Genomic DNA, 270506 nt, shown 5'->3' on the forward strand with positions numbered 1-270506 from the left:
TTTTTTTGGACTCTATGACACACGAAAGTCAGCAGAAGATTATGTTGTAGGCTACGTGTTGAGATAGTTGACATCATGTGTAGATCTCACATGATCCTACTCAGTTTGTTTAAAGATTTATTTGTTCTGCTACTTCCTCGTTGCCACCACGGTTACACATAAGACTAATGCAAAAATAAGTTATTTCCGCTAACGCTTAGTCAAATAACATGGCGTGACTTGCAGTATAATCCAACTCAGTGTTCCTCTTATACAAAATTAAGCTTCAAGCACAATTTGGTCTGGAGATCAGTTCGTTTTCGAGATATCGTGCGTACAGGTAGACTGTAATGACATTTTTTTCGAGCCTTGATAACTCAGCCAACAAAGGAAAATATCAGTAATTTAAAAAATATTATGCGTTCATACTTAAAGAGATGTAACCTTTGAAACAGAATACATATTCACAAAACAACAACTAAAGAAATACCGATAAAAATATCAAACCGAAAAATTGCATGAACCATTTTTAATTTCAGAAATAAAAATAATTATTAAGGATTTCAATATAAAAAGAAGAACATATGAAATACATAGAAATCAAAATGCTGAATTATTATGAAAATATACATTGGATAAAAGAAAACAAATCATTAAAGACTTGTAAAATTGTACTTTATTTTATTTTTAATTAATTAAATTTAAAATAAAATAAAGTACAAAGATGAGTAATTTGATGAATGAAATGATTACAAAAAATACAAAATTTGTAAAATAATGATAAGTTCTAAAGACAAACATTGTAGAAATGGAATATCTTAACGAGCTTAACTCTTCTGTAAACAATGGAAAATATAATTAATTTTTTCTGTTTGCCTGGAACGACAAAGTATCTTATTATTCATAATTTTATGTTAATCCTGTTTATGAAACGTGTGTGTAAACATAAATATGAACCAAAGTTAAAGTTTAATTATAGTATATAGTACTCTGAGCGAGTATGCGTTTGAAGTTTATTACTGAAATGATACGATAAAATATGTTTTAGAAGACAAAAATATCTTACTGCTACTGCACCTCACCCTTAAAGAAGCCTCTCCTGTCAGTTGCTTATGAACGAAGTCAGTTTTCTGTCTGTCCGCACAATTAGTTTCGAACAAGGTGACCTACAGGGGTGAAATTTGTTGTACAGGTATAACTGTATACTCTATGTATACAGTCAGTTTTCTGTCTGTCCGCACAATAAGTTTCGAACAAGGTGACCTACAGGGGTGAAATTTGTTGTACAGGTATAACTGTATACTCTATGTATACAGTCAGTTTTCTGTCTGTCCGCACAATAAGTTTCGAACAAGGTGACCTACAGGGGTGAAATTTGTTGTACAGGTATAACTGTATACTCTATGTATACAGTCAGTTTTCTGTCTGTCCGCACAATAAGTTTCGAACAAGGTGACCTACAGGGGTGAAATTTGTTGTACAGGTATAACTGTATACTCTATGTATACAGTCAGTTTTCTGTCTGTCCGCACAATAAGTTTCGAACAAGGTGACCTACAGGGGTGAAATTTGTTGTACAGGTATAACTGTATACTCTATGTATACAGTCAGTTTTCTGTCTGTCCGCACAATAAGTTTCGAACAAGGTGACCTACAGGGGTGAAATTTGTTGTACAGGTATAACTGTATACTCTATGTATACAGTCAGTTTTCTGTCTGTCCGCACAATAAGTTTCGAACAAGGTGACCTACAGGGGTGAAATTTGTTGTACAGGTATAACTGTATACTCTATGTATACAGTCAGTTTTCTGTCTGTCCGCACAATAAGTTTCGAATAAGGTGACCTACAGGGGTGAAATTTGTTGTACAGGTATAACTGTATACTCTATGTATACAGTCAGTTTTCTGTCTGTCCGCACAATAAGTTTCGAACAAGGTGACCTACAGGGGTGAAATTTGTTGTACAGGTATAACTGTATACTCTATGTATACAGTCAGTTTTCTGTCTGTCCGCACAATAAGTTTCGAACAAGGTGACCTACAGGGGTGAAATTTGTTGTACAGGTATAACTGTATACTCTATGTATACAGTCAGTTTTCTGTCTGTCCGCACAATAAGTTTCGAACAAGGTGACCTACAGGGGTGAAATTTGTTGTACAGGTATAACTGTATACTCTATGTATACAGTCAGTTTTCTGTCTGTCCGCACAATAAGTTTCGAACAAGGTGACCTACAGGGGTGAAATTTGTTGTACAGGTATAACTGTATACTCTATGTATACAGTCAGTTTTCTGTCTGTCCGCACAATAAGTTTCGAACAAGGTGACCTACAGGGGTGAAATTTGTTGTACAGGTATAACTGTATACTCTATGTATACAGTCAGTTTTCTGTCTGTCCGCACAATAAGTTTCGAACAAGGTGACCTACAGGGGTGAAATTTGTTGTACAGGTATAACTGTATACTCTATGTATACAGTCAGTTTTCTGTCTGTCCGCACAATAAGTTTCGAACAAGGTGACCTACAGGGGTGAAATTTGTTGTACAGGTATAACTGTATACTCTATGTATACAGTCAGTTTTCTGTCTGTCCGCACAATAAGTTTCGAACAAGGTGACCTACAGGGGTGAAATTTGTTGTACAGGTATAACTGTATACTCTATGTATACAGTCAGTTTTCTGTCTGTCCGCACAATAAGTTTCGAACAAGGTGACCTACAGGGGTGAAATTTGTTGTACAGGTATAACTGTATACTCTATGTATACAGTCAGTTTTCTGTCTGTCCGCACAATAAGTTTCGAACAAGGTGACCTACAGGGGTGAAATTTGTTGTACAGGTATAACTGTATACTCTATGTATACAGTCAGTTTTCTGTCTGTCCGCACAATAAGTTTCGAACAAGGTGACCTACAGGGGTGAAATTTGTTGTACAGGTATAACTGTATACTCTATGTATACAGTCAGTTTTCTGTCTGTCCGCACAATAAGTTTCGAACAAGGTGACCTACAGGGGTGAAATTTGTTGTACAGGTATAACTGTATACTCTATGTATACAGTCAGTTTTCTGTCTGTCCGCACAATAAGTTTCGAACAAGGTGACCTACAGGGGTGAAATTTGTTGTACAGGTATAACTGTATACTCTATGTATACAGTCAGTTTTCTGTCTGTCCGCACAATAAGTTTCGAACAAGGTGACCTACAGGGGTGAAATTTGTTGTACAGGTATAACTGTATACTCTATGTATACAGTCAGTTTTCTGTCTGTCCGCACAATAAGTTTCGAACAAGGTGACCTACAGGGGTGAAATTTGTTGTACAGGTATAACTGTATACTCTATGTATACAGTCAGTTTTCTGTCTGTCCGCACAATAAGTTTCGAACAAGGTGACCTACAGGGGTGAAATTTGTTGTACAGGTATAACTGTATACTCTATGTATACAGTCAGTTTTCTGTCTGTCCGCACAATAAGTTTCGAACAAGGTGACCTACAGGGGTGAAATTTGTTGTACAGGTATAACTGTATACTCTATGTATACAGTCAGTTTTCTGTCTGTCCGCACAATAAGTTTCGAACAAGGTGACCTACAGGGGTGAAATTTGTTGTACAGGTATAACTGTATACTCTATGTATACAGTCAGTTTTCTGTCTGTCCGCACAATAAGTTTCGAACAAGGTGACCTACAGGGGTGAAATTTGTTGTACAGGTATAACTGTATACTCTATGTATACAGTCAGTTTTCTGTCTGTCCGCACAATAAGTTTCGAACAAGGTGACCTACAGGGGTGAAATTTGTTGTACAGGTATAACTGTATACTCTATGTATACAGTCAGTTTTCTGTCTGTCCGCACAATAAGTTTCGAACAAGGTGACCTACAGGGGTGAAATTTGTTGTACAGGTATAACTGTATACTCTATGTATACAGTCAGTTTTCTGTCTGTCCGCACAATAAGTTTCGAACAAGGTGACCTACAGGGGTGAAATTTGTTGTACAGGTATAACTGTATACTCTATGTATACAGTCAGTTTTCTGTCTGTCCGCACAATAAGTTTCGAACAAGGTGACCTACAGGGGGTGAAATTTGTTGTACAGGTATAACTGTATACTCTATGTATACAGTCAGTTTTCTGTCTGTCCGCACAATAAGTTTCGAACAAGGTGACCTACAGGGGTGAAATTTGTTGTACAGGTATAACTGTATACTCTATGTATACAGTCAGTTTTCTGTCTGTCCGCACAATAAGTTTCGAACAAGGTGACCTACAGGGGTGAAATTTGTTGTACAGGTATAACTGTATACTCTATGTATACAGTCAGTTTTCTGTCTGTCCGCACAATAAGTTTCGAACAAGGTGACCTACAGGGGTGAAATTTGTTGTACAGGTATAACTGTATACTCTATGTATACAGTCAGTTTTCTGTCTGTCCGCACAATAAGTTTCGAACAAGGTGACCTACAGGGGTGAAATTTGTTGTACAGGTATAACTGTATACTCTATGTATACAGTCAGTTTTCTGTCTGTCCGCACAATAAGTTTCGAACAAGGTGACCTACAGGGGTGAAAATTTGTTGTACAGGTATAACTGTATACTCTATGTATACAGTCAGTTTTCTGTCTGTCCGCACAATAAGTTTCGAACAAGGTGACCTACAGGGGTGAAATTTGTTGTACAGGTATAACTGTATACTCTATGTATACAGTCAGTTTTCTGTCTGTCCGCACAATAAGTTTCGAACAAGGTGACCTACAGGGGTGAAATTTGTTGTACAGGTATAACTGTATACTCTATGTATACAGTCAGTTTTCTGTCTGTCCGCACAATAAGTTTCGAACAAGGTGACCTACAGGGGTGAAATTTTGTTGTACAGGTATAACTGTATACTCTATGTATACAGTCAGTTTTCTGTCTGTCCGCACAATAAGTTTCGAACAAGGTGACCTACAGGGGTGAAATTTGTTGTACAGGTATAACTGTATACTCTATGTATACAGTCAGTTTTCTGTCTGTCCGCACAATAAGTTTCGAACAAGGTGACCTACAGGGGTGAAATTTGTTGTACAGGTATAACTGTATACTCTATGTATACAGTCAGTTTTCTGTCTGTCCGCACAATAAGTTTCGAACAAGGTGACCTACAGGGGTGAAATTTGTTGTACAGGTATAACTGTATACTCTATGTATACAGTCAGTTTTCTGTCTGTCCGCACAATAAGTTTCGAACAAGGTGACCTACAGGGGTGAAATTTGTTGTACAGGTATAACTGTATACTCTATGTATACAGTCAGTTTTCTGTCTGTCCGCACAATAAGTTTCGAACAAGGTGACCTACAGGGGTGAAATTTGTTGTACAGGTATAACTGTATACTCTATGTATACAGTCAGTTTTCTGTCTGTCCGCACAATAAGTTTCGAACAAGGTGACCTACAGGGGTGAAATTTGTTGTACAGGTATAACTGTATACTCTATGTATACAGTCAGTTTTCTGTCTGTCCGCACAATAAGTTTCGAACAAGGTGACCTACAGGGGTGAAATTTGTTGTACAGGTATAACTGTATACTCTATGTATACAGTCAGTTTTCTGTCTGTCCGCACAATAAGTTTCGAACAAGGTGACCTACAGGGGTGAAATTTGTTGTACAGGTATAACTGTATACTCTATGTATACAGTCAGTTTTCTGTCTGTCCGCACAATAAGTTTCGAACAAGGTGACCTACAGGGGTGAAATTTGTTGTACAGGTATAACTGTATACTCTATGTATACAGTCAGTTTTCTGTCTGTCCGCACAATAAGTTTCGAACAAGGTGACCTACAGGGGTGAAATTTGTTGTACAGGTATAACTGTATACTCTATGTATACAGTCAGTTTTCTGTCTGTCCGCACAATAAGTTTCGAACAAGGTGACCTACAGGGGTGAAATTTGTTGTACAGGTATAACTGTATACTCTATGTATACAGTCAGTTTTCTGTCTGTCCGCACAATAAGTTTCGAACAAGGTGACCTACAGGGGTGAAATTTGTTGTACAGGTATAACTGTATACTCTATGTATACAGTCAGTTTTCTGTCTGTCCGCACAATAAGTTTCGAACAAGGTGACCTACAGGGGTGAAATTTGTTGTACAGGTATAACTGTATACTCTATGTATACAGTCAGTTTTCTGTCTGTCCGCACAATAAGTTTCGAACAAGGTGACCTACAGGGGTGAAATTTGTTGTACAGGTATAACTGTATACTCTATGTATACAGTCAGTTTTCTGTCTGTCCGCACAATAAGTTTCGAACAAGGTGACCTACAGGGGTGAAATTTGTTGTACAGGTATAACTGTATACTCTATGTATACAGTCAGTTTTCTGTCTGTCCGCACAATAAGTTTCGAACAAGGTGACCTACAGGGGTGAAATTTGTTGTACAGGTATAACTGTATACTCTATGTATACAGTCAGTTTTCTGTCTGTCCGCACAATAAGTTTCGAACAAGGTGACCTACAGGGGTGAAATTTGTTGTACAGGTATAACTGTATACTCTATGTATACAGTCAGTTTTCTGTCTGTCCGCACAATAAGTTTCGAACAAGGTGACCTACAGGGGTGAAATTTGTTGTACAGGTATAACTGTATACTCTATGTATACAGTCAGTTTTCTGTCTGTCCGCACAATAAGTTTCGAACAAGGTGACCTACAGGGGTGAAATTTGTTGTACAGGTATAACTGTATACTCTATGTATACAGTCAGTTTTCTGTCTGTCCGCACAATAAGTTTCGAACAAGGTGACCTACAGGGGTGAAATTTGTTGTACAGGTATAACTGTATACTCTATGTATACAGTCAGTTTTCTGTCTGTCCGCACAATAAGTTTCGAACAAGGTGACCTACAGGGGTGAAATTTGTTGTACAGGTATAACTGTATACTCTATGTATACAGTCAGTTTTCTGTCTGTCCGCACAATAAGTTTCGAACAAGGTGACCTACAGGGGTGAAATTTGTTGTACAGGTATAACTGTATACTCTATGTATACAGTCAGTTTTCTGTCTGTCCGCACAATAAGTTTCGAACAAGGTGACCTACAGGGGTGAAATTTGTTGTACAGGTATAACTGTATACTCTATGTATACAGTCAGTTTTCTGTCTGTCCGCACAATAAGTTTCGAACAAGGTGACCTACAGGGGTGAAATTTGTTGTACAGGTATAACTGTATACTCTATGTATACAGTCAGTTTTCTGTCTGTCCGCACAATAAGTTTCGAACAAGGTGACCTACAGGGGTGAAATTTGTTGTACAGGTATAACTGTATACTCTATGTATACAGTCAGTTTTCTGTCTGTCCGCACAATAAGTTTCGAACAAGGTGACCTACAGGGGTGAAATTTGTTGTACAGGTATAACTGTATACTCTATGTATACAGTCAGTTTTCTGTCTGTCCGCACAATAAGTTTCGAACAAGGTGACCTACAGGGGTGAAATTTGTTGTACAGGTATAACTGTATACTCTATGTATACAGTCAGTTTTCTGTCTGTCCGCACAATAAGTTTCGAACAAGGTGACCTACAGGGGTGAAATTTGTTGTACAGGTATAACTGTATACTCTATGTATACAGTCAGTTTTCTGTCTGTCCGCACAATAAGTTTCGAACAAGGTGACCTACAGGGGTGAAATTTGTTGTACAGGTATAACTGTATACTCTATGTATACAGTCAGTTTTCTGTCTGTCCGCACAATAAGTTTCGAACAAGGTGACCTACAGGGGTGAAATTTGTTGTACAGGTATAACTGTATACTCTATGTATACAGTCAGTTTTCTGTCTGTCCGCACAATAAGTTTCGAACAAGGTGACCTACAGGGGTGAAATTTGTTGTACAGGTATAACTGTATACTCTATGTATACTGTCAGTTTTCTGTCTGTCCGCACAATAAGTTTCGAACAAGGTGACCTACAGGGGTGAAATTTGTTGTACAGGTATAACTGTATACTCTATGTATACAGTCAGTTTTCTGTCTGTCCGCACAATAATTTTCGAACAAGGTGACCTACAGGGGTGAAATTTGTTGTACAGGTATAACTGTATACTCTATGTATACAGTCAGTTTTCTGTCTGTCCGCACAATAAGTTTCGAACAAGGTGACCTACAGGGGTGAAATTTGTTGTACAGGTATAACTGTATACTCTATGTATACAGTCAGTTTTCTGTCTGTCCGCACAATAAGTTTCGAACAAGGTGACCTACAGGGGTGAAATTTGTTGTACAGGTATAACTGTATACTCTATGTATACAGTCAGTTTTCTGTCTGTCTGTCCGCACAATAAGTTTCGAACAAGGTGACCTACAGGGGTGAAATTTGTTGTACAGGTATAACTGTATACTCTATGTATACAGTCAGTTTTCTGTCTGTCCGCACAATAAGTTTCGAACAAGGTGACCTACAGGGGTGAAATTTGTTGTACAGGTATAACTGTATACTCTATGTATACAGTCAGTTTTCTGTCTGTCCGCACAATAAGTTTCGAAGAAGGTGACCTACAGGGGTGAAATTTGTTGTACAGGTATAACTGTATACTCTATGTATACAGTCAGTTTTCTGTCTGTCCGCACAATAAGTTTCGAACAAGGTGACCTACAGGGGTGAAATTTGTTGTACAGGTATAACTGTATACTCTATGTATACAGTCAGTTTTCTGTCTGTCCGCACAATAAGTTTCGAACAAGGTGACCTACAGGGGTGAAATTTGTTGTACAGGTATAACTGTATACTCTATGTATACAGTCAGTTTTCTGTCTGTCCGCACAATAAGTTTCGAACAAGGTGACCTACAGGGTTGAAATTTGTTGTATAACTCTATCTGTACTACCTCTACATCGCTGTTTTAAAAAGTAATTATCGGTCTATTGGGAGTCTTGATTTACATCTCTAAAATTGACATTGGAAATCAAAACATTGTAAACAAATGTTCTTGCGTGGGTTAATAATAAGGCATTAACCTGGTACGGAGACATGCTTAACCTGCAATATCATTTTCATCATTGTTTACTGTGTTATTTTGACTAAGATTACAATATAAACATGAGATGGACATAGCTTGGATCTTGTTGTGTAATAGTTCAAATGGTTTTATTAACTCATTTTGTAGTCTGTCTGTTAAGTATAAAAATTTAATCGATTTAAAACTAACTTTACGAAGACTTACAGTTAAATAATTTGGAACATAGTTTAGAAATGGATAACATTGATATATTGTGCAGTTTATTACTTTACACAATAAACTCTAGAATATACTCATACGAGTGTTACACATGTCTAACATTAGGAAACCATTAGAACTAAGAATTAATACATGTTCATGACAATCCAGTTTCTCTACACGTAACGTAGCTCTGATGGAATAAGTTGATTAATTCAAATGTTAAGTCCAGTTCTATTTTACCTTCCGCTTTGTGCTGCAGTTTTAATTTGGTGTCTCAGATGTCGCAACAATGAAAAGAGTTCGTCTATGAGATTCTTCGCCACCGACTGTTCTTTAATCTCTTAAGACGTACGTGGACTCCAGATTCCAGGAGTCAAGTCTGTGGCAGCATCTGATTTCAGACGCTACAGTGAGCGGAAAGTGAAATGGAGCTGAAACTAACATTCGCATTGAAGTTTTTGTTAATTCGCACAGTTGAACTCTGTGTCTACTTGTATAACGACGATGTACAAGGAAATGATACAATAAATTTACTGATGGTAAAAATTAAGTTTGAGCTCTTAAAACATATTCATGTATTTTATAACTAGCCACTACGAAGTTAAATTTGCTGAGTATTGAGAGCTGTCTCTACTACCAGTTGATGGAGAAAGCAGATTTCTGTCGTTATGTGTGTCCATCTTACACGATACAGTTGGGGTTGAAATTTGGTATGAAACTCCACCTCAACTATCTCTATATTAAAATTAAACATGGTAAAAATCGGTCCATTAGGGTGTTTCTCCGGGCCAGAATGTCCGCTGTGGGGCGAACGTGAAGCCTCTCACGATGAGCCGAAGTATAGCGTGCGATAAACCTTAGTATCTAATAAAAATATTAAAGAAACTATTCGTAACGGCCTGTACTGGTATATTTGTTGACATTAAAAGAAATGCTCAATCGATTTTGCAATCGTTACTTTAAAAAGCGCGGTATATTATTAAAGTTTCCTTTTTTAATAGTTGATATCTTTAATGATTAGAACGTCTACATCCTTCTACATACATGTATTGGTACCAATATCTTCACTACATGTTTAGATAGGGTGTTTAGAAGCGTTGAATGGTTGATATTAGGACTACTAGCTGTTATCGAAGCTGCGACTTCTCACATTTTCAATAAACGCAAAAAGGATCAAAATCCTTCTGTAGGGCCTTCCTGTTATGGTCGATGGTAGATATCTCCAACCGTGGAATTGAACCTTTCCTCCTTCGGAATATCTGTTTATCATATTGTTTTGCAAAGCCCTGCCTGGGACCTAGTAATTGGTATTCAACATCAAATCACTTTATTCCACATACTTAGTACCGTATATACAAGAAAAACAAAGCTTATTCGTATGGAAAATTCCCAGCAAGACTATAGGTCAGAGTGCTGGAAAGAGTTCTTTCTTATATGTACATACCATTACATAAAAGCTATATTAATGACAGAATAAAAATAAAATTTCTTTAAAAGTATAACCTAAAATACTAACAACTTTGAAAAGAAAGGATTACAACTAATACAAACAACTTGTCTAACAAACAAAAGCAGGTCCACGTATGAAAATTAATTGCTACATTAATGAAATTTGTAGCAAATTGACAGGTGCCAAGTTTTATGCAAAGGTTAAATTAATAACAAATAGTCATACAACAATCATTAACAGAGCTTTGGTCTGGTAATTTAGGTGTAAGGTGATAACAACAGCGCCTCTGCAGCCCGCCATCCAACACGAAGTAACCATGCTGTCACCTTCCGCTTATACACAATGCACATACTGCACTTACATACTTATACTTATTGATTACTTAAAGATTACAGATTACTTATACTTATACATACATACTGCACATATCAGCCCTAATTATGAAGTTGACTGTCCTTGATCCTGTCCTAGTAATTTATATTCAACATACTGTATATAACAGCCCTAATTTTGAAGTTGACTGTCCTAGATCCTGTCCTAGTAATTGGTATTCAACACACAACAAGGCTATATGTTGTTAGTAATAAGCCCTAAACTCTATATTTGTTGATCTTTGTACAATTGAACTTTAAAAATATACCGCAGTAAAATTATTACTCATTTTCTAAATAAGATGCAAGTTACTTGTTCTGAACATGTATAATTATAAGTTAACATAAAAGTGAGTACGAAGTTAATGAAGATTCATCAATTCCGAGACAAGTGACCATTATATATTAAAGAGAGCAGAGAGGAGTTATAGATTATATTCGGTAAGACAAAGCGGGTATCCGCGGAGACTGGCGGGAGTGTCAAGTTTGACCAATAAGTGTCCCATTGGCGTCATTCTGAAGGGTCCGGGCGTAAATTCATTAGCGGGAGATTGCGATAAGGCGCGTCCCAGGGGGGCGCAATCAGGGGAAATAATGTCCCGATCGTGATAGAACAGCGGCTGGCCCTTCAGGCCCGACCCGCCATTGTAACGTGTCCCACCCCTCGACCCTCTCATAGTTAGAAATTAAATCTGGGTCTCTCACAGCACGCTTCCAATAACGTATTTCATGTAGCAGTCCTCACGTTTAAGTGCCGCGAGGCCCAACGTTTCAATATGCAAACCCTCCGTGTAACTGGAAACAGTCGAATGTGTTTGGTCCAATTCTACCTCGAGCCTTGCTGAATCGTTATATTGAATGTGCTCATGCAAAAAATACCATTACATTGTTTGTGTATAAAATGTAGTTTTGTATTTATTATAAAGTAGGTGGGAGCTGAGTGGTTAGTATCACCGCAGAGACCCGGGTTCGAATCCCATTTTGGATACGACATTTTCGTATGCTGTCAAATAATCCACCAAATCTAGCCAGTATGTACCCTTAATAGCCCAGATTCCAAAGTGAGAGCACCATATAAGAGTGTAAACATGATAATTCTGTATCCACATAGCTACTGTAGGCGAGTCACGACAAGACTCTTAGCCCATTACAAGGTGCAGCTGTGTATTGTAGTGGTATCACCATATTTTGCAGGCACTGAAGTCAGTGATTATGTCTGAAACAGTAGAACACACGATTATGGTTAAAGTCTCAAGTGAGGTGATTAGCGCCTTCAATTTTCCTGTGTGTAAAGAGGACTAGGGTCGTCTTGTGACTCCTATAGCACATTAGGCTGCTACTGGATTGAACGATTCTGTGCTAGAGTTTCAGATTATGTATTTATTTTATATTACAGAAGTACGCACATTATAAGTCTCACTAAGCCGGAAGCGACAATTTTTAAGCAAATCCATACAATAAATGAAATTATAAAGCAAACACTTTTCCTTTGTATAAAAGCTAATATCACACGTGTGTAGGAAATTTGTATGTGACTAATTTAAAACGGTTTGATTCATTTTCGAGGAGGATTACTATGCTCTTTATTAACATCTAAAATAGAACATGATGGATACTATCTTGTGATTTCAATGGGTTTGTGATCAGGTATAATTATTATCGATCAATGATAACTATTAGAGCACCAGAAGATGTCAATCTGGTTTGGACCTAATTGAGGATTATGAGTATGGTTTCGCAGCTGTTATCATGATTTGGGGTTTTTTATAATATGTAAGAAAACAAAACAAAATGTAGCTTAATAAAAAACAGATTCCAAAAATATAGTAAAAGTAGGCTGATTATTAGTGTCGTACACGATGTCTGTCAGCGTACACACAAGTGAATACGCTGTCTGTCGTGCGGCCCAGACAGCGTTCACACGCTGACAGAGTCCAGGCTACTGAGTATGGTGTCAAGACAATTTACGAGTAATATTGTACGGGTTATTTGACGTACAAGTCTTTTGGCGAACGTTCGGGCTCGTGAAGAAACTGCCTAGTTTTGTAGACGAAAATATTTGAGCTATTGCACAATACCAAAATTCCCATAACGTGTTACAGCTCACCTGCCGCTTAGTGAAACGTCTGAAATTACAGACGTGACGCTGGACCCTGTTGAGAATTCGTCCAGAGCTTCTTCGTCGCCGACAGCTTTTCGATCTCTTCAGACGGACTTGGACTTCCGGAATGGAAGATGGACTGAGCCAAGTCTGTGACAGCGTCAGACTTGAGCTGAATGTTAAATAGAGCTGAACTGAACATCCGCTCTTCATCTAGTTGTCTAAGGCTGGTAAAGATGTTCACCACAAAGTCAGTATTAAGTGTTTGAAACTAGGAAAAGTATTGTTTAGGACAAATTTCATACTTTTAATTCTTTTGATACCCGCTTATTTCGACCCTCACCAACGCTAGCGTGACTAACAATCAATGTATTTCCTCGGAAAATGTTCTATCGATTTCAAGAAGCCTCACTCAGATTATGTGCACTCGGCTCTTACAAAATTTACAAAATTAGCTTTCTCTATTCCATCAATTTTTATGATCAGGAATACAGAAGTTGAAATTAAAACTTGTAATTTCTAAACATGTCAAAAGTGTTATAATGTTTTATGTTAATATATTACGTCTATAATAATACTACTGATACTGATTTCCAAAGTGTATGGTGGCCTTGTTTTGAAATTAACATTGTAAGCGCTTAGCCGAATAGGAATTGTCCCGAAATTCGTAGTTACGCGTTGTAAATTGGATCAAATTAAGCCTGTTACTCGTGATAGCGCCGCGGGCGCAGGGTACTCCAGCTGCTATTAGAGTCCTAGGGGTCGGTCTGGGGTGTTGTTGTAGCGTCATTGATTGTATCAGTATTGTAATGACGATGATATAACGGTGACTGCCGCCATTGTAGCCTCCCCTAGCCGGCTCACCCTCCCCCTCCCTAATTGTAATGGCGGCCTCCCTTGCATGCTCGGAATAAATTTGCATTCAGCGGCGTCTCCACCGGATGAAATTTAATTCATTCCAGTTGACGAGTTGATCGACTGCGCGGTATAATTGAGCGCAGCGAGCTCTGCATACAAATACGGGCCGCAACACGTCTAATTTGTCGGAGTCTGGAACTCCACGCCGCTCCACGGTAACCGCCCATTATAACCTGCGAGCGCAGGACGTGACGGGTCTACACTATTCACCGTGCACCGAGCGGAGTCTGGCTAAACGGCGCGATGAAACGGGCTCCGGGCTCCCGGAATTATTTCAATGCCGAGTTTGAATTTTGTTACAGACAGAAAATCACGTTCAGCGAGAGGGTTGAATTGGCTGCGGCGCTGTTGGCGGTGAATGCCGCCGAGCCGTGGATAATCGCTTTCGCACCTCTACTCAACTTTAGCACACGGGTCCCTGAGAAGTTTCAATTGAATACCTTTGAACGTGATATAAATGAATGCCCCGTTTAACCTTGTTAATAAAAGCCTAATTTTACAATAAAACATTTGTTTCATTAAAAAGACACAATAAAGCGTTTAGGGTGCTTGTTTAGAAGTGCTGACGTGATGACGTACTAGCTGTTACCTGTGATAAGAATGTAGCCAGGAAAAAATGTTGGGGAGTCCAGACTACTGAAATCTTCCCGTAGTCGACAGAGATTATGGCCCCATTTTGTTCCTTTCGACCTGTTTCTTCTAAGGTAATACTGGATTATTTAAATAATAATAATCGTTTAGTAAAATAGTAATAAAAAAAATAAAGTTTTTTGGAGCTACAACTTGGATTCCCTCACTGGCTACGTCCGTGACTTGTGACTTCTCACATTTTCAAGCATTCCAAAAAGGAATCAAAGTCATAGTCGATGATAGATATCTACGGAATCACCTACGGAATCACGTACCACCTACGGAATCACCTTCGAATAATTGAACCTTTACGCACCATCGACATATATCTGTCTACTATTTTGGTTTACAAAGCCCTGCCTAGTTACTGTCCTTGTAGTTTATGCAACATACTGCACATATAAGCCCTAATTATGAAAATGAATGTCTACGTTCAAAGGTCAGTGAAACACAAACTTGAAGTCGGAGAGGGAAACAGTTTATATGTGTGTAACTACGATTATGTCTATGTATAATGCCCTGGCATTAAATTAAAAGCATATTATGATATCTCATTGGGAATTTAGAAGGCATACGCAAGGAATTGAAAATGTTTCACAAATCTCTCATGACATTTTTTAAAATAATCAAAATCTATATAACCCTGTGCCGTTGATCTCGTTATTGGTCAAGCGTAAGCGAAAACTATCGTCTATAACTCGTTTCATTCATTAAATATTCTGCGGAAGGATGGATAAGCATACAATCATACGGACAAGAAATTTCTACATCTCCCGCTATACAAAAGGAAATTGTGCCAGCTGAGTGATTTCTCGAAATGTGTTACAACAGGATAGTTTTCCACAGGATGCTAAAACGTGCTTTTGGTAATACATTCACATTTTTGTTCGTTAAGTTAGGTTTCATTTAAGATGTTTAGATAATAAAAGTCTTTTTATTCTATGTTACACATCAAATTAGTTGAATAGTTAGGCTACATATCGTAATGTCACATTTTAAAACCTTATATGCTTGTATTAAGTTTGTTTACAAATGTATTTATTCTGCTATTTTCTCGTTGCTATAGTGGTTCCATAAGATCAATGTAAAAGAGTTCGCTAACGTTAAATACCCTGAAGTGACATTTTCCATCATCGAACTCAGTGTTCCTCATACAGAAATGAAGCTTCATTCAGAATTGCAAGTCTATAAGTCCAATTCGTTTTTGAGATAGCGTGCAAACAGAGAGACAGAAAAATATGAAACCCCTCGAGTGATAGACTTCGCTAACGCTCAACCAACAAGAAACAGTGTTTGTAATCAAAAAATGTTCATGAAATCCAAAATGTTGGAAAATTAAATTCCAGTCATCGACAATACCAATTGCAAAATAGAACTAGGTGATACATGGGAAGAGGGAACACTTAGAATCTGATAAAAAATTTAGCTGTGATCAAGCACAATTACGCGAGGTCTCTCAAAATATCGTTCATACCTTACTCTTATACGAAACGTGAATTTTTTAAATTCGTCTTCCATTCTTTGGGATTTTAGTGATTTTCAATGATGGAAGTAATGACTAGCTTTTCTATGCGAATTTTCTGATCACGTTTTCTTTATAACATACTCTCGCCAACAAATTACATATCTTTCTGAGAACTTTAAAAATGCTATGAACAGTTTAAGTTTGATTTTAGTTAAAAAAAAAAAAAAATAAATAAAAAAAAAACTGGAGGCAATAATTAGTATATTCTTGAAAATAACGTAAAAAAAGAAAATTCATAGCTTTTCTATGCGAATTTCATAATTACGTTTTCTTTATAACATACTCTATCTCTAACAAATTAAATATCTTTCTGAGAACTTGAAAAATGTTATGAACAGGGTTTTGATTTTAGTGATCAAAAAGAAAACGGAAGAAGTAAAATAACTAGTATATTCATGAAAATAACGTAGAAAAGGATAATTTTAATTATATGTCAATTTTACAATATAAATGTGTCTTATTAAAAGTGTGTTTTATTAGTTTAAAGTTTATACGTAAATCGCCATAAAGCATCGCATGGATGTTACGTTAGTATGTAGAATATTATTATATTGAACATATCAGTTATGCATATTCTATATTTAGACGTTAAAGAACTGAGAAATCTATGGGAATAATTTAATTTATAATTTACATTAACGTACAAATTTGTTCACGTAATATAAAATTTTTTACTTAAGCGGTTGATTGATTGTTCCATTGTAGCCTTAAGCAATTATTCTTTGACATATGATTACTATCATTAATTTTTGAAGCTCATAAACTCCACTTTAAAATATAAAAATCGCCACAATAGCTAATTTTAATGTTCCTCGTTTTCCTCAACGGGTATATCACTATTTATGAGCTGTTTGATAAAACTGAACAAAGTTCTAATTTATTGTGACGATTTATTTATTCATGTTTAAGCCATCTAAATTAATAGGATGATAAAAAAAAAGAAACCGTTTAGGCTGAATCCATATGGTGGTTTTCTAGATCCATAATAATAATGTATTAATATAATTAGTTTTTTAAATAGAAGGCAAAACGTATTCTACTTCACAGCCTACTTTTTGTGCACAGGAAAAACTATCATTTATTTAACTGAAAATATTTAAACCAACATTTTTTAAGTTAATATTTGATACAAGTAATCATAGCGAAATCAAACAAATTAAAATAAAATTTATCTACACTTAAGTTTGAAGAAATGTCTCAACAATAACTATATAAATAACTCAACAAAATAAACACCTCTAAATGGCAAATTTAACAATATAATGCGATGAACTACGCTTATTTACTTTGAAACTTATGTGTCTAGTTCCTCTAATACTAACATTCATTTAATTGAATTTTTAGATTAGCTCCACTTTCCTTTTATTGCAACGTCTAGACCCTGACGCCGTCTCAGATTTGACTCCTAGAATCTGGAGTCATGTTCGTCTGAAGAGATCCCGAGAAAGTCGACGACGAAGAAGCTCAAAAGGAAACATTTACATCATTTCGACATAAATAGTCAGTTATGTACCTGATGACATTATGAGACTACCACTTAACCTATTTATAGTATTGTAGTGCTTTATGTGTTAAAGTAAAAATATATTTGTTATAACATACCAGTAAAAAATATTAATAATATCATCTTTCCGTAGAAAGCAGCCAGCTAGCAAATGTAAATCGATTGGAGCCACTTAAAACCGAAAACTCATGTTTCTGTAAAACTTGAACGGGAATTTGAGAATTACGCTTATTAAAAGATTCAAGTTAGCTATAAATAAAAATACTTAAAGTTTTACATTTTACAAGTACTCACAAACAGATTTATAGACACAATTTCCTCATGTGATCTAAAAGCCCAAATGGATAAGTTAAAGCTGTAACCACATTTGGGTTTTGATCCCAAATGGGCACGGATTATTAATTGAATGTAATTCCTTTTCATAACTGCTTCTTATGTTAAACATTCAATTAGCTCAACAAAATAAATTATAAAGCACAAGAAAATATCTCCCAGACTTATACTCATATAAAACACGCATCTAACACATGTTCAAAATTGAAGAATCACGCACTTGAGGCACAACCAACGAATTATAATAATGGAACGCGCTCTGGGCCGGAGAAACCGAGCCGAAATCCTGGGCTGCGTTCCGAGTCTGCAGGCGCTGGAAATGGGCAAGAACTAACTCCGCCCATATGGCAGGCATTATAGTAATGATCTAATATCACTTTAAAACGCCTTGTAGACTTAATACAATTGTTAGATACTACAATTTATTTATTATTACAAATGTTAGTAGCTGCTTTTTACCGTGGATTTTTATTTTCTGTTAAAAAAACTGATTTTTGTGCAATATCAAAATAACTGAGATTTTGACTTTTATTTTTTCTTACAAAGTCTGAAACAAATATTACAGGCATTAAAATATTACCCAGATGAAAAAAAACAACTTTTTATTGACAGTATTTTATTTCAAAATAAACTACAAAAAATTTACAAACATGACACACTTAATCTACGTGTTAGAAAATAAAATTATTTTGACCAATATTTTTGCCTTATTTCTAAGTTGGTTTCTTTTTTAATGTCAAAAGTTTTTGTTTTTTCGATGTGATGAGATATTATTTAAAAAAAATAGTTTAGTCACAGTTTTAATTCAAAGTAACTCGTGGCTTCCTGTCAATTTAGAAGTGGTCGCATTTGTTTGAGATAACTAGAGTAAATAATAATATTTTACAATTTTCAATACCGTACATCATCACTTGATCTACTTAATTTACCCTTAGATTTAAAATCAATAAAAAGTTAATGTGTTCTAAGATCAGCATCATTGGCATGGAGTACAGAACTTGGTGAGTTCTTGCCCACTTTAAGCGCCTGCAAATCCATGGATACACCAGTAACGCACAGCTGTGTGCGACCGGAAAACACAACATGCTGCTTATGGGCAGTGCGCGTTCCAGTAGTATAGTTCGTTGGGCACAACAACGGGTGGACGCATAAAACCAGCTAATACAGCTGACTGAAAATTAATCCAGTAATAATAACACACAGTGTTGCCAACTTATGAGCGTTATCGGGGCCATCTGGATATCTATTTCAGATGTGGACCAAAAGAAATTCTTTTATGTAAGTGTTAAAGTGAATGTACCTAAATGGGCCATATTCCCTGAAGAGATAATACTGACGTAGATGTTTGTAGTTGAACAATTGACAATGGATTATTTGTACAATATAATCTATACTTTAATAATGAAGTTTCAAACTTGGTTTAACGTTTCCGTATACGCTAAGACCAATCAAGTGTATTTATAAACACATATACTATAATTCACGTTTTTTCATTTTTTTACTTTTGAAAACAAAACACAATATAACTATTAACATAGCATTGATTGTTATAAATATATCGTTATTGGATTGAGAATAATAGCCAGAGCAACATGTGTGTTTTAGTAATGAGGTATTTTAAATTAAAAACATTACTCCTATAAGATTAAAGTCGTATCTTTGAAGGCTCGTGGGCCAGAGCCCTATTGTCGGATGTATTTCTAATCCACAAAAGGCACACCTAGAGTGTGGTAAATTTCTGTTTATACAAAATGTATATAAAATAATAGTTTTAAATACCTAATATCACCATAAACTCAATAAAGTAATGTTCTACTATTGAAATATAATTTAAGGTTTGCGTTTTTGGTATTTATAGAATGTTCACATTTATCACACTTTCCATGCATATCGTTACTTTCGTATTTTCCACTAATGAGGGTTGCTTTCAAAAATTTATTTTTATGGATCTTTTGTTCTGAATACTTTGAAATTGCAAGAAACCCGAAATTTATTAAATCAATATTTAGTTACAAATTGCTAATATTGCAATGAACTAACTACATTACCTAAAACTGAACTAAAGCTTTTAAAGACGAAGATCATTTTGTGGTATTGAGTGTTGAGATTTGACCTTATTAAAAATAATGTTAGTATGGTGCATTAAGAAAATTACATATCTTATTAAATTAAACACAATAAGGTGTTGGATATTAATTTAATAATATTGGAATCCACTCAAAAAGCGATCAACATAAAATACAAAGCTGATAGTGCACCTCCTACTGTGGGTCAGCGCGGAAAGCTAGAAAGTTAGTATTACTGTCACGCTCCTGCTTCATTCGCTCCAGATCTCAGTGCGCTGATCCTTTCATCAGCACGTAAGGCACGGTACCTCTGGACTTCGCTCTCCAATTTTCTCCAGAGATATTTTAATCATCGACGGGCATGTTTTCTTAAAGCATGGAGACGAGGTTCTAACTTACAATTAGACTCGATTGGTATTAATTTACAACAAACAACTGGATTCCGCTTGTTATTGATCTTGAAAGCGCCATCCTTCTATAATTTGCATCATTGTAAAACACTTTAATTTCACATAAACTCATAAGAGAAGGGTTATGTGACATTTTAGGTATATTTTATAATCCTATTGCAATCGCCTTAGTAGGCAACTCAATATATATAAAATCATGAACTGGTGTTAGGAATGCTAGAACAAGCTCATATTTGGTACAAAACTTCGTTCTTTGGCCATCTTGGTACGTACGTCTTTCGTTTCAATATGGCGGCCATTTACTTTTTAAAAGCACAACTTCGTTATTAATGATCCTAGAGAAAAAACAAAAAGTGTTTTTGAATGCATATATGGTTAACTGAAACTTATAAAACTAATAAAAATTTTTAAATAAGTAATTTTTGGCCTCTTAAACGGTTTTTGAGATATTAATCACATGTAAATCGCCCAAAACTTCACTAGAAATTCCTACACATGTAAATTCCTAAGTTCGTCGTCAAGCTTGGTACGCCATTTCTTTCCATTATGGTGGCTTTTTAAACATTAAAAAACTCACAACTATGTTATTTGTGAACCTGTAAAAAACAAAAAAACTGTTCTGTAATGCTTATAACACTGTAAAATTACTAATATTTTTGTCATAAATAATCTGTGTATCTCGATCGGTTTTCAAGATATTGTGTGTATGTAAATACCATGAAAATAAATTAATAATATTTCCGTCGTATCAAATCTACCTACTTATTCTGACTGAGTCAGAAGGACTATTTTAAAATCCTAAATCCCTGAAATATTTTTCTCATGAAAACATTGTTCATAAAATAAATATCCACCATAACGTTACAGATTTTGGTTTGGGATGGCTACATTGGTGGCAATTAGTCACATGAGAAGAATGATGCTTAACTCCAAAGATTTTTATAACTTAATTTTTTGACTTAAACCTATGTGAAATATCTTATTTTAAATATATAATTCATATTTTACAAACTGGTTTTTTTTATATCATCTGTTATTCAGTAACATCTTTAATATAAAAAAAAGTATTCACTTTTAAATAATCCAATGTAACAAGTATTAAAACAATTAAAGTGTTTCAGTGATTTCAACCTTCTTGTTTACTTACCATGTTTGGAGGTGATCCCTTCGTTTTTCTACTATCCAAACATAGAGTCGATTAGATTTATACATTTTATTCTCTATCAAATATAGAGATATGCAATAAATTAATAACAAAAATAAACAGATTATGCCAAATTTGTAAAATAATATTTAACATTCCTATATCGTTATTCTGTATGTGAGAATTTATAGGATAATAATTATGAGTTTAAGAACAAAATTAATTTATTAGACACCTTCTGCTATTACAGTGGTCCGTGGAGGTTACGCAAAAAGAATAACAGTGCCAGTGCAAGAAATTCAAGACTGATTTCTCTCTTAATGACATTATTGTGTTTACTATTTAGCATGATTTAGAAATGACTTTCAGTTATACTGAGCAGCTAACAAGAAATGAGGTATTTAACAAATTTGAATGCTTTATGTTCCATGCAGGAGTAAAATATTCGAATGTTTAAATTTCACGTAGATGAAAATTATCAATGAAATGGTCAGAGATTATAATATAGCTCAAACAACACGCATTGTATTATATAAAACTATGTATTGGTGTAAATATTGATTGTTTGTGCCACCAAATTCTTCAACGAAAGCTAGAAGATTCAGTATGGAATGTGAAAGGTATAAAAGGCATAAAAAAACCTCCCTTGAAATTTTAAAACACTCATACAGACCTGAATATGATTATTTAAAAGTACATAGAAACAATCAAGTAGTGCTTTATAAACAAAATAATATGCGTATTATAAGCAATGGGATCTATATTGGTATAAATTATATATTGAATGGTAAAACAATGCGCATCTGCTTTGCATGAAAATGTCCAAATTGTAAAACTACACATTTTATTTTATATCCATGCTGGTACTGTCATATAATAAATAAATATAGATGTCCCCATAAAATAAATCATCGGTTCCGGATATGAATAGAGGGTGAATAGTGTTTAAACTCGTGGAAAAATTTGCTCATGAAGGAAAGGAAGTAATGCTTATTTATAACAGTTTGTTTTACATTTATTTTTCATAACCACATAAGAGTAATAAATAATAAAACTAATAATTAACTCTAAAATATACTGATAAGCTAGTATAGAATACAAATTAGAAATTGCGGGTGGCAATGCGATGTTTTTAATTTCAAAGCACGCATTCACTCAAATTTGATTTCAATTCGTAGTTTGATAGTTGTGTAACGAATAATCTGAAAATATTACCTAAATTGATAAACCCTCATTAAATTTGTAGAAAATTTAAAATTAATGGAAACACAATAAACAATACACTGAGGTCAGGAAGCAGCATCTAATAGCTCTGATTATTGGGTTATGTGTATTAATTGTATAATAAATAATTAAAGATAATATCAAATGATAACGGAACCCAAAATATGCCAAACTATTTAGTATTATTGACGAATTTTGTGAAATGGTTTTCATTCTACCTTAGAGAGAAAATCTAAATATAATCAAATCGAGCAACACATTTGGGCTATTATGTTGATCAAAAGGTCTAATCCGCGTGCATAATGAACAACAACAGTGATCATGAAAATTTCATAAAAATTTAAATTTTATGGTAGATTGAGTTTAAATTTAAGATAAAATACTTTTAAACAAATACGTGTACTAATTTGAGGACACAATCACGTTTAAATATTTTACATAGAATTAGATTGAGGCTTTTAATTCAGCTATACAGATTGTTCCAAATTTTATGCACACTGAAGGGATCTTATAATAAGGGATGAAGGGAAGGGATGAAACTATAAGATATACAGCAAAGATTAAATGGAGAAAGTCGATAGATACAAGACCAAAAAAGAGCAACAAATCTATGTGGTTACGTTAATTATTGGATGCGTCGTTCATTCGCTGTGCTCATAAAATAGTTTTTGAAATTTACGAGCGAAACTTTCACACCTTTCATATTAGTACCTATAATGGAACTCATTTAATAAAAAAACCGCTTAAATTTGTTATAGTTTTTAAATATAATAATGAAACATTTTATATGACCAACACAAGGAGGGGATGTAGGATTAAGTCAATTATTTAAAATGTTACGACCCATGTTTTACTTAATTAAAATAGTTGCACAATTGAGTGCACTAGACACGATCTCTGCCGTTGTCACGGACTTCACTCCTGGAATCTGGAATCAGCATTATGCACCTTTTGAGACAATGAGAGTATTTCTTCACCTAGATCGCACTACGTTTAGTAGTGTGTCTTTGATGCCAATACTATGTAAAGAGTTTATTTAGAGTTTCTTCATCGCCGACTACTTTTGGAATTCTTTAGGCGAACATGACTCCAGATTCCAGATGCTGCTCTGGAAGGTGAACTAGAGCTAAACTCAACATTTACAATAACAAAAACTAGATGAGAGAATGCCAGATCTGGTGCCGCATAACAGGTTTGCATGCAATGCTTTAAGTATAAACCTTATTTCATTAATATGTATGTGTTACTATGTCATATTTTAAAATGTCATATGATTCTTCCCAGTTTGTTTATACATTCATTTATTCTACGTTTTTCTCGTTGCCATCATATTTACATCGAAGACAAATTTCAAAATTTCGCTAAAGCTCAGCCAAATACCATGGAGTGACAGGCAACATTATTAAACGAAGTATTACTAATACATCGATGAAGCTCAAGTCTATTGGTCAGCTCGTTTGTGAGATATCGTCTGGGCGGACATACATATAGACAGACTGACAAACAGATAGAAGACAGTCAGACAGATAGACATGTATGACATTTTTCCAGCCCCACGAGTGATATGCCTCGCTAAAGCTCAGCTAATTATTCAAACCCCATACCCAAAGAGAATAATGGGCATTTAAGATGGTGAAACTTGGATTCTCCTTAACTACAAAACCATCCGGCAAAGTATGAAATGTTCTGAACACGTATTTTATGCATATTTGTTAAAATATCACAAATTTTCGTGGTTTAATTTGTTGTACAGCATACAGGTTCTTCTACAGCATCCCGAATAAATATGTTTTTCGGTCCACCTTGAAGTGAAACTAATTTATCGACCGATGGTGAAGACTTATTCAAGGTCTTCAGCATGTAAAACATGAAACCGAGGATAGTAAGATACAGAGGAAACGGCTAGTGTATCTCTCGCACTGCAACATGAAAATGCCATCTTTGGCAGCCACAGCAATCTAGTCATCTGAACTATTCCAACGTTTCTTTACCAAGCACATAACTAGTAAAAAGATACAATATTAGATACCATGTGTAGTTTTAAACACTGATGGGTCACAAAGATGATTTCATAACTTTGTGGAAATACAACTGAATGTCCCTCCACTAACCAAGTTTGCTCCTGACCCAACCTTCAAGTCAACAGCGAGGTAATGGAATTGCCTACAAGCAGTAATCTAGTGAATAAACTCATATTCGCTAAGGTAAAAGTAGGAGCTGTAATAACCTTCCGGTTCTACAACAGTTGAGTAAGGCAAGAGACAAAACCCGGCGTTTATGGATCAAGGGAAAGTTAATATGCTCCACCGCCTGTTCCGCCTTATCCAGACTTTAAGATTAGTGGGAAGACCAAGGACCATCTCGTTGGTGCATGGTCCTCAATTTCAGGACAAGTTCCTTAAAATACGGCCACCGTCCACACGACAAACTTCTACCTACCATTTTAAATACCATTGCCAAAGCAACGATCTTTACATTCCGTTCCTAAAAGCCATATGTCATAATTTCCTGGAAATGCTTGGAATAGTACTTTTTTAGCAATATGAAGAGTGATGATTGGTTAATGGTAGTTACGAATGCAAGAAAAGACCAGAACAAATTTAAATATAAAAAGTATATAAGAAATACTGGAATTTCGTCAACACATGTACAGACAAGAGGGTGAGTGAAACGATGAGAATCTCCATGCGGCTCACCAGATTTCAAGTTAAAACTAAACCTCACATCCGAGGAATCAGTGAATTCCTACAACATGGTTGGTTAGAGGGAAGGTCTTGAATGGTCAGAGATAATCATTAATTAACTATTATTAAAGAATCACTATTTAGGTAACACAACATTATGTGTCATTTCCGTATATAGCCGCAGAATTACAAACAACATACCTCCGATAACAGATTTATGATCCACATACCATCGTAGCAATTCATTCAGATTAGGTTGGTGGGTTGGGAGTAGGAAATCTACAAAAAACACTCTCGTAAAGGAAGGACTTCTAAAGCCATCTGTAGATGAACCATGATTATGAACAGTTTTTAGAAGAAGATAGGTTAACCGTATTCAGTAATCTCTGTAAATTTCAAAGTGTTGTGGAAATGAGAAATCCTTTTAATGAACATATTACTGATCTTAGGATTTAGGACATCTTGCTACAGTACCGTCTCGATAGTGAATTAATGAGATCATACTTTTAGCTCATGACCTTCGGACTTGATTCAACAAGGTGATACGGGATATGGAAATATTTCATAGAAACTATTGAATTCTTGGTGGTTAAAGGCCTATTTATCATTTCAGGAATTCCTTTGTAACATCTCTTAAAATTTAAATTGTTTGACTATATGAGTACGTTATGAATATTCAGCCACATCATTTGATTAACTAATAATATGTTCTCATCAATCGCTAACTGTATAAATGATGACAATTTACAATGGTCATAAAGCTGACAATATAATTAATATTCTATGCTTATTGGTTGAAATATGATTATATAGAGCGACGAAGGGTAAGAATAGAATGATATACGATTGATGGAGCATCCTGTGTAAAAGCTGCAAAAGGTAAACAAGACAAATACTGGGGATTGGTTCTTGATTTTCCCAATCATGACCTTCACCGTAGTCTGGCAACAAGGGTGCGAATGTTTAACAAATTACAGGTTCTGTTCTCTGGGACGTCCACCAAAATTTACAAATGGGTGTGGACAGTTTTCTTATTAAGTTTGGCATCATTGATTAAATATGCCTCGACATTGAATGGCTAGTGTGATGTAGGAGACTTAGCGGCGAAGTAGTAGTGTTCGCAATGATGAGATGAACCATGCGAAGGCAGTGTAGTCTATATCCAAAGTGGATGTATTTGGCTGAGCGTTAGCGAAGATTATTCATGGTGGGCTGGAAAAATGCATTTATTTCTGCCTGTCTGCATGATACCATCTCCAGAACTACTGACCACTTGAAATTTTGCATGAAGCTCATTTCCGATATAGGTACGATGATGATGCATGCACTCCATTAGACTTGGTTGAGCATTAACAAACATTATTACATTGGTCTTAGCCTATGGTTAACTTTGATGGTTATGAGAAAATCACAGGATGAATGAATTTGTAAAGAACAGAGCATAACCATATGACATTTGACATAGTAACACAAAAATGCAGTCTATCAGAATGAAATGAGCTATAGACTCGAATTTTGACCACAGCGAAGCCCGTAACGTCACACATGGGGTGGAGTAACCCTATCTTGTATTACATATGAAACAAAGTAGTAGGCTATATTACTGGGAAATAACTTTATTCAAAAGATATATATATATATATATATATATTTGTAGGAATAACTACGACGTATTTTTATTATTCGAATTTCTAGCCTACCTGACCGATAAGGTACTATTTATTTGTTGTGTGTGTATTTGTATTTAAACTACTAATAACCTACTTTACATAAAGTTTAAAAATGTGATGTTTACTAATGAATAGATTGTAATTTCATTGTTTTTACCTGTATTGAAACAATGCTACGTAACTTAAATGTAATTTTTTAACAACTTTAACCGGATGGAGACACTGTAATGTCCGTGTAGGCTACGTGTTCGATATAAAACTCACTCAAGAGTCTTCAGCAAGTACAACTGTAGTGTATGATTATTGGTTATCTGATTGATAAATTACCGTATAACCTGTTCCCAGCACACAAATCGCTTAGTAATGTTCAGTCAGTCATCTTGCAGTCGATTGGTGTCGACATCCCGCCCGCTGCCGCTGCCGCCCGTACCTCATTATAGCTTCATCACCGTTTTTTCCTTGACAATATCGGGAGGCGGCGGAGCGCCGAGAGAAAAAATATTGTTTCGAACGAAATCATTTCCGGACAGATTGACTGTTATCTTGGAGCGCATTGTCATTAAACACTCTATTTGATTATCGCTCGGAGCGAGCGGCTGCTAGGTTTTTAATTACGGCCCGAGGACGCGGCAGTGTGAGAAGCAGGAGTTGTTTGTGCCCGGTTTATTGTAGTGAAAAGAAGTTTTGTTTGTCGTCCCCCTCCCCTCCAGTCCTGCCTGGTCATTATCGCAATGAGCCCGTACCGCCATTGTCATGCCAATGCCGGCCCCATCTGCCGCACTACTTTGTACTGATTAAAAACGCCCGCCGCCATTTTGTTCCCCCCTCCCCACGCTCCGCGGAGCTCCCCTCTCGCGACAATTTCATTAGAGCTCCACTCTCCGATACAGTTTGGTCAACGGAAACAAAATGGATTAGATTTGGAAAACGCGCCATTAAAATGCAAATGACGCGACTCTGCCTGGCGTACGCGCCTCTTGTATACAGGTCTGGGCGCGAAGTGCGAGCAACTCTTCCTCGACAATGCCGGTCTACTGCAAACCTATAAAGCCAATTTAGTGTTTAATAACATCTATATATTTACATTTAAGTGTTTGTTTACTCTTCAATATAGCTGTTGCCGTAACGTTCTGTAGCTTTTAAAATGTACCAAACGCTGCAACATAGCAGAACGCCCATATAGTCCATATATGTGCCATATCCTATTCTTTAAGCTCTAACTTTCAGCTAATATAAATCCGTTAAAAATTTATCTTTATTAGGAGCAACTCTGATCCCATCTATTTGTTAGAATCCTTAAGATGCGAAAAAGTTATCAGTTCATTATACTTCACGCAAATTATGACTTTGCAACATGTTCCTTCTTTTCACCCTTAGACCACAAAACGGACTTAAAGTAAAGTTTTGTGAATATTCATTATTTTCTTTCTATTAGCGAAATTGTGTCCGAACGTAAGTTGTGAATGATATGGCATTTCATGTTTTTCAATTAAACAGGTTTAAAAATGTAAGGGTACCTCATTTTCTCTATAAGTGAAAAAATATCAATGATAGAATGATTTTCTATATTCTATAAGTCATTTTCAGAATAGCCCATTCCAGGATAAAGTCACAGGTTTACACCTCAAAATATTGTAAAATTCAACGCTGAGAAGTTCTGTACATAAGTTAATTATAAATTACTAAAAACTTTCCCGTATGAGGAAAAGAAAAAGTAAGAAACCATTTCAACATGATGTGTTTTAAAACGTTACCTACTCAGTGATGTGAGGAGGCTAATGAATATTTAAAACAAACTTGAGCAAAACCAAACATTATGGGTTTTTGTATAAAATATGGGAAAAATAATACCACTGACTGATTTAGATATCTTTTTGGTAAAGTATTACAAATTTCTATTTTTAATTTACGGACTAAAACTGTCTTTTAATGTAATTTTTAACGTTAATGGCTACAAAGTATGTGTGTTCAAAAGTTGACTAAATATTAACTATAGGGATATATGTACAATGTAAGTGATAATCTTATCATTTATGATCTCGTTTTGTAATATTTTTTAAGCAAAACGTGGGATGTGAGTTTTAAAACTATGAAAAATACGGTTCAGTTTTTAGTTTTAAAAAGTTGATAGACTCGAGTTTGCGACTTTCTAATGAACTTAATAGTTTAAGACTGTTAACAATATAAACGGACTTCCATTTTACAGGGTGTAAATGAAGTCCTGATACGACTGGGTATATTCCAATCGGATTGAGATATCGATGTATAATCTTCACCATATTTAGAAAAATACTTTTTTGGAAGATTAAAAATTCCCCTCCCTTTGGAGAGGTAGAAGGGAGTAATTTGAAATGTTCTAATTGCAACCGCTATGTTGTGATTTTAAATGTATATTCTATAGAAACACAGTAACATAAATAAAACATCTCTACAACGTTCCTAACAAAATTTAGACACAAATAAACCCTTACATTCCAACCAGACACATTTGAAAATTTAAAGTTATTCCTTTCCACATCCTTTTGAAAAAGAAGGGGGGGAGGTGGTTTATCATCTCCAAAAGTCCACAAAGGTTATTTTATTTGATAAGTGTGAAGAAGCTTGTACATCCATATCTCAATCAGTTTGGAATATATCCAGGCATATCAGGACATAATTTACATCCCGTATAATTATAGAGGTATTAGTTAATTTTAATTTTTTTTCCTTCACCTGTTTTCCTTATGGACAATTTGAGATATCTCACGTGAAGTACATAGTAGACTTTAGTTCTTAGGCTTAAGTGGCCTGTGTCATAACTAACTAGCATATATGTGTTCTGGTTCCCACCGCTTTGAAAAACTGCTTAAACATAATGTATTGTTGAAATATTCCGGCATGCTGTCAAGTTTTAAGGGAACATATATTAAACCTAAACTGCAAATAATAACTAAGAATCCTTATGCAATAGCGTAACTAAGGGGGACAATGAGGGGACAAGAACTTCCTAATACCTTAAAAGTTATGTATAACACATGTATGTAAAATATATGTATAACAACAATACAGATTGTTTGAAATGCTGCAGTTAAACGTTTGACATTGAATTGTGCCTATCAAACTTATTTAAATTTGGACGTCTTCCATATCCTCCGGTGTGGTGTGTTCTTCAATCAGATTCACCCCCACCACAGTCAAATACTAGTTACACCACTGTTAGTCTGAACAATTATGTGGTATAGATGATATCAATGTTTCACAAGGCTGTTTGGGCTTCCCCAACAAATTTATTGGGCGTTTAGCATGAAAGTCACGAGCATAATGGGAATACATTTGGGCGCTCAGTCCGTCTAACCACGTATTGACGTAGGCTCGGAAACTGAAATGCTAGATTTGGGCGCTCAGTCCAGGGATGCACTCGCACATATTTTTTAATGAGGTACTTGGAGTATCATTTTTATCATACATTTAGATTCCAACAAAGGTTATATGTAGCTTAACGTTGAATTATCCTTCTATTCTCGTGACCTGCTGTGGTGAAAGGTTGCTGATCACCAACAGTCTCCCTACTGTGGGGACGTCATTAATTTGCACAGTCTACCTCCAATGATCCTCGAGAAACCGTACTGACAGAAACATAGACCGACATGAATTTTCGACTTAACAATTAAACAATTAAAGGTTTATTGACTTCAATCGACTAAAAAAGGAATATAAGAAACGATATTTGAATTTCAATTTCAAGTGGAATTATAGTTTCGGATAGTTTATCTCAGTTGTCTTTGCTATTATAACCTGGAATTTTCATAAGTCTGGTGTAAACATTTTCTTACTTTCTTTTGAGACTCAAGTGTTTTCTTTTGAAATTGAGAAGTTACAATGTAGAGTCTGATGAACTTATATTGTAAAGTTTTTAGTATTCCAAATTGTTCCATAGTAAACTAAATTAGTTGAATGTAATTTTAATTAAATTTCCTTTTTGTAAATACATTTTTTGCATATATTTAAAGTAATAAAACACCCATTATTTAATAATAATAATAATAAAAAGAGTTGGGCATAAAGTTGATTATGGTCAAAAATCAAAATCAGAATTAAAACCCGCTATACAACAGATTAAACGAGTAAAAAATACGAAGAATCAAGTCTGAAGAGAACTGTGTTGGGAGGAAACTTTAAAAGGCAAACAATTACTGGCCCTGGAATATCCAGCATAGATAAAACCGTAAAGGGTTTAAGGAATATATATATATGCAGATGAGGGATTAATGATTGATCGAGCTACATCACGACAAATAAATTATTTGCAAGGTCAACAATCGGTCACGTAACATCATAGAGAAATCGTTTAATTGGCATCCTTATGAGTAGCACTGTGCCGAGACGCTTCAATTGTAAAAAACAAGGTCGAAATTCCACAATTTTTAGCAGCTAAAGACAACAAATGTAATTCCAGGTAACACGTTACACTGGTCTAGAAATTATATGATACGAGTAGTGTTACTTAAAGGTTAAGGTGTTTACTTAACGTGCTTCTCCAATTTTAAGTACTATTAGTCTCTTACTTAACAGACAAAAAGGCGAGAGCCAATTGCACTATATATGCACATAACCTGGTTTTCTTAAAAACAATAGACATTTTTCCAAAGAAAGAAATTTATCGCCATCTACGCTTTTGGTGGAGGTTGAAATGGAAGGCATCAAGATAAGTAAAAGTGCAACATGATAATTTTTTCAAATAATGTTTTCTTAGCTTGGCAAACCAACTACCAGACACGTAATTAAATGTTATATCCTTGAAATGCTAACTTTCAGTATCAACTGGTCTGATGGTGTAACTGTTATTAATCTGACCGGTTTTAAGTGTATCAACATATGAAAAATATAATCTGAGAAAATTTTGTCTTTTAATGTATTTAACCCTTCCGATGCACTCCCATTTCGACCTCACCAAAACCAACGTGGCTGGCGATCGATTTCTTTCTTAGGAAAATTTCCTCTACAGATTTCAAGAAACCCCAGGGCGCGTTCTTATACAGTGCAAATACAACTCGAAGACTATAACGCTACGTGAACGCAGCTGGCTGGAAACTGTCGCTCTCACACCAATCATTGATTTGGGGCGGTCACTCGAGCCACTCTCTCAGGGCACATTAAAAGATTACATTTCGAAAATAAAACACGAAAACTCGAGTGACCGCATGAAAAGCCATTGTCGAAAACGTTCCTGGAAGAGATGGTCTTTCTAATCACATTAAGGGGACGTGAGGGCGGGGGATATAGAGTCTGAGGGGGGTGGAAGGGGGCGAAGGTGGGAGGCAGTGAACAAACGAGAGATTTCTAAGTAATGTAGCGGAGTAGAACAGCTGACAAAGATGTAACAGGGACAATGTAGCAGCAGGGCATTGTGGCCACAATAATAGAGTGGAAGGCAGCAACCGGAGACTTCCTGCCTGCCGACACTTGTCAATCTCAATCTGGTGGTTAAGTCGAGAACGGGACACCTTTGTGCGACAACACCGCGACTAAATGTCGCCCAGCACACAACACGGGCCGAGCTCACATTTCACACGTTATTTAACAAAGGGCAACGCGAATCCGATTATTTGGATAGCTCTTGATTTTCCAGATATGGTAGAAATTTGTGCTTTTCAGTCGGGTATCGAGGGTGTACACTGCCTGGTCCAGCTTTTCATCTCCACATTTACAAGTTGGAGGTATTTTCAATATCTCTTGAGAACTTCCCTTTCATGTTGTAATATTTTATCCTATTGCATGGAACACGCCGAAACTTTAGTAGTTTGACAAAGCGACGTCTTCGAGAATGATGCAAAGAATTAAGGTTCAGGTACAATTAATTTGATTTCAGGCAGTTGGTAAAGCATATTAGTGTATAAACTATAAATACACAATATATTTTTGAACACAAATCAATTTAAAGCATCGAACATCTATTTTTAAAATACACTAGTTTTAGTTGGTATGACAAAATTTTTTACTTCTTTAGCTAATATATAATTTCCATTGTTTATTTGATTTGGGTTTACTGGGAATTTATCAGGTTTTAGACACAAGGATGACCTTTAGCTAAATGTAAGAGTGTTTACTTTGGAGGAGTGATTCATAACATAATACTCCATTTTATGTGAAGAAATGTTTAAGCATGAGTTTTCATTAATAAACCGACCGACCATTCGGAGATTTGTAAAAATAAATGAAAAAAACAAACAGAATCTCTTGAAAACTGGAAATATAAACTGTGTTAGATGTTACAAGATGAAAGCAGATGTATCTGACTAGTGCTTTAAGAGATGCAAAACTATTCGATACCATAAAACTTTTTTTAGATCTCCTAAACTTGCTCTAATAATTTACTGCAATAATTTCATAGGCTTAAATAGTTAATATGCAACACTACAAGAGTTTTAAATAATTTGTTCCTACGAAGCTTGTTCTATTAAGCAACTATGTAAACTTTCAAAAAGTTCGTTATAGGATATACACTTTTCAGCAGTCTACAAAAATAAGGACGTAGCCAGCAAGGAGTTCAGGGGGTCCGTAACCCCCCTACATTTTAAAAATGTTCAATTACTTTTTTAGCTAACGATTTTTATTATTTAAATAATTCAGTATTACTGACATGTAGCCTACTGCTGAAAGATCGTTTTCAACAACAAACAAGCGGGTCAAGCACTTCGTAAGGAACAAAATGGGGCCTTACTCTCTGTCCACTACGGGAAAAATATAAATATATAAAATAGTTAGCTGGATGCCGCCCCAAATTTTCTTTTTACAAACAGCCCAAACAGGTTTTAAATCGTCATTAAGATTTTAGTATTGTGTACGCTTTCTCGTTAACGTATTTGCCCATTATTTTTCGAAACTACTTTAAGTTTAGATCGTTATCAGGACATGAGACACGAATTTTTTTTTTTTTAGACAAGACAACGATCGATAGCATTACTGATTATTTCAGCAAGATGAAGCACCTTATTTCACAAAAAAATAACGATTTTACTACTGGATTTTCGGCGATACACTGATTGGACGTGAAATGCATCCTTCAAGACCTCCAGATTTAAGCCCATTGGATTATTGCCTGTGGAAATGCGAAAAAAGGGAAAGATTTATCCACAAGATGTTCAACAACTTAAAACAAACAACATATTTCATAACTGGAGTAGTAACAGCCACTTTGGAGGCTTTCAAAAAATTTTCTGGAAGGAAATTTGTAGAAAATTCTAACGGTAGTCTGTCAACATCTTGACTGAGCAAAGTATTCTCAAACTTATAAGCTACTAGCAGTTACCCGATCATCCACACGCAATTTTATGTTGAAAAATAGGGATACCATGAGCATATCCTTTTTAAATAGCATTCCAAACAATCCTGAGATAAGTGGTAGTTTTTGCATTGTGTGCTTGATGGATGTAGTATGGTTTTAATACATGTTTATTGCTTCCACAAAACTTTATTTGAAAAGCGCTTTCATTGGTTACGGGACCATCAGCTGATGAATCCTTCAGTAATAGTCATTTCTCCGAAATTTCTCGACTTTCTCTCTAATATTTAATGATATTTCCTGAATAGATGCACAGATTTCAGTAACAATTGTGCTTTAGGCCGGTGTGGAGAAAACGTGCCTAAAGGAAGACTAAAGTCGAAGTCCTATGCTTTTCATTTAACACACTTATAATTAATAAATTGAAATCCCAATAAAGACAAACCCAGACAAAGAAAAGCTTCTGCGCGTAACATGACATTTATATGTTGTTACGTGTAACTGACGAACAGCAACATTTACTCTCACCCGATTAAATGTGTATAAATTATTATACCGATTATTCTTGACCCTGACAAGTGATTAAAACACGTTTACTATTTGCCAATTAAGCCAAGCCCATAAATATAATGGATAAAGGTTAAGGGAGTGTTCAACACCACTGGGGCGTAGCCCGGAAAGATTGTCGAACTAGGAATAGGCAGGCCTATTTGTTAACCAGGCACCCTTAGAAATTCTTTGTAAATTTTCAGTACAATCGGTCCAGTAGTTTTTTGGTGATTGAGTAACACACACAAACACACAGACAGACAACATTAGATGTTTATATAATTGTATAGTATTCATAATTTGTCGTATTGAGTCTAATATCAATACATATTATAGTCATCTAATAATATATTTTTATTTTTATTTCAAATCCCGGAGCAATTAAAAAATATCCTGTACAGTAATTATATAAATAATTATAGTTGTATGAATTTAAGTATTTTTACCAAAAAATGACAATGAAATGAAATGAAATTTTATAAATCCAAATAACCGTATATGAAAAACTAAAAAGTTCATTAAATCATACCTTTAAATTAACACATTTCAAAAGATGGTATCAATAATAAAGAGTTTATAGTTTAATATGTGTTCTTATGCGACAAAATTAAAGGTCATGCCAATAAAGGTTTTTACACAATTCCAATTACATTTTTACAAAATCCTAAATAACGGATTCAGTTCAGTATTTCTTTCGCCAGTTCTTGGTGACCTAAAAATTCTTATGTAAGTAAGTACACGTTAATCTATATCTCGAAACCAATTTGAGACTAATATTGTTTAAAACAAAAAAGTTTAGGAATTGTTAAACGTATTCCAAAACAATGTTAACATTTTCACTAGGTCCATAATAACGAAGCTGAAAAATGAGCAGCTGCATTGTTACGAAATGGTGCAACGAGCTAAAGTACTTAGCCTAGATATTTATAATATATATTTTGCACCAACTTTCAACCTGTTTGGGTTTTTTGTGATACAGTTATCTTTTCCCGTTATGTAACATATTATACATCGCCTAATCGCCTATATACATTGTATAAAACGTAGAACTGGAGGTGATTTTGCCCTCTCGCAGTCATTTTTAGTAAAGTTATGTAGGAATGTTTCGTATGTAGGAAGTGCTGCGATGAGGACAATTACAATAGGCAGATTGGAATACAAAATCTACGAAAAATGGTAAATCCCGTTCTGAAAGAATAAATATTCTGCAAGCACGTTATCTAAACTACAGTACAGGTCTGAGCGGTGATACTCCCTGGAACCGTCAGTCCCACCGAGTTGGCGAGGGTCACGCAGGGAGGCAACGATTGGCGCCAAAAGCCCTCAGGAGCTTCCCCGTGCTTGACTCTCCAAGGGCCCTCTGGGACGACAAGGGCCTCTCCTGCCCTACAGCCTACCTTCGCCCTTCAGTAATAACCTAATCAGGCCGTCACCGTCTGTCATCTGCCCCCCTCCCCCCACCTTTAGTCGACATAAACCGCCCCTGGTCGCTGTGAACACATGTCCTCGTTAGCTGGCATGACACACAGTACTACAGGCATGTTTAGACACCTATTACATACGTATTAGTGGTTTAAAATCAAAGATATAAGATTGATAATCGCTTGCCGTATCTATCTAGTAGGCATTGATTATTTAGAATCTTTTCCAAACAAGTAAACGACTAGACTATTTACGTTAATAACGTCGTAGAGATGAATTTCGATATATAATTACTGCACTAGTAGTTATGGTGAGTTTTAAAACTTATTTAGCAAAATAAAAATATACGGCTCCTACATACTTCTCTACTCATTATTATTGTATGTTAAACAGATTAGGAATAAAAATATATTACTGTGTTAAGATATATGAAAAATCAATATACATTATTGATAACAAATATTAATGGTTCATGCATACATCTCTACTTATCAGTAGTGTATATTAAAACAGCTTAAGAATAAAAATACAATACTGGTTATTTAAATATAAAATAAAACAATTATCATGATATAAAATAAATATAAATGGCTCATACATGCATCTCTACTTATCAATATTATATATTAAAACAGTTTAAGAATACAAATAGAGCACTAGTTGTTCAAATAAGACCATACCGTACACCATACATGCTTCTAGCTAAGATAAAGACTCTAACAATTTTGAAAATTCGATGTACAAATATATTATTTTAATAAAAATACATGATAAACTTTTCATTTGTCAGCTGAAAATATTATAGCCTACTTGTGCTCAATTATCCTAACAGCTTTCAGTATTTTGCCAAATTTAAATAGTTTACAAAATATATGTATGGTATAATACTACAACCTTAATGAGTGGGTTATGTTCAGTCTTTTATCAATATCTTTGACTTAATTTGAGTAAAGCACTTTCTCGCCTGGAAAGTCTATAAGATTTGAGAGCTCCTGATCTCTGATGTCCTTAGGCTTGAGAAGATAATAGCTCTAGGAATTTTCCCTGGTATTTCATATGGTAGGATAGTTTAGCCATATATGTTCCGGTCGTTATTCTGCTTCTACTCAGAGCCAAATCAAATGAAATCAAATCAAACATCCTTTATTCATTAATAATGTACATATGATACATTGAATAGTGTCAGAAGTTTTATAATTAAAATACAATTATTAAATGGTCAAAAAACAAATTACAATAATGGACCATCATTGGTAGTAAAAAAGACTATTATTGCTTAAAATGCTCAGATTGATGTGTTAATTACAAAAAAATGTCTTTAAAGTTAAAAATAAAATCTAAATTAGTTGTCCCTGTTACAACATGCTAACAATAATGCAACAAAAAACAAGTACTATTGTAGCATATAAAGAAATAAATTATTCTAGAACTAAAAAAAGAAGATTTACACTAAGAATACATAAAGAACAACTAAATATGTTGATCAATCAAAGTATTTACTGTAAAAATCTATTCTAAATTTACACTTTATAAACTAATACAACTGATAAAAATTAAATAAAATTATTAAGTGAATTCTCATTCTAAATCTGCTTCCCAAAATTCTTCCAAAGGAGTAGGGAGCTAATTTAATCAAAACTCCTTTTAATTTTTTCCTAAATTTCTCATTATTTTGCTCCAGTAAAAAGCTTCTGGGAAGGTGATATAGTAGTTTTGTCCCTATGAACGTGGTTTTTTTTTGTAGAATTCTAAATTATGCCGTTCCACTTGCCTGTGTACTCGAGTATCATGATCATGTCTACTGGGATATTTGAGAGGGATTTGCAAATTTTTTGTATAGCTAACAGTTTCCAATAATACAGTCCAATGGATTGTTGGTATCGCTGTTTTCTACAAAAAGATGCTTGACTGATTCATCTCTTTTTAAGTTATATATTATTCTAATTGCCCTTTTTTTGTTGAAGAAGTAACCTGTCTAGATTACTCTTTGTTGTAGAACCATACACACTTATACCGTAAGCCAAGTGTGAATGAACCATAGCATAATATATTGTTTTTAAAGTGTTTAAGTTGCATATTTTAGACATTTGTCTTAATGCATATAACCCAGAAGAGGTTTTGTTTATTACATGGTCTATGTGTTTATCCCAACTAAGGTTTTGGTCAATTTTGAGGCCTAAAAATGTGGTATGCTCTACTTGTTTTAGTGGCATTTCACTTAATAAAATATTTGGCTCTATATTACTTCGATTTTGCTTAGTACAGAATGAGATGAAGTTTGTTTTATTTGAGTTTATTAAAAGATTTTTGCTGTCAAAAAATTCTTTGACTATTGAGAGTGAAATAAAAGATGATTCCTCTAATCTTTCCTTTGATTTTCCCGACACTGTTACATTAGAATCGTCTGCATACAAGCAAATATTACTGTTCTTAGGGATCAATCGTGGTAAGCCTCGTATGTAGCACAAAAATAATAATGGGCCCAGAATAGATCCCTGAGGGACACCATGTGGGATAATTAACTTTCTGAGCTAAAATTTTCTGATGTAAACATATTGATCATGTAATATTGGGACACTGCATTTTCAATTTCAACGTATTGTTGTCGATTTTTCAAGTATGACTCAAACCAATTTAACTCTTACCATGAATAACCTAACGTTGATAAGGTTTTTTAACAATTCTTCGTGTGACACGCTGTCATAAACCCTACTAAGATCTAGAAAGATTCCTACAATTTTCTCACCTTTATCTAACTGAGTCTATTATAGAATTAATAAATTCAATCCCAGCTGTTATTGTAAGATTTCCCTGCCTGAAACCCATGTTGCTCTTTGTCAAATAATTCACCACTCAACCAAATAACTAACTATAAACCACCTTTTCATACACTTTAGTGAATTACTGGAAGCAGTGAAATCGGGCGGTAGCATGAGGGATCATTAACTTCACCCTTTTTAAAGATTGGGATTACTTTTTGCTATCTTCAATTTATCAGGAAAATTACCAGAGATTAAAGATGAGTTTATTAAATGAGTTAAAGGTTTTATTATTGTAGACAAAATTTGTTTAATAATATTGATTGAAATATCATCATGACCTGTTGATAGCTTATTTTCAAAAGAATTTATTAATTTTACTAGTTCTTTTTCACTTACTGAGCTAAACTTGAATCTGTTTTTTACAGGATCATAAAAATTACACTTTTTATTATCCTTATCGATTTTAGGTAGTACTAAATTGATCAACTACTGAAACAAAAAAAAACTATTAAACGTATTACTTATTTCGATAGGATCAGCTATTGTTTTACCATTATAGTCAATTTTAATGTTTGAATTTTGATTAGATTGTTTTTTTTACTTGTAATTTTATTAAGTCCCATACAATTTTAGCGCTATTTCCAAAATTTTTAATTTTACTGTCAGAGAATTCTTTTTGTCCCTCTCTATGCATGATTTTAAATCCTTGTTTCTTTTTCTGGTTTTTAATAACTATCTTTAATTTTTCATCTTTATTTTGTCTAAACCTTTTTTTCTAACTGAAAGATGTTATCCTTTTTTAACCTTATCTCATCTGTCATCCATTGGTTTGTATCACCTTCCCTCAGCGAAGTAATAATTTTGGGAAAACAGTTGTTAAAAATGGTAAAAAAAGGTGTCAGAAAATTGATTATACTTAGAATCTACTGGTGCCTGATAAACATTCAACCAAGAAGACTCTCCATACAGATTATTCAAGAAAGGTCTATATTATTTCTGTGTGAATTTCCTACAGTATTTCTTTAAGATTTTTCCTACTATTGTTTACTAAACCAAATATTTCAAAGAGTTTGAGCATCATGGTCTGAGATATGTGTTATTAGCCCTGTTACCTTACATTCTTTATCTTTAATGTTACTTACAATATTGTCAATAGCACTCTCCTGCCCCCATATATACTCGAGTTGGAAAGTTAACTCTGTAGGTTAAGTTATATAATTTCAAAATACTAATAAATTTGTAATATAGTCTATCCCTTTTTAAAATATTAATGTTATAAATCTCCTACTAAAATTATATGTTTGTACTTATGGGTTAAGATACTACACATTGCTTCAAATTTAGACAGAAATCCGTCAACAAGGTTTTGTAAGGGTGATCTATAGATACATCCTAAAACAAATGTAAAATTAGGCAAAGAAATTTCAGAACAGACAGCACTCAAATTCTTTTTTTCGATTAATAATGATTGAAACAGAAGGCATTAAAACTCTTTTTGCATTTAATATTTTTATGTACTAAAATCATTACTCCGCCCCCATTAAGTAGTCTGCATTAAGTAGCCTGCATTAAGTAGTCTGGCTTAGACCCACATTCATCAGGTGTTGTCTAAGAAGATCATGTCCTGTCAACATCCCATGGTATACTTAAAATCATATTAGTTGAGTTTAATAGTAGTAGAGTTTTCCTTGTTGCACGGATATATATGTAGGTCTAAGAAGCCTACTTTGATACAGGTGGTGCAATCATTTTGGGTATGGAAAATATTGTTTTATGCCAAATGCATAGTTCTTTAAAATGACTCCACTGAATACAGAAAAAGAAGGAAATTTATCTACGCTTCGACGTGAAATTACAGACATTTAAAGTAGAAAATTTGGACAATTTTGTAATCAGGACCAAATAAAAACTGCTGAAAATTAAAATATAAAATTTTCACAAGATGTACGTGAACGTATCTTCTTATTCAATTATAACTTAAGAACGAAAAGATTAAATTAAATGGAAGAAAATGACAAATAATTAATATGTTTCTCTTAAGGAAATTTATTTTTATTAATAAAAAACTCTCTCCGAAGCTACAACTCATGTGCGTAGGCCTATTATAAAATTTTCGAATTGTTATCTTTTCAGCAGATATCATTTGGCCCTGATACCAAATTATTTAAATTCCTTCTTTAAACATTTATAATTTTACGTGGTACGATAAAGTACAAGCTATTTTAAAGGGCTATAAAAATATAACACACCCATTACAAACCCAGAATTGATTGTACTACTACCTTTACCGATATAGGCCTTTTATACCTACGAATATATCCTTTGACTTAAATTATATTTTTGACCGGACAATAAGAAAAACTATATTACGGCTCAACTAGTATTCAACTCAACTATTATAATCTTAAAAAGCGTATACTTCCGGCCCTTATGCTCTACTTTCTGTCTAAAAGGTTTAGTACAAATCTGTTGGTTTACTACGATGCTAAATCACTTCGCTGCACATTTAACCGTTATTGAGATAATATGCAATAAACCTTCACGGACACATAAACAAGAAAATTTCTTACCGGCCTTGATTTACTACTGTATTCACTTTCCCCATCAAATTAGGCTACTCAACATTTTATTACTACGTAGATAATGTTTATTATTGTGACGCTATTGATAAAAGGTCAGTGTTGCTAATTAAGTGACATCCCCTCTTCTACCATTGTAATTGACATTGTCAACTAACATTGAATGCACTCATATAAAGCACTGAATTATATAATTGACTCTAATTAGCGTAAGTGCTCCATTGTCATCATTATGTCACAAATATTATCATAGCGATTAAACCTATGTAGACGTTGCTTTTACAATCAAGTGTCTAGATAACACTAATTTCTTTCTCAAACAAACATGCTCTAACATTTCAAAATGTCAAAGAGTATAAAATCTGTTTGATAATAAAGAATCTTAGAAACCCAAAACATATTTAGCGATGAAGGGTTTAAACTTATTCTTAACCATCGATTGTCCAAGTTAGTTTGTTACGTAATTTGGAAAGCTTTCATTGCCATAATAGAATCCAACGCAAATTTGTTTCCTTTTTAGGCATGGCCATTTTGACTGGGATCAATTTTTAAATTTCACTACATCGTTAGTAATCATTATTCAGCATATTCTTGCAAATTATATTTTGTTCCATACATGAGGTGCTAAAACGTTTTATAATAGGATTTTTGAGTCAATCCATCAAGTTGCAGCCAGTTCATAAATTGTAAAATACTTTTCTCAAAAATAAAGTAGGCATAAAAATGTAATAAACTATTAAAATAATACAAAAGACAAAATTTAAAAGTCGGTGTCCAGAAAATACTGCACAATAACTGTCTAGCTTGTCGTTTACTTCCCACGCACGAACTTTTTAATTTTACGTGCTATATTTTTTAGTGTTGTAGTAGACATCTCTGTTTAAAAAAATCCTGTTTCCTTCACAATCCTTCCATCGTCAAAAATAACCTTCAAACAAAGAATCTCTGTTTAGGCCTGTTGGCACTAAATACTACTCAGTATATTTCAACTACTCAGATAAGTAAATCTTTAACTAGAAGATTATAAATTTTTGTAAATTATAATCTAATTATAATAGCTTATTATAAAAAAATGAATAGATAAATGTGTTGCTAAGCGCTAATTTCAAGAACAGAAGGACCGATTTGGAATAATTCTCTTCTTGAAGTATTCGTTGAATTTCAAGAAATGTTTATATGAGGAGAAAGATCGGGAAAGTTTCCCGGAACACTTTAGAATAGTATAATAAAATAATATTTATGTTTTTTTTTATTATCTAAATGCCTTACAGCTGACTTGGAATTAAACCATGAAACATAAATACAAATTTAAATTACACTAAACAGCTGTTGACACCTGTACACTTTTTATTGTATCAGATGAAGATCGTGAGATAAGCTGAAACATTTGATAATATATATTTTTATGTTTATAAAATATTAAGCACACAGTGCATGATCAATAGTGTATGCAGATAACAATGACAAAGTTACCCTGTAACTTTTAATCCAAACTATGCTATTGACGGATAAAAATATGTATAATGCATTTGAAATACTTTGCTTAAAGTAGGTTATTGGGAGTAGGCTACTATTAAAACCCTGTTATAATAACCTATTAATTAATAACGCTGTAAATCATTTCACATGAAGTTCTGAAGAACTGGTTGACGGCTTTCTTGACACTGTTATATGGCATTTTTACAGTAGCTTAAGGAAAAACAGAGGAATGGACAATAACATGTCTCAAAAAGCCATTCTTTCCCATGCTACCCTCCGAAAGATAACAAGACTTCTATAGCGCAAATTATGTACGATTATTTTTTGATGTTACTGAATTTAATAAGGGGTTTCCCTTCATAGCGCAACTAGATGTTTTTTATAGTAGTAGGCTTCTCAATCCTAAGTATGTATGTATAATTTATTTATCGGGTACAAACTCAACTATGGCACTGGAATATTTTTAGACTAAAAGACGATTGCAAAAGTAGGAAGTAGGTTTTGATACCTACTTATGCATATAATTTTGACCGGAAGTAGATTACAAGGGCTCTAATTAAACGGGTTTTCATCTGAAATTAAGCTTTATGCAATATTTTAAGTCTACAGGTCATTCTATAAATCTCGTTAGGTACGCTAACAGGAAAAATATGGTACATAAAGTTGTGAAAAAATACTTTTTAGTTATAATTTACAGGTTTTTCCATGCAGTAGAATAATCGATTGTGTTTATTTTTTATTTCATATCAAAGCCACTTGAGATACCTTCTTAAAGAATGATAAATACATAAGAAATTGCAGTTATTTAAAATAGTAATTTAGAATTCCTTGAAATTGGATCCACGTAAAAACTACTAAAGTAAAGCATATAATTTGTGTGCATGCATACAAAATATGCCTGAAGGAGGTTGCATAAAAAACATATATATATATATATATATATATATATATATATATATATATTTAAATCAAAATATTACATTTTCATAAATCATTATTAATTTAGTAAAGATAAACTGATAAATGTATTCAATCTCCTCTCTCTACTACTGAACAAAAACCAATAGCAGTAAATGTGTGAAATTTGTGGTGTCGCCGTAAAATCTCATTTAAAAAAGAATGACTGAGATAGTTTATAATTACTGTGATTAAGATGTTAAAAAGATACATATTACTGGCATAAATACAATTCAGGTAAATATGAAACCTGCTTTTTAAATCAGTTATAACATTTTATTGTACAATATTGGCAACAAACTCGTTCCTCTGAATTAAACTGGCAAGAAACTATGAGTTACTGAGAAAATGTCAGAAATAACAATATTTACCATAACAATGAAAAAAATGAACTAATCTTTATGAAGAGTTTTCAATTAAAATATTTATATTATCATATTTTAAATATACAATACTAAATTGAAACTCTTCTCAGTGTACCTGATACTTGTAAAGTGTACCTCTTCCTGTGTTTGGAATGTAAACTAATTTGTATTATTACTAATCACGAATTAATATTGTTTAAATACTAATGCCAATAAAATATCAATAACCTAAAGATTGTGACTTACACAATAATACGAATGTTCCTGTTATTGTTTTGATTGATCAGCCATTTTGAATGATTAAGAGTACAACACATTGGTTTACGGAAGGAAATTGAAGAAGCAGTGACATAGGCTCTCTAACTCCTGAATGGAATAAATAAACTACTAAATCAGTTGTCTGGTTCATAACAACCCTAAACATTTTCATTTATGGTAATTAAGGAACTCATTGACTGGTACAAAATGTTTAGTTATACCTAAACTATATTTGTAATAGGCATGATAATATGGCGGTTATTATATTGAGTGGTTTAAGTTTAGAGCAGGAATGACAAATTGGAAATGTCTGGACTCTTGTCTAATTAGTACTGTTCCGATGTAGAAATATTCGAACGAAATTGTTACTAGTTTCTTGGTTAAAACAGCTAATTATACGATCAATTAGGAAACTTTTAAGAGAATTAATCAGAATCTGATTTCACTGAAAAAAATAGTGAACCAATAAATTAATCAAATTGGATTACTCAGAACTTTAAAAAACTCAAAATAAATAGTAGAATGAAATCAGTCATCAATTTCGTGCAATGGCGGATTTGGCTCAATTTTCAAATGATCTTAAATGGAATCCACCCCTTGACAATCTGAACGAAGCACAGGTTTAGTGGGTTGGATGCAGACTGTACAGCTACAGCAATCCTATTCCGGATTTTTAGACGAATATCTAAGATAAATTTAATAATAAAATGGTTAAAAATAATTTCTTCATGCAATTAACAGTGAAATAAATTTTTAAGGATCATAATCCCCCCTATCATTAATGCTTTTTGACAGTTTATTTATATTGAGAAATAATAAATTATTAATACTGTAGTAGGGATACCTCTTCCTGTTTAAGTCAATATACCTAACCAGTATTGTTATTATAACACATTAAAAATCCTTCAATACTAAGGAAACCAATATAAGAAAAAGCTTCCTTTTGTGATTCTCTATAGCTATATCTGACACAGCTCATAAACCCTTAGTTATTTGTTTGAAGTTTTTCTTTGTATTCACTACTATATATCAAATTATATTATGTGTATGTTTTAGAATTAGTATGTATGGAATAGACACATAATATGGATGTTGTTGTTTCTGACTTTTGTCTGTCATAACGCTCTTGTATGTTTTGTTTACTCTTGGAATTTAGTCATGCATTAGTTTAGTCATAGGCATATACCTGAAGAAGAGATCAGATTGCAGACCTCGAAATCTAGTGTTACTGATTGTATTGTATGCCAAACGTCCGAGAAAATCCTCCTTATATATATTTTATAATAGAAATTTATTTCTTAAAAGTTTTAATTAAGTAATAAGAAACGTGTAACGTTAATTAAAAAAAATGTTTAATAATTACTATACACATTTCTGTGTAAAATAGACCCCCCCCTTTAATACCAAAATGTAGCCTACATATCTTGAAATGATTAAAAACATTAAATATACACATTATTTATGTTAGTTTTAAACACTATTTGAGGCTACATTACTAATTACCTCATTACCAATATAGCTTTAATTAATTTATTTTGACCTGTGACCAGAAAATGTGCGGATCCTACTAACCTTCTGACAAATTTCATTTTTATTTTCCATCTTATAATCACAATTAGGTATTAAAAATATGTTATTATATTATTAGCTAGAGCCAATTGTCTGTTAATAATTTACCCTAGAGGACGAAGACCTGGAGGGTCTGGCAGAGTGGGAGGTAGTATATTATCCTAACCCCAGTCTCACGACCAAGGCGCACTCTATCAAACCCGTATTTGTGTTGATGCAATAGTTTCTGGTTCATTAGCCCCGGTGAGAAGGGTGGCTTTCACCCCCTCTCGCCCCCCCCCAGGAGTATTGTACCAGACCCCACCCCCCAGTGGGGAGGAGACAGTTTTTGTCCCCCTAAAAAACTACCGCGCGCAGGCGCTCCTCCGCTTCCATCATTCTATGCAAATGCCCTTTGTTTGGCAACTCCGTCCACTCTTGTGCCAACCCCTGTGCCACCACTGATAGCACTTTCGCATAAAAATTCAATATCGAGTGCGGAGTGTTTTATTGAAACGGAGTGCGTGATTACGTCATCATAAAAAGTTACCGAGGAATGATGTTATCAAATTTAGATTGACCATTACCAATTTGGAAATTTTGTATGAATAAGTCTGATTCCACACTAATTTTGCTAATAAGCCACTTTATTAAATATAAAACTACTGTATGTAACAAACATATGATTACAGACAAAACAGTATGTTTCCACTTATGCCACCGCTCAGTAGTGTAACACTACGTTTCGAGTTTTGCATTCTGATCTCTTCTTCAGGTGGATAAGGAACGTAACACATAACTATAGACAAAGTTAAACAAGCATATCATACCAGAGTATTGATAAACATAAGTCAGGAATCACAACAAACAGTTTGTTTCTCTAACTCCAAGAACACTATACCGAAAAATGAGGTTAATGGCCTAAAGAAAAACACTATCAAAACTAATATGAAGACTACACAGGCCACATAAGAAAAACGAACTCAAAACTCAGTGAATGTTGACTTTTGGAATTCGTTGAAATTTATTATTTACAAAATTGTACATTTGATGGATTACACCAAATTGTATTACTTGACGCATTGACAGATCTTCGAGTACATATAGAACTCAGCATATACAACATAGGCATAACATTTTAAGATGTACGTCTAGACAAACATGTATGAAAACTTTACAGTTTTAGGTACCTACTAATTGCACTTTCTCATTATCATTACTTCCGGCTTCAAATGCTGCTGCCTAAGGCAACAGCTAATAATCTGACGAGTTTGCTATTACGTCTGTCAATCACATTCTAAACGTTTATTTCCTGCAATCTGTGGGCACTACACAGCTCAGTAAGTACTTACTGCAATAACACAGCCACAATTTAAAAAAAGGGCACTGTGTTTTTTTTGTGATTTTATACACATTCTCTAAGGAAAGACCATTGGATATGAGTTATATTATGTATACAATAAATGTTTGTCACATTGTTTTACTAATATATCGTAGATAAACTTCCCATTACTATTTCGCTTCGGTTTTATTTTGGGGTCTTCGTATGGACACTTAAGGGGGGGTGGGGTTGGTTGTAACCCTATAGCCCCATATTTTGATTACAGTATTACTTAACAAACACCACTGGCGGCATTTTATAGAACGTTTGGTATCCTTGCGCCACGTACGAAGTAAATTCGTCTTACATTTTTATTTACAAGCAATATCACCGGACTAGCTAGAAATAATAACAATAACAACTAACTGTAAAACACTGTATTGAATAACATATATAAATAACATCATACCATTATTTAATGCATACCCTGAAAGTATATTTAAACTTTGAGGATTGGGAATCTTAAAAAAGATGTTATAATAAAACTAAAATTCGAAGACATCAAATTTGGGAATCAAGAAAACTCTCTCGTAGAACACTTAGAAAGATATTTCAAAGAAATCATGAATAATAATAATTTTCATTTTGGCCACACGCTCATAAAATAATTCAAATTACTTTTTAAGCAGGATAATGAGTTTCCAATGGAAATGAAAGAAGAAAAGTGAAATATTCATGAAAACGGATTATTATATTACAATTACATTTCTTGTATTTTTTATATATCAACAACAAATGGTACTCGAGTGGACTTCCATTTCGTCATAAAATTTAAATACACTAATACAACGCTTCAAAACATTGCTTGCATAATAGAATTCTTGGAATATTTCAGCCTTACTTTGGGAAGCCATCTTCAGTCAAACAGATGTTAAGCCGGCACTGGTTAAACCAAACCAACTTCAGTAACACATCGGCTATTCCGAAAATTTGCACCTCTAAGCATTTGAAATTTGTTCATTAACTTATTGGTTTTGCAGCGTCAAAGTCGATAAGTAGATAGATATTCTTTACAATTTTCACATTTCTATGAGTCGTTTATTTAAAACTAAATTTCACCAACAGAAAGTAATAAAAACGCTTTTTCAGTAAATTTAGAGTCCATTAGGAATTTACTTGGAATTAAGTATTATTTCTTTACCCTTGGGTTATTTATTATTCTCCAAAGAATAAAAAGGAGTAATTTATACTGTTTTGATGCCCATATTGAATTTTGATGCAAATGTCAAATTACATTTTGCTACCCTTATTGCAATTCTAAACATAGTAAGTTAGATTTTACGTCATACGTCGTGAAAAATCAATAAATATAACACATCAAGATATAAAGAACGGTTATCGACAGTGTACACAGTTCTCGTAATATTTGTGAATAGCCTATACAAAATACGAAGTCTTGTATCGTGTCAAAATGAAAATAAATATAACACATCAAGATATAAAGAACGGTTATCGACAGTGTACACGGTTCTCGTAATATTTGTGAATAGCCTATACAAAATACGAAGTCTTGTATCGTGTCAAAATGAAAATAAATATAACACATCAAGATATAAAGAAAGGTTATCGACAGTGTACACAGTTCTCGTAATATTTGTGAATAGCCTATACAAAATACGAAGTCTTGTATCGTGTCAAAATGAAAATAAATATAACACATCAAGATATAAAGAAAGGTTATCGACAGTGTACACAGTTCTCGTAATATTTGTGAATAGCCTATACAAAATACGAAGTCTTGTATCGTGTCAAAATGAAAATAAATATAACACATCAAGATATAAAGAAAGGTTATCGACAGTGTACACAGTTCTCGTAATATTTGTGAATAGCCTATACAAAATACGAAGTCTTGTATCGTGTCAAAATGAAAATAAATATAACACATCAAGATATAAAGAAAGGTTATCGACAGTGTACACAGTTCTCGTAATATTTGTGAATAGCCTATACAAAATACGAAGTCTTGTATCGTGTCAAAATGAAAATAAATATAACACATCAAGATATAAAGAAAGGTTATCGACAGTGTACACAGTTCTCGTAATATTTGTGAATAGCCTATACAAAATACGAAGTCTTGTATCGTGTCAAAATGAAAATAAATATAACACATCAAGATATAAAGAAAGGTTATCGACAGTGTACACAGTTCTCGTAATATTTGTGAATAGCCTATACAAAATACGAAGTCTTGTATCGTGTCAAAATGAAAATAAATATAACACATCAAGATATAAAGAAAGGTTATCGACAGTGTACACAGTTCTCGTAATATTTGTGAATAGCCTATACAAAATACGAAGTCTTGTATCGTGTCAAAATGAAAATAACAACATTCTGGGTGCCCGCTCTATAAAATTATATAAGTGAGAATGGGTTTATATCCTCAATTCCCTGTAGTTGAAACCAGTGTATGGCTAAATGAGACAAAACAATAGGGGTTTAGTGTTAACACGTATTATAAACCTTTAAACGTAAATATCAATTTCTTGTCGTATCAATATTGAGCTAGAACGTTGCGTGTACACTTACAGCGAATCTAAGCACACAAAATTATAAAATGGATTAACATTTTTACGGAAATTTTAATTTTAGACTTTAAGAGTCTAAAATATTTTACCTCACAACGATAAATATATACGTGATTTACAGTATTATATGGTACCTAATTTAAAATCAAATAAAAGATTTTACGGAACTGGACGAGTATATTCGACCTTAAAATGCACTAAACATTTCTAATTAATTACAATCCTGTTCAATTTTTATTAATTACTTTTAAAATCGGTATTTCAACATTAGACAAGGATACAAATCAACGGAGTCCCGGTGGTACAAATTTAAAACCAAATTAATGATGAGTCAGTGTCTGAAATGGAGGGTTGGGCAGACATTAAATGCTAGGCAAATGAGGTGGAAGCCGAACTAATTGAGTTCAGCACAGACAGAAAGTTAATCGACCTGAGACAGGCCAGGAAATAGCAAAGGATCAACATCGATCCAGGAACTGTGGATTAAACCGGCATCACCATGGCAACGCTACATATCCGAGCTGATCATCCGCACCACAACGCCGGATATTACCCTCTGAACGCCTTGCTGCAGCTATTACACCTTTACCTCGGCTGTCAGTTCTTCGCGGTAGCTGTCATACACGAGTTTTCGTTACTCCCGTTCCTTCTGCCATGTCATTCTTGCCTTAGCGGCTGGTTTCCTCATTTTTACAAACATTCTTTTTTATTTTTCCTCGCTGTTATTTCTGTTATGTTTTAGGGATGTTGTAACGTAAATGAGTTTCAGAGACTGTTTGTTTTACAAAAAGTCCATACGAATCATTAATAAACAACAGTTGAGGGAGTCATGTAAATTTAATTTAATTTCATTTGTTGTTTTGTAGTAAGACATTAGTGGAAAACACGTATAGTTCAGAAATGTTTTTACATTATTGATATTGATAACAGAACTCGATATATATATATATATATATATATATATATATATATATATATATATCAATAAAATGCTCGTTAGTGATTTAAATTTTGTCTATAATAAGCCAATTGTAATAAGAGCTATCTTGGTTTTATCTCATAAGAACAATATTAAACCACGTACAATTTGACTCCATTTTATATCGTTGAATGGGAAACGTTTCATTTTGAAGGTATCATTAATACGCACCCAAAATACTAGTTTAAATTTGTCTATAATATTGACGTTTTTGGAAATAAATCTAACGATTTTGTATTTTATCTTTTGAGTACTTAAAAAGTATTTACCATGATACAATTTTTAAAAGCATTTGGGTATGTCCTTAATTATATCTTTAAAATAGTATATTTTTCATAACTCTACGACTAAATAAGGGCGTAAAAGTGATTAAGGTTTAACATTGGGATTATGGACAAAAACTTGGTCTTTTCTCGACAACCGGTTCTTTATATTGTTCTTTAAGTTATAGTAATTCAACAAATGTGAAACAAAACGTAAGAGCTTGTTTGAAGAAAACGTCCACTATTATAAAACTTATACAAAAATATAACAGGCAAACTAATTGAATACTTTCATATTCAAATTATAAGATTAGATGATCATATTGCTCCTTAACGGATAGTATCCATTACTCAAGTTGTGTTGGCATTGATGCTGGGGATAATATCCATTACTGAAGTTGTTTCGGCATTCATGCTGGGGATGGTATCCATTACTCAGGTTCTGTTGCCATTAATGCTGGGGATAGTATCCATTACTCAAGTTGTGTTGGCATTGATGCTGGGGATAGTAGCCTATCCATTACTGAAGTTGGTTCGGCATTAATGCTTGGAATGGTATCCATTACTCAAGTTGTGTTGGAATTGATGCTGGGGATAGTATCCATTACTCAAGTTGTGTTGGCATTGATGCTGGGGATAGTAGCATATCCATTACTGAAGTTGGTTCGGCATTAATGCTGGGGATAGTATCCATTACTCAAGTTGTGTTGGCATTGATGCTGGGGATAGTATCCATTACTCAAGTTGTGTTGGCATTGATGCTGGGGATAGTAGTCTATCCATTACTGAAGTTGGTTCGGCATTAATGGTGGGGATGGTATCCATTACTCAGGTTCTGTTGCTATTCATGCTGGGGATAGTATCCATTACTCAAGTTATGTTGCCATTAATGCTGGAACTCAACGATCCGCTCTTATACAGGAAAAAGAATCTGCTCTGCACATATAATCATCTATACTGGTTATTTGTTTTTAGGAAATGTTTGTTCATGGTATTTGTGTGATACATTTCTGCCACTTGTGAAAATTGGATTTTTCTCTTTTTACATACATTTCAATATTGCTTTTTATTGTTATAATAACTAGCAGTTACCCGCGGCTTCGCATACAATTTCGAATGCTTTGCACGTTTATGAGCACTGTTGGGTGGAGTGAATTATATTTCCAACGCCAATGTTGAGTTGCCACGATCAAGAAAATCTGTCAAACAGTGTATATGTATGGCCATTGTAATTTACTCAGTATGTTATTAGTATTTTTTTGTCCATAATTAATTGTGCCTTGTTTCTCGATAAGAAAATATATATTGCACACACAGGTCTGAGAAGCTACTTCTGTCAAAAGACAATTAAGATGGGTTTTATAACAGTCTTTAAATGTATAGTAAAAGTTACGTAGCAACTTTTTATTTTATGTGTAATGCTTAATATTTGATAAAAATGTACAGTTAAAAGTAAGAATATATTTACACTAAAACTTTTAATTTTCTTATCTGGATATCTTCTTACTCTGTCCTCAATCAGCAGTTGCAGTAAAGGCTGCAATAAGGAGTGTTTTACTATCAAGTTTACTCTAGTCTTTCATACTATAAATGTAAACAAGTTTAAAATAATTTAAATAAATTAAACAAATGGCGGTGCTGTCATAAGCAATGTTTACACAGAGCAGTTGATTATAATTATTTAACAGGATCTTTCAATTAATATTTTGCCACTTTACAAACCAATATCAGGTTTTCGCTACTTTAGAGGCCAATGGGGCGTATCCTGGAGGACTTTCGCAATAAGAAGAGGCACATATTCATACCAGGGACCCTATGAATGTCCATGCAAAATTTCAGTACAGTCGGTTATAATTTACGCGTGAAAGCGTAATAGTCCATTGCCCATTCTTAAATTATACAAACATATGATCTACAAATATTGGATTCTTCACTCTTTAGATTAATTTCAAAAAGTTTTTTCTGTTATTTCAACAATCATCATACCCTTCATTTAAATTTTAATGAGTTTATTTTGCCGACGTTGAATATTCTGTCTATAATTTCCAGTTGTGTTTGAACGATTACAAAGGTTGTGAGATTGTAATCACATTGTACCACGCTGGATTCTCAGGAAAACATTCCATGTCTGTACTAATAGAATTTAAGACCAAGATTTGGTTTTCAAGACGTTTATTTTTGTTGAGAAATAATAAAACTATTGAAGTGAAGTGTTTTATATTTAAAAGACCTTATTATATTCCAATAAAACAACCAAGAATCCATATTTAATAACACACAGAATATGAAATCTCCATAATCTGAAGGAGGTTGGGTATTGGCAGTAATTGAGATAGGGTGCCGTCACAATAAGCGGATTATTGAGACAGGTGACAGCTCATTGCCCAGTGGAGCCAACAGTCGGACCCTCGCCGGTGCTGCCACCCCACCCAATTGAAAACTGACGCTTAATCAATACTATATTGCTTTGTAATATAATCTGTCTTGTTACAATCTAATAACATATATAACGTATAAACACCTTAGTATTCCTTTATTTTCAGAGCTGTACTATCAGTTAAAATGATCTTTCGTAGTCTACTAAAATATTACGTTAAAAATTCAATTTATCTGAGGTTTTCAAAAATTAGACAGACATTATTATTAATTCATTAGTTTATCTAGCTATTAAGAACTTTAAACTTTATTATTGTACTCAGAAGTTGTCGTGGAAATGTAAACGTTTCTACGCACGTTTCCTAGATCCATAAACGAGTAATTCATTATTACTGTATATTCTGTCACATCGACACTATTTGGTGAAATTAGAAACGATTTAACAAGAATATGTTCAAATTGTTAAACATTAGATATTAACAACATAAGTTAAGACAAACACTTAAAGTTGTAATAAAATGCACCAAATCGCTAATTCAATATTTTACCTAACCTCACATCGTTTAAATCGTCAACTACGTTCTACGAGTCAGACTCTTTTTTTCTTCTCTTTTAAGCCTCAGCTTTAAGCTATGCTGGCTTCGATGTATAATGATTTATTACACTAGTATTTATTTGCAAAGAACTCTGATTTATTACACTGGTATTTATTTGCAAAGTACTCTATCAATCGTGTCTATGCCTGATTGGACCTCCCCGAGATTTGAACCCGTGATCTCTCAGTTAGAGAGCCGAGACTATATCCATTAGTCTACGGAGGACTTAATCAGACTCTGTTACAAGATATATATAACATCTGTTACAGAGCAGTTAATTGCGACACATTTTCTTTTTAAGTTTTCCTTTGCATGTTATGTATTAAGGTTTTAAACACCTGAAGAAGAAGGTAGATTTTAATCCTCGAAACATTTTGTTTTACTTTTTGTAAAATCATACAATTGCAACTGCCCAAAATCCTATTTTCCTTTTAAATTATCCGTCGTCAAAAACACACTTTAAACTCAAACTTAAACTTAAAAAGCACGTTTACAAAATCAAATTTAAGCTTAAGTCCACAATATTACACCGGCGATGTGCGAAATCAGATCGTGGAGTCAGTTGTGTTTAGTTTGTAAAACTGTTTATGGCCTCACCCGAGCCTGATGAGAGGGGTGGGGTTGGGGAATTTGAGGAGAGAGCCAGGTCCAGGTTCGGTGATGGAACCAGGTATCAATGTTGGCTACAATGTTCGACTGACAGCCTCCACTCTCTAATAGGATTTAGTTGAGAACCAAATGGACTGTGCCGGACTGACAGGCCACTCGATAACGCTTGTAAGCAACACCCATTCAGGACTTAACCATTTCCAATGCAAACGAGACGATTGAGTCAATAGAGCTGTCAGAGTGTTTGGCCCCGAGGCGCCTTCGCCTTCTCCCACATTCTTTACCGGCCGATCCTGCTCCAGATAATTGTATCAGATGCGCGTTTTATTAAGTATTAATACCGGGCAGTTCTGTTGGGTCACTGTTTTTATGGACGCTAATCCTCTGCTCTCGCCCAGCGTCGGGTCTAATCCTTCGTTGCAACACGTTTCAGTCACCGGTTCTAGATAACAATCCTTTCAGGACTTCTCATCTCCGTCTCCTACCTTCGTCATTAATTCTCCTAGGTATCTGATATGTGTTTCATTTTATGGTAAATCTACTCAAACCTCGTAAACTTGTTTTCTGATCCACATTCGAATCGAAGATACCAGTTATAGCTCTTCAGTAATTTCGAAGGCGTTTTGCAAATTCTGGGTTGTACAAATCAGAATAACTACTGTGGAAGATTCTATTAGTTGGTTTTCAATTATTTTAGCTTGACTCTATACTAGTTTATTCCAATTTCTTTCATGTAAATTAAGAAATGCTCTCTAGGTAACCACACGATCAGTTCAATTCCATTCTGATCCCTACTAAGCAACTAATATCTAAATAAACGCGTTCCTTACTTGTTAAAGTAGTCCTAATCAGACAAAAAAATGTTTCGTTTTCACAACTCATCGATTCCTAAAACCATTGTAGGGTCAGTAAAAGGAAAACGTCTTGGTTCTGCCTTGTTAATATTCACACCGACCGATGAGTATCCAATATATGCTTACATCACCGTGGTAGTGTCGTTGGGCGGGTCTTCCACTGTTGGGCCAACACATTAATGTATTCAGTCCATTACACTGCCCATTACCCTCCTCACTCCCAACGTGTAATTACCTGTTTTAAACCAGTCGGTTATCTGCCGCCCAATCGTCTACCAGAGCTGTCTGCCCTCCCAGCATCTTCACACATTATGGTATAGTGCTTCCACTTTTTGTTTTCCTTTTGGAGAACAACCTTGGAATACGATTAATACATTTTGATTAATCATAAACTTTCCTTGCAAGACTGGATGAGATATTTTAGGTTAGTCAGGGTAGTTTATTATAAAACTTCTTCCCTAATAATATAAAAACAGTTCAGACAAGTGTTTGGTTATAAAGAAGATCACAATTAAAATTTACAAAAATATATTCATTTCATACACATTTTAATTTAAAATATTGCAAGCAAATTGGAAAAAGTAGAGAAAGTACTGTATGGTTAAAATTTTCACGTTTTGGTGTGCACCCATGTTATTTACACTGAGTTTACTTTCGGAACTACCGCAGTATGAGAGGTCTGGTAGTGTTGTCCAACACAAGGTCTACCGTGCGATCTATGCTATCCCCGAATATCGGCATGGCCATCAGCACCATCCCTAAGGGAATGTAGCGACTCATGGGCTTGGAGACCTGTAAATGATGCACCAACATTCCTGATCCTTTCGCAGCCAACTCGACCACAAAGCCAGGAATCAGGATTGTAGCCAAACTCTGCCAGATCAGTGCGTCAGCAGCCTTCAGGATGGGGTTGAACCTTCTGTTGTCGATCGTCTTGTACACAGTGTCAAATGCCATGTATGCGAACGTTGTTGTGCGCAGGAACCTTTTGGTAGTTGGAGAGACAATATCGTCTGGTAGGGCTCTTCCGACTACGTGACAGTAGCCCAAGTACCTGCCTGGAGGGTTCCTGAAGAAGTCTCCCCCCATGTTAGAATCTAAGTGACCTTTTCAAATTGGTTTTAACTCGATTATTTATGTTATATACACTAATGAGTGCATGTCACCTAAAATTTTGAAAAAATTACATAAAAATATACTGAAAAATAAATAAATTTTTACAGGATTATTTTTGTTTTGCAAATAACATGTGTTTTATTATCTTTAAAATATCATGTAATCACATGTTTTAATTAAAAAGTCATAGAGAAAGGATCTTTGCTGTTTGGAAATATCCCACACACAAACACATACTACGCAATTATTCCGTTAATATATTAACTATTTTAAACGTCAAATGTATTAAATCGATGGTTCTCTATGATATTTATCATGACGATTTATGATTTACGTGAGAGCATGGGGCCGCAGTGAATTTGTAAACTATTTTTGATATTTTAACTTTATCATTCATTTTATAGAATTCAATTTCATTTCATTTTAAAAACTAATTTAGACATAGACTGACATAAATTTAATGTTACAATAGATAATGCAATAAAGAATGAGTTTAGTAGAATGTTGAATAAACATATGGTTTGTTTGACACATTATAATTATACGAATTAATTTTGATTTTTGTGTTAAGGTTAGGTTTCGTATGAAACTAAATTGCACAAGATCTGACTGTTATAATCGAGGTGAATCAATACTATAATCTTGAAAGGATAACAGGATTTCGGACATTTGCCATTGTTATATGTTACAAAAGGTATAATACAACGTTTCAAAGATTGAAATCTATCCTCTTCGTCAGGTGGGGGAGGTATTTATACACACAAAAATAAAGAACAGATTGAACTAAAGGCGGGAAAGAAAAGGGTTCCAACATATTCCAAATGGATATTGGATGGATGGAAATGCTTGAAGTCCAGTCCAGGCATTATCAATGTACAGAATGCAAGTACGAGTACGAGAATCACACATCACACCCAATAATTAGATTATTAAAATATAAATCACAATATGCAAACATGTGCAATTTATGTGCAAATCTGACCATCAAAGTACTTACAATTTGAAATGTAAAGTATTTGAAGCGGTTAACTAAAGCAGGTTTGGTTTGAGGGTACTGCAATTGTGGATCGATTAAAATGTGGTATGAAATAAAAATTGCAATATGATATTTCTTATATATTTTTTATTGGTGTGTTCTTTTTCATTTAGGAACACTTGAAACCATCTTTTGAAAATGTAATAAAATAATTATTTTTATACAAAAAAGCATTCGCGTTTGAATTTATAACCATCGTAAAAACAGTATTGATTTGAAATTAATAGTAGAAGTAAAAACTACTGAAAAGATTGAAACTTAAAATCTTCACTGGAACACTTCATAACTCCATCCAGGGACTTAAGGACTACTAGAAATACAGTACTCTAAATTAGGACCTTAGTTATATTTAAAACAAAAATACATTTACTACTCCAGCTATGGTTAAGGTTGAGTTTGGAACAATTATGTTGATCAGTTGTCAACAAGTTGTTATTTATTTCTCTTTTCCTGTTAGATTATCAGATAAGTGTTTTTATTAATACAATTAAACTTTTCTAACTTTAACTTCCAATTTAGCCTGTACTAACTTTTGCTGGTCAGACTGTATTATTATTGGTATCATGATTTCATTTACAGTAAATAATAATAACCCCAAATATTGTTTTACATTTTTAGTGTAGTTTTATCAGTATTACCAACCTAACTTTTAATGGAAGAAAAGTTCCCACGGCTGACGCCTTGAGTCACTTAAGTTTGGGCGATGGTCTAAAGTTACTCGAATTTGAAACAGTACGTTTTAAATAAAACCAGAGAAAGTCATTGCTTTGGCTGAAGATTGGGATTCCTATTGAGTAATTTTGATACTCGACTGATTTTAAAATAATTTTTATGAATTAAATTTTGAGCCTTTTTAATATTAAACATACAATACATATCTTTGTGTTCAAACAAATATTTGTTTTTGTCTAAGCGTTAATGAAGTCTATTACTCTTAGGGCTGAAAAATTCATTTTCCGGTTTGCTTTTCTGTCTGCACGATATTTCGTAAACGAACTGACCCCAGACTTGAAAAATTGCTCGAAGTTCAACATAAGCAACGCGAGTTAAATTATGGTGCATGTCACTATGTGAGACTTGACTGAGCGTAAACGAATATTTTTACAGTGGTCTTATGGGTAACCACAATGCCAACGAGAAAATATCATATTAAATAAAGTAGTAGAATCATATATTATTAGATTTTATTTTGTGTCAACTTGTATACATAGAGTAAAAAGAAGAAAAGCAGAGTGGAAGTTTAATGTTACAAGTTCGTACAAGATAAGATTCCAGCTCATTCTTGCGTGTAGTACCCTCCTGAGCTCACTGGAACCTTAATTAATTAATCATTGCTGTGAAAAACAACTTAATGAACAAAAATGTGAATGTATCATGTGGCAAGATGTCTCGAGAAAGATCTCATCTACGGATTTAAAATGTTGTGTAACTTCTTATCTACAAAGTCTAGAACGAGTTCTATGATGATATATGTCAAGAGTTTTCTACACGTAGCTTAGTCGCTCCATCTTGCACAGGGATCATGCTAAAAACATCATAGTAAACTCAATTGTGCACATGATGAGACAATTGTGAGTTCTTCTTTCACCTGGATTACACTGTATTGTTGGTGCTAGTCGCGTACCACTTTTGTTATTGAGGAATATCGATAGGTCTTAGTTAGAAACAACAATAAAAAGTACAAACCTCGAGTAGTAAAATAAAATAATAATATTTTATTATTTCCTAAACGTAATTAAATTGTACTCACTATTACTGTTATGTTTTCTCCGATATTGTTTCGACTAATATTATGTTAGACACGTACAAAATTAGATGCTTATCAAAAACGTGTTTTATGGTCGACGTACCTGTAAGAATAAAATAATGAACTTTCACCCCTTTGGTGGTGAACTTCTGATATATCGGATCTGATATATGGTTAACAATAAACCCATTTAATGTATTTTATAAAATATTTTAATCAAGGTTAACAAAAAACTGTTAAGTCTACAACCAATGCAAAGTCAATGCAATGATGAATTAATTAAAGCAGAGTGGATGCTATCTGACGGAAAAATATTCTTAAAATCTCCCGTGGTCCAAGACCTCATACGACTAACAAGTCTACGTGGAACAAAATTCTGTGGAAAATAAATTTTAAAAAAAATTTATCTTAGTCTAGACAACAAATATTCCACCTTAAGCCCACCCTGAGTCTCGTGGCCGACAACGGCAAAAAACCTTAATTATTAGAAAATGAGAACAAAATTATTCTCATTTGACTCAACAGTAGTCATTAATTTCGATCAAATAGAGAAACGGCAGAAATTGTAGACCATATTATGATCGAAACTACACTGGTGTGAAACTTATTACATTATTGGTTTCAAGCAAGTAGTTCATTACAGAAATGCAGAGTAAATTTGACATTATGCAGAAATGTACCTTTTCTCAAATATTAAAAATAATGAAGTAATCAATATTGGCCTCATTCTATAAAGGTTAATATTTCAATTCTTTAGGATTAGGATAGCTTTACTAATCTTAAGCTCAAAAACATATTGTTTGACTAGTGAGGAAGACAAAACCGAATCAGTTGTAATACTCAAGTTAATGCATGTAATAGTTTGTCTAAAACTGTAACCAAAAAGAATTATCCATATTTTCACGCTCATATCTTCAAGTGGATTCCCATGTTTAGTATCCATAAATTCTAGGTAAAAAAGCGGAGAATGTACCTTGTAATTCTTAACATATAGCCATTTTTCCGAACCTGTTATTCTCTATAATACAGCGTAATTTTCTTGAAATGTTTTGCATTTCGGATGGTCCCCAAAAGGTAAAATTTTTTACTAATGTTATAACTCGTTTTTTTGTAGAGCATGCAATAATAATAGTAAAACCCCACACACGGCTGTCAAACTTATAATTTTAAATATTAGTAGCATTTGATATATACCACGGGGAGGGGGGGGGGTGCTCGCGTACTCCAGCTTGACTGGGAGGTACAAACATTGGTAGTGGTAACCTTCGCCCCATTAGATAATCTTAGATACGCCTATGCATATGTAAATTTTGTTAAAGTTGACGTTACATATTATACAGTATAAATTTACCACAACCTTTATAACAATACTATACAAACATACAGAAGATAGTACTGTCAGTTGGATTTTGAGCATTTGGAGTCTTAACATCTAATATGCAAGAATTACATAATAATAATAATATGTAATTGATATTGTCACATAATAGTAATATGTGTATGATAGTAACATTGATTTCAAATTCTTTTTTTTAAATAAACATTTGTTCAACACGCAGTTTAGTTTGACTCCTCTCTAGCGGAGTTTATTTACAAAGAAGCTAAGTGTGTGAGTATACAATACATACATACTAATATAACAAACAAAAAATACTTTGTTATAATCCTTTAATATTTCGACATAATGTTGTTTTTAAAAAGGATATAAAATATTCAGTATATAAATAAAGAATAAAAGTAAACACATATTACATTTTTAGTACAAGCTGAATTATTCTAATGTAAATTTAAATTCATATTTATATATTTTGTACATTTTAAAATCCTTGGTACCTATGCGTCTGAAGAGATACAAAAACAGTCGCCAACGAAGAACGAAGAAGCTGAAAACTAAAGCCTCCGCACCGTTTTGACATCAAAGACAACCAGACTACAAAAAGTAGTGCAATCTAAGTGAAGAGGTATTCTCATTCTCATTGTCCAATCAGGTGCGCAATTGAGTGCACTACGATGATGATCCCAAAGCACGGTGGAGCAACCGAGTCTTCTACACATAAGCTATGGTGGAAAGGGTTGATTCAATGCGAACGTTGAGTGTACCTCCAGTTCACCTTCCTCTTACGTGCAGCATCTGAAATCTGATGCTGTTGCTTACTTGACTCCTGAAATCTGAAGTTATGTTCTTCTAAAGGGATCCAAAAACAGTCAGCAACGAAGTGTGAAGAAGCTTAAAAAACGAAACCCCTCGCATCGTTTCGATATGCGAGACATCCTAGATACACTACATTTTCTTTGGTATATTGTAGGAAACTTTTAGAAGTGGCCTTAAATATTAAAATTAAAAATTAAGAAATGTGTGTTCTACTCAAGTTAAAAATGAAATTAAACCAATAATTTTGTCATATTTTGAAGCGTACATTCAGATAAAATGCGTATACAGACTACACATTTTATTTTAGATTGTCTAAACTATTTTAAGCAGATCATCTCTTATTTAAACCAAAAGGTAATTATGTCTTATTTTCTAATTAATAAGCTACTAGTACTTTTCAAATCTATTTTAAAAAGTAACAATAATTAAATATATCGTTATGAGTCAATGCGTGTTGTGAAACCAATTTGTCGTCTTGCCTGTTGGATAAAGAACGATGGATATCCATTCTAACATGTAAGGGATTTGTGGTTAAACCAATATAGTCCTTGGGACAAAATGTGCAAGACAACAGAAATTACGTTCATTGATTTACAGTTAATGTTATTTGAAATTGGATGTTTTATCAGTTGTGCTACTGGTAAAAATTTTAGGATGATTTATAATTTTGCATGTAGCATAACACTTGTCTTCGCAAGAACGGCAACCTAAAAAGTTTCATAAGGATCTAAATTTGAAATTTGGTTAGTGAATAATTAGGTATTACCAGAAAGTTGGGCTTTGTTAAAAATTATTCTAAGGGGTTTTGAAAATAAATTGTATGCCAAGAGATACGGTAATTTTTTAATACACTGTTAATTTTATGTAGCTCCGGAATAAAAGTTTGAATCATCTGAATAATTTTCTTGGAGACGCTGTTGCTGTTATTATTTTTAGACTTACGATTTTTTGCTATTTTTAGACTTGATTTTCCAATAATATGTGTAGGGTATTTCCTAATAATAAACGTTTTAGTTAACGTTTCAATGTATTATGGTAATCCTCAGTTGTATGAACATAACTGTTTTGCTCTCATTGATAGGCTTTTTGGTATGACTTTTTAATGTCAACAGGATGCTAACTGTTATAGTGTACGTAATAACACTTTTTGAAAAAGACATTATGTCGAAATATTAAGGATTTCAACGACAAGCCATTATAATTAATACGACAAAACAATACATTCATATGTCTAACTGCAACATATCCAACATAGGACCCTTAATCGATATTACAGCAATAAATGAGCTACAGACTCTGTAACAGTTATCTCAGTAGGTGGGTTAAAAACTGGGAACTAAGTGGATTAAACTATATAAACGAAATCTTTCCTTTCTTTAATATAACAAGCTTCTGTGGATTTTTACATATATATATACACGCAGACACCACAATCGCAGTTGTCTAAAAATAAAAACAACGTAAGTAGTCATGAATCGTATTAACTTATTTTTCTTACCTGATAACTTAACATTAAAAATGAAACACATTCATGAAATCAAGAACATGGTGACTTGTCTGTCACTACTCTCGGTGTACTGCCAAACTCAATTTTTTTATTTTAATAATTTGTCTGAAAATACTAATACTATTTGACATTGAAATAGAAATGACATGCACATATTGTTTCACGAGGAAACTGCCCTAATAATACTCCATCTTCATTTTTGTAAGGAGAAATACGTTTTTTGGTCTTTTTATTTTGACTTGAATGGATATACCTATCTCATTGTGTTTTTTAATTACGTATTTGAAAGTGAAACAAAAATACATAAGTACATAAATAACGAATGTATAAATACATTCAAAATTGACCTTAAAAGTTACGGTACGGTTGTGATTAGAAAGTGTGTCATTTATAAGCATGTACGTATGTATAAATAAATAAATATATATAATATAATAATATATATATATATATATAATATAAATATGCATTGTTACATCTGTTTTATTAATTATTTGAAAATAGTTTATTGACTGTATGAAGTATAACCTATAACAGTCCAAATAACAGCTGATTTTCAATTTTCATTCATAAGAGAGAAATCGTCTGCAAGGCATAGTAAATGATGCCAATCGCGCCTAGGTCAGGATGAGTGGAATGTTATTAGTTGTTAACCTCAAATGTGTCATCATTTAAACAGAGGTTGTAGTTTGAGTGCATTGTGATTTGGTTAACAATTTACGAAGAATCAATTTTTAGCGTTTGTTTGGCCTACTGTGAGTCCAATAAAGTAATTTTGTACTTTACTGTGTTATGACAAAATTGGTAAGTGGGGAACATAATTTTATAGGAAGAGCCTACTTTATTTACTATAAATAATAAAATCATTAAACACAGTCCACATGACTAACATTCTTATTTTTGGTCTGTTCAATCATAGAACTTTTGTAATATTGTAGTGATTACAACTATTATATTTTTATCCAAATTAGGGGTAGGGTCCAATAAGCGGACCCGGTTTTTTATATCGAAATTGGCAAACGATATTACTTGATTATAACCATCGATATAATCAATCGATACTGATGAATTATTTTTAACAACTTAAATAATCTATATGAACAGCTGTAAACACTTTCAAATAATACAATTAAGGTAATATTTTAAATTTCACGTAACATTGTGTATTAAAATGGCCGTCAATCTTAGGAAGCTTCACGAAATTGCTTTAAAAGACGACAAAATATGTTTTTTATGGCTTCAGGATGTTGGGTTAGTACCTAAGAATCCATTATGTGATATTTGTGGAAAGGTAACAAATGTAACTGTCAGAGGAGCTAACATGGTCGTCTTCAGATGCAAAAAAAGAAGGTAATGGTGGACACAAACTTTAGTAAAAACGTTTTCGTTCTATTTCATTTAGTTAAAGTTATTAGTTTCCCTGATTTTTGTTATGTTCATTTATTTGTTATCATTAAATTCACATTTTAATTTAAACATATGATTGTTATTACTTTTATATCGATTGATAGTCTATGATTCGATATGCGAATATTAGGTATCGATGATTATATTCTTCGATATAAAAAACCGGGTCCGCTTATTGGACCGTACCCCAAATTAGATTCAAATTCTTTGGTTATAAATTAGGAAAAAATTAACCTTGAATCAGTTTCTTCTTCACATGAACCTTATATAATGGAAAAGGATTTAGTGATTCAAAAGCTATTTAGTTCAACTATTTGTTGCACTTCAGTTTTTAAATTAAAATCTTTTTACATCCTTTGTTTACAATTATAACAATTGATTTTATTATATTCTTAAGGGTACTTATTTATTAATTTTATTTCTTTAAATTATACTTATATTCTTATAGCCTACATTTTAATCGATTTGACGCATGCCATATACAGTATTGTAATTGTCTACGGTAATCAAGCTACTATTATTATAATTCAAGTCTAGATAAACAATACTTATGATTGCTTGATCAAGATAAAAAAGTATTTCCAGTTTCCGAACAGTCAACCACTAATGCCCCCCGCCATCGGTCTGGGTTACAGCATGGTGCTATCCCGCACTGATAGTGGTTAAAAAAATAATCCCTCAAGAAGTGCCTATCGCGTAACATAATAAAATTCTAGAGGGTCTAGTCACAAATGCCTTAGAAAACTATAAAATATCTTAAACTCTTTTATATAGATGTATTATGTAGGAAAGCCTGGCAGACCAGTTGTAAATCCTTTATAGCAATAAGATGTTTCATAGTTTCACTTATTACACTATAAAACTGATTCTCAGTAGTTGTGAACAATATGGTGTAGGTTTAATGTATGAAATTGTTTTTGATCGTTAATTGTCTATAGACAAAGTCTTTAGTCTGCAATCTGATGTCTCCGTCATGTGGATTTAAGTAAACTAATAACCTAGGCCCTAATACGTAACTACAGTCTAGGTTAAAATAAATAAGAAAGTGTGACACGCATAAGTTAGGATTTACTACAAACATATTATGTTAACTCCTTAACATATTATGTTATTATGTTAAATCCCTTGGAGTATGTTAAATCCATACACTCTGTCTCTAAGAGATGCTCTTAATAAACAAAAAATAATTAAAATTGATTAAAGATTACTGTTTGTACTTAATAATCAAACCACTGTAAGGAATGCTAAATTGTTGGTATTTACTATAGACAGGAAACTCATGGAATGACCACATTGAAGAACTTTGTGAACGTTGTCTAGAGTTATTTTCTTATTGAGAAAAACCTCAAGGCCTCAGGAGCTGCTTACCTTGTGAATATTTTAGGATGTTTTGAAGTATGCTTTATTATAGTTTATTACTTTATTACTATATTGAACATATTTCTAAATGGATAGAATAAGTCTGCTTGTGCTTCAGAAGAAAATCATAAGGCACACTACTTTTCTTCTCAGAATGAGCATTGGTGTTTTCATTAGAGAACACATTTTTCACAGTAGTGTCCTTAAATACATTTAAGTATATATAGTATAAGAATGTCTAAATTTAAATATATATATATATATTCAAATTTTGAATATTTTGTCTTTACTGAGCAAAATTTTACTTAACTTGTGATTAAATAAGTATGTGCATAGTCTTACTACTATGGCAAACAATAATATTCATATACCATATATTAAATTAAGTAGGTCTAGGTCGATGAATCAATGGGGATAATTTTTATTTAAATATCTATTTACTGTTATAAATGAGTAATTCTATTCAGTACATAGTAAGACATAGTTACAGTATATTGTGAACCTAACATTTTTACATTGGCCGTCATTCATTCAGTAATACAAATTGATACAAGATGCCAACAAATTCTGACAACAAAATTCCTGCTGAGATTATATATACATTATAGTTTAATGATAAATAAATAAAGTAATCGCGAACAGATATGAATGAATAACTATTTCAATTAAGGTTTTAAAAGAAGTTAAAAATATAGTTTAAATTCCACTACTGAAGGAGACAGCCAGTGTGAACCGTGTCTAGCGCCTGTGCATAAGCAACTGTTCCCTCTCAACTCCACGCTAGAGCATGTGATATATTCAGTGCCAAAGGGTTCTTTTGTTTTTTAATTCACTCATATTTTACAAAAGAATACTTAACTTTTTATCAAAACAGGCCACTATTTTTATAGAGGTAGAGACATGCGAGTGAGTTTCGGTGACAGGACAGTAGACATACTGGGCAAAAGCGTCGGTTTGTTTACTGACTGTACATCGTCACGCCGTGAGAGGGGTGCTCGTGGATGGTGGGGTATGGTGCTGCAGACACAAATACTCCCAACTCCACGGTTCATGCTGGCTGGCTTCGTCAGCATTATTTTCTTCTGTCCCTCATCCCTGTGCACTTGTTCCCCTCTTTCCCATAGCACTGATCATAGTATAGAGTTATCTATACCAAATGGTTATGGCAATGATAGTTTTGTAATTAATTGATCCGTAATTGCTCAGTATATTCACCCATGATTACATAATAAATCAGATCATTTATATTTTCTTTATGAGAATATCTATGGTATTTCATATTTCAACTTAAGTGAACAGGATAATCGCCAGCCATTACCGCTTCAGATGCTGCACAGACCAAGTTAAAAATGTTTATCTTCATAATATGAAATATGTAAAAATCTTACTCTAACTAAAATTGATGTGACTGTAATTGAAGTATTTCTTTCTTGCTTTGAATTCAATATATATAATTGTTGCCAATATGTACATGTTTTTGTTTGAACATGCAATGCTAATATTAATAATTTCCCTGAAGATCTGGTAATTTGTTTTGTGTTTCAGCAATGTGGCCTGTAAGACGATTGGTAAAGTATGGCCTTGTTGGAAGTGTGCTTGTTGGTGGAGTCACTTCGCTGCATGCAAACCAATATAATATTGATTCAATAGGTGTTGTGCGGCTGGGTAGATCAGCATTTACTGTAAGTTGTCTGTTAATACAATCAACACTAGTTAAAGTACTGAATATAGCCAAAAATATGTAACATGGAATAGAAGACATACTGGCAATTATAATTTGCATGTAACTTTAAACTTACATCTAGTTAAGTCATAATCAATATAGCTAATATTCAGTAGTAAAATTGTAGATTTTTATTTTAACACTAGTTTTATCATAAGCATGTTTATATTTTTGTGAAAAATTTGAACTTAAAAAGAAATGCAGATTTTCATTTCCTATTTTTATTTCAGGTATTTAAAATAGGGATGCACTATAAGATGGAACTGTATGGAAAAAATCTCGATCCCAATTCAGAAGAATACAAGGCACAGCGTTCAAAAGTAAGATGGTAAAATAGAAAATGCTAAACATTCTTCCAAATTAATAACTTAGAAACTGTGTAACTCTGCTTTCATAAAACCTAGAGACAAACTTAGATATATGTTTTAGAAATAGATTCACATATATGTCAAAGTGTTAACTGTTTTTAAGGAGTACAGAAATCAAAACTCGCTTTCCAAAAACATTACCCAAATTCATGCAAATTAGTCCATTTGATTTCATTGTCAAGATAAAAATGTTTATATAACCATTTTTAATGGTTTTTATTGTCTGTTTTGTTTCTTTGATAATGAAAAATATTTTACTGTTGGAGAATATAGTGTGACACATTGAGAGTAAAAGGACACAATAACAAGGAGTGTACATCAAGATGGCACTGCAACATCAGAGGTCTAGACTGTACTATATTTGGCTATAATTCTAGTTGATAACAAGTTCATAAAAAGCAGTGGAGGCACTTCTTGTGAACCAATAAGGGAGTGTCCATTAAGTTATGGCAGCACATCAGAGCTCTAGACTACTCCTCTAGATTTGACTGTAATCCTAATCGTTTACAAGTTCACAGACAGGTGGCGGAGTAGTTTCTGCTTATCTAACGAGGAAGTGTACATCAAGGTGTAACAGCACATCGGAGCCCTGGACTACCCATAAAAACTGGACTGGTTATAATTTCAGTTATTTACAGGTACACAGAGAAGCGGCGGAGGCACTGCTGGATCTTTGCCGAACCAACAAGGGAGTGTACATCAAGGTGCGACAGCATATCAGAGCTCTGGACTACCCATAAAAACTGGACTGGTTATAATTCCAGTTGTTTACAGGTACACAGAGAAGCGGCGGAGGCACTGCTGGATCTTTGCCGAACCAACAAGGGAGTGTACATCAAGGTGGGACAGCATATCAGAGCTCTGGACTACCCATAAAAACTGGACTGGTTATAATTCCAGTTGTTTACAGGTACACAGAGAAGCGGCAGAGGCATTGCTGGATCTTTGCCGAACTAACAAGGGAGTGTACATCAAGGTGGGACAGCACATCGGAGCTCTGGACTATCTAGTGCCGAAGGAGTATGTGGAGACCATGAAGGTGTTACACAGCCATGCCCCCACCTCATCCTTGAGCGATATACACAGAGTACTGCAGGAGGACCTCAAGTTGAATGTAACTGCCATGGGTACTCTATACTTGCTATACTTTGTTCATCCCTATTTGTGACCATTTAAAAAAACTTTTTTTGTAGAAAATGTACGTAGCAATCTATTATCTTTATATGTGAATTAAAAACAAATAGCGTAAAATGTACATTAATTGACTAATACCAGTATGTCTGGCGTACTAGGACTGGCTTTGGGGGTCTGATAGAAGTGGGGGTGGGAATGTTCAGAATAAATCCTAATTCAAATAAATTTGATTGGCCTAAATGAAAGTAAAACATTTAATTATTGTGTTTCAAACAAGTTGGATTGCTGTTATATATATGTATTTAAAAAATGTTTTAGGGCTTTTGTGGGATTCTATCACCCTTATCCCCCCTTAGTTACACCATAGAGCAAAATTATATACTCTAACCCACACCAAACTATATTTAATTCACAAATGTGGCAAGCAGTATCACATTGAAAAATAATTATGAATGAAATGAAATTTAATAAGTCAGATCAGAATAATGTTGTGTTCTTAGCAAAACAAACACATAATAAAGTTTTATTATACAACCAAAGTTACCCGTGTAAAATTAATTTGCATTTAACTCCATTCTTATTATAAAAACCAAATGTTGGGTACCACTGTAAGACTAGAGGTAAGGATGTGACCAAGATGCTTTTAGGCCAAGTCTACTAGTCATGTCACAAAACTTACGCTTGATGCACCACTAATTTTAGTCTTGTCATGCATTAGGCATTAAGCATTAAGCATTAGTTTTATCACATTTTAGTAGTTATCAAACAATAACAGTATCTGTAATCTAAATCACTGATTGAGTCATTTTAACCCAATAATATCAATTTGTTCTGTATCTCTTATCATAAACTCATTTGACACATTTAGGCACTATATTATTATTTTATATGCCTAATTTATTTGATAATGGAACATTCCATAAATATGTCCTTAACATGAGGATGCAACACTAAAAATGTATAAAATAATATTTGATCTCTGCCATCTTAGGATTTGCTTGGACTTTTGGATGTTGTCAGGAATTTAAACAGGCTATTCACCAATATCTATTTATGTCTCTAACATTAAAAGTATCACCTATATATATATCCAGAATCTTCATCCATATTTGTATAAAATAAAGTATAACTATGTAACTTGCCTTTACTATGTAATATTAAGGGTTAATTTATTAAATTAAATATTAAAAATTGCAGGGAATACTGTGTGTACTTGAATAACTTTGTACTGTGTAACGTGTATATCTGAATAAGTACCCTACTCAAAATCACCAGATAAATATAGTGGAATATGACTTAGTCAATGATTTAGTAGATAGTCTTTGATAAGGGCAATTTATTTATCCACTGGTAGTTGAATGAACAATATAGTTTGTTGTATGTGGTCATAGTGTTACAACAGGCATTTATCGATTGAGAACAATTAATTGTATTTGTATCTGTCTGTCTCCATAATATCTTGTAAATGCAATGACCTGTGACTTTAAATGTTCATGAAGCTTTAGTTTAAATTGGCAATTTCGAGTTTGGTGATGGTGCTTGTCATTAAATGATGAGGAGATTGATGGGGAACCCCTGGGAGCTGCATCACTGGCGCAGGTACACAGAGCTCTGCTCAGGGATGGGACAGTGGTAGTAGTCCTGGTACAACTGATGTAATGAGGTCACTGACATTATGATGTTCATTTTCACAGCCACTGTCAGTGTTTGAGGAGATTGATGGGGAACCCCTGGGAGCTGCATCACTGGAGCAGGTACACAGAGCTCTGCTCAGGGATGGGACAGTGGTAGTAGTCCTGGTACAGCTGATGTAATGAGGTCACTGACATTATGATGTTCATTTTCACAGCCACTGTCAGTGTTTGAGGAGATTGATGGGGAACCCCTGGGAGCTGCATCACTGGCGCAGGTACACAGAGCTCTGCTCAGGGATGGGACAGTGGTAGTAGTCCAGGTACAACTGATGTAATGACGTGACTGACAGTATGATGTTCATTTTCACAGCCACTGTCAGTGTTTGAGGAGATTGATGGGGAACCGCTGGGAGCCGCATCACTGGCACAGGTACACAGAGCTCGGTTGAAGGATGGGACAATAGTAGCAGTTAAGGTACAACATCCGTATGTGCAGGGCAACTCTCTAGTGGACATGAAGACAATGGAGGTACAGTACCAGTGCTAATTACTTGAGTTGCTACTCACCTGCCTGTTAATAGGTTACGGTACCAGACATTATTATTATTTGTTGTGAATATACCTGTAGGCCACTGACTTTAACAGTTTGTTAAGTTAGGAAGCCAGTGGTCATGAATAAAGATAAATTTTGTTTGATTTTAATTGTATTTAGAATGCAATATAATAAAGTTATGAAGATAGGTCACGTGTTTTATTTTAAAATTCAAATCAGCATTTTAAATTTTAAGGCAATTCAACCATTACTTAAATGACAATAACTTATATTGAATACTCATTGCCAACAGTATTTATAAATCGTTCATACAGAATAACCTGACAAATTATTAATCACAGATATATGAAACTTGCCCGGGTTTGAAACTTGTTTCTTCCTCTTTAAGTGCAAATAAAAACCATTTAGTTTTAAAATAATACGCAGATAAATGATTAATTATATGCTTTTTGCATTAAATTACAAATATTTTACCAAAACACACTCTTCTACAAAATGAAACTTGGTTCTTTGCACATTGATAATTTGATTATTATTAAGTGTAAATTGTATGAACTATTTAAATTCATAGAATAAACACTTAGAGACATAGAAAACACTTAAGATAAATAAATACACAATTAAATGATCACATCAGAATCCTACACATTTGCAGCTAATGATAGTTTCATATGTTTTTGATACTTTACATTCAGTTTGGAGAGCTATATTTAGTTAAAATATAACTGAAGATAGTCAGATATGCTATATACTACTGTTGAAACAACAATTTAAGTGACTAATGCTCTGAATAGAATGAAAATAATAGATAATGTTTTCACCTCCATTTCATTCGTAATGAAACACAGTAAATTCATGACAGAACTCATAGAAATTGATTATAAAGCAATCCATTTTTATATTTTTATAGAATGTTTAGTGTAACTGTTCCATGGATGTTGTAAACTTGTTGAAACTTTAAATAAAGAATTGTTTGAACAGCTCTTCTGTTAGAATTATATAGGCTGTTAGACTTTTTTAAAGTAGGCAGCGATTCCTATATGCTTTAATCATTAACCTTACTGTAGTAGACTTAAAGTGAATAAAGTTAAATTTTTGAAGTACCTACATTTTAAAAGTAAACTAATATTAACTTTGAATGTTAATGATGAAATATATAGAACACACTGCACAACTTTTCCCAGTTTCTAAATTAATGTAGTCTATGATACCGGACGTTCTCTAATTTATCTATTTCCCAAGTGATTATTTAAAACAAGTCCAAGATAAAAATTACTCTTATTGAAAAATGTGGAGATAACTCAAGACAAAATGTGTTAGTTACGTATAACCTATGTTAGTTATGTCTCATTATCTAAATAACGAGCTAAGGATTTTATCTTTGTTTTGTGATGTAAACTACTTTATAAGAAAATCATTGTAATAATAAATGGTTTACGTTATACAAATGTTAAAGCATTTATAATAAAAATGTGTATATTAGCAAAATATTACTAGAAGTGTAAATAAAATCGTTATAACCAGATACGTTAGAATCAAAATCAACTCAATATTACAGTGAAAATCAAAAGCAGCATAAAAATCAGGGTTTTTTTAAGTAATGAATCCTTCGCTTTCAAATGAAACATATGTAATTCATCCTGAACTGGATTGAAAATTATGTAATCCTCATGCTAAACATTAAAAAATATAATCCCTCATCGTCAGACAATTCATTATGGTCACAGTCAAAAGTTCAAGAAAAAAGTAATCATTCTCAATAAATAACTAACATAGGCTATTTATAAACATTATTAGAACGGAAACTAACTTGATCCATCATTGAAGGCTTGGAGCAATTGGAAAAAATATTTCCAAATTTTTGTATTTGCATATTTACACCATATATTTGCATATTTATTTTTAGTATTATTTGTAACAAAAATAGTAATCTCAATATTTACTTATAGATTCACCTGTCAATGAATCTTTGGTTTCAAAAGGTCTTGTCCGAATATTGGAAAAGTGTTGTTTTACTAATTACTAGTTTTAATCCATCATGGTTTGATTGAAAATGTTTGTAGTTTCAATATTTTGATCCTAAGAATGGTAACGTCAATTAAATACACTTTAGAGTTAATGACTCTATTGATTGTTGCCATACTAGTCTACAATTCAAGATTTTATTTTTTAACCTATTAAGAAACCTCTTAGTGTCTTCATTGCAAATAACTATCTTTTGTATGTCAAAGTTTCAATTTTTTACATAGAAATTACGGTTTTCACGTATTAAATTCTATAATTGAAAATTTTAATAGTATTAGCCAAGAGAATACAGTGGGTTGTAGTTCAGTTAGAAAATAACATACTTTAAAATTGTGGGGATATTTTATTCACAGTCAATGACAGATCTTAGCCAATGAATTTTCACTCAGTATTTTGTAAATAACATATTACTCTATATAAGCTACTATATTCTCTATATTTAAGCTACTGTATCTCGTCTTTTATCCCTTGTTACTATTATTATTATTAAAGTAAACGGTGAGCGTGTTAGTCATTTATAATCGTTAACACACACGAAGCACAGAGTGACACGGCCTGACACTTGAAAAATAACGCTTTAATAACCATAACCTCAAAAACACTAACCGCTGGCTGTAAAAATATCAGAAAACATTGTTATTGCATGATTTTGCATGCCCATAGTACACGTAGATTCAAACATTTTTCTACTATCTTAAAAATCACACTATATTCAACTCCCCTCCAACAGTGTTGTGCTATCCCAACTATTCAAAATTATTCATTTTGAAAACTAAATTTTAACCCAATTGATTCAAATATTTTTTTAAAATTAAAGGTTGTCTAATGCTTCTTACAGGTGTTGGTGAAAATTGTTTCGTGGGTGTTTCCAAACTTTAAATTCCAATGGCTTGTTGATGAGACGAAAAGAAACATCCCTTTGGAATTGGATTTCAGGCTAGAAGCTGAAAATATTGAAAAAGTCAGGAGAATGTTTTCCCATTTATCGTGGCTCAAGGTAATCATTTATTTATTAACTTTTATGTATATTTTTTGTTCTCTTATAACAAGAAGCTTATAAATTGCACTTAGTCCTGGTCAACTGGTAAGTATAAACCAGCCAGAAGTGATCCCTGCTGGGTAACTGTTATGTATTAATACGAGAACATATATAAATTATAATAAATTCTTAGTAAACAAGTCATAATCAATCGTGTGGTTGGAGTTGGTGGGGTTTGTTCCCTAACCTCAGAGGTTTTTGCTATCCTCAACAAGGGTATGCTACCCCCTGCATACTTTGACTGGAGAGTCTGGTTCAGAGCTGGCCTCCCCTTCCTCCGGGGAGACATGAATTTGAGAAGTAGTGCCCTAATTGTTCCTCATGGATCTCGATTGGAGACGGCCTCTACTCCCTAACCTTACCCATAGAATATCCTGTCACTCCGGAAGCAGCACAAAGGTTCTTACAGGACTGAGTGCAATTTATAAGTTTCTTGTCCTAAGAGAGAAAAAAATTTGCTTTATCCTGGATTTTTTTCTAAAACAATACCTTTGCAACAATTTTATGTCTGTCTAGTTTTGTTTATCTTGATTTATATTTAAATTGCAGATACCGAAAGTATATCCAGAGCTGAGCACGAAACGAGTGCTAACCATGGAATTTCTAGAGGGAGGTCAAGTAAACGATTTGGATTACATAAAGACGAAGAATATTAATCCTTTTGAAGTATCGGATAAGCTGGGACAACTGTACAGTCACATGATTTTCATTGAGGGGTTTGTCCACAGTGACCCCCATCCAGGAAACATACTTGTGCGACGGGAACCTTCGGGTCAGACTAGTCTAGTGCTGCTAGACCACGGCTTGTACGCGGTGAGTTGCTTTACTGTGTGCTTCCCAGTTAAAATGCCTCGTCTTAATGCTCTAAGTGTGTCTGCATTTGCAACTAAGAATAACAACAACTAAATAACATATGAACAATAACAGGGTCAATAATCAACAAATGTGTCATTGACAAAAAAGAAGACATAATGTACCAGTGTAACAGGTGTGACATTGAACTTTGTCTGGAAACTTAGAGAACTACCATTAGTTCAAGCACCTTGAGCTAAAGTTAGTATAACACTAAAATTTTCTTTTTCAGAAAATGATAACTATTTCATCATATTTCCAATATGTTATACATTTCTCCACATATTTTGTTTGTGAAAGATTTATAAAACTTTTTAAAAAATATCCTCTTATATTCCTTCACTTCCCCCTACTCTCACCAAAACTCACAAATATTAAATATAATAAATTTAGGACTATGATATAATTATATAATGGCTCTTCATAGGTTTCTAATTTTTTAATTTTTATTTATTCATTTTTAATTAGCTCTATGAGGATAATTTGGATCTAAAAACCCTGCCAGGGCAAAGCACACGGTTGAAATAATGCAAAAGTTAATGTGTTAAAAATAGGCTCTTTAACACAATAACATCTCCTATTTTGCTGCTATTGTACATTTAAAATAGGACCTAATACACTATAGAATTAATGGGGTTATATATACACAGTGCATGCATTCTAGTTGTTCTATATAGTCTACCAAACTCTTGCCACTTTAAAAAAAGTGTTGTACAAACTCATTCTATATTCTAGTGCTTAAGCATGAATTAATAAGGGCTATGTTCTTTGCATATCTCCCCTGCTCACTGGATGCATTTTACAGCAACACTTATATGTATGTGTATATACCTCACAACTAATTGTTTCTTTATGTGACTGTTGTAAAGCAGAGTTTTGATAGTGTTTCATAGTTGAAAGAAGTAATACAAGGGTGTTCGGAAAGTAAAGTCTGTTTCATGGTAACTATTTTAGCAGTGAGCGAACAGTGCAATACGCATGCACAATGACTCCCAGCATGCCTTGTGTATGAAATGATGCCATTATCCGTGAAATCATTTAGAATGCTGTTTGCAACGAGGAAAAACAATAAATGGAGCCGCTTAATGCTATACTCTGTAAACTTTTATGTCCAATACTACAGAATAAGCGACACAGCCTATTGACACTTGGAGTTCTCTTGTTGCATGACAATGCCAGACCCAACTCTGCCATCCTAACAAAAAATTTCATCAGATCTTTAGGTTGGGAACAGATTGATCACCTGCCGTACAACCCGGACTTAGTGCCGTAGTTAAAGATTGTTTAAGTGCTCTTTCACACGATCCGGCGAGCGCCGTGCGGCGCGAGCCTGATGCGGCGTTGGGCTATGGGAGTAGATGAGTCTTTCCACACGACATCAGGTGCACAAATTCCCGCCGGACTCCCCTACGCCTGACACGCGGCGTCCACGCCGGACTACTCTGCGAAGGGCTATTGTATCATATTGGGGGTTTCACACGGTCCGGTGCGCGCCGCACGGCCCAACCTCTAGTCTTGGGTTTGCCACTGGAGAGTGAAGACGTACGTATACTTTGGTATTGTTTTTGTTCAACTGTTTTGTTTTTTTTTTTTAAGTAAAAATGAGTGAAATATAAGAGGTAGTGGCAGTCGACTGATGAAGATATTGACATGGAAAAAGTCATAAAGTTCATCATACGATTTGATTGACATACGAAAGTAATGAATTGAATAAAACTTTGAAGGACCCAGAAGTATGTAGATTTTGAAGCAATGGGTGAATCCAATACCGCCTATTTCTTCTTCTTCGCCGTCTCCACAGTAAGTACATGGCTAGCACTTTATTCTTCCGCGGTGTTAACAATTCAATAGTTGAGCATGTACTGTACAGTCAAAACATAGGAGCGCCGCACGGCACGCGCCGGACGAAACCGACCTCGTGTGAAAACATTCAGCTTCCCAGGCGGGCGCCGCACGGCGTGCGCCGGATCGTGTGAAAGAGCTGTAACCTCAAAGGCAGCAGACTCTACGATATCAGCATTCAAAAGCTCATAGAACGTCATGACAAATCTTTAAACAAAAATTAAAACTATATTGAAAAATAAAGAAAGATGTCAGGACTCAAATAAGTCTTTTTTTAAATCTGTTATTTATTTTTTATAAGAAATCTGACTTTACTTTCGGGATGAACCATGTACATTCAATTTGGTAAATATAAATTTACATAGTGCTACTAGAAAATATTTAAAAGAGCCAAGATCAGAATTCGTTGACAAAATAATTGTTAAAGGGCAAGTAAAACAATTTTCTTTTGCATATACTGTATTATTGTACGAGATTTCATCAATTTCACCTATTACTGATAAGGTTACAAAAGAGGAAAAAAATATACAGATTGCTAATGAACCATCCGAATAATGATAAATTAAGAAGGTTTTATGTTAATTTTAGAAACCGACTAAAAACTTAGACATAAAAGCTGCCAAAGAATTTTACTATAGATCTCAGTTTAACAATTCCTCAAATGATATGAAATCTCAATGGAAAGTAGTGAATAATTTGATTGGAGAGCGACAAAATAGAAGGGATATAAATGAAATTTTTGGAGTGAATGGTATGGTCACTGATAGTTTTCAAATAGCTAATGAATTTAATCATCACTTTTTAAGTGTTACACATAAATTACAAACACAAGTAAATAATGATTATCTTGATCTAGTCACTGATTATAACAACACATTCATTCAAAAAATTAACTTAGAATCATTTTTTATGTGTCCAACATCTACTGTTAGAGATCCTACAAATAATTGGCGAGCTTGAAGAACAATAAAGCACCAGGTTTTGATATGATAGGCTCTACAGTTCTTAAATGTATAGCACCTAATATTGTAAATGTTCTAGAATACCTGTATAATTTTAGTTTGTCAAACTGGGGAGTTTCCACTTTTGCTTAAAAAAAGGCAATTGTGACACCAATTTTTAAAAAGGGGGATTGTACACAGCCCAATTGTTTCCGCCCAATATCCCTGTTGTCAGTATTTGCTAAAGTACTTGAGAAGATAGTCAAAAGGCGTTTAGTTGACTTTTTAAATAAACATAACTTTTTCAGTAACAACCAGTTTGGTTTCCGAGAAGGCATGTCTACTGAGGATGCCTTACTTCATTTTATGGAGGCTGTTTATAGTTCAATTAACAATAATAAAAAAAGTTTCTGCATTATTCGTTGACATAACAAAAAGCTTTCGATACCATTAATCATAAAATATTGTTGGAGAAGCTGTGGATAGCGGGTATTAGGGGATTATCACATGACTGGTTTTCCAGCTATCTTTTCTGAGAGGGAGCAAAGGGGTTCGAATTGGCAATACCTTAAGTGATGCAGGTTCTGTTGATTTTGGAGTGCCTCAGGGCTCAGTCTTGGGGCCTATCCCTTTTTTTAATGTACATTAATGATTTGTGCGATGGACGCTTTAAGGGCAAAATCGTTGCTTTTGCGGATGATGCTGCTTTTATTTATGAGAACTTTGACCTTGAGGCTTTGCATAGTGATATGTCAAGAGATTTATATTATTTGAGGGTGTGGTTTGATAAAAATTTCATGATTCTTAGTGAAAAAAACCAAATTTATAATATTTAGTCTAAAAAAATGTTTTAACTTTTAACGTACCATTGAAATTTCATGATTTCGGATGTTTTCATTTACGTTGTAATGATTGTAATTGTTTACAATTAGAACAAGTTAAGAGTATAAAATACTTGGGTTTGGTTATTGATAGCAGTTTAACCTGGAAGGAACATATAAAAAAAAATTGAAAAAATAGTTGTATCTTAGTCTAAGGAGCATGTATTTACTTCAGCAGATGTGTAGGAGTGTTGAAGTGTTGGTTGGGGTTTTACCATGCTCTCGTTGGCTATGGCATTACATGCTGGGGAGGGACCTACTGCTCAACTTTGTATCCCATTATAATTTTTCAAAAAAGGTTCATGAGACTAATCGTGCGTAGAGAAAAATTTGAACATACATGGCCAATTTTCTCAAACCTAAAGATTCTTCCACTGCGTCATTTATACATTTTTAAAGTACTAAAAATCTTTTACATTAGAAGCACCTCATTTTCCGTGGCTCGCCAAACAACCTATAATTTAAGAAAATATCAAGTAGTGTTTGTGCCAAAGTCTCATTTAACAGTACATCAAAAGTTTTATTACTAGTGTGGCACCGCGTTTGTTTAATTTAATAACTCCGAAAATAAACCAATTTTACAAAACTAAAATGAGTTCTTGAAAAAATCTAAAAATTTGGTTGTTTGAGCAACAAAATATAGACAAACTGGTTAAATGTCACAATTTAAATGGGTGTAGAATTTGTGGTAGAATTCTAGTGTAGATTTGTTGTGTAGATTTTATTATTATATTATTTTTTTTTTTTGTTTTTTATTCCCTCTGTAATAATAGTTTATTTTGTTATTGTTGTTTACAGTTACTTTTTTGAAGGGATAAATTTAGTTGTGTAATTTAAAGCACAGAGTTATTAAACAGAGATTATTTTTTGAGTAAAATTAATTTTTTTTTCCTAATACGAGTTGCGTGTCGCTGCTAGCCGATTTTTTTGTTTTAGTTAAGTGATGGAGATCCCAATACTGGTTTTACCTATGGGGTTCCTATTTGTCTTGTCTTAAATACAGTTTTTTTAAGTTATATTATCTTTTATTGAGACTGTTTTTGCATCTTAAAATGAACATATTGTAGTTACTTAATGTAAGAACATTTATTTTGATTTATACTATGTAAATGTATGTATGTATTTTATTATGCATGAAGATGTATATGCAAAATGTATATTCTGTGTTTTTGACAAAATAAAGAATTATTATTATTATTATTATTTTTGAATATATTCCAACCTTAGCTAAGTACATATATTGTGTGGACATATCTATAGCTGAACCGATAATGAGAAAAACCTATCAGTTAAGAAAAAGTTAAGAAATTCTATAACTGTAGAAATTTCGAATCATACTTTATTTTTATAGTAACATTAGTACTTGAAGATGAGCCACTGTTCTGATCCTGCTGCCATAAACTTATTGTAAATAGTTTACATAAACTTGTTTTAGTTTTAAATACTTGACAAAATTGTTCAAAACTAATTCCAACAAGTTTATATCAAAATCTAACACAGTCTAATCAGGTTTTATCAGTCAAAGATGAAGACATCAATTATCAAGTAAGCCTCATCTTCCATATGAAATATGTGGCCACAAATGTTATCTGTCTATAAATGGGCAGATAAGGATAAGCTGAAGTGATCATGATGTTGTGTACATAGCCCCATAGATATGAACAATAGTTAACTAAAAGTAAAATATTTTCAGTCCTTAAATCCATTGATTTATGCTTAGTTTCTGGATATAATTAAAACAAACTCATATATTTAGTTCATGTTCTCAATAACTGCCAAAAAACCTGTAACGACCTCAAAGGGTCAAATAACCTATTTTAAATGTTTTTGTTTGAAATGTACTGTTGGTTGTTCTATATGTGGTTCATCCTAATTTTAGTCATTCATCCTAATTTCCTAATTTTTGTACATCCTAACATCCAGTCATTCTTTTCTGGAGACTTTAAACCAGTTTAAGTCGGTGATAAACATTCATAACCATACTACTTTTTTACAATACACAAATTTCTGTGGCAAATTTACAAGAAACTTTTCACTAAGTTTCACAAGACATTTTACTATGATGTATTGCTGCTGTTTTGAAATACTAATTTTTTTAATAGGCTGCAACCATATGATCCTATATGAAATGATCCTATACGCATTCCTATTAAAGGATTCAATGTTGTCCTTATTTTTATATTTGATCTCTGAAGAAATGACTGTGTTTGTGAGATAATCTATTGTTACAGACACTGACAAATGAGGTGAGATGGGAGTACTCGAAACTGTGGCTCAGTATCTTGAACAAGGATAAAGAGTTGATGAGGCAGCACTGCGACAAGCTAGGGGTTGGAGACTTGTATGCTCTGTTCGCCTGCATGGTCTCTGGGCGTACCTGGGATGCGATAGAGTCTGGCCTCAACAAGACCAAGTTCACTGTCAAAGAGGTCAGTACTTTATATCTCAGGATTGTGAAGTCTGTCTGTATCTCATGTTCAGAATAAGGACATGATTACAAAATTGCGGGGAGACTTGGATAAAATTCATGAAAATGAAGTATGTCTTTATTTTTGAGGTGAAGTTAGAGCTATTTAGCCGTCTATTCCACTCAACCTCAATGCATATTATATAATAAGACCACTTTTACATGATGGAGTTACTTATTTGCCAATATTCACTTATATGGTCACCATTAGGATCTGTAACACCATCAAGTAACTAGGAGGGTTAATTTATGACTGGTTTTGGTCCATGGATGTTTATGAATGGCACATCACTAACCACAAATGTCGAGATATTGGGTTGATTGATAGATCTTGTTTACTGTGGATTATAACTGTTGAAGTAAGTGGACCTTTCTTAGTGTTAAAACACTGTTGCAAACCAAACATGAGTGAGTAACATTCCGTACTTGCTTTGGCTATAAGAGGCTGGGCTAGAGCAAGCCTCTTCTTCCAAATTGATATGACTGAGATATAGTGCCCCCATCCCTCCTCATGGTAGATGTAACATGGAGTCTAGACATGAGGTGGCCCCTAGCCACAACCTTATCCATCCTAAATTCCTTGTCACTCCAGAAACAGCACAAAGTTTTTATTTTATGAATAAGTGCAATGAGAGGCTTTTCCAGATTCTTATTCTAAGTGTAGAAAGCAAAATTTAGTAGGACCTCAGCAAGACAATATTCAATTCACCATTAGAAAGGCATATATTGACTTTTGAATGTGGAATAAATCGGTTATTCTAATTTAAAACTTAGCTACTTCAATAGAAGAGGAGTCATTAATGCAATAATTAGTTTTTTCAGTACAGTGTATTGGCAAGTCTCAGTTACTCTTATCTTGAAATCAAAATAAGACAACTGCCAAATTGTAAATCATACCTCTTTACAAACATATTCTTGAGGTGAAAATAGTACAATAACGGGTTGATACACTTTTTGGAATTGTATCACAATTGTATTGAAATTATCAGAAGTTTACTGGAGGCATGTCAAGTACTGGTGATAAGCAAAACAATTTATAGGTCATTATGTAATCAACTATCAGCAGTTATGATAAGATATGTGAGCATTTAGTATTTTGTAAGAGTTACAATTAAACGAAACAAATGAAAATACAAATCACACCCATAATTGTAGTATTCCAGTATTGTAAGTCAAGTTCTACATACATTTTGTAGAAATGTACAGCAGAAATCTTCATATTAGAATTTCTGGGAGAACGCTTTTTTTCGTGATCAACCATGAACTTCAGACTCTAATGTACTTTTTGTTTGATGGAAACAAGTTGAATATTACAATTTTAATTGGCCATATATACATAGTTCATTTGCATTTTATTGAATTAGTTTGGTGGATGGCTTTTACAATTGAGTGTTTTGGACAAATAAAATCTCAAATAATTCTTGTAACTAATGTCAGGAGGGCAATGTTACAAAGCACAGAGAGCTGTTAGAGATAAGTAACCAGATGGTATGACTGATCATTCTAATTGTCCTGTAAGATGTATAGTGTTTTTAGAAGCAGATGGGAGCACAGTGTTTACAAGGCTTTTGCCTCTGGGCCCGTAAGGATGAAATTCTCTGTTAAATATCAGCTTTAGTCACACAAAATTTTCCTGCCATCTTTTGGTGGTAAAAATTGAATGCAATTAATCATTCTATAGTGACCTACAGAAGTATCTCCAGTTATAGGAACTGTTTATTGTACCTTAAAAACGGATGCTAAGTTTAATATGTTGCACCGCCATGTGCTATTAATTAAGGCCCACTTTGACCACAGTGGTTCAAAAACAATTTTTATTTGTATGTCTTTTTATCTTGTGGGGAATTTAGGATTTCAGTTAAGTCATTAGGATATTAAAAGTTCCTGTAAAATGACTTAAAATACAAAGTCCTGTTATAAGCATTTCAAAACAGTGTTTCTTGGGAGGCCAGAGCAAATTTTAAAAGCTTTGTATTAAAATGTGCATAAGGTTTGGAATTTAAGAAGTTTATTTTACAAATACATGCATTAAGAAACAATAAAGCAACTTGCAGCTAACTAAGAAAATGTCACAATCAATAGCAAACAATTTTATCTCTAAGATATAAAGACACAAAACAATATTCAGTTGTTGTAGTTACCAAAGCCCAATCTACGAGTTTCAAATCTACCAACGAACTCTTTTACGTGACTGATTATCTACACTTTAGGCAATGTCTATGTATGGACAAGATGTCAAGATGATTCAATCTCCTTTGAGTTATTGTTGACTTCAACCATGTCTTTCAATCGATGAAGGCAAGAAAAAGTTATTTCAGCTGTTGCTGACAATGCCAGTAAGACCAACAGTAACTTGAGTACCTTAATGAGTTCAGATAGAAATTTCTTGATTTCCTGAGGTTCATTTTTATGACTGCAGCTAGGTCATGGAAACTTATAACATTCTTATCTTTTGCTAGCTCCGGTAGTATAGAAAGTTGGCTTAAGAGTGTCCAGGTCAGATTCAAAATGGGTACAGATATTCAATCACTCATTTATTCATTCATTTATGTTACTACTTCAGTTTTCCCTTTCACCACATGCATTAGAATATGTTTCATATTCTGGTTTACTTTAACACCAGGATGTTGAAATCTCTAATCTAATAAGTGTTTGACATAAATTTGTCGATAACATCAAAATACTATTTTCTCAGATATGGTTCTGGCCCAGATAATGTTTCAGGTGAGATAGCATCAATTTCTGACTGTTTCATTTGTAATTTAATTAGATAGAATAAAATATGTAACAATTTAATTTGGAAAATTTTATTTTGTTTTCTTGACCACCAATGGTTATTTAACTTTTATTCATAATCCTGTGGCTGTGGAGCTAATCAAGTAATTTTATTTCTAACTTAACTAACTTAAATGTCTGACCGCCCTGACCCTTCCCAAAAATTCAGAGGCATCAGCTGATCCCTCTGACCCCTGATTCCACCGCCCCTGCTCTAGGTCCATGAATAACAGAGTTGAGAATTTATTAAAAGTTTATGTATTAGAACAAAATGGTATAGTAAACTTGCCAATGGACTTAGCTGAGATATTTATAGGATCAATTTTCGTACCAAGTTTCAGCTTATTTGTGCTTTTTCTGTCAGTTATCTTTTCCACAAGTTGTGTTATATAACACAGAAAATAGTATATATGTTTATAAACGTTAGAACAGAGATTAGTTATGGACTCTGGACCTCAGGTAGGATTAAGTTATGTGAAAATTATCCTACGATGAGGATAGTTTGTATACAAAATCTACAAAAAAAAAAACAACATGTCTTTTCGTAATAAGTTTTGCCAAGACATGTGATAACTAATCCAAACATGTGTAACTTAGCTACAGTGGGAAGGGTTGAATAAATGCAAAATGGAGCCAAACTCAACATTCACTAAACTTATGCTTTGTAGCATAAAATACATTTTGGGTTTTCAATATTTACCTGTAGAACAATCACTGCAGACAAGAAAGTCTTAAAATTAGCTACTATTTTGTAAAGATGAAAATAGGATACTTTTGTTGAAGGAGTTATAGGTCAACCGCTATTAAAGAAACCTGTGCAGAAGCAAATTTCTTAGCATTACCGCGCAGGAGGGGCCCCCCTCCGGCGGGGAGTTGGGGTGGGGAGTGGGACCAGCACCTTCTTGTATCTGTTGAATAATCAGCTGTGTGGATCGTATCTCGTTCTCACAGTTTTGTTGACACTGCAGCTACTTTACCTGTTCTATAACTATATATTTTTGTGTGTAGGCATATACAAGTGTCGAAGTCTAAGCGTAAAATATTAATTAAACAGATTAATGTAGCCATAGAAGTATACAGGAAACATTGTTATTTTGAGGTTAGCCGTGCAGTGGCAGTGGCCATTAGAGATGTGTCGTTCAATTCGAACGGGTCAGTCAGGTGAACGAGTGATCCGGATCAGAGTGTTTCAAAAGACCCGTTCACTTTGAAAGTTTTGTTCAATTTTGCCTGACAACTGAATGAATTTGATATTTTTTTCCAAATTAAGTATATGAAATGAAATGAAAATGGTTTATTTTCCCAAAAATAGTACAATAAAACACATATACGAGTACATATACACGTAGTGCAACAAACGTATGCACATACATACAATGTCTGAAGTATCAGAGTGTAACAATACGGTACTTATACGTAGTTTGTTATTTCTTATTATATAAACCTTGTAGTAATTCTATTTAATTCAATTAAAATTTGAAAAAAGAAGAGTAGTATAACTGGGAAGAGCCTACATGGGCCTAGGGCCTGTGCTAGGCTCTGGTCGTGAATATTGGAACTCAAAACTAATAATAGAACAAATGATATTATAAGTAAAAAAATAGTAGTTTTGTAATTTTTGAGATTATTAATTAATGGTTATAGAATGTATTTTTACTCCGGCTGGATGGCAATGACAACAGTGACCACGCAGGCAATTGATAAGTCACATTGATAATGATACGTAACCGAGGATAAATCTAGTTTTGCTGCACTGTCGTATGAAGTATTAGTTATGGTAATTATAGTGAAGGACAAACCGAATAACAATAAATAGTGAGGAAGGGTTAGAAGTTCAGCGATAATAAGGGACAACAAGTCTATATACTTCTTCGCCATCTAACGATAGTAACCAATCCTTCACGCCTTTTTTAAACCAGTAAAGATTAGGTAATTGAAACACATAAGCGAAGTTGTAACTCAAACACACGTTACGGCACAAACAAAACATGAGAAATATAATACAAATTTGTTACGCTGAATGTTTTTTTTAATATAGAAACTGTAATGCCGACTTGATGCGAGTATCGTGTGTTTTGAGTATAAGTTGTCAACGCAAAAAGAGTATGAAAATTAGTGTATAAGTAAATAAGAATTGTTTTGATAAACAAATGTCTTATAGTCATTAGTTTTGCCTCGAAAAAAAGTAATTCTGGAGAATATGTTATACTCTTAAAAAACATTATTTTTATTGTTGTTTTCTGTTTAATATAATGACTCAAGAATAGTTTTGAAAGCAGCACCATAGACTACAATACCAAATGAAAGTTGGGATTGAATAAAAGCAAAATAGGCCACTTTAATTTCCTTATCTGTGAGTACTTCTCGTAATTGTCTGAAGGCAAAAATGTACTTGCGAATTCTATTTTTCACAAAATTAATATGTTTTGACACATTCACATCATGATGTGATTTAAAAAAAAAATATTTGCAGGTATTGAATCGTGTCCAGGAGCAAAATTTCCTCTCAAACTGGATACTTATCGTATAACCTTTTGTAACAGTGCGTAATTTGAAGGTCGAATTAAGCTTATAAGATCGGTCATCGAAAAAAATTTTTATATTTGAGCCATTAGAGTTCGCCAAGTTCTGACCCACATTAGTAAAGAATTCATTAAATTCGTTGGCTACTTCAAGCTTAATTTTGTCATTGAATTATTTGATATTTGGCAAATATTTATTTAGCTGGAAAGAAACTTTGTTAACCTCTCTACCACTCAATTTATTTACAACCCCTCTCCTAAAACATTTTTAAATCCCCATTAGCTCAGTCGAATTTATCAGAATAATAATATTTTTTAGTTGCTTTAAATTTCTGTTTAAAATGTTCCTGTAATTTACATACCGGGGTTTAAGCTCCACATTAAATGGTTGCTTTTCCACCAATTTAATTAATTTATTTCTTTCTCTTATAGCTTGGACTAAATCTGAAGTAATCCAGGTTTTAGCTTTTTTGACCTAGTTTTAAATTTATTCGACTGGCTATTGAAATTGTAATAATATTCTGAAGTTGTAGTGAAAAAACATTTACATTACTGCTGTTAATAATTGATTGCCAATTAGCATTTAAAAGGTTATTATGTGGTAACACATGGTCGATATAGGTGCGATGTGCAGGGTCAATCTGAGAGGAGGCGTTCTGTGCAGTAGTGTGCGTAATATCATTTTAATGAATCGTTAAAACTTATAGTCAGCCTGGGTATTATGAAAAGTGGTGGGAACTTAATCGGTTAAATGTATAAAATGTGGTATGTATAAAAAATAAATTATTTTCGACGAGCATGTGTCTGTTTGATGTTTAGTAATCTATTGAAATAACCTTATGATAAATCAAAGGCATATCAATCAACCATGTCCATTGTTCATAAGTATTAACATTTAAAATATTTAGTAATGTATATAGTTACATACAATTAATTATTTTTTTTAATCAGTTTTAATCCATTTATTATATAATCCATAATTTTTTTGTTATATATTTATCCATTTACTGTAAGATATGTTGTTTCTTCCTATATTTTGACCACTTTTTTGCAAGCGGGTCCTTTCGTTCACTTGGTCATTCCGTTCAGTCGTTCATTTTGTTAAACACGATGATAACATGCTCTAGCGGGAAGGCTTAGTAACTCTGTACTGACCGGTTCAACTGAACGGGTCGCAGCAGTGAACGATACCGACTGAGCCGGATTAGTCAGCTGATCAAATAGAGAGGCGGTGGAGGAGTATTTACCCCACCCTGCGTGAACTCAAATCAACCAAGGTTTTTTTGTTAGCGATTTACCTATAGGTTTGGGCTTCAAGTCTAGTAGTAGTTTTTGAGGACAGCAAGATCTGATGTAGGGGTAAATTTTGTTGTTTTGCTACACTTCAAACGTTGTGGATCAATTTGTTTGACCATGTGTATCCAAGTGGATTCAAATTAATATGCGTTGACAGCTGACAGTAATGCCATGGCACATTAAACTGCCCATTGTTTACATTATTATCATAGTATTATTATTAACAGGACATAATAATATACACATCCGAATACCGTTAAATGGTAACTAGTTGCTTTTGTGAAGCAGCTGAGGAAAACAAGAGTTCAGTAGGGCTACATAGCTAAGAGTAAATTTCACAAATATTTATAAAAGTGTTTGAGAAAATGAGGGAAAGACTGTTATTAAAAATATTCAGTAGACTAGTAATGATGCTCACACAGTCTACAAGACATTATTAGAACTATTAGGAGGTAAAATTAAAAACAGATCACTTTTGTGACATGAACTAGGCTTTTTTAGTGCGTGACGAGATATTTTGTTCGATATAGGTTAAGTTCTGTTGTGATACAAAGGTAATGTCATTGGCATATATGACATTTTTTGAACTGTGTTGTTAAAGTATTGAAAGGAATTGTAGAAAAAATACTTTGTTTTTATTGCTTTGTTAAGAATAATATTGTAATCATTTAAGTGAGAAAGCTAACGCATAATTGCAGCAGTATTGCACTGTTAATAGCAAGCTTTAGCAAAAATTTCAATCAGTACCTCAAGTACTCTGTTCTTGTAGCTCTAAGCTCATTTTCAATCTTGTATTTTGTCACTGTTTTGTCATGTTTGATTTTCTGAAAAAGTAAATTTGAAAAACTCTGCAGTGTTATGTTGTACGTTAATAATTCACAATATAGGCTGCAAGAAGCCAAGTAATACTTTGTGTATTCTTAGTTTTAAAATTGTTTTTGACGGAAGCAGGATTTTCCCTTCAATTCGTGTATCTTAAATTAATACTTCCTAAGAAAGCAAGGAAGAACTTTACTAGCATTTTACAGCAAATTTTACAACATTTAAGGTGTCACAATAATACCAAATTTCCAGACTCATTTATATTTACAAAATTTGTTATGTGTGCTATCTTTGGTATGAAAGAGCTAATTGTTCTTCAGATTTCAATACCAACATTTCAAAACAATAGAATAGATTTAAGATTCTTACATAAAGAGTGGTGATATAATTTATTTAAGAAAATATTATATACCTTTTAACATCTTAATCTTGTGTTTTCTTGTTCACAGAAAGACATGTTCCAAAAGGAAATTCCCAACCTACTACCAGTCATATCAGAGATCTTGGCACGAGTGGACCGACAAATGCTGCTCATTCTGAAAACAAATGACCTGTTGCGTGGAATCGAACACACACTGCAGACACAGTCTAGGTAAATTCACTAGAATTCTGGCTGGCTCTTTATTGTAGTTTATAGAAAACTGTATTCAACTTTTCTAAGAGGAAGATGTAAATTCAGAATCTAGTATGTACAACACAACACTATTGTTTTAACGAGTTTGATATGATAGATAGTAAACATCCACTGTTCCACTAATCTTCAATACACTAAGAATAGGATTATCAAAAGTTTGAACCAAATCTACACCAGATAATTGAAATTTCGGATAAGACAGATGGCTATTAAACTTGCTTCCAGTTGGTATTAATGTCTGAAAACTGTGAGCAGAGGCATCATATACACATACATGTATGCATCTAAAGCGATGATCAGAGTTCACTAGTTATAATCTTAAGATGTGATCAATTCTTAACTGAAAGCTTGGTAGTAGCATAATAGAGTATTATATAACATTGTCTAATCCTTAGATGATGTACTTGCCAATGGCGCCATGTAGCAGGTACAATGGTTATCGCAGGATAAACAGATCAAGCAACGTTAAGCATGGCTGCTGCTTGGATGGGTGGCCGCTGAGCCAACCTGTCCTTGCAAGCAGTCCACCTGCCCAGCCATTTGTGGTGGTTCGAAAGTCACATTTAAGCCTTTGGTCCCCAGGTTAAATGAAGAGAGGGCTTCTTAGCCCTAACTTCAAGTGGTAAAATGAGACATCTTTACTTTACTTAGGATAATCGTATCCATGGTGTATTTCATACATATTGATATCCAAGTTAGACGGCTCCCACCAGTATAATCCCAAATGCCCAATTAGAAATAAGGAATGAAAATGTACTACCCTAACAATAAAATATAATGAATAATGTTTTTTCATGTAATAATGTATTATGGCATTACAAGTGGAATTATTAAGTTACGTAAAATAATAAGGAAGTTACAACCACAATTGGGATAATCATGTTGTAGTTTGAACCAGACAAAGCAAGTGGTTCTAAAAGGACTTAACTTAGTTAGTTTTTCAATGATGCTTACTTAGTCTTTAAAATCTTTAGTAGGTATCACATAAACAGAATATTATGTTCAAGTAGCTTATGAGTATTTGAAAATTTTTCTGAAACTGAAGGACTATACCATATGTTTGCAGGATGAGCTCATTCCTGGTGATGTCGCAGTGTTGCGTACGCAGCGTGTACGGAGAGCAACTAAAGCAGTGCTCCTCGTCTCTGGCTCGGTGGCAAACTACCTTCTTACAACATTGGACATTGTTGAAGTTGTCTATCTACTACTTCTATCTCCATGTTAACAGCCTAGTTAGAGGAATCTCTGTTAAGAGGTTAAGTTAGCGTCATAATAGTTGTTTGCACTAGGTCTGTTAAGTATTTTGCTACAACCAAAACATACTGAGCGGGTAATTAAGTTAGAGCATTGTTTATTTAATCTAACTCTAGTTTGTTCAGTAAAATAAAGTGTTTTGAAGGTTGGAATCATACTTAAATTAGATCATAAAATGTAAGAAATTTAATTAAGCAAAGATGTAATTAACTTCAATCACAATACTTATGAAAATTTTAAAATGTTGTATTCTCTATAGATTTTAAATATATTTTTGTCATAGAAAATAGTAATAATGTGATCGCTCCAACATGTTACCACACTACTTTTGTCTACGTACAAGTGATTATTTTTAAAATGTCATGTCTGTACCAGGATTCAACTCGGATACACTGTAATACCAAACGTTTTACTCAAAATTCTTTAAATACAGCAACAGGTTTTCAGTTTTTGTAGTATTTTATTGTTGATACCAATGTTAAGTTGTGTTTACACCATATTTTACAATTTCTATCTTATTGAGAGTATATTTGATTTATTCATATTTTTTATCTATCACATTTTACTTTAATAATTCTTTCTACATTTTAGGTTACCATTTTCAGTGAATGATGCAAATGTACTGATATATTTTAACCATGTATTTGCTCTCATTGTAATTGTTAGCCAAAGTTTATTGAGATGTCTGATATTTTGATAACTTTTTTCACATATTGTTGTAAAGTTGCACAACTTTTACAAATAATGTACAAACAAATAAATAATTGTATTTATTACTCTAAAGTACAGTAGTATATATTCTTAATTATATATTTTTAATTGTGGAGACTATAAAATATTCTGGTAGGAAGTGTTAACAATGAAAGTTTATTTAACAAAAATAAATATTTGTTATGTACAGTCGGGAAAACCTGTTACTTATTGCCCTGTTATGTTATTCATCTTTAAAAATATTGGTAAAAATTGTTGTTATATCCTTTGACAAAAATCATGAGCTTGAAATTTACTTAACACTTTTATTACCAGAATCCGTTACTTCATATGTCTAGATGTTATAACACTCTTATCACTAACCATAGTAGTGAATTAATCGTAATAAAAAGTTATATTCCAATCTGTTCTGAAAAATTATAAGTGTGTTTTCCGTCCATCCTTAATGAAAGACCAAAGAAAGAAGTTTATTAGTGTACTTTTGATTTTGTAATGATAGTAGTTTTTTACATACAGTTCTGATCAATGAAAATAATTTTTATTTTATTTTTTATAGATTCTTATAAGCTAATACAGTCATGAATACGTTTTAAACCACATTGTTAATATGTATGTTTAACGTAAGTTTTTGTTGTAGTGTTAGTACACATATAAATCACCAAGATGGCTTAAGTTTTTATATTATTATTTATCGTCTTCTATTAAATAATTACTGTTTTGTTATCATTGTTGTAAAATATTCTTTTGTGCCAGTACTATTTATTTATTATATTACTGATTATACAATATTGTACAGCGATATAAGAAGTTGCATGAGTTATCAGTGCAATGCAAATAAACCACATCAGCTAGTTATCAATGTTGTTTTTATTCTTTTTTAATTTTTGAGGCTGTGTTAAAAGTCTCTTAATTCCAAATATTGTACTTATGAATATTTGAAAACACTTTTTTTCTAGTATACAAATCAATTATTACTGTTAAAAATAATGCAATTTGAGAGCTTGCACTTAGATTGAAGTGCAGTTTACAGATTTGTTAGTTTCTACTTGCAGCCTTTTTATTTTTTAGTAAACATATTTATTTCATTGGCTTTGCTGTTTAACCCTATGTGATCGGCATTCAATTTATATGATGGCTAAAACAGTGGCCATGGCTGTTCTCTGTGTTAGGTAATTTATTTATGATCACGTTGTGTTCCTCAGCTCGGCAGGCCACACTTAGTGGCCCTCACATTTTTTTGCCGTTCAGCTCATCAGGCCACTATGTATGACCCACTGTATTGCACAGTTTTGGCTGGAAAGTGTTGCAATCTCTCTGTTAAATAAATAGCTAAATTAATATTTCCCTATTTGTAGCACACACCAGAGTAAATATCGGTCAGGATTATTTTATATCCACATGTCAGTATCACTGTAGCTGCTATAGTATATCCTATCAATTTATTAAAAACTAGTGCATTTAGTAGAGACAAAGCTCAAAATATGGAAACGGGTTTATATTCTGTTGATTCTACCTACTTTAGGCTGACTGTATTTTTATTCTGCAAATAAAAATACTTTTAAATCAGATCCAGCTATAGCTTAAATTACATATTACTTGGTTCATTTAAAAGCAAATAGTAAATAACCAATCAATTAAATTTTGACTTTGAAGCTAATAAACTTTTAAAATTATTTCAAATTTCATTTAAGTCTCACTCATTTAATAAAGATCCAATAGTCAAGTACTGCCATTTAAATCTCAGTCAAAGTGATAAACATGGTTATAGCACCAAGTGGCTACGCACAATGCAGCCCGCCACTATGCGTGTGCCTGCAAGCTGAGAGGACAATCACCTGAGAGTCTATCCAAGCTGAGTGAGAGAAGGTTTGGTCACATTAGTGACCTCTTGATCGCAAAGGATTAACTTAATTAAAATATCCAATGGAAATATATACAATACTTTAAAACAATATTAGAAGTTTTATAGTGTAACAAACTTTAGAACAAAATATGACTACTTTAGTTTATATTTTATTAAAACATCCATTAAAGTCAAGTACTTAGCGTTAATTATACGTAGCATAGGCCTTAATTTATAAAAACTTAACAGGTGCTATTAAAAAAATGTTTTAATTTGAATAAAATTGTATAGCTATTTTAGTAATCATTGCAGCTATCTTATATTTCAGTATCTTCACAACTTCTTTACATGATGTCTGAATGATTTTACCAACAAAACTTCTGTTTTATGTTGATTATTTACGTGGTCTGAATAAAGTTTGTTGTTGTTTATATTTGTTTTATAGTCTTTCTCAATTATTGACCTTCTATGTTGGTGGAATAAGCTATAAGATTTTGAATTTCAACTAATTGGGATCTTCACTACTTATATTTAAGAGTGCATGTTAGTTATACAGAGTGGGCCATAAGTCATTTGACACTACCAGTCACTCATTATCAATTTTATTTAACTCTAGTTGTAACCTGTCAGCTGTTACAACAAAACAACAGTACTAGGTTATGTTGAAGTTAGCATCTTGTTAGAAGTGGTTTTGGTAGATTAAGTTTTCTAAATAATTAAGTTAATCGTGAATAATAAGCTTCCAATAAGGGAATGTGTTTTTATCCTTTAGCAGTAGTGGTTACATGATCATTATTACATGACGTAGTATAGTAATTTGTGAATCAATTCACAAACAGTAGACCATTATCACAACAAGCCATTCATAACCTAAATAAAAGGTTTGAAATGACTGGGTCTGTAGCTGATCTTTCACTATCAGGTAGGCTTAAATCTGTTACAACAGAAGAAAACGTGATGACTGTAGCGCAAAGTTTTTGTCCAATCGCCATCAAAATCAATCCGAAGAGCATCCAGTGAGCTTGGTATATCTAGAACTAGCATTAGAAGAATGTTAAAAATGGTAGGGCTGAAACCATATCGTCCTACTTTACTGGAAGGTTTGAATGAAGATGATTATGCCAGGCGAATGGAATTTTGTGAGTGGTGCGGAATAAGATAAAAAGCTGACAATACATTTTGTAAATCCATTTTGTGGAGCGATGAGGTAACATTCGAACTTAATGGTCGAGTAAAGACATAATTGCGTGTACTGGGATTCTGAAAACCCACATTTAGTCATACAGACTGAATTAAATACCCCTGGAGTATGTGTGTAGGCTGGAATCTTTGCTGGTGGACTTATTGGACCATTCTTTTTTGAACAAACGGTTAATGCTGTTAATTACCATGATATGTTACATGAGGTAACAGTTGAATTGGAAAACAGTCCTGCATTCGAACAACTACAACCTATTCGTGAAAAATTAATTTGGCAGCAAGGTGGTGCACCTCCTCACTACGGGAACAATGTGAGAGATTTCTTGAATGAGACTTTAGCAGAATGGATAGGAAGACTAGGTACAACTGAATGGCCTGCGCGTTCACCCGATATCACACCAATGGACGTTTCAATTTGGGGAATCATAAAAGACAAAGTTCATTCAGAGAAACCAAGGGATCTGCAACAATTAAGAGAACGTATTGAATCTGTATTTGAAGAATTAATTATCTACTAACGTCATATGCGCTTCTGTGCTTAAGAGTTGCTTGTGTATAGAAAATAATGGAGGACACTTTGAACATTTACTTTAGGTATGTCTTTGTTATTTGGTATGACAATTAAAATTAGAAACATTTATATTTAACATATACTTTATAATAAATTAATACTTACTATCGAAATGCATTTTTGTCAAGTGACTAATGGCCCACCCTGTAGTACGAGACCTATCAATGCACAGTGCAAGCCTGAGTTGTAGCGCTGTGTTGCCAGCTGTTACAGAAGACAACTAGTGAATGGTAACCTTTGTCACTGATGAACTCTAAGAGATTATTGAAAAAAGGGAATCCAAAATTATAGTTTTATAAGGGAAATATTGTAAAATTTCAGACAAAGATGAATACAAGCTCATCTGAGAGTCTGGTCTTTTTGAATTTTCTTACCAATTTTTAAATTTAAATCATAAAGTCCAATTCTTCTTCTTGTTCACCCTGTATTAAGCAATGCTATTTCAAAACTAAAGGTTTCTATACGATTTTATGACTAACATTTTTACAAACCTTTGATTTTGTTCTGTACTTAAAATGTGAATGATTTTCTGCACCTCATATTAAATAAGATTTTACGTTTTTTCACATCATTCAAAGTTCTAAAAATGAAAACTGAACATCCTAAGCAAGTTACAGTTAACGTTTGACTGAAACATTAGAATGTTACTGTCATTGATCAGGCAGTAGCAGTGATGAGATGACAATTGTGGTACAGAAGGGTAATCTTTACTTTGTTGACAAAAATTGTACAGAGTAAAAACTTGTTCATTAATGATGTAGGGTGAAAAACTTGAGCCCAGTTGATGACGTACTAATTGTATCTGCACTTTTGTCTATGTAGTATATGTCTATGTAGTTGGTCTGGTCTATATCCAAATATCATGAGTTGACTTTTTGCATTCTAAATAGAGATTGAAAGTTATGTATTAGTGTTTTTGACCTTTTTGATCCCAAAATCTGTACATTCAGACGTCCAATGTACCTCCATAAAATTCCAACATCGGTATATGCAGAAGTCTACTGTATCTGCATAAAATCCTAACATCCGTATATGCAGAAGTCTACTATATATGCATAAAATCCCAACATTTGTACCTTCATTATTGTCCATTGTATCTGCATAAAATCCCAACATCCATACATTTAGATGTCCATGGTATCTGTACAAAATTCCAACATTCATTTATACAGATGTCACTGTATCTGCATAAAATTCCAACATCTTATAAAGGGATGTTTAAACATAAATTATTTTAAAATATAAAACATAATGGAACTTACACTTGCACTATACCAAAATGATCACAAATAATCAATCTTTCTAATACATTTTTAACTAAACTTTACATAATATTTTACAAATGCTATAGATCTTATATTGGTAGTGTTGAAAATTGCTGCTATACTTTTATAAGTAAATAAGCTGTAAATGACAATTATCTCTATGCAGTTTATAGTTGAGTGATCATTGCATTGTTAATCTTAATCACTTATTTATTTTTAGTATTATACTATAAATATTTATTCAATATATTTATTCAATATATTTATTTTAATGATTGATTTTTATTTAATGTTAGCCCTATTAAGTTTGACTTTTACTAGTAATCCTGAATAAACTTTCAATTCAAGAAAAACATATAAATTTGTATGTAGAATCTTGGAGCATTGGAAAAACGGTTTATTGTAATATCACTAATATAAAGGAATACAACATTTTCCAATATCACTTTTTATTTTGTGCAAGGCCTTTCTGAATCAAAGATTCCATCATCAGGCACTTCACAAATTATCAAATGTTTACATTTTTTTAATAATAATTAATTTTCTAATAAAATATGGTGATCAATTTGGATGTACGGTTAGCCAGTATAAAATATTTAATTAGAATTAAATTTAAATTTTTTTTTATAAATTGAGATGAGAGTAAAACTAAATTTTGAATTGGTCCGTCTTCATTATTGATAATGTTTTTCTTGATTTGTGTTAATGTAAAATGTTTCCCAAGCATTTAAGTGTATTGTGTTAGTAACTTCTTTTAATAATCGTAAATTTTTATTAGAGATGGTGTGTCCAGATTCAATACAGTGATTCGCCACAGCAGATTTTTCATTTCTTCTATATTTTATATGTGCAAAGTGTTCTTTGAATCGTGTCTTAATGTTCCTTTTAGTTTGGCCAATGTACAATTTATCACAGTCGCATTTAATTTCATAAATTCCTGATTTATTTTCAAATTTGGTTTTGTCTTTGGGATTTCTTAATATTTGTGATAATTTGTTGTTTGTTTTTAAGTGATAGATTTGTTTTTATGCTTTTTAAAGATTTTCTGCAATTGATTTGAAATGTTATCAATAATGAAGACGGACCAATTCAAAATTCAGTTTTACTCTCATCTCAATTTGTATAAAAAAAAAAATGAAAATTAAATTCTAATTAAATATTTTATACTGGCTAACCGTACATCCAAATTGTTCACCATAATATGTTATTATAAAATTAATTATTATTACAAAAATGAAAACATTTGATAATTTGTGAAGTGCCTGATGATGTAATCTTTGATTCAGAAAGGCCTTGCACAAAATAAAAAGTGACATTGTATAATGTTGTATTCCTTTATATTAGTGATATTACAATATAAATTTGTATAAATCCCATATTGACTGAGAAAAATAAATGAAATTTGGTCTGGTTACTCATTTTTAACCGCACGTTTGTATAAAGTGATCATGTAAGTGCTCACTATTTTTTCAAACTTACCTCTCACAAGTACAAAGTAGACAAAAGGTTTTAAAAGTTTTATTTCGGAATTTATCTTTATAAATTGTTAAATGCTTGCAAAATGGGCAAAATTATACTAGGATTTGTAGCAAATACGGGGTAAATCACCAGAATTGTTAGGAGATACTTTGCAATGGCTGGGATGAAAAGTATCAACGTATAAGGACAAATTTCATCAGGTTTTGTGAGAATAAGGACACTGTACAGAATACAACATTTGTTTTAATTATTATATACAATTTATTTACAACTGGTTGCTTGCCATCATTATAAAAAGTGTACAAATCGCTGGACAATCTACAGCTCAACTAAGCTTTATACAATATGAAAATTGCAAACGATTCTTTTTACATCAAAATACATTCAAACCATGCATTGAACCTTCTTATAGAAATATTTATCAGAATGTATTAAACACATATAGTATATTATATAAATTCACAAGGAATCAAAAGACTAGAAAATTTATTTGTTTTACAAACATAAAAACATCAACCATGGGAAGAGAACTTGTTAGACGGAATATCATAGCCAAAAAATACCTTTTAAGTTCTAAAAATACAATAATATTGTGGTAAAATATTTAATTTCTGTGTAAGTATTCTGTCTAACACAAGTAAAATAATTACTGTTACCATACCAAACCGGTTTTAAGGTCTCGTTTTAGCCAGCCTTGAATCATAGCATGCCACAGATGTATCTGAAATTAGGAGATCATGAGAAAGGGTTTTGATTTTTTGTAATTTATTGTATTCACTAAACACCATAAAAACATGAGTGGTAAATAAAGAACACTTGGTACTAATAATGAGGCATAATATAAGTTTGGATCAATGCATATATTATGCAAGTTTATTTAGAATGTGTTTAATATTATTATTTGTCAAATAAGTATTAATACTACTAAATAATATTTTACACAAAGTTATCGAAATGGTCTAATCACCACTAAAAAGTTATTTTTACCCTATAATTATTTTGATAACAAAATTCAACATAATTATACATATCTCACTTCAATATTTAACAAGAATAAATTACCTATAGTAGTAATACTGTTTGTGATGTTTATCATATTTATTTCATATGACATTTGAAGGCTTTATACAAAAAGTTTTGACATAAAGCTAAACAAAGGTTTCTCTTATCATCAAACTGCTATATACACTAGTTACAGTTTTACTCATAATGGCTGTGATATTAGACAGTGTACTGTTACAAAATGGTTCTGTACATTGCTGTGGTTTTCTTTCTTTTTGTTCCCTGTTTATCACTGTTGGACACCGTAATTCTGTCAGTCTTGGTAAATACCGTCAACACCTTGGTAAGTCACTTTCGTTTTGTAATTTTCCTAGAGGTTAAATGCAAGTGTATTCCTTATTATGTATTGCTTTGTGTCTACGTTATGCTATTCAAAACTGTCTGATGGGATGGTGTGTTACTAAAGTAAAATAGATACTATAACAACAACTTGAAGATCTGTTACTGTATTTTTAACTCTTAAGAGACAGTTAAGTCTCATTAAAGGATCATCACTATTTTCAAAGCAATACACGTTTGTGGATGCTAAAATAGTTATGATTCTCTCCGAACGTAATTAGTAACTCAATCTTCAAAGTGTTCAATTTGTCAGAGACAAAGGTAGACTAGAAGGAATACTCTTGTAAAGGCATACTGCCCGAAGCCAACTCTCAGGCTAGGGGTTCCTTAGTGATGAAGCCGTACTGTGGGTAGGGTCCTAGAGGCATGAACCTTGGAGGCTCCATGCTAGGAGAGGGACCTATCGGAGGCTTCTTGCGTGCAGGCCGTGTCGACCCGTGGCAACAGAATGCGTACCTTAACTCAGTTGCCATTTCAGAACACAAAGACGTCTGCAACAAAGAGTAGTCAAACTTTAGGTTGCCTTCTTACATAACATTAGAAAAATTTTAACATATTCTTTAGACATTAAATGACATTTATTTAATATCTTTTAAAAATTTTATGCGTTAGGAAAAGTATTAAAGAGTTCACAAAGTTAAAGAAAAAATTGTTTTCGTGAAATTATATCTATATTTTTCACTCTTAGATAGAATGATATTTTCCAACTTTTGCTTTCTTTTGTTCACCAAGGACAAAAAAAAGCTGGAAAAACTCTCATTGCTCATGGTTCTAAAATGACCTGTGTGCTTGCTTCAGGAGTGATAGAACATTCATGATGGTAAGGTTTGGGGTAGAGACCGCCTCCTGTCGAGATCCTATGAAGAGGTATGGCAAGCAATATATCTCAGTCATACCATCTTGGGTGAAGGGGAGGTCAGCTCTGGTTCAGCCTTTTCAGTAAAAGCGGGTAGGCTCATGTCCAGGCTAGCAAGCCTGTAACTGGGAGCTAACAGGAGCCTTTATCAGTCATCCTCCACAGTTGACTAGACCTACTGACTCACTCTCACACCCCAATATCTCGACATTTACAGTTAGTGATGCCGTATTTGGGCATCCATAGGGTTGCTCAGATTTAAGTGACACATTGATTTTTGTACCCAGTGCAGATTTAATTGAAAGGTATAAACTAGCCAGAAGTGAACCTTTCTTCTGGAACAACTTTCACTTATCCTAGTATGTTTTCCTGTGCAATCAGTATGCTCATCATCGAATTGCAAAGCAAGCAAAAATTTTTTAGTATAATTTCATACCTATTTAATACATATATCAATTCAGTATTGAATATATGAATTACTTCACAGCAAGTGAAATATCATTTCCAACTCTTGATGGTATCTTTTTTATTTATCAAAATTCTACTAATAAAAACTACTCTTTGTAAATTACTTCAAACAAACTACCCAAATTCAATTCTATATAAATAAATATCCTAATATTAACAATACAACTATAAAGTATTATCTATTATAATTAGATAAATATTATTGAGAAGCAAAAAGTATGTTTTGTTCATAAAAAAACTAATTATTTCCGTAACTTTCTCTTAATTTAAATGGCTTAATATTAAAAATGTTTGAAGAACAATATTAACTATTTTGTCAAGACGGTAACATGTACACCTTATAATTATGTATATTTAATTATTATTACAAGGAGCTAATTTATCTAGTGTAAGAATAGTCAAAGAGGGAGGCTATACTCCCATTTCTCGCCAGAGGCTTTACGATGTATTGAAAAAAGGTTCATTACAAAGTAGGACAATATGTTTATTTTATCAACAACTCCCATACATACTTGTAACACATAAAAGCAGGCTTTATTCATGAATTTTGAGTTTCATACAGAATATACTTATTTGCTAATGCATATTCCATTTGATAAATTCTTCAAGAGTTTAGGTCTTTTCAACTATCCAAGTTGTGAGATGATTCTACAGAGTCAACTGTATCACCTCTTCTTTAAATCATCTTGAGAGAAAGTTATAAAACTGCTCATGTGTAAGAAGGCTTTATCTTCAAACAGTACCAATTTGTGACGTGAAAGGTTAATATTTTTGTAGTATTTCTGGTGTTGTGATTATGAATTTAGTGGAATTGTTCAGAGCTGAGATTACTATAAAGTGAACAGTGATTGGAAATATAACCAATGTGTCTCTACATGTTTCTGCAGGTTCTAGTATTCCCAGCACTTTTCTAGTTTCTTCTCTGCAGAATTATAACTCTGTTCAAATTTCCAGCAGGTGATCCTCCACATACCACCAGTCCATATCTTGTAATTATGAGACTCAAAGAGTGAGAAATAAGTTACTTTCTATTGCTTGACCAGTGAAAGCTCTTACGCTTTTGAGTACATACAGGACCTTAAGGCAGTACCAAAGTTTCATTCTTGGATGTACCAAACAGAACTTGCTTTGTTTTGCTTACATTTGGATCCATATTATTATGATAGCATTATTGTTTGGTTAATTTTAGAGTAATGATCTTTCACAGCCTGGATTGGTAGACTTCTTTTCTGCATCACCAAAGCAGTGTCATTAGCATACACCGTGGTAAAGACATACCAACAGAGAAGATTAGGCACTAGGCAGGTTACTGGTGAACAGTATACAAGTTCAGAGTACACAAGACCACATATTGTGTGAATAATTCACTTAGTTTCAACCTCATGTATGTTTTCTCAATAGCATCCTCGAGGGATATCCTATTGTCCAAACATCTATCATCTAACTACTGCCAAAAAGCACTAAAAGTTGCCATGCAATCATGCCAAAGGAAATCACTGCTCCCCATGAACGTATTCTTCATTGCATCCTGACCAGGTGAAGAATATCTCATTGAGAGACATTTACCATTGTTAAATTCATTCTTGCCTATGAAAAAATAATTTTTCATGCTCTGGGATATTATATGGTATGCCAAAATTCATGAATAATATTGTGGTCATATTTCCTTCTTCTAAATTATCTTTCATGCACTCAATAAGACTTGTAATCACTGTTGTTGTGGATCTTTAATACTGAACTTTCAAGGCTAGAGTTTTTGGGGTGTGTGTGTGTCTCTCTGTATAATATGCCTGAAGGATCTTCCCTGACCATGTTTCTTCCTGTAGACTGGAGATTTTACACATGTCTCCCTACAGACTATGGCTGTAGCTGCTATGGGTAAAGGTATTTATGGTTATAAACTGAGGGTTTTATATCTTTGTTAAAGTAATACAACAAAAAGTGATATTTTATGTCATATTCATAAAAAAGAATAACAACATTTTAGGGAAATTCAAAGGTGTAACATTGTAGATTAATTTTAGTTAACCAATGCTAAAAATTACTTTAAAAATAAATTTTTATTGCACTTACAATGGGTTTAAAAGTAGTTATTTTCTAAAATGTACTTTTAACAGTTTAAATTAAAAGATTGAACTATCCTATAATTGAATTCTAAAATCTCAGTAGATTGTTTTAACGCTATAATAAAAAGAACATTGAGGCATACAACTAACATCACTGGTAAGGTTCCAAATAAAAGGTTACCCACCACTACATACACTTTTTGGTAGATTCCAAAGAAAATGTTCCCCTAAATCACAAAGAACCTGTAAAAACTGTGGCTGGATATTTGAAGCAGTTAGTTTAATATTGAAATAAATGTTTAAAACATAGTTCCTATGGGCTTAGTTTCCAATATAAAACTGTTCAGAAACCATTCAATCCTGAGAAGAAAGTAACCAGATCACAGGTCCTACAGCCATAATCTGGTGTGAGATGACAAGTACAAAAATGTCAGTCCACAGGAGAAAACATGGTATCTGTAGATACTGGCATAGTCGTCAAAGTGATAAACTATAAACTAGTGCTGGTGAAGATGTTTTGGAAAAGAAATGCTTCACTAATATATCTAAAGTGATCATTTTCTATTATTTTACAAGTTATGGGAATCAGTAGCTACTGACAAAAGAATATGTCAGTCATATGACACAAAAGTAGTAAGCAGAATTATGTTTACACTAAAATCTCATGTTCAAAGTTGCAAAGAAAGTTTTTATACAGAATAGATGGTAGTTTTATAAAAAAAATGAGATATATTCTTCTTTATATTTGCCTTTTACAATATTAATCACACACTCATTAAAATTAGTAGTGTGCCTAATCATCTTCGCTACTGACAACTTTCTTGGTGTTGTCTGTCATGTTGTCTTCTCAAAAAGTTGTTGTGCTTGAAATTCGAAAATTATCAATAAACCTCAGCAGTTGCTTTAGAAGAAGTTGAAATAATTGCCACCATTTTGTATATTTATGAAAATGACTCCAATGTAACAACTGAGGATATTTTGTTTGAAAGGTTCCATATTTTAACCCAGTTTTAATGAACAATGTGTTTTGAAATCAAATAAACTTTATTAATTCTGTTGCTAATCCACAGAGTTTTATTGTGAATATTTTGTTTTGATTCGTTTTGGAAATGTCTGTTTCCATCCTTAGTTACCTGATAGTATACCTTAGTGGTGGTGTCAACTCCCATTCTTTATTAATAGTCAAATTAAAATTAAAATTATTCTTTTGAGTGGCAAGTTAGAAAATTTAGGTTTTGGAACCATTACTGATACAATGTCAGTGACCTACAAATTAATAATAAAAAAGTCAATCATATAAAAAAAACCTCATGATCACATCTATATGTGACACAATTACAAACAATTTTCAAAACACTATAATAAGGCAGCCAACAACAAGAGACGCTTAAGGGTACTGCACCTTCCAACCCTTATTTCTTCCCTTGATCGACCCACACCATGCCTGCCGGAAAATTGCAGTGGTCTGTGACTAGCAGCATATTGCTAAACTGTTTCATTGCTGCTTAGCACTTCATTTCCGTTGATTGACTCATCATCAATTAGGCACTCAGTTATATTGTTATGTAACAAAAATCCATAGTTAGTAAAGTTATATATATTTTTTCAATACTAGGGCCAAATGGAATAACTTCCACTGCTTATTACTATCCCTTACTAAAATAAACTGTATACAGAAGTTGCTGAATTTGATTCCAGAGCTCACTGTCTGATTCAGTAATATTATGCTCTATTTTTCCTCAGGTCATAATTGAATACATAGCCATTAAAGAACCAGAATAATATCAGGTATTGACTTATTAGAATCAGTATATAATGTGGCTGTTAGAGGAGACTTGCGAGCTGTGTTGTTGAGGCTTTGATTTTGATTCACACCAATGCTACATGAGCCAAAGGAGCACAGAACATGTATCCTTTGTTCTGCGTCCTGAACAACTATAAGTGAATTCAGAGTCAGTATTGAATATAAAGGATTCTAAAAATGTTTTAAATTTTGGTTCTGATTCAAGTGTTTAATACAAAATGCAAAATTTTAACAATTCGTTATACAATAAAGAAAACTGGCTTTTGACACCAGATGACTCCTTTGGTCTTTTAAGCTTCCACCCCTAGGCATGTGCCTATAGTCCGTTGTTGGAAATCTGGGCTCGAAGAAGATGAGTAGTTGACTTCATGCTCTCCCCTGGAAGGATACGCCACTGACTTCTACTGACCTGTGAGCACAGGGCTTAATGCACCTGAAATAGCTTATGATACTATGTAACTACTAATATAAATACAAAAATGGAATAAAGGTGTCTTACCTCCTGGTTAACATCCAGGTGGCACAAACAGAAGTCCAAATACACTCACACAGTCATCGGTAACACTAGGATAACCTCATTTTGGAAATCATCTCATGCAACTTTTGGGATTTTGTACTTAACAAAACAAACAAACAAAGTTAAATGCTTACTTAGGATGCAGTTTTATCCTATAGGTATGATTATAGGTTATGGTGAAGTGTTTTTAATAATGTGTTATTTGTGTAAACATCACCAAAGAGGAGTTATCAATCAAATTTTGGGCATAAGTTTTTGGATATGTGGGATAAGTTATATATAAACCAAACTTTTATTTCTATTTTCAACTACAGTAAATGGAATTGCAACCTCCCGTTGCAATTTTTATAGGATTTTAATGGAGAGATCTGAGAGGGACAGATGCAATGCTATCTTCAAAGCTCTATTGTGCTTGCCATCAAGTCGGTGACTAAGGTAATGATTTCATCTCCAATTGTGCAGAACACAAATGGACAAAAGACAACCTTTCTATTAAGACTCCAAATCTTGACCTGTGCATAATCTGACTAATCTTGATCATTTGTAGATAGATTTAAAATTGGTAAAAGACATTACAAAATATTTTAAACATACAATATTTCTTTAGGATATTGTCTAACTCGAGTGGAAAGTGTTTTCAAATATAAAGATCATCTATATTTCACTATAAATTGATAAATCATATTTCATGGATTTTTAAAATCAAAAAGATTAGGGAATCTCTTTTTGCTGAAGCCTTTTGAATAAATTCTAATGAAAGGCTTAAAATGGATTTTGGCAAGGTACCTGGAATCCCCACTATACTCCCCAAATGGAAAATAGTGACAAAATTGAGAAACTTTCTACCTTATTTTGTATATTGTACATAGTTTATAGTATGCAACTAAGATGTATCCTTTAAATCTGAAATCCGGTCATTTGTATTCCTTCATAGACACCATACATCAATATACTAGCTGTGGAAACAGAAGTCCTATTTATTTTTATCACACTCTTGCATTAGTACGATCAACCAAGTAAATTACAATTCAAATTGTGTAGCATATGGGGTGTTATTCCCTCTTTTAAGCAAACTGTCATGTCATGACACAAGGGTTTACCATATCAGCCTCAGACACCTATGTTACTCTGCAAGTGTAAATATACTGACAGAATTAATCAATGAACTAGACTGCTTGCATTGAATTTCTATACTGCTGCATGCATGCTGGTACACTTTTGCATAGTAAAGCTAAATATTTCGTCCAGTCAAGTGTACTAATATACTTCTGTGTCACAATACAGTGTATTGTTTATCCACCTCTACTTGTATTATAGTTACCTAATAATAGACTGGAAACCAATAATATTTTACAATATGAGTTAACCACATCAATATAAACAGCCATATGAATTTTAACCACCACAAATATTTATTATAAAAATTTACTCCAGTATACAGAGAAAGATTATTAAACGTTTTATTCTTATGTACATACAATTGATTGTGATTACTTTATAGTACCACTTAAAGGTTAACATTCAATAATTAATTGTAATATTTATCACAAAAGTAGTTTTTTTTTCAAAATAACTTAGGATAGTAAAGATGCAGATGTGTTGTTTACTATGTGGCTGTAGAAGTTGGTTACTTACTATGTTGAGCAAATGGAGCCTTAGTAAAATTATCTTTGTTTTTCGATGTAGATTCTCTATGTAGTTTTATGAAAAGCTGATCCCACTGTCAAGACCACTTCTATACTGGTAATGCCAAATAAATATTTGACATAAAGTAATTTTGATATATTTTTAAGGGTGTAAATATAGAATAACAATTAGTGTATAAGTTATAATTCTAGATTATTACTGTAAAAAGCTGTTGAAAAGCTAATTTATGTATAATACAACAAAAATAAACAATATCTTCTTTAACGACATTTTTTAATCAAAAATATTGGAAGAATGCGAACGGTTTGATATAAAGTAATCAACTGTAGGATCAGAGTTTTAACTTAAACCCAAATTTACTAAGCATTTAAAACTTTGATCATTGTAATAGTGAAAAAATGAAAGTAATATTTATATTCGTTTTATTTCCTAAAAAAAGTGTAATATTATTTCTTATGCAGTTCCAGACAGTTACCACTCATAATAATTTTACAGTAATATTAAAAATGCAAATGACTGTTTGTACAAAAACCAGCAGCCCAGAGTCATGTAATTGGCATTGAATAGTATAAATTATTGTAACAAAACATCATAATAACAGTTTTACTGCTTTAAAATGAACTTTGTACATCATTAAGTTAAGAAAAATAAGAAGAAATGGTTTATTGTCCAATGAGATTTCAAACATTACACTCTATTCAAATAGTGCAAGGTATATTTGAACAGAACTTTTGTTTCATGTACAAACTTTTAGTTTGATTATCTGCCCACATTATAACAATGCTTCTATCAATTAATAATTAAAAATTAATGTTAATATTGAAAATCTATAAAAATTTAACTATTGATTATTAATTCTTCTAAACGTTTCATACCATTGTATTAAGAAATAGCTATAAAGTATTTTTTATACTATTTACACCATTTAATAATAAAATTTATTAATGTAATTACTAAATACTATGTTCAGAGGGTGAAATATATGTGCCAGTTGTGACAGATAATTTCTGACTAGAAAATTCTGTTTCAAGTCTTGACGAGATTAAACAGTTATACATTTAACTCATTGCCATTACAGCTTGAAAACTATCAAGTAAGTAGGCCTTATAATAAATTGCTTATAGACTACTGCTTATTAAAAATTATATAAAAACCTATCTATATAATTGGAAAGTTCGTGATTTAGGTAAATTAGCAGGTTTAAATATTATATAACTCTTAAAATTATTTGATTGCAACAATAGCTCTCCTGAAAGTAAATTTAATGTAAGTGAATGTAAAAAATCACAACCTCTTAAGATGGGAAGAAACAGAAATTGAGTAGCCATTTATGAAAAATACAAAAATTCTGTTAAAAAAATATAGTTTTATTTTGTGAGCTTTAAAACCTTCATTGTAAAATAGTTTCTGACGTGGAAGAGACATCAACCTACGCTTGCGTTCTCAGTTGGGAGTGTCCCCCAAGTCTGGGGTTAGAGGTCAAGTAAGGGGACTGCTCACCCGTTCCTCGACTGCCACCTTGCGTGATTTCCAGACAAACTCGCAGACAGCAATGACGCAGGCCACTCCCATCCCACCCATCAGGACGACAAACACTCCACCCACGTTAGCTAACCCGAGCTCGTTGGCTGCACTGCTGCTCTTGGAGGTGTCATCCTACAACAAAATTACGTTTCTGGGAAAAGTTTTACCATAAAATGATAATGGTGCTATGGTTCTCAACTAATATTTGGATTTTTCCACTTCTAAAAAATCTTAAAAAAATATGTTTAGTCATCTATTGTAAAATATACATTACATCAAGCTATATATTAGTAATTTCCAGTCGAGCTTTAAATTTTAATATTTATACAAACAAATTGAACTATAACTTCATACGTTAGTGTTGATGTCTGTGTCAGTTTGAAGTTCAAGAAGGCAAACCGATAAACGTTTCAGTAGTACTCTCTTATGTGACGTTTAGTAACTCTTGGAGATGTCTATCTTGTCTGTAAAAACTATACTATCTGATACTCTTAAGCAAAAGAATTTCAATAAGTTTTTACAAGGCATCCACCACAACAATTACAACTGAAATCCATTTGCCACACAATCATATTAATGCTTGAAAATTTCAAACAACTAAATTGATAAAAAATGTCCTTCATGATATTGATTAAGACTTTTTGGTTAAGAGAAGAATAAATTCTCATAATATGTTGGCATATATGCTTTTAAAATATGAACATTTAATAGTACTTTTGCATAAGATTTGAACTTAGTCTATTGAGTCTATAATATCACCCCATATTTAATTAAAACTCCAACAAATATTCATAAACATTCCATAATTTTTTGGGTCGAAAAATGAATTTGTTGGTAGAAATTGAAAGCTAAGATTGAAACACAAAATTATAAATATTGTAATTTTTCTATCAAGCATCAACAAAATGTAAGTTTACATTAAAAATATGGTTTTAAGTTTTAGATATCTGGTGTACTTTCTATAATTTTATAAATCATCTAGACAGGATAAATGACATTTTTTTTATCATAAGAACATTAAATAAATCTCACCCTGCAAGAGCCACCTCCTCGTTTTTCCTTCCACCATCTGGTTTTTAATATGTGGAGTTTTCCTTCTTCTTGTAACTTCAAGATTGCACCACTGATGGCCGTTCTGTATGGTGAGTCTGTAACCAGGAAGATATTGTTATTGGACATTTTATTAAGTACTGTATAATCATGAATATTATTATACATTTTAAATTGGAATTTATGTTGTAAAATCCTATAGAAGAGGCCTAAAAACTAAGAATCCTGTAAATCTTTCTAAAAGTTTTATTTAAAAAACAAATTACTTTTCTATTCATTATGTAGTTTGAGTTAGTCCTGACCATAAACTTTACCAAGGCTATTTAATCAAAATTATTGAAACATTTTAATAATTATGTATTCTTAAATATATACTAAAAACACAGCCTTGTTTCATTAAGAAATTAATTAAGTTACTATTTGTGAATGTTGAGTTTAGCTCCAGTCCAACTTCTCTTAGTGCAGCATCTGAAATCTGAAACTGTAACGGACTCCTGAAATCTGGCCATGTTTGTCTGAAAAGATATTATAAAACTGGAGCTAAACAACAACATTCACATTGAATCAACCCTTCCCACCATAACTATGATATGTAAAGTTACTATTTAATATTAAAAGAAACTAAAAATGTCTTTATTGAGAATAAAATTTATGACTGTGATTACTACTTATCTTGAAAGTCTGTTGACAAGAGAAATGATTTAACACGTTCACAATGATGTGTACCCCATCAGGTACACGCAGGTACACGTGATCTTTCACAACTGCCGTTTTGTACCTGATCGGGTACACACTGGGCTTTTGTAAAGTGCGTCATGCGCCCGATGAGGTACAAGTTGCTATGCAATTGCGTATTGCGTTTTTATTCTTTGCCTGTCTTGGTGGTTTGTTCAATTTGGTTCCGCGCTTAAATAAATACTTCAGGCTATCGTTTAATCCGTCGGACGCACAATTGCTTAATTTTTAAGGTAAATTAATTTTTTTAGATACCCTGTGGAGTATATGGGGAAAAATTGAAAAAATAATGAAATAATTGTTTTTGTGTAAAATTGCAAAGCCTAAACACTTTTTTTGTTATAATTAAACGTTTGACGTATTAAAAGGGATTACGGTTTTTAGCCATTTTTGGGAGAACCCGTGACGTTGTGAACATGTTAAAACATACTAATTACTGTAAATTGAAAAAGTCAATGGTCACAATGGAAAAAGTCTCACAAACACTCACTTGGTGGCATTGCAATGCCATAGCCCTTAGAGTCCAGTAGACCTCCCACCTGCGTCAAGTCACAGTTCCTCTCGATGACATACTCAATGCTGGTGGACTCCATGAGGAAGGCGTAGCTGCCCTTTCCCTTAGTCACTCTCTCCACACCCTCCACGTTGGATGATGTGAACACGCTCGGTCGTGCCGACTCCATGAATGACCACATCCTTTGGTAGGTTGAGAAGTTTGAATCCTGAATAAGCAAAATATAATCAGTATTTTTATGTTTTAAAAAGTGATAAAAAATTATTATTGTTAAATAAAACAAAGTGCTTTTATCATAAAAAGTTGTCCTTCCTGCTCGATCGGAAGAAATAAGTAGATTTTGTAACAGCTAAAATACTATTATTCATTCATTCTCATGGGATTTACTTGTAACTTACCCAATATTTTAAAAACTATTCGGGATAAAAACATTTTTTATACCAAACATTTTTACATTCCAGAACACCTTTAATGTTTTTCTAGGTTGTTGTGAATTATATAAAAGTTTGAATGGCCTCCATTAAGAAACAAAATAGTGAACCAATCTGGCTAACAAACTTAGTTGATATGTTTATAAGATCAACTTTGTAAGTCAACCCTTGTACTATTGTTCATTATAGAAACATTTTAATTGTATGCTCAGCTTGTTTGATATATTTCCTGTTTATGTTAAAGTTCTCACAGGTTACATATACATAACCTGTGTATAAACGGGTTATAAATTAAATAATATTTACGATTTTATACTTACGGTAATGTAGGCAGTATTTATGTGAAATGTATTTGTGGTACCTCACACTGTCATTCACGGCATTTTAAAACTCTCGTGGACTTCATTATAATTAAAGTTTTGTTCTGGATGTGGAATTAAGAAAACTAAGATCCTGAATAAAAGTGAAGAAAATATACAAGAGAAGTCTGATTTGCAAATGTGAGTTATGTCTTTTTAATTACCATAACATTCACAAGGATGGAATATTACATGGTTTTGAAGAAATGTGTTGAAGGATAAAACGTTTAAGAAAGAAACAAAATTTAAATGTTTTATTCAGTATTTATTAATGTACTGTTCCTAGCAGAAAATAAATCTCTTAGTTTTATTTCAGAATTAACTTTTGATACATACAGTAAACTAAAATTGTTCCCTAGTGTAAATTAGAAAAAAAGTATACTAATAGAATAATTGCTGTAATTACCAAATTGAATTACTAGTTCTTCAAGCTGTAAAATAAAATGTCTGTACCCGGAAAAATGCAGCAGTAGAACCTCCTCTCAGAGCTCCATATTTGATCTTGGTCTGCTTGGCCAGGTCCTCCGCACTCTCGATGGGAGAGTCCATCCTCTCTACTGTGAGGAAAGCAGCCAGGTTGGCCGTGTACGAGGAGATCATGATAAGTGTGAAGAACCACCACATTCCTGCAACCATCCGAGTCGACACCGCCCTGTCAACACCACCAGTTTCATGTAGATATTGCAGGACTACCAACATATTAACTGTAACATTCAAGATAAAGTCAATCTTTGAAGTTATTTCATTAGTCCTTAAGTTGAACTTTCTTTATTTTTATTGTAATGTACTGCCACTTTTCCCTCCTCACTACCTGAAGATATAGTGATGCTATTTGAGTGATGGTAAATCATGTTCTAAAAATGTTATCTTGTAAGTGAAAATTAAGCCTTCTAGTTCAGTTATATTTTGAATATCAATCAAATTAAAAAATAAAACATTTTTTATAATACTAATCTTACTTTATAGACAATATAGTAAAAAGTAAACAATACGTTCTCAATTTTAAGTTTTAAACACTTGAAATCTCTGTTGTAATTTTTCTAATTTTTTTTATTTTATAAAAATGCAGTTGATATTAGTTGGTGATGTTAAAATTATTTTATAGATATCTCATTAAAGTAAATAAACTTGAATCCAGTAGTTTTAAACTGTGCCCAATCATGCAAGACTTTGTTTGTGATTAATAAAGAGTTTAAAACAAGGAAGAAATAGGAGCCTATAAGAGGCCAAGAAAAGTAAGTAGGTCTTTCATTATTACTTGAGGAAGACCAGTGCTTAGAATGTTTTCATGTTATGCACAATAAAAAATATGCTTTTATTAATTATATCAATGTTATTTATAAAGAGATTATTGTTAATATAGCCTACACTAAAATGTTTTTGAGAGATTCTTGTAGAATTTCTGCATACTGTATTATTATATGTAGGTGAACCTACAAGTTCTTGAATGTGGATTCTTCGAATCTGATATGTACATTTTACAAACAAAAACTAAAAAAGTGTTCAAAGGTTATTTTTGGTTTAGTTATTGAATAAGCTTACAATATTAAAAATGAAATTTGGTTCCCCAAAAAGAAAATACATAATAATTTCTATTGAAAAATAATTTAGATTTGTCTTGTGCTATTGGTAGATCTGATATTTGATAAAAGCAAACGTAAGATATATAGTTTGCATTATAACCTTCCTCATTCTTGTTATTTCCTCCAGCATGTTTCTAATATAAGATGTAGTATTTAAAAGAAAACTGGGTGAAATCAACTACTATCATCGTTGATTGTACTAAACTTGATTTGTACTCCTACATCTGCGATAATAAATTACTATGGAATTACTATGGAAATGGAATATGTGTAGTGTGATAATATCCTTTGTACATTAATATTACTTTTTAAAATTAATTCTGAATGTAAATTACAAATCTCTTCCCACATTGAGTAATAGTCTGTTGCTAAAATCTGATTGTAGTTAAATCAGAATTAACACTGAGATAGCTTGTTTAACCTTATGAAATTAAGTTAAGATTTAAGAGTACAGTTACACAATCTTGGTTGAATATATTACAACATGCAGAAGATATATTATGAGACACATAAGCTGCATGCTAACATATTTATACATGCCATTTAGAAAAATTTACTTACATGTATTATGAAAGTTAAAGCTGAAGATTTTTACAGCATATTGTTTGCTGTGGTGTGTATATGTTATGCAAAAATTGAAAGCTCTAACTGCTTTCTTCCAAATTTAGGGTTGTAATTTTTTTCTGGAACATCATGGTTGAAGAAGTAGAGCCACAATTTTTCTTTACAGATGTTTTTATATTGTTATTGTGAAAAGTTGTAATTATGAACGTCAGATATTGGATAGAAAAGGTTGAATTGGCAGTATAACTAAAGGATGTTTTAAAGGTATGCTACTTGAATTTTTATTTTAGGATAATTGAAAAAGTCACAAAATTAGTGCCATGATTTTATAGGATTCATAAGAAGAAAAGTTTTATCCATCCTTAAACAAGCAGTCAATTTTTATAATAAAAGTATAATTTTTTATTGTAGCGTTATTTTAGCCCTGTACGATACATTTCATTACACCATATCTCAATTTAAAAGTTCGTATTAGTTGTGAAAACTAACTTGAGACAGCTACTTGTACAATGACAACAACTGTGACTCACTTGGGCGCAATGTCGGAGCCCTGCTGCATCAGAGAACCGATCGTGAACCAGAGCGAGTTCAGGAGAGAGAATTGGTTTTCCAAAACATCGGGTTGATCATTGCAGGGGTGTGGGTTGTCCCATTCGTATGGGCTGAACCTGCACATTGACAGACATGCACAAATCACTACTCGAGACTACGACAACATTTCCACTCTGTGTCTCTGCCAGTCAGGACACCAACAATGTCTGACGTTTTGCGTTTAAAATATTTTCTATTTTAAAATTCTTGCTCTTAGTTGTGCAATAGTAGATTAAAAAATAGTAAAGATTTATTATCATTTCCAGAATTTGATATCTGTTTTCACAACAGTAAAATTGAAATTGTTAGGGTTGCAAAACTGACACGATTGAAAAGAGGGATTTTCTGGACAGAGTTGGTAAGCCTGACACACCGAGCCAAGAGTGGAGGCTGTGAAACCTCTGCTTACTTGGGCAAAAAGTCACAACTCTGCTGCATGAGCGAGCCAATGGCGAACCACAAACAGTTGGCAAGACTGAAGTGGTTCTCCAGGTGATCCGGGTTGGGGTTGCAGGGATGGGGGTTCTGCCATTCATACGGCGTGAACCTAAAATAAACACCTTGTTATAGACAAGTTTTTATTTAACAGCGACAAATCTCTGAACTTTTTAGTGCTTAGTCCAGTTTTGTCTCTTTTATTGAATACTATCGTTTGGTCAGTGGCCTCAATGTTTAATTTTTGTTGCTTTTGTAATGTGTTGGGCATTATAGATGAGTATAATATGAACCTTTTGTAAAATAAATGTGAGAACCCAGTCTGGTATATTAATATTACTGATGATCAACAGTTGATTCACTAGAGTGAGTGATTCTACAATGCTCTTTCAGCGTTCTTCATTGGTTCTTTCACACTAGCAGCCCACCCAAGTCATGAACCAATAATATGGCAAGGTTTGAATCACTGCTTGGATTTTAACCAGATTATACATTTACTTTATAAATCTCTGTTCTACTCTCAAGATAATGAGAGGAGCATCATAACTCTCAAAGGAAACATTTCTTCTTATTAAATCCAGTTGTTAGCAAAGACTCATAACATGATTCACAAAAAAGTATAGCATAGAAATGTAATATATTCTTAGTAGAGTTCATCAATCTATTACAGCATTGTATATCTGCTAGAATTGTTCTTTCTCTTGAGGTAATTCTGATAAGGTGGTGATCCAACAGCTGCAATATTCATAGCCCAATAAGAAGGGATGACATTGGTATTGTGAAGTAATTTACTAAAAGGTCTATTGATGGTAATATGGTGGGTTGATAAGGGTTTTAAAACCTTGTGTTAAATTTTTATGGCCTTTTGACCATGATAATAAATTTCAGTGATGATTTCCAAATAGGGTTATTCTTTAATTCTTCAAAGCTTTGATTCCTAAAACACATCTCCTGTATATACCGTCTTATTTTGAGAATAGAAATCAGCAAGTCTGTATCTCTTCTCACTTATGCTGAAGTGTGAGCCTGAGATATGGAATCTCACAAAGATTATTCTTAGGTTCAGCACTATTCCTGTAATATCAACTTACAAACAACAGTAAGGACCAGTGAAATCATGAACATTTGGATGATACCATTCCAAAAGCAAAAAATAATAATTGTAGTAAAACTGTAGCAACAAATAAAAAAAATCCTTCGGTGCAAGGACATAGCCAGCAAGGGGATCCAAGGGGTCCGGACTCCCTCAAAATTTTAAATTTTATTTTAATAAATGATTATTATTATTTAAATAATTTAGTATTTCTGACATGTACTGCTTGAAGATCATTCTCAACAAAGAAACGGGTCAAGAACTTTTTAAGGAACAAAATAGGGCCTTACTCTCTGTCCACTACGGGAAAATATTAGTTGCCTTGATCCCCCCAAATTTCTTCTTGGCTACGTTCTTGCTTCAGTGAGAAAGATCAATTAACTTTGTCTGCTTTGTGTATTCTTGAGACCATTATATTGTGAAAAGCTAGTAGTAAACTTACTCATGATAGGGGCTTTAATGCCTACAGTATAAGAGGTTGAGAATTATTGAGGAGGAGATCAAACTAAGTGCTGCTGAACATCTACCATCTTAAATATATGTGAAGTTCGTAAATAAAATCTGGGTCTGCACCTGTAATGGCTCAAATAAAACACAATACATTTAAGGTTCTTCTGAATCGATTCCATTAAGATTGCGGATTTTATTATATGATCAGTGCCAGTTCATGATCTATAACTACTAAGATAATTTTGAGGTCTGTGAGTTCAGTTACACTAAGATATAACTGTATAAAGGTAAAATATATAAATAAGATGGTTGAGATTTCATATCAACATTGCCTTTATCACAAAAAAAATATTTTAAAGTAAAAGTACTTGTATATTATTGATGAAAAGTATTTACAATTTACAATAATTCAATGGTAATAATTTCTTATTTTCCTCTTATAAATATGATTTTGAATTAAAAAAATGGTTTGCTTTTATTTGTTTTACTTGTAGTTTAGAATACAATTATAAAACATTTTGTTTTAAAACAAAATGATTTGCAGCATTATAATAATGATTAATTGACAATTCAATGAAAACTAACTTTCAGATTCATCAATAGTATTGGATATGAAGATTTTGCAATTTTTGCTATAAGTATTTTACGCTTTTAACATAAAGCAGCTATGGTGGGAAGGACTAATTCAATGTGAATATTGAATTTACCTCCAGTCCACCTTCCTCTTATGTAAAGCATCAGATTGCATATGCTTTACGTGAGAGGAAGGTGAACTGGGGCTAAAGGGGGCTAAATCATTAAGGGGACAGGGACGTCCCTATCTCGCCCATGTTATTTTGATAATATTTAGGTACATTTAAAAAGCAAACTAAAAGTGCTATGACTTTGAAACTTTTTGTAGTATAAATACACATTGTTCTAAGTAATTTGATGAAGTATTATTTTAATTTTTCAAAAAATAAAATAAATAATAAATTTTTTTTAATGTTAATATTTTTTACATATTTTTGGTTTGATTAAATTTAATAAAAAAAATACCAAACAAGATATTGGTGTTTTACTTCATCATTTTGTTGCCTGAAGTATTCTTAACAAGCTGTAAAAAATTCAGATGAATCCATGTATATTTGGCTGAGAAAAGTGTACCTAACCCCTATAAAAATAGGTTTTCGGAAAACGAACAAAACGTCACGACTATACCTTATAATATGTTAAATGACAATGTAGACGTACATAAAATGCTCCAGGGGCATAAGATGGGTTATCTGCTTCTTCATCATCTTCTAGCTTCCTTTTATTATTTCTTCTATTTTATTAATTATTTATTTATTTTATTTATTATTTATTTATTTTTATTAATTATTATTATTTTTATTCTATCCTTTTATTAAACTTTTTTATCCTAGGCATTGTACTTTAGTATTATCTATACACAAAATAAACAACAACACAAAACAAACTTCACAGTCACTAACCAAACTTAGTGTCAGAATAGCCAAAAACAAAAGGAATAGCCAAAATAATAAACAATCTACAATGAAACACAGCTGACTTCTGCTAGGAAACAAAACCATAGAAACCTAAAGTAACTTGATCATAGATGTTCAAAAAAATAATAGGTTATAAAACATCACATATATATACCCGATACAAAACTTGTTTTACTGGATCGTTGACTACATTAGTTGATAATAATTCGATGAAAAATTAGTGTAACGTTTCATTTATTATTTTTTAAAATTATATATATAAAGTTAATATGCTTGTGTGTGGTATCAAAATGTTCAGAATTAAACGGAGTATTTTACTAAATAAAAATGTGGACAAGTGAAAAAAATAATATTTTTGACGTCCCTGTCCCATTCAACATTCACATATTTTATTCTTACTTCCCAGCTGAGTACAAATTGGAATAAACAGAGAAGAATCTGAACTAATCTGTATACCCACCTGGCCAGAATAAAAAGTAACACTGAAACGCCCAGGTACGCAGTGGCCATGTATATCCAGACGTCTAAGGAGAGCGGTGATAGGAAGGAGAACAAGTTTGGTGGCTGCTTTATCGGTTTTCTGTATAAGATGCTTATACCTGAAATATTTATGCAGTTATTTATGTACTTCAGCTTTTCATAACTTCATCTCATAATAATAAACATATTAATTCTAACACTGAGTGTATATTAACTTTCCACCTTTAACTTCCACTATTCTATATCTATTACTGGATTTTGAGTTTCAGTGAATAATAAATTTTTAAATTGGAGTGATTAGTTAGAACTCAAGATTCAAAAACTGTTAATAAATACAATTATTATTTTAGCTTGTAAATCAGAATTTTTTCACATTGTTGTTTCTTAAAGAACTTCAAAAGGCATGTAAATTGACTAAGGTTAGATTTTGTAATAAATTCCCCAGATTTTGCTTATACTTTCCTTTCATCTATCATCAATTATTCCCTGACGAGGCTAAGGCTTATTGATTATACAAAGTAATGTTTAGGGACTATGTTAGCGTGTAGAGTCTCGTTTTTACATGTTGAACAATTACATAGTTACTGTACATGATTAATCCTTTAGAATGGAACTACTAGTATATGGAGGAATATAATAAAATTAGTCAAGAAAAAAACTAAAAAATGTTAATATTATTTCCCTCCCCCCCTTTCCCGCCCTTTTAAAACTAAGCACAGGGCACTGAAATGTAGGAGCCTGTGTGTTTCCACCTGTTGAACAACACTCTAAGGATTTTACTGATAAAAATTGCTATTTATAGGATTTATAAGCTTTGAATTATTTTCTATAACTATGTACTAACAAATTTCTTAACAAAAGATATTATATTATGCCAACCAAGCATTTTTGTCACCAAACTAAATCCTTTGATTCTAAAACAGAATAAAAGAATTTTATATATAAAAATTCAAGGGTAAACGTAACTGTTCGTAATATTTTACATCACTAAACTTACCTAAATTCATAAATGGCATCGTAAAATCAACTGCTTGTTCTCTATCATAGGTTATTGTCAGATCTGCAATGGCTAAATCTGCTCGCTGAAACACGCAATAAAAAACTACAACTAACTTTTTAGTATATTATATATAGTAATTAAAAAATTAAAATTTTATAATGTTCATGATAGCAATTATATTAAATAGATTTATTGAATAGTTTGGAATATTTGAATAAATACGTAAACACATTTGTAGTATATCTAGGAAGAACAAATCAAACACTCAGCAGCAGTAGTCTAGTCCTTTGGAATTTGTCAAAGAACAATGGTTTGTGAATGGGCATTAATATCATGGATTTGTAATCCTTGTAAGTTGTAAGGCCAAACACTTAGCTATTCATTTCCACTACTAAATCATTAATTCTTTCCTTTGAATCTCAGACCTTTTGTGCTTTACCGTATGTGATTAGTCTTATTTTTGCTACAAATAAATGCACATCATTATCATGACATTATTTAGAAAGTTTTTAACATGTTAATGAAGATGTAACTGATCTGTGAGTCATCACTCTATTTTTGAAGATGAAGTGATACACAGGAGGATGATAGATGCAACAAAGATTTTCTAGAACCCTCTAAATAATAACTAGCCATAAGTTTAGCTTTGGGGGGTGTGTTTATTGTTATTATATAACTTCAGACGTGTAAACTTATAATAAAAACAGTAACATTAACTGAAAAATAGAGTGCAAATAAGTATGTAAGTGTATTAAACCTGTTATTATAAATTATCAACAGGAAACAAATTTATCATAAAAAGAATTTATATTCAATCACAACACACATATGGAATTACTAGCTGTTACCCGCCGCACGCAATCTTAGAACCAAAGTCCTTATATTACATAGTAAAAGCAATTATGATGTACAAGTAATATGATGGGAGTCCTATAAAAATTTTAAAACGTAAGTAGGCATACATCAGGTAGATATTATTTAAGTTCATGGTAAATAGTATCAGAATTTAACTTAATTAATATATCATGTTTGGCACGTGTAGGAGCATTTCTGGTTCTAATTAATTATATACATAACGTCACAGCTGAATCTGCCTTGTCATCCCGATCAAGTAAACACAAATCTCAGATCACACAGGTCTCGGAAACTTACTTCGGTCAAAAAGCGTATATTTCCAGTCCTTGTCATATATTTCAGGTCTAAGATATTTCCAGTACTATTATAGTAGAGTTTGCCTTGTTGTTCTGACGAAGAAGAAATATATATATATATATATATATATACTTACGTAGGACCGAGATGCCTACTTCGGTTAAATAGTGCCTACTTAAGACCATTTAAATTCACTTACCTACTATGTCACAGTTTAGCTTGCCATATTGCCTCGATCAAATTTTATATACGTTTGATTATCTAGTTCTCGGAAATCTACTTTGGTCAAAATCGTGTGACATAGATGAGTTTACCTTGTCCTGATGAAGAAAATACACACATAAGTAGGACTGAAAAGCCTATTACGACCTAGGGGAGAGTCCTACCTACTTACTATGTACTTTCGGTATAAGAGGGAAATTCTTATTAAGGTTTTGCAACTTTCCAAAATAATCGTTATTAAAGTATTGCGTTACACTTGTTTTTTGGACTGTAGCCAGGGAAAGAATGAATCGTTGAGGCATGTTAGTATTCATTTCTCTGTTTTTCCATTAGCCATTGTTAAAATGTAATATCATAATGTCAAGGAGGCCCGCCAGTTTAAAGTAACCTATGTGAAAACATTCATAACTTTGTTCATTAAGGTTAGTTTTATAACAGTATTTAATGCATTAGATGGTTTTAATTCGTCACTGGCGCAATCTGGAGTAAATTTTATATATTAATGTTTTATTTACTATCTGCATTACACTACCGATCAAGCACTGTTTACTTATTATTGATAAAATTCAAATGTAAACAGATGTTTCAGAAAGTTTGTCGAACTATAGCTGTCAACAGCTGTCAAAATACCTTTTGTTCTTATCATAACATTCGAATGTAAACAAACTAATTTCTCAATTTGAATTCGACTTTATTTGGTGAAATGAATGTGTTATGGGTGGTAAAAAGCACTCTAAATGTTAATTCAGACCAAAAGCTATACCTGTTCCAAATTTCAGCACAATCCATTTAGCAGTTTCAGCGTGATTCGAGGACAAACCTCCAAACATCCAAACATTTAAACTTTCGAATTTATAATATTAGTGGGATGCATGTTTATTAAATATAATTTATGCATGTTTGATATTTTTGGTTCAAATTACATTATAATTTTGAAAACAACAATAGTTTTGATTATGACGATGTGTTGAAAGAGAAAATAAATATTAAAGAAGACACTAATTTGAAGAATTGTTGAAAAATTGCTGGTTTGAAACTCACCTGATCCAATAATTCCTTCATCATGCCGTCCCACTCCTTGGTCTCTCGGTTGAGTGAACCGTATCGGTTGTCCGGCACCAGGCGGAACGTGTAGTTAAATCCAAGAATCTTAGAGATCTCATGGATGAGATCTAGGCTGTAGCCTTCGAACTGAGCATTGCCTGTCAGCTTCTCACTGGAGTCCTTCCTCATGCAGTACGGTGAACTCTAAATCAAGACATAGAATTGTGTAGACCATCAGAAGTTATTATCTTATCTTATCTTATCTTAGTTTCTAGGTTAAAAGTTTGGAGGGGGGCCAAACCCATCAATTCATGTTTCAAAATGGGGGGAGGGAATAGATCAACATCACCTTTTAGGTAATTAGGTATAAAAATATGGGTGATAATAAAAATAAAGAAAAGCCTATCTGAGTAGTGATAAAATATACATAGCATAATGATAAAATATGCAAACCAACATACCACGCTGAACTGATGAGTTGGGTCCTTTTCTTATAGTATTGATCAATTGAGTGAAAAATGGATTCATAATGAACACAGTCATCAGGAGACATTTAACAAAGATAGGATTCTCTAATGATTGGTCATTTTTGTTGTCTATGGAAACTGAAACTGCTGAGCATATTCTCTTTGATTGTGTAGCATTGGCATCTAAGAGAAGGATGCTGTTAAGACTCAATCCCTGTCAAACCAACCATTCTCCAACTCATGGATGAAACCAGCTTGGGCTCTCTATCTAGGAATCATGTTGAGTTGATACAATAAATCATGAGACTGACGTGTCTTAGCCTGAGAGCTACCCATATTTTCAATCAACCAAGCTATAAGTCTAAAGGTAGAAGTAAATAATACTGACTTCACCCTGATCATTCTCAAATCAATATTTATGATTTTTTTAATACGAATTATTAACACAATAAGTTACTGAAATGTACAATACTAGAGTTATTAGTAAAATGTTTGTAAGGGAGATTTTATTATTTTGTCAGATGATTTGGGGGCGCATACATCTGTGATGTATACCAGGAGTAAAAAATGAATTAACTTGTAAAAAAACTTACATTAACTGTAACCAGAAATATTTTTAAGATACATCTAAACTTTTGTTGGAGTAATTAAACTCTGGACCACATAATACTCACGAGAATTGTTGTAACGATGAAAGTCTTGTTCTGCAAACTCTCCACAATCTGAGTGTACACTTCACCATAAGTTCTGGTAAAGTTCACTCCTTCAGTAGAGTTCCAAGTGCCGATCTTAGTCAGTCCCTCCTTGGTGAGTTCCACAATGTCAAGTACAAAATTTGACCTGAAGCCTTGATTATCAAACTTTATAACACCTGTCAATCCCCTCATTTCCACCTGAAATTGTACATTTGTTTATATTAGATATACAGCTATTTTAATAACAAGGTAATAATTAAATACATGTCAGCAATTTTGACAGAATACATACCAAATAATAAATTAAATATGGTTGTAAACAATCTTAGCAAAATTATAAAAACAGTTTTGATATTGAATAAATGGTCTAAAATATAAAATTAAAATATATAAATTGCCATCTATATTTAAGCTACAGCATATATGTATTCAAAATAATGAAACCTGAAATTAATTGAACTTTACTACATGGTGTCTTATAGGAATCATTTGGCATCCACAAATAAATTTCAATTTAAGTTATATGGGAGAATACAAGTATATGTAGTAGCTGTAAGAAATCATTTAGTTTGACCACCTCTCGTAGTGTTGAAACTTTTATAAAGTTTTAAATAAATCATAGAACTTATAATAGTTCTGTATACAATTCTATTATCAAGAAATGTTGTACATTTTACCTTTTACTTTAAAACAGAATAGATTCTATAGCAGAAATGTGCAGATATATAATTTTGTCTGTGACACATACATTAGCGTTCCCATTGTAAATCTGTTGTTTAAATATGAACACAATTTTAATCTTCTAGTATCAACATATTTTAATGATTAAAATTTTAAAAGTTTGTTATTTTTATTGTTATCAAAGTTTAATTTATTTATACTTAGTGCAACATTAATAGAATATAATTGATTGGTTTGTACCAACTTACAATTTTCATGTAATTGATGAGGCTGTAGCCATGGGGCCAGGTGTCGACTGCATCACAGCTGAGAGGTTTGATGTCGATCCTCTGACTGCTGTCCAGGTCGTGGAGAGCCTTGGCGAATAAGTGCACAGCATCGTACATCAGAGCTGTCTCCGTCTGCAACAATAGCATAATTTTATCATCATTGAAACTGCAAGTGTAAGTGGTCATATTGAAATGGTCGGTGGAATATTGAAAACTAGGAATGAGTTGGGTCTGTTTTTTTGGAACTGTTTCCATCAGTTCTTAGTATAACAGAGAATCAATTTGTGTAAAATGTCTATTCTTATAACTGAACATTCAGGTATAGTAACAATCACATGACTCGAGTCTATTTGATATCATCTGCAGTTGGCCAAGTGTGATGCCAAGGATTTTCCAAAACATACGCCAAAAGGAGTACCAAGATTACTAAGCATGTCAAACTAAATGATGCCGGATTAATTGAATTTTACAGTATTACAAACACAAATCTCAGCTTATACAAACTCATTTTCTTTTGCGAAGATTTTTATTGTTAGTTTATAAAATTTATAATTTATATTACAAGGTTAGAGTATGGCACACCACATGTTGCGTAACAGGCTTTGCTAAGGTTGCATGCAATTTTTAATCTGTATAGTTCATTCTCTAGATTTCCTGCAGACAGTTAGACTGACATAGACAAAAGAGAAATTGTGTTAGTCTACTAAGTATAAGGCATAGAAACACTCAGGAATTCCTTGGGTGGACATGCACCATCATAGAACTCATTTTTGTCTATAAAGAAATAAACTTAATGCAAAATTCAAAATGTAAAGATGATAGCCAATTATGCTATCTTTTAAATTAGGACATGATTAAATGTTATGAATTTATTTTAAATAAAACTGTAATGGCATCTGTTCACATTGTAATTTGAAGTCATCTGCAAAGTCAGTAGCACAACAAAGAAAAAGCTTCCATTCTTTCAATTTCCAGAAATGTTAGCTGCTATACTTCCACAAAAGTAGATTAAAATAGTAAATACTGTGTAGGTTCATTTGTAAAATTAAGCTTGTGCACAGTAAAAGATCTTATGAAAGATCTTATATTAATAGAATGTAAAATACATGGTTATTTTTCATTGTGTTTTATTTAGTAACTCAATAACTTGGTTGATCATTAATTAAGCCAACATTTTCTTCCAAAACTCTGGCTAATAACCAGACAGAAAATAAATTGAAACAAAAATATTGAACTAATCTATCACTTTGTGTAAACCATGTAAAGATTATAATCAGTTTAGTCAATTTATAAAAATGTTTACTTTTATAACTGTCTTCACATTTTATTTTACTCACATATCTACACCTTATATACCATAAAATAAGAATATAATAATGAACAGAAATTACCTTTATAAAAGTGAGATTCTAGATGGTAGTAAAATGAAAGCATGAAACAAAACAAACCATGTTAGTAATACATTAACAGTTGTCAAAATAAGGCTAAGTACTAGGAAATATAAAACTTGCTCTGTAATTGTATTCAGTGTGTTTTCTAATTCTCTGAAAACGCTTTGCAGAATTGATTGTTGGGCTTAAGCAAAAATATTTTAAAATATTAACATGGATTTAGAGGTTGATTATCTTTTTATACCATTGTGCTTTTCTTCAAAATTCATTAATAATATCAAGGGTTTTCCATCCTCTTTTTAAACATGTTTCTGAGGATCTCTGGCTACCTAGAACTCATCAGTTCTGGGCCTCCTAGCCATAAAGTGACTTTACTTGCCTGCACTGCTACATGCTATGAACTTTGAGTACTATGACTTTTGGACACAAAATATACGTTATGAAAATCAATTCTGCTTGAATATAAGGTTTCAAGAGCAGCCATAAAACAAATCACCACACTCTGAACTGTAATGGTGTATTGATACATAAAATATTAAGTAAGTTTACTCAATATTTGGGTATTTAGTACAACTTTAAAACATTATTTTTTTACCCCTTTAGTAAAATAACTTTAAAAAATTGGAAATATATTCAGTATGACCTACCCCAGTGTGGTGAGCACCCATGTCTATCTTGCGGCCCTGTCTCTGCTCTCCACTGGTCCAGTCCCTCACCACCTTCTGCAGATCTGGTTTCTCTGGGTCCACAAGTCTCAGTGCTGTGATGTTGGTTCCTCCGTACTTGAACTCTTCCAAGTCCACACTGTGCAGGTCCTGTCACAACCATTTGCCAATAATTTGTAACAATAGCGATTTAGTTCTACTATTTGAATGATTATCATTTAAATTCAAATATACATTTTTCAAGTATATGAGAATAAAATATACAATATAATTCAATCTCTATAGTTAAAATCACTGATTTTGTCACTGTAGCAACTTAAAAAAATTCTTCAAAAATAAACAATCTACTGATTTAAAAAAATAAAGATAAATATTACGTAGGTACTTTAGGTACTTACTTACATATACTAATGTACACTATCCCTGTCTACTACAGGTAATTGTTATTACACGATATAATTAAGTAAATACGTATGTACATGTCATAAATAGAAAAGTTAAGGTGATCCTTTAAGAGCACTTACTTGATCTAAGTGAACTTAGGTACTATCTCGAGGGATGTTTTTGTTTTTTTGCAAGATGTGCTGTGTTTTTTTAGAATGTTAATTTTTTATACCTGATACAAAGGCTTGGTTAACGGAAATATATGTAAATGTATGCATCAATATTGTATGTATGTTGATTCTATGTGTAAAAATGTGCTTAAGCGGTTACATTATAAATGTTTACTGTTTTGTAGGATTGCTTTTAAACATATTGAATTGTATTAATTATTTCAAACAGTGGTTTAGGAAGGACAGATTTTTCAACTCTTTGGACAGTTAAATAAATCTTTGGTGTTCTGTTTAAAGTATATAGCTTGAAACCTTCACTGCAGTTCTATACTGGTTGATTTCAAGTAGTTGTATCATATATCACACACTTAGGTATCTGCTGTAGTGAATATGTTAATATTACCGCTGTATAAATTGCTCCAGATATTAAATAACTTCCATACTCTTAAATTTAGAACTGCACCACTGATTGAGAGTTTGGTATTACGCTGAAACCATGTACAACTTACCAGGGAGGTGATGAGATAACTGTGGTAGTCACTCATCATTCCAATCTGCTGAGCTTGCTTCAGTACATTGTATATTTTCTCTGTAGAGCAATCAAGGACAATGTGTGACTCAGCAGAGTTTTTGATCTGTTTCAGCAATGGTCTGAAAGTGACAAAAAACAAGAAAAATGAGTTATCCACCAGTATGATTTGGAATTATAACATCATACACCAAACGCTTCAAATTGTAATTTTATAGAAAATTAGATTAGTTTATTGTGCATACACACCACCAAAAACAACAATAACACACTGTTTGTTGTTGTGTTTGTTTATTGTTTGGTTGACACTTCATATCAAACTTTTAACCATTTTCAATTAAATCACACTCAATTCAGATCAGTTAATGTGCGTAGCTGGAATTGTTAGCCTGTTGTAGCTGAAACACCCTCACCTTAACTGTCTGAAATAGTGGACAGAACTCATGTTACTTCCAGTATTGTTACTTCTTTCTTACAGACCAAAAACATTTCTCGATCTGGCGTATTGTCAAAAAACAAATAAATTTAATGTCTAAACTATTTAGTCACTTGGATACTCTATGAAATTTGTATTAAGTACATGAAGCCAATGCCAAAAACATTTGAAATTATTACATCAAACTAATAAAAAAATTAAATAATGTATTTTAGAAACAGCTATAACTGATAGAATACTTTAATGTTTTCCATATTTAACTGACAATATTCAACTAAATCTGATGATTGAATAATGCTATTGAAATTAAAAGACTAATAAAATTAAAACCTGATGAGGTGCGTCCACCGCAATCAATGTATTAAACGAAGAAAAGTATGATCTAAGAAAAAAATATTTCTTTATATTTTTAACCCTTTTGATACATTTCTCCATCAAAACCAGCACGGCTGACGATCAATTACTTTCTTTGGAGAAATTCTTCAATCATTTTAAAGAAAACCTGGTTTTATGCTTGTACAATGCAAATTGCTTCTTGGATACTGTACCAATCATCTAAATAAATCTTAACTCCCAGTATTTGCTTGTTCATATCCTGCATTTTATAAAGTCTATTGGATATAAATAACAGACAAAAGTGACAATATTAAGGATTTTTTCACTGCATCGTTAAATGTCTAGATATACTGATAGAAATCACCTGTAGTCAGTTCCTTCTCCTAGCTGTCTGACGGCAATCGGAAACTCTGAAGGTCCGTGTGCTTTCAGCAGCTCCTGCAGTCTCACCAAACCTTCATTGTTTTCATAGATTATTGTGAAAGACTTCCATCCCCAGGCTTGCACCAAGTCTACGTAAGCCTGGCAACAAAATATTATCATCAGAGTAAAAAAGGGATACAGTACACAAACTACAGAACTGATACTGTCAAGTTGTTAACTTCATTAGACTTTTAAATTATTGGTAACTATATTGAATAGGGTATAATACAGATTTACCCTCATATATAAGGTTCAGAAAAGCAAAACAAAAATGGTTTATATGCATGGTTCTTTAAATAAATATTGTCATTTTAAGGTTAATCATACAACTCACTTTTTTATTGGAATCTTAGGTCTTATAATAATATTTGATGAATATAGATGTCTTTTATAACGCACACATTTTTGATAGCTTGTTTCTTAGTTTTATTAAATATTCCAAGATGTTTCTTGTCTTCATTGTTAAACTTTCAGGAATTTTATCAATGCAAGAGAGAAAGACAATGGCTGAGAGTTTGTTTGGGATTTTGTGATTTTAGAATTTCTCTTTCATTACTTTTCGCCCGAGTTAGTTGTTCTAAGTTTATTGCCCATTATTGGTCTCATCCAAAGTGTTAAATATTGTGAACAAAATATTTTCAACCATGCAAATGTGCTCTTGAATGTTAAAATGTAAAAAAGTGTTGTTATATACCTATGAGATATAGGACTTAATAATGGCTGTATGAATAAATAATATAAACATATACAAATTCTTGAATTTTCCCTGCTATCAAACATTTTTGGGTTGATTAGAATTGTATGTCAAAAAATGAGCCAAATTCACAAAAACATGTCCCTTCTAGCTGTTAAAACTGGCAACTGGGCTTTTGAACTGGCAAAATAAAATGACACAGACAACTGAATTATAGACCTATCCTATATTGGAATGAAACTTGCCCTTTAGCTTTTATAATTTCTGATCAGCAAGTTGCAAGACATCAGTCATCAGTAGTTACAGCAATGTTTCATTCTGAAAAGGTTCAAGAGCAAATGGTTTGATCTTGTTATACAATTATTACTCATTAGTAATTCTAGGTAAGTGATAGACCAGGGCTGGAGCACTAATTGTTCAAGAGATGGTTTTGAATTCAGGGAGATTTTGAATATTATTGCTTCAATCTTAGGTCATGAATATGTCCGATTTGCTCTGTTCCAAAGTAACAGTCCTCAACAATAACAATGTCCTGGAACCTATGTTAGAAGTTCCAAGTCTCTAGAACCCTTATATTAAGAGATCACAGACATGTGGATAACTACATAGTTTTAGGAAAGACCTGTAAGGTCAATACATTTTCGTTTTTCATTGGGCTATCATTAGGCATGAAATCTGTTTGTCTCAAAACATGGTGTCATCACTAAGGAATAGCCTCATATTTCATTGCTGTTTGGGGTAACTTCGGTTTGCTATTGTAGCGTATGAACTTCAAGAGATTTTCTGGAGTTTCTAAATTTTAATGTGCTAGTACTGTGTCCACTTTGTACAGAAATTTAGCTAGGTAACTATTTTTGCAATGTATTAACATTTTCTTAACATGATAATTTAAATTAGTTTTTGTGACCATTTACCGTTTATAAGCATTTACAAAAATTACAGAGAATATATGTATAGTTGAAATAAACATTCTGTATCCTCATTAACTGCCTAGCTGGGTTAATGAGTAGAAAAAATAATCACACTAGAGTGTAAGAAATAACGACAAATGTAGTCTTAAAGTCAGTTATGAACTTTCATGACATCTTCCCATGTTTTCTTAGTTACAGACCAACCTTGGAGAGTGTGGTGGGGTGAGGATACAGGTTGACGAGGCAACTTTCCCGTCTCAACCTGTAGTCCCAGCGAGTCTCCAAGTGAGGTATCTCCATGGTGTCACAGATGGACTGGACATGACTGGCAGTCTGGCCTGACTGAGGGCCAAATATAGCTGCCACTCCACTTCGCAGAAGGTGACACACTGTAAATGCCATTTAAGGATCATGATCGTTACCTAAAGTTCAAATTTATAGCTTATTTACAGTGAGTAGATTTAAAATTTATGAATGAAACACTTTCCCCCACTCATCCAGCTAGCAAGGTGCTTGTTTTCTGTGAAGAATATTTTAATTTGTGGTTATCAATAACTCCATAATCTACTTAAATTTTAAAATTGGTTCATATTTTCAAATTTCATTTAGAATTCTGTCAAACATTAAAATTAAAGGAAGAATATGGATCCTAATAACAAGTTTTAAATGAATTGTCTATTCAGGGCACCTTAAATTTAAGTTCTAAATAACATAAAGAGAATAATAACAATATATGACATGCAGAACTAAATCCTTTTATAAACTGATTTGTTATGTGAAGATTTAAATAAGATAATAAAGTCTCAATGAGATAAAAGTAATGATTAAAAAATCCATATTCCCTTAAAAACTTATGAGATATGTCACCGTTTGTTCATGGATATGGAATATACATTGGTGTACATGTGTGAAATGCGACATCCGCCTTTTCAGGCAGTAACGTAGCCAGAATTTCGTTCGGGGGGGGATCCGAAACCGGGGATCTGGGGGACGTTTTGTGTGTTATTTGCCAATGAGTTCACTGGTAAAAGGTAAATACCAAAAATATGGAGCTTTAGTAACTACGCCTTATAGAAAGTGGAAAGATGTAATAGACATATTCAACTCTCACAGCAACTCTAGTACCACAAATTTTCTTGTATAGCTACAGAACCTTTACGAAGTTCGATTCTGGCTGAGTAGAAGGCACCAGAGTGATGTTGGATTCACTGGATAAGAAAGAAAAAGAACAAAACAGAGCTTCACTCAAGCGTATAATTGACACAACTATATTCTGTGGAGAAAATGAAATACCCCTTCGGGGACATTGGGCCACTGACGGCCGAAAACCCTTTAGAAAAGGAGGGCAATTTTCGAACGTTGCTCGGGTACAGATCAAACTAACGGTCGGAAAATGCACCGGAAAAACTCTACTGATTAGAAGTTCGGCTACTTTGGATTTCACTGATTGAGGTATTTATGAATAAGTTATAATGACGATTTTTTGTATCATTACACTGTAGACGAGTATATAATTACTATCGGAAAAAAATCAAAAAAGTCACTTTTGGTCGGAAATAAAATGCACCTGAAAAACTCTAATGATTAGAACTTCAACTACTTCGGACTTCAGTTATTGAGGTAAACGTGGCATTTTTGATTGAGTTAGGACGACAATTTTTTGTTATCATTAAACTGTACTCGACTACCTATATAATTATCGAGAAAAAAATCACTTCCGGTCGGTAAATACCAAAGAAAAGCTCTCTACAGATTCAAGTTTTGATGATTTTGGATTTCACTGGTTGAGTGGTTGAGGTAAAAGTAGTACTTATAATTATGTTAGGACATTGATTTTAGGTATTAATTCAAAGCCGACTGATAAATATATAATTATCGAGAAAAAAACAAAAATAATCACTTCCGATCGGAATATACTAAGGAAAATGAAATAATAGACTACATCAGTCAGTGAAATCCAAAGTAGTCGGAACTTCTTATCAGTAGAGTTTTTCCGGTGTATTATCCGACCGGAAGTGATTTTTCAATTTTCCTTCAATAATTATATAGGTATTAGTCGGCGTTCAATTGATACCTAGAATCAATGTTCTAACATAATTCTAAGTACCACTTTTATCTCAACGACTCAACCAGTGAAATCCAAAATCGTCAAAACTTGAATCTGTAGAGAGCTTTTCTTCGGTATTTACCGACCGGAAGTTATTTTTTTCTCGATAATTATAGGTATAGTGTACAGTTTAATGATAACAAAAATCGTCGTCCTAACTCAACCGAAAACAAATCACTGAAGTCCAAATTAGTTGAAGTTCTAATCAGTAGAACTTTTCAAGTGTATTTTCCGACCGAAAGTGATTTTTTATAGTTTTTTCGATAATTATATACACGTCTACAGTTTAATGACACCTAAAATCAACGTCGTAACTTAATTGTAAGCAGTTATTCTACGTCCCCAAGACGAATTTGAACGAAGTGGTCGCTAATTTAAACTGTTCGCCGTGTTACGGTTCAGGTTACTTTGCGACGTCACGTGACCGCGCCCTATAGAAATACCGTGATTACACTACACTATCCGAAAGGCCGAGCCCATAAGTATCGTTTGATACTTTATGATTTAAACGAAAGGACAATTATATTTTTAACAACGGTCACTTTTATCAATTAAATCAATCAATTTAACTAATGTTTGTAGACAAGAGTAATGATAACTCTCCTTTTTTATCCTGCTCCATGCTTTATTTTTTAATAAGTCTTAAAATTTCGGGGGGGGGGGGGGTCTGGACCCCCTGGACTCCTCCCCTTTGCTCCCCTGTTTTCAGGGCTGTGTTGGGTAATCAGAAACAGGATGTCAAAGTTAAAGTTTGTGTTTGAGGATAAGATAGAATCCTTTCTGTAAACGTCAGTATCAGTTCATTGTTGCATGACCATGGAAAACCAATAAAAGAGTAATATGACAGAAAGAATTAACAAAAGGACCTTGCTTGATTATATGATTTAATAAACATAGCTAATGACTGAACAGTCATTGTGAACGTTGTAACTTTGTCTGATATGGTCTTACAGCCATAGAAGCTCTAGTTGCTTGGTAAGGAGAATACAACATTCTTCAGACAGATCTGCTTTTCAATCCAGCTAGTCTCTAGTGGTATCACTAAAGCTGCTAAAAACCTCTTTTTTCAGATAAAAGGATGTTTCATGTTCAACAGGACTATGGCAACATCTTTAGTTGTTCCACCTCCCCAATCTCCACCATGGTAGAACAGCAGACAATGAGAACTATATAGAATACAATATTCCAAATGAAAATGACAGATAAAACTCCCATTGTATCTATTGTTATTTATCTAGATAGATATTAAAACCACCCAGGATCCCACGAAAGAATGTCAAGTTGGTTTGTTTGTATAAATTGTAATACAACTTCTAAATGGTATTGTTATTACAATACATCCCATGTAATATTTTTGAGTACTTCCAACTTTCTTTTTCAGGAATGAAAGGAGTTGTAATTTTCATATGTGTGTAAAACAATATGTACACTTACTAGTTTCTGATATGCATGGAGTTATTTTCTAGGTTTATTTTGACTCTAAAATAAATACATACATAGATACATGTTAACAATATATTTTTTGAGTTTGGTGCAGCGTATTCAAGAGAAACCCTTGTGCATAGAGTACCATATTACGTATATACTCTATCCTGGTGTAATGATTCCCCAATCTGTGAGAGAAAAATAACCAAATTCTCTAGTTTAATACCATCCTTGATAATCAATCCTTTTACTATTTCTTAAGGTTTTGGTCCCATTTCCCACAAATTCTTCATGAAAAAAATAAATTACTGAAAAAATACGAGTTCAATGTAAACCCTCCCCACTTTTATGAAATTTGAACCTCTCCAAATTTAAGCCCTGATTATGCCACAAATATTGTAATGAATAACAGATTATCATGTTAATTTGTTCTTGTTATTCAGTAAATCTTTTGTAATATTAAGATTAAAAATGTTGCTTGTGCTACAAAAAACTATGTAAACGAGATTTATATGAGAATAGAGATTTATATGAGAACAATGAACTACGAATAAAACCAATTATTCATTATATGAATCTATTGTAATATTAGAGGTGAAAAAGAAATGTTATCTAACAGACTAACTATGGAAAGCAACAATAAACCAAAGACAAATTATAAAACAGTTTCAGCAATGTTGTAACAGTAAATTTGTGTACTCCCAGAATGAGTTAAAACTGCGTCACTCCTCCCCCTGCGTCCTGTCAGCCCTAAATAGCTGGTTCACTATCAGGTGCTTCATCACTGCCCGCCGCTGAGTTTACCTTTCCTGGCTTTTCTTAACTCCCTGCAAATAATTCTGGTTTATAGCCGTTAAGGGCTATTTACTCTGCTTTATTACATTGATTTTTAACAATTATTTTCTATCTGGTCTTTCTTTCTATTGCAATCATGTTTGGGTTTGCAAAAAAATTATATGTCTCTGCTAACGATGAACTAAAAAAAAATATTAATATAAAAAATGAGTGGAGGGCTATTACATTTATGACCTGATTGAATTAGATAAAAGTAATGGGAAGGTAAAAATGTAGCAATTTAAATTTTCCTTTTTAAAGATTGATATCGCTATCATCATTATTATCATCATTTATCTGAATGAGTAGTAAACTGGTGGGCGCTTTATTGGATGTAGACATCGTAATAATTAGTATCTAAAGTTCTTTGAGATAAGAGTTATCATTTCCGTAATTTTATCAATGGTAAGTTTTATTCTTCTATTATTAGGCTATTAATCGTCTAGGAATTAATTCAGCGTATAAAAAGAACTGTAGACAGTTACCGTAAATACCAGTAATAGATTCTGGTCAGTAAATGACCATTGAGTTGATGTCAACCCGAGGGGTTCATAAAAAAAAACCTGTGAAATTGTACATATAAAGGATCTATAATATTGTTAAAAAACTTAAATGTCCTATTTGTAAATCTAATACTTATTTTTTCTGTTGATTAACCCAGTTTTCGTACTACGCTCATTCAGAATAGTTCATTTCTTGTTCAATAACCCTATACAATCATGATTTACTTAATAATACTAAAAAATCACTCCTACAAAATATAAAACCACTAAAATTCTACAACTTAATATGAATGATTTTAAAAACTGTCGAGGAAAAAAGTGCAGTCCTGTAACAATTTTGTAATGTACGTAATTTACTGGAAATCGCATTAACAGAGTGGAGGAACACTTACTATAAATCACGATTGTAACAATTAAGAATACAGGTTAAGATTAAACATTTTGTTACTAAATCGAAACTCCAAAATTAAGGGTAATATAATTAATATAATGATGTCATTACAATTGTACTATTAAAAAACGAAACCAAAAGTAAAATAATTTATTGATAAAACAAACATTGAGCAAATTTTCGTAAATATATACTTTACATGAAACAATCAAGTATGTATGACAATATAAATATGTCTTGGGTAGAATTCTAAAAGACGCTAAAAAAAAACAAAATAAAATTTTGTAATATTTATACTGTACAAACATAGTCTGGAATTTGTTAGTTACTTTTATTGTACTAAATGTAGCATATTACTACAACTGGGGCAGTTTACGATTTTTAGACAGATTTGGAACGTTACTAAAGCAGTTAGATTTTGAGACTTTCGAAGCAGTTTAAAGTATAGATGAATAATATTCCGAAGACTACAGTCTAGCACATTTTGATACAAAGACTGATTTTTCAGTTTAAATATTATAGTTTTATGTATTAGGTAACAAATGAAAGTGTAAACACAACACGTTAAAATCATTCGTGTCATGGCATCTCTTTAATCAAAAGATAGGTTGTTAAGTTTTGGAACGGCTGATTACATAGATTAAATTAGAAGACATCCCCGTAGTTGACAGCATAACAACATTAGCCAGTGTGTTGTAAGGCTCCTTAGTTTTGCGGTTCCACACAACAAGCTACTGCACTTGCGTCAACCCTTGTACTGCATTATCAGGAATTATTACTCTCCCTAGTCCCCTAAAGTACGGTACCAATTCGCTCTTCTTATATCAACATAAATTTTATTCTTATTATATTAGAATTAAACGTTTAAATAATTGACTAACTATGTTTATTGATTGAATATGAAAACAAGAATGTAGAAAAATATTCCTCACTTTCCTCAGACTTAAACAATTAGACAAACACTTCAAATGTTAATTTTATATCTGGTGTAAAGAAGTATAGTAAGATAAACCGATACGGCAGGGACCGATATATCGAAGGGCCGCAGAACGTAATGGAGAATTATTACACAGACGGCAAGACAGATATACGAACTGCCCTAGTACCTTTTTACCTAAAACCAATATAGTTCTTTCTTGCTTGAACTAAGAGAAACCTAAGTACAAAGTTTCAAATTTTAAGAATATTTCTATCGAGAGTTATTCTACAGACATACATACAAACTGCCCTATGACGTTTTTATCCAAAAATATTTAGAGTTCTTCCTTAAATTAAAAGAAATCTATACACCAAGTATATAGGATCTTTCTATTATGAGTTATCACATAGAAAAACAGACGGACGGGCAACGACAGAACTCCAAGAAGACTTTTTACGATTTCTAATTGTTAATCCTTATAAATGTCCCAGTGATTCAGAAAAACATTTATTACGACGCAGAGTTGATTTTGTAAACCAGAGCAGTGATGTAGAGATACATTTTTATATAGTGAAGCCGTCTATATGCCATAAGGTTTTGGGGTAAGGAAAACTAGATAAATAAACAAAAATACGGAGACCCAATCCTGCAAAATGTTTAACGTGTAGTAAAACTATGAATTTGTTAATTTATATTCTAAGATTTTATCAAAGCTCCAAAACATCGCTCCATAACGTCACTATAAAATATTATACTTCTATATTTTGGCCTTCTTGTGAATTATTTTCAGTTAAGAGACGAACTGAAACTTTACAAACCATTGAAATTGCACGCCTGTTTAAGTGTGTGGAAGTAAGGGGAAGAGCTATCCTTTGATTGGTAAGAGCTAAATAAATTAGCGGCATGTTTTATTTCTTTTGCACAGGCTGCCAACATTTTGATAGTCTAATGATTTTTTAACGTGAAAGTTATTTTTTCTCCTTATGAACTGAATTTGATTATACCATTAGATTTACAGCAAAATTTAAAAAAATATGCCTATGTTCCTAGCAAAATTAGTTTATCAGTAAATGATAAAGATTCTTACTCTTAGTTATTTTAAGGATTTCGTAAATATCCTTGAATAATAATATTGTGGAATATTTGCAAATACTTTTGTTTTGTCAAATTCTATCGGATGTTTTTTTATAACTTTGTTTTGCTATGCATTTTTCTGAATCCTGGTGTTTAAATCTGTGGATACCTTATATACTCAAGAGCCCGTGTAGATGTTAACAGTCTTTTGCCCTAATGTAAATTTAGCCAAATTAATGTAGAATTTCGTATTTGCAGACGTATAAAGTGGAATCATTTCCTTTCATTTCTCCTGTCTCAAATAACTTTTAAGCCGGCTTTAATAAATGTTGACATTATTTTGTTTGACATCTTATTTATTTATCAGTTTTTACTATAAAGTAAGTAAGATAAGCCAATTTAGCTCATTCTCCATTGTGATAAGGATATATCTGTGGCACTCACTGACTCGCATAATCGGTTTGTCAAAGCCTTCTTTGATCTGTGCTGTATCGTGTCCGTTTTCCTATAATATCTACTTCTGTACATTCCAATATTCCTTATGTGGAATGAAGATATTATAATTAATATAAGTATTTATTATTACAATATTCTAAACTTGAGGGTACTGAATGTGTCCTATTGGTGAGGTTATTGAGTAGCCTTAAGACTCACAGTTCCTGAAAATATTTCTAAGTATATAAAAAAATAAACATCTGATCCACAATCAATATATTTTCCTGTTTCCCATCTGGGGGAAATACAACATGACGTCATTGTCTTGGAAGAACAGAGTTGCGGAAATTTGGATGATCTTTAGTAACTTATAGACTTATAGTAACGCTATAGATAAAGCGTTAACTACATATCAGATGAATGCATATCTACAAAATTTTTTTGTACTTAGAAGTTGTAGTTCCTTTGGTTCAGTTGTAGTTCCTGGGCTTGCTAGTATAATTTCTCTCTCTGTTAACTTTGACTAGTAACTGTGACTGACCTCTCTTGGAAGCATGGAAGCTGTCTTGAGGAGATATCTTCTCCACCTGTGCAGACAGTCTAGACCTCGGCAGGACTGTGCTGTCAGCGTTGATCCTCTCCACAGCATATCGGAAAGCCACCTCTTGCTTGTCATCCGCCGGGTGAAACAGGCCACCTGCAGATCGAGGTGACATTAATCTTCCTCAATTTGTGTATCAGACAAAAAAAAAACATTAAAAACAAAAATAATTATAGCCTTGGAGCCAACAGCTAATTTGTACTGTATAAGTACACAATCTATTTTTTCTTAAAATCTACAGAGACATGGTTTCCTAAGCAAGTACTTTATCGTTAGCTCACTAGTTTTGGCGGAGGTCGAAAATGGAAGGTATCAAAAGGGTTAAACATATGAAACGATAATGTTTCTCTCAGATTATATTTTCCCTACCTTGATACATTTACAACCGACCACGTCAGAACATAAATAATAGGCCTAGTCATATCACCATCAGATTGTCATAAAATAGACTGAAAGTCGTCACTTTATGTCTTTGTATGGTCTGGTCTCTGATGACGTGTTCAGAGTTTGTTTTAACTGTGTCAAGCTAAGACAAATCTGATGCGAGAAAGAATTATTTTCAAACTTTTCTGATGCTTCATATTTTCAAACTTTTAAATACCCCTCCCCCTCCCCTGTTTTGACCTCAACCAAAACTCTGGTGGTTGACAACCGGTTTCTATCGAAAGGGAATTCTCTCTTTCAATAATAACCAATACAATATAAATTGGCTATCGGCTCTTTGGCGGTTATAACACCGTAAGATTTACCCATAAGACCAATGTAAACATATTTGTTAACGTTTGGCCAAATCCCAGGGTTGACGACTCATTATCAAATTACGTGTTACTACTATAGAAATGAGCTTTATGTAAAATTTCAAGTTTATGAGTCATTTTGGTTTCGAGATATCGGACGGATGACACACAGGTAAACAGAAAGAAATAAAATTTCCAATCTTATAGAGTGCTGGGCTTTGCTGAAGTTCAGCAAATTATTTATTTTGGTTATTTTTATTTAGAACAACAATTGAAAATTTATTTATACGAGTTACCTCGAACAACCTGACCTTCCATTTTATACAAAATGTTAAAAAACTTAAAACAAAAGTACATAAAATTTGATAATGAACGACTGTGTTTTGATTGGGCAACAAATGTTTTAACAAATATTTAGTGACGTGTTATGATGAATAGGAATGGATTTATTCCTTTTAAATGGATTAGACATCTAGAAGCACCAATTATGAATCGATACAAAATCCTGCTATGGTGGTTATGACAATATACTAATCGTTATATTAGCTTACGTAGTCAAGAAACAGAGAAAAATAAACTTAGTTTCTTAGTTAATATAAATATCATGTTTGTAACAAACATGTACCAACGAATGCTTTCCATTACGACAAAGTGTATGAATAGTTGCAGCCTACGCTGTCAAAGAGAAGAGACACAAGTTTGGTTCTGATCTAAGTTAGTTGGTTCATCCTGGCCAAGTTAGCTGCGATAATAAGCCGCTCACTTAGCGTGGAACAGCTGCAGCTACTGCTGAGTTTGCTCTCGCTGATAACGACGTATGCTTTCATTATACATGATCTAAGGGTTGCTTCAGATAGAGGCTGGAGAACAAAACACAATTCAGGATGGCTGGTGTAGCCTAGGTGGGAGCCAGCCGATTTACTAAAGAGGAGAGAAGCAAGTTCGGTTCAGTTCTATGTTGGTTGGTTAATCCTGGACAAGTTGGTTGTGATAATTAGTCGCTCAGTTAGCGTGAGACAAGCTGCAGGCTAATGCTGGATTTGCTATAGCTGATAATGTACGGTAGATTTCATTATTAATGATCTTAGACTAATATATAAATGATCAGATAGGGGCTAATACGAGTATAGCGTAGGTTGGGGAAGTCGATTTACTAAAGAGGAGAGGAGCAAGTTTGGTTCAGTTCTATGTTGGTTGGTAAATCCTGGCCAAGTTGGCTGTGATAATTAGTAGTTCACTTAGCGTGGGACAAGCTGCAGGCTACTGTTGAGTTTGCTCTTAGTGATAACTTCGGTTACTTTCATTATAAATGGTCTGAGACTAGCTTCAGATAGGGGCTAATACGAGTATAGCGTAGGTTGGGGAAGTCGATTTACTAAAGAGGAGAGGAGCAATTTCGGTTCAGTTCTATGTTGGTTGGTAAATCCTGGCCAAGTTGGCTGTGATAATTAGTAGTTCACTTAGCGTGGGACAAGCTGCAGGCTACTGTTGAGTTTGCTCTTAGTGATAACTTCGGTTACTTTCATTATAAATGGTCTGAGACTAGCTTCAGATAGGGGCTAATACGAGTATAGCGTAGGTTGGGGAAGTCGATTTACTAAAGAGGAGAGGAGCAAGTTTGGTTCAGTTCTATGTTGGTTGGTAAATCCTGGCCAAGTTGGCTGTGATAATTAGTAGTTCACTTAGCGTGGGACAAGCTGCAGGCTACTGTTGAGTTTGCTCTTAGTGATAACTTCGGTTACTTTCATTATAAATGGTCTGAGACTAGCTTCAGATAGGGGCTAATACGAGTATAGCGTAGGTTGGGGAAGTCGATTTACTAAAGAGGAGAGGAGCAATTTCGGTTCAGTTCTATGTTGGTTGGTAAATCCTGGCCAAGTTGGCTGTGATAATTAGTAGTTCACTTAGCGTGGGACAAGCTGCAGGCTACTGTTGAGTTTGCTCTTAGTGATAACTTCGGTTACTTTCATTATAAATGGTCTGAGACTAGCTTCAGATAGGGGCTAATACGAGTATAGCGTAGGTTGGGGAAGTCGATTTACTAAAGAGGAGAGGAGCAAGTTTGGTTCAGTTCTATGTTGGTTGGTAAATCCTGGCCAAGTTGGCTGTGATAATTAGTAGTTCACTTAGCGTGGGACAAGCTGCAGGCTACTGTTGAGTTTGCTCTTAGTGATAACTTCGGTTACTTTCATTATAAATGGTCTGAGACTAGCTTCAGATAGGGGCTAATACGAGTATAGCGTAGGTTGGGGAAGTCGATTTACTAAAGAGGAGAGGAGCAAGTTTGGTTCAGTTCTATGTTGGTTGGTTAATCCTGGCTAAGTTGGCTATGATAATTAGTCGCTCACTTAGCGTGGGACAAGCTGCAGGCAACTGCTGAGTTTGCTATTGCTGATAACGTATGATAGCTTGCATTATACACGACCTGAAACTGGCTTCAGGTAGGGATTAATATAGCGTATGTGGGGGCCAATCAACATTATCATGGCATATACAACGAACGTTGCATGTACAGCACTACAAATCCAGCGCGTGAGAGAATAAGTGTGAATATAAATATATTTTTTAATATTTGAGATCCAAGTTGACCTATCTGCATAACTATATATTTGTAATTATTATGAACGTTTACTACAAATACCTTTACCACTACTAGTTAATTCAATTTCTTGTGAATATATACAGGTAAATACAACAATATAACATTGTTTTGTTTATTCGTTTCATGATACAGAATAATGTAGTTCAATTTTTTGAAACGAATAAACGAAGCATAATCTATTATTAATATGATCACTTTATAATCAATTAAATAGATAATGATAAATTTACATATGCAAACACGATTATAATTAATTTATGTCATCGTGTAAGTTTTATAAAAGCGATTGGGTTTAATATAGTTTACTTATTCCTTTAATTACAATCAGCTTTCTATTATAATAGTATGTTGATAGTTTACTAAAGCAATTATATATTTTTGATTTAAATAAAATTTTAGAATGTAATAAAAGTACTCTATGTATAAAGAGAATTATATTTTAGAAATGGTTAAACAATGTATTACAAATATCTGATTTTAAGTAAATAAATAACGTATTTCTGTTATAACTAAATGTGGAAACATTTATGTTAAACATGAAAGTTTAACATAATTCTTATGAGGGGAAAATTCAAGGTCATTTTAGTCAAACGAATCTTGACAATTGTATCTAATTACTTATAAGGTATACTTTGGAAACACGCTTATTAGGTTGAAGTAAATAATTATTTACTTCAAGTTGGCAGTACTGCTGACAGAGGTACGGGTAAGCCTGACAACCGACCCACGCTGTTGTTATGCTGCACACACTCGCTAGCTAGCTAATCTCCGTCTGCACACATTGTCGCTAAACAAGGGATAACGCTACTTAAACTGACCCTCACGCTTGTTCTGCGATTAACTCAAAATAAACACTCACCACACTAAGACTTTTAATATTATACATGATGTTTCCAAGCTATGGGTACGTTCCTAAAACTTTAGGATGTGGTTACAGTTTTAGTCTTTTACAAAACTCTTCGTGGCAAAAAATTGAAAATTAGCATAAACATTAGTATTGGCGCTATTTAAATAAAAATCAATTTGAACGATTTATAAGTATCAATTAGTCCAAAACCCATGTCAATTAAAATATATTATAGGAATATCAGGAATATATGTTTGTACACACACACACACACACACACACACACACACACACACACACACACACACACACACACACACACACACACACACACACACACACACACACACACACACACACACACACACACACACACACACACACACACACACACACACACACACACACACACACACACACACACACACACACACACACACACACACACACACACACACACACACACACACACACACACACACACACACACACACACACACACACACACACACACACACACACACACACACACACACACACACACACACACACACACACACACACACACACACACACACACACACACACACACACACACACACACACACACACACACACACACACACACACACACACACACACACACACACACACACACACACACACACACACACACACACACACACACACACACACACACACACACACACACACACACACACACACACACACACACACACACACACACACACACACACACACACACACACACACACACACACACACACACACACACACACACAATATATGTATATATATATATATATACATTATATATATATATATATATATATATATATATATTATAATGTGAGAGATACGGCCAAATACAATATAATTGAATCGTAAAAAGGCTCTGAGGTGTAATGGTAGCACATTCAGCCGGCAAGTGAGAGATCCGGGTTCGAGTCCCGGCGGAGCAATTACTTTTGTGATTCAATGTTTATTAAAATTAAATTAGGCTATTACCGCTTATACAAGTTTAATAAATTTTTATATATTTATATATATTGTTGAACGTTTTTGTATAGATTGAATTGTAAAAAAAATTGAATATTATCTTAAAGACAAATACAAAAAATACTCAGTCTAAAACACTGTACTGGGTCAAGGTTGTGAAGGAAACAGGATTTTCCGGACATTTGCCATCGTTCAGTGAAACAAGAAATCAGTAACACTACGTTTCTGTGCCACGTTACAGTAACAACACGTTAGGCGTGCCACAACGCTTTGGTATGATTTTTTTATTTTAACCTAGTTTGTAATTATGTATTAGGTTAGTTATACCTGAAGAAGAGATCAGATTGCAGATCTCGAAACGTAGTGTCACTGATTCCATCGTCAAAAATAACCCTCACACAAAGGATCAAGATTGTTACATCAATATCACTACTAATACTACAACTGGTAGCTAACGTTGAAAAAATAGTGTTTCACGGAGATTGGTTACGTTGGAACATCAGTTAGGCGTATATTAAATAAGCACACAGTAATTCTGATTGTAATTTATCAGGGAGCTAGGTAAACATAAATACGACAGAAAGTAGAAAAGGAGTGCAGTAAAGGTTTTGTTGACTACGTATTTGGGAATGTGAAGCAATCTGAGATGAATGTTTGCGAATATTCACTGCCGCTCAAGCAAACATGGAGGTTGGTGCTTACATAACACTTCCTATTTTCAAGTTTATGTCCAACTCTTACCAGCATCTGTAATGTGGTAACCAGCTGTTCTTGACTATAAGTGTTCCTTTTGAGTATTTGGGGAATATAAAGGTCAAGTAGTGTTATAGTTGGTTTCGATAAACCTTTCCCCTTAAATATGATGTTAACAAATAGTGTTACAGTATGTAGGTAAAACCCATTTTTTAAACATATTAATGCATTGTATTACAAAAATTTTTTATAAAATTAAGGCTTACTTAAAATTTTGGTATACAGTAATGCCTTTAACCTATATTCAAAAAGATTATTATCTGTGTACTTATATAACTATAAAAGTCAAATTGCAGAGTTGCAAAATAATCAGAAATCACTGAAATTTTTACATATTTCGAAAACACTACTTTACTTATGGCAAGGTCGACCATTTGACCATAGTACATGGGAGATAATAAGTATATATAAGTATAATATAGTTCCAATCCCGGGAGGACGCTATGTTTACTGCCTCGTTAGGTTAGGATTAAATTGTTGTTAAACTGATAGTGATGTTTCTTTGGTGGTCTGGCATTACATTCTCATTATCAGGGTAGTTTTCGCATTGAGAATAAGATGGCTTGATTTCGAAATATTTAGATACACAAATGCCGAAAAATCAATGAAGACATTATTTTACTGTTTTGTAAGTAGAGATCTTGTTCTATTAGTAAATTAATAAGATATTAGTATTATTGTACTAAAACAATAAAACATTAAAAGTCCTCCTAAATTCACCTCAAAAGTAACGTAGTTAGTAAGGAGTATATATTTTAGCGTAAATTTTAATAAATTGTTGTAATTTATTAATGTATAGCAGGCTATATTTTATATAAATTAATGCGAAAAATGTTTTCCAGTTAAGTAACAGACTTTTTCGCATCGCATCGCATGTTCCAAACTAGAAAACTATGCCATACAACAGGAAGACAAATTGGTTGCAACAATTTCAGCAGATGCTGAGAAACCAACATTTTGCAAGCCTGGGTCATGTTCTTATTGTATTTAGAGTGAAGTGAGCGTAACTTATCTGTACACAACAGTTGTATGAATTTTAGACATATGTGCTTAGGCTTAAAGTAGGGGTTTCTGAAAAATATACACACGGAGAAACAACGTACAAGACCTTTTAAATAGTCAACCGACTAGTGTTTTAGACCGATATGAATTTGAAAATAAACAACATATGTTTCATAACTTAGGGTAAAACACTCAAATAGGTTAGGTCTTGGTCCAGTAATAGTACTAATACTAGTAGTATAAAACGTTTTCATGAGCGAAACGAACAGTGTTCAGAAAGAAGATTGAGGGTCACAAGACACTTTTGTTCCGTTTGGTGAACAACATTTTTCATCATGCGGAAAATGAAATTCAAACTCATAAGTTTTATGTAGTATGTACAACCAATACTTTTATTCTTGGTGTTATATGTGGTACCACTAGAGTGTTAAATTATCTCATGTGAAAATCAGTGTAAGGTGGCAACATAAATTTTCGTTCACTTCGAATTTAGCTAGAAAATCCAAAACACTGCTTAACTTGGTACATTCAAAAATGTATAATGAATTAATCAAACAAATATTTTCTAGACAAGTTCTCCAATAGAATTTGGCTCTGGTTCAAATTACCGTACCGTAACTGAATAAATTGCGATCCAAACAAAACACATTTTTGACGCATTGCTTGATTGTTGCGAACATGGCTGACAAAACACGTATGCAAATGTTCCTGTGTAAACATGGCACTGTGATTGTTGTTTATTTGTTGCACTTTCTTGTAGTTTCATTGTGACGATAAAAGGGCAAGAATTATGTTTACCACATACATGGCAGAATACATAAACAATACACATTTATGTTGTGTACACATCCTAACAGCTTGTTGATGTCTATGCTTCAGTAACTTTATACGTAGTAATTTCATGGAAGCCACTTTCACTGATACTTACTTCATAGTAGCAGTAGTTTTAAGATACGAAGTGGACAAGATGGTTCACACAGGGTAAGATGTGACGTGAAGTGTAAAATGTGACGTCATACGGAAAGGGGGTTTGTGACTTACCGATTTTAATTACGTCTGGCAGAGCTCCCAGAAGCGGCAAAAACCCCAGCAAGACCAGCAGCCACATCTGTGAAACAACACGAGCGTTAGTGAAAGTAACCAATATATGGTATTACGAGTATGTAGTTGGTGCTTATGATGTATCAATTCCTCGTGGTTTAGTGCCATATCAGTGGCAAATCTAGAGACGAACTTGGAAAGGATTTGAACTCTTCCTCCTCCACAAATGAAGCGCAACCGAAGGGACAAAGGAGGAAGAGAAAGGGAGTGTGAGACTGATAGAGTGGTTCCTTGATTGGAGCAGCCACTTCAAGTAGACGCTCTAGTACTGAGTGACAATACTCTTGTAATCAAGTTACAACCTGTGTAATGAATATTGCAGGAATAAACCATAAATTGGCCAGTAGCCTAAACACAAGAACATTAAATCAAACTAATTTTACAAATGCACAGTATGTATATACGATTGAAGTAAAGAATGTCTTATTTTACCAGGCGGAGTAAGGCCAAGAAGCTCTCTCTAACACTTAACCTGGAGACTAACGCCTTAGGTGACTTCCAAACCACCACCAATGGCGGGGAGGCGGGATGCTTGCAAGGACAGTATCGCTCAGCAGTCACCCATCCAAGCAGTAGCCAACGATCGACACTGATATCTCGCGATAACACCGCTGTACCCACTTCACTACGACATTAGCAATATATGATGGCAATGTAATAATAAATAATTAGTGTCGCAAATTTTCCAATTATTTTCTAGTAGACAAAAAACACGTACAAATACATAAAGTAATATAAAAATACATTTAATGATGAAAAATAGGAATTAATATATTTTTTTATCTAATAAACAAGTTAAAATAATGACTGAGAAAGATTTATCTCAATTTTTCAAGGATGGCCAGATAAAAATAACATAAAAATATTTAATAAAACAACATACCATATTATCAATGTATAATTAATTATAAATACTTATTGTACATTGTGATAAAACATCACCCAATTATAAGTTTTCATTAATGGTTGATTACTTAGTGTTTAGGGTGAGAAAATTTAAGCAAAATACCGGTGCGGCCATATTCTTTCCATGAAATTGATATTGGCTAATTAAAATGTCATCAACAGCTTCACTTTTCGTTGAAAACATTGTTAATACAATGTGAATGTCATTTATGGCGCATCTGTGGGCCCTTTGACAAGCTTTGTCTTCTTTATTTATGGAAATGAAAACACACAACTAATTAACTTTAGTCGATTGTGCCAAAACCAAATACTTAATTAGTATTTAGATTGGTGCTGTTCGAAAATCGAAAATATGTGTAATCACGTAAACACCGGTCTAAATGTATAAACAATTCCCAGGAAACTTTATTAATATAGTAGTTGTTGCCATAGTGAAGAGATCTCTTCCGTACCCCTCTCAGCACTTATCCATCTTAACCTCTCCCTCCATGACTCACTCAGTTGATCACCCTTAATGTTTCACTGTCTTGTAATATTAAATAACACATAACAAATAGCACATTCTACTGTTTATAACATGTTTGATAGTTGAACATTTCACACTAATGAAAAATAATATTCTCAAAAGGGATTTTTGGGTTAGAATTAAATTATTGTTGGTTAGTAAAAAGTTCTTGTTCAAACCAAAAATCAGCTCAAGCCCTTGAGTGATAATCTTATACGTTATCAACACACAGACAGCATATTGTACATAGCCTTGGAATCCATCCCGGATAGGTAGGTCAAAAAGTCTATTACTTATAAACTTAAACTAGAATACAATTCTTTTCAATTTCAAACTATCCCAAGATCTCTGCGATGCTGGATTAATTATTACGAGGAAAAATATGTACGTGGTGTGTGAAGAAAACATTTTCAGAACTTGCTATCGATATGAGACACCAAACCGTAAGTACACATTTCAAGGCAAATAAGGATGATAATGCTTGTATTGGTTGAACAAGGTAAGATATTAATACTAGGTTACGTTGAAATTTCTTAGGAATGACATCTTGCAGGACCAGTGGCGGATATAGATAATATTTCGGGTGGTGGGAGAGGGGTCTGACACACTGTGGGGAATTCGTATTGTGCTCCTAAAAATTGATGATATACACATTCAGCTCAGTGTAAGTGTTGAATGTGTATGCTTATAGAATGTGATCAATAAGTCTAAACAGTCCGAACTATTTGGATGTCAATCTCAAGTTTTTGAAAAGTATACTTTGAATTTAATAGTAACTAAGTACTACTTTAGCTACTAATATACACATTACCAAACCTTTCCGGTTTTATAAGGAAATATAAATTCAAAATAATCAAATTTGTATATCAGTTACCGATGGAACAGACTCAATTTCCCATCCTCAGCAGGAGCTCGTGTAATGATATCGATGGATACTTTATTTTTACAGTTCAAAAGCTATATATTTACCTCTAAAATTTTCAAGGTAGCTTAAGCCTCTTCTGTGAGATACAGACAATTCGACTATTCCGTAGATTTAAACTATGATGAACATTCATAATAATCTAATGAAACTACAGGGAGAAGCCAAGAATCAGAATCATGATGTTTGCTTGGAATATATTGATGGCAGTAAATTAATTTATTAATTGCCGAGCTCCTTTTCACAAAGATCACAGCCATAAATTTAGATCCCAAAGGAACCATTGAAATCAAGATTGTCATGTTTGTAGATACATTGTTGATACTTTTACATTCATCATAACTAGTAACTGATTTTGTCTGACGTATTTTTAAGTTATTAAACTTGTGAATACTTGTAAATTACAAGATGATATAACTTACAAAACAAGTTTCGAAACTTCTAGTTGGATATGTTAGATATACAACTAATACCGTAGTAGTATTTCCAACAAAGGGAACTTATAGCGAAGTGAGTTTGGAAACACATCCGAGTAGAATTCCCGCTATTACAGTAGTGAGATGGATGGAAGTTTATGAATATTTGAAGCTGTTGGAAGTTGAAGTAAGGGAGGCGGAGAGCTATGATAAGTTGGCCTCTACATAGAGAGGTCAGCTGTGCCGCTGCTTGCCCAGGTGGATCCATCCATCAATCATGTAGTAGCCAATAATGCACCTCTATGTGCTCACCTCACGTCCGCGCTTCTACTCACAGATTTATTGAGCCTTTTATGCGCACCCGACACGATCCCTTCCATTTACTCCAATCTGTATTTTATTTTATTCATGTTGAACCAATCGCACGCGGTCTGCAAAATACGGGGTTTTGTAGAGTAAAAACTATTTGCAGTCTTTAACTAGAAAACCAAGTGGGTTATTTTCAATCCTACATTTTTTGTTTAGCCTTAAAGCTATTAGGCTAAAACAAAAAAACACTTTTTTGAAATGGGTTAATGTTTTAATAATAAATTATAAACACCAATAAATACATACAAAATACTATTTTTGTATTATGAAAATCATAAAAAGATCTGGAAAAGAAAATTAAAAATACTACTGCTTAATTCTTTACGTTTATTATTTATGTTGGATCATTTCGAAGAATAATATGTTTTAGAAATTGTTCCATTGTTGAGTTATAAAAAATTCAAACCGTCGTTTCGTGGATTAAAATCCGCCCTCTACTTCAGGTGTAAAATTCCCAAAGGATAATGTTAAGCATATAGAGTAATTTTTGTGTAAGATAAAATAATAAGCCTTTCTTTACATTCTTTCCTTCAATACTTCAAAAACCACAACATTTTTCTTGTTTTGTATATTTTGTGCTGTTCCAAAATACACAATATATAAATGATTTTGATAATTTGTTAATTCACAGCCCACTGAATATATTTACAAACTGATACCCAAATAGCAGATCCAATCCATTGTTGGAGATTGCCAATTGATTGGAGTTGCCATCCCTTCCGCTCAAATAAATATATCCATTTACAAGTGGGATGGCTTTTGGGAACAATACGCTCCTAATTGAAATGTACTAATTAACACTGGACAAGAACGGACGAGTTACATCAATGTAATTGATCATTCCAAACAAGATTTTTATATGCAATGTATAGAAGAGATAAATTAGGGCATTTCAAATTCGTTTTTGGGTGTATAACGGATAAAGAATCACAAGTGTACCTCTCAATAAGCATTTTTCCCTCGTAAATAATAGAAAATTTATGTATTGTTGGTGCTGTAACCATGGAGAAAATTATTTTCAAAGTAATATTATTCTACATTAAAACCCCTTTGTTTTGTTATTAACTACCATGGTAGCAGTACTCTACATATAGATATAGTGGGTTATAATAGTGAATGGCAACAGTTTACAATAGTGAATGTTATCAGTTCATCCAACATTATCGTACTGGTACCCATATAGGTCACCCTCGTATTATTATTAACTATTATGGTAACAGTAATATACATGTAGATATGTGGTGGGTTATAATAGTGAATGGTAACAGTTTACAATAGTGAATGTTATCAGTTCATCCAACATTATCGTACTGGTACCCATATAGGTCACCCTCGTATTATTATTAACTACCATGGTAGCAGTACTCTACAGGTAAATATATGGTGGGTTATATAATGAATGGTAACAGTGTAAAATAGTGTATGTTAAAAGTTCATCCCACATTATGGTATAGGTACCCATATATGACAACCTGGTATTAATTCTATCATTTTAGTAGTGATCTTCTGGTAGATGTGAGTTATAATAGTGAATGTCAACAGTTTAACCCACATTAGTCCCACACTGCGTACGCAAATGCATTCCCCCACGTAAAAAAAATCTCCCTGTGTTAAATCTTTGTTCAAAGTCTATATTCATTATTGAAGTTTGGTAATAGAAAGGATAACATAGTTATGGCTGTTTCTCATCGTTATTTTCACATTAAAAGATACACGAAGTTTCAAAAAAAAATAATAAAAAAATAAACAAAACAATTTACCATAATACGACGATAACTGCCACACCAAAATAAAATTCATTCTATTCTGTCCTTTATCCGCGTATAGGTATGGAAACCACTTACCAAGATGACACTGAATGTCCTGGTAATTCCCCTGCCTAATGCGCCACATGCATTATTTCTTTCAGCCATACATCAGGTAGATGTAGTGCTGTGTCGTAATTTTCGTTTATGCTTGTACTGCGTGGTGCTTGTGTTCAGCAAAAGCTTGTGCTTAAGCTTAAGTTTGCATTATGACGTACAACTCTTTTGTTGTTAACTCTAAGTTTGGTGTGTTCAACATATTTTGCACTGTTTATTTTATGTTAATTTATGTTCTTATGACGTTAAAAGTAAAAAAATACAGAATTAAGTTAATAGGGCGTTTCAAAAAGGACTTTACAACTTTGAAAATACATATCAATTTTATTAAACAAGGTACAGAGCTGGTTTTGGTGTTATTTTAAAGGAAAAAAACTTCTATGTGGTTTCCGTTGGTTATTCTGCAGACATCCCATCGGTAGTCGATTTCTTCCCAGACTCGCACTAGCATTTCAGGTGTAACTTGCTCAGCAGCAGCGTAAATTCTTGCCCTAAGTTCAGGTAGAGTGGCCGGCAAAGGAGGTACGTACACCATATCTTTTATGAAACCCTAGAAGAAAAAAATCTAGCAGTGTCGAGTCTGGGGAACGGGGGGCCATGCAATTGGCGCATCACGGCCAATCCATTGACCTGGGAAGCGGTCATTTAGAAAATCCCGGACGTCAGTCAGATAGTGTGGTGGTGCGCCATCTTGCATATAGAAAACATTTCGTTCTCGGTCATCCTCATCGATCTGTGGTATTAAAAATTGTTGCAACATATCAAGGTACACTATCCCATTGATGGTTCTCTCTTAGAAAAAAAGGGGCCGTACACTTTCCTCTTGCTCAACGCACAAAAAAGTTCACTTTAGGGCTATCACGAACATGTTGTAATGTATCATGTGGATTTTCGCTGCCCCAAATCCTACAGTTATGTGTGTTTACCTTGCCACTTAAGTGAAAAGTGGACTCGTCAGAAAAAATTATGTTGTCCAAGAAATGTTCATCATCATCCACTCGATTTAACATATCCACACACAAGTTCCTACGGGCAATCTTATCAGTGTCTTTAATTGCTTGTAAAAGCGAATATCGGTATGGTTTAAAGTGCAAAAGTTTTCTTAACACACGCCAAACCGTCGTATGTGGTACTTGCAGCTCACGAGATGCACGCCGGGTCGATTTCGTAGGCCTATTTACAAAACATTGTCTCACTTGCTCAACGACTTCGTCAGATGTGCTTGGAAGACCTGACGATTTTTTTATGTTTCACTGAGCACCCTGTTTCTATAAAACAACTATGCCACTCATAAATTTTAGGCCTACTAGGAGGACCTTTAGCGTACTTGGTACGAAAATTACGCTGAACTGTTATCGCAGACTTCGATTCTTCAAACCAAAACACACAACTAGCACGCTCCGGTCCATTGAAGGCAGCCATGTTTAACTTAACTGTCACTAGCGCTTGTGCGGTGCGATTAGGCACTAGCGGACTACGCCAGTCAGAACTTGAACGGGTTTCCTTTAAAACAACACCAAAACCAGCTCTGTACCTTGTTTAGTAAATTTTATACGAATTTTCAAAGTTGTAAAGTCCTTTTTGAAACGCCCTGTACATGTAATTTTTGTGTTGGTAAAACCTTTATATACCGATTATATAAAAAACACGATTTGATTCACAGTGCTTTCTAAAAGCATTCTTCTTTCTTGATCTTCTATAATCTTGATTTTGGGATATGTGATAAAACGGAAAGGGCTTGACACTGGTAAATACAAGAGGACATTTTTAGCATCCTAACCATTTTGGTACATTAGGAGGTTTGATATTTATACCTAATAAATAATTAATGCAACTCACAACATTTAACGCTATTACCGCTAAAATATATGATATATGAAGAACTGATCTTTAACGTGTTGACTGCGTCAGACGCTGTAGTGTGCCTTGGAAGATACTATAGTACGAGACATAATTGCAAGCCTTGGAATTTTGGCTCCATTATTTATTAATTACTTAAAGATATGTCTTTACTCATGCGAAAATTAAACAATATATTCCAGACTTAAACGCATTAAACAACAGTTAATTTGCCACAACTCAGGCTTGCAATGATGTCTCATACTATAGTATCTGACACTCAGTATACAGCCGTTGTGAGATATTAAATATTTGATTGATTGATGGACTTTTATTATTCATGTTCTAGAACCCAAAATTGTTCAGATATAGAGCAATATCAGAATATTTATATTTTAATTAGAAATAAGTTTTTTCTTACAAATAGTAACCAAAAGTAAGATGTTCTTTGTAAGGGAGATTTTAATACCGTCATGGCCCTGGCTAAATTATTGCTAAAAAGTAAAGAAGTTTTAGTTCTACACTTCTGAAATGGTGAGCTTCAATTTACATACTGTAGTTTGTTGACATGGGGTTGCCGTATAATAATTTATCTTCCGCTAGACTTATATAAAAAGTGGATTTAATTGCACCACAAGATAAAATTATAATTTAGGTTGGTTTATCGCCTTCCTAACAGAAAGGCAAACTAGGCCACGCCGATGGTCAGTTTCTATTGTTGTCGGAACAATAGATTTCTACTTTCCTTCCTGGAACCTCTCCGCTAGTGATAGTGATAGTGAAATTCCGCTAACTTTCCATTGTAACACGTGATTAGTACGAATTTAGGTAATCGTTTTTACCTGATTTTAGGATATCATACCTCGTTTCATATCCATCATATTTATTTACTGCGAGCAAAAGTGGTGCACTTTTGAATGAAATTGAAGTGGAGTTGTTTTGCTCAGTTGTGTTTTTAGAGCAGTTCTGAATTAAGTTAAAAAGGATAGGCCCTATCTGTTTTAGATCTTAACTGAATGATTACTTTAACCCTTCTGATATCGACGATTGATGATCTCCAACTTAACTATTGCACTGTATAAAGGAGGATTATCGAGTTAAATATTTTAACAATAATTGAAAGATGATATTCTCGTATTAATGAAAAGGTTACTAATACCCTTGTTATAAACCGCGTGGTGGAAGATTTCATATCTACACATTTTATATACAGTTTCCCCGTACATTTGTTAGCCGACAGCATCAAAGCGGTATCATTAGAATTTCCGTTTTAAATATTTGACCGAAATATGTAATTAAACTAACATAACACACTAATGTATTAGATTTAAATTAAAGTGATTTGTCATTTGTAAATAATATAAACATTTAAAACAAACACGCAAAAGTTATCGAGGTGCTATCCACTTTTTGAAAAAAAAAAAATACATTTTTGTTTTATTTTTAATAAAATTTGTTTAGAGAGACCTCTTTAAGATACCTTCCGTAGACACTAGAAAAAAGAAAAATAAATATTCGACCCATTTCCATGAGGATGAGGAGAGAGGACTGGTTGTAAATATAATAGATGTTTTTATTTATAACAAAACTAACAAAAATTTCACTAACTGAAGCTATAATACACGCGCAAACTCTAAAAAGTTCATACTTTTATTTTGATCAGGTTTTATTGCGGCTTTAAAAAAATTGGCTACGTTTTGTAATTTTAATTCTCGTAATTCGATGAGGAGTCATCAAAATGTTTTTTATACTTTTTCTGTATTCAAAGAAATTACCTCAAAGGCCAAAGTCTTTAAAATAACATAGCTATTCAAACCAACTACATAAAATAATAATAGTAAGAAATAGATATTTTGTATATTCATATTAAAGTATAAATAACACAAGTAAAAAGTGTAGTTTGTGATAAATACCAGTTACCAGTAATGTTACAGATGGTGGGTAGTGGTGTGTTAAGGTTTAGCCTTTTAACATAACCTTAGTTCAGCGCCAATGAGGTATTTCTAGATTTAATAGGGTCGTAGTCCGTGTGGCCCAACAGTTACTAGTTAATATTGTATGACAGTTCCTATACTATCGACTACAGGTCCTTAGAGTCTTTAAATATCTAGACAGCTGACTATGCTAGACCATATGTAAGTGTGTCAAATCCCAAGATGCTATTGGATGGTTCCACCCAAATATTTGCCGGGACTACCCAGCTGGTACATACTACACCTGTGTAATTTGTAATAAAGGACAAATTCTATGAATTAGAGCACAATTTGTAAATACCATTATTCTCCACGTTGTCCAGGATAGAGTGGTGAAAAATAGGCTAAGTAACTGATTAATAAAATTGATCTTTTATTTCCTTATTAGGCTACTTTCTCACTTGAAATTTGGTACACCGTAAAACTTATAGGCAGACATATCTAATAAAACTTCCTGTTTTTTATTTTAAAAATACGTTTTCGAAGATAAATTGTGTGTGTATTTTTTATATTACATAGTTTAAGACCTACCTAATAAAATAGTTTTGTGGCTTAAAATCAACTATGTATATATACAGGGTTTAAATAAAGTCCTGATACGACTGGATTTACCGTGTGTTCCAAATTTTATGCACACCGAATATATTTTGGAAACTAAAGTGCCGGAAACTATATACAGGGTGATTCATGAAGTTCTCCCCCCACTTCTACAGCACATTGCACTAGTAAAAATAATGAAAAAATGTTATATAAACATAGGTCCGAAAACGCTTCGTTAGCGAGTTACAGCTAGCGAAAGATTTCGCCTGAATTCCTAGGTAAATAGTAAAATAAAGCCATACTGAACTTTTGGAAAGGTTAATTAAGTAAGGAATATCGTGGATTCTTATGTATTTTTACCTGATAAAGCTAATAAAAATAGGTTTCAGAACTGTACCTGTAGTAGTTTTTGAGGGATTCAGGGTTAAATGCAAAAAATTGGGGCACGAAAACAATGTTTTTTTAAGTTTGATGTACAATAACTTTGTTAAATTGGTAATAAATACATAAAATCAACAAACATTAATTGTAGAGAATTTAATTCTGAGAAAATTGATATAATCAAAGTCTAAAATAAAACAGAAATAAGTACCAAAAAATCGATTTTATTCAGTATAATACATTACTAGTTGTAAATAAATACCGTACGGTATTTAGTTAAAATAAAACAAAAACAAAATGTTTGTTCCTTAATGATGAGATAAATTGAGAAAACAAGATTAACTGTTAAATAAATTTGTTTGTAAATAAAAATATCATGTTTTATTACGTTGAATTTTTTTTTTAAATAAAAATTTACATCAAATGTTCGAAAATAAATGAAGCAAACATTTTCCCATTATTGTTTACTAATCATCGAAATGCAGTTTTTTGTTTTATTAATTTCTAAGTTGGTAACGCACGAATAACAGCTGATCAACAATGGTATTCTGTACTGTTACGTATTCTGCTGTAACTTGCAAAACACTAATACACAGTTCTAACGTAACAGTACAGAATACCATTGTTGATCAGCTGTTATTCGTGCGTTACCAACTTAGAAATTAATAAAACAAAAAACTGCATTTCGATGATTAGTAAACAATAATGGGAAAATGTTTGTTTCATTTATTTTCGAACATTTGATGTAAATTTTTATTTAAAAAAAAATTTAACGTAATAAAACATGATATTTTTATTTACAAACAAATTTATTTAACAGTTAATCTTGTTTTCTCAATTTATCTCATCATTAAGGAACAAACATTATGTTTTTGTTTTATTTTAACTAAATACCGTACGGTATTTCTTTACAGCTAGTAATGTATTATACTGAATAAAATCGATTTTTTTGGTACTTATTTCTGTTTTATTTTAGACTTTGATTATATCAATTTTCTCAGAATTAAATTCTATACAATTAATGTTTGTTGATTTTATGTATTTATTACCAATTTAACAAAGTTATTGTACATCAAACTTAAAAAAACATTGTTTCGTGCCCCAATTTTTTGCATTTAACCCTGAATCCCTCAAAAACTACTACAGGTACAGTTCTGAAACCTATTTTATTAGCTTTATCAGGTAAAAATACATAAGAATCCACGATATTTCTTACTTAATTAACCTTTCCAAAAGTTCAGTATGGCTTTATTTTACTCTTTACCTAGGAATTCAGGCGAAATCTTTCGCTAGCTGTAACTCGCTAACGAAGCGTTTTCGGACCTATGTTTATATAACATTTTTTCATTATTTTTACTAGTACAATGTGCTGTAGAAGTGGGGGGAGAACTTCATGAATCACCCTGTATAAAGATCAATGGAGAACGTTGTGTGTCCATTTAGTCGTGTTTATATACCATACCTAAAATATTTAAAATATTTTAAATAATAGTTAAAATACTTTTTTGGACTTTTTGGAAATTAAAAATATTTCCCCCTCTTGTCAAAAGGGGTAGAGGGTGGGGTCACTTTAAATTTTCAAATTGCAGCCCCTATCTTGTGATATGTCATTTGAAAGATAAATTAAAAAAGAACACAATGTTCATGTCATGGTGAAGATTTTACATTAATATCTCAATTCGTTTGGAATATATCCAGGTGTATCAGGACTTAATTTACACTCTGTATACGTATAGTTTTTACATCTAATTTATAAAGCGTTATTTGTACATTTTATGATATTTAAATAATATCCAAATTATCAGTACGGAATTTCGTGACACAGTTAAAGTTTGTGTAGAGATATAGATGAATATCTTACATAGGATGGCTAGTTAATTATTAGAAGATTTCCCTACAAATATGTCAACTGTGTTAGTGATCTCAAAAACTGGGGTTTTCCTAGTTACTGAACAACTCAGACTAACCTTGACACACTAGAAGTGATATCGGAGACTTTCTTGTCCTGATCGTGACCAAAGGCCGAGGATAGGTCACTGCCTCCTAAATATCAGCTTGACAATAGCTATATGCTGGACAGGATGTAAGCAATTGCCCGCTTATATTCTTCGTCAAACTGTTGTGGGCGTAATAGTTGTTTTTCGGCACAAGTGTTCCTGAAGGTCAGGATAGATGGATAGGACGAAATGTTAGTGCGTAGGCCGGGTCTGTTGAAAATGGTGATGACGTACTCGAGGTCAGTGACAAAGTCGTAGATACAAAATGTATACACCATGTAAGTTTTATTTTCAGAAAGAGATGAAAGGTTGCTTATTATGTTGAAGAATGGATGGAATAAGACATACATTATCAACAAGGTAGAAGTACGCCATACTACCTGTAGTAACAGGCTTCGCTGAGGTTTCTTGCCAAACTTTAAATATAAAGACCATTTCATTCTCGAAACTTCTAGTAGACAGATAAACAGAAAGACCACGATACAAAAAAGTTGACACGAAAATGACGCATCATAGAACTTATACTACTACATTTGTTTTCATTACAATGCGTGTTTAAGTAATAATCGTCTACACACCAAGTCACTATAAAATGATGTACTCTGTGTTGTCATAATTAGGCAACTTGTCACATTTTTGAATCGCTTATGGGTGTATTGAGTTTGTTTACAAATTTATTTATTCTGATATTTTCTCGTTGCCATCATAGTTTCCCATAAGACCAATGTAAAAATACTTGCTAACCCTGAGCCAGATCTTATGAAGTGACATGCATTATCATAGAACTCAGTGTTCCTCATATAGATAAGAAGCTAGATATGTACAATTAGAGTCTAGAGGTCAGTTCGTTTTCGAGATATCGAGCGGACACACACACACACACACACACACACACACACACACACACACACACACACACACACATATACATATACCGAAAAAAGTAAAGCTACAAGATACTAAGTGGACAAAAACACCACCCCCAGCTAAAAAACTCGTTTTGTTGTTTTGTATGGTGTAGTTTATATTATGTGGCATTTTGTGGTGGCAGTTATGTGTTGTTTGTTATATATATATATATATATATATATATATATATATATATTATATATATATATATATAATTTCAATAAACATTGAATCGCAAAAAGTACTTGCTCCGCCGGGAGTCGAACCCGGATCTCTCACTTGCCGGGTGAATGTGCTACCATTACACCACCATTTATACAATTTAATGTTATATATATATATATATATATATATATATATATATATATATATATATATATAGACAGACAGACATTTTTTCCAGCCCCACGAATGTAACTTTTATTTTTGCTTTTGTACTTTTCCACACTTCGCAAAAGTTCAGCCAACTAGCATGTTTAAACAGATTTTTGTACTTCTCCTAGTAGTGATCTTCCAATTTAGCACATTTTCTGGCGGCCTTTCTTGACTTCTGCAGCTGTTTCTTTTGGTTCGACAAAACGTTTAATAGGCAGGTAAGTAAAAGGATTATTATTATTATTAAATATTTTCTAAGTAAAAAGATTAATAGCGAACAATACGTTAGTAGAAGAGGAAGTCTAGATTTGCCAGGTGACTATTGTTTTACATCTTGAACTTCAGATATTCTGTACATGAAATGAACCATGACGAAGAGCAATGTTAAAGTTGTCGTAACAAAGATAAACACGGCAAGGGAAGCACATAAACATAAGATGTTTAAATAAAACGAAAAAACGCCAGCTTTCTCGTTCGGTTGAGCTTCCGAGAGGTATACACATTTATATTTTAAAATGTAATACAAATAAATGATACAGTGAATTATAGTTTCGTGTATTAATGGTACTACGACTATGGTTAGATACACAATAAGTTTCATGTGTAATAATTGTGTTAATATTTTAACACATTTAATTAATTCAGGAAGCGGTAATATTCAGTTAAATTTTTATTTTAGGACATTGGAAGTTTTCAACAAACACAATGGTCAATAGCATTACAGGAAATATTAACTAAAAAATTTTTTTAACAGATTATTGAGAGTGTTTTTTGTTTAGACTGTCCAAAAAAACACACACAACACATAATTTATATTGGAATTATTAAAACAGCTTTAACGCGATATACACATTAATGTAATTATATATTTAACCAATTTCATTTAACACCTAACTTAAACACTTAGGTAACACTCAATTTTAAAAGATAACTAAGACTTTAAATTCAGTTTAATCTATAAAGAGCTATGCCAGAATAAGTGTTAAATTTGTGAGTAAGTTTTACAAACCGGTTATACTATTTCCAGTAATTTCAAACCGGTATTTTCAACAAACAGATAGCCAATTTTTCGAATCTTCCGGACTTCGATAAAGACAAATTTTGTTAAATATATATATATATATATGTATGTGTGTGTGTGTGTGTATAAATATATAGATTTTTACAGAATGGCATTTAAACATTTTCCAAGATGTATCAGCAACGAATGAAAATCTATAACATTTTCCAGACTTCACTAATTTGATAGCTCTCAACGGGTTATCCATCCAAATGCAATAAAAGTAATTGCAAAAGGATCTGTAATATATTATTTTGTGCTGCTCATCTGTTATAAACTTGTCTCGGAGTACACTGAATAAGATAGAGCACATACGTCCTATCCTGGGCGTGATACATTAGTCTTCTCTAAAACTGTCAACTTGATTATCAACTCGATCAATCCAATCAGTGCATAGATAACCTTAGAACTACATAAGTCAGTGCAATATGAGGCTTTGATATGACCAGCTCAACGCAGTTTAACCCCCTTTGAAATTTTGAAAGAAAAATATTAAACTCCATGCAAATACTAAATTCTACATAAAAAGTACGATACTCTTTGTTTTTATTACACAAGCTTTTGCAAATGATGAAAATCTGACGTCTATTCCAATCGCTAAGTGATATTTCTATTAAATACTTTTTTCTTAAAAAAAGGTTAATTATTAAGTTTTGACAATAGTGTATATTAGTTTAACCCTTTAACTCGCCCAAAAATGCCGTGGTACGCAAATACGTATGTATGAATGCCTTCCTTCGTAATACCTTCAACATTTATGGTGTAGTGGTATTTTACTCAATGAACTTTTGTTTACGAACTATGTGTTGTAATACTTTTGGTTACTTGTGTCCTACAACGTTGTAGTTACAATTTTGGTGCTGAGATCCCTGACTTCGTGTTTTATTATGCTAGCAACATGATTTATTTTATTAATGTATGTTTAATGTATTTATATGTAATATTAATTCATATTATTATTTATTTATTTCAAAGTGTTTTATTCAGTAAAAAGTTACATATTATACAATTACGTGGACATGTGTGTGTTTTTGCGCACACTATTTTGGAAAGAAATTATAATAACTTCTGCCTTTACCGAGGTAAATGCTTGAAATGTTGAGTAGTGCTTTGTATATTAATATTTTTCAAGAAAAGCATAAAATAAAGAGAGTAAACAAAAACAATATTTCGGCTACATTATTATATGTAAAAATAAAAAATGCAAAAAAATTGAAGGTAAATAAAATGTGTTTAATATAATTTTATTTACAAGAAGGTAGATACATATATTTATAGTTAAAATAAAATAATTATCAAAAAATAAGATTTCATTTATTTATTTCTGACGAAAAATGTAAAGTTATAAATTTTAATGCGAGTCGCTACATTTTACTCAAATTAAGGTTGGCATTTTTAGAACCTCCTCAATGGTATGCCATTTTTCGCAACATCACTGAAAACGTGTCCGATTGTAAAAGGGTTAAATAGTACAAACAGAAAAATTTAGCATGGAGCGCGACCAGTACATGCGCACGAGTCACTCGTCACGGACTGGGGTGACTTGATTGTACTGTCAGTGTCGCGTGGATTTTGGAGCGAGCTGTACTCAGCGAGCTGTGAGAGGGATAGACTATTTTAGGGTGGAGGACCGTGTCATTATCCCCACATCGCGCTTCCTTCTAAATGGGTCGATCTGTTCCAGTTACCATTTGAATTCAAATAGGGCTCTTTTAGTTCAAAATCTACTTAAAAATTAAATCAAATTAAATCTTTAATTGCTGGTAACAATTTCACATTGTATGGCAAACGTCATAATTAATATTCTAAATTTTTAACTCTCATACCACATTACCACTACGTTCAAACTGACATAATTTTCCATACATTCCAGTCTCTTTCATCCTTTGCCAATCTCAACCCACTTCCAGTACTGGAGTCAGTCATCGAATTAGGCAGTCTCCCAGTTAAACGCCAGAAACTCGTCAATGCTGTAGCATGCATTTGACATCAGAAAGCGCTTAAGATGAGATTTTGACGCCTTGGGCATTTTTCATAGAATTTGGCAATCGGTTGATGAAAAACGAATGCAAGAGGCTAAAATTAAATCTAAAATGTATTATTTTTGTATACTTATTACAACACCGTTATATTTACCACCTCAAGTAACAAGATATTTTATGTTTTTACACTGCAGTGTGAAAACAGTTTTTAATAAAATCAATTCACCGAAATTCCAAACTTTAGTATACAAGAGAAATGTTCTAAAATGATTTATATAGACACACACAAACTTATACTGTTACTTCAGATACATAAACTAGATATAATAAATCTCTGAACTCGGTTCACTGGTTTCAAAGTTTCCTGCGGATGTTCAGATATTATTACCGTCAAATTAACCTGCTTTATGAAACCTAACCATAGTGAACTGTTGCGGTAATGTTGGGTGAAGGTGAGACTTACAATTCTCATAACACGGAATATAACGAGTCAGAGCCGACTACAACCATAATCTTGTCGTTACTCCTAGAGGATATGACACCGTTATTACTTTTACTGCCAGTTCCGAGATGGTACGACCATTAACATTAATTTCAAGACATTTCTAAGTTCTCCTGTTGAGTTTCATGAGGCGTCTAGTTCACATTTCTCCCTCGATATTTACATATTCTTACCGTATCTGATTCTATTCGAGTACACTTTCATGGCAGCTTTAAATATTTATTGACTGTTGCTGATAGTAAAGACCTTTTTTTAGGAAACCCCAAATACTTTTCTGTAGTTCACTATTTCTTGATCTGGTTCCTTATAATTGATATGTTGAAAGGAAAGAAGTCTAACAAATGTGTGTGTTCCATAATGGGATGAGTTACCCATATTTAATTTATTGTTATGAATTAAAAAGTTTTTTTGGAGCCTCTTACAATAACAAGCTTTTAGTCTGATGATTTTTAGCTTTATTTTTAGCTGTAAACGAGTTGAAATTTTGTGTGAAACTCCACCTCTACTTCTAAAATTGATAAACTTCAGACCTTTGGGAGTCGCGCTACGGGGCTAGGATGTAGACCCAACACAAATTTTCCCACGCTGACACGTAATCTGGCATGTGTTTATCCTTATTATTTATTTCTCCATTCTGTACAACATTATATTATTATGTTTGCCTGTGCATATATTCTTTAATTAGAGAAATATTCACGTTTAATTACAACTAGCTGAATATCATTTGCCTGCCATACAACTAGAATCTATACCTTGACTGCAAGGTTAGGATAGCCCTTCTCTATACAGAAGATAAAAAAATAATTTAAGGAATACAAATGCAAAATTACACGAACAAAAATAAATTAAACTCTCGTTAAATGTATTTTAATTACTACTTATATTATACATATTAATTTAAAGCACCCCGTTACAATACAATCTATAATACCGAATAATGGGTCAGGCATATGTAACATGAATTGCCAGTTAGAGCAATTGTCCAGATTGCTATGTAGACTGTAGTATAGTGCAGGGTGGTAATCTACTGATGTGAACTTAACACCAGCTGGTCCAGCCTTCGACGTTAATGTTGATGAGGGCAATTACTCTGTCGAGCCCTGCTCTGAAATATAACCATTATACACCCTCAGTTTGCAAGTACTCACTCCAAGGCTTCAGTTAGTAAACTTTACAATTTCCCCCATGCAAAATATAATGTAGTAGTATGACAAAGAAGTAGTATTTTACGAGCTGCTAGTGGCTGGTCCTGTAATAACAAGAATGTTGATGAGGATACTAACTCTGTCGCGTCGTACCTTCAAATTAACGATGCCTGAAAGGACACACATCTTGTCGTATATTGTGATTCAACTTGACAGTTTGCCCAGTTAGACAGTTTAGACTGTAGTGAACTAAAGAGTACTTGATGTAGTGCTATAAGTGACAACTTCCAGCAGCTAGTTCTACCATGATATGAATGTTGATGAAGCCAATTGTTACTCTATGGCGCCCCATCTTCAAATATGATAATAACGATACCTTATAGTACCCATATCTTAGCTTGTGATATTTAACTTGACAGTTTCCCAGTTAGACAACTGGCAGTGTAGACTATAGGGAAATGAAGGGTAGTTGATGTAGTGCTATAACTGAGAACTTCCAGCAGCTCGTTTTACCATGATATGAATGTTGATGAAGTCAATTATTTCTCTATGGCGTCCCACCTTCAAATATGATAATAACAATACCTTATAGTACCCACATCTTAGCTTGTGCTATTTAACTTAACAGGTTTCCCAGTTAGACAGTTGGTAGTGTAGACTATAGTGAACTAAAGAGAAGTTGATGTAGTGCTGTAAAGTGAGAACTGCTAGTTGCTAGTCGCACCATAACATAAATGTTGATGAAGCCAATTATTACTCTGTCGCGCCCTGTCCTGTAATATGACATCGTTACTTCTAGTTTTGGGATTGTACGACTACGATTTTTAATGTCTTTATGACATTTTCATTTGCAATTTCATTATGGCTCATCATCTAAAGTCGATTCAAAGTCAAATCGTTAATTGCGAAAAACATGTTGATATGTATAGATAGCAAATGTCTAGAAATTTAACTTTCAATAAATTTGACAATTACACGATAGTGCATATTCAGTACAGGTTTTGCATTCATTCTGCCTCATTCATTCGCCAATTCTTCTCACTTCCACATAGGGGTCAGTCTTGTAAATGACTGGTCTCAGCGTCAGTTGTGATCCATATATTCGCCGACATTATCACGTGATTTTGACGCTCATATCTATGTTATTCTCAGTTGGTCATGTTGAGAATAAATTGAATAAACTTAGTTTTATGTTGCACAGAAATATGGCAATGGATTGTTTCTATGAAACATGGAACACGTGCTTTCGTATTTCGTGTTTTATTACAGCGCCACGTCGCGTCGGTGTGTTTTTATTACTAATGATTGCTACGTTTTAATGTTACTTTATTCGTGTGAATATTTCATATTAAATAATTGTATTTGCTAAGCAATATTTGGTACCTTGAATATTTAAATTTGGAAATATATGTTTTTCATATGATAATTTAAATGGAAAGATATTGTCTCTATAAATGTTTGATGCTTCGCAGTACACTATCAATCTCTCAGAAGAGGGAGTCAAAGAGAAATTAAATTTAAATTTTCATTTCCTCTGTGTAGTTAATGCAGCTGTACACAATATATATATGTTATTTTATGTTAATTTAAGTTAGTCTAGTCCGAGATATATTGAATTTACTTTTGATTATTTTCTTTACATTTAGGAACTAATATGGATTTAATTAAAGTTACTTAATAGTCAGAACTGTAACGTTTTGGGGACATTTAACTTTTACTTAACGTGTACAACATAATATATTAATAACTACTTTTCATAAATGAAAAGAAACGTGTTATGAACTAATCAAAAACTATTTGGTAGTAGTGAAGTTCATTTGTAAACCAAATTAGTAATAATAATTACTTAGGTGATTACAATGGATATTTACAAATAATTTCCTGCTAAACCTCTAATAACAACATTTCTCCGACTATAGCTTTCAACCTTATGCAATCTTTATCGGTTACGTGTACATTAGTGACTCTAATATGTTGACGCTGTATTTGCATTTACCAGTGTACGCGATTGCGGTTGCCGCAAGGGGATGCATTGTTACTGCAGCTTGTGGATAAATAAATCACAGTTAGTCAGATCACCAGTCACGGCCAACCGTACAGGCAATATTACAAAACAGACTGACAATTTTAAATGGGTTTGTTTGTTAATTTTGCTGTACAAAAGTGGAACAATTTTTTATTTTAATAATTAAAATTATAAGAATGTTACTCTAATTTAATTGTAAATCAAAGGCATACAAACTTTGGGGTATTAATGAATATTATTACAAAAAATAGAATAAATAAAGTACTACAGCCCAAAAAGAGTAGTTACTTTGCAGACTTTTGTGATATAAGCTTGCGTATGAACGTTGAAACTTTGCAGAAAACCCCAACTTTCTGACCAAGTCGAGAACTTGATGCAAAATGAAAAATAATTTCAAAATCGTGATTAGTTTTTATTAGTTATTACTAAACGAATCGGCTCTTTGGCTAAAATTTGAAATAGTTACCTAAAACCCCATTTATAGTCCTTTTTGGCACTTGATCTATTTTATTGCATAACTTGACTTGTTTATGTATAATTTCCACCACACAGCTACATCATCTGTGTTTATTCTCAACAAATCATTCCTTTAAAACTTGAATTTTTCGCGGTTTTGCAACATTTGATTCTAAGAAGTGAAAGTGTTGTATATTTGATCCATAAGTTATAGAAATGATTTATTTCTGATTAAATAACAATTAATTAAGAACTACGTAAAAACAATGGTCTCAAAATTTCCGTTAAAGCGTATCTGAACCACCTTAATACCATGGACAGTGTTAACCTACATTTAAAACGTTAATATTTTATGAACATGGTTACAATGTTAAAAGAATATAAACATTGGTGAAATATGTTTTGAATTAAACGACAGCCCTCTTTCATTCTGTACAGTTTTCAGTGTGCTTGAAAGAATTTCCTGTTTATAAAATTTGGGTACGCTTTTGCAACTATGTGTCCCAGTATCGGTGCAAAAACTTGTGAAATAAGGGAAATTTCAACTGTAATACAATGTTTCTAATGTGATACACAGCTTTAGTATGTCTCTAAACATAATTATTTTGTCGAAATAAGTATTGATTTTAACATTTATGTTAATTTTCGTTAATGTAGTGTTGATTATTATTCTAACATAGTATACGAAAGGTTTGGTTATCGAAGTTTTAATTTAACTAGCTAAAACATCTTTACTCTTGCTGTCGAAAGTATTCAGAGAACATTTTGGAAGACAATGAGTGGAACAAACAAAATATTTAACCTATCTCATGTAAGAAATGACTACATATTCCACCATGGCCCAAATTTTGCGCTGTAAAATATTATATGAAATGGATACAATACTACAATATTCTAAATTTTATTTTGACACCAGAATAAATAAATCTTCCGTGTCATAGTTGTGTGAATTGCGCATATGCCTAATTTTAGTTTTTACAGAGCTAGATGTCGATGTAACTAATCTAAAACCCAGGGCAACTAAGAAGAGCCACCCGCATATCACTGAAATCACATATTTGGAATGTTATATTTTGAATGTCAAATTTTTCGTCAATGTATATTTTAAATAAACTTTTCGCCAATTACGGTTTTTTAAATTAATCTAAAAAATCATGAAAATATGATGCAAAACAGTAATATTTGTGTTATCTAAATTAGTATCTCAATAAACTAAAAATATGATTAGTTAGATATAAAGAATTAAAAGTGTAAAAATATAAACTAATAATTAGATGTAATCTTATATGCAATGAAAACATGACAATTCAAATATGATTAAAGTTAAATAGTAGCTTCCACGTTATGCTGCGGAATAAACTGGAGTCGATATAGTAGTAATAGGCTGTCTTGTTTGTACTGTAAAATACACTAAAGGTCTCTTAGATACTGTATTATTCCAGCACAATGTCACGAATTTTGTCAATAATTTGAATTAATACAGATAAATTAATGAACTGAACTCGCAAGACTTCCTCAATTGCTAGTTGTTATCGGGCATGATACTAATTGGCTGAGCTTTAGCGAAGGAAAGGATCACCCATCGAAGCAGCAGCCACGCTCGACATTGCTTGATTCGGTTATATCGCGATAACCGTATCCACTACAATATGCCATTGGCGTCAAAATCATATAATTTTAAATCCCATATAATTTTAGCTTGTGACTTAGTAACACAATCACTTATAAACTTAAAGTTTTGCATGCATCTTCAGCGAAGCCTGTTATTTTTGGTCTTGGTAACATCAGGGTATCGATATTACCCAAATAAGGAATTTAACTGATATAGACCGGGCCAAACTGTATAAGTTCTTCTATTTTCTAATAACTAGTGAAGAAAAATGAAGGGATAAAGACGGTTAACTGATTAAGTCTTCGACTTTCTTTTGAAAGAACACTGTTTAATAAAACTACTAAAGGTTTTGTTTTGAATACTTCAAGGATACTGTTTAATTTAGACGATTACTAATAAATAAAGCTATTGAAACACACCACAAATAACAATAATCGATTGATGAGTGAGCAGTGACCCAGATGTGGGTTGTTTAAAGTTACTTGGGTCATGTACAAGAGCCTCGGAGGGGGGGGGAGGGCGGTATTGATGGCCCTTGTGATTGCCAGTATGCCGTTATTGCAATACAGTAGTGTATAACCCATTAATGTGAGAGCGTACTTAATCCTACTTACATAAGACAACGTATATTTTACAATGAGAAATACATTTGTGGATGTAGAGATTCTATCTAATATAGATCTAAAGCGAAAAAGTACCAACATTTTCTTAAAATCACAAATGATAAATGACGTAATTCAAAACTGGGCGCATAAAACATTCCTTGTTGTTGTACGCAGTGCTTACCAAATGAAGGGTTTAGGAAATAACTGATAACAGCAATTTTACAGAAGATCAATAATAAAATTCAAAACTATGGTTCCAAAAGTAATTTTTTATTTCATACTATTTCAAACTATAGTCCAGTATTTTATATTTGGCTACTGTATTTTGGTCAATATTTTAGGTTTTATAAGAGAGTTTTACCTCATGATTCGGATGGTCTTTCTGGTATGCAACATTTCTCTTAAGAGCCTAACATCGCGAGCTTTGAATATATAGTTATTATTATTTCCAATCCAAGTAACATTTTAGTTCATAATTATATTGTGTCAATTAGAGAAATGATATATAAATCAAAATTTTTTAGTTTATTAAAAATGTGTGAACACCCAATCAATTATTTCCACTTAACTAGTTTTTAAAATTAAATAACGTGTCATTCTAGAGAGATACTTTAAGTTTTATTTATTGAATGGGTCCAAATAAGATTTTATGACTAAAATAAGGGTTATCGAACCAAAATATTTTGAAAATCATCCTAAGATGTTCTAGTTAGATGTATTTTTATGCAATTAATAATAAACCTGCTACATCTAAGTATTTTTAAGGGCCAAAATATGTGGTTTCAGTCCACATAATTATGACTTTACAATTTGTTTGATTGCTGTGTACACTGTACAGGTGATCTAAAATACACTGAAGGCTATATCCAATCGTGTAACCTACTTAGATTGCTTATAGCCTACATTTGGTCTGACGCTCGCAACTTGGATGACTCATCCGGTTGTCGCCGCGATTTTCGTGTTTACCTGTGCTACATCTAATGTTATTATATAGTATACTGTATGTTGAAAACCGACTCTATGAATAAATGACTAAGAAAATTACAATATTAACGAGTTTCCAAGTACGAAACTAAAAATGGTCTGCTATTCAAGCGAAATCTAAATATACTTTCTATACATTACTCTATTCACATATCTCCATTAGCATTAAACTATACTTAATTTATGTAAGTATTAACGATACAAATACATTGTTCAATTTGAAAAGAAATACAAATCTTTTTCCAATAATGGTCTGTGTATTGCAGTAATGGCATATTGGCAATCGCAAAAACGACCACCACCCCCACCACCACCCCATTCCCTTGTGTACGATCTAAGTAACCAAAGCACTTCGCATCTGGGTCACTACTCACTCACCAACTGATTGTTTTTATTTACTTAAAGTTCAAGTTTTAATTATATAGAATCAACTGGCATCTAAATTTACTTCTCATTTCAAATTTTTATAGCTCAAATACTATAAAATCATACGTAATTACACAGTTATGATAATTATTCCATGATGATTTTATGATGTGCTTGGTTAAAAGTGTACTGTACTTCCCATTAATCGCAGCAAGTCTATATAGTTATTTATTGGCATTATATATAATAAGTGACATATATTATAGCAACCCTGTTACTCATTTTTAGTTAGTATTATTTTTCTCCGATGTTATTAGAACTAAATTATAGGTGGAATAATAACCTAATTGACACGCGTAGTATTTTTTCTCTCTTAAACTATGTAACTGTTCGACAGCTCACCAGTTACCACCTTGCACGCGCTGTCCGTATGTAAAATTTACATTTTATTATTATATATTAGCTCTTTCATGCGTGATATCTATTTTAAATTTAATATGAAATAAGTTTGTAATAAGTAAAGTAACTTACCTAAGATGATCTTTGATTTGCCAGATGAATACATACGTATATAGTTGTGGTAATGTCCTCCTGACGAGACCACGCTGTTGTGATTACATGTTGTCTCAATAAATACCGTCGCGATTTTGTTTTAGGTCGCAAGTACTCTGAGAGAAATTTGTTAAAGTCCAATTTTGAGTTCATTATCGATTTTATGAGCCCTAGGGCGATTCTTTTTTGAGGACTGTTTTTTTATTCTTTCTTCTTTTTCCTGACTGCAGCTGCAATGTCAAGCCGAGAGTCTGACGCCGCGGTGTGTGTCGACATCAGAGTGAAGGGAAGTCGTTTAAAGTTTTATTAAGTGATTAACTCGTAAGGTAAATTCCGAAGAACATTGCAACCACCAGGCTCACCCCCAAGATATCGTTTTAGTTAATTATTACTCTATTTTGGCAGTAACGTGGAAAGTCATATTTGTATTTGAACATCTAAAAGTGGTGCTTGTGGGTTTTATTTGTTGTAATTAAACTTTGAAATGCCGAGTATTTATTAATACGGCCTGAGAAATCTCCAAACCACGTGTTTCATCATTCTGTTCAGATGTTGTACTTGTTAAATAACTATGATGTTAACCTATTTGATATCAAAGAATTCTAGATACATTCCAATTACTTGGATGAACAATAAAAGCGGTTAACCATTAATATCAATATTAGATATTGTAATGCGTTTTAGAGGAAAAGGCTTATAAGATCTCAAATTTATGGAAATCTTCAATCCCTTTTCTAACCCTTCTATATATTTATTATTTAATATTGTATGTATATAAAACAAACCAGAGTTGAACCAGCTGTGTTTAGAGTATAAAATAAGTTGCGAGACAGTAGTTGTGTGATAAGAAAATCAGTGATTGGTGTCCAAATAAGTTTTTTTCCTAAGTGAATTTGTCAATGCAAAAGTATGCTGATTCCAGTTAGAAGTTTGATTGAAAAGTTGTGCGTTTCACTTTAGCGATGGAGCAAATTTGTGATGGACTCGGTATACGTTCTCTATACGAGGAAAATGGAAAATGGCACAAACCTCAAACTGGAAGTGATTAATAAGTTTATAAATTGAATGTGTTATGAAAAATCATGATGATTGTAAACTGCAACGCAATAACTGTGATTTTGAAAATCATGATAGGTGACATAATAAGAGATTTTTAAATTTATTTAAATACTTAACGTCATAACTAAACAAACCTTATAAAACTCTACATCTAAAATAAGTATAAATTTTTATTGAATAAATAACAATTAAAACTGTTTGCTTTTGGCAAACATTAAATTGATTTTATTATAAAAAGTTCTTTTCAAGCCATGTCAATCCTTCCACATTAGAAACTCGATATTTTCAACACATAATGTTTTCAGTAACAGTAGAAATCAAAGAGTATTAAATATGCAGTTGCATTGGAAGCATATGCATTTTAATATAAGCTCGAATATTTGAAATGTACGTACGTGTATAATAGATGATATGGAATATCTGGTTTAACGGTCATTTGTTACTGTAATGTGTAATATAAAAACAAAATGTTTAGAGAGTTAATATCCCAGGAACGTTGTGTTTTGTTACATATTTTGTAACATATCACGATGGTAAATGTGCCAAATCCTATTATCCTCTCAGTCTAAATATGTTCACCGAGAGAAAAATACCTGCACGCAAAAATGCATCCCATTCTAAAATAAAATCAAAACAAATATAAAGACCTCATAAGTAGCGACTCTTTTATAAGAAGACGAGTAAAAAGTTTTAAAGTTCTATTCCAGTATTTTGCAACACTTACATTATTTTCAAACACAAGACCTTAAAGCTCTATGAAGTACAAAGAGATATAATATTTTTTAAATTATTTTAACACTATATTCGTTAGTTATTCAAAATATCAATACATTATAAAAATATATGACATTCCAGACATCTGAAGATTTTAATAAGGTAATATTTTTATTTATGTCTCTTTTATTAGGTTAATATTCCTTCATAATATATATTGAATTGAATTGAATTGCATTTATTCAAGAAATTATACATTTCTGAGGCCCCGCTAAGTACAATACTTGTCAGCGGGAACCTATATAACTATATTTTACTACAGTTGAGATACATACTTACATTCAATTATCTTTCAGGTCCTTAACATAGTATTTTTAATTTAATTGTGGTGAAAATTGGTATATAATATACATACAACAGTGAAATTATTAATGTGGAGTGATTAAAAAATATTGTCTGATTTTTATATGTTTATTTTTTATATGTCTGATATATATATATAATGAATATTATATAATAAAGCACATCTAGCGACATTTGTGATTTAAAGCATTTGGTGATTAATACAAGTTCCAATTTTAAGAAAACAATTGTTAGTCGAAATTGGTTGTCAAAGGCAATATACATGTTGGCACTGGAAAGGAATAACTTCCAAACAATAATCGCATTTATCATAAAGGACCTGGCTTACACAACAAGATTAAACTTTCTCCTTATATTACTGATAACTGAAACCACATATCAAAAGTTTCTCCTTATACTATCACTGTTATTAACAGTAATACAAAACAAACACAGTTACGTGCACATTTATATTTTCTTTACGTAAACTCTCTATAATCCGGAGTGACGGGTGCCTGAACCGCACGGATAATTGGAAAACATATATTAAAGTTTCTCCACATATTACGGTTATTAATAGTAAAAAGAAAAAATAGCGTATTACGAACACACACACACACCACACACACACACACACACACACACACACACACACACACACACACATGTATATTGTATGTATATACGTATATTGTCTGCATGGGTACATCTATATTTTCGATACGTAAACTCTCAATAATCCGGAGTGACAGGTGGCTGAACCACAGAAATAACTGAAAACATGTATTAATGATTTTTTAATTACTGTTATTAACGATAGAACGAACAGCAGCGTGTTACGGGTACATCTATATTTTCGGTACGTAAACTCCTGATAATCCGGAGTGACAGGTGGCTGAACCACAGAAATAACTGAAACCATGTATTAATGCTTTTTTAATTACTGTTATTAACGATAGAACGAACAGCAGCGTGTTACGGGTACATCTATATTTTCGATACGTAAACTCCCGATAATCCGGAGTGACAGGTGGCTGAACCACAGAAATGACTGAAACCATGTATTAATGATTTTTGTAATTACTGTTATTAATGATAGAACAAACAGCAGCGTGTTACGGGTACATCTATATTTTCGATACGTAAACTCTCGATAATCCGGAGTTACGGGTGGCTGAACCACAGGAATAACTGAAACCATGTAATTAAGGTTTTTTGTATTACTGTTATTAACGATAGAAGGAACAACAGCAGCGTGTTACGGGTACATCTAAATTTTCGATACGTAAACTCCCGATAATCCGGAGTGACAGGTGGCTGAACCACAGAAATAACTGAAAACATGTATTAATGATTTTTTTTATTACTGTTATTAACGATAGAACGAACAGCAGCGTGTTACGGGTACATCTATATTTTCGATACGTAAACTCCCGATAATCCGGAGTGACAGGTGGCTGAACCACAGAAATAACTGAAAACATGTATATGATTTTTTTATTACTGTTATTAACGATAGAACGAACAGCAGCGTGTTACGGGTACATCTATATTTTCGATACGTAAACTCTCGATAATCCGGAGTGACGGGTGGCTGAACCGCACGGATAACCGAAACCACATACTAAACTTCAATCTGAGCTGAAATACGTTCCGGAATGATCTCGGCAAATACGATTAGAATTTTTAGAACTGCACAGTTGGTTTTCTTCATTTAATATTTATAATTGTACTATATTTAACTATCGTTTCAGCGCTAATTCTCTCCTATAAATCGTTGTAAATATTGAAATTGTCGAAAATCTTGAAATCTTGAGAAACTGTAAAGTTAAATTTTTTTCTTAATTTCATATAAAAATGATGCTTCTTATACGACGTTAATCGAAAGAAAAAGATTTAAAAATAAACAAGCTACAATGTATGAGTACGCCACACCGCGTACACCTGTTTCATGTCGTCTAACAGGTTTCATTGAGGACGAATGCACAATTTACAAGTATAAAGTTTATTTTACTCTTATAAAATCCCACAAATAGACATGCATCATCATTAATACTCTTAATTTATTGTTGTCCATTTCTTGTAAAATTCCCTGAAAGTCTACAGATGAAATAAATCGTGAATGTTTAGGCTACATGTGTTACTATATTATATCTTAAAATGTCATGTAAATGTAAACTAGTTTGTTAAAAAATTGATTCATTCTGCAATTTTCTCATTGCATAACCCATAACACACATGTAATGTTGGTTAACGCTTAGCCTAATCCTAGGAGTGACAAGCATCATCATCGAATTCGGGGTTGCCCTTAAAGAAATGAAGCACATTGAAAGATTGCACCTTGAAAGTCTATAAATTCAAGTCGGTTTATTTTCGAGATATTATGCGTGCAGACAAACAGACAGAAATTAAATTTTTGCAGCTCCTCGAGTGATTGGCTTTGCTAACGATCAGCAAAATATGATAGAAGTGGTAACAAAAAGGACATGCTTGATTAACTTCAATCAAAACCTAATATACAAACTGATGATACAGTAATTTCAGGGTGTTAAAACTAATAGTTCATAGTTAGAGAAGAGAAGCACTCGCTATGGTTGTAAAATTGTTTATGACTTTCAATTCACGATATGAATGCGCGCATTCTGCATGAAACTTTAATATACCAAGGCTCAGACTGGTTTATACATTCACAGCGCTTCCACATGCAGGCGTCCCAGTACTACATTATACAGTGGTAGCAGGGTTCTCTATACACTACCTATCCCCTAACTGTCATGTCTCTGTATGCACTTAACCTCCAACTGTCATGTCTCTGTATGCACTTAACCTCCAACTGTCATGTCTCTGAATACAATCCAATTTTAGCGTTTTTCCAGAGCTTTGAATTATAAATGACCTTCATTGTAGTTTCACTTATGTAAAACAGAAATGTTTACCTCTTTTTGCCGTGAGGTTGGTAGCATAAAACCTTAGACGTCTGCCTACTTGTGGATCGCTTATCGTATTTCTTCTTACTATAACTTAAGGAAACTTACTAAATGCATTTTTCTATGTGATTATAGTGCCAATATTGAGACATATTTCATTGTGTCGATTTTAAGTTTATTCCTAACGCTCTTACTATACAACAACAATTGTTACGGAAGTATAAAAAACAGAGAAAAATAATTCATATTTAACAAGGTAGGAGTATACCGCCCAGTTTACTAATTATTACGTAACAGGCTTCACTGGATTGTATTCAAAATTTCAATTGCAAAGCTCATTTAATTAGGCTACATATGTTACTACATTACATGTTAAATGCTATATGATTGTACTCAGTTCCTTTACAATTTTTTTACTCAACGACTTTCTCATTGCCATCATGATCAATTATGAGGTATATGTGAAAATGTTCGCTAATGCTCTGCCAAACCTATGGAATGTCATGAACCATTATCGAACTATACGTTGATTATATAGAAATGAAGCTTTACATAAAAATGCGAGTATATCCGTAAGTTTATTATTGAAATATCGTGCGGACAGACATACAGACAGAAATACAATATTTCCAGCTCCTCGAATGATAGGCATTGCTAATGCTCAGCCAACTAGATTTCGGGAGATAAATGAAGAAAGTAATACTACGCGTAACAGAAAAGAACTAGTTAAACGCAAAGAACAGTACTTGATACTTTTTACACTTGATCTTTGGGGTTGTAGTTCCCAGGGTGTATAGTTCCCAGAGGGTGCATTTTATCCATATGTCCATATAAGCATAAGAGCATCAAAACATGAGTATTTTGAACAGTTTTAATTTCATAGAGTTTTTTAACTCTTAAAATTGAGAAATTTCCTGTTGTAAAACCCTTTACATGTAATAGCGTTTAGTTATCAAAGCAATTCATTACAGTAGTTCTAGAAAGTTAAATGTACATTCTTACCATTGCTAAAAATCAGAAAGCCATGTTGAGAAGTATCTGAAACAGGAAAAACTATATTAATTAGAATTCAGAAACGGAGTAAAAAAATCTCAATTTTACATAAGATACATTTTAATACATTGTGATACAGTTTTAACTAAACTCGTTTTCAGAAGAAATTATATGGCTAATCGTATAAGTTATAACGGTTACTTGTGTGAAGATGTATAATATATGTGGTAAATATTAAATTATATTAGTAGATATTTCATATTTATTATATAAACATAGTATGTAGAAATTATCATACTAGCATTAAATATTTATTGAGCTTGATACTTTAAAATAAAAAATCCACCATAGAATGCTTATAAACTGATGGTGTAAACTTCTATTATATTAGTAATAGAATGACCATTGTAGTGAAAAACATGCGCACTTTAAGAGGCAATCGAATATAGGTTTGGAAACACGTTTTTATGTTCAATAGTCAATAGTCAATAGTCAATTTTTTATTGCGGAGACAAAATACATTTGTATAGCAAACGTCAAATAGGTTAAAATTTGGACATACATACCACATCGAGCTCTCATTCAGACATACATTTGATCACTCATTCCACGTTCATCCATCGCCAATAATTCCCACTTCGTTCTAGAGTCAGTCTTGTTATTGTGTGGTCTCCCAGTCATACTCCAGAAACTCTTTTATATTGTAAAATGCATTTGACGCTAAACAGCGTTTTAAACGAGTTTTTAACGCCTTGAGCGTCGAGGCGTTTCTTAATTCATTAGGCAATCTGTTAATAAAATGAACCCCTGCCTGTGAAGGCAAGCGTTCATAAACCACCGTCCTGTGTCTCCCAGTTCGGTAGTTGTCTCTGCCTCTAGTCCCGTACGAGTGAATGTCTCGGCCCGTAATCAAGGCACATTTAGACATACAATACAACGTTGTTTGTAAAATGTAGAGGCTAGGCAGAGTTAACAGTTGCAACCTTTTGAAAGTTGACCTGCACGACTCTCTAAACTTTAATTTTGCAATGGTGCGGATCGCTCGCTTCTGTAATTTAAACACTCTTGAAAATTGGTTCCTTGCACAGGAACCCCATAGTACCAATCCGTAAGTGAGGTGTGGATAAATCAAGCCATAATACGCCGTTATCAGAACTTGACTTGGGCAGTATTTGGCTAGAGACCTCAGAACATAAATGCCTGAGGCTAATTTTGAGCAAACGTAATCGATGTGAACATTCCATGTCAAACCTTGATCAAGGTAAATTCCAAGGAATTTTGAGGAATAGACTTCTTCTAGTATTGTATCCGCTAACATAACGCTAGGTCCATACTCAAAGTCTACTGGGTTTAAAGTGAAATTTAAAACGTTAGATTTAGATGAATTTGTATTTAGATTGAGGCTATGAAAATGTTGGACACAATTGTTCATTCCAACAAATGCGTTTTGTTCCAAATCTGATTTCGAAGATTCGTTAAAACAAAGAGTCGTATCATCAGCATACTGCACGATTTTCCCGTGTGGTAGTGATGATTTTATGTCATTAACATAAAGCAGGAAGAGAATTGGACTGAGAATGGATCCTTGAGGAACTCCATAACTCATATTTACAGAATTTGAAATATGATTAGAAATTTGGACAACTTGAGTTCTATGGCTTAGGAATGAACTAAGCCATGTGAGAGGCACGCCTCGAATGCCATGCGATTCCAGTCTGTCAAGCAGTGTAATATGGTCAACACAATCGAAAGCCTTAGATAAATCGAGAAACACACTTAAAGTGTGATTTCGACTTTCCAATCCCTCTACAATCATATCGACAAGACCCACAATTGCATCTATTGTCGATTTGCCCTTTCTGAAGCCAAATTGGTCATTTGAGAGCTGATTGTGTTTATTCAGAAACTGAAGCATTCGCACTAAAAACAACTTTTCAAATAGTTTGCTTAAAATAGGCAAAATTCATAGTTCTTTAACATAACTGCCCCTAAATAAAGACAAGTTGGAAAAAAACTTTGAGTAATTCTTTTGATCACTTAATAATAATTATAATTTAAAACATAAAAATGACATAATTTTGTTATCAGGTACAAATAAAAACAATAGGACATAAAATTGTAATATATTTATAACATTTTACATGAATCATAACCAGTAATGAAATGTTTTAATCAATTAACTACTTAGGAATTTACCAATTTTTAAATTAAATATAATTTTTTAACGATTTGAAGTATTAATTTCTTAAAAAAAAAATAATAATTTTTCTATAAAGAAAGTTGATGCCACTCCATGAAGCTATAAAAATAGCTACATACTGTAAAAATTCACTTGTTTCCTTAAGCAGTTTTAATTCGGCCAAAATTGCATTTAAACTTTACACTCGTAATATTACACGTGGAGTGATCTAATATTTTTTTAAACATTTCCTGTATTTTTAAGAGCTTTAAATTTAACGTAAACAAATATTTCCCAAACGAAAAATCGATTGTATCACTTAATTGCTCAGTATAAGTAGTATAAAAAGTCTTTGTTGGTTTCAGGTAGGGAGAATTCCCAAATTGTCCCCAGTGTAGCAGAGGCATACAACGCCACTGATATGAAACAGAAGACACGGTTTACAGCGCTTTGAGGAACACGTTGAGTTTTATGAGCCGTATGACAGCTGTGTCAGGATGTTCAACACGGCAGTCTCGTGTCACATACTGACTCTCGCATATGCGCCGTAAACCTGGTGTTGCGAACACGTAGGCAAAAAATAGTCACTCTGGTGAATCACAGTTTACTCATTTTGATTTAGAATAATTTAAAAATCGGTAATTACCTAAGAGTATTTTTAAATATTTTTCTAATAGTCTAAATATTACAAATATTGGTACAGGAACAGTCTACTACTCGTGATACTACAAATCGAAATCTTAGACAACGACAGAAATGTATTCAATTAAAAAAAAAAAAAAAATAACTAAAAATAACGTAATAAATACTTAAATTTGATATTTTTTCTTTTCAACATACACAGCAAGTAGTATGTTACAGCAATTTTTAAATTTCACAAAACACTCTTTTTATAATACCGCACAAAATAAAGGCAGTTTTTAATTTCAAGAACCGCCTGGACTGGCTACAGTTATTTTAGTAGTAGTCTCATAAGAGCAATGTTACACCTCATTCATTTTTAAAACTGTATCTTCACTCGGTTAAAAAAAGATGACCGTATCTTCAGTCGGTTAAAAAAAGAATGTCTCATTTTTAAGATATAATAAATACGCATCCGTGCATTTTTTGGGTTTTTAGATATTTTTACAGGTTATTTACAAAAAATTTCAAAATATGATTCTATTCCCATCGCACATTCAAAAAGTATACACGTTGCAATACAATTTTAAGCATTTTAATACTTCTTAACTCTAAGTTTGCCTGGTAAAATAAGAATTTACATTGCTTTTACCTGCTGAAGGCAGACAATATCTACTCTACGATGGCCAAAGTGAGAAATGGAATTTTTGTGAATAATGAAGTGCTCTCATAACTCGACCTCATAACATCATTCGTATATAGACCATTAATATTAAAATATTACAATGATATTTGTACATAAAAATAAGGGTAATATTATTATACCAACTTTGCAATATAAATTAAGAAATTGTCAAGTTGCCAAAAATGGAAATGTCATGTACTTATTGTCATAATTAACAGTAATTGTTAGATGATAAATAAAAATAGTTGAGCTTATAATCCAGAACCATAAAATGAATAATGATAACAGTTTATTTGATATTATGAACCAAATCATCAGTGTGAACAAACTCATAAGTAAAATATACAAAGACAATTGAGATCGAGATTGAAGATTTTGCCCCGCCTTGTAGTTTTTCTCACCATGTCAGACATTGGTGTTTGTGGAATACCACTGTATCTTTATTACAATGTTCCCACAAGGAAAATGCTACATAAATTGCTATCACCCAAGTCTGGAAGTGTGACGTGTTAGCTATATAGTGCTTCATTACAATGTTCCCACAAGGAAAATGCTACAAGGAGGCTATCACCCAAGTCTAGAAGGGTAACTATCAATCTCATTATGTCAGACATTGGATTTTGGGGAATACCACTGCAACTTTATTACAATGTTCCTACAGGGAAAATGCTCTCTATATATGCACAGTTTCATACTATATCCATCTCATGTCAGACATTGGTGTTTGGGGAATACCAGTGTATCTTTATTACAATGTAAAATGCTACATAAATTGGTATCACCCAAGTCTAGAAGGGTAACTATCAATCTCATTATGTCAGACATTGGTGTTTGGGAGAATACCATTATATCTTTATTACAATGTTCTCACAAGGAAAATGCTCTCTATATATGCACAGTTTCATACTATATCCATCTCATGTCAGACATTGGTGTTTGGGGAATACCAGTGTATCTTTATTACAATGTAAAATGCTACATAAATTGGTATCACCCAAGTCTAGAAGGGTAACTATCAATCTCATTATGTCAGACATTGGATTTTGGGGAATACCACTGCAACTTTATTACAATGTTCCTACAGGGAAAATGCTCTCTATATATGCACAGTTTCATACTATATCCATCTCATGTCAGACATTGGTGTTTGGAGAATACCATTATATCTTTATTACAATGCTAAAATGCTACAAGGATTGCTATCACCCAAGTCTAGAAGGGTAACTATCAATCTCATTATGTCAGACATTGGTGTTTGGGGAATACCAGTGTATCTTTATTACAATGTTCCCACAAGGAAAATGCTACAGAAATTGCTATCACCCGTCTGGAAGTGTAACGTGTTGGCTATATAGTAGCCTATCAATCTCTTTCTGTCATATAGTAGTGTTTGAGGGAATACCAATGTATCTTTATTACAGTGTTCTTACAAGGAAAATGAACTGCAACGTTTGCCATCACCCAAGTCTGGAAGGGTGACGTGTTGGCTCTAAATCTCATTATGTCAGACATTGGTGTTTGGGGAATTCCACTGTATCTGTAGTACAGTGTTCTCACAAGGAAAATGAGCTACATAGGTTGCTATTGCGCAAGTCTGGAAGGGTGACATGTGGGCTATCTCTAGTGGCCTATCAATCTCATCATGTCAGATGATGGTGTTTGGAGAATACCGCTGTATCTTTATTAGATTATTCCCACAAGAAAATAGCCTATAGTGGTCGTTATCACCCAAGTCTGGGAGTGTGACACGTGGGCTATGTAGTCTCTAGATATAATGAGCATCCATAATTATACACACTATAAAAATAATTTTAATCGAGTGTTTTTAATATTATCATGATAGTTCAAATATGAGGTTGAAGAGCATTATTATCTTTTACACTTCGTACTAATTTCTTTTGAGCCAATTGTGTGTCTAATTGTCAATTACAGGAATTCAATTTATATTATAAGAATATAAAGGAGAGGTCTAACTGAAGTTGTAATGTATCTCGAGTAATTGGCAATTCGTCTTTCCGTTTTGTCCATATGGACGTACTCACAGCTGAAATCCATATGGAGTTCCTATTCTAATTCGGTTAAAGCACGAGAAATCTCTGAGGAGTTAATTGGATTTTAATTAATTGGATCTTCCACCGTAACTATCAGGACCAGATCCAGTGTTCCCTTGTACACGAAATGAGAAAATAACACAATGGACTTATTGTTTATCTGTTTACATATATAGATGTTGATTTGTTTTATATTTCCATTCATATTGCTATACATGTGTATAGTAATAATTAGAAATTTACACAGAATACGGTAGGGAAAGTAAAAAATAGTAGGGCAAACGCATTTTAGTATTGGTGAGGATTCAAGTTTAAAAAATCATAGATATTAGTTACACAGAGATGAGTCAGGCAATGCTTTAAATTGAGGCACGAAAAAGGTGACCGATCAGACTGTTCTCTCTGGAGTGAGAGGCTCAAGTAGTAAATATTTTGAACGAGAACAATTTAAGTGGCGTAGTTCTAAAATCGGACCTCAGAACTAACTGAATAATTCCCCAGACCTCAGCATACCTCGTCCGAATGAATCAATATCTTCTGTACAACTAATAAAGTTATACTAATTAAGATCTATAAATGATGTTGCTTAAATAAACAGATTGATTCATAACGGCAGTCAGAATTATGAGAGAATTTCTGAGCAACATTAAATCGTACATTGTAAACTGTAAACAAATTTAGTTAATGTAGGTAAATTAATGCAAATGTAATCTTATATTTAGTTTAAATTGAATTTCCGTAATCGTCGTAGTTGGAAATATTCGACTTATTTGCAATGCAGAGTTGACTAACCAAGTATTTTAATATCTCTTGAGATCTCTAAAATGTTTAAGGATACTTATCAAAGTGAGTAACAGCCGAGCCAAGAGGTAATTCCGTTTTATTGGCCGTTTTGGCGTGTTAACAGGATTAACTAGACCTGTAATGTCTGCAAGCTTTCCCTTTCTGACTTGTTCTGACTGTACGTGCGGAGGATGTAAGGTCCTTTGTAGCATCCTTGGTAAATTAAAAAAGATTAATTATTTGATCGTTATTGTCGAAAAAGTTAAATGATTGTTATTTTACAATAAAGAAGTGATTTACAATATTCAATGAGGTAATTAGAGCAAATATAGGTTGCTTTAATAATACTTTAATATTTTAAAGCTAGAGAATTTAAGAACTAAGTTTTTTATGTTTTCCTTTATTATACTAAAAAAACTTTTCTTACAAAAACCCAATTTGAAATTAGATTAGTATTAGATTTATTGTTGTTTTCCTCCTAAATTAATTAAAAATTGTAACCATTTCCTTTAATTGACTATCACTGCATTTTTACACCGTATTTGCGCTATTTATTGTTTTTAAAAAGAAAAATCCGACCTCTTTAAAAATTGATATTTTACTGATTTTGAGGGATGTTTTTGTTAGGTGCTGCCGTACGCTCATGGCCGAAGACATTACTCTCAACACAGTTGACGATTAGCTCCTTCGAAAAGGTTTCCCATTTTCTGGCTTTCCGTATTTGAACCGTGTTTTATACTCAGTTACTATTAGTTTTAATAAAGAAATAATAACGAAAAATAATATAAAGAGATATGCTTTAAGTTTCAAATTTCAAATAGTAACTGATTTAAAAATTTTAAGTGAAAAGTCTTCTTGTAGACGACACAATCAAAAACTGTTCAGAGAATGTAAAATGCAGTACTAATTATGAATCTTTATCACACTTTCCATATCATACGTGTTAAACACCCAGTTCTGGCGATACGTTGCAACTGCATGTAGCTCCTCACTTGGGAACAATAGGGATATTGATGTTCAAGTAGGCTCTACTCCACTACTACCTTGAATCCCTTGGAGTATACCAGTACACATACTCCTAGAGATATTGGCAATTTAAGTTGTGTTTTAGTTCCTAGATTGTGAGTCCAAATAGCATGCAAATGTCACAACTTCAGTGTTGTAACGAACGACAGAGTAACAATTTTCATTACTCATTCAAATAATATGAACACATTTTAGAGATAAATTTTCTCATGCTTGTGCCAATATTTTTGGGGCTAAAAGATTTCCCTAGACAATATTTTAATTATAAAAGAAAAAAATGAAAATAATAAATAATAAATTGACCACAAAATATTATAAAACTCAAGTGAAATTATGATTTTTAACGCATTATGTAATGATAATTTGCAAATATTTATTCATAAACAAACCAAGGTAAACTGTTGAAGACATCAGTCATCTACATTTGAAGTATACTCATGCATCTACATGTAAATTATTCCTCCTTATTAAAATTCAAATACTGCAAAAATGATTTGATCAGTTGTGTACAATAAGATTGAGAGAAACTCTAGCATTAGGTACATTGAACAGATAAGGGTTATTCTACTGCACCCTTTAGCCAAATTAAATTAATTGCAACTTAGCCCTTGAAACGGAAAACTATCAGAAGTTTTCCCGGTTTAAATCAGTCGAATATGGGTGGCAACCATATGTGGCGTAGTATATGGGGGGAATTGAGATGAAATCCAATGACCTATAAATTACTAAAAGATACACGTTAGAGCTTCAGGGTGTAATTACTTAAGTCTAATTACTTACTAATTAATTAAGTCTGGATAAAACATGGCGAATTAAGTTATACATACAACACAGAGCACACAACATGACCTGCGACTATTCATCGGGTTCGTGTTTATAAGGCTAAATTGCTGGTATATGATTATCGAGTACGTTGGAAATATGTCCCGAAAGAGCCAGACTATAACAGTATTAAAGAAAATGCTATGTTAAAGGCCTAACTGTAGGTGTATAATGGCAAAAATGAAACTTGTGTTGGATTTCACAAAATGTGTTTATTTACTTTAAACTTTATTTCTCAAAGTTAAATGGGGTTGAGTACAACTTTATGACATAGTACTTTGGTATAAACTATTATTATTTTTCAGTACATTATATATATATGTTTTAATGGAAAAGAAACCCGATCTGGACCGCGAAGTGGCCCAGATCCCTTGACAGGGCGGCTGAATAAGGAGCGAGCCCCACGGGCTTAAGCCAAATTTAGTCCTAGCCTGAAGTAATGTGATAAACAATCTCAAATTAGAATCCTAAAGAGTAGAGGAGGTTTTTTAGTGGGTAAACCCGTTTTTAGGGGAGTCGCACTCTACAGGCTGGCCACCTGCGTGCGTAATTGCATTTTTCATGCCTCTGCCTAAAAAAGAAATAAATAAAAAAAATAAACCGGTACGACGGTTATTGATGAACCGACAGGAAGAAACGAAAGAGTTATCGCACAGACGGACGCACTTTCCCTTTTACCTTTTAGGCTAACAATCAATAGAGATCTTCCTTCGACCAAGGAGAACTTATTCACGAAGTTTCAAGTCTCCAAGAGATTTATATAGAGTTGTTACACAGACGGACGCACTTTCCCTTTCACCATCTGACCCAACAATCAATAGAGATCTTCCTTCGATTGAGGAGAACTTATTCACAAAGTTTCAAGTCTCCAAGAGATTTATATAGAGTTGTTACACAGACGGACGCACTTTCCCTTTCACCATCTGACCCAACAATCAATAGAGATCTTCCTTCGATTGAGGAGAACTTATTCACGAAGTTTCAAGTCTCCAAGAGATTTATATAGAGTTGTTACACAGACGGACGCACTTTCCCTTTCACCATCTGACCCAACAATCAATAGAGATCTTCCTTCGATTGAGGAGAACTTATTCACAAAGTTTCAAAGTCTCCAAGAGATTTATATAGAGTTGTTACACAGACGGACGCACTTTCCCTTTCACCATCTGACCCAACAATCAATAGAGATCTTCCTTCGATTGAGGAGAACTTATTCACAAAGTTTCAAGTCTCCAAGAGATTTATATAGAGTTGTTACACAGACGGACGCACTTTCCCTTTCACCATCTGACCCAACAATCAATAGAGATCTTCCTTCGATTGAGGAGAACTTATTCACAAAGTTTCGAGTCTCAAGGAGATTTATTTAAAAGTGCTATCACACAGTACACTTTTACCTATTCAACAACATAGAGCGATCTTCCTTCGATTGAGGAGAACTTATTCACAAAGTTTCGAGCTCAGGAGATTTATCACATCACAGACAGACACACTTTTCCTTTTCCTTTACCTATTGAGCCAACAATCAATAGAGATCTTCCTTCGATTGAGGAGAACTTATTCACGAAGTTTCGAGCCCTAGGAGATTTACACAGACGTAGAGACCGACAGACAGCGATGCGATTTTGAGAAGGGTCTGTCGTCGGGCCCCATGTAAAGTCAAAATATATTAGAATAGTGTTTGAATTTTTATTAGACACTCATAAGTTTATATATATATATATATATATATATATATATATATATATATATATATATATATATATATAGTTATATATACAGGGTTTTCATAAATGAATGGTGCAATTTTGAATGCTTATAAACAATTTGCTATGCAAGGTAGAAAAATATGGTTGGCACCTCTGATTTCTTCAGCTCAATTAGTTTTATTGCTCTGTGTTAGAAAACAGCTGTTTCATTGTTGTTGGTTAAATTGTGCAATAACTTCAAACATTTGATTCTGATCTAGAAAAACGTTTTCTGATCAAGAAAAAGCCAAGTGTGTGCTATTGTTTAGTGAATTAAGGTCTTCTGTTTTAGTGCAAAGGGCTTTTAGAAGATTATTTAACAAAGATCCACCTCATAGAAACAAAATTACGCGTTGGAGTAAACAATTCGAAGAAACTGGATCGGTACAAAAACGGAAGTCTTCTGGGAGACCGACTGTATCAGAGGTAACAATTCAAAACGTTAGAGAATCTTATCTTAGATGTCCACAAAAATCTCTTCCACGTCGGAGTCTGGAGCTTGGAATCCCAGTGACAACTCTGCATAAAATTTTGCATAAAAGGCTGCATTTTCATGCCTATAAAGTTCAACTGTTGCATGGAATCAAACCGAATGATAAAAATAAACGTGTGGAGTATGCAACTTACATCTTAAATCAGATTGAAGAAAATGAATCATTTTTAAATGATGTTATGTTTACAGATGAGGCAACTTTTCATGTTAACGGGTGTGTTAATAGACACAACGTTCGAATTTGGGGTTCTGAACATCCTCATGAGATCATAGAAATAATCCGAGACACACCAAAAGTAAACGTCTGGTGTGGACTGACTAAAAACAAAGTAATTGGACCTTTTTTCTTTGCCGAGAAAAGTCTTAATGGTAATGTGTATCTGGACATGCTAGAGAATTTTTGTTTTCCTCAAATTGACGAGTTTTATAATGTCAATATGGTGTATTTTCAACAAGATGGTGCGCCACCTCATTATAAGGACTTTGTTCGTGATGCTTTGAATGAAAAGTTTGGACAAAGATGGACAGGTCGAGGTGGCCCAATAGCATGGCCTCCTAGAAGCCCGGATTTGACTCCATGGGATTTTTTTTTGTGGGGATACGTGAAAAACATTGTTTATTCTCAGAAGATCCGTGATTTAGCTCATTTAAAGGAAAGGAATTATGAGGCAGTATCATCGGTTACAAGAGACATGCTGCACAGTGTATGGGCTGAGATCGAACATAGATTAGATGTCTGCAGAGCTATCGGTGGTGGACACATTGAAATGTACTAAATGTATCAGTATAAAATTGTTTTTAACGAGGATTCTCATGAAATAAATATTTTTGATGTACTTCGTACGGTTCTCTTTTTATTTTATGTTTAAATTGCACCATTCATTTATGAAAACCCTGTATATATATATATATATATATATATATATATATATATATATATATATATATATATATATATATATATAAAATATAACAATTAGCACACAACTCAAATAAAAATTAATATTAATCCACTGCCAAGTAAACACAGTAGTAGCCCATTAATTAAGCGTTTTTAAATGAAGAGAAACGCTGTAGAAACAGATGGAAGATGGAATAATGGAGAACATGGTGAATGTGTTTAACCAACCGCCTACGTCAGTCGGCAGTTACGAATATACGTCATCGAGCTCGCTCATGTATTATTTGATTCGTTTATCTTGAGAGTGCTATGTTGTGCATTAGCGTGTACGTGTAAGAGTATTGTGTGTTCTAGAAACTCTAGAAACTTGTGTTTGTGAGAAAAGGCTTTAAAGCAGTTAGAAAAGCAGAGGGTGAAAAGAATGATTGGTAAATAGTAAATCGGAAGAAAAACAGTTATGGTAATGTCGATATCAATCTGCCGATTTTGCTTTCGTTTATGAAATAAGCCAGATATTATTTAAGATTATCGACATATGTGGATTAAAATGATTTAATAATGTAATAATTGATTTTATGCAAAGAATTCGTCTAATAGTTACAAGAGTTGTTAGTGATAAGAATGGTATAGACGAATACATATTAAGGATAAAGATATTTAATATTACTACACTCATGAATCGAAACGAGTTTTAATTTTTAGTTTAAGAAATGGAGTGAGATAACAATACGTATTTGAAATTTATATAGTTGCAGAAACTTTGCCTTGTATAATTTTAAGTATGTTAATGTAGATTACATATTCAGTGTTACCATAGATTTCTATGTTATTTTAAAATCTGGAGTAGTATACATTTTTTTAACTATTATTAAGTTAGTGGCAAAATAGAACATTATATTCGTCTAAAAGAATATGGCAGCTTATTTAAAATATAAATCTTCACAGCATATGCAGGTTACAAAGATCTTAGGTCTGGAATGCACACTATTTACCATTCACTTCACTTGTTGCCTACACACAACAGAGCGTACAACCTCGACAAACTCCCTCAGAAATTATCAGATTTACTATCCCTCTAGGCAAGACACTTTTTGAATTAAATTAGTAATCATGACATTATAAATACTTTATGTTCAAAATAAATGTTAGAAAATGTTAATTTTTCATTTTTTCTTATTACGTAATAACCGTGGTACCCTAGCAACATAACCTAGAATCGTAGCCTGCCAACGTATGCTAGCTTCATAGCCTAGTTTTATAACATGGTTACATAACCTAACTTCGTAGCCTAGCTTCATAAACTAGAAAGGTAGCTTGGCGGCGTGACCTAGATTCGTAGCCTGGTAACGTAAACTAGCGTCGTAGTCTAGTTTCATAGCATGACAACACAACCTACTTTCATAACCTATAATCGTAGGCTAGCGTCATGGCCTAGGTAACCTAGCGCCGTAGCCTAGTTACATAGCCTGGTGACATAACCTACTTCGTAGCATAGCTCAAAACATAGCCTTGCAATATAACCTAGCGTCGAGATGTAACCTAGCATCACGAAGCGACGTGGCCTAGCATCACAACCTTGCGTTGTAATCTACACTCTTACCCAAACATCGTGATTCTTTTTAATGTGCCGCTCTGAGCCACTATCCACCAGTTAAATTAATGTATATGAGTGAAAATTCTCAATTACCTCTTGAATTTGAGATTATTATTCACACAACATAACTCTAAAATAATAAAAGTAAAGAGGGACAACTGATAAGAATAATATATAAAATACTAAATAGAATCAGGAATTAAAAGTAAATACTTCAGTAGAAGTGCAAGGAAGAAGTATGTCAGATCATTATGTTCAGTGTTTGTGTTTATGATCTAACATAAATTAATCTTGTAGTCCAGATACTGCATAACTGCAGTTCAAATAATAATAATAATTTTATTCATTTAATTTACAAATTGAATCTAAATTAAATTCAAATTTTTTCCATATTTGTCGCCGACTCAGATTTGAAGAAAAGGTGCATATACAGCTAAACGTACGGTCGTCATAGACTGAACTGCACTATTAGGACTATATAACTCATATAAACCTGCTATCAAGGTTTGACAAGGGGTGTAAAGGGCATCTGCGCTTTATAGAGCATTTTATAGGAACTTGAGATATGACAACACCACTCCACGCTCCTGGCGCTCCTGATATTGCAATACTCGAGATTTCCCTTCCAGGTGTTATTTGTCTTAAAATATTGGCAGGTTGCAATACAAGGACTGTATAGCAATTAGCGTTTATATACCAGTTAATGCTTTGCAAAGCAATTAGCAGTAAAGCATGTTAACGTTCTCAGCTTACTTTGACTTAAAGGACTAATAACCAGTGTTTTGTAAAATGTGTCTTAAATCGTTTGTGACAAAAGATATTACCTTAAAATAATGAAGTAAATGGTCTCCCCCATAGTAAAATTTATTGAAAGTTTTAAAGTATTTTTTATGAAACTTAAAGGACATGATATGCCAAAATCCTGTTGTTGAGTTCAATTATGGAGATCTTAAAATGTGAAAATATGTAATTTTACGGACCATTTTAAATGCATTTTTAACCAAACGTAATGGTGAAACGACGTTTTAAAACGACAGCCAACGAATTGTGAAATGGGAGAGTTTACGAAACATATGATACCGACTGCATGTTTAAACAACAACAACGAAAACATCTTTCACAATAGACGTGTTATTTCGTAACGTAACGCCTAATTTCCTAACGAAATTCTTTTACGTTCCCACCCCGAATTAAAAATTCTCATATTTCATAATGATAAATTTCTAATTCCCTTAAATGCGCATTATTTTGTACGACTTAGGGAAGTGAAAGAGTTGTTGTAACCTTTTCCTATATTTCTTGTACTTTTATTTTATATTAAAATTTGGGGGAAATTATATTTTTGTGAATAAGCCAAAACTGTTAAAAATCAACATGAGGGTAACTTAAAATAAAATTTCTGTTTTATATTTTGGTAGTAAATAAATACAATAATTCAACACGTATATCTTCACGCCTAAATTTAGTTTACTATTTACAGTTGATCGGCTGATATCTTAAGACTAATCAAGATTCCTTTAAACCAAAGTATTTGGATAACAATGACGTATATCATTGCATTTGCTAACATTTGCAAAAATTTAGAACTGAATACAAACCGGACTTTGATAGACCCTGTCTGATACTTAATAACGTTTAAACTGTTAACTCAAGGGATGATTTTCAGGGAAATTATTTAATTTACTATTCCAAGACAATACTATGTTCTCTCGATATTGTCTATTAATGCCTTATAAGAAGCAGCATGTACATTATTTGTTTAAAAGTTTGTGACTGACGATAAATTATTTGAAAGAATAACATTATATTTGCTATCGTTATTTGTTACGAAAATGAACACTTCGTTTTGAAGATTGGAATCCATTCTCTTCTTCAGGCATCAACAAATCTCGACACAAGTTTAAGCGTACAAAATCTTATAAACTCATTTAAGTGTGCACAGAACCATGCGCATTACAAAACACGTGTCTCACGTACACACACAGTGTCTGTGGAATTGACATTGTTTGGATTCTTTCTCACCAAGCTTGACTTATAATATGCCTGGTTTTTGACCTACAAATTGTTCTATGGTCAAGTTGGAATCTGAAGAGTTCTGCCTCACGTAGAATAATTTTATGCTTAAATTTATTTTAAGACTGTTGACAAACAAACAAGTGGATAGTTTCCAATTCTCAAAATGAAATGTTGCCAACCGTTCTAGTTTTGAAAAGGAATGAAATTTAAATATTTACGAATATGTAGTTTTTAGAATGCAATGGAAACTAATTCAAAATATCTGCAAAAGAAACAAGCTTTCAAATAGATTTATTGAGAAAGAATAAATATCAAGTACCTAATCAAATCAAAACAAGGATTGACTTGATGAGAAAACCCCCTTTGCACGCTATAGTACAAAATAAAAATGCAACACATTTTTTGTTTTTAAAATTTGATATAACGTTAGTGTTTAGTGAGCCAGTTATTTTACACGTAAGTGATTCGCATACTAACTTTGAATTCCTTTCAAGTTCAATGATTATCAAGTGAATTAGTATGAATATGACGCGAATATGAGCGAATTATAACTCACTTAAGAATATTACAATTTAAGTTCAAAGTAACTATTTAGAAATTGTATCTACTAATAATGATTACTGGAGAAACTAGTTCTTGGTAAATCCTCTCTACTAATAAGCTACGACATCTTCTGTCAACGCTCTCAAACACGAAGTGCAAGTAAAGTTCTTAGGATGAAGTTGTTGACGCAACTGAGGAGGCATGACAGTGAAGCTTGTGGGGAGGGAGAGAGAGAGAGAGAGGGAACGATAACCATTCCTTAACGCAGAGAGCGAGATATTTTATAGTAGAAATTACAGCAGAGTTTTAATAATTTTAGATATTACTGTATCTGCATTATTTTTGTTTATTATTTCATGGGTTGAGGGGCAATGACGCTAACGATCATATACTAAAATCACGCGTGACATGGGATGCACGCATATTGTCTACAATCAACCTAAATAAACTTAAAAATAATCGTTTGTTATAAATTACTACTATTCAAATTAATAATTATTCATTTTAGTCTATCAAACTTTTTAATAAAAATAAGTCCAAGTTTACAAAAACCAGATTTAGTTCAAAGATGCTCCTTAATGAGCTCCAAATTAATTTATTGAATAGTCCTCTATTAATCTGAATATTAATTACTATAATTACCACTAATATTATCATATTCATTACTTATTATCCTTAAACACGTTGATCGCCATGAGGACCACTGGTGGCTCTTACTTGTTCTACATCTTGAGGACAAGGACCATCTAAGCCAGGAAGATCATAACTGAACTACGAGTATTTTGGTGATACATCCCATGTGATAAAACACGGTATCCTGAGTATTATGTTGAACAAGATTTGGCAAATATATTAATTGATATATATTAATGATCATATATTGGATGTTTTTGCAATGGAGAATGTGGAATAGGCTTAATTAACAAGGAAATAGGTATCCGGAAACTAGATGGTAGAAATAAAAGTAGAGCTATAAGATAAAATTGTATGAACAAAAAATAACATTCTTCTATCGGAAATTATTTCACATGACAGTTATGGTGTTGTGTCTAATGTGTGGTGTGTTGATAACAGAGGAGAGGATGACAAAGAGAATACTTTGATTTCGAATAATGTTTTCTACTTAATATCAGCTTTCTCCTCTCTCTATGAATATTAAGCTATCGTGAAAGGTTTATTGTAAATCTTTCATTGAAAATCTAGAAGAACCTAACTATATAATTGTGACACATGTTCATTAAACATTTTCTAGGGTTAAAATTTACTCTAACAGCACAACTGAAAATTTATCGACATACAAGAACATTCAAAAGTCAAAAATTTATCACACGAAATTTATCAAATGAAAAGTTATTATTTTCTTCCATATTTTTGTTCCAATCAAATTTGTTCAATTTAAGTTGAATAAAAAGTCGATTTAACTCAAAATACATTATAATCAATCAGTTTCTCCTCCAGCTTTGCAGAGATGCATATAATTATACGTTCTGATTATGTTTCCTTTGATTTATCCACTATACTAAATTGAATGCACTAAACTAATGTCTACAAACTTGGATATTTATTTTTGTTAATTAAATAGCTCTCCAACTTTATGAGACGTCGTTAACACAAAATTGTTGCAGTTGACAGAAAAACTTCACGGTCGGTAGGGATAGTTAGTTACGAGATGAGTGCGTCCACCAGTGGTGTAGTGTTTTAATTAGTTCCACTTAACTCTCTCAACATTCCTTCCACCCTCACAAATTTCGTGTTTGAATCAGAACGTTTTGAATAACGAGGATCAGAAAAATATGATACGTTGTTAATAAGTAAGAACTGTTCATTGGAATAAAAGTAGATATTTTGCACGTGCTAAGAAAATTTAGACCAATTAAACTTACTAATTCAAAAGTTGAATTAAATATTATCATTTATAATTGTTTGCAACAAAAACACATAAAGGTTGGCTGATATGAACTTTAACAAAGAAAGTAAGAAAGGTTTATGTGTATTGATTGACTTATATATAGTAAATAATTTGAAAGGCAATAATAATTTTTTCACCCTTTGGTTATACAAAAGAATGATATACTTCTTCGACATTGAAACTATTTAGAAATTATAACATAATTAGAAGGGTACGCCCGGAACTAGTCGGCCTATTGGTGAGTTAATGATAGGACAAATATTTAGCTAATGCAAATGCAGAAATGAAATCTTATATAAAAGTTGTCGAAGAAAGTTTAAAAGTTTTATTTGTAGTGACTTATTTAGCATAATTTTCTATCTTTCTCAAGATTTTGACACTCCACCAGCATATGGCTGTCTCCAATTCTCTTCATATACATCTATCTTCTTGTATCAAATTGAATCGTCTCATGTTCACTTTGAAATTTACATGTTCTATCAAGTACTGCGAGAGGTAATGATCTAATTGCCATTACTCTTATAGTATTCTCCTCACGTTTGTCGTTTAGCTGAATTGCAACTGTTCATTTTTTACTCCTAGCTCATTTTCTTTTCCATTCCTCCAGTGTTTCTTCTCTCCTGGATATCTTAACTTCCACCCTATCTCTTCCTAACTCTTCGCCTTCCCAGATCGCTATCCTCTCTCCAGTGAGCAGGTCGATTATAATCACTCCTGTGACAAGCCTGACGTCATAAGACATGATGTTTCGCTAACTTGAGAAGAATCTTTCTTTGAGCACCCGTCATTATTCTTCCTTCCATTTTCACAAAAATTCCTATCCCCAAAACTCGCGTCCTCGATTGCACGATTCTTCCCTCATCTCATTTATAATATTTGCATTTTCTAGCACATTTTCCTTCAATTCTTATTTTAAAATTTTTCAATAGAGAGTCTCTTCTACTTCTTCCCAGTTTGTTATTCTTCTTATAACATCTCTTAAAACTATTGTCACATCGATTTTTGATTTTCTTCCCACTGAATTTTTAAAGATTGTCCATGTGTTTCTTTTCGCAAATTCCAGGTCACATTCAACCAGGATTTCTTCTACCTTTTCCTCTCTTCTATCATAATCTTGATTTCGCATTGAGATCCCCTCCGATGATGATTACCTTTCCTGGTTTCTTCCTGACAATTTCATCTACCTTTCTCAGATGCCATCACTTCCTTTGGCCCACAGGCCTACAGAATAACTTCACTACATTCAAAGACCGTCTTCCTTTCTGTTGTCTAACACTGACACTAGCTTAACTAGACTCACTTAGTGTTAATAAAGATTAGCTTTCATTATTTATTTTTCCATCTAATACCTCAACTTCGCTATCTCTTCCTACCCTCCTCTTCTCTATTCTTATAAAACCATCTTCCGTCATACTCATTGATGTTATCTCTTACATATAGCTTCTGGATCAGTACCGTATCAAGGGTTTCTTGTCTACATATCCTTAACATTTCCTCCATAACGGTGTTTCCGTGGCCAACATAAATTTGTCGAACTGTACACGCCGTAGTCGATCTGTTCATTGTACCTCTTTGCTGCTCTCTCATAGAGGGACATTTCCAGGTGCGAGAGAGAGAGAGAGAGAGAGAGGAGAGAGAGAGAGAGAGAGAGAGAGAGAGAGAGAGAGAGAGAGAGACGTGCTGGGAGAGAGGATGCCTTGCTCCTGATTACTGCCTGCCACTGAGCGGAAGTTATTGATCCAAACGGAACTAACACGCTGAGCCTCTCTCCACTCTCAGATCCACTTCTTGAGCACAAACAATGAGCTCTTGCTCTGCATAAGTGTGCTTCTATACCTGCTGTATACTAGTCAAGGTCTTGTTGTCGATTCTTCTATGTACGCAAACGTTATGCGAATTATTAATATAATATTGTTTTTACGAAACGAAGCAAATACAAACTTTTGTGATGGTAGCTGAAAACAATCGAAATTTTTTTATACAAGTAAAGATTGAAGTGTAAAAGTGCTTCATATATTTGGTAATAAACAACTGGTGTCTTATAATGATGATGGGCTGTATCAACGGTTGTTTAAATTCGACAGATTTTCGATTTGCAATGGTTGGAAAATAACTAAAAGGGAGAACAAAATCTTTTTACTTCACATTCTTTAATTTCATGTATACTCGTAAAAATATTAAAATCTTGATATAAAAATTGTTTGGAACAATGTGTCTTAAATTGAATACAAGGTGTTTCATTTTTAAGTATTAAAGTACAATACAACGCTGAGAGTGTAATGATTTTTGTAATGGGTGGCATGTTTATACTTATTGTTATGTCGATATTATGTGTAACTTTCAAACATGTAGGTAATCCATCATCTTAGTAGCTTCCAGAGTGTTTTTAGATAAAAAATTGTATATTATACAAAATAAAAAGGAAAATATCTTTTAAAACTTAATATACACGGCCACCGTACTAACAATTTTAGTGAATAGGTAGTTTCCGTTTCCGTTGTATGAGTAAGAAAAATGTTTGTCAATACTTTTTACATATTTACTGGTGTGACTAATGTATTATTTTTAAATTCAAAAAGATTTAAGGCCTATATCCTAAACGCCACGTGATAACGAAAATTGTAAGAACAGAAGTTGATGTAAATGACATGTTTGTATTAAATCCATTTTCCGTTTTGTTCTTTGATCCACACTAACTGACTTGTGACTATTTACACATTTTATTCGGTAAGACACTATTCTGGAATGGTAAGAAATTTCGAAGAATATGAAAAAAAATTATTTAATGAATACTCAAGACATTTGTTGATGTCTATACATATTCAAAAAATATTTTGGTGTATATCTATATACAAATAAGATTTATTCCATTTAAAACATAAAAGTAAAAACAAAATACTATTTTAGACTATTTTAAATTTTAAGAATCGCCTTTTTAATTTAAAAATATTTCAAATACATAATTTATAAAATTAGAACGGCTCTGTGGAGAAATTTATGTGTAATATTTGTAAACAAAATTTAATTGAAATGTGAAATTTCCTATCGCTACTTTCATTGTAACTGTATTCTACCCTAAATGAAATCTTTTTCATAACACCAAATCTATAGAGTTTCAGTTTGTTAACTGGGCAATCTAGTATTAATATAGTAAATAGAAACGTCAATCTCTATGTGTGGTTCAGTAAATTACTACGCTAGATTTAAATAAATCAATGCCTTGATTTTATATTTGATCCCATTTATCTGTCATGTAAGCAATTTTATAAATAGATAAAGTAAGTATAATATATTAATTAATAGCTTTCCTATTTGAACATGAGAATACATGAAATATCTGTATTAATCTCAGACAACACAATACAATAGCAGCTGTAAAAAAATTGCCCCACATGTACAACTACGTAACAAAATCTCATTTAAAATATACAAAATTAAATAATTGTTAAAAACATTTATAAGACTGATGCATATCACATTTTAGTAATATTGGCTACTTTCCAGACTGTAATTTTGATTAATATATCCAAATATACATATATTTTAATTAGAAATGTAACAAGTATGTTTTTATTAGGAAATTCACAGTATAATCTTCAAAATAACACTTCGAAAACCTTTTTACAGAAAAAGAGTACAATTCCCTGAAATAACTTGGTATTGTGCTCTCATATAAATTAGTGTCATATGTTATAACAATCTGAGTGTTACTGCAGCTAAGAGATTGCTCATGTTGAATGGGCGTGGGGAAGGCAAAACTCGGCCTTTATTTATTCAAACATCAATCGTTTGAAGTGTGATTAGGTGACAGGCATAGGTAGTCAGCACTGAGACGCGGAGCCTCTTGTTTTCATCTTTATTTGGTGAAGCGAAATTGCGCTTCAAATTATGGTTATGTCACATGACCAGAGTTTTTTCTCGTGAAACGATTATGACGATTTAAAGTAATCAGAGTAGAACTTCAATCGAGTTTTCGACGACGTGGTATATGAGTAAGTTTGAAGACTGTATGAAAGGAAAGAAGAAGACGAAACAGAAAAACATCAATAATAACTGAGAATAACTATAAAGTTTAGAAAAATCAGGATTTGAATTCTGTAAGATACTGTGTTATTTTAAGTAACTAATTGCACTATTGTATTTTAGTCAATTGATTGTACTTTGTTGTTTAAGGGAATCGATTGTATTATTATATTTTAGGTGACTGACTGTACTTTGTTGTTTAAGAAACTGATTGTACTAGATTACTTTATGTAACTGATTTCACTATGTTGTTTACTTTACTACTTTACTTTATGTAACTGATTGCATTATTCTATATTAAGGAACTGATTGTACTGTTTTATTTTAGGTAACGGATTGTATTTTTGTAAGGAACTGATATTATTATTATATTTTAGACGACTGCTCTATATTGTTTAAGTAACTGATTGTACTAGTTTATTTTAAGGAACTGATTGTACTATTGAAATTTATGTGTAGTACTATCATGTAATAAAAACATGTTATGATGCAATATAGTATTTCGTTTAATCCGCTTATAATTTTCTTCACAAATAAAAAAAAAGTAATTGAAATATTTGCTTGCCAGTGAGTAATGTGAGGTAATAAAGTAATTGTGGGGAACGAGAAATCAGTCAACGTCAAAGTGACAATATCAGTTATACGATGACGGACGATGGATAACCAATCACACATAGGGTATGTCAGCTGTCACCCCCCTCACCGTAACTACCACCTCCTACAGACATCACGTCTTCTCCACCCCCCCCCACTCTATTCCTCACACCTACCCACCATCAACCATACAGCGCGTGTATAAAATATGACAATCTTCTTTTTATCTTTAAATATGCTGCATAGCGGACTTCATGTAATTAACACAATGATACACCTTTGATTTTACATGAGAATATACCTTGTATCCATACTTTATAATATCTTTGTAAGCCGATTTGTAGATAGCACTACCATGCATAAAGGTCGTCTCTGACTGTTAATCAGTTTGAATTTATTAATTACCTATTTTGATGAATTTAACTGACATATTGGATTATTTTTATTGTTAGGGATCACATAGTATAAAGTGTTATGTTAGTTTGGTTATTTAAACGCATATGTGACAGATACGGCCAAATACAACATAATTGCATTGTAAAAAGTAAGGGCTCTGTGGTGTAATGGCAGCACATTCACCCGGCAAGTGAGAGATCCCGGTTCGAGTCCCGGCGGAGCAAGTACTTTTTGTGATTCAATGTTTATTGAAAATAATATAAAGTATTTAATACTGCTGTTATTACTGTTTCTGTCCTTAGCCGTTGGATAGCGCGCATACACAACGTTTTTAAGAGCAAGGGATTTTATCATTTGATGATTTTCTTAGAAACTGATACATAGTAAAAACTAATATTTAATAAAAGTCTTTACGATAGTGAATGAAATTATCGTTCAATATTTGTAATTTTCTTAGATAATAACACTGTTGTTACTGTTTCAAATTACACCCATGTAGATTATTCTTATAGTTTCTTGACATGATTATGATATAAACGGGTACTGCAGATTCTGTAAATGCACTCTGTTTATTCATTCCAACGGCAAAATCCATAACAATGCAAATACAATGATTAGTGAAGCAAACACGAAGACGAACATAATTAAAACAATAAAAATAACAAGAAAAAACAAATCCTGTTATTAATATAGGTTTTTATGTCTCTTATGTTTCAAAACATAAAGGTTTTAATCGTATATCATATCTAATATGTTATAAATTACTATATTTTAAAGAACTGTAGTTGTAAAATAAAGCGGTCAATAGGAAACTTTGAACTGGTTTTGAAATAGTTAATGAGTATACCATGACACATATTCAAGCGTTCATTAAACTTCCCGATAGTACATCAATGGTTAATAAAATACATTAATGAAATTATTCAATAGTTTAACATATACCAATAATTACTGAATAACTAAAGCTAGATTAAAATTTATTAATTTCATTTTCTCACTTTTGTAAAGGGTTTTAAGAAGTAAATGTAATTTTTAGATCGAACTATCGAACACATGTATCAGTAAGGTCCATATAAGATCGTAAGAACAAATACAAAAATATTCTTTTACCCTTGGTCACAACACAATAAAGATTAAAAAATTATTAGATTGCTTGGAAAAGGCCAATGTTTTGGTAAAAGTGTCCCCTTATGCAAAGTAAATTTCGTAGATTTTCATAGGTGTTTCTTCATTCAATGCCTTAAATTTTATTTTATAACGGCGGAAATATCTACTACTAAATTCCAAAGTATCATATTCTAGATTTTTATAGGACAAAACTGCAACATGAGTTTAAAAACTGATAGTCTATCGTCAAAGCCACAAGCTTTGCACGTTTCCGGTCCCACTTTGCAGTAGACGTATACAATTCTGTCTATGTGTAGTGTTCAGTGTTTACTCATTGCAGTGAATCAAATTGATTGAAATATACAATATCTCATCTACATCCATAAAGCAATGTAATATTACCGAGGATACACACAATGATGAAGATTGCCCGAGGTATAAGCGACCGCAAGAATAGAAATTCTGTTTGACATAAAGTATAAAGTATCCTGGGAGAGAAAGAGAGATGGTAGTCCCATCTCGTATATCTGGTAGGGTGCAGTAACCTTATATTACATGTATAACGGTACAGTTCGCTAAACCTTTCAAGGCGTTTTACTTTATATCGTCGTAAAATGTATTGAGGTTATATTTCCAAATATGTTTCTGCGTATTCATTGTTTTACGTCATCGCAATATTTCAATGTTTCTCAGCAATCGACATAGCGATGTGAAAGATTCAAAGCTTGTGAAAAATGCATAATTTGATAATAGTTATTTATTAATTAAGTTATAAACATGTTTAATTTACCTCTAACTATAAGCGATCTAACATAGTCCAGTATAAAAATTGCGTCTTGTTTTTTTTTTTTTTTTAGTTTTGTATTCATGTTAGTGACAAATGTGTACGTTGTATTACGTGTCATCGTTAACAGCAGATTGCCGCATGTGTTCGTCAGGTATACAGTGTGACCAGGAATTACACTGAAAAATATTTATACGAGCCAGTTCCTTAAGAAAATCATTGAAAGACGCAAACTGAAATACTTTGTTTCCTTCATTTTGTCTTTAAATTGTTTTCATACAATAATAGAAAACGTAAAAATGGTACTATCTTTAATGATTAGTAATAATTTACTTATAGTTTTATTAAACTATATTTTCCGATTAAAAAACGTAGCAAACGAAAACAATAACAGAACAAATTATAGAAATTATTTAACAAAAGACAAATTTTTGTTCGTAGATATTATAACACTAAATTAATTTCAAATATCGAACGATAAACAAAGCAATTACACCAGTACATGAAACTGCACATTTCTAACCGTATTTTAATAGACAAGCTTTCATTTAGGCGGCCATGCTGCCAGTGGTGGATTAAGATACTACCACCAATTAATTGCAATTATGGTAACAATTAATTACAAATAAGGCTCTTTCGGTGTATTTCATCATAACATAAACTTCAGTAGGTGGATTATAAATGATTAATTTAACGAAATTAGTTGAAACCATTCAGACTACACATTATGCATGATAATTCGTGGTTTTAATTGGAAAATTATATTCTAAATTAAAGAAATAGATACGGATGAATCTATAATTAAAATAATGAATTAATAGTGATTTTGCTTGAACATGTCAACTATGAGTATAAAATGAATTAAATCGAAATAATCTTTAATTCTTTTGATTTAGTTATAATCAGAGGAAATACAGGTGAAACCATGAAACCTGTATATAGTACATTTTATTACTAGCCTCTAAAATGACTATTACCGAGCGAGATATTTACGCGCGCGAGGCGAAGGCGAGTTTAAAAATGCTATCGAGCCCCGCAGAACTTCCGAGACGAGTATTAAACGATACTTTTCATTACGTTTAGTACACACAATATTTAATAAGATTATCTGACATGTCATAGTCTAGTAATAAATATTTCATAAGGAATTGTATACTATTTTATAATTCATTTTGGTATTAAAATCATATGTTTGAACAATATAATTCAAACATATGCACTAATACTTACCTGTCAAACAAATAACGGAATCACTCTGATGAAATTTCAATAATTATTATTTATACAGGGAAAGAGATGTTTACATAGGGAAAGTAATGATTGGGAGAGGGAAAATCAACTGACAGCTGTGAGGGAAAAGATGACTTCGCAAATCTCAGGTATATAGGAAAATTAGACCATTGCTATAAAGAGTAATACAATGCTTTTTGCTCTATCTAATTTCATTAAGGGGATTTTAAAACTGTATAAAACCTTAATTTTCAATTAATTTCAATAAGCAATAATAATATATTTCTGTTGTATGTTATTATTGATAAATTATTATTAATTGCTGATTAATACGTGTAATTATTACGGACTCCCAAACCATTATTATTAATTAACATTGTGTTATTTTAATTGTACTTTCTGTTTAAATTGGAGAAGGGTAATTTCTTGAAGAAAGTGGTAAACACATATAAAAACAGAATAGCTATAACAATTACATTATTAACTCTATTATAAATATATTTAATTTATGCTTAACCACAAACGATCTGAGATGTTCCAGGATAAATATTACGCCTTTATAAACGTTATCAGATTTAAGACATCAATTCGCTTGAAGTGATATAAATGTGTGTCTATGAACGTCAGGTACAAAATGTATAAAATGACTAATATAAATATATTGCGGTGCATCAGGTGTGTGAACTGAGAAAGTTATGCACGAGATTTGCTCAACCCTTACTTCTTTGACATCGGTTTGATTTTATGTGAGTTTCCCTCACCAGGACCCAAGGCTGCCAAGTCTTGTAGTCTTGGCCGCCTCCCAGCCCGATCACGACCCATCACTTTCACTGCAGAAGTTGAAAAACCCGTCATATACTCTGTGATATCTTGGTTTGAGTAAAAGAATATCACCCGTTGACGTTTCTTTTGCGACTGAGATTATAACATGGCTTTGGGATTTACAAAGCGATAAATGCTTTATTTCCATCATTGTACAATTATTTCACATGTACATGAAAATAGGAAATAATGCTGACCAGTTACCAGTATATTGCCAACATTAGGTCAATACCCCTTTTTAATACTAAGTTAAAAGAATACCCGCATTAGTTCAAAACAAGGATAATATAATAAGCTCTGCAATATCTCTTGATATTTAATTAAAACAAATAAATATCACTTAGTTAAATAGCACTGCACATAATGTCACAATAATACATATCCCATATAATGGTGAAGCAAAGAAAATAATTTGTAAGTAAATACTAGACTAATATTTATAATATGAGTGGAGACAAAGAGATAGAAAAGTGAGTACAGATTTACTAGCCTACGACATTATAGGGACTAAAGTAATATTGTAAAAAAATAATTTCTTTATTTTCAAGAAACCAAGAATTAAATTTAGAGGAGGAAGTGTTTATATTGTAACTTTGTTTTATGTGATGGTGTAACTTATTACAATATTTAGTATAACTGTAATAATAAGTATAATAATAAGCTTGACTAAAAGTAACTTTAAAAACGTTAGGAATTCTAAAAATACTTTTGTGAGTTTCTAGTTTAAAAAAAGAACGTTGGTACCTTTATTACCACTTCTCATATAAAAAGCTACTACTTTAAACATATAAGTGTTTTGGACCGGTAATATTTTCAATTCTGTATAAAATGGAAAAGATCTATTTCGTTTCTGTTTTGTCATAATGATTCGTAGATATTTATTTTTTTACACTTCTCTATTGCGCATTTAAACGCTTTTTTCCAACAAATTATTCCGGATTGAAGCCGATTGCTACCTATTACTAATTCTTATTTTTACGTATTCCAGTTACGTAATTTCGATCAACTTCAGTCTATTCCCCTTTGAAATTCATAATTGCAAAGTTAATTTGCTTTAAAGAGATTCATAATGACACCATTTGATGTATTATTGAGGGGTTTCAAAACAACCCCGCAAGAATTTTTGAAAAATGAGGACGCAGTTATTCTCAAAATATTCAAAATATTAGTAAGTAAAAAAAATTTAGAGAGCGACATTAGGACAAAATGAACGTTACTATTCAAAAGTGTTTCTATGATGTATCGAAGTGATTCCTGGTATTATTAATTTATCACATAGAAGCATTTTATTAGATATATTATTAGATTTTGTAGCTAAAAGAAGCGGTTATATAAATAAATGTCAGTAAGCAGCGTGGATTGATGTAATTTTGAACGTACATTTTGTTGCCTAACGACGTAAAGATTATGCGATTCAAGGCGAGAGAAAGCGAGGCGACAATAACTACATTAGGTTCTCGCGTTAGACTTTGCACAGGAAGGTTCTACCTTGGAGTAATGGCATTTCCCTAATATAATTATAGAACCTCTGTGGTTTTAGATGCTATATGTGAGAGCATAGAGAACTTGGGGTTGGTTGGACATGGTAATACCTAGCAATATATGACGTCACTATTTACTGACTCGTCGGTTATTAAAGTTCGATTCCGATAACCGACTTCGGTCATTACATATGATACGATTGAAAACATACTAGTTTTCATTTACGTATATTCACGTACAATGTAGTGACATAATAAACACATCTTCATTACACGATGAGACATAACTTAATGTGACACCTACACTAATATTGCTATAAACAGTGTACATAGTATTTCATATTGCTTAGGTAAACCGAGTAGTGTTTATCATCCATCTAGTGTCAAATTAACACTCGTACTTTAAACTAAAGAGGTTTTACTCGTACAGACAATCAAAGACACCTACACTAATATTGCTATAAACAGCGTTGTATTTCATATTGCTTAGGTAAACCGAGTAGTGTTTATCATCCATCTAGTGTCAAATTAACACTCGTACTTTAAACTAAAGAGGTTTTACTCGTACAGACAAACAAAGACACCTACACTAATATTGCTATAAACAGCGTTGTATTTCATATTGCTTAGGTAAACCGAGTAGTGTTTATCATCCATCTAGTGTCAAATTAACACTCGTACTTTAAACTAAAGAGGTTTTACTCGTACAGACAAACAAAGACACCTACACTAATATTGCTATAAACAGCGTTGTATTTCATATTGCTTAGGTAAACCGAGTAGTGTTTATCATCCATCTAGTGTCAAATTAACACTCGTACTTTAAACTAAAGAGGTTTTACTCGTACAGACAAACAGAGACACCTACACTAATATTGCTATAAACAGCGTTGTATTTCATATTGCTTAGGTAAACCGAGTAGTGTTTATCATCCATCTAGTGTCAAATTAACACTCGTACTTTAAACTAAAGAGGTTTTACTCGTACAGACAAACAAAGACACCTACACTAATATTGCTATAAACAGCGTTGTATTTCATATTGCTTAGGTAAACCGAGTAGTGTTTATCATCCATCTAGTGTCAAATTAATACTCGTACTTTAAACTAAAGAGGTTTTACTCGTACAGACAAACAAAGACACCTACACTAATATTGCTATAAACAGCGTTGTATTTCATATTGCTTAGGTAAACCGAGTAGTGTTTATCATCCATCTAGTGTCAAATTAATACTCGTACTTTAAACTAAAGAGGTTTTACTCGTACAGACAAACAGAGACACCTACACTAATATTGCTATAAACAGCGTTGTATTTCATATTGCTTAGGTAAACCGAGTAGTGTTTATCATCCATCTAGTGTCAAATTAACACTCGTACTTTAAACTAAAGAGGTTTTACTCGTACAGACAAACAGAGACACCTACACTAATATTGCTATAAACAGCGTTGTATTTCATATTGCTTAGGTAAACCGAGTAGTGTTTATCATCCATCTAGTGTCAAATTAATACTCGTACTTTAAACTAAAGAGGTTTTACTCGTACAGACAAACAGAGACACCTACACTAATATTGCTATAAACAGCGTTGTATTTCATATTGCTTAGGTAAACCGAGTAGTGTTTATCATCCATCTAGTGTCAAATTAACACTCGTACTTTAAACTAAAGAGGTTTTACTCGTACAGACAAACAGAGGACACCTACACTAATATTGCTATAAACAGCGTTGTATTTCATATTGCTTAGGTAAACCGAGTAGTGTTTATCATCCATCTAGTGTCAAATTAACACTCGTACTTTAAACTAAAGAGGTTTTACTCGTACAGACAAACAGAGACACCTACACTAATATTGCTATAAACAGCGTTGTATTTCATATTGCTTAGGTAAACCGAGTAGTGTTTATCATCCATCTAGTGTCAAATTAACACTCGTACTTTAAACTAAAGAGGTTTTACTCGTACAGACAAACAGAGACACCTACACTAATATTGCTATAAACAGCGTTGTATTTCATATTGCTTAGGTAAACCGAGTAGTGTTTATCATCCATCTAGTGTCAAATTAACACTCGTACTTTAAACTAAAGAGGTTTTACTCGTACAGACAAACAAAGACACCTACACTAATATTGCTATAAACAGCGTTGTATTTCATATTGCTTAGGTAAACCGAGTAGTGTTTATCATCCATCTAGTGTCAAATTAACACTCGTACTTTAAACTAAAGAGGTTTTACTCGTACAGACAAACAAAGACACCTACACTAATATTGCTATAAACAGCGTTGTATTTCATATTGCTTAGGTAAACCGAGTAGTGTTTATCATCCATCTAGTGTCAAATTAACACTCGTACTTTAAACTAAAGAGGTTTTACTCGTACAGACAAACAGAGACACCTACACTAATATTGCTATAAACAGCGTTGTATTTCATATTGCTTAGGTAAACCGAGTAGTGTTTATCATCCATCTAGTGTCAAATTAACACTCGTACTTTAAACTAAAGAGGTTTTACTCGTACAGACAAACAGAGACACCTACACTAATATTGCTATAAACAGCGTTGTATTTCATATTGCTTAGGTAAACCGAGTAGTGTTTATCATCCATCTAGTGTCAAATTAACACTCGTACTTTAAACTAAAGAGGTTTTACTCGTACAGACAAACAGAGACACCTACACTAATATTGCTATAAACAGCGTTGTATTTCATATTGCTTAGGTAAACCGAGTAGTGTTTATCATCCATCTAGTGTCAAATTAACACTCGTACTTTAAACTAAAGAGGTTTTACTCGTACAGACAAACAGAGACACCTACACTAATATTGCTATAAACAGCGTTGTATTTCATATTGCTTAGGTAAACCGAGTAGTGTTTATCATCCATCTAGTGTCAAATTAATACTCGTACTTTAAACTAAAGAGGTTTTACTCGTACAGACAAACAAAGACACCTACACTAATATTGCTATAAACAGCGTTGTATTTCATATTGCTTAGGTAAACCGAGTAGTGTTTATCATCCATCTAGTGTCAAATTAACACTCGTACTTTAAACTAAAGAGGTTTTACTCGTACAGACAAACAAAGACACCTACACTAATATTGCTATAAACAGCGTTGTATTTCATATTGCTTAGGTAAACCGAGTAGTGTTTATCATCCATCTAGTGTCAAATTAATACTCGTACTTTAAACTAAAGAGGTTTTACTCGTACAGACAAACAAAGACACCTACACTAATATTGCTATAAACAGCGTTGTATTTCATATTGCTTAGGTAAACCGAGTAGTGTTTATCATCCATCTAGTGTCAAATTAATACTCGTACTTTAAACTAAAGAGGTTTTACTCGTACAGACAAACAGAGACACCTACACTAATATTGCTATAAACAGCGTTGTATTTCATATTGCTTAGGTAAACCGAGTAGTGTTTATCATCCATCTAGTGTCAAATTAATACTCGTACTTTAAACTAAAGAGGTTTTACAGACGAACAGCATTATATTAATTCAAACATTAAATATATACAAACTGCTTCAGCAAACTGTGTAATGTTTATTATCCATTTACGGCAAAATTAACACTCATAATTTAACTAAAGAGATTTTACAGCGCTGTTAAGCTCTGAAATGCATAAACATACGTCTACTAAATAAACTGTTGTATTTCCGCGCGCGAAACGGTTGTTGGGAAAGATAGAATGTTTTCCACGCCATTTATCTCGGCAGAGGGTTGAGGTGGTCATGATGTGATATTTCAACAGAATATCTTCATCTTCATAGCTCTGGAGCGGGTTTGAAATACAGTAGAGCGAATGGAGAGAGTTCAAAGTGTGTTTTTTCAACAGTTTAAAACAGTAGAGAAGTTTTAAGGTAAGAAATAAAAACATTTCAAACAATCTACTTGATTGTTAAACAGTAATACTGACATTTAATTAAACAATGTGTCTTTACATGAAGTGGGAAATGGTAGTTTATGGGTGACCCAATAATAAACCAAAAATAGTCACACAATTTTTAAAACTCTGTTTATTGAATTTTACTAATTACTAAATTGAGAACCTGAATAATGTACGAATTTAAAGTGAATGTGAGTAAAAATACGAAAAACTAATAGGCCCTAACACGCATAATGGTGTTCTTTGTTTAAAGTTTTGACAATGATAAATTGTGAAGGAAACGTGATCTTTTCCGGAAATTTGGAATTGTTCAATGACACAAGAAAGTACTGACACTACGTTTCGTGACTGCAATCAGCTCACTTCCTCAGGTGGATAATCTGATAACAGTTATGTGTTAGGTCAGTTATTCACCTGAGGAAGAGGTTAAATTGCAGAACTCGAAACGTAAAGTTACTGATTTCTTATATCACTGAACAACGGCAAAATGTCTGGAAAAGTCCTGTTTAATTCATAATGATGTATCTCACAAAACATAATATACCTCTGAAAATTGTATCAGCAAATGTTAAATAGTGATGTATATTTCTCAAATTAACACGTCTAGGCTTAAAACATCACGTTATTTATTTATTTATTTTATTTGTTTTAAGTATTAAAACATGTAGGTCATAAGGCCTTCATTGTAACAGTTTGGAACAAAATAAGGAAACATGTGAAGGAGACTTAGTTGAAAATCTTTAGATTTCCTATCAGCCGTATGTTACCGAAAAATTAGCAATCAAATATGCTCTTCCCTAAAACCCATCTTCAAATAAATCTTCTTCAAATCCTGTTAATGTTCCTCTGAGAATCTAATCTTCCAATTTTAGGATCATCTTGTGTGTAAATTGTAAAATTAAATATAGGTAATTTAAAATTCACCCTTTTATATTTGAGTCCTAATTAGATTGCAGATCTCGAAACGTAGAGTTACTGATTTCTCGTATTACAGAAAAACGGCAATTGCCAGGAAAAATCCTGGTTCATTCATAATGATGTATAGGTACATCAGTTACAATTCTACAGTCAGTTACTAGATACACATCTGATGGATAAATAAATAGTTAAAACGTCAAAGTTTGTTATGTTGAAGATTTTTCAAGCACTTTCGGGGTAAAATTGTCTATACACGAGATTAAATAAATGTATAAATATGCTCTTGATGATACAGATACAAACCACAAAAGAATGTATAGTGAATATCAATTAAAACAAAACATAGCATGTGATATTAATCATAGCTACACTGATAGATATGCATAACTATTTTTATTAATTGTAACACATTGTAAATGAAAATGTATAGTTGCACAAAATAATTATTCAACAACACCTCTCTTTTCTGTCGTTCTATATTAGTTTAACACTCAGCAGACGATAGATTGTGCCACTGAACATTATTACTGACGGACTTTTGTTTTGTTTGGTCGTATTCAAACAAAATTTAAACAAGACATGTCAACTTTGTTTGTTTCATAGTTTATTGTAATAATTGAATAATCTGGCATGTATCGGAATACAACAGTTTATTTTAAACGTATATATTTAGCTATTAAAGTGGACGAATTTAATTAAATTATCTCAGCTGTTAAATTTACTCAAATAGAGCACTAATGTAAAAGAAACTTAGTATTGACCAGGTTTGAAATAGTACCGTATTGCGGTATCCACGATGTCGTTGGTAGGTCTCAACTATGCGATGAAAGGTCATAAACATTACGAAATAAATGAGGAATAGTGACATCAGTGAATCCTTTTGTTTTGAGTTACACAAATTTGTATACTTTAAATTCTCTAAAGTTTTGGTTAAACTGTACTTAAAATATAGAAAGAAATGATTTAACGAATTTCCATGATTTTGTTGCTGTTTTAGTTTGTTTAATATTTACAATATATCCAGTAGAGTAGTAGGTTTTAGGTTTTAATATTCGTAGAAGGCCCCTTGTTATCTTTAAAATAGGTTAGGGCATTCCTATGCCAAAATCAATACTGGTGAGCTTATCCAAGTGATCGTTGTACCTATCGCCCGATTAGACAGCCGTCAGTCATTGGTGGGCACATCGCGTGGTTCTGTCTGTCTGTCTGTCTACCGTCCAGGAGCGTTCTTCAGACACCCGAATATTGAGTTGTATCGTCGGAGCCGTTCTGGAGATGTGGTTCGGCCGCGGTCACTCCAAAATCTCGCACTTGGTTTCTCTCGGACAAAGTAGTGCGGGTTTATATGCCCTATTTTCAAGTATTCGTTGTATAGTTGTACCGCAGGAGCCGTTCTGGAGACATGGTCCGGTTGCGGTCGCTGATCACTTTGTTCTAACGGTAGTGCAATTGTCGCCCCGGGTTTATATGCCCCTTTTTCGTATTCATTGTATAGTGTCTTATTGCTCCCATCGGAAAGTGACATGGTCCGATTGCGGTAGCTTACCCTTCATGATGGTTCCTCTCTACACTTGTTCGTACTCCGATGGCCAGTGAAGATTCGTAGTGAAAGTGATTTCTTCTTCCGTGAATCACACTGCAGCCCTGAAGGCACTGACCGAGCTGGAAGTTTCCCCCCCCCCGTATGAAGCGAGGTAAGACCCAAGATCAACATCGGTGAGTTGGCATCTATCCTCAAATGCATCCTTTATACTTCATGTCTCATCCGTCCTTCTATCTACGGATGTTTCTTTAGTTTAACTTTATTTGTATCTATTTGTGAACTAAAGATTTTGGTCCTCCTAACACAGAGCCCAGATCCTGTAGTTTCGGATTTTATTGTAATGTTTTCACACATAACACCTTTAAAATCTTAATTTTATTGTTTAGAATGTCGGTGCCAATTTATATTTAAGTACATGAGAATTCATAATTCAACGAAGCAGGTAGTAACACATCTGTAATTCTTTAATGTATGCTTCATTCAAAAATTAAAAACTTCTAAAAATTTTGAAAATGACGGACGGTAATACAAGTTTTATATTATTAAATCTGCATAAGTTGTAGTTTAGGATGGCGCAAAAATTCAAAATGTATCTTAGATGTATGGGCATCAACTATTTTTTTTACCACAGATACTAGTTGCTTATTGCCCAAAATTCAATGCCTTAGGTACTCTGCTGTACTCAAAGTCTTAGAAATTTTGAGAACTCCATTATTTTGTACATACAAAGTTTATAGTTAAGTCTTCTTTTTTAGATGCTGTTTTTTGAAATATATATATATATATATATATATATATATATATATATATATATATATATATATATATATATATATATCTATTACCAAAGTTAAAGCGTAAGGGCTACTAACAGTTATTTGTTAGGGCTGTTTCCATTACAAAATATTGTTTAGACTTTTTGTAAGGATATGGTTGTTAACTCGCCAAATGGATGGATAGTGTATTTTTCATACTGTCCAGCATCCTAGAAACAATATCGAGATGTAATTAGCTACCAAGGTCTTCCTCTTATTTAATTTTTATTATGAAAAAAGAGTGATAAATTATATACACAGTGTTGTAGATGAATCAATTTCCGTTTTTGAAAAGCCGATATAGAGATCAAACATTCTGTTGCAAAGCTTTAAAAAATCATTATAAAGGCTTCCAATGGTATAATAAAGTAGTAATATCATGTAGTAAAAATGTATACGTTGTAGTAAAAATGTAAAAGATCGTATTAAGAGCGATTGTTAAGGTTTTTGACAAATTTCATGATGAAGCTTTTACTACTTGCAAAGTAGATAATACAGAGATTGTGCAAAATCAATGATGATAAAGAGATTTGTTTATTTCCTCATAAGATTTTATATATGTAGCAAAAGGATTCTTGAAATGAGATAAAAAAAATAAGAGTTCTAAGAAAGGTATAGGCCAAGTTTTTTTATCTAGGCATGCCAATAGATCATCCTTACCTAAAAAAAGTTGTAAAAATGCCTTAAAGTATTGTCTTTTGTACCTATCCAACAAATGAATTTGTTTGAGTTTAATTTTAAATAAATTATCCATAGAGAACAAGGCAGTAGTCAATATGAGGAGGGGTGAGTCAGCAGATCGGGAGGTGACTGTGATTAGAGCCTCTAACTATTAATCAAGCTATTTCGGCCTCAAAAATAATGTTAGGTGTTTGGTAGGTTAAAAATAAATGCGACATTTTATGCTACATATGATAATTAATGGAGCAGCTTTCAGTAAAAGTATATTAGAGAAAAAAAATCAAAAGGTGTGCCGTCTTTTTTAAAGGATTAATCCACGTTTAATTTTTTACTAGATTCATACATAAGGTATATACAGATTAAACAATCTTTATCAATATTTTACCAGAAAATGCATGTAATTTACAACTCTTCTGCATGTTGTAATTAATTTAAACCACCAACGAAAACTCGTTTTTGTAATGCACCTTTAATACAATATGTATTTGAGCACTGTCTTTCAATTTGAATATTATTTTAATTTTTTCAAGAATACTTCTTTTATTACTAGTAAAAATTGAGGGGTACCTTAGATATGTGAACAACTTTTAAAATTGTTGCTATATAAAATAGCCCCTCAAGGTGCATTGTGATGGATTGTTTATGTCTGAACGGGTGGTTTTATTATTAAAATAAGAGATTATATATATCAATAAACAAAAATACTCCACATTCATAACTATGGCAGACAGAAATCACGTGTCAAAATAAACTATTATGTAAACGAGCCGAATTGTGGTATGATTGAGGGAATGTTTTATGCCACTGGACTTTGAACGAAATCAATGCACAGTTATTAGTGTCACCCCAATTAGGGTGTTGTAACCATCCAGTTAGTGGGTCACGTGGTCGACCGTGGCGGGAGGGGGAGGGGTGATTGCAGTGTTGTCAATATGCAGTTGCCGCTGGTGCAGTGTCCGTTTCTAAAATTGGATTTGAATCCTAAATACCTCAAAACGGATTTGCTGTCGCTCGTTAGTTGATTGCAAATTGTAAAACGATTCCAGAGTCTCCTAGAAGCGTTGAATTGAAGCTTTGGTTGCAGAACTTACCAATCCAGTTTTAAACTTAACTTTAAGACAAGTTGTAGTGCGACTTCGTAGAGGTTGCATGCAAAGTTTTGAATCTATAATCATTTCATTAAACTACATGTGTTACTAAACCACATGATAGAATGTCGTGTGATTATACTCGGTTTGTTTACTAAAAATGTATCTATTCTGCAAATTCCTCGTTTCAATGTTTGCTAACGCTCAGCCAAATCCCATTGACCATTCACCATTATCGAACTCGGTGTTACTTATATAGAAACGAAGCTTCGTGCAAATTGTTCAATCTGTATGTAATTTCTTTGTCAATATATCGTGCAGACAAACAGACAACAGAAAGCGACTTCTGATATTGAGAGCGTTTATATTCAATTGAGTAATGGAATAAGGGAAACAAATCACTCTCCTTTTCTAGCTGATTAGTACATAGCACTTAATGTAATAAAAACACATAAGCCTTTGCGAATGTTGTTTAGCTCCATTTCACCATCCACTTAGTAAACGCTGCGTCTGAAATGTGACAATATTACCGATTTAACTCCTAGAATCTGTTGGAGTGTACGTTTTCTGATATCTTAGCTTTACGTTTGTGTTTTAAAAGAGGCACTAAAATAGAACAATAATTTACTTTTATAGTAAATTTAAAATTTTTTCTGAACAATATACTATCTAATTAAATCATGACCATGTAGTTATACTAAATTAATTATGTAACAATGAACATAGATGCAACTATTAATACAATTCGTAGTGTACAATACCAGGCGTGTAGCTGTGTGCACGACGTTTGCCCGGTGACGATATTGGCTAGGCATTGCGCGGGAGAGATCTGCGTGCGTTTCTGCAAATATAGACTAGGCACTGCCATTACTTACCTCCCCGCTCGCTAGTAATTAAACAGACGATGTTTTTACGCATGACTTTACAAATTGGCCTGTACTGGTCGCGCGACCGAGGTTGTACTAGCCACCCACGAAACATTAGCCTCATCTTTGCCATTCTGTGATTGATTTAAAATAACTGAACAGCCAGAACACATTTATTTCAATATAACTATACTTCTGATGAAACGGACTATTATTAGTGGAACTAAGTATACTCCGCTGCCGCATCACAACTCATATTGAATGTGAGCAGATTGTCTAGAGTTCCACTTAGTTCCTGCCACGACCACCGTGATCGCAGAGAAACAAAAACTCTGGCCCCTGTCTTAACGAAAATATTAAAAAGGACCAAGAATAAAAGAGTCTTAAAATTGCTTTTGTAGCGAAAATAATAATAAAATACATTGTAGCATTACAAGTAACAAAGCTGACCACCCAATTAGAAAATGGCGGAATATTTTAAAACGTTGAAATACATATTTTAACATTTATCTAAAAACAAGCAATGGAAATAGATCTGCATTTACGTTTTACTGACTGATTCATGGTTCCCTTTATCGCAATGATGGCGCATTTAAAAAATACAGCCTTTATACCTTTACATGAGTTGTAATGTTTTAATGTTCATATCTCTAGTATGCTAACTTAATTAAAGTAACAACTTAAAACTGGATACGACTAACGGACGTTGTCACCCATAATATATTTTAACAATATTTACACATTCATTTTATCAACAAATTCTACAAATATATATATATATATATATATATATATATATATATATATATATATATATATATATATGGAGTTGTCGTGTACTAAACTAAATAATTTGTAATGAAGCTGTAAGTTACAACTGCTCTACGTAACATTAGGAGGAGCACACCTGTAGAGTGACTGTAGTACCTGTGACGTAGTCTGTATATGTGGGGGGGGGGGGGCTGGAAATACGTCAACAACAGGTTGACAATATCAGTTGAGCAATGACGAGCGGTAGATAACCAATCACGCAGAGTGTATGTCGGCTGTCACCCCCTCCCCTCCCCTTAAACCCCTCACCTAACCACCATCTTCTCAGTTGACATGATAATATGACGGATTAAAATATCTGTTTCCCAAACAATATTTCAATATTTATGAAAAGTATTAATACGGTACGCGAAAGTCAGACGTACAGGAGTCAGGTTAAACAGCTTTATAATAGTAAAATTGTACTTTACCATTATATACGTATAAGCATTACAGGCTTTTAGTAATACAATGTTCATTCATATTATATGAATTTCTAATACATTAGTCTGAATTTTCCCTCTACCTGATATCAAATATAAAAAAAATACAAACTGTTACTCAGTTTACTCAATTATTCATTACTCAATAATTCAAAATTATTTTGAAACTTTTAAACTAAAAGCTCGCTGTACTGGCGGCTTCTTGATTTTAGTCTTTTAATAACAATGATACACATTTCATATTTTTACGAACTTACTTTTAGTATTAGAATTTTAGAAGACGTCTCGCTTGAAAGATATTAGTACGCATTCAAATGCTTTTTAATATTTTGTATTTTGGATGCTATTCCGGAAAAGCTTTTACTTCATTTTTTAAATACTCAAAAAGTTGAAACTTAACACATTTTAAATCGTTTGTCTGCTTACTAAAAATATCTTACCATGAACGTCTCCCGTAACGCGACGATCCTGGATAAGTACACGGAGTTTAATATTTTTCATATAGAGAAAAAAAAAACAAATTCGTCTCACTTTCAGTTTGGTTCCATAAGAATAATTTTAAGCTGTAAACACATCCAAGACTTTATTTTTAGTCTTAGAATAATAGTCTAGGTATCATTTTAAAGTAATAGGGCACATATATTTAGTCTTTAAAATATCCTTATCTGTAAAGCCGGAAAAAAATTCCAAATGTGTTTGACGTGCGTAATAAATTTTCAAACATTTTGACACATACAAAAATCCAAAACGCGTTAGGATACGTATTAACCATATCTTTGAAATGAGATATTGTTATTAGATATTGTTATTAGATATGGTTATTCTTTCATAATTCTACGACTAAAATAAGATCGTACAAGTCTTTAAAATTTTACGTTGTACTTATAATTAAAACTCACGGTCAAATTCAATCCAAACTTAAGAAGGTTAGGAGACTAGTAAACATAATGAGCTGGAGTTGCGCCATAGTACAAGTAGTAAATGGTAGTTTCTAGGACTAGCCGTAGGATGGCGCTGCGAACTGTTCCAGTTAGACTCCTGTTTCATGCTCAAGGTTGTGTCACTAAAATCGACTTAATGGGGCTGGCCAAAAACCTGAAAACTGTATCACCCACACTCACTTTGAACTCAATCAGTTAAAAAGTTAACAACGTTGTCAAGCTCGCCGTATATTCTGTAAGTGCACCGCTGTAATATTGGCTTTGCTATTTAGTGAACATGATTGCTGAAGTAATAAACAGTGACCAAAATTATGGCATGCGGGGACATTTTTGGGTAAGCAGAAGAACGCAGAAAACAAATTTTAGGAAAAGTAAGGTTCAACCGTAACTAAATAAAAGTAAATTTTAAAGTGATTGTTGCCCACCAAGATCTTTTTGAACCATACAAGGTATCCTATCAGTTTGCCTGACACTTTGAATTATCACCTAACAGTATGGAGGGCTCGTTTATGCTGTTGAGTTGTTAGGGATATTAAATTTGTCTAGTGAAGAGGAAGGGAAGGAAAGTTGATCATCGTCAAATTAGAAAAGACGGATGAGTCTGCTAAAGGTAATATTGCCAAAAACAAATAAGCTACTGATGATAGGTTACACCCTCTAGCGCTAGCCCCCCGGGTTTAAATATAGATTTTTGCATATTGGTTTAACATTCAACAACTTGAAGATATGATCAGGTGGATGTGCCCAACATCTTGCTCTCCATCACTGTCCTGTCTTTTCCGTAGGCCTTGACTTTTGCCCTAACCCATACTTACCAGGTCTGCTTTATCCTTACAGTTGTAGCAAAAAGTATACTTTGTTACGTGTGGACTCATCCATACAAATTGAATATTCTTTCATAAATTTTGGTAGGCCACTAAAAACGCCTTTTCCGTAGTGATTTTGTGTTTTTCTTTTGTTGTTTGAAAGTATTGTGAATGTAAAAATATTCTCCCTAGGGAGTGACAGCGAATAAAAACCTTACATTCTCCCTTATATTCCACACAGTCTGCATTGTATACATCTCAATTTATGCATCACGATACATGTTCAGGCTTATTGAGAGTGCTCTTGCTTAGATTAGAGTGTTTGAGGTTAGGAACAAAAGAGTTGGAGGTTACGTTGTATTGTTTGGGCTTCTGGTCTGGAATCATAAAAAAAGAAATCCCGTGCTAAAAGTCTCTCAGTTAGTATTTTTCAATAATCTTTGTCAATAAATGATTAAAAATATTGTTTTGCTATTAAATTGTATAACTTATTTAATAGTTGTAACGTATGGCGTGTTTAAATTGTTTACTATTGCTTTCTCCCATTATTGGGCTACGTCAGCGATTTTTCCGAGTACGAGTATGAACTTCTGTCAAGATGACATGAGTTTTGCTCTTGAAAATGCCAACTTTATGCGATTCTTCTTTTCGCTGTGGTCATATAAATATCCACCACTGAAAGTTTTTTGATATAACAATAAATATGATATATATATATTTAAAAAAATATTGAATCGTAAAAAGTACTTGCTCCGCCGGGAGTCGAACCCAGATCTCTCACTTTTCGGGTGAGTGCGCTACCACTACACCACAGAGCCCTTACTTTTTACGATAAAGTTATGTTGTATTTAGACGTGTCTGTCACATATGCGTTAAAATAACCAAACTAACTTATGATCGGAAGACCATTGCTATTTGAGACGGTCCAAAATAAATATTTAATTTCTGTTAGGGTCCAAAAAGAGACCCGTGTTGACCTTACTTCGCAAAACAGTTGTGCATTATGGGTAATTTGAGGTTTTCAGGGCAGGAAGGTGTTCATGGCAGCCTAGCATTTTCGAGATGCACTGAAGATCTAATAATTCCATAGTTCTACGGCTGTAAATAATTTTCCAAGTGAATTATAACATTTATATTAAGAATTCTAGACAATAAAAGGCATGAATTATTGGGGAGAAAAGAGGTCTAACCCTTCACTAAAGCAAAAGTAACTTGCGAAGGACAGTATTGTAGAAATATGGAACACTTCCAAAGGCTGTAAGAAACTTGGTTATTAAACAGCCCAAGTGTAAAGCTCTGTTCAACAAATATTTACAACTTTTACCCACAGTTCATACTTCATCTCAGAAACGATTCAAATGAAATTGCGACCCTATTTTTCGTACATATAAATCTTATAATTAGCAGATGTTCTTGTTCTCTCTAAAAATGGTGAAACAATTTTCAGTCTACATATTTTAATATTGTGCATATGCTCTTGTCATTTTACACATACAATGAAAAATAAAAAATAAAGATAGTACACCCTAAATTTTTACTATAAAACATTTGAGCAAATAATTTTAACATTCATTTGATCAAATTACAAACTTTTTTACTTATTACTTCCTTAAAACGTATAAGTTAAAAGTTTACACGTATCTGTATTTAGTTGTTGTTTATTTGCTGTATATGATATGAGGTTGAATGGTAGAGCGGGTTTGATAGCTCCGCCTATTTAATAAAGATATCTTTCATTCAATTTCATTTCCTTGATTATAATTCAAGTATTGAAGTCAGGTTATTTTTTTTAAGAATCACTTTTCATGGTGTAGGAATGCAACATTGCTCAATGCCAGAATTTCCAATATTGACAAGATTAGTCAAACCTTAACACAAAGCCAGGTAAAACTTTTCTCAATTGAATTAATAAATCAAGAGGTAATCAATGAATAATTATAAAGCAGTAATAGTAATAATTAGGTATTTTAAAATTGGTATTTCACATTTGAGATGGATTCAACGAATGGCATTGTGGGGATAGAAAATGCACGCACAGGGCTTGGGGTATAAACAAAAATGAATTTCTATTTAACATAAAGTATAAGCCAGCCCAAAGAGAGAGGAAGAGAGATAGTAGCCCCATCTCATATATCTGCGGGGCGCAGTAACCTTATATTACACGTATATCTCCGCGGCTCTCTAAACCTTTCAAGGCGCTTTTACTTTATTTCACCGTAACAGAATTTGTTACAAACACGACATTATCATGATATTACATAAACAAGTATTAATTACAAAGCATAGTTCACTGATACAGTCTAGGTGTCGAGAGCCAATTTGTAGTGTATCAGCACGCATGCTAGGTTTTCTTGAAATCTACACGGAGATTTTTCTCAAGAGAGGAACTTATAGTCAGCCACGCTCTTTTAGTGGACTTTGTGGAATAGGAGAGTATAAAATATATACTCTCCACATCCCCAGGCTTAATCCCATGTGGGGTCTTTTCGTAAAATGGCATTTATTGTAATGTTCATAAAATCTATGAAAAAATGAAGAATTTTAATTTGAAAAATGGTTAAGAATATGAAACTATATTTGATGATTGTGTAAATTTGGAGGTCGTACATAGCTTTACACATTACCTTATGCAGCAATGGCTTCTAATATATGAGATTATATTTCAACGTTTTTATTTTTATTATTACTGTACTATGTATTACTATTCTTATAATTTTTTCTACCGGTATTTAACGAAAATACGTTTAGGAGAACTATGGGTTTTTAATGTAAAATTTATCTCAGCATTTCAGCCCAGTGGGTAGTGAGTGCAATGAAACAATTAGTTTCATTATACTTTCCTCTTAGCATCTCGTCTAAAAGTGTGCGCTGTCACATACTTGACTCCTGGAATCTGGAATCGACGTCGTCGACAAAGAAGCTCAAAACATCTCTTTGCATCGGTTCGAAATCATAGACGTCTACACTATACAAACATGTACTCTAGATACAACTGTATTTTCGTTGTTTTACGCAGTATGCCACAAATCACGGTCCTGAAACCGAGTTTTCTTCACATAACGTAGGTAAAAAGGATTGATTTAATATGAAGTCAGCTCCGTTAATAGCTACGTTATTTTCAGAAACCACTAGGTTATCATATACTTAGAATAATTGAATCTGATTATTTGAAATTAACTAAAATAATTCGACACTCTGATGGATCTGGCGAGGGCAACATTTGTTGTAGTAGCTATCTGGAAAGTTTTGTTGTGATTCATCAAACTTCTTGTGCCTTCTAAGTGCCGCCTTGGACGGGCAGTGAGAAAGCAATACTGTTCATTACTGAAACATGATTAATGTTTATTATACGGTATTAGCCTATACTTTGCTTTATTAATAGTCAGTCCTAATTTGTGAATGTGAAAGTTTGGTTGTGATTCATCAAACTTCTTGTGCCTTCTAAAGTGCCGCCTTGGACGGGCAGTGAGAAAGCAATACTGTTCATTACTGAAACATGATTAATGTTTATTATACGGTATTAGCCTATACTTTACTTTATTAACAGTCAGTCCTAAGTTTGTGAATGTGAAAGTTTTGTTGTGATTCGTCAAACTTCTTGTGCCTTCTAAGTGCCGCCTTGGACGGGCAGTGAGAAAGCAATACTGTTCATTACTAAAACATGATTAATGTTTATTATACGGTATTAGCCTATACTTTACTTTATTAACAGTCAGTCCTAAGTTTGTGAATGTGAAAGTTTGTATTTTCAGTTATGGGTGGACAGCGGAAGCAATAATATTACTGGATCGTGTCTGACAGTTGGTTGAGTCCAGAAAATAATGATCTGAGGAAAAATTATCACTTAATATATTTGACCCTCCAATTTCAACCTTTACCAAACCTGATGCGGATGATGATCAATTTCTTTCTTAGGGAAATTCCTCTAAAAAAAACCAAGAAATTGATTGGAAAAAACTGTTTGTGAGCTTATATAGCGCAAATTGGCTCAGGGTTTCTGAACTAATAGAGCTAAATTTTTCCAAAAATATTCTTCATAAAGTTCGGAATTTAGAGGAAATAAACGTTAATTTGTATATTGTCTTTTGAATAACTATTATATACAATTCCTACAATTATAAGAGATAAAATTGTAATCATAAGCAAAGGTTGGGTGTTATATGTATAAAAAAATAGTATGGAAATGATGGTTATCCTACTCAAAATAGTAATATAAATTTACGTAATCTCAGACATGATGAAACTTATAAAAGAAAATATAAAAAAATAAATGTTAAGTTGGACGCATTTTATAAAGAGGAGTTGCAACTATAACCTGGTACTAACGGTATTTTAAGATGTATTCCAAATGATCTTGTTTGATATTTCACATTGCATGTTGATATTTATTTATGTATGCTGATCCTTTCAGGAATAAATAATATTTATATTAAAATATTGGCACAAAATGGAAAAACAGATATTAAAGTAAAGAAATATATCTAGTACTTGTACAAATACAAGACAGCCACAAAGATTAGGATTAATAATTTTTGGTTTTCGTAAGGTGTCATAATCTGCACGCATTTATTGCCTTGGGCTGTGGAATAAAGTTTACTAAAACTCACATTAAAAACATTATTTAAGAATATAAAAATATGTTAATATATTTCCATTAGGTCAGTCTCTCAAAAAATTTCACGCAAATCTTTCAGAAATAGTTACAGTTACCAACACAGAACAGACAGAAGAACGAGAACAGAAAAGAAACAAAATAAAACGGAACATAAATAAACTATCTTTCTGTTTTCAGAATAGAATAAAATTAAAGTATCAACCTGAAAACATCTGAAAAATTAGTTAATTTTCTTAGTTAAATAAACACGTGTATACGAAATGTGTTAATTTACAAAGAATGACAATAACTTTATATTAGCACATTGTAAATGGTTTAAACTAGCTGAGTACTTTCTACTTCCGCATTTTTAGACTCCATAGAGAGACTTTTAAGTTCTAATTAGTTTACATCTTCAGTAAATAATTTATTCATTGATGAAAGAAAGCATTGCGACTGTTTATAAACTAGATAAGTTTTGTAACATTTATTTTGGAAGTTTTTAAATTACTTGTCAATAATAAAATATTTTCCATAAAGGACTATTTGTTATCACAATTTGTTGTTATCACCATGTCAATGCAAATGTATTGTTATGAATATAATCAGAATGAGGAAGTTTTATTTCTCATTGTAACAACAGTTATGCATTGACCCTCGCTCAAACTGGGTTATCGAGACTGCCAAGAAGGATCTAGACTTGGCATTCTCCCAACTCGAATACGATCGACAATACACATAGCTTTCACTATTGCAAGTGTGTACCAGTTCTTTTTTAGAGGAACTATCAAAGTGATAATAAATCACCTAAAGAAAAATTGCACACTTTATGTACATAATGAGTATATACTTGTGTATGCACCAAAGGCAGGTTGTCCCATATTGGAACGAAGAAGATGAGATGATTTAAATGATTTATAATAATTATATTGGTTGTATCGTACATATTTTTAAGAACAAACGTATATATATATATATATATGTTTGTATATATATATATATTTATATTTATATATATATATATATATATATATATATGTTTATATATATATAAACGTTTGTTCTTAAAAATATGTACGATACAACCAATATAATTATTATAAATCATTTAAATCATCTCATCTTCTTCGTCCCAATATGGGACAATATATATATATATATATATATATATATATATATATATATATATATAAGGGGTTCTATATTTATGGACACTGAAGGGATCTTGGAAACTATAAGAGATTCAGTAAAGATTAAATGCACAAAAGTGTGCATAATAACAAGACCAAAAGATCAAATGTGATGAAGTTAATTCTTGTACACTCACTGCGCTCAAAAACCTGTTTTGGTCCAAAATGTCAAATTTTTACAGCTCTCCTTTTAGTAATTATAGTGGAACGATTATACACATAATCTGCTTAAACCTTTCTAGTTTTTAAACATTAAAATGAAAATTTTTATAGACCAGCAAACAGGAGGTGAAGGTGTACAAGTATATCTTTTCAATGCAACGACCCATTTTTTCTGAATAAAAAGAAAAAAGACTTTTTACTGATTTCTAAAATGTCACTTTCCTCGTAAATTTCATCAAATCATTCGGAAAACCCCATTTTTTCAAAGTAGTTTGAAAGGAAAATTGTATTTTATTATTCAGATGGTTGGTAAAACTGACTGATATTTAACAGAAAACAGTTTTGCATAACAGTAACAACCTCTATAATATACTGTATCTCATTAATTCTTTCTGTATTAAAATTTAGTTTGGATATATTTTTGGACAACTTGTTAATATAACTAGTGAACGTAATATTATAGTTTAGTCCACAAGATTACGTCAACCCGCATGGCGCTTAACAGGCTTCACTGAGGTCGAACGCTAAGCGTCAAGTTAATAGCTCATTTAATTCTGATAATCAGGCTACACGAGTTATTATGGCACGTGTAAAATTTAACATGAGAAACAAAACAAACACTTTAATTATTTTGTTTACAAATTTATTTATCCTGCAGTTTTCTCGTTGCCACGTTGTTACGTAATTTATGATAGAAATATTCGTTAAAACTCAGCCAAATCACTGATTCGATACAGTGTGATCCATACTAGACGATACTTAAGCCTACAAACTAAGAACATTTGTTAAGATTGTGACATAAATATCAGGTAGGTGTTAAAAATATCCTTTAGAAAGAATCCAAGGAGACACTGATTAGAATATTAAGTTTACATAAATCATTTAGTTTTTCTTTTGAAACATTCCAGTAATTTACACAGCGGCACGGGTGCGTAATAAATTGTTATACAATTTACAACACTCCAGACCATATATACTACACGAGTATAACGGTAATTATCATAACATCACGTCGTAAGGTCGAAAATACGACTTGTACGTGTCGAGAGCGACTCAGCTTCCAGACCATTGTTGGTACAGCTTTTTCATATAGCGACGTAGGATTATGTATTCATTTATACTGTTTAAAAATACTTTTTCAGAATGTTAAAAGCCTACTATATGTTTCATATTACATTTTTGGTAATACACCTTGAATTATTTTGAAATAAATAACCTAGCTATGCACCAGGAATGTTTTAGTATAAGATAAGAATGTTTTTTTAGTAATACAGTCTTAGCCTAACTTTAAATGGGAGTTCCCGAAAACAATGTTTTTAAAATTTGGTGCACACTTTTCTCAGGAACTACTTGACATATTGGACTGAAACTTTTACCAAGGTTTCCTTATATACTAGTGCACACTTTAACGGATTTTAAGGGATTTTCCAATTGGATAACTTTTCAACTATAACATTTTTAAAATAAAAAAAAAAATTGTGAAACAAATTATTTAAAAACAAAATTTGTAACTTTTTTACAAAGCTAATTTTTTACAGTCTGTGTTAAAGTGTACAGTAGTATGTGTAAAAGCCTTGGTTAAAATCTCAATTTAATATCTCCAATAGTTCTTGAGAAAAGTGTGCACCAAAATAGTACATTTAACGTGCGCAGTATAGGCCTTACCGGGTTCTCTTAAATCAAGTTTTGAAGGTTTGATAAGACAATTCCATTTTAGAAATTTGAGTCGGAAGACAAAGTGAAACGTCAAGGCGAGACGCGCAGGAGACATCTGCTGCCATCTTGATGTATCACCTCACTGTCACCGCCGGGATATATCTCTGAGCACAACTCTCTTTACATCCCCTTTGAGGCCACAGAGTTTGAGGTTCCATGACTCAATTTACAACAAAGAATCAAAACACAAGCACCAAGATCATTTTTAAATTTTCCCTATTAACAAGATACAACGGAGAATCGAGGCACTCGACAGAGTGTAATTAGGCATTACGAAAATTACTTGCAAGTGTGACACCCTTTGAAATTTTAACCTTAAAATGAACAAAAGTTTTCCTTTGATTGAAAATAACATATGTACCCAATACCAACTCTCTTTTAGTTTTCTAACAAGAGTTTCCGTAAAAAACGACAAATAGTGGATAGACAGATAGACAACGAGTCTATTTTTAATAAGGATATGAGAAGCCCTTAATAAGGATGGTTTTATTTCCAAACTCTGTTTGGTATAAAACACAATACTGCATTATGCAAGGGTGTCCCTCCGGGGAAATTCCTTCCCAAGCAGTCAGATAAAGTCTTCTGAAAATAGTAGTAGTGGTAATACTTTGTAACCATTACTTTTATTAAACCGCTAACAATTTTTTCAATTTCAAACACTGGAAACAAGAATATGGAATAACTAGGTGTTTTGAATTGGTTATACTAATTTTTAACATTATTATAATAGTTGTAATGTAGATTCTTACAATATTTTTCTATTCAGTTAAAACTGTTTCCTTTCCAACACAAACGTATTAGTATCATACGAATATCATAGACATCTCTAGAAATGCAATTAAAAATTATGTCAGATATAATTAAATTAAATTTAGTGTTAAACATAACCTTGTTTGATACATAAATAGAGTACCTCACATAATTTTAAGCGTAGCTACAATCTCTATCGGTCATTACTCGGAGGAATTAAACACTAAGGTAAATAAATAAATGGAGGATAGGAAACCAATTTTGTTTTATGAGTGTACTTAACTGTTTCTTGTAGTTTCAGTGTACAAAAAGTTTAAAAATATAAAAGAAAGAGGTTGACATATTGTCCCACCACCCATAAAATATTAGATTTAGGATTAGGGTTTCCAAACAGTGGATACGTCACTGCACTATATACATTTTAATAAAACAATCCATTTAATTAAGATTATAATTAATAATTCTCGTTGTCCAATCCAGTATAGTAATCAGAGGATACTACATTCATGTTTACATTTTTTTCTTCAGATAACACGATGATACTGGCATAATATTCGTAATTGAGAACATTCTATAGAAGGTATTTCAAAATTATTGGTTAAAATAAAAGAGGATGTTTCTAGACATTTGCCATCCTAAAAATCAGTGACCCCTCCGTTTCAAAATCTGGAATCTGATATCTTTCTCAGATGAATGGAGTTAGTGTGTATGGAATTGGCACACAACATGGCTGTTGTGATTCCTGACGTATGTGTATCACAACAATCTGGTATGATCTTATTTTAACCCAGTTTGCAGTTACATGTTAGTTATTCACCTGAGGGAAAGGTGAGATTGCAGATCTCGAAACGTAGTGTTACTAATATTTTGTGTCGCGGAATGTTGGTAAAACTTCGGAAAAATCCTGTTTGCTTTAAATCATTCCACCGTCAAAAATAAACTTCAAACAATGAATTAATGTGTACCTAACCATCATATAATACTGCGATAAAACACATTTTAATTTTAGCATCTTTAGGGAAATTTAAGATTGCGTCGAAGGATCAACTGGGATTGGAAAGTGAAACCAAGTTGTTGGCTAAGTCGTATAGCAATCAGAGGATTCCTAAACTCCGAGATTCTCACAGTCACCAGACTCACTCGCAATTTCCTGTCCTCTTAATTGCTCCACTGTTAATGGCGTTCACTTCTCTAATTCTTCTTGTCAGGTGAAGCTCTGATCGTGTGTTCCAGAAAATGTTACTTTCTAAAGTTTATTTCTTTCTTCTCACAGACGAAAACCATTGTAATAAAAACCAATTGTTTATTTAACATCTTGCTTCAATCATTAATTTGTCAATACATCCTTTTTTATCCTAAATAAAAATTATCATTCTAATTTAGGCTAACAGTTATACAATAAACTTCTCGTATTAATGAAGGCTTAATTGTATTATAACATAGTTCTTTATTTTTTGAATGGTCCACGGCTAGTCAAATTGCCAGAGATCTGTGACTAAATAGCATAGACGCATTACATACTTCTAGAAGAATAATTCAAATGCTCTGCAACCGAACACGTAAATAACCCAAGCAGGGTCATTTACTATAATAATAAAATTGCCTTAATTACAATTTTTCATTCCATATTGTAACGTTTGTGAAATTTATTTATATTTTTATGTATGATTTATAACTATTTTTCACAATTACAAACTGAATACATTTTTGAATAATTTTTCTGTACATATATTACATCTTTGCGGTACTACCTGTAATATATAATTAATTTCGCAATTGCTTGAAACTCAAATGACGACAAAGACTATTGAACATAATATGTAAAGTGTCGTATATCAGAACACTTTACGACATATCAGAAAAAAACCTACGATAATTAATTATTATGAAAGCATATCTTCAACCGGAAATTTTAAAAGAAATTGAGATGCAGACTTCTTATTATCTAGCCATAGATTGTTGCTAAATATCTGTGAGAAAAAAATAAATGCTAAACTATTCAACTATTCATGCAGGAGAGACATTCCACTGCAAATACACGAAACTTACTCAACAGCATGCATAGCGGAACGTCTGTGTTATATGTTTTTCATTGTGTTTTTCGAACTGTGATGTCAGGTATATGTCTGTGGATTTTATGAACTAACTCTTTCCTGTCATCAAAATACTTTACGACATATCAGAGCATAACCGACGATAATTATTCTGAAAGCATACTTTCAACCGGAAATTTTAAAAGAAACTGAGATGCAGACTTCTTATTATCTAGCCATAGATTGTTGCTAAATATCTGTGAGAAAAAAATAAATGCTAAACTATTCATGCAGGAGAGACATTCCACTGCAAATACATGATACTTACTCAACAGCATGCATAGCGGAACGTCTGTGTTATATGTTTTTCATTGTGTTTTTCGAACTGTGATGTCAGGTCTGTGGATTTTATGAACTAACTCTTTCCTGTCATCAAAATACTTTACGACATATCAGAGCATAACCGACGATAATTATTCTGAAAGCATACTTTCAACCGGAAATTTTAAAAGAAACTGAGATGCATTTTTAAGTAAGTTTATATATATGTTTTTATAACCGTATAATTACTTACATTGTTCTTATGTTTAACCTTATTCCTTATGCTTAACCATCTGAAGAAGAGGGAAGGAACCAGGTCTCGAAACGTTTACTATTCGCTGTCCTGTTACTATTAAAAAAATTCTATTGTCAACAGTAAACTTTAAGCGAAGGTAATTCTTGACTTATATTTGATTTTTATCGTTGAATGTTAAATTGATTTAAACGAAAGCAACTACTAACATATTAATTTGTTTACATAAATAGTTGATTTTTAATTTCGATTAAATTTGCTTATTAATCCTTCCAGTCTAGACTCTATAGTATTTATTCATTTTAATTAAATCGTTCCGATGATATTAATTTATAAGTGATAGTTTTATAATTACAGAACGTAAATTAATTTAGTAATAGTTTTATAATAACGTAATCAAAGTTTTTAAGCCAACCACCAGCTTTGTTATGAAATCGTATTAACCATAAAGGCAGCCTTATTTATATTTATCTCCTTAAGACCCTGCATTGTAAGAAACCCGCAACTACAGAAAACTCAGATCTTTTAATCCTGCTTTAATTTATAATCCCACGTCTTTCCTTCTTGACTTAAATGATTAAATTCAGACAGAATATATATTTTTTATTTAATTGTGTAAATATTTCAGTTAAGAATATATATTGCTAAGGACTCTTGATCGACTTAAAGCTGAAAAACGAAAATTTCAACTTCAAAACATAGGCTGCAAATTCTGTGAAAGAACATTTTGTAACAAATAGGGGAATAAATCAGACATTATCAGAGGAGAGGTGACAAATGTCGACGGGAACACAGCTGGGCTTAACTGCGACCTGAAAACGTGACAGCGTAGCAAAACAGTTCAGGCCCTGACTCAATCTTCATTGAGTTATGAGTGAATCAGTAATTACCTTAGACCGATCGGTACAATTACATTATATCACAACGTATAATTTTATACATCGAACACTGAGGTTTTTGGAGAAATTTATTCCTACCACTAGTTAACCATTCTTATAAAAATTGTATTTCTGTTAATGGCAAATTTTGAAAAGAAATCCAAAATTTAATGAATAGCTTTAAAAGGGGTAATATCAATAGTAAAACATAATGAGAAATATATTATGTCATACTGAAAAGTCATGATGATTCTGGAGTTGTCGAGATAAAATCCATGTATGCAATCTCAAACAAGAGTGTAGTAGTCTAATTGTATCAATTATATCAAGTCATACTTGATAGTCACGATGGTAACAGACTTGTGCAGATAAAATCCAATTATGCATCCTCGATTAGAGTGTATTAGTGTAACGGTATAAAACTTATCAAGTTATAGTGGAAATTCAAGATGATAACAGATATATACAGAATCCAAGTATGCACCCTCGATGAGAGTGTATTAGTGTAACGGTATAAAACTTATCAAGTTATAGTGGAAATTCAAGATGATAACAGATATATACAGAATCCAAGTATGCATCCTCTATGAGAGTGTATTAGTGTAACGGTATAAAACTTATCAAGTTATAGTGGAAATTCAAGATGATAACAGATATATACAGAATCCAAGTATGCACCCTCGATGAGAGTGTATTAGTGTAACGGTATAAAACTTATCAAGTTATAGTGGAAATTCAAGATGATAACAGATATATACAGAATCCAAGTATGCATCCTCTATGAGAGTGTATTAGTGTAACGGTATAAAACTTATCAAGTTATAGTGGAAATTCAAGATGATAACAGATATATACAGAATCCAAGTATGCATCCTCTATGAGAGTGTATTAGTGTAACGGTATAAAACTTATCAAGTTATAGTGGAAATTCAAGATGATAACAGATATATACAGAATCCAAGTATGCACCCTCGATGAGAGTGTATTAGTGTAACGGTATAAAACTTATTAAGTTATAGTGGAAATTCAAGATGATAACAGATATATACAGAATCCAAGTATGCATCCTCTATGAGAGTGTATTAGTGTAACGGTATAAAACTTATCAAGTTATAGTGGAAATTTAAGATGATAACAGATACATACAGAATCCAAGTATGCATCCTCTATGAGAGTGTATTAGTGTAACGGTATAAAACTTATCAAGTTATAGTGGAAATTCAAGATGATAACAGATATATACAGAATCCAAGTATGCATCCTCTATGAGAGTGTATTAGTGTAACGGTATAAAACTTATCAAGTTATAGTGGAAATTCAAGATGATAACAGATATATACAGAATCCAAGTATGCATCCTCTGTATTAGTGTAACGGTATAAAACTTATCAAGTTATAGTGGAAATTCAAGATGATAACAGATATATACAGAATCCAAGTATGCATCCTCTGTATTAGTGTAACGGTATAAAACTTATCAAGTTATAGTGGAAATTCAAGATGATAACAGATATATACAGAATCCAAGTATGCATCCTCTATGAGAGTGTATTAGTGTAACGGTATAAAACTTATCAAGTTATAGTGGAAATTCAAGATGATAACAGATATATACAGAATCCAAGTATGCATCCTCTATGAGAGTGTATTAGTGTAACGGCATAAAACTTATCAAGTTATAGTGGAAATTCAAGATGATAACAGATATATAAAGAATCCAAGTATGCATCCTCTATGAGAGTGTATTAGTGTAACGGTATAAAACTTATCAAGTTATAGTGGAAATTCAAGATGATAACAGATATATACAGAATCCAAGTATGCACCCTCGATGGAGTCTAGTAATATATCGGTATCAAGTACGATATACTGGAAAGTCTTGATGGTAACAGATACGTATAGATAAAATCCAAGAATGCACCCTCAATGAGAGTGTTGGTATAACGGTATGATAACAGAGATGTGCAGATAAAATCCAAATATTCATCCTCTATGAGAGTGTAGTAATTTAACGGTATCAAGTAGGACATACTGGGAAGCCATGATGGTAACTTATATGTATAGATAAAATCCAAGTATGCACCCTCGATGAGAGTGTAGTAGTATAGCAGCATCAACTATATCAAGTCTCTATGTCAAGTCAACTATATCAAGTACATGATGGTATCGGAGTTGTCAACACAACATCCGTGTATGGGTGGGCTTTCAATGACAGTGAAGTAGTCTAACGAAAAACTTGTTGATAAATTTAATGTCGATTTACTGGTCTAACGTATTAAACGATAAACTTTGTTTGGACAAACAGAATAGTCGTAATTAAGAATACCGGAAAAAGAAAACGGCTTCGTTAAGTAGTTCGTAATTATTTCAGTTGTGCATATCAAAAGTAATATACTTTAGAGAGAAGAGCGTATAAAAAGAGAGGTAGGTGGTAAAACCTTGCGCTGTTTGTGACGTAACTCCGGCAGGAGTCACAAAAAAACTTGTTTGCAATTGGAATAATTAAAGTAAGCTTCAGACCGCTCAAGTGCTAAAAATGTAACACTTTACCTTCCGGAGCACGGTTGTACATTTCACGCTTCAGAAGGGTGTAGCATTTCATTAAAAATAATGATCAACCTCTCTTCCTTTTCAGTTAGCAGTCCGGTGGATGAATACGTGTCAGTGGTCGCGGCCATTCAAAACCCAGTTTTTGCTTTTGACGTACGTTCGTTCGAATCCATTGGACGTGAGAATCATTATGGCAAATGTTGCGAAAAATATATAAAGACTTTTTCTGACACTTAAAGCAGGGACGAATTATGTTTAAGAACATTTGACCATTTCATTAATGTTGAAAAACGTTATCCATACCGTAAGACTCATTTTCGCCATCAAAATTACTCTCGTAGAATGAACTTATTGAATAGATTATACTATTGAATACACAATTGCAATGGGTTTAGCTTTAAAATCGTTAATTAGTTTGTCTCATATCATAAAACTAAGCAAAAACATAAAAAATGTAATGGCTCAGAAAGTAGTTTATTGTTTAGAGTTGTCGAATCTTATAATAAATAGACGTTTATGGCAGATTCAGAAGATTTTCAGAAAGACTTGTGACCAATTATAAGTTGTTTTCTGGACTTGCCAAACTGCCTCTTGAGATGGAGTCGAGTGAGGTGATAGGGGGAAAGATTGTACTTTGGAAAGTTATATTGCTCGTTCAAATCTCTCCACCTACTTTTCCGATTCCATTAAGTGAAAAATTATGAAAAAAGTTTAATTCATACAGTCGAAATAAAACCGACCAAATTAAAACCGTTGAGTTATTATTATAAAATAGTTTTTGAACTGATCTTTCAAACTATTTTCACACAAATTTTATAATTTTAATGACATTTTTTATTTTAGTACGATTGTTTTTATTGGTAATATGCAAATCGGAATGTGAATACATTTTAGGCCGTTAAACCTAATACGGGCTTGCTATGTTATTTTACTCACAATTAAATTTGTACCATGAAAAATGTAACTTCACTGCTTGTACCGTATAATTACTCGTGGTTTGGACTTACAAACTTAAAGATATAAATTATTTATTTTTATAAAAATCTAAGAGTTTGTTATGGTTGGATATGGTATTCTCCTTTTAGTATATTTAAGGATAAAGTGAATATTTTTAAACATGTAGTTACAAGTAAGTTTCTAAAAGTACAGTTTTTGTACGGTGATAGTAAATGTTTATTTTAAAATTCAAGAGTACATATTTTCAGTAAGAAATGTACGTTAATTCCATAATCCACTTTAAAAATTTCTGAAAATTTGCGTTTTTCTGAAGCAATAAGTTAAATATTATGTGGTTTTTATATACTACTTTAATTAGCCACTAAATTTTCTATATATCACACACTATTTTGATTCAGTAAAAAAAAATGAACAGCCTTTGGGTTTTTGACATTTAACAAACCATAAAAAAACTGTAAATATGATTTGTTTTGGCTATTTTAAATGCACACGAATTATAAACATATATTAATTCAGTAAACACGCCCCATTGATTCAAAACCATGATTAGAATAATTTTTTTGTGTATTTTAAACAATTACCGTTTTTTATGATAACTAATTTAACAGTATAATATGTAAATAACATCAGACTTTTAGATAGAGATTATTCTAAAAACATTAGTTTTTAGTTATGCATTCACTTATACCTATTATTTATTCATTTATAATTAATACAATTTTCTATACACTTTTAAAACTTCATTCGGTTCTCGTAACCTTATAATCTAATATATATATATATATATATATATATATATATATATATATATATATATATATATATATATATGAGAATTTGGGCTGAAAAATTATTTAAACCGTATTATGGACATACATTATTTATGCTTTCAATATTTGATTTATACCTGTATATTTTGGCCATATCATTTAAAATTACACTCTTCTTTGTGTGAGTAATTGTATGAAATAAGAAAGTCTGCACAATATAATAACACCAATTCCACTTCGGTGAAAGAATACATCCAATTTATCAACATTAAGCACTCCTCTAATCACTAGGCTACTAACAAAAAGTCCATGAGAGAGATATAAGAGTATGGAGCATATATTCCCCTACAGTGTAATAACATGAGGAAGATGTTAAGTGGTAGTGGGAAGTAAATTCAGGTCTAATAGTAAGTGGGGCAAAGAAGTCATAGAAATAATACGTATTACACCAAATATCTCCAGTTTGATGATGTTGATTTTACTCAAGTTGCATTCAAATATATGTACAGCTTAAGATACAGTTTGGAGGCAAGAGCTCCGGTGAAATGAAATAAACTAATTACTTGTCCTATTCTGTAGAGGATCCCCATGCATTCTGCACTAAGGGATCTTTTACTGAAGATTTATTCTAAGGCTAGAATATCGGTTTCAAAAAGCTTAAAGGTAGACCAGACAGTTCATATTCGCCTCTTCCGTCAAATCTCAGAGACATATTTTCCATCAGCTTCTAAATGTATCCTTCTTGAGACCTTACGACAAACCTGATCCTTCAAAACCAATATCACCCCCACCTCAATAACGGGATGGTTGTTTATAACACCTAAACTTTTATGCTGTAATAATTGTAATAACTGTTACCAACGACCTTGACCTTATAATGTATTACGGACGCTTGCCGATCCAAGGACTCTCGCACGCACACTCACAGCCTGATGACGGAAGGCCGTTGGATTCATCAACTGTGTTCCCGGTGTGCAATTTTATTAATAGTTATTTCAGTCAGTTAATTGATGATACAACGATGTTAATATTACTTTCCAAATTAAAAACAAGTTCAAACCCGATGGACTAGTGAATTGGTAAGTGTAACATTTAAATATGTGTGTATGACAATATTTTCACCTATTTAACGTTAAAAAAAAATTTGCAAACTTACAATAAAATAAAATAACAGTTTCTGAACACTACGGTACCAGGAGATGACTCACAGCAGGTAGTTAGAAGCATCGTCCAGCATCATGTGGAAATAGGTGTGCTATTAGTAGTCTACATTTCCGGGACCACGGCTCCCCGGGGGAATAGGTTATAAGTTAATCAATATGTAGAAAATACAATACAAAAATGCATATTATAAACATTTGATTTATACAAATTACTAAACCAGAACACATTGATTATGAATACTAGCCAACAGCTAATCGTTCAGGGTAAACACTTCCACCAGAATTGCCACTGATCCTTTTATAAGTGAACCTAACTGAAAAAAATAGTCCAAAGAAAGTCCCAGGCTCACTCAAACCCTGAAATAATGCCAGTTGTACATGCTTCTACAGGAAAACATGCCGGATACAGAACCACTACTGAATTATGCTGATTACACCTTTCAAGCTAGACGAATAAAATGTTTGTAGTGTTGTTTTGTTTATTTCACTACTAACTTAAAAAAACAGCGTTAGTTACAGTATCGAATATTATGTACCGGTTATTCTGAAGTTCTATATCTTGGAAAACACATTGCTTTGGAAGAAAGCCTGGCTTAAATACATTATAGTATAGTTTACTGTTTCATTATCTAGATCATATAGCGGATAATACAACAAACAATACTTCATTGTATGTAATACTCACGGTATATCTCTAGACACTGACGTTACATTATTTTCAGGTAAAATATTAACTGTAAGTTAAGAATTTTAACTGTAACTAGATCCTAAGGAGGATAATTCAGGAAACAATACGTCACTGTGTGTAGTACTCAAGGTTTAAATCTCCGAGATACTAACGTTATAATATGCTCTGATACATTTTAACAGTTTTATTATCTAGACCATCAGATGGGTAATTCAACAAAAATAACTTCAACGTGTGTAATATTCATGGTTTAACTCTGAGTTATTGACGTTATCATTCCATTTTAACTTTGACTATTTAAGTCCTTTAGACAGTAATACAACAAGCAATACACTACCTATAGAATTCACGGTTAACATCTCTGAGACACTGATGTTAAAAAGGTCTCTGATCCAGTTTATCTGCTTTATTCTCCAAATCCTCAACAAGGATATTTCGCTGTTTGTAGTACTCATGGTTTAAAACTCTCAGACACTGACCTTCCATACTTTCACATGCTGTTTAGCTATTATTCTCTAAATCGTCAGAATCATGATAAAACAATACGTTTGTAGTACTTCTATCTATATTACTGACAGCTAACCCCTATAAGATCGCTGACTATAATGTCCTCAAATAAATTTTAGCCTTTTGACACTAGATTCGAGGCTGATATACAGAGGGCTATTATGATAGGTATCATCTGACCGAAATAATTGTCTATTTAAATGGTACTTCAAATTTAAATTCTGGAAAGTGTAAACTTGCTAGATTCTTCAATATTTACGTGAAAATTTATTAAATTACATTATACAAAATCTACTTAATAAGATTCTGGATCATTTTCAAAAAAAAATTTTCAAAGTTGTTAAAATCAGGCAAGTTTATATTTATTACAATGTTTTAACCTAGTAATTTACACCTTAAGTTTTTATTTATTTTGTAATAAATTTAACAACTCGAAACTTGTAAGTAAGTCTTGGATGTACTGTTAATAATTATGTTCATGTTTTATCTATTCATATGTAAATGTATACGTATATAAAGGTGTATATACATAAAAAATTAATGTTGTTTCATCAATACCTTTTTACATTTCCGGATGTAAATAGTGAACGACTAACAAGTACGTTTAAAAATCTTTTTTGGAATCTATTTATGTCTTGTATTATAACTTATAAATTATTTAAATCGGTATAGTACGTTAAATAATGTATTTAAAATACTGTTACCCCTGTTTCGATATGATTTGATATGAATTACACATTTCAAAATTTCAAATTTTAGGTCAAAATGTCTGTAAATTTACATTTTATTTCTATTGGAACAATATTATTGCCGTTTTTGTTACAAACATGGTTATGCCGGAAATTGTTAAACACATATGATTTTAGCGATATAAATATTAATTAGGCATATGAATTGATTGACATTTGTGAATAATTTCTTAGTATTGTGTCTAAAATCGACCTATGAGGACTATTAAATTGATATGATTACCAAGCATAACTTTTTTGTTGAAATAACACCAAAGAATTTCATACAGTGGGTTAATTTAATTAAGACTAGCAAAGTACATGGAATACTATTATTTATATCCCCTAAAACAAGTTTATTAGCGTGGACTTTCAATTATGTGTCACCTTGAACGCCCAATATTGATGTTTATGATTTGTGTTGTACTTTAGTTTAAAAAAGATGTAATGTGAATTTAAAATATACATATATTATATTTATGAGGATGAAATGAGTTGAGAACACATCAATGAAATTCAAAATGCGCCGAATGTTATTTATGACTTATAACCTTTTATATGGATATAAAACTATAGCAAATATTTAGTTCAATATTATAAACAGTGTTCTAGGTAATAAAGGAGTTTTACAGTATCCACATTTACATTTACAGAAACTATAATTAAATAATAAAACACAACAAAGAGCTGTACAGTGGTTGAATCCAGATTACTACAGAACGAGTAGAATACAAGAGTAATTTAAATGCTAATGCAATTTGTTAACGACATTAGAAAAGGGTCGGTCGTTTAATTTATCAATGGAGTCTTCACCGCAATCATAAACATGAATGGAGGGTCTGATTAATTGAATTATGAATAGTACACAAAGAGGGTCTGATGAATATTATTATTAAGCCCAGGATTCATTCCTGAATTTAGGGTATTAACGAAATAAGCGTTTCGGGATTTAATGTTTAGAGGAGCGAATGAGGGATATGCAACAAGGGGGGACAACACATCGAGAGGCTAAGGTTAATAAACAAGGTTTGGGACCGAATGGGCTCTGAAGGAGATGTAGTAAACGGATTTGAAGGAGATATGAACAAGAAGGAGATAGACTCACCTGTGTAACGCGAGTCGATGGAGCGAGCAGCGTCAGCGACCGGGTGAGCTTGCAACTACACAGCCTCCCCCTAGCTGATCTGGACCTCGACAGAGCGCCCCTAGCGGCCGAGCCCACAACTACTTCCACCCTCGCTCACGCAGCTCCGCGCCACATACCCACCTACGATATTTATGTTTTCATACACCCACGTTGTAATGTACATTATACGTGATTGTGGACCCAACGTCTTACTTTAAAGTTCTTATTTCAGTCCCTTGAATATAACTTTTACTGGCCACTTGCTCATATTTTATACGATTCATATACTAGTTCATTGTTATCTTTCTTTTATATATAAACAAAATATTGTATTTTATAGAACTATATTGTTGTTTATGTCGTTCTGCAGAAAACAAATATTTTTAAGAGTGACGTCATAAATTAAATAAAAATTAACTCGTAAACTATCAAGTCGAGTTTTATTAGATAGCTTTTATTTTACGCTCTACTATTATTTGAACCATAGGAGCTGAAGCCACACAATAATAATAACAAAATTCATACATGTATGGTTAAGGAGCAAAGGGACAGTTAAGATAAATTATGAGAAATTAAAACTAAAATATGTGAAATACATATAGTAATTGTTATAGTCAAATGCATAAAAGTCAATTTGCATTGTATAAGCACATAATCTGGATTTTCTTTAATATTTAACTTGTATTTGGTACATACTTTATGAAATGTGTGATTTTCAAATAATGATTAACTGGAAAATATTGCAGCCTGGAAAATATTCAATGACATAGCTATATTATCTTTACATATTTTGATTTTTATTGTACTGTCAAAAATTGTTTTTTCTAGTGCACATCAGTTTTCTTATTTAATTGATAATCTCATTCTCTATCTTATATGTACATTTTTTATATTACTGGATAATGTATAGCTTCGTACGTGTCAACCATATTACACAGGAACATATGTGGTAGGAAATTATAAAGTTAATAATATATTTCTCACCTTAATTATCTTAAATTATGAAAATATAATTAAACTTAATAATGTTAACTTAGCCGCTTAATTCAAAATATTGATCCATAAAAAGGCAAACAAATATATAAGGTATTGAAAGTTACACGGTAAATCGACCTCATGAGGCATATTGAGGCGTTGAGTATCAAACAGAATGTTGAGAATGTTTTAAGTCAGTGTGGAATCGACCAAGACGAAGCAACAAATTGGCCATAAATAACATATTACACCATCTGAGGCTGGGCCGCCACTAGTGTACTGCCCCGTCTCTATCCCGCGACCTCTTCATTTAGAGAGAGACGTCTACAAAACACTCAATTCTTTACATTGTCATCGTTTGTACGTTTGTTTAAAATGCAAATAAACATTATAAACATTGATACTTTGGATTCTTTTTCATTTGAAATTAATAAAGTTATGACTAGAATCATTTCATAACAGAACCTAAGAATTTACTATAGAATGGTCCAGGAGCCGAGAGTCAATTTACATTGTAAGTGTACAACCTGTTGTTTTCTTGAAATTGACACAGAAATTTGTCCTGAAAATAGGAATCGATCGTCAGTTGGGCTAGTTTCGGTGAAGGTCAAAATGGGAGGGTATCCAAAGAGTTAAAAATTGCAGTGAAAATTATTCTCTGAGATTATATTTTTCTTAGCTAGGCGCACTTCAAAACAACCGTTACATACATAAATAAGTGTTAAATATGCGTAAGCTAACCATACGCAGATAGTTTAAGTCTTGATCTAGTTGTATGTTGTAAGTGAGTCAAGCTAAAAGATATGCTCCTAGAAAATATTATCATTTCATATTTTCAACCCTTTTGATACCTTTCCATTTCGACCTTCACAAAAAAGCGAGGGTGACAAAAAATTCCTTCCAAGAAAAATTTCTCTATCGATTTAAATCAGGTTGTGTGTTTGCTCTCGACTTTGGAACCAGAAAACTGACTGATAAACAAAAAAACCCTGACTGATAAACCCACATGTATCTCGATTAGTATAACTCATCATAGGTTTATAGGTGTTATTTGTTAATTCTTTGTTTTGTTTAAATACAAGAATATTAGTTTATTTATTAATTAGTTTTATTATTTACACTACGATGAAAACCTATTTCGCAGTAGTCTACATGAGTTAAATTACTTTCAGTAGGTGATGTACAAAGTTTTTAATAAAGTCGATGAATTTATGGAACACACTAATTAACATGAGACATGACCACATCTTAAAGATGAGATGTCATACGTAAAAATTATATCATTGTAAACATGAATAAAACATACCAATCCATAAAGTATTAATTATTTTATTGTATAGTTTGATTTCATAGAAGAACTCTCTTAATTAATAGTATTCTAATACTTTACAACATTAATTACAAACATATTGTGGTTAAAAATTATTAAAGCTAAATTTGTTTTATGTTAGATGGTTTACAAAAAGATTGCTTACAGTAAATTGTTAATTTTTGTTAAAAAGAAACAAAATCAATAATTTTTACACATTTAGTTCATGAAATTGTTAACAGACTAGCGATGAGCTAGCGAGCCACCAAGACCCAACTGTTCAAGCCACCCAGGTCTGTATCTATATTGCCTATCTGCGCCTTACACCCATAAAGTCTACAGGACAACTAATTATTGTTTACTCTAAAGCTTTACTCAGACTGTTTTCTGCATATGATATACATATTGTATTTAGACTGTGTAACACAGAATGTGATTCCTTAGCTATAGATAAACACTAATACCATAATACAATGCTTATTAAGCATGGTGTTAAAAAGCTCTGAAGTCTACTTAGTTCACTAAAGTAAGGCATGCTCAAACTAGGTTATTAATGAAGTTAAACTTAAAATATTAAATATTAGATAAACTAATAAAGTTAAATGCAATAACAGTTTTGTAGTGAAAATAACGTATTTTATTAAAACTATCTTTGAGTAAACAAACATCTTCATTTTTCTTAAAGAATAACTGCTAATTTACAGAAGAGATCTGTAAAAGTCAAAACTGTTTTCAAAATGTCTTCAACACAGCAGAAAATTTAATTTGCTATAAGGGATAATATTTCAATAAAATGATACGTTGGATATTGTTGAATACCGTTCTCAAGTTAAAGTTGAAAACGTTTCGATTGTTTGTGTTATAGCAAAATTAAGTTAGGATACATTAATAGGTTACTGTTATTTATAAATGCCATCTAATGACTCAAACCAGTATAATAAAGAGAAATGTTTGACCCAGGTCTTCAGTATATAATTGGTTGGTTAATGAGTAACCGACAGAAAACTATTCCACGTCTCTCGTAGTGAAAGACTTGTAAAAATGTGTAGAAAATATTGGTAAATATATTTATATATAATGTTTATATAATAACTCAAGAGTTATTAATTAACCGCCGTCGTAGGATCTGAGATTGGCTGTAGTTATATTTGAATTTTAATACACACGATCCATTGATGCTATAAATAACAAAGCCGTTTGGTAAAATATTTTTTCTGATTTAATCTAATCAGATTTAATGTAATAATATAGCATACAATAGCATAATGTAATAATATTGCAGTCACTCCACGACGATAATGTGAGATAGAATAATAAGACTAAAGGGACATTACACGAAAGGTTTTCAAAGAACTTAAATTTGTTCCACTCAAAAATACAAAGAACTTAAAAACAAATTGTTCCACCCAATAATTTTGTATGCCTAAATAGAAAATTATGGCAGTATTTATAATAATTTTTTAGCATAGCTAGTTTTAAATAGGCCTATTTATTGAAGAATAAAAGGCATTCTTAACGTTAAAATCAGAATGGATTTTCGTTAATATATAATGCTCACATAGGCCCACAGGAATTTTCGGTTACGTCGCTTCATAAAATTGATAACACCATCCATACCACGGCATCGCTATTGAGAAGACGTATCTCCAGTCAACAGATGTTATAGAACACAATATTGAATATGTTTAGTTTTTATAGTATTCTATATAATGTGATCAGTAACCTCGTAATAAACTAAGAAATATTCATGCATATCTAAAAAAGGATTATGTTTTCATTTATGAGTTATGTCACTCTGAAGCTCTCGTGACCATGAAAACGAACGTACACGAATTTTAAATTTGATTGCATATATTGAAAAATTAAAATTTTAATATATAAATCTTTTTGGACCCATTTCTAATCAATGTTATTACAAAAAATCTTTTATTTTACAAAAAAGAATTATGTAGAGGGAGATCTAAATATAATGCTTGATAATTACGTAGAGGAAACAATAAAGGTCTCGTTAGTATTAGTGCCGAAAATGTACCTACTTCTTTCCCTGGAAATCTACCAAATGATATCGAGGCCAAAGTGCCATATTGTAAGAAATTTTAAAAATTTCTGTTAATAAGTGTATCACTAACACTTCATCCTTCATGGATATTATGAATAATCACTAATTAAAACTTTGTATTAAGTTATTCATCTATCTTTTAAATGATAATAAACAATTATATCTATTTTGAATTATTTATTCAGGGTTTACTTAAACACGTGTTTGCTATTTTAAGTTTGACATTAAAACTGATTACAGTATTTACCAAGCAATTAACTCATTAAAAATAAGCTGTTTCCAACATCTACAAATATATATATATATATATATATAATTCAAAATATCGTAAACATGTAAAAGATTGTTAAACATTTTAAGTTAATGATTAAAAAATTTTAGTAGTTGATAAATGAGTGTAGAATGAAGTGGTACGATAATTTAATTTTATTAAAATTTTACACTATAGAAGTGTGTAATTGTTATGATAATATAAAAAAATTTAATCGAAACGTAAAAATACATATTGTAAGACATGTATATAAAAATATACATGCTGCTTTTGAAACCGCAAGTGTGTTTTTGTCAGTGCTCTCCAGGAGAGAGGAATTCTCCAGTAAGAATAAATTTTAGTTAATTGTTCATAGTTAAACTTAAAGGAACTATCAACCATTACTATTACTACCAAGTAGTATAAGACGTTATCAACAGATTCCGATGCAAATTAAAATTCAAAAGACTAAGAATTAGAGAAATTAACAGTGTGATATTTAACCTTTTTCAATCCTTTTTAACCTTTTGTAAGTCATCATCGAGGCAAATCTTTTAAGCACATAAAATATTCCTATAACAATTCATTTATTCGAAATGAAGCTTGTAAATAATATAGAATTAAAACATACTTCTCAATTTAATCCTTTGAAACATATTTCGCTCAATTAGTAATTGAGTGTTGTATTAAATAATATATGGTATACTTTTTCCAAATTTCTCTTTCATTTACTTCAGTTATATTCTCATGAAAACTTCACTTTTGTTATACAGTATTACAATAAATTTTATACAATATATTGATATAAAATTATTTATTAAATTTTATTCTATTATTAATTAAAAGTATATTTGCTTCATATTTATATTATTAAGGAGAATGATATCTATATGAAACCTAAGTACTTTTTATTAGAGAATACAACTTACGTACATTATTTTTCAAATAAAAAATCTTGATTCAATTAAGTATAAATTAATAAAGTCTATGTAAATTTAGTTTCCCAGTTTTATGTGGAGCGGAACATGTAATTATGTCCACTGACACCTAACGCAGTGTAATTTACCTCTTACATTACATATATCAACATTGCTCTAAAAGATTCTCTTAAAACAAATTTCGTAAGATACTTTTATATTATAAGAGCGGTGAAAGCAAGAGCATACAAAGAACGAGAAGGAAACCACCTCGGCATTATTAAAAGAAAGTATGAAAAGGTATCTTGAAACATCTTAATTAAAAATGCTTGCTTGTCAGTTGTTGCTTTCTTTACTTCACGGTATTTTGAATCAGTTCACCAATATGGCTTACAATGATTTTGTAAGGGATAAAAAATAAAATTCTATTCCACATTTCTTAATATTATCTATTTGAGTATTGCAATAAAAGTGCTCAATCATAGGAAGCAAATAGATGAACTCGTTGATGTCGAATACATGTAGTTAGTACAAGAGAACAAAGTGTCGCATTTTTAAATGTTAGCTCATTATTTAGATTCACTAATCTTGGTTTCTTTCCTCATCTCACACTTCTCTATACAGAAGGGGAATGAAGGTGCTTATTATAATAAGCTACCTCTACAAAATCACCCTCAGTTTTTTAAAATTTTATTCTGTACATGCTGGTTGTTTTATACGACCTATTAAATTTACTTAAAAAAGAATTATTTTCATAGCTAATAAGAATATGAATTATGAATATAATTTGGAAAGTACCATTACCGTGCTGAACATAAAAATTGCACTAATATTTGATGGTCTTAATTAAATCACATTATCAAAAATATTCTATTTAGTAATAAAATTCCAACTAATGCATTTACCTTTTCTAAATAGACTATTAATATCGAGATTATTTTAAAGAACTCTATTTATCGGTTACGAAAAGCTGGGACCACCACGTTTTGAATAAACGGCCTTTGATATTGTAATGTAATTTAAATATATTCAAACATTTATGGAATAAATATTGTAAAGAGAATAAATAAACCAATTTGTAAAAAAAAAACACTTTTAGTCACTGGTGTACTAAACGAATGTGAAGTTAATGTTAAGAATGCAAAATTTCACCTTACACTCAGTGCAGTGTCTGAAGTATATCACTGTGACGGACTTAACTCCTGGAACCTGGAATCACCATCCGTCTGAAAATATAAAAAACAATCCGAGATGAAGAAGTTCAAAACGAACTCTTTGAATCATTTCAACATCAGAGGCTACAAAAAATATAATCCAGATGAAGTGGTGTCCTCATTGTCTCATCAGGTATACATTTGAGTGCTCTACGATGTTTCTAACACGATCCAAAATCACGACGAAACAACTGAGTTTTCCTACAATTAACGTCAAAGATTATACAGTGTTCTAGTGATTTCTTTTAATATTGTTTTCATTTCAATGCTGCAGTTTGATTTAAAGGTTGATTTTTGTAAATCAATATTTGAAATTAGTTCCATGGGTTCCAACATAACTCCTTAATGGCTTTCTTAGAAGTTATTAAAGAATAATAGTATAGGAACTGAGAAAAAATTTAAATTTTACTAGTAAAAAAGTATACAACTTAGTTTTTTATGAAATATATAGAACAGTCCAATCGGATTCAGCTAACCCTATAAAGACTAACTTTGCGACCGAAAGCGGTGAAGTTTAGTTTTTGTCACGTAGTCTCGCACTAATATAACTATTAGTTATGTGTTTGACGGTGTATTGTAAGCGTAAAACAAAAAAAAATAAAAAAAATTATGGTTGCCTGTAAAGTCGGTTTTACGGGCGAAGATTTTACGTGACAATGTCTTTTTCTCGGTAGAATATTTATTGATATGAATATTATTAAATTGCACAATAGGAACAAGGAATTGAATGAAAATAAGAATTGCACAAATTTTAACTATAGAAATATATTTTGTTTACTAAAAACATTGTACATAATTTGAAATTAAATTAAAATTTGTTATTGTAAATGGTAAAGTTGAATAAAATATTTACTAAAATTGGAATTTGAAATTCTTGCTAAACACAGTTAAATTCTAACTCCGCGCGTGGTGATTGGTCGGTTTAGTTCGTTTGTTTGGTCGCACTGTTATGACAGGTTAGAGGTTATAATTTGTTATTTTAAATGTTTGACTAGCAATATGCGCTGTTTATTCTCAATCGACTGAATTACGATTGATTGCAGAGTGATTTAAACTAATAATTTACTTAACACTATCAACATTTGTCAATAGTATGACATAACCTATAAACTCAGTTTCTCAACTTTTGTGTCAATCTAACAATTAATCAATCAATCATAGTTTACGATAATGAAATATCAGTGTACAATTATTTACCTTTATTGTTGTAGTGGTTGTAAATGACGAATCTAAGCACTCCACATTTTCACGAATAAACATAGTTATCTGCTTTATCCCGTGCGGCGGACCCACAGTTATCTGCTTTTATCCCGTGCGGATCCCGTGCGGCGGACCCACTGGACGGGCATCGTAACGTTACCGGGCGTTACACTTTTTCATGAGTGACTCCGAGCCGCAACCTAATTTAAGACGTTGTCACGTCAAAACATATTTATGTCTTTTTAAAATTCATCCGTACTCTCCGATTTCTATTTCGAAATTAACGTGCCTGAGGATTTTTTCTCAAGGAAATTTCTGTATACATTTCATGAAACATTAAGGTGTGTAATTTTACAATAGAAATTGGCTCTAGACTTATGGATTATGACAGTATGTAAATATGTAAAACAACAAGTTTGAGTGTGACGAACTTACTAGTGTTATGTGTAACGATAGAATAATAAATAAAACTTGTTGGTAGGGGTAAAAATATTTTAAATTTAACTCAAATGGTCGTTTTTGTTTAAAATGCGTCTAAACTTATTTAAATCCAATATTAAAATAATTATATTGTATCGCATTAAATAAATGTATTTTATATTGAACAGGAACACCGTAAATGGTTGGTCTGTATCAGGTTCAAATACATAGCCTGAAGATTGAAAATATACTTTAAATCATTCTTTTAAATCCAGCAGCTACAAATTTTTTCCCCGCTAAAATAATTGTAAATATCTTTCATATTGTGCTGTTTAGGTCACCCAATTCATTGAATTTCTCTACAGACAACGGTTGTCAGGGTTTATACACAATTATTTTGAATATATTAAAAGTTTTACTTGCTTTTTAAATTAACTGCAAGGTCAACACGAACAAGCTTGTGAAAGAAAGTATGCAGTCACGTGAAAATATAGCTTACTCTAGAACATAAATTTGCACTTTATGGCACTATACTTTAAGCCTTTTACGGAAAGAGGCGAAACACAGATATTACTAATAAGTTCCAGGACGAGGGAAGAACTTTCGTATGCACAAAGGCAATCTTGACGTGTCAAACTTTGTTGTTTAGATAGTTTAAGGACATTTCGGAACAACAACTAGACCAAGTAACGTGAACCAACTTTAGATGTAAGTAAAGCTGATCCGAATTTATGAAAAGAAAAGTGAAGTTTTATTGTCACCCCCTAATATTTAAAATTTTAAATAAACAATGTAAACTATTGAAAAGTTAAATATTACGATAAAGTATTCAATAAAAAACATTGTAATACAATTTTTTTATCCTGGTCTCTTGTGTTTTAAATAAATAAATACTTTAGTAACTATAGTTCATGTATACTAGACTTACATCATTATCAAGTGAAAAAGAATTTGATTTAAGTTCGTTAAAGGAATAGTTGTTGTCTAAATCCGTACCGTCATAACTAAGTCATTGAGAACATGTTTTACTAGTAAATAGCATGATATTTACATATATGAAATATATGAGACATCTCGAGATCACGTTGAGCCAGAATATTAAAATCCTATATCCATAATTATATGACTCTGTGTAAAAACATAATAGAAATTATTCTTAAAGTATGTAATGTCGATTTAAAACTATGTAAAAATGTTATTTTCTTCAATTTTATTTCATTTAAAAAACAAACTTTCGTATGTCCTAAACGAATAAACAACGTTATTCACTGGAATGCTATGTATCATGTATATACTGTGTGCATTTCACATTTTTATTTTTAGTTGTTTTTATTCTGAATTGATTTCAAAATTGTCAAAATTATTTTTTTAAATTCCTGTAATTTCATGTGGAGTGATAAATATTTTCCTACTAATCAGTATTCAGGGAACATCTTGAAAGAGTCTACCTTAAAATATTTTTCAAAGTTTTTCAATGTTCATTGTATATAATTTGAACCAGTTAATTACACTTTTGTTGTAGGCGCGCAATAATAAATATATTTGTCTGCAATAATATTACGCACAAATATTTAATTTTAGAAGCTACTTTGTTAATAAATAAGTTTGACTCCAAGTAAGGAAAACATTAATAAAAATAAAATGTAAAATAAAGAATAAAGAATAATCGTCTAGACTAACCTTTGGTAACAAAAATCCAATTACTGAACAAGTTTTATTCAGAGCCTGAGAAGGGAAAACAAACTTCTTCAGTATTGTTTTATCAGGTTTCTAATTAAAATTAACAACACGTGTTTTGTTTGAGCCCTCGAAGCGACGCGACACGGAGGTCGCGCTTATATTTCTTTGTCAACAAAATATTATATCCGCGGTAACCCGCTGAAGTATCAACAAAAAGCTTTGCTGAATTTCTTCGCTAATTTTGTAATAGGAAAGACAATGGTTTTATGTCAGACTATCAACACCCTGGCGTTTTATACGCTATGCGATTACGATATGAGTTAAAGCGGGATAACTAAACACAACTAAATGTTAAATCCCTCATAAAATTACTGATCCTTAACAAGAGTGGCTTGTAGGAAAAAAATTAAAATGTTATTGGTTGTAACAAATAAAGAATTGTGGTTAAGTATAACAATTTTTCCATCACTACTCTTTAAAGAATTAAATAGTTAATATTGGTTAAAATTAATCTACTACTGTTAAAGTCTGTGGCAGATAAAATAAATGAACAGACATACAAAATGTTATGTTTAGTGTTAGACATGCTCAAAACTTGGTTTATTAAAGTTTTTTTAATAAACCAAATACAGATAAAACTTGTTTTGAATTGCATTATATATTCATATGTGTATATACAAACGAATATATAATGTAACCGATATATATATATATATATATATATATATATATCAGTTTATAAAATATCTAAAATGGCAATAGCGGAATTTAATTTCAATAAAGATTGAACTGATCGATCACAAAAACTTCTTGCTCCTCCGGGTATCTGCGATATATATACAGGGTGTTTACCAAAGGTGTTCCAATATTGTGGTATTTTGTTCTAGACGTGAAAATGAGCAAAAAACTTCATATAGAGGTATGTCTTAAGACCTTTAGTTTTCCGTCTATCTGTCTGTTTGTGATTTTACCCAAAAAGTTATATCTTTTATGCCAGTAAAGATTAATTTATGCAACTTTGCAGTTGTGTTGACCTTTTGTATACCCATTTGAGAAAAAATATGAACAAATTATCTTTACCCGTTTCAAAATGGCAGCCAATCATAAGTTTTGATGTTAAATACAGCAAAATCGATACCCTGTATGAAAATTTTACAAGAATATTAAAATGTTGTAAACTTTATTCTAAATATAACAGTGGTTGTTTCATTAAAATCGAATAAAAAACAACTGATTAGTACTACCAAACATAATACCATGTTTTACAACATTACATACTCTGGGAATATAAAAGTCAAAAAAAAAAAACAAATAACATTTATTAATAATAAATTAAATTTAAGTATTAGATGTACAGTAGAACATGTTATACAACATTTCATACTCATGGAATATGAAGTCAAATTAAAAAAAAAAAAACAAATAACATTTATTAATGATAAATTAAATTTAAGTATTAGATGTACAGTAGGAGTAAAACACTCACAAAATCGGGTGGTTCTCATTTTGACACAACAACTTATAAGAATTGCTCAAAGTGGCGTCCTCCGTTACAAATGCAGGCATCAAAGCGCCTCTTCATTGACTAGCGGACTCTTTTAAAAAAAATTCTGGATTGTACCAATGCCATTTAATACCCTTGCTCGCAACTCTTCGATGTTATAAACGGGAGTAGAATAAACCAGTGATTTGAGGTGGCTCTATAGGAAAAAGTCTAAGGGATTAAGGTCGGAGGACCTAGCAGGCCAAGGAACTGGGCCTCCACGACCGATCAATTTGTTGTTGTATGCTCTATCCAAATATTTTTTAACATTTAAACTGAAATGGGCTGGAGCTCCGTTTTGCATAAACCACATATTATTGCGGGTGTTCAATGGCAAATCCTCAAGAACAATTGGAAGGTCATCAGTAAAAAACTGTAAATATGTCTGGCCGTTAAGAATATTTGGTAAAAAACTTAAAAACAACTTGTCACCAATTATATCAGCGCAAACATTTAAAGAAAACTGATATTGGTGACGATCCTGTGTAATTTAATGTGGGTTATCAATGGACCAAATGTGTGAGTTGTGGGAATTAACAATCATGGTTCTTGAAAACTAGGCCTCATCTGTGAAAAACACCTTACTCAAAAAATTTTGATTCACAACATTTTTGTTTACACCACTGACAAAGTTTATTTAAAAGTTAATGATTTAAAAGTTTATACTAATCGATAAATTGCTAACACAACTAAAGCCTTGAAATAGGCTATTTCGGGCACGCAGAAGAGAGTCATACTCTGCCAACAAATATTAAACAGAAACTGACGGAACCATCAGCAATATGGTGAGTATCTAGAAAGGGGCGGTGTTTATTTGTACTTGTCTACAGCTTAACCAATAATATAATAATCTCAGGCTGTTTGTTTTTAACAATCGAGTCATTTTATTTCATGATCATTTCTTAAAAATTCTCTTATGATCGTAACATATAGTGTGGAATTTTTGCAAATTCATTTAATTATATTAAATAATTGATTTTGTGAAATGGAATTATTAAACAATTGAGTTGTCCAAGAAGGGCAGTTTTTTATCTGGTGACATTTAGTTTTAATTTTTAATGTAGATAAACCCACAACTGCAGCAACGGTGCTGAGAAAATCGAAGCCATCTCTTACATTGGTATTTCTTGCACTAAGGAAAGAAATGTCATGTATGTTATGAATTAGAGATAGAGAGCGCTCTACAATAATCCTAACGGCGGATGGAGACAATAGGATGATAACTGTGAGGATAAAAGTTTGAAGACAAAAATCAATAAGATGACAAAAGATATATTTCTCAGACATAGAATATATCACATCTTATATAGAATTTCGTAGACTCCAAGCGTACAAAGTGGAATCGTGGCAATATTCAATAGTCGTAATGACCGTTCATTAGAATGCAATTTAGCAATGAAAGCAAGGCATATTGCAATAAATAGACCATCGTTCAACTTTGTAATGCTGCAAAGTGAATTACGCTCAGGCAGTCGTAGAAAGTAAGTTGCATGTTGCGCGCCGACGCTGTACTGCTTTTGCAGTATGATGGAGTGGTAACCATCTTTTCCATTCCATAAGGCATTGCCTCCGCTCGGAATAAAACAAAATCTTGTGAGAAAAGACAAGATTGCTCTCTCGCTAGTACGCCGTGTTTCGATCTTACCGGATGTCTTCAGGTTGGTGTCAATCACAGATCTCAATAATTTACGCTACGGCACAACTTTCACATCGCAGAAAGCTTGAGGATGGTGGGAAGGCACTAAGTTATTGTAACCTTGAAAGTCGATGTCAAATTATAAGACGGCTGGAATATAACTTTTCTCTCTTTGATATCTTAACTGTTTTACAAATCACTCATTATATGAAGGAAGAGTTTTGAATTTTTTTTACATGATCTGTGTGCGGTGTATTCGCTCACCTTCAAATCTTTCATAATTTATTTTAAAAGTCTTTACTCAACTGTGTTTTAGAGACCCAGTTATCCGTTAATTCTTCTTCCTGTATTCCTGGTGTCCCGGTTTAGATTACAAAATTAATTAATATATTCGGTGTCCCGAACGTTTGGGACGAATGATGGTACGATTGAGTGTTCAGATATGTTTTACTGTGTGGTAGTTTTTGTACAACTAAAATTGATTAATATATTCGGTATCCCGAACTTATTGGGGGACGATTGATTATAGTGACGAATGATGATTGAGTGTTCTGTTCAGATATGTTTTTAACTGTGAGAAGTTTTTGTACAACTAAATTGAGTTAATATATTCGGTATCCCGAACGTTTGGGTGAATGATGATTGAGTGTTCAGATATTTTTTTACTGTGTGGCAGTTTTTGTACACTAAAATTGATTAATATATTCGGTATCCCGAACGTTTGGACGAATGATGATTGAGTGTTCAGATATGTTTTACTGTGTGGCAGTTTTTGTACAACTAAAAAAGCCTGATTTAATATAGTATACAAAGCGTTTCGAATGTTGATTGAGTTGTAAGATATGTTTTACAGGTAAAACCATTTTTCAAAATTTGTAGCAAACTAAAAATCTGATTAATAAATTCGGTATCCCGAACCGTTTGGGACGAATGAGGATTGAGTGTTCAGGATATGTTTTACTGGTGTCTCCGTATGCAAAATTGATTTTAAGCTGAGTTGTGTACCAAAGTATTTGTACAACTAAAATTCATCCTTCTCCTCTAGTGTGTTCCTCAGAGATTACTACGTATAACAATGCAGTTACAGGTTGCAATAATAATCTCACCAACGTCCTGATATTTCGCTCATAAAAACTGTGACTAAAAGTATAATTGACGTAAATTTCATCACATTGTACTATTTCTTGAATTTGTATACCCTTATTTGAATATTTTAGGAATTGGAATTTGGTGAAGAGCGAATAAAAACTGATAAATGTCACATCTTACCGTTATCTATGTTTTTTGTGAATTGTTTGAATCTGTAATGTAAAAATCAGATGTCAATTTAGAAACATTTATGTGACATTACGTGTAATATAGTCAGGAATGCATTCTACAAGCACGTACAACAGTATTCGTGTTGGGTCATAGATAATCTAACCTCTTAAACATGTGCTTTGCATGAGTACTGTGTAAAAGATTAGTTTCTTGTGATAGCATTTGTATTAAAATAATCAATTTACACCACACAATAAATAATAAAGCCGAACGGCCAGGCTTAAATTATATGACTTATACTTATAAATAACTTCGTTAATGTTTTATGAACATCTGTAAAAACAGCACCTTATCTTCAGCCGCATTTCTGCGAAGAAGGCATGTATTGCGCCTTTAAGTGCCTTCAATTTCATCTGGAATGATAACAAAAGTTGAATATTTTACCACTTCTAGGAATAGTATCATCAATGACTGGAGCTTTGAAAATTACAAATATTACTGTAGTTTATTATTTTATTGTATGTAAAATGCAAGTTTTTACATTTATTCGATCTGTAATGTCTGATACTTTGTTTTCTTTAAATAGCAACATTGGACAACCTAAAGTGCACAATTTTAACATGTGCAGCCCCTTGTACTCAAGGTAATCATATTTACACTTACACTTAACCACACACTCTTTATAAGGTGGATAAGGTAATATACGAGTATATTCTGTAACCAAGGTCTTAATGATTTACATACGGTCTCATTATACTCAGTCCACAGTGCACAGTTTTAGCCAAGTTATATCTAATTGAAAGAAAGCTGTTAAACTCTCAAGAGACTTCAGTAAAGAAACACAGAGATGACAGGTTGGATTAGCCTATGGTCCCCTCGTCTTGACAAACATTTCCCAGCTAATGTCTTCTTTGTTGTTGTTCTTGCTATACTGTTAATTATATTTAATGTTCATAACAGAGAGGATTAAAAGAGCGTTAGTTTACAAGTACTTTTAAAATTAATACATTGTTTTATTTCCGAATACACATAATTTCAAACAAAGGGGTTAACTACTCACAAGTATTTTTTTATTATTACGTTAACGTACTAATGTCTAAAGGCACAAGGTGATTACACATAAATTATATATTTATTAAAAGTTCAAGATTTAATGTAGTAGAAATAAATATAAAAGAATAAGCTTTAATATTAAAAAGCATAGTTTGCTCACACTTGTGATAGACCCCGTCTTAAGCGTGATAGTCTAAATAATAAATAAAATAAAATATATTTACCGGCATTCATTTAATTAAATAAAACAAGCCTCAAAATCCAGCAGCAAATCTTTTACTATTTTCAAATACTTTAAAATTCCTATCATATAAGTATTTATTAATTTCCTTCTTCTAATAACATATTCATTTGGGTGATTAAGATTTTGTCACAGTGAATTCCGTATTTTAAAATTACCACATACTTTTAGATATCTCAAGCGATATAAAATAAAAATAAACCATTATGCTATCTTGAAGAATTTAACAGGAATCTTAATATAATCTTAATAAAGAATGTTTTCTTCTGTATTTTTATTCCTTCTTACTAAATATTGTAGGTTATTTTATAGACACGCTACCGTATCAAATTATCTTTTCTTATAACGTTGCAAAACATTGATAACGTTAAGAACAAGAATTGTTCCCACATTGTATAATGAAACATCTTTGGGTATTAGCTACGAGTAGATTATTTTAATCCAACACCCATTGGAGTGATTTAAGGGATAGTCTGAAAACAATTTAAATTTAATGTTAACTTTTTTAAGATTCTCCTTTAAGTAATTTAGATACAGTATTATTTTTTACTTGACGATTGTTTTAATATTTAGTTTCTTATAACAAGTTTTTTAATTTATGTAATTTTCTGTTTAAATTCTTTTTCAGGATAACAAGTAAACATACCTTTTATTTAATTGTATAAGTTTAAGAATTTAGATATTTTCATAAATATTGCTATGTAATTAGAAGTATGTAAAAAAAATCTAAAAATATTTAACTATTTTGGAAAACATTTAAAATTACTAAAAAATTAAATTTTCGGGAAATAAGTTTTTTCTTACAAAAACTAAAGTGCGCACGAAAACTAAACTGAGCAAAATTTTAGGAATGGTTGGTTGTCTTCATCTTCCTCCTCTTCATATAAATGATCTAATTTCCTTATGTCAGCTGTTTACCATTTTAGTTTTTTCCGCAGATATTGAAGATTTATAATCAAGTGAAATCTAACAATCACTAAAAATAAAGTTTAAGATGCCGTAAGCTTTTACTGAAGTTTTACTGGCCTTAATCTCTTTGTTATCATTATATTCTTAAGTAATGTAGTTTGCTACTCCATTTATAGTAATAAATAATATAATTCTATATAAAAATACCCAGAAATATTCAAGTTTAAAAATAAAACTAATAATTATAGAAGCTTTTTCATATTGACTACCTTAGACGGAAACTAAACTTTTCCGTGTCGTAAGTTTGCATAATATTTCTTTGGCCTGAGAACAGATTGCATACAGTATGTTGGCGGCCCCCATAACACAAAATTAGCATAATACACGCATGCTTGTTTGATACTAGCCTGCCGTAATATGACAAACGGTTTCGGACATGAGCTTCAGATCATTGATCTCCGCCTGCCTCATGAAATAAACTTATATATGTAGTCTACTTGTCTTAGGAAAAAATGTCAGAAAAACTATCTCAAATCATAAAATAATCCCATATATGAATAGTTACAAAAGTTTATTGTAGTTAGTTAATACGTGTTCAAAGTAAATAAATGGTTTCAAATTTAGTTTAATTTCTGTGAAAATTGTTTTAATTCCTCAAATAAAATAAAATAGAATGTTAAGAATACAGTGAATGTTTTAATGTACTACAATAGCCAGAAAAATACAAACAAATCACCTTCCTCTTAGTGTAACGTCTGAAATCTAACACTGCTACAGACTTGAGTGCTGAAATAAATCAGATTCCACTCGCTGCACTAAGTTGAAGTTGAACTGGGACTAAACTCAACATAAAACAAAATAGGTTGAACTTCAGTATGAAAAAATTCCATAAAATATGACAACATTTCATAGAGATAAGTATGCGAACTATGCAGACAAGACCAGCAGTACGGAATTCCTTATAATTACGTAACTCGTGACCCACTTGTGATTTTAATGAAATAATCTGTATTATTCCTGGTAAATAGTTCAGTTTGTATGGAGAGTTGTAGAGTTAAACTAACTAAATAAAACTTCACTTCGTAAACTGGTTAGTACTTAAGTGCTTTGGAAACTCTATCCACTTTGTACTGCTGCAATTCGGGTCATGTTCTAACTGGGAGTCACGTTTTGGATCTGAGAGGAACTACAGGTAAATTTCCGTAATCGTATTGGTACACGTTCATTGAGATTTGTTTGAACAAAGCTCTGCTATCCATTGATAAAGAACGTACCTTAAAATATAAAATATTATAGAAACTTTTAAAATTTATCTTAGTATTTATTAAATAAACCGACATATCAAGTTTGGGAAAATCAGTAAGTGCTCATTTATACAGGCACTGTCGCAGTTCATTGTCATTTATAGTTTAAAAAATTGCACATGTGTTAAAGCTCACAATGACTGTAAAATACAAAACTTACACAGGAATCTGGAAAATGTACTGAAATATTCAGTAATAAGATAAACAGAAGTATTATTTTATGTTTCCACTTCTAAGGGTTTTGCATTACAATTTTATATACATATTTTTATGAAAAGAACTGTTTTCATTGATATATTTTTGTAATTACATAATAAATTTTAAATTATTGAATGAGCATCTAGTGACGGCTCTTTCACCAATGCTGATTAACGAAACTAGACTTATTTCTGTCTGAAAACACGATAACTGTCGAAAGAGTTAACTTAAAGGGTAAATATTAGCTGCTACAATTCACATCTACTATCTCTATTGGATTTCAAAAAATGAAAACAGTTCAACAGAGCGTGCTTCTCCGGGCACTCTAATGCAACAAAATGCAATATGATAAAGTTTTATTACTGCTTTCAAACTTCAACTGAAAGAGGAAATTCAAGTTTCTAACAATGAATAATTAAAAATTTTAAAACAAAATTAGTATTTTTTTCTAAAAATAAAGAAAATAAAATGTAGATAGAAATGAAAAAATGAGTAGAAATGTATATTGGAAAATTACAAATAAATATATTATGCTCAAAAGCCCAGAATAAGTAATATTTTTTGTCACATAAAAAACATAATTGAGAACTGTTTTCTCTCAGAATATATATATATTTTCTGAGGTACTCTTTCAATAGCTCAAAGTTTAAACAAATCAAGTGAAAAACTAGTGTTTATGTTTTAATCGTTGAGTTTCCAGTATTCTTCATTAGAAATACTCTGATTTAATGAAACAGAGGAACAGAATCCAAACGAAGTATTGAATACATAACAAAATAAGAATGTTAACAAATAAATACCATAAACAAAAACATTCCAATCAGCTGTATAGGCTATATAATATTTGTAAATGATTACATAGAACTACAAGTTTGTATAAAAGACGAAAAGAGAAATTACCTAAGGTTAAACCCATATGGTTGCATTGATTTTAAAATTAATTGATGAGATTTTCAGATTCGTATTTTAGTTGGGATGTGACTCTAAATGGTAGATTCCTTATAGGGAGAAGCAATTTTCTAATTTATTTTGATTGCGTTGAATCTCATGAGCAGATAATGGTCTCTCATAATTTTTATGAACAGCATCAAAACCGATGATTGGTAATTCTCACTCTTAATAGAGTGATAGCTTTTCCTTTATAATCTTTGGGATGTATATATTGAGATATTAATATCTCATGCATATCGTCATATATGTATTTGAAGTCATATTAAATTTAAAACATTTTTAAAGTAATGTCAAATTGACATTCCAAAAACAATGGAAAATATTCAATATGAGAATAGTTCATATTCAATATCTGCAGTTAAAGCAACAAACGTAATCCATAAATTTGCTAACACCCAATGCCATGTATGATACATGCAATAGCGTGGTTACTATTTGTCACTTCTGAATATATCTATTTTCATTATGGGTTTAAACTCTAGCTTGTCACCATTAACTAAAATATATATCACAAAAAGTCATGTGTGAATTTTTACTGAATGGATGGGCCTGAATAAATTTCAGAGGGGCATTAAAGAACAGAATGTAACGAAAGAGCTATAGCACATCAGAAATACAGAGAATACAGTTCTTTATTAGACCAATACAAACCTATATATAGGTCCATCAAGTTTTAATTGTCTATCGCTGACCTTTCTATAAAGATTTATCCACAGACAGACGACAGACTGATGGACTGGCATTTAATTTTTGACCATGAACCAAGACTTCTTCCTATAAAAAAGATAAACAAATATAGCAAGTTTTAATTCTATAGAGCATTTCCATAAAAAGACTTATCGCACAGAAGAACATACAGAGGGATGTACTACTCTCTCCGCAATACCAATAATATACAATTCCTCATTGGACCAAGAGAAACATATAACAAGGTTCAATGATCAAGATGAGCTTGATAGGAGCTTTCTATCAAGAGGTACCACTCAGAAGGACAAACAGAGGGATTTAGTACTCTCCCCCAATACTAACATCCAAGTACTCTACAGTTCTTTCTTGGACCAAGAGAAACATATATAACAAGAATCAATCAATTAAAAGCTTCCTATCAAGAGTTACCGCGCAGAAGAACAAACAGAGGGATGTAGTACTCTCGAACAATACTAACATCTAAGTACTCTACAGTTCTTTCATGGATCAAGAGAAACATATATAACAATTTTCAATCATTTAAGAGCTTTCTATTAAGAGTTGCCGCACAGAAGGACAAACAGAGGAATGTAGTACTCTCCCCCAATACTAACATACAAGTACTCTACAGTTCTTTCGTGGAACAAGAGAAACATACAGGTACATAACAAGATTCAATCATTTAAGAGCTTCCTATCAAGAGTTACCGCACAGAAAGACAAACAGAGGGATATAGTACTCTCTCTTCAATACTCTTCCAAGTACTCTACTGTTCTTTCTTGGAACAAGAGGAACGTATATAACAAGATTCAATCATACAGGAGCTTTCTATCAAGAGTTACCGCACAGAAGGACAAATGGAGGGATATTGTTCTCTGTCCTCAATATTAACATCAAAGTACTCTACAGTTCTTTCTTGAAACAAGAGAAACATATATAACAAGATTTAATTATATAGGAACTTTTTTTATGAGTTTACAGCAGGATATACAGAGGACTTTACTATTCCCTCCCCAATACCAATATTCTATTACGATACTATACACTTTTGTATTGGACCAAGAGAAACCTAGGTTCTTTCTAACGTTATCCCATGTACAGACATGTAAACTGTACTATTTTAAGAAGAACGTGTCTGATTCTTTAAAACTTTAATGAGGTAGATAGAAGACAAGTGTAACGTTTAATTTATCAGTCAGAGCAGAATATTAGTCTGGCGTAAGGCATTCGTAGCTTTGGTTTTACCTCACCATAAAAAAGTTATTTAAATGCTTTCTTGGCTTTTTGATTTTACGAAAACGAACGGGCATAAATGAATGACATGAAAGAATGTCAGCTGAATTATCCGTGGTACTTGTGAAAGTGATCCAATTAATTGAGGATCTTCTTTCACGACCTGACGGATTATCGGGCTACCAGAACACGAGAACGCTAAGATGATCTTTGAACAGGCTGTGGAGGTTTGGAAGGGAATCTCAAATAGATAATTCATTTCACATGAAGTATGTATGTATAGAAATAAAAGTAATATTATATTTTTGCTACCATTTATTTCTTTTCTTGAAAACTAATAGAACCAGTTTTTATAATTCATGCAAATAAAATATATGAATACAATTTCTAACAGTGCTAATTACTTTGTAGATTAATTACAAGTTGTTCAGCGTACCTGTATGTGTTACGAATCTATAAAGCTGAAATATACATTATACCGTTTTATTGCATCATGGACAGCAGATATATCGTGAATGGTTTCAGGTTGAAACTAACAATACGTTTGTTGTTTTAAGTAAAATCTAGTCGTTCTGTTCTGTGTACATTAGGCTGGCTGCATTACGTTTTGTAAATAAACCTTTATCGTTGTTTCTTGGAAACCAATGTATGTTTACTGGTCAAAAACGTTTGCTTACTTTTTTAAACTAATCTTTTCACCCATAACCATCGACTCTTATATGCAGTGCTTTAAAAAATTGACGCAGTTTCGTACAGAAATACATTTTTAAACCGTAAACCACGTTTTTATTATTTACATAGTGCTTGAAACAGGAGTTAAATTAGAGTGAAACCAACAAAGTAAATTTAGTTACATAGCGACTGCTAAAGTGTTTGAGCCGACCACCAACAACCAATACATGTCAGTTTGCTCGAACAAGGCTTTCTTTTCTTGAGTGTTTCTAATGTCAGTCTTCAGACGACATTACGTTGGATGTGTACGTTTCCTCTTCGATTCACCAAAATTGTATCTGTATCAAATTACTTGTTGGTTTTGTTTCTTGTAACAAAGATATATGGCTCTGCAAAACCAAAACCCCAGACGTGTGACAATAATTGTATAAAGCTTAATATGAAGTGTTAACATAAACCTTAGATGTATACATTGTTTACGAATCTTATTCATATATCTTATCTTATAACTCATTATCAGTATTTAACCTACATTAATTTACCATTCAAACACAGAATAAATTGAGTAGCTACACCTACCTTTATGAATAACACCAAACATATTGTTTCGATTTTATAGATTGGAAACAAAAATGTAGACAACGAACGGTTTTGCAAATATGTTTGGTAATCTTTAACCTAGAGAAGGAAAGATCTCTGTAAAATAACCGTATCTAAATCAGGCCATCGATAACGTGTAGGGGACTTTGATAGAAGAAAAATGAACCCAATATTATATGGAGTTTTAGATATTTTAGGCCTTTTTTTAGTTTTAGCTTTTTTAATTAATTTACCGTCCATAACTTTGCAGGGACGTTGACGAATTAAACAGATTTTTTCGATCTATCCTTGATGATATATGTCTTTAGTCTGCCTTCATCTACATTTACAATGTACGTACAACAATAAATTAAAGGTAAACCGTAGGAGTGCGCCAGGCCACATACAAGCCATAATAGTTTTCTTTACAGCATCCTAGCGGAATTGGTTTATCTCATAATCTGAATATCCGTCTTGACGCAAATAGCACAACAAAGTAAAAGCTTCTCTCTTGCCAGAGGAATTGCTGCTACCCCAGAGACACACACTGTTTCGCTGTTAGGCCAGGGGGTTTATCCTTGATTGCATACTAGGCAGATGATGAACATCGCATAGACGAATATTCACCATCATCGAACTTCATTTTTCATACGTAGGGAATAAACCTTCATTCAAAATTTTAAGCCCACAACCCAATGTGTTCTTGAAATATCCACCTGAGATGGGGGCTTCGCTAATGCACAGATAAATCATTTGGAGGAATATCTATTATTATCGAACTCTATCTTGCTTATGCAGGACTTGAAGATTGACCCAAAATTTGACGCCTAATATCTGAATACTGTGTACTGCACTATAATTATAACTAGTATCATCAAAGAAATCCTTAGAGCCAATTGCAGAGTAGCTTAATATGAAGTGTTAACATAAACCTTCGATTATTTACGAATCTTATTCATATATCTTATCTTTTAACTCATTATCAGTATTTAAACTACATTAATTTACCATTCAAACACAGAATAAATTGAGATGTTCTGAGAGATCAAACACGTGGTTGCCTGATCGAACAGCTCAACAACTTATTTGGACAAAAACAATTCAAAATAATTAATTTCGACCTAATACCTATAATAATACTTGGCCTCAGTGTCCATCTCAAGTAAGCAGTGTTTTGATTACACATAGGGATCGGTGTATTGTAGTCGACATTTTGATCATGCTCGTTAATAATGAACTTCAAATCTTTATAAATTCAATGATAAATTACAACTAGCATTTAGATTTTCTGGTTTACACAGCGATAAAGCACTCTTAATTCAATTAAAATCATAAGATACTGTAATTGTGTTACATTAAATTCATTGTGAACAATAAAAATGTGTTATGCATGGTCACGCTTCTGTAACACTGATGTCTAGGATGCAACACTATGGTTTAGTGAAGGTTTGATTGACAATTTCCTTAGTTACAGTGTCATAGTTATTATACTCTTATACCATATAAAAATTATGCTATGTCGTTAAAACCGCAAATAACATAAATAATGAAATTATAATGTATATAAAATAAATTATAAATGTATTATAATTATTATTGTAATGTATTGTAAATCATTAAATATTTAAATAAACTTTCACGATAATATTAATACATTCAAACATTAGCTACTACTTCAACTAAAAAAATGAAGGGAAGAGTTAATATTAAAAATTGTCTATGTAAGAAACAAAATTTTGACACTATAAGTTGTTAACTACACCCAGAGTTGATTTGGTATAATGTTGTCTTCTGTAACAAAAAGGAGTTGACACGTCTTCTACTACAGCAAGAAAAGAGTTACATTCAATATTGTCTAAATATTAGCAAAAAAGTGTTGACACTTAAAGTTGACCACTATACCAAGAGATGAGTTGACATTTAATGTTGTCTACTGTAGCAAGATAAGTAGTGTAATAAAAGTAAATATCTCCTCCGGGTACTAAGATAACAGCAGAGCGTCACGATAACACGTGTCACTTATTATGAAAGGTGTAAGTACAAACATAATAAGTTTTATACAGCATTAATAAAGACGTTCCGCGGAGATGTGACGCAGCGGCGATGACGTGCGATCATTAACGACGAGTTGGAAGGTTGATTGTTCACATAAATGCGGCCTCACCACCCTCTCCCCTCACCACCCCTCATCCAACTCGGTCATGGTAATTGCCTCCCTTTACCTGCATCCAATTACAAACCGCGCAACAGTTACCGCTCCGTCTCTGTGGGCCGGACACAGCCGCCACCGTCTTTGCCTCTGCCGTCATCTGCTGCCCCAGCTGGGTCTCCGAGCATCGCCACCGCGGAGCCGCAGTCTCCGCCGACACTGTCGCCGGGGTTGACTGCTGACACTGCGGTTCCCTGTGTGCCACCCCAGTCCGACTACACCCTTGGACACTACCCCACGACAGCTACGCAGATGCAGTAAGATCTTCATCTCCAAATGCTGTTTTTTTAGGGACCCCACTTGGAAACAGCGGACAAAATTGACTAACAAAACTCAATTAAAACAAACAAACACTCAAAAACAAACTGAATTCAGACTGCTTCATCAAAATTCTCAATTTGCAAAACCAACAAACTGGACCAAATTCAAACTTATGTGCGAGGATCTGAAAACTGATCTGCTTGTAGTAACCGAAAGTGGTTTCAACATGGAGAACATCGCACTGTGCAAAATCCCAAATTACAAATTGGCTTCCGCGTTTTGTCGAAACCACTCCAAAGGAGGAGGAGTTGCTATTTTTCTTAAACAAAATCTGTTATCTACACCTTTTCCGATCCAACAATCAACCGAAAAAGATTTTGAAGCAGTCGGGATCAAACTTCAAACGACACAATCAAAATTACTCGTGATCGAATTTATAGGTCTCCCAGTGGTAATGAAGACATCTTTTTTTCTAAATTCGAAAAATTATTGACATGCCTGACTAAACAACGTCAAGAATTTGTCCGTGATGGGGGATCTCAACATAGACGCCTTGGATAATACTCACCATTCCACAATTCGATTAGTCGATTTACTTAGGTCATTTGACCTGGAGTTGCTAGTCAAAACTCCGACGAGAGTGACGGCTACAACAAAATCGGCTATCGACAACATCATAACCAACCACCCAGGTGTCGCAGTGTCTGTGGTGAATACAGCTATTTCAGACCACTATGGCCAAGAAGCCATCATTAGTGGGGGTACAATTCAAAAGGGAGCCCAAAATTAAACAAACAGTAAGAGACATAAGGCCAGAAAACATTGCTCACCTCAACATTTCCCCTTTCTAACGAAAGATGGGATTTTCTAAATTCATTTCAACCTGTAGAGCAGCAATTTAAATTGTTTTAACGACACTCTAAATTTCCACATTAACATCTGCTGCACCTACAAAAACGATCAATGTTTGCACACAAATAAAAAAAAACAACTGGATCACAACGGGTATTTTAGTTTCTAGAGAGAAACTAAAAATTCTTCTCCGAAGTTTATAAAAATACTTCAAGCGAAACAATTCAAAATTTTTTTCAAAAATTATAAAAAAATATACAGGAAAGTGATTCAAGCCGCAAAAGCATATGATGTCTCAAAATCCATTCTCTCTTCCAAAAACGTTTCAAAAACAATTTGGGGCATCATTAACAATAAAACAAAAGCTCACAAAGAAATTAAAATTAAAATTGGGGATAGGCTTGTGGAGGACGAAACAGAGATTGCCAATCAGTTCAATGGATTTTTCGCATCCGTTGCTGTGGGCAGGGTCCTCGGCCATCTGAACCCCAAGTACGGCCCTCGCGAAGACAGAGCCCCACATCGTCAATGGCGTTGGCTCCTGTCGTTGAGGATGAGCTTCACCGAATTATTCAGCAGCTCCCAGCCAAAAAATCAAATGACCTCAATCTAATGTCCCCGTGGCTCATAAAAAAAATGCTGCAAGCATTTAGTGAGACCTTTAACTCAATTGGTAAAACTATTCATTCCAAACAGGAGTGTTCCCCTCTCTCCTGAAAATTGCTAAAGTTGTTCCAATTTTTCAAGAAGGACGACCCAAACTTCAATCACTAACTACCGGCCTGTCTCAATTTTGCCAGTGCTGAGCCAAAATTTTTTGAAAAGCTTTTTCTTATAAGAATGCTTCGGTTTTTGGACAAATGCAATCAGCTCTCAAGTGAACAATTTGGATTCAGGAAGGGCAAATCGACAACAGACGCAGTCGTGAGTCTTGTCGATATGATTGTAGAGGGGATTGAATGTCGTAACCACTCAATGAGTGTGTTCTTAGACCTGTCCAAAGCATTCGACTGCGTTGACCACGGTACGCTGCTTGACAAAACTTGAGTCCCACGGTATTCGAGGCGTGCCTCTTAAATGGCTTTGTTTCGTTTTTTAACTCACAGATTCCCAAGTTGTTCAGATATCTAGCAAGTCGTCCAAACAAATAGAACTGAGTTATGGAGTCCCACAGGGATCCATCCTCAGTCCCTGTGCTTTTCCTGCTTTACGTCAATGATCTTAAATCATCGCTTCTGCATGGAAAATTAGTGCAGTTTGCCGATGATACGACTCTCTTTTTCAAATGCAACATCAAGTGAAGTGTTGGAACAAAAAGGCTTATGTTGATATCAACAACTGTGTCCAATACTTTCACAGCCTCAATCTTACAACAAACTCTTCAAAAAACCAACGTTTTTGAATTTTGCCTTGCGCACCGCAGGCAACCAGTGTGGGCCTGCCATTTTGTTAGATGACTCCACACTGGAAGAAGTCAGCTCTTCAAAATTCCTAGGAATGCACCTTTGGTCGAGGGCTGACTTGGAATGAGCATATTGACTATGTTTTGCGCCAAAGTCTGCTCTGGAATTTTTGTTCTGAGATCTTTAGCCAAATACTGCCCGAGTCAGGTACTGATTACGGCGTATTATGGACTGATTTACCCCCATCTGTCTTACGGTGTGGTCCTTTGGGGAGCTTGCGCAAACACACAGTTTCAAAGAGTATTCAGACTTCAAAAAAAAGCAATTCGAATAATCGCCAAAATCAAAATTTAGAGAGTCGTGCAGGGAAGCTTTCAAGAAATTGCAGCTGTTGACTCTGCCGTTGCCTCTACATTTTGGAAACAACATTTTTTTGTGTGAGTAAATGTGCCTTAACCAGAGGCCGAGACATACACATGTATGAGACACGTGGGAGTGCTAACTACCGAACTGGGAGACACAGAACGGTGTGGTTTATGAGCGCCTGCCCTCGCAGGCGGGGTGTTCATTTCCTCACAGACTGCCCAATTCAATTAAAGATGCCCCAACGCCTAAGGCGTTTAAAGACTCGCCTTAAACGCCTATTGGTGTCACAAGCATTCTATAATGCAGGTGAGTTTTTGGCATTCGACTGGGAGACCGCCCAATTAGAAGACTGACTCCGCTGTACTAAGTGGGTAGCATTGGCGATGGATGAAAGAGGCGTAACTGCAAAATTGTATGTGTGAGTGTGTATTGTTGTATGAATGTTAGAAATTTTAAAAAAACCCCATGACGTTTGCCATACAATGTAAATATTGTCTTCGCAATAAAAAAGATTTGATTTGATTTGATTTGACTGTTTATTTTGGTTTTTAACGCACAATTGAGTGGTCGAATCCCGCTTAAAAATACAAATAATCATGTTAACTCTAAAAATATTCAGTTTAAAATTTACACAACCCCCTCTAAACCAAAATAAAATATTGTGTAAATCACCTGTCTCAAAAATACAACTTTGCTGCTGTTGACGCAAAAACAATTAATACATTGATGGTTTGATTTTCTTAATAAATATAAAAACCAATATAAAACTTTTTGCATGTACATGAACGTTTAAAAATAATGACGAAAATAACAACAACAAAAACACTAATTAAAAAAGGGTTTGATATATAAGGGCCTAGATAATTGTAACTTGGTACATAGGTTCCTCTTTGTCTAAGGAAGATATATTTGGTTCTAGGACTCATATTTCAAAGGGTATTTCGTCAATCTGTGCGATAAAATTTTTATATAAAGGGTATAGAGACGTGGTACATATGTTCCTTATGGTCCAAGGAAGAACTTCACTGATTTTGGGGTCAAAAGGTCAAAGACCAGCAAAGATAGGCAATAAAAACTTAAATAAAAATCGCAGAATTGTGGTTTATTTTGTTTACTTTAGTTTTACGTTCAATATTATTTATGAATACATATATTTATATTTAATTTTTAAATTATTCAAATTGTTAAACTGTGAAAATCTTTGAACATAATTTTTCCCGTTAATTCTTCAATTCAAGCTCTGAAAAACATTTAATAACTCACTGGTATGTAGAAGATTTCACTAATGCATAATCAATCAACTTTGATCACTAATATCAGTGAAAAATTATGCTTGATTATTGAATAACGTAATTACTTTAGCCAAAATAGAAATCTAATTTATAAGTTCTTACTTTGTTGTTAATGGGAAATGGCAAAATATCATTCCATAGTATTTTCCCCAAACAAATGGGCTTATCTCTTGGAATATTTTATGGGTTTGCTCAATAGAATGAAAATGACTTAACACTGCACTTATCTAACGCACGGTTAAGTAATACAAAAAAGTAATACATAGCAATGAACAGGATTTATTTTGTACTTTTAAATAGAAATTAATAGTTTTTTATTACAATCCGCTTCTGATTGTTATAAATAATGTAATTTACATTGCCCTGTCTTTTTTATTTCACACAATATGTGAGAGATAGCTGTATGTATCGGAAATGTGTAAACTCTAATAAAAGTTTGTAATATGTACAAACTAAACTTTGTTCATAAACATTCTGCTTGAATAAATACGAGATTTCGAAACGCTGCAACGATTAAAAGCCCGTTTCAACTAACCACAATGTCCCGATGGAATGTGGGAGTATTGTCTGTACAGTCGCATTATCAGTCGCATAACTGCTTTTATAGCCCCAGAAAATCCCGGCGAATAAAGCAAAACTCAACGGTGAACGATATTTATTTGTTTGGGTTTATTTTATGTACAATGGAGGAATTGAAAATAATATCGAATCGTTTCTTTATTTCGTTTTTGGTTTAAAGGTAAAATTTAATTAAATGGTTTGCATTTTGTACAAAATGTATATATAATATTGCTCCGTAGATAAAATTATGGACAGTTAACTGAATTTAAATAAAAACGCATCAAACAAATGGGGAATATTTCATTTATTAGTTCGGAAGCGGATTGGAATAAATTAAAAATAATATAAAATCAATGATTAGGAGCCTCGCATTTGTGACCATATGTTTTTTAAACCTAAAAGCAACTAAAATCTTATTTAATAAAATACACCAGACTGATAAATAATCGGTTTTTATTTATAAAAAAACGCAAATAAAACGCAAATAATCACACTGGATATATTAAATAAAGTTGGTCTTACGAAAATCATTAACTTTCATCAAATTAATGATTTAATTCTACTAAACTATTCAAGATATTGTCTTAAATTTTAATAGAACAAAAATATTGTAAAAACACATAACCACACCGTTAGAAATATTAATTATAATATGGTGTTTTACGAGAATCAATTATAAACATTGAAATAATTTTCTTTGATCATTTTAAATTTTCAGTGTCTAAAGATGTATATTTTTAAACTTAGAGGTATACTTAGCCATGAAATGTATTACTAAACGAAATGTAAATCTATGTTACTTATAACAATTTGGCTAAATTAGTTAACTAATTTTTCCTTATCATCTATATACAAAGAAAAGAATTTAATGTACGTCTCTTCAAAATCAACATACCCTACCAACCTTAGTAGATCTCTCATAATATTTATTATATTATTATTATATTTTTCAAAAGCATAAAATTAAAAGATGCTATTAAGTATTTATATTATTATAAAGTTATTTTTTCAGTAAAATATTACAACGTAACTTTGTTGTTTGAAAACGTATCGTAGAAATATAAATGAAACTGCGTTTACGTATTAAAGTTATGTTTACATTTCAGTAGGTTTAAACATGCCTTAGCTAATAAAATTATTTTATTGACTTATTCCAATTCTAGTGATATCTTGATGTAAAAATATGTGATTTTATAATTTTTGAGAATTAGTGAAGACATAAAATTTAATTCGATAGTTTAGTTTTAAATGTTACGTATTTAATAGAATTACTCCTTTTTATTAAGCTAAATTAAATTTTTACATCTGTTCCCTGTTAAAAAGTCTTGAAAATTTTGAAATTTGTTTGGTTTGAACAATTAAACAAATTAAGTAAGTGTAAATAATAATTAATCATAAAATAAACAACATTCATAGTAATCTTGACTAAACAGTATCCATGTGAATATTAAAATATAACGTAAAGACTGGCAAGCACAATATAACATATCTACTTTAAAATGCTAATGAAACAATCACATTATGTTATTTATTTCATAAGAACTAACCGTTAACAGCCTAGTAGAGTAAATCATAAGGTATACAGTAGAATGTACAATGGTTACATACCCTGTGGTTTTCTCAACCTACAATCTAAACACAATAACGTACTTACTCCACATATTTGTGTACAAAATTTTTCTTATGTTACAAAATATGTTAATTTACAAGTAAATTATATGTATAAATGATTTATAGTAACGTCACTGTTTTATCATACAGGTAAAGTGAATGATTTATATGGAGTTTACTTTCCACGCTAAACGTTTTGAACTCTCCCCCCTTTAACAACCTTATGAGCTAAATTTCTAATTAAGTAGATACTTGTTGTTGACACTTGTTATAAGTGTGATAAGAGATGTGGCTATTAAAAAGCTAGAGTGACGTTAGAAAAAATTGAATTTATACTGCTGCTGAAAATCAAGGAGGCATGCGTCCACCGCCAACCCTCTAAATTGACAGTAAATTTTCCTAAGATGGCAGGCAGTTTTTGAGTGTTTTGTACTCGTATTTAAACATGTTGTAAAAACACATTTTTACTATAAAACTACATACATGCATTACCACATATATACATTATTATTTTCAGGAAAATTTGGAGATAATTATGGTATAAAAACATTATGAATAAACCATAAAAAATTACTACACTTACTTAAGTGGTGGGGCTGCCCCTGATACATCCAGTGTGATAATATAATAAATATTAGAATATGATCCACCCAATTTATTCTTAATTTTAACTAGCTTCAGAAATTATATAATAGTATTCAAGTTCTCTGGGAGAAAAATTATGTATACGATATTATATAGTACGTAATTATATATGAATTATATGGACAAATAGGACACGCAGGCTAAATTTGTTGCTACGGGTACGACTATTTTCAAACATTTACAAAAATATAATTCTTTAACTAAATATTTCCAAAACACACACAAATTTAGTGAATTATATTCACTGCAAAAAATTATAAATTGATAACCAGTTTCTATATTTTTTATATTTTAAAAGTGGTGGGACGTACTTAAATTTATTAATATAGATACCATTATTAAAAATATAATAAAATAAACAAAACGAAATATTTCCAAATATACAAAAATTTAACATAATATAGCCAAAACAAAGCTATAACAAGCTATAAACCATACATATGAGATATCACTAATTTTTGAACTGGCTAGACGATGTTTCTGGTAAGATTTATGACGCCGCTGTTGGAAAATTCACAATAGAAAATTTGCTTGAAGCGTTTGTTGTAGGGATATAGAAGGAGTGTACATTGAAGGTGACAATAAGTGATTACGTATAAATTCAATTTTTTCTAACGTCACTCTAGCTTTTTAATAGCCATACCACATTATTTAAGAATGTATCTTTTTTGTATAATTCCTGTAAATGTAAATGTAAATATTTAACATGAAGTGTAGAGACGGAATGGAATTGACAAACCCCAACGCCACCTCTCCAATATATTTTTCATTTAATTTCCGATAACGGCGAGGGTAGACTCAGGAAGCAAATAAGAGCGAATTTTGAAATGATTCGTGTCGTGTCTAGAGAGCGCTGATGTAAATGGAGGGAATTCCCAGTCGACTAATCCCACTTCGCCCTCCTGGGTTCGGGCATTAGCCGTCTATGAGGGAGACTGTATTGGCTTATTTCCCTTGTGGGAATAAAACCAATAGTTTACACCTACAGATTAATATTCAATACATATAAAACATTTCTTATATACTAATTATATTCATAATGCAAGCACCATAATTTTATAGAATACTAGCCTAAACCCGCGGCTCCGCTCGCGTGGCAGTAGAGAGGGCTACATCAATCAAGCATCGAAAAGAAATACTAATTTTATTATACGTTTTTCCAATTAATTTATTGCTCTACTAATACATCGTAGCATATCATAAAAATCTATTATAAAAGTTTTTTGTTTATTTTAATGCGTTTTGGTAAACAACGTTATTAGTGTTGTATTATTTGGAGCATAAATATAAAGGTTCTTCGGGTTTCCGACTCTTGAGCAAGCGACGTATAATTGACCGTGCGAGAAACATGAGGGTTCCAGATGGATTCCTGCGACGTTAAGTGATTGTCCTTGTGCCTTATTAATCGTCATTGCGAACGCAAGTCGATTTTTTCTTGGCGGCATTATGTTATTTTCCAATAAAATTCGTCAAAAAACTGCTCAAAGGAATTCTTTAAAAAAAAATGTTGAGAAAAACATTCTTCAAAGAATATTTACATGAGAAAACAAAAATACTTGCCTATTTTTTTAAACCTTTTACTGATGGAAAATAACACTGTTCTTGGAAATTGTAAAAAAGATATCAAATCACGTTTATCAAAAATTTGACATTT

At 32.6% G+C, this 270506-nt stretch overlaps 3 protein-coding genes across 8 annotated transcripts; 1 reads left to right on the forward strand and 2 right to left on the reverse strand.

The window, feature by feature from the left end:
- Window positions 1-56651: 56651 nt before the first annotated feature.
- On the reverse strand, window positions 56652-57080 carry LOC124361189 (mitochondrial fission process protein 1-like). Its single transcript, XM_046815228.1, has one exon. It carries the CDS (start codon window positions 57078-57080, stop codon window positions 56652-56654), a length of 429 nt encoding a protein of 142 aa, XP_046671184.1.
- Window positions 57081-64136: 7056 nt separating this feature from the next.
- Window positions 64137-94071, forward strand: LOC124360159 (aarF domain-containing kinase 1). Of its 2 annotated transcripts, none has more exons than XM_046813529.1 (10): window positions 64137-64353; window positions 67861-67997; window positions 68269-68358; window positions 69317-69520; window positions 71545-71703; window positions 74591-74749; window positions 75341-75604; window positions 81539-81736; window positions 89639-89781; window positions 90890-94071. In XM_046813529.1, the coding sequence occupies exons 2-10, from the start codon at window positions 67863-67865 to the stop codon at window positions 91086-91088; spliced, it is 1551 nt and encodes a 516-aa protein (XP_046669485.1). In that variant the 5' UTR covers window positions 64137-64353; window positions 67861-67862; the 3' UTR covers window positions 91089-94071. The 2 variants fall into 2 exon arrangements, with proteins under 2 accessions (XP_046669485.1, XP_046669486.1); XM_046813530.1 differs by lacking the exon at window positions 64137-64353 and adding an exon at window positions 69045-69246 and having other exon boundaries at window positions 69383-69520.
- A 4300-nt stretch (window positions 94072-98371) lies between these two features.
- On the reverse strand, window positions 98372-237420 carry LOC124360160 (glutamate receptor ionotropic, kainate 2). 5 transcript variants are annotated; one of them, XM_046813531.1, is made up of 20 exons: window positions 237342-237420; window positions 176353-176388; window positions 145965-146031; window positions 137903-138058; window positions 129878-130062; window positions 128010-128167; window positions 126854-126995; window positions 125773-125940; window positions 125126-125143; window positions 123714-123866; window positions 122764-122982; window positions 121620-121826; window positions 119202-119286; window positions 118185-118323; window positions 114196-114333; window positions 111972-112170; window positions 110705-110936; window positions 109462-109577; window positions 108406-108561; window positions 98372-100038 (listed from the first exon to the last, which is right to left on the reverse strand). In XM_046813531.1, the coding sequence occupies exons 2-20, from the start codon at window positions 176353-176355 to the stop codon at window positions 99859-99861; spliced, it is 2721 nt and encodes a 906-aa protein (XP_046669487.1). In that variant the 5' UTR covers window positions 176356-176388; window positions 237342-237420; the 3' UTR covers window positions 98372-99858. The 5 variants fall into 5 exon arrangements, 4 of the variants coding, with proteins under 4 accessions (XP_046669487.1, XP_046669488.1, XP_046669489.1 ...); XM_046813532.1 differs by lacking the exon at window positions 114196-114333 and adding an exon at window positions 114666-114803; XR_006922214.1 differs by lacking the exon at window positions 114196-114333 and adding an exon at window positions 114666-114803 and having other exon boundaries at window positions 99901-100038; window positions 105241-108561.
- Between the last annotated feature and the right edge of the window lie 33086 nt (window positions 237421-270506).

The sequence above is a fragment of the Homalodisca vitripennis genome, chromosome 4, assembly GCF_021130785.1.
Source record: "Homalodisca vitripennis isolate AUS2020 chromosome 4, UT_GWSS_2.1, whole genome shotgun sequence".
Lineage (NCBI taxonomy): Eukaryota > Metazoa > Arthropoda > Insecta > Hemiptera > Cicadellidae > Homalodisca > Homalodisca vitripennis.

Excerpts from the sequence above, each read along its gene's own strand:
- LOC124361189 (XM_046815228.1), bottom strand. The coding sequence starts at position 57,080 with ATGGGGGGAGACTTCTTCAGGAACCCTCCAGGCAGGTACTTGGGCTAC.
- LOC124360159 (XM_046813529.1), top strand. The coding sequence starts at position 67,863 with ATGTGGCCTGTAAGACGATTGGTAAAGTATGGCCTTGTTGGAAGTGTG. Across the intron at positions 67,998-68,268 it reads TGGGTAGATCAGCATTTACT|GTATTTAAAATAGGGATGCA; the intron begins GTAAGTTGTCTG and ends TTTTTATTTCAG. Across the intron at positions 81,737-89,638 it reads CCAAGTTCACTGTCAAAGAG|AAAGACATGTTCCAAAAGGA; the intron begins GTCAGTACTTTA and ends TCTTGTTCACAG.
- LOC124360160 (XM_046813531.1), bottom strand. Across the intron at positions 126,996-128,009 it reads GGAGAAGGAACTGACTACAG|ACCATTGCTGAAACAGATCA; the intron begins GTGATTTCTATC and ends TGTCACTTTCAG. Across the intron at positions 121,827-122,763 it reads TCATCGTTACAACAATTCTC|AGTTCACCGTACTGCATGAG; the intron begins GTGAGTATTATG and ends GTCTTGATTTAG.